Consider the following 214036-nt stretch of genomic DNA (forward strand, 5'->3'; position numbering starts at 1 on the left):
AGTCCCAATCCAGTTCACAGCAGAGTGAAAGTTTTGCAGGAAAGTATTAAATATTTATCAATAAATTATTAAAAACGATTCAATCAGTTTTGAAAATTAGTTTAATCGTAAAGTAAAATACTGTTCATTTTTAGTTCTCCAAACTTTAATGACACTATAAAGTGAATGTGAAAGGTTGAAACCATTCAATGAAAAAAAAATTATATATTATAAACAGTATGAGAAATAAATCATAAATTTGTGACCACTTTCTTTTTTTTTTGTCATGTATTGATTTATGGACAATATTAATGTAATGTTGACCTGCAGACTAGGCAGTCCACAAATTCACAGAGTTATGGGATCAAAAGCCAAAACCTTTGGCACAGATATTTAACTGATGATTCCCTAACCCCCCTAGTGCCAGGAAATGTTTTTAATCCCATAGGCTGTGGGTTTTCCAAAAAGCCTGTAAGCAAATCTATTCGCTGGTTTGTTAGTTGGTTTGTTTTGCTCACAGACCTACTTCCTTACTCAAATGAGAGCTGCAGCTTTCTAAATAAACTTCATGTTGCATCATGTAAGACTTGAAACTAACTCCTGAGACCTAAAAAGACATTGTTAAGGTATTTACTAAGGATATGGACAACGGAAATGAAAGGCTGTTTTATCTGTAAAAATTACTTTTATACAACCAGACTTCTTTTTGTAACCAGAGTTGCCCCCTGCTGGCCATTTGAGGAACTCACTTGGCTACACCTTTCACACCTGAAACCTATATCTAGCTTATAAATTGGAATATTTGTGTGTTTTATATTTATCTTGAATGTAAAAACACTGACATCATTATTATGGGTTTATGATAATTAGAAAAGAGCCATTTCTGTTACGATGACCATGGTACCATTGTCACTGTCACCATCTCAGCATGCTAACATTAGCGCTCCTTTTACAAAGCACATTTTAAAAGGGATGGCTGGTATGGCTGTTTCTTTATTAAATTACATTTGTGCAACTGCATGACAGATACATTCAACAGTGGAAAAATTACCAGAGGATAAAGTTGTTTTTGTTCCTGCTTTCTCCTGTTGGATGACCTGCGTTAGCGTGTTCTGAGCACCTGAAAAACAGATGATCAGCCTTTATATCAGTTATAGAAAGAGCCAATTAGTGACAAGAGCACCAAGAAAACACCAAAACCTTAGGCTGTTGGTGTATGCACTGCATTTGTTCAGTGGATAAATATGTGATAAAAGCTTTTCCTCCTGGAAGGAAATTTGGGTTTCAACAGGCTCCAATGTGAAGCAGAGGGACTCTTTCCATCTTATGCAGCAGCATATTTACAGGTTAAAGGTGCAAACAAATGCCTGCTGTTTTGTTGACACTTTACCCAAAGATCTCAGATTTGATGTCGGCAGGCTCAGGGTTTTTTTCCCCCCTCCTCTACATACTACTTGTGAGGTACCGCTCTGATCACCATGGGGACAAACCCTTTCATGATGCTGTTGCCATAGAACCTATTGAGATGCTGCGTCTATGCACTCTTTTCATTTTCGCTCTTTGATATGAAACACACACCAAAGCAGACAGAATTCTTTGGTTTACGTCAAAACTCAGATTAATCACCTCTCTGACGCTTGTTTCCTTTCTTTCTTTTTCTAACATGTTGTTTTTTAGTTGTTTTTCATTTAGAGTATCTAAATCTTTGGAGTCCAATCTGATTTTCCTGATACCTCCAAGCATCAAAAGCCTTCAAATCTAGCAGAGTGAGTCCAGAATGAACTGGTTGGGCAGGTGGGGAGGAGGAGTGCTGGTGTGCCCCATTATGTTGTGGATTACCCCCTCCTCCCTACAGCAACTGTGTAACTGTTATCCCCCCTTTTGTGGGGATAAGCCCAAATTTGTGGAGCAGGACGGGCGGAGGGCGCACTGGAACCCGCTGGCGTGGGGAGTTTTCAACCCCCCGCCCATACTGCTGACACTGACACAATTTCACATACACACCCACATATACACGCTCATACAAAGTGCAAGCTAAGGGATTTGGGAGTGAGGGGTAATGGGTAGAGATGCTCTAAGAGACATGATATACACATTTTTACATTTTAACTTTACTACACACTTATTTTTTGTCTTTAGATGCTTCCCAGATGAAAGTGTAGAATATCAATCTTTGCAAGCAAGTGTTCACTGAACTCGGATCTTTTCTATTGCAGAGCAGCTGGGCCTGATGGCAGGATGTTTTCAACAGCATGTGCTTCAGACAGGACTCTCCAGGGAGCTGCACAGTCCTGCAAGAAAACACTTCGCCACACTTCGGCGGTTTCAAGCCCTTCTTCACTCTTATACTGCATGTGCTCCTTGTATGTACACACAAAAGAGAGCAGGCTTTACGCTTCTTTTTTTCCCTGTTTGTTTGGCTAATCCCCAATATTTAAGTAATCCTGATATGGGCAAGCCTTTCAGCACACTCTCAAAGAAATTAGAAACACTGGTGTCAAAGTTACAGTTAAAGTAACTAAAGTGGTGATACAGAAATGTTTTGATTCCACCAAAAACATACCACATATTTCAAATATGAAACCTTCAACTGTGTGCTGGTGTGCGGTTCACCGTGTGTGGTATCAGGAAATCTACAAGGAAATAAATCCATCCAGCGTTTATATTATCTGCTTAGCTTTCTGTGAATGGTTGAGTCAGAGGGGAAGCAGTTGTTTGGCATTAAAGGCTATTTATATGCATTCAGGAGTGTAGAGATGGTCAAGATGACCTACTGAAGTTCAAAATGAGCATTGAATTTGGAAGATGCGCAATTTAAGTGATCTTATGGTTTTTAGTACAAGATGATCCGAGTACGTCTGAGATTTACAGAGAATTGTCTAAAACGGAGAGAATATCCAGCGAGCGGCAGTTCTCCGGGTGAAAATGTCTTGGTGATGTCAGTGGAGAATGCCAGACTGCTTGCTTTAAAGTTTAACGAAAAATGTTTTTTGGTCGGATGAGTCTCAATTTTCGCTGCAACATTCGGATGGTATCATCATGTCAGCATGGAGCAAAATCTCTTTCGTTCTGAAGTCAAAGCGGGTACAACCCAAAAGCAGCGCTTTCCCCAAGTATTACAGCAAAGATATTCAGCAATGGTTTGAAAAATATGAAGATTACAATTTAAAAATGTATTTTCAATCGAACATTAGCAGGATTTACTAGAACTAACCCAAACCAGCAACCCACGTTTGAAACCACAGGTCATCCCTGAAGGATCGTTGTCCACAGAGATGTTTTGTCAGGATGAGAGTTTACAAGATGGATGGTTTTAAGATTGGAGCGGTATACCCAACTGCTCGAGTAGAACATATAATAGTCTTTCTATTGAACTTTGCAAGCAGAACCTTTAAAACTTTCAGTTAAATAGCCAGTTACTAGGTAGTTTTTCCAGATTAGGATAAAACTGAAGCACCTGAAGGAAATCGAACAACTGCGGAGTGGGAGACGGACAGAGAAGAGACGCAAGCATCCAGATATAAAGCTCCGTGGAGAAAGGGCAAAACAGAAATAAGTACTTTCTACTAGATGTGGTTCTTTATTCAACTCACAGTACATTCTACAGATGCACACGTGTTACATCACCTTAATACAACAGAGTCTTGTAATACCTCCTCTTAAAAATGATGAATTGGTCCTAAAAATATAAAGGAACAAATTTAAAGTCACCAAAACTGTACATTATTAAAAAGTCACTTAACACCACATTTGGTTTTTGTCCTTTTTTTTTGTTGTTTTTTGAAAAAAACAAAACAAAAAAAACCCACTGTCCCTTTAAGTGTAATAGGGAACATCCACGTTTATTTCCTATCAGCGGTGTTGAGTTCAGTGTAAGAAACAAGTTTAAATAAAACCCAGACTGTGGAGTCATCCTGTCGCCTTCATAGCACACCAACCATGCCGTGCAACATTGTACATTGGCCCGTGTACAGCACAAAAAATATGTATCAATAAAAGGAATGTAAGGTTGAAACCCAGGCAGCACTGTGCCCAGCACTTCATCGTCAGCTCCTTTGCAATTCTAGTCTTTAAAAAGAGAGGATTTTAGCCTACTGTAGCCTTTCAGAGGTGTTCGTGTGGTCAGACGAGCTACAGAAAAACGTGTGTGTGTGAGAGAACTGCAGGTCTGAAGCTTTAATACACTCCTGTCAATCTTGATTACAGTGTAAAAGCAAACTTTCATTGCGTGTTCTCGCAAACGGACTATTTAATAAGTGCTTAAAATTACAGTGCCATCCTTTTGGTTGCACACAGTCAGAGACACAGATCAGGTGTAGCTAGCTGAATATTTACTCTTATCGGACAGGAAAGTGAAATAAATAGTCTACGACTGACCGACCAACACTAAAAATCCTCCAGTTCCGGAAACCAGTGTCTTTCACACAGCAGCAGGAGTTGGGTGTGTGTCTGTGTGTTTGTGTGGGACTGTGTGCATGTTTGTGTGTGGTGGTGGAAAAGTGTTTCACGTGTGCGTGCAAGACTTTAAGTGAAGGTTATACAACGTCTACTCATGACAGTCCAGAAACAGATTCCTTTTAGTTTAACTGGCCTTTTCATAAATCATCTAGACATCTCTATAAGGTAATCTGTACACATTCACTACAAGCTATTGCTATTAAATAATCCCAGCTATTGTAATCTTTATATATATTTATATATAGAATATATAATAAAAATATATTGAGCAAAAAAATTACTTCTAGGCATAAGACCACGTTACATTACATTTCCAATGAACAGGTAAGAAATGGCCCAAGCTCTGAAGAGTTTCGATACGTTTAGTCATTGAGTGGTGGCTAAGCAGGTCCAGTATCCAGCATGATGGCTGCAATAGTGTGATCGGTCCCTGACCTTCAGGGTGAGTCTGAGGGCCAAAATACTCAGGGCCTGAGACCGCGTCATCAACCCACAGTGGGGCTTGACCAAAGGCCTTGCTACGACATGGGGCTAACGTGAAAGGACATGACAGGAGAACGCTAACAAAAATGAGGTGCTGAGGTGAAGATGCGGAGACACGGAACAATGGAAGGTGAACAGAGACTCGTTCTCGCTATCTGCGATGGGGAATGGGTACAAGTTCAACCCAGTTCAGCTTTGGGCCCTTAGAAAAAGGTTAGGCCAGTAGAGGAAACAATAACAGACAAATAGCCAAAATCTATACATATATACCTTTACAGAGAATACACATAGCTGGAAGAAACTCCAGACAGTCTTAGCAGTAATGGAGAGTGTGCGACTGGGACGGTGAAAGCACCAACAGTCTACAGCCCCACCATCAGCGGGGATCGTCGTAGGCTCCTATTTCTCCTTATTTGAGTAGAACTCCGCCCAGCGGCTCTCAAAGAAACGCCTCATCGAATGTCCTGCCATTCCCACCTCTGACGTGTCTTCATTGAAGAGCTCACAGTTGTTGAAGACCAACTGAGCATCTGCTGCAAATTCCTCGCAGCTGAGGTACCTGAGATGAGGATAAACAGGCAGAGAAGCTTAGAACAAGGGACAAATGATTGGCAGGGATTAAAAATGTCTGAAAAATCCAAATCATTGAACTGTATTAAGTAAGAGCAGTTGATCTAACATCATTGTGATCTAAAGACTCTTGTGCTTTTCCATTCAGTTCTCATATAAGAGAGCAAGAGAGAGAGAGAGAGAAAGACTACCCCCCCCACTGCAATGCAGTGAACCCTACGCTTCTTTGCATTAATGAGATGTGCAGCATAATCAGCACTTACCCTCCTTGTAACAGTCTTTCTCTCATGGTGAGGAAGTCCATGGGGTTCTTGATGATTCGGCGGTAACCTGGCACCAGTCGGGGATTGACAGGTTCAAGGAATGGCCATGCGTCTGCATGAGCCTCCATCTCCATTAGAATGATCCTGGCAGAAATTTTTTTTAAGAGTATTAACACGAATCCCCCGCAATGTAGCTGTCAAAACATCTCAGAAGACTTTAAAATCATATCATGTAGAGCTGGTGCACTCATGGCAGGTGGGACTCACTCGCAGAAGGTGAGGTCGGGTTGGTTGCGGGTTGTCATGCGGCGCCGTTTAGCGCTGCTTCCTTCTCCGGAGTGACGAGAAGATGAGGGAGGTGTCGCCACGTCTTTGTGCCGTGTCATCATTCCGCCACTGCGTCGTGTTGTCACCTCGTCCTCGGAGCTGTCGTCTTCGTAACGTCTCTTCTTCACCCTGGTGCGCTTTTTGGACAAGTGCAGTGAATCGTCTTCATCCTACAAAAAAGGAGAATATTTCTTAAAACGAAGCAATTTCAGGGATACGATCTTAAGATTGAAAAACGGCTCAAAGTGTTATGACGTCAAGAGTGACAAGAGGAGTTCTCACCTTAGCGACACAAGTGGGACAAAACCAGTCTCCCTCTGGAATCTGGGTGATTTTAGGCCGCAAGCAGTACATGTGGCAGCCACGATCGCAGCCGTCGCACAGCAGCAGGCACTCATCATTGTCTCCCTTCTTGCAAACTTGGCAGGTCTTAAAAAAAAAAAAAAAGAAAGAAAGAGAAGAGAGAAGCATTTATCCCATAAAGGTTAGAAACCTTAGGAGTTTGAGAAGAATTTAGTGAAATTAAGTCCAACCAGGCATTTCTAAGATTTCTTACCACTTTAGTCACAGATCTCTCCCAAGCAATGGCCTTTTCCAACTGAAGTAAACACAGACACAGCTGGGGAGCACTACGGCAGCGGTCTAAAGCCTGACGCCATGTCCGCAGTCGAGACGTGATTTCACTTTCCAGACTGGAACAGAAGAAAATTAGTTAACCCCAAAAAAAGAAAGAAAAAAAAAAGTGTACCATATGAAATGTAGGATTCATTTATCCCATTTAGTCCAGGTTGTTTTTCTCACCTGATGACATCCATGGGATGCTCCTCTCCAGGTGTGGGGGTGAGAGGAGCGAGGCGCATCACTTCTGCGGGGTTCCAGAGCGGCTCCTTCAGGTAGCGTCTCTCGATGTTTCGCTCGAGGTTGGCTAGCCGCAGCACGCCCAGGTCTAGCGGGTGCGTGGCGATTCGCGGCAAGCCAGACCACTCCTTCTTGGTTCGCACGATCCAGTCGTCACGTGGGTCAGCGTCATGTTCGTAGTATTGGAGGTCATCGCGTGTGGAGTCTGGATCTGGGATTGTGTAGGGCTTAAAGGAGACAGAGATACGAGGAATTTAAGTATCAGTGACTGACTTTAACACACATCGGGTTTCAACAGAGGAAATGTGTTATCAGTGTTTTAAGGTTTACCTGAAATTCGGCCATTGGTGCGTCTGTGGTTGTTTCAGCATCGGTCATAGCGCTCTGAGGAAGTGCCTTGAAAAAACAAAATAAAATAAGTTTTACTACAAAAAATAAAAAATCTACATGCACATTTGTTGTAACTTAGATACTTTTCTTGTTGCCATTTAAAGTTTACGCATATTCAAACCTAAAGCTGCATCCTGGAGCATTGTATGAATTCTTTGACAGCAGAGACTCACACAAAGCAGGGATATCGAGGTCTGCAGAGGATATGAACTTCTTGTGCAAACATTTCCTGCTTTTATTTTCTTTAAATCACATTAATTCACTCCTGTTAAAGCTTTAAGAATACAGAGTGGTTCTGTTTTATTGTGTGGTTTTAGTTGTGATTTTCTACCTTCAAATGGAGGTCAGCAGCAATAACCCGCTGTTCCAGGTCCTCCACCCACTGTAGTGCGCTGATGTCTGTCTCCACTGTTTTCTCCTGCACTTGCCAGGGCTGCTGCAGAGCCTCTAGCAGAGCATCCTTCTCTTCTACCTTCAACTCAAATATTGGGTCTAATTGGATGAGAAAATCTTAATGAGAACAAATATGGCACAATTATGGGAAAGCTCATAATGATCCAGTTAACAACATTCACCGTTAATCGGTTTGGTGCATATCTCGGCCAAGCTCTCCATGTGTTTGGCTAAATGCTTATGGAGCACCTTCTCCCTGATGCCTCTTGGATGGAGGGACTGCAAGGTGATAAACAGTTCCTCTGGGGTCTTAATCCACCACCAGCCACGCACCATTGCTGGAGGGGGGAAAGAAAAAGAAGCAAAATTAAACACATTAAACAAGTGAAAAAAGAAACCACAAACACAGGAAGAGTATGTCACCCCAGAAAACAGTGAAGGCCACAGAAATCTTCATGCATATTTATGGAATTCAAATAATTTCTGAGGTAAAACTGATACATTTCAGTACTTACATGCTGGGATAGGCTTGACCACTAGCTGTGTGAAGTACTGCTGTTCAAGCTCCTGGAAAACTGAGTTTGGTGGGCGGCCGCGGCGTTTTGCTGCAGCTCCACGGGGCCCTCTGCGGGCAGGACTGCTGCCTCTGCTGCCTCTCCTTCGCCTGCGAGCTGGTCTGGCAGGTGTGGCAGGAGTGGATGGAGCTGGAGGATTGGGAGTTGGAAGGAGCTGAGGGTTTGTTGGTGGAGAACTGGCTGGGACAGCACAACCAGGGCCTGTAGGTGGAATGTCCTGTAGTGCTGGTGGTGCTGGAACCACAGGGTCAGCAGGAGGTAGGCAAGGCAAAAGTGGGTCCGGCTAAGAAGGAAGAGATTATTGATTTTTACATTATACAGACTGTGCATTGTTGTAATATTTACTATCATCATTCTGGTGGCTAACCTGCACGAGTGGAGCAGTAAGTGCAGACAGAGCACTCGGGATCTGCGGGAGAAGTTTGGGGGGTGAGCTGGGTGAAGTGGGCGTCTGGAGCTCAGTCAGAGAGTTATCATCACACGGTTGTTTGGGGAGCAGGTTGAACCACTGTCCTTGCTTCTCTGCCATCTCTTTAATACTCTCCTCCGGTCGATTACCCTCTGGAGCTTCCCCTGCTGATGAGCATGTGCCATTCATCACTGCTTCCTGTGATTGGCTGAGCCAGCTCTGGAAAGCCGCTTGTGTGAGGTCTTGTGTCCCGCTATTTGGTGATCCTGGCCCTTCCTCACTCCGGGACCTGACGCTACTTCTACGCCGGCGGCGGATTTTTGCTGTGCGGAGGTGAAGCTCGACTTCAGGTTTGATTTTCCGGGGACGTCCGCGTCCTCTCGGCCTGCTCATGAGGGATGCAGTGCCCGGGAGGGGATCCTCCTCCTCCGCAGAGAAGGTCTGGGCCTGGCCTGGGGTCGCAGAAGTCGGAGAGGAAGGCAGAGTAGGAGGAGGAGTGGTTGGCAAGGGAGCTTCCTCAACTTTGGGCTCCTTTTTGGGCTCTTTTTTAAGGAAGGTGACAGGCACCTCCGCTATAAGGACTTCTCCAGAAGCTACAAGATAGAACAGTAAGGAAATGCTGAAGTGACGACAGACAAGTCAAGGGTTTATAAAGCATAAATATTCGAGTTTAGACTCAGACTTACTCAGCAGCTCTTCAGGGCCCTCGACGAGAACTCCTCCAAGGTGAGGTAGGGCCAAATATCTGCGCCGGTAACGGTCCTGCCCCAGCAGTATGGCCCGCATGGAATGAGATGACTGTAGCAGCTTTTTACGGAAAAACGCTTGGCGCTGTGGAGGATTAAGAGCAAAGGAATATTTAATATTAAGCAACAAACATGTATACAGCACTGTGCCTGTGTCATATCAGCTTTACCTTAGTTAGCTTATCTATCTGCCTTTCAAGCTCTGGAATGCTAGCATTGGTAGGGCTCTCGCTCTGCAGCAAAGAAGGAGTTCAATTAGTCTCAAGTGCATGCATGATCGTGCTGTAGTTAAAACAGTAGAGCTGAAACATACATCACTGAGTTTGGGTTCTTCTTTGCGTGCACGGCGGTTCCCTCTCTCAAGGATTACACCACTCTCCTCCAGGCTGAGGTTCTCCTCCTCAGCTACTCTTGCACTACGCCTCCTCTCCTCAAAACACAGCTCTTCCTCTGAGCGTCCTGTACGACGTGATAGCGCCGCCTTCAGCCTGGCAGGAGGAAAACAAGTCCAACATTTAATACTGCTTGGATAAGTAGCAGAACTGAAAATAAGCGTTTAAAAACATTGATCTTACTTTCGGAGTTTCCCCTCAATGATCCACTTGTTCTTCCTGTAGGTTGTCATATTCTCCACTGTGTTGTCAATATCACTGAAATTTAAAACAAACACTGATCTTACTGTTTCTTGAGTAAACTCTCCCTTTAAGCAGTCTTAGAACAAGTAATCATCTTGAACATACTTGATCACAGTGTTACTGCTGTTAAGCTCTTCCACAAGGAAACCCAGGATGGCTGCCTTGGTGTCAGGAGGCAGGGCGTGAAATGGTTTGGTTCTCAGGGTGTTGCACACTTCTGTCTCATAGCCATGAGCTTCCAAAAAAATGCGAAGTACTTCTGAAACGGTGCTGCGGGTCAGCTCCAACTCAACCAGCTTTTCCCCAAGGATCTTTACCGACTGGAGATTAAAGAAAAACTCAGACTAACGGGTTTCCGCCACATACCAAATGGGGTTACATTAATAAGCAGAATGCTTGAAGTGTATCACACACACCTGATAATACGATGGTAGGCCTGGATCATGTAGTGCAGCCTCCACCAGCTTTATCAGTAGATCCTGCAGCTCTCCTTGGCTGTCACCCAGGCCCAGGAGGCCTTCCTGCAGGGTAGCAAGGCTGGGGATGTCCTTGGGTATGTTGAGACCGATCACCTTTCCATACCCGTGTAAGAACTCTACCACAGCCAGACAGTGTGCAAAAGCTGTTCCAGAAAGCACCACACCAGGAATACGGGACAGCTCCGGGAGGGGCTATTGGAAACAAAGTTCAAAGGTCACAAAACATCAGTTTTTACATCAAAATTAAAAAAAAAAACAAACATTTTTTAAAAAAAAGGGGTTAAATTAAAACTCACTTTGTGATCAGTGAGACACATATCCTCTGTGGGCTTCTTCAGCTCTTCGGCTATCAACTGCTGCCTCTTCCGCTCCTCCATCCGTCGCTGGGCCTGTGCTCTCCGCTCTGCTGCCCTCTTAGCAGCCAGAACAGCCTGAGCTGCAGCCTCTGCCTCCGCCTGAGCTTTAGCCAGGGCCTTGGCTTTACTCCGAGCCCCCAGCACCCTCTTACCCTGGGCCACCCTTTCCGTGTCAGTCTGCTGAACCGGTGGGGTGGGCTCAACCTTAATTGACCTCCTCCGGCCGAGATTCTTAGGCTCTGCAGCAGACTCTGATGCCGGCTGTGAAGCCTGTGGCGCTGATGGGTCAGTTGGTTCAGCCTTTGCCTCTAGGTGCTGGGCCTCTTGCTCGAGCTAAAACAAAAATGAATAAAATAAAATAAAATAAGAAATAAACACAAAATGATGAAGAGGTGGAGGTGATAAAGATGTGCGTCTGAGGACACGAGTGTTAAGTATTTTTCTTTACCTTTGCTCTCTTTTTTTCATCTCTCATTTTCTTAATCTTTGCATCCTCCCTTCTCTTCATTCTTGCCTAAAAAAAAAAAAAAAACAATAAATAAACGGCACCAACAAAATCAGGATGATAAATGAATAGTGTAACAGATCAGGATTACAATAAACTTGATCTACATACCTTTCTTTTCATTTTCTTTTTGATTTTTGCCATTTTCTCCTTTTCCTCCTCTGTGAGAGCTTCTATTTTTAAACACAGGGAATTAAAAATTATTTAGTCGCAGTAGAAAGAATGAGTTTATATAATGAACAAAGACATTACGCACAACTTCTTTACTCACCCTTGGCTTCAAGTCGTTTAAGCAGCTTGGCATCAACCTTGCTAAGGAAATCAATCATCTTCGGTTTAGGAGGTCTACCGGGGCGACGGACCTGTCCTCCCTTTACCCCACGAACCCTGCGAGGTTTTTCTTTATCAGGATTTGGAGGTCGACCACGACGACCAGTGATAGCCATGATCATAGAGGGAACTTCCTCATTAGCCAGAAGGACCCACTTCACACCCTATAAAACACAGAGAAAACAGACTTTCAAAAACAATTTTCCTATATATTTTTTAAGCATTTTTAATACCTAAAGTTTAACTGTTGAGTATTTGAATACTTTATAGTTCTAATGTAAAAATATACAGACCTCGGGAGTTTCTCTCTCTTCGTAGAAGTCTCCAACAGGCATGCGTGGACTGAAGCTGAAGTGTTCTCGCGTGACCACACTGTCTGTGTGTTTCTTCAAGTACTGTGTCATTAAGTAATAAAGACACAGCCGGAGAAGCATGAGACAAAAATCCGAGTTTTAACATAATATAAAACCATAAATGAGAAGACCATGATTTTAAGAGTTTCAAATAACTTTTTAAGAATAATTTAAAAATTCTGGGAAATTCACCTTGATAATTTCTGGAAACTGTTTCATCCTCCTTCCACAAGGAGTATAGTACCAAGTTTCGCCCTTCATCCGGTTCTCCATTTTCTTCACACGAATCTCTCTCTTCCAACTACAATTAAAACAGCGTTGATCATTACAGTCTTGTCATACCTTTTTCCAACTAATTTAAGGATATTTTTGTAAACAACAAATATGAATTTATCATCCTTCCAGATATACGTCTGGTTTAGTTTGTTTACATCTAGGTTTCCATGGTATCACATTTGGCTAGCAAGGACAAAACCTCACTAAAAAATTGACAGTGTTAATGAAGACGTTTTTATAATAATTTAACTTGACATCAGTTATTAAAGCTTCAGCAAAGATAAATGTGCTCACCAAATCCAAATAGCGCTTCTGTCATGTGAATATTTGACTGTGTTGACTTAGAATTTTTTTTATATGACGAGTTCTGACTGAATTTGTGTCATGTAAAAGCTCAAACAGTAAAAGGAAACTTTACCCGTGCAGCAGAGGGAACTGGACCTGCTCCTCTGTTGCCACTCTTCGTCTGCCAGATTCACCTGTTCCAACAAACCAAAGGTTTACCATCAAACTCTTAAACAGTGACATCTTCTTTCAACAAAATGGCCTTTTCATTACCTGCAGTGGAGCTGTCGTCGTTTTCATCAGCATCATCAGCAGCTGTTTCTGCATCTTGTTTCTTCACCCTTTTCATCTTCTTGGCTTTCTCGACTGTTGCGCTGATAGATGAAGCGTTGGCCAAAACAGCGTCAATCGTGGCTGTTATTGGATCAACCTCTTCTATGGAAGGCCCAGCCTCCCCAGATGTTTCGTGCGCATCAACCTTTAGAGACTTCTTTCGCTTTCTGCCCTTAGCTGGCTCCACATTAGTCCCTTCCTGTTCGTTAGACTTCATTTTCTCCACCTTTGGGGTTCGACCCCGAGGCTTCGGCTGGACCTCCTCTGGAGCTGAACATAAAAGAGAAAAAAAATATTGTAAAGTAAAATCTATTACTATTAGAATAGCACTCTGTTGGAAGTCAGACTGTTAAATACCTGCAGGTTTAATCCATATTGCCTTAGTAGTTCGAGGTTTGCGTGGTTTCCCTGGGGTTTTCAGATTTCCTCCGGCAGCTGGCAAAGTCTGATCAGTAACTTGTTGGAGTGGGTGTACAGCAGGGCTCTGTGCTGGGGTACTGAAGGCGATGAAGTTCTCATCTCTCATCTTGAAACTTGGTGGTGTCATTGTGTCATCGGCAGCGATTTTAGTATTAATGCCTCCAGATGAGTCTGGTGTATCATGTCCTCTGGGATCCCAGCCTGCTTCAGGTCCTGAGAATGAACAGAGCTCAAGACTAAGTAAGTGATGTTAGGCGTACAGTTCCAACAGAGAAAAGAATATTCTGATAAAGAATAATACTCTATTATTTAAACTGACAACTTCTTCCTGTCAAATGATGCCATACTAGTTTTAATGATCAGAAAAGAAATAACTGTACCTTGCTGAGATGACACAAAAGAGTGTGTGTTGGACACATCACTCAAATCAACAGGAGGCTCTTCAGTCTGAGAGGTGTTGTCTAGAGAAGACTCCATCACTGATTCTCCTGTAATTTCGCAGCTGTTCCTGGTTTCTTCTGCTTCTGAGGTCTCTCCTTCCCTGGTGGAGTCTAATGTGTTGTCTCTGGAGTCTTCCACAGAAAAGCTGCTATCTACAGAGTTGTCAAATATACTAGATGGCTCCTCTTCTGCGCAGGAAGTGTTGTCAAACTGAGAATTGCCCTTTCTCACGTGAAAGCTGTTGTCAAAGTGAGTAGAGTCCTCTATCCATGAGCTATCACCGCCTAAAAGAGAGGTCTTTTCTAAAGTAGAGTCGACACTGATTCCAGAGGGGGTGTTGCAGGTTGAATTGCCGTCATACTGAGAGGTCGGATGCGAAGAGTTTGCAAAGCTTGTCCTGCTAAGGTATGGAGACTTTCTGAGAGGAGCTTGGTCTATCATGCAGTCCTCTGCTGCCCAGACATCACTTGGCATGTGGTGATTTTCAGAATCTGTTTGCCCATTCTTGGGCTTTTGATCAGGAGCGAGTGTGGTTTGTAAAGTTTTCCCAGGAAGCTCAGAGAGGGATTTGGGTGGCTGACTTTCAGATTTATGACTCTCAGGTGCTTCCAGCTGTGGCATCCTTACCAGGCCTGAATCAAGCAAAGGGAGGTGTTCCTCTGCGTTTTCATTTCTTTTATCAGCTAGTGCTTTCCTGTCCTCACAATGGCCATGGTGCTCAGACTTGGAAGGTGACTGCTTTAGCACACGAGGAGGAGCGGTGTTAGGAGGATGTCGCTCAAGGTCAGAACTTTGGACCACTCCAGAAGATGTACCCGTTACAGGAGGCAGAGACACCAAGGCAGGAGGGCTGGGCAGGGGTGCAGTCCTGGAGGCTTGAGTGGTTAGAAGAGGTAGGGTAGACAGAGGTCTCACTGTAGGACTTACATGGTCAGTGATCGAGGGCAAATTCATGCCCCCTGGTGGTGATGAAGCAATGGAAAGACCCGAATCAACAGCTTGAGGAGTGTATTTCTGACCCTGCAGTGTGAATGCTGGTTCACTGCCAACTAGAGGAGTTTTTTCCACTGAAGAGGGTGATGCAGATGGCAATGAGCAAGGGCCAGGTGGTGTTAAGGTTGAAGGTCCCGATAAAGACATCTGAGATTGAGCTAAACCGCCAGATGAGGAATTTGCAGCCACAGAGTCAGAAATCAGTTTTGGGGGTCCAGGCTTTTCATGCTGACCTCCAGATGCATCAGAGAAACGTGGTGGCATCGAAGGTGGCTTAGATTCTTGAACCATTTTCCTCTCAACCAACAAGCTGGGTGCAGAGTAAGTAGATGCAGACACTATGGAAGGAGGCGACTGTTGTACAGGAAGTCCAGAAACAGTTGCAGGCTTTTGATGAAATGCAGACTCCAATGATGAAGAGACTGAAGAAACTGCTGCAGGTCTAGACAAACTATCAGTCGAAGCAAGAGGTGTAGACAGCTTTGAAGGTGATACAGGAAGCGATGAGGTGGATGAAGACCCCACTAACAGATGCTTGAATCCTGCAGGTGATATATCACTCATGCCAGAAGGGGGAGGCCTGAGGCCTTGAACCATCAGGGGAGGAGAAGAGAGCCTGGGAGCAGCTGTTGGAGATGGGGCAAAGGATACACTGGGAGGTGTTGATATTTGTGGTGAAGTAGATTCTACATCAGGAGACGAAATTATAGTGGGTCCAGCCTCAGATGTAGGAGATCCAGAGAAAGCAGGAGCTGCAGACACCTGAGGTGGTGTTGAGGACTTGGTTAAAGAAACAGATGTATTTGCTGTAGCCACAGAGAGCTGCGACTGAGGAGGTGGGTTAACAGCTGGATCTCTGACTGGGGAAGACATTTCTGGGCGCTGAGCTGCTGGCTGTTCCGAAAGCTGACGATAATCACTCGGAGGACCCACATGAGCAGCAGGAGGTTTGGATTGGTGACTATCGGTCTTGGGTAGCCTCTGGGCAACAGGTGACCTATCACTGCCGTTGTAGCTTGTGTCTACCTCCCTGACAGTTTCCCTCGTATGCCCTAAAATAAGGAGGGAAAAAAAACATAGCAAAACTGTTAATATAATGCGAGATTGTTGTACACTGAAACACATGGTTTTTATTCTCATACTAAACATAGATAGTGAAAATAAAAAAAATAATAATAATTTCGACTGATCAGACATTAAACATAGTCAAACATTGGCACCTGCTGGTTAAATAATGGCACTGTCCCCAATAATAAATAATGTCAACGAGTGACGTAATACTGAACACTGTATTAACTAAGACTGGAAATATTTTCTGTTTTATTATGAATTAAACACTTGATGATTTATTTATCCTTTTCCAGGAATTAAAAGGTGACTCATTAAATTGCAATATTTTGTCTAAATACATTTGGCTTTCTGATTACCAGGACAAAACATCAGCTGTTTCTGTTGGTCAAGTAATCAATTCACATTTAACAACTAACACAGTCTATCACAGTTATTTGTATCACTCAAAAGCTGGCATTAAAATGAGGAAATAGACTATACACAGATTGATTAAATTGATTAAATGAGGAAATCAAAGTACTACAGGTCCCAAAAATTTAGAACTAAGTCCAGACAAAAAAGGTAATATTTAATCTTTGCTGAAACTGCAAAAAACAAAAATATATTTAAGGGTCACCTTGCATTGGAGAGGACATCCCCACATTGCTAGAGTGGGGGCTCCGTTCCCTGCTGTGGCCCTTTGGAGATCCACTATCCTGCACAGCTGATGGTGACATCATTTGTGCCGAGGACATCCCCACGGGCAGAGGGCTGCCAGTGCTCCCTCTGCCTAAGCTGTGGTGCTGAGGGCTGCCACGTGGAGGAGTGAAATTCTGAGAAGCTGGAGGCATCATCTGAGCCTGGGCTTGTGGCTGAGTTTGCTGTTGTGGTGGCGGCTGCTGCTGCTGCTGCTGCTGCTGCTGCTGCTGGGGTGATGACAGGGACGGGTGCTGGGGCTGATGCTGGTAATACGGCATCCCATTCGGCATCATGCCGTAATGCTGTGGTTGCTGGTGCTGCTGGTGGCGGTGGTGTGGGAGAGGCTGGGAGGAATGGAAGTGTTGTTGTGATGCCTGATGAGGGGTTGCCTGTAAGGACTGCTGCTGGTGATGCTGTGGTGGTGTAATCCCAGGATGTGCTTGACTCTGGTAGGTCCCATACATGCCATGGGAATTATAACTCATCTGCTGGGTGCCAGGGTTACTCCTGTTCCAGTACTGGTTCCCCGTGAGAGGCATGTTCGCTGGGCCTGCCACAGGGGCCTGATGGGAGCTTTCTATCCCCCCATTCAGCTGGTACTGTCCATGACCCTGGAACTGGTGCTGTGACTGAGGCTGAACCATCCCAGGTGTAGACTGCTTCTGATGCATCCCATGCGCGGGAGAGTTGCTCACAGCTGGGCCATACTGAGGGTGCCCTCCCCACAAGTAGTCATAGCCCACGCTGCTCTGGTGGTGGTTGCTCAAGTGTGGATAAGGGGCCGATGGTGGGTGGGAACCAGGGACACTGGATCCGAGTACAGTAGTGACGCCATTCACATTCATTTCGCCATTCATATCTGTTAGTAAGAAATACAAGTTGAAAAAAAGCTATAATGATAAAAATCTGTCTCTGAGTCACTGAGATCTGGGGCCTGTACTGCAAAGCAATTTCAACATACCCAAGACATCATTCCCTTATCTGGTTTCACACTTTGTCAATCAGGCTAAGTGGTCACAGTGGTCAATATGGTTACCAACTCCATAAATCAAGCCAGGGTTTCCCAATCTAGCTATGACCATGTGCACATTAAAAGGGTGACAATGGCAGCATTTGACCAATCATCCACAAATCTACTGAAGGTAGAGTACTGATGTTACAAAGGAATAAAATTAAAATATTAAAAAAAACTATAAGGAGTTTTAACACATAATACAGACTGAAAGCAGTGTGTGGGCATGTGAGAGAGGAAAAGGATAGTATTACAATTGTTGTATGAACGTGTGCAGACTTTAAGTGATATAGTCAGTAAGACTGGAAAAGGCCCAGTATGCCAAAAACATCTGGCCTAACTGAAGCAAGAAAGAAAAGCTGGAAAAAATGCTGCGTAAGTTACCAGGCGTTTCAGTATTACAGTTCATTCAATGTCAAGATGTGCTTAAGACACTTCTAGCTTTCTCTTTCAACTGCAGCCCAAGTGATGTCAAGTGTTTTGAGAAGAAGGAAACAGCAAACACACAAAAAAGAATTCAAACCGGTCAGGGTACTTTTTCCTACTTGTAGTTTGTGGAAATGTCATCAGTTTCATGGCTTAGGTGAGCACCGCATAACTATATTAAGGATAATATAACAATAAATATCATTGCAGGAAACAAAACAAAAAAAAACATCAGGAATAATAAAGTCTCACCTGAAGAAAAGGGAAATCTGAGTTTCCTAATTGATGTTCAGCAAATAAAAGCAAAAATTTCAGTTTCTAAAACCTGTAGGTCTTTTCTCCAAAGAAATGCTCTAGTGATGAATTCATATACCTGATGTTGTCTTATCTTGAACATAAACCGCTCTAGCAGGTGAGTTTTGCACTATAAGTTACCAAGGTGATATATTCCAAGTTGAACAACAATCCTACCATTGAAAACCCAGGGTTTTAACCCTGTAGTTCTCAGTAAGAACTCAGTAAGCCCCCTAATCCCACTTTATGGTAAAGGCCACAAATTTTTTTATATAAACAGTAAGGTTCATTTTATTCTAAGGTGCAGAAATACTCACTCTTCCCCTGCTGAGGAAAACTCATGGAGGACCCGTTAGTATAAAGAGAATCCCCTGAGGAGAGTTTCAGTCCTGAGTTTGCTGAAGAGTGAGTGCCATAGTTGAAATGATTATTTGAATCCATCTGAAAAACATCAAAAATAAATAAATAGTTAATTTATTAAATGTATTCATTCAGTCTGCTACCTAATGTTAATCTACAGTATGACGTATGGAAGCGGTGCAGGTACTGAGCACGGGTTAAATGTGTGAGAATCTGCATGACCAAATGGCTCTCAAACATATTATTTAATTCATTTTCGCTTCTTTTCGTGCACTTTTGAAGGCAGTCGACGCTACGTAATGCGTGCTATTTCTTCCACGAAATGTCTTTCCTCGGTGATTCTGGCAGCTGCGGCTTGTGACAGGCAGCACCATTTCGCTCCAACAACAACCGTCAAAATGTCGCAGCCAGCAACAGCAGATGCCAGGCCCTAGCGAGTGTAATGGACAAACGGGATATTACGATAGAAGCTCATCATTACCGCTGATGAGGCACTGCTGCTGCTAACACGAGCTCAGGCTCTTCAGGTCTACGGTGATAAATGTACGGCCCAGACACAAACAGTCTGAAGACCCGGCGGCCTCAGCTCAATAACAATGGGAGTGATAATATTTCACACCGTGAGGCCTGGATAATTGTTTTCTACGCCACTCTCCGTTTAAAGGCTGTCTGCAATGCATAAATAGCCTTCAGGACACTTGATTTCCTATTTCAGTAAGGCCGTTGCAATAGCAGGCGTTAGCTTGTCGCGCTAGCTGCGCTCTCAAACGAACAAACCCCCATTTCTACCACTTGCGAGTCAACTGAGCTAACCATTGATAACGTTGGATACAAGTTCAACTCTTCAAAAAGCCATTCAGACAGTTTATTTTAACGTGAAATTCCGTGCGAAAACCCACCCCGCTCCAGTTCCAAGGTTATTTAGCTAAATCATCACAAAAGAGCCTAGCTAACATACGCTAGCCACGTAGCTAACTTAATAGCATCCTTTACGTTTATCCAGAGTAAGCGCTGCGATGTTAGCTCATAGCCGGGTAGCAGGTACCATAACCACGCTACGTTGGATCCTTGATGCCCATCAGTGATAGAGAGTTCCGCGAACGAAATAAATATCCACCGGTCTGCCGGTAATGACCAACATCAACCCCCTCATCAGGCTCGCTAGTTAACAGATGGAGGCGTGCTCCCCTTTTGTTCACGGGCTAACGTTAGCTAGCAGCCAGATGAAGTTACATTGTTTACGCTGCGAGCACAGACAATTTTCACAGAGCATCACGATCCTCCCACACTTCCACCGTCCAAAGTTTCCCCGATATTTCTCTAAAAGCGTGTCCGACCTTTCAGTCCTCGGGTCCCGAAGGCGCAGGTGTCTTTAAACGTTCTTCTTAACGGATGTGCGGGTGAAGATGGCAAGGCGATAAATAATAAACAACTATTCCCCTAACCTTTGGGTTTTAAATTAGCAAACATGGCTGGTGTGGTCCGGTGCAGCCATGATCACAGAACAGAGCGAACAGGAGCAAATGTCCCAACAATAACTACGTATGCATCCGGTTACATTTGTTCACTAAATTTCACCCAAAAAAAAAGTAAATAAATAAAACTAAACAAATAAAAAATAAACAAGGACATTAAACTATAAATACAAATAGATAAAAGCTCAAACTTAGCAATAATAATAATAATAACTATTATTATTGATAATTATAATAATATAGGAATTATTATTATTATTAATCAATACTAACAATAGTATCTGCTATTACAAGTAAAAGAATTACAACCAAATGCACGTAAAACATGAAAAATAGTTCCTTTTTATTATGAAGAATTATAATAATTTTATTGCATTATTATTACAGATGTCTAGAATTGAAGCAGCATTAAAGAGACAAAGTTAAAATAATTTACTACATAATTGCTATGGTTAATTGACATATATTTTAAGTTAATTTTGTTATGTTATTGTCTTTTTATATATTATTATCATTTGATGATATTTTTTGTTTTTGCAATTCATATTATCTCTATATTGTTCAGATTTAATAATATTAATATATTCCTCTTTTTTACTTGTGTGTGTTGAATAGCAAGGCTTCTGACATATAATCCTTCCACTATGTAAAGGCATCTTTATGATTACTTTAAATGCTTCTAATTCTGATACTTATTGCTTCAATAGTATGATCGCAATTAGTATGTGCTTGTGATATTTATCATGTCTGAAACGTGTTGGAGGAAAATAAAAGTCAATCAAGCAATAGCTTCATTTAGAGAAGCATAATTGTTATCATTACATCATCATGGTAAATATTATTATTACAATATTATTAACCTTGAGCCTTCCAGTCTTCTTGAGTGGAAGGTTTCACCAGTCATCGTGAAACACTTTCATACATATTTGGCCAGTTATCTTTTAGCTTTATCTCAATCTTTATCTTAATTGACATTCACTTGAAAAACAAAAAAGATTCAAAGATTATTAACTTTCAGTAAAGTAAGTTTTTAGAAGCTTTTTTCCTCTCTTGACGTCGTACTTGTACCACAGTTTTTGTTATTGCAGAACTCTTTAGTGGGTTTTAATTCACTCATATGGCTGCCATGTCTCTCTTTGTCTCTCATAAACTTTCTGTATATGAGAGCCACGCTTTTATTTTAATGCGCTTCAGGGTGAAAACAGGAAACTCATGTTGCTTATTACCGTCACCTTCTGCTGAATGACAATCAGTGAGAAATTCAGGCCCGAAGAGGAAGTATGCTAATATTCTGGGCCGAGGAGCCTGAAGGCTTCAGGGTCATAGCGCCGAAATACACAGGGGTAAAAGTTACAGTTACCCCAAATCCTACTCAAGTACAAATACTCCAGTACAAGGTAAATGAAGTGTGGGCGTTTTGTATGTTAAAATGATGTAATTATGCGTATCCCATGCCGGCTGATCCCAATGCAATTCACTGATGCCCCCTAAAGGTCTTTTATAATATTTCTCTAGTTTAGGAAGCTTCACTGCCATCCACCTCCTTTTCTTTGCAGTAAATTATTTAGTGCATCATACACCCAGCAATCATTTTATAGTTGAGCTTAAAATACACACTCACTAACTCCTTTGTTAGATATGTATAGCATCTCATTTTGGCTTCAGAACTGCTTTAATTGCAAAGATTCAGAAAGATGCTGGAAACATTTCTCTGGATTTTGCTCCATATTGACATGATAGGATCACACAGTTACTGGAGATTTATTAGCTGCAAATGATGTGTGTCTCCCGTTTTATCACACCCCCAAAGTTCTCTACTGGACTGAGATCTGATGACTGTGTCATGTTCAAGAAACCAGTTTGAGATGATCTGAGCTTTGTGATATGACATGACAGTTAGTACAAAGGAGCCCAAAGTGTGCTATGAAAATGTCACCCACACCATTACACCACCGGTAGCGACCTGAGCTACTGACATAAGGCAGGATGCATCCATGCTTTCATGATGTTTATGCCAAATTCTGACTGTCCCATCTGAATGTCATAGCAGGAATCAAGACTCATCAGACCAGGTAATGTTTTCCAGTCTTCTATTGTTCCGTTTTGATGAGCCCGTGGGGATTTTAGCCTCAGTTTCCTGTTCTTAACTAACAGGAGTGGCAACCGTTGTGGTCTTCTGCTGCTACAGTCCATCTGTTTCTAACAGATGTGTTGTTTGTTCAAAGATGCTGTTCTACATTCCTTGGTTGTAACAAGTTGTTATTTGAGTAACTGTTGCGTTCCCATCAGCTCAAAGCAGACTAGCCATTCTCCTCTGACCTCTGGCATCAACAAAGCCATTTCACCCAGACAACTGCCACTGACTGGATATTTTCTTTTTGCCTGACCATCACCTAAGATGGTCTGGTGTAAGTTTGTTATAGCTAAAACAAAACAAAAAAACAAAACTAGATGTGAAAAAACCTCCAAACATTTTAGATAGCTAAAATTAAATAAGAAAGAAATCTAACTGAAATTATTTTGTGAAGTTGGAAAATTAACTAGTTTCAGTCTTTGTCAATTTGGTAAAACTTTGTTGTCACTTCTTGCCTGATGAGTCTTTGATGGAGGTGTTTGGTTTGCTGGATGTCTACAGGACTATTACAGTTAACTGTGTTCAAAAGAAGTTCTACATTTTTATTGCAGTATCTTAACAGATTTTCCCAAATCTTGCCTCTCGTATATGTTCTCCATATAGTAATATCAAAAAAGAGATTAACTAATAAAAACTAAAGTAAAAGGAAAAATTTTCCTTTTACAAATGACAAAACCCAACCTTGAAACTAACACTCAACTAAAAGGAGAAAAAAAAAAGAAAAGAAAAAGAGTCAAAACAAACTAAAATACAAATTGGAAAATGCAAAACTACAACTGGTCTGGTTTGATGGTAAGATGGTTATGCAGAAGAATCCCTCGGACCAGCCTTTCTGACACTTAAATCCTCTCATTGTGAAGCTCAGTCTGGACTTCAGCAGGCCATCCTGAGCATATCTACATTCCTGAATGCACTTAATTCCTGCCATGTGATTAGCTTATTGGACATTTGCATTAAAAAGCAGTTAAACAGGTGTACCTAATAAAGTGGCAAGCGGATCAGCGAGACTGTCATAATTTATTTTCCCCGATGCATTTTCTTTTTGAAAAAATCTGATGCATTTATGAAATTTACCTCCTCTCCCAGTGGTCCCCCAAAATTAAACTCAGTCTACTATAGTTGGGCAAAAAACATTCACATTATAAACTTGACAGAGAATAATTACATCATCCCTGCTGTATTCATTTGCATCCGATTCAAATAAGAGCCCAAATTTGCACAGCCTGAACTTCCAATGATTAGAAGTCGTCCCAAAACTCCGGTGATATTGGCAGGCTAACTCATTAACCCTGACACCTCATATCTAAGAAAACAAAAAGCATTTAAAAATGATTCTTCAACAGTTTATTAGAAAGATGTAGACAATAAAAAAAAGAAAAAAGAATCCCCACTCTAATTCAACATTACTGGTCTCCCTTTACAGTTTATTGACAGTGCAAGTATAATTTGGTCATTACATGTCGCCGTATCGTTCAATCACGCTGCGTTTTTCAAGCCTCTTTACCAGCTGCAAAATATGTCAGCTCACTTGTGCAGTCTGACACGAGTGTGCATGTTAGGTGGTATAAAGACATAGTCCATATGTTGAATTCATTCAGATTAACAAAGTACAGTAGGTGATCACTAGGAAGATGCAAATATGCCTGGAATGAGTTCAGAAAATTCCAATTTTCTTTCTTTTCTTTTTTTTTAAACGAGCATTAAACAAGAAGTAAAGGGAAACATGTAAGTTGGAAGGTTAAGCTACTGAAACAGTCTTCTTGGATCTCTAATTCACCGCACATGAGAGATGCTTGAAGAAGAACCCAATTGGTAAATTTGCCTAATTATTTTCTTAGAAAAAAAACAAACAAAAAAAAACAAATCATGAGAAACTACACTGGTCGACTACCTTAAAAACCACAACATTAGGAATGGTTGTGCCTAATCAGCTTTGAACCAATTCATTTGAAGTCAGACTGTCAAACTCTTTAACACACATTGCTCAGTTGAGGACAACTATACAGTTTTTTTCCTCCAACAAATAAGGTGTGCTTAGTTGTAATATTTAACAGTAAAACAAGATATCCAAAAGGTGCAGTACAGCAAATGGAAGTGGAGATAGCTGCTCTGTACAATACCATGCATATCAACCTTCAGTGAACTGATTGGTCAAAGGTTTGGAGCTGAGGCTATGGATTTAAATATGGCTACTGACTCATTATGTACAGTTGTTTGTCACTGCCTTCAGTTTCAAGATATACATTTGTTAATAGTCTTCTCTGTTCTGTTCTTCTGTTTTCTCTCCAGAGTTTTATGGTCTTCTACTCCAAATCTGGCATTTCTGAAAGCAAAGTGAAAAGGAGACATTAAAAGTTGATTGAAAATAAATAAATAAATAAATAAATAAATACATACAGCTATAAGTGTAGATGCTACAGAAGCTCAAACACTTACTCTCATCGTCACTATCTGCAGATTCATCCTGAAAGAAAAAAAATAAAAGACCTGTGAAATCGATCTTAGGTTACGTCCACAACCTCTAGTGTCACCAATTAAAATCTCCCTTATCTATAAATATAAGATCAATCAAAGAGATGACTGAAGAGGAGATCTTACATCATCTGCACCGTCTAGATCAGGTAGGTCATCCTCTCCTCCCATGTTGTTCATCATCTGCAATATAAGATTAGCAATTAAAGCCACATCATTTAAATGCCAACGAGTCGAAGACAGATTGATTTTTTTCCCCTTCTTCCTCATGAGATTAGATTTGAGGCATGCATTAGTCAGTCAAAACAGTTTTGTTTTTTTAAAAGCAGATCCATTACACTTATTCCAGCCCTTTATATGAAAATATACATGGTTCTATATTGTCTTGGACTCTACCAGAGTACTATTGCACAATTTATATTCAAAATGATCATTCATATTAAAAAACACAACAACAACAACAACAACAACAACGGGAAGTGGGTGAGTCCAGAGTTACTTTTCCCAACTTCTAGGTGAGCGACTGAAGCGAGTACCAATGAGAGCTGAGGATACTGCTGATTAATGTATGACAGGTTTGTAAATACTTTACAGGGTTACCTAGGCAACTGGAGCCTGGAATGTCCACAAGCAACCAACAGTGACAGACTGATACATGATGAGCAAATCGCTTCCTGGGTGGACACCCTATATTTATTTAGACTTAACCTCTCAGTGAATTCATCAAGATTCAAGACTAGTTAAAAACAACTAAAACTGAGTATTTAGAGCAGTTTGAAGCTTTGATGTTTAACAAACAGGAGCAACCTGAAAATCTGCTGACCTCATTATTTGAAACTTTGTTTAATATGACCATTTACCAGCATCCACCATTGTAACAGTACATATGGCCGAACATAAGCACAATGGTTCCACTTTAACGATGGCAATAGCAGAGCAGAAACAACTTGTGTAGTTTATCATTTACAGACACGGGTAGTCAACAGATTTGTTGTTATTAGACACACTAGTAATAAAATAACCTTTCAACCAATTGCACATAGGTGTCACGTTTTTAGATTCAGAAAAATGTGCAGATGATGGGAGACTTCAACCTATGCAGATCTGATAAGTAGTATAAAGTAGGGCTGTGCGATATGGCCAAAATCTCATATCCCGATATAAGACATCTATCGTCCGATAACGATATAAGTCACAAAAATGTAACATTTTCTGTAAATTCTGTGAATCTCGGGCAGCTCGACATGCGTGAAGTGTTTCCAGCTGGGCGTCGTGTACTTGGAGTCGAGTGTTTTAACCGATGCATGAAACGATACATTTTTAGACATAAGTTGTAACGGCCGCCGTTTTCTTTGTATTTATTACACAGCGTGCTGCGGAGAAAAAGCCTGTTCTAACGTTTGAGTCTAAGGTTTATTTTTTAGCACCTGACGGCTCGTTTTTGCTTCTCATCCGTAAATACTCTGCATCTTTCACGTAATTCGGTTTATTTTGAAAAGTCTCAACAGGATCTTGAGCTTTATTGTGAAAGGTTTATGTGGAAAATAAACAAGTGGTCACACAATGGTTTTACTGTCATTGTTGCTAACGACAACGCATAAAAACAGGCACTTGTCTGTCCATAGTGTGGTTATATTAAAAATAAGAGAAAGAACTGTAAGAAATTAATATAGCCACTACAGTGACCATCAAAACGGTGAAAGAAATATTGCCGTAACACGAAACAAACGATAGCGTGAAATGAAACGACAGACGTTTTTATATCGTCATCCGATAGATATCGTTATATCGAACAGCCCTAGTATAAAGTATGTTGAAGAAGGTCATGTGGGGAAGTAGGTTAAAGTACAGGAATTTTCACCTGGAAGAGTCGAGACTAGAGTCTGCAAGAAGTCGGCCTAAACGTACTGTTTTTAGGAGGATGACATATGACTGGAAGAGAAAAGAGAGGGCTACTTTCTATGTCTCTGGCATTTGTTGGCTTTAGCTGAGTTTATTTAGACTAAAAAATAAAAAAATAAAAAGCAGGGGAAAAAAAGTATTTTTACAGTCAGGTACCCTATATCTGCCTTCAAAGTTGTTTCTTTTGCTGGTTAAATTTGAAACTGTCTGTATTAAAGCTTTGTATTAGCCTCACTACGTGAAAAGTGTTTTTTAATTAAGTATTTTTCAAATATGAAAGTATGATTTTATCAAAGTGCTTACATCTGAGAATTGATCGAAGTTGCCCATCTCCTCATCTGAGTCGTCCTCCCAGTCTTTCCAATTGTTAAAGTCGACACTGAGCCAACTCAGCTGTGGAAACAAAGTCAACATTTTTTTTTTTTTAAATTGCTGTCGTTGCTTAAATCTGAATATTTTTCAGATGTCCTCACGTGTGGCAGACCTTCGCCTTCTCTTTCGTTAGCCTCGGCCACGCCTTCCCTGGCTGCGCTTTTCGTAGATAGCACAACACTGAGCGGTCTGTGCGTTTGTGTTTGGATTCCTGGGTCGAGGTTTAAACAGAGCACAGAAACAAATGCGGTCACTCCTGCGTTGTGTGCAGTGAATAAATGTTTTATAGCATTTTTGAAAGCGATCAGTACAACTTACATTTTCATCAATGGCATCGAAAAGGTTTATTTCATTCTCGTGCTTCACATTGTCAGTTCCTCCAAGACAGCTGCAGGGAACAAAGACACATACTCACTATAAATATACCATATAAGAAACGGTCCAACAAGAAATGCACAGATAAATGTAGCCAGAATTAGGAAAACTCACCTGAAACCACACTTTGTTTTATCAAAATTGACCTTAACATCTTTGCTGTCTGCTACACAGAACTCTATAAAAACAGAGTCCCTCCTGTCGTACCACTTGGCAGTCGCTGGATGCCTTTAAGAAAATGAAGGACATGAGAAAAGAAGAAGCATGCAACTCACTTTTATCCTTTAAAAGTTCGGCTTTTCAAGCCTTCAAAAACAACTTCAATGAAAAAAACCAATAAATAATCCGAGTGCTGGTGAAGAGACAAGACAGCCTGTTATCAAACCTCCTTTGTGTGAGGTTGCTGTACAGAGCATCGAGTTACACACACTGCTCCAGTATCAAGAGTGAAACATCTGTGGATACTAAACTGTGACAAGTCACATTTACAAGCTGTTGTGGATGGAGGGGCCCCCTTCTCAAATTTTCTTTTTAACTTTTAAGTCTTTAGGGTATAATGTGAGCCAGTGTTGCTAATTTTACTTAATGTGATCTAGTAGCATGACAAGTTCTGAAAAGCTCATCTCTAACTTTGAACATGAGGGATGAACAGAAAAGCCATGTGCTTTTTTTTTTTTTTTAAAAAAACACCAATGGATACAAATTAAATGATGGGTATATTTGGCTTCATTACCACACACTTCCACCTCAAGTAATTTTACAGAACACATGCATGAGCCTGACTGACCTGCATCCATTAATTAAATGGTCTTTGCATGGAAGCTACAGGTATGTTTACTGCTCTCTTAGCATTGTGGTGACTGTCTCATTAGATAAATCCTCTTACAAATCCTCAATGCAGTGTGGGGTAGCTAGCTTTAAACATCGTTACAGCCCAAACAAAACCACTGATGGAGTCTGATTTTCTTTACAAATCTGAAATCTTGCCGCAGATCCGATGCTAATCTGATCTTAGCCTTCCAGAAGTCTTAATGAAGCCTCCTGTAGCCAAGCTAACAGCGGTGCCGCTACGCTAGTCGTGCCATGCGGTACACCTGACCCATGCTACAGCTAAAAGAAACCGACTCTTTCGCCAATGAAGGATAAAGCGGTCTGCTATATTAGCCTTGCCGATACACTGTGAGGTTTTACCCGGTTTGTAAGGCAGCGAGTCACGCTGAGTCCCTACTTCATTGAGGCCATGCCACCCTCCCGCCTTTCCAACAGCATGTTTCAAGCTGCTAAAGCTAGCTAATCATTCAGCCTGTACTATCGTACTTTTCCTCCACTGCGCCTTTACGTAAGCTCCCCACAACTTACATGTCTTGGTGTGAAGTGAATTTCTTTATCACAGATAAAACAGCCTCGTGAAAAAGATCGGTGGCGTCTGTAAAACAAGAAGGAATGCCGCCCAACACACGGCCAAAGCAAACGCCTCTAGCCCCTGGACTCTACTCCGGATCTTATTGCGTATCCCAGGAACGGAATAGCAGTGCTGACGCACTCCGAGCGCACTAGACGTTTCTAGAGCTTTCAGCCACAGCTGCGAGTGATATGAGAGAGGGCGACTACTATGGCAAGTCACTACAACCTGACTGCGGTCCAAACACCTCAAACGGTTTACCCAGGCTTATGAAGCTGCAGGATCCTTGTAGTATGTAACTGCAACTAGCAACTCAAATGCATGCAAAAATATAAATACAGATAGATCCATAAGTATTTTACTCTGACGGTTTTTTTGCTTTGTTTTTAATGATTTATTTTTATTTTGCCACCACAGTTTTTAAATCAAGCAAGATGTAGCTCACTTTCAGGTTTAATTTAAGTGGTTTAAATGAATAAATATTTAAAAAGAAAAACTGTCTAAACACCTACGGACCTAATATCCCGACAATTTTACTTATAATATAAAACACTTGAGCACATATAATCTGTATTAATATGTGCTCAAGTGAAAATAAAACAGACAGAAAATAAATACAATATAAAATATAGAATTAAAACATGTAAAAGGACATGCATAGTTTTAGTATGAAGTTTTCTTTCTTTTTTTTGTCTTTTTTTTACCAACCCGGTGGCAGTGTCAAACCCACAACCAGTTCTAAGTATTTCCACAAAAAAGCCCCCAAAACTGCAAAAGAACAGCAACACACAATTTTGTTAAGAAGTTTTTATTATTTTACTTAAAAAAGACTAAAAGATAAATACATAATGAGTTTTTGTTTTTTTTTTAAACAGTGAACACCGAGTACGGCAGTCAAACGAGTAAAGCAGGGTTTGAAGCCATCGACCTTTTCAAAGAATGATCAGAAGTTGATAACACAGTCTAGAAAACTGGATACTGGTTGCAACATTATATCAAATACATTACATTCCAACATTCTGTTTATAAAGTCTTGCATATAAATCACAGCTGGGAAAAGAAAGCAGGTAAAATAAACGTGTTTTATTGAAAAAGTGGAACCATTGACGTCACCGATCATGGGAAGGGCTACCACAAGAAATTCACCAATGATTGGCTACTCACGAATTCTCCGGTTTCTGCTCATAATACCCTGTAATAATCGGTTCTCAAATATGTCCAAATGCGTTCTACTTCACATGTAGAAATTGTTCAACAGTAGCACAAGCACTGGGACTGTGCTGCTGGAAAAGCAGTTAAGTCTGTAGTTATCCTGTGAGGTACAAATAGTTTAAGTAATGGGAAAAAACCAAGCACCATGGAGCACCATTAACTCAAAAGGTGTTTTGATGATGGCCGTGAAAAGCTAACACCTCACTCTGAAATCTCCCATAGGTGCTCAGCTGGGTGGAAATCTGGACGTGGCTGTGTGGCTGAAAGCATAGCCTCCCTGGAGTCACATCCACCTTTTGCCCATCGCCAGCATGACCTTGGCTCCACAGTTGGTAATTAACAGTGCCAGGATGGTACAGTACCATTGTGGGATTTGTTTAGAATTTTTGTATAAGCCATATATATGAGAGCAATCACAGTGTCTTACTCAGTCTTTGTGCAAAGCTGTATCAAGATTGGCCTACTCATCTAGGGGAAGATAGGGAACATGCAAACATGTGCTATGATCATGAATGGGATGTTTTCAACTTGCTTTTCAAACATGCACTTTCCTCTCAAATCATGCTCTCAGTTAAAAAAGCCTTTGGAACTTTATCAGGTTATAATTTCTGTATTTAACCTTGTATGGGATTAATCTTTCAAACCTAGTTTACTTTCATTACATACCCTAAATGTAGGTTTGTTTCTAACAAACTATAATAAAAACATATTTAGTGTTTAAGAAAGCTTGATTTTAAAAATAATACAATATTAGAATTGTCTTTGATTTTTTATTACATATCTTTTTACGTTGATGTAACTTATACATGGCTCCTAGAACTAATGATTTTGTGTATTTTAATTTTAGTCTTTAAATAGTTAAAAATGTTGTCAGTGCAAGATCACCAGTTAGGTAACTTGATATGAATCTCTTGTTCCACCACATCCCTGAGGTGCTGTACTGGGTTGTTATCTGGTGATTGTGGAGGCCATTAGTGTGGTGAATGTACTGTTATGTTAAAAAAAAAAAAAAAAAAAAAAAAACAGTTTAAGAAATGGCCTGTTATCCTGCTGAAAGCTATCATCGGAAGATGGGTTCACTGTGGTCATAAAGAGATAGGCGCAGTCAGCAACGATAGGTAGGCTGTGGTGTTTAAACAATGCTTAACTGGACCCAGAGTGTACCAAGATAATATGCTCACACCATCACAACACCCCTGCAAACCAGAACTGAGGCAGGCCTAGCATCTGAATGTTGCATGTTGAGTTTTAACTGAAATGCTACATTCAAAGTCACTTAATTCACCTTTCTATACCTATCTGATGCCCAGTTAAAATGTCATGGGCTCACTGACGACATCGACATAACTAAATACACTGATATTATACTTAGCCTGATAGGGTGAAGGACACTGTCTCAGCTGAACTATGGACACGGACACACATACACTGATAAGCACTCACACATCCCCCCTCCCCTTCCAATGCTTGTTGCCTCCTGGGAACACGAGGCGGGTCTGGGCCCGCGCTGGAGAGTCGGCGCAGTGGCAGGATGGCTGCTGTGTTGCCTGGGATTACTCCTTATCCCCTATCCAACCCTGTTGCTGGTCACATGCTCTATAATGTTGTACTGTGGACATTTATGCACTTTCTGTGCAGAGTTTTTTTTTTTTTGTTTCCTGTCTCATGCTGTCCTCCTGTAGCCCAGCATGAGTCGAGGTCTCTTTTTTTCCCTCTTGTACTTTTCCCCATTGTAGTGTACATTTCAGTGGTTTTTCTGTAATGCAACCGTTCTCTACTTGTATCCCCATGTGATGTCTGTGTTGTGTGTGTGTGTAAGGTCGGGGGGCGGGTTCATTCCACTGCAGGGCAACTTGCCACTGCATGTGGCGAATAAAATTTGAACTGAAACTGAACTGAGCTGCCATGCACTTGGCGTGATGAAATAGTGTTGAACAGGTGTACCTAACATAGTCACTGGTGAATGTATACCAACCATATTAATCACTGCTCAGTCTGCCAGTGACTTAGTCATTTGCAAGCTAATTCAGCTATGCTTTAAGTATAATTTTGCAGTATTTTTTCTGCAATCACCAACTACTTTTAACTGTACTGAATTTTCTTCTGCTTTTCCAGGGTCGGGTTGCGGGGGCATCAGCCTAAACAGAGAAACGCAGAGCTCCGTCTGTCCAGCCAGCTCCTCTGGGTTATCAAGGGGAACATTGGGGTGTTCACAGGGCAGCCAAGAGATAAGATAAAAAAAAAAAAAAAAAAAAAAAACCGTCCACCGTGTCCTGGTCTACCCATTGGTCTCCCAGCAGGACACACCCAGGAGGCGCCCAACATATTGGTACTCTACTATATTAGCTTAACAGTTCTACCTTATAAATGTCACATTAAAACACTATACACAAAGTAAAAATATAAGCAGATACAAATTTGATTATAGTTGTCTCAAATGAAGCTGTCAGCAGTTCCTGAAAAAAAAAAATATATATATATAAATCCTTAAATCCTTTAAGGTCTGACAAAAGTACTCACTGTCATTTTGTGCAATTTCCTAAACAAATGAGAAGTTATGCATCAAGTCATTTCAGATTTATTAGTTTTATTTTTTCCTAGAACAATGTGATACCTTCAATCTTACACAAAGTCCACAAAACATGGAGAGATCTACAGTTTTCTTAGAGCTGGAATCCACATCCCCCACTAAATAAAACACCAACATTCTTCTACAGTCAAGTTTTCAGATTTTTACTGCAAAACAAAATGGAAAAAAATAAAACTAGTGTCTCTATTATACCTCTGTGCTGTTAGCACTGTAACAGCTTCAAACCTAACCTGCAAGCCTTAGTAAGAAGATAGGAGTGGAAAAAAATAAAAATCTGTGAATGAACCCACACTACATATATACATTTCCCAGATTAGGACTGTGACTTAACCAGACTAATAATTACACTTGCTCATACAGCAGAGCTCCATTTTCCCCACTAAAGAACCACAAACGAAACAAAATTTAATTTCATCAAGCCACAACTTTATTTCCATCTTGGGTATAAATTGTATAAATGAGTTTGGATTAAATCAGCAACCTTTCGTCAACTCTTCGTCGACAGGGTCCCCATTACATTGTCAACTCCTGCAAAGCAGCAAAAGCAAAAGTCAGTGGATGTGTAAATATTAGCTGATATAATTTTAAAGCTTTGCTCTCTTCTCAGGACAGAAATATTGGCTTCATATGACTCAGAAGAACGAAAGTCACTGTGTTAAATCATCACTTAAGAGCGCTGGAGAGTAAAGTGTTTAAATTGTTTTGATAGATAGTTAAAATCTCACCATGATGGCATTGACGATGTCGTTGTTGTTATTTTTCAGGGCGCGTACAGCCTTCGCCCTCGACACGTTGGCTTGTGACATGACGAGTTCGATGTCCTTGACCTCAACTCCGGTCTCATCAACCTATGAAAATAATCAATGCAAACATTAATCATCTCTCCAACACAAAGCCATGCCCATCTTCATTTGACTAAACTGCATCTCACCTCTTCTTCTTCGCTTTCCTCCTGTACTGTTGGCGTCTGTGTGTTTTCCTGGACGTTTGATACAGTTTCTCCCGGTACCTTGAATTTTTCTGCAGCGGCCAGTTGGGCTTGCTGGGAAAGATCTTCAATCTGAGGAAAGCAGTGAGGAAGTTAAGAGGTCAGCACATCATTTAGCAAAAATATTTAGCTTATGAATGCGGTGATGAAATCCATTTGCCTGCATTACACAAAGCTAAGACTACACACACTCAGCAGCTCTACTGACAAACCCCGACAACTGGTATTGTTGTTGGGCGCGTTACCTTAGCTTCCCCGAAGACGATGTATGTATCTGATGCAGGGCTCTTGTAGACATCTGGTTTGGTGATGACGAACAAGATGTTCTTTGACTTGCGAATGGTGACCCTAGTGACTCCTGTTACCTGCCTGAGACCAAGCTTTGACATTGCCTGAAAGAAATGGAAGTAAATTTACCAAATCTAATCTTTAGACGTACAGAATGTTTATAGAGCACTGAGTGAACTGGGACTGTTACCTTTCGTGCCTTCTTTTCACTGCGGCTCTGTTTGGCTTTGCTGACAGGTTCCTCATCTATTTCGGCAGCTGCTGCAAGCTAAAGTAGAATTTACATTAAGTGTTTTACGCCAACGAGTAATGCAGAATCAGCGATTAGATACGTTTTATATTCATCTCTTCTCAGGACAGAAAAGGCTGGCTTCAGTAGGCTCAGAAGAACGAAAGTCACTGTGCAAATCATCAGTGAAGAGTCAATGACGGACATCTATACCAGTGAACACAATAAACCAGACTCAAGTCTCACCTGAGCTTGCTGTGTCTGTGTCTGTGCAGAGTCCTGTTCCTCCAGCTCAGGGACTGAGTCGTCGCTGTCCGACTCAGTGCCGGATCCTGTAGAGACCAACAGAGAAACTGTCACAATGTGCCACTTAGGTTACATGTGTACACCTGAAAGTTAATCTGAAGGTAAGCTGCACCAATATTGTGGAACAAAGTACTTCGATTCAAAACAGCACATTTTCTGTCATCTTATTACCATTATAGTAATTTTCTTCAGGACTTTGTTGAGAACATAATCTCTTTCCAGCCAAAAAAGCCATTTCCAAAACTTGATTAGACAACACATGATAATACCAGCATTGACCTGCACTACATTTTAAACAAACAGTAACCAGTAGAACTAATGCATTCCAAAACCAGTAGCACACTTGCCAAAATCTAATAGCATCTTATATTTTAGCATCTATAGGAGATATAATATTTATTTCGCAAGCTAACCTTTGTAAGAGAAAGGCATATTTAAGCATCTGAACATCAGAACACTAACAGGTGGGGGAAAAAAAACAAAACAAAACCCCCCCCCCAAAAACAAACAGACGGCACAAGAGGAGAGAAAGGAGGAAATACCATTGTTGTTCTTGTCGTTCACAGGCTCCATCTTGGCTGGGGTTTTAGCAGGTGTGGGGGCAGGTTTAGGTGGCGAGACGGTTGAGGAGGAGTTGAAGTAATTAACTCAACCTCAGGTTTAACAGGGGCAGGTTTTGCAACTGCCTCAGCAAACGTGCGTTTACGGGAGCTGGGTTAGGAACAGCAAGGCTCAACTGGAGTGGGCTTTAAGGGAGCAGGTGAAGGGTCTGCAACTGGTTTTACAGGTTTAGCAACCTCAGCTGATGCTGCACTAACATCCACCACTTTGGCTGGCTTGACATCTTCAGCTGGCTTAGGTGCTGCAGCTATCATGTTAACATCAGCAGGGGCAGACATGACCTCTGCGTTTGGCTTTGCAGCCTTAGGAGCTGCAGTTTTAATCTCTTCAGCTTGTTTAGGAACCTTGTCGGGGCCAGATTTGGCCTCAGCCACTGGCTTAGGTGTCTTCTTGGAGGCACATTTGGCTGCCTTAGTGGCCTCAGTGGTTGTAGAGTTGGCCTCGGCCGCTGCCTTCGCAGTCTCTGAGGGAGCCGGTTTGGCCTCGGCCGCTGCCTTCGCAGTCTCTGAGGGAGCCGGTTTGGCCTCGGCCGCTGCCTTCGCAGTCTCTGAGGGAGCCGGTTTGGCCTCGGCCGCTGCCTTCGCAGTCTCTGAGGGAGCCGGTTTGGCCTCGGCCGCTGCCTTCGCAGTCTCTGAGGGAGCCGGTTTGGCCTCGGCCGCTGCCTTCGCAGTCTCTGAGGGATACTGCCTTGCAGTCTCTGCAGTGGTTGTAGAGTTGGCCTCGGCCGCTGGCTTCGCAGTCTCTGAGGGAGCCGGTTTGGCCTCGGCCGCTGCCTTCGCAGTCTCTGAGGAGCCGGTTTGGCCTCGGCCGCTGCCTTAATTCATCAAGCCAACTTTATTTCCATCTGGGTATAAATTGTATAAATGAGTTTGGATTAAATCAGCAACCTTTCGTCAACTCTTCGTCGACAGGGTCCCCATTACATTGTCAACTCCTGCAAAGCAGCAAAAGCAAAAAGTCAGTGGATGTGTAAATATTAGCTGATATAATTTTTAAAGCTTTGCTCTCTTCTCAGGACAGAAATATTGGCTTCATATGACTCAGAAGAACGAAAGTCACTGTGTTAAATCATCACTTAAGAGCGCTGGAGAGTAAAGTGTTTAAATTGTTTTGATAGATAGTTAAAATCTCACCATGATGGCATTGACGATGTCGTTGTTGTTATTTTTCAGGGCGCGTACAGCCTTCGCCCTCGACACGTTGGCTTGTGACATGACGAGTTCGATGTCCTTGACCTCAACTCCGGTCTCATCAACCTATGAAAATAATCAATGCAAACATTAATCATCTCTCCAACACAAAGCCATGCCCATCTTCATTTGACTAAACTGCATCTCACCTCTTCTTCTTCGCTTTCCTCCTGTACTGTTGGCGTCTGTGTGTTTTCCTGGACGTTTGATACAGTTTCTCCCGGTACCTTGAATTTTTCTGCAGCGGCCAGTTGGGCTTGCTGGGAAAGATCTTCAATCTGAGGAAAGCAGTGAGGAAGTTAAGAGGTCAGCACATCATTTAGCAAAAATATTTAGCTTATGAATGCGGTGATGAAATCCATTTGCCTGCATTACACAAAGCTAAGACTACACACACTCAGCAGCTCTACTGACAAACCCCGACAACTGGTATTGTTGTTGGCGCGTTACCTTAGCTTCCCCGAAGACGATGTATGTATCTGATGCAGGGCTCTTGTAGACATCTGGTTTGGTGATGACGAACAAGATGTTCTTTGACTTGCGAATGGTGACCCTAGTGACTCCTGTTACCTGCCTGAGACCAAGCTTTGACATTGCCTGAAAGAAATGGAAGTAAATTTACCAAATCTAATCTTTAGACGTACAGAATGTTTATAGAGCACTGAGTGAACTGGGACTGTTACCTTTCGTGCCTTCTTTTCACTGCGGCTCTGTTTGGCTTTGCTGACAGGTTCCTCATCTATTTCGGCAGCTGCTGCAAGCTAAAGTAGAATTTACATTAAGTGTTTTACGCCAACGAGTAAATGCAGAATCAGCGATTAGATACGTTTTATATTCATCTCTTCTCAGGACAGAAAGGCTGGCTTCAGTAGGCTCAGAAGAACGAAAGTCACTGTGCAAATCATCAGTGAAGAGTCAATGACGGACATCTATACCAGTGAACACAATAAACCAGACTCAAGTCTCACCTGAGCTTGCTGTGTCTGTGTCTGTGCAGAGTCCTGTTCCTCCAGCTCAGGGACTGAGTCGTCGCTGTCCGACTCAGTGCCGGATCCTGTAGAGACCAACAGAGAAACTGTCACAATGTGCCACTTAGGTTACATGTGTACACCTGAAAGTTAATCTGAAGGTAAGCTGCACCAATATTGTGGAACAAAGTACTTCGATTCAAAACAGCACATTTTCTGTCATCTTATTACCATTATAGTAATTTTCTTCAGGACTTTGTTGAGAACATAATCTCTTTCCAGCCAAAAAAGCCATTTCCAAAACTTGATTAGACAACACATGATAATACCAGCATTGACCTGCACTACATTTTAAACAAACAATAACCAGTAGAACTAATGCATTCCAAAACCAGTAGCACACTTGCCAAAATCTAATAGCATCTTATATTTTAGCATCTATAGGAGATATAATATTTATTTCGCAAGCTAACCTTTGTAAGAGAAAGGCATATTTAAGCATCTGAACATCAGAACACTAACAGGTGGGGGAAAAAAAACAAAACAAAACCCCCCCCCCAAAAACAAACAGACGGCACAAGAGGAGAGAAAGGAGGAAATACCATTGTTGTTCTTGTCGTTCACAGGCTCCATCTTGGCTGGGGTTTTAGCAGGTGTGGGGGCAGGTTTAGGTGGCGAGACAGGTTGAGGAGGAGTTGAAGTAATTAACTCAACCTCAGGTTTAACAGGGGCAGGTTTTGCAACTGCCTCAGCAAACGTGAGTTTACGGGGAGCTGGGTTAGGAACAGCAGGCTCAACTGGAGTGGGCTTTAAGGGAGCAGGTGAAGGGTCTGCAACTGGTTTTACAGGTTTAGCAACCTCAGCTGATGCTGCACTAACATCCACCACTTTGGCTGGCTTGACATCTTCAGCTGGCTTAGGTGCTGCAGCTATCATGTTAACATCAGCAGGGGCAGACATGACCTCTGCGTTTGGCTTTGCAGCCTTAGGAGCTGCAGTTTTAATCTCTTCAGCTTGTTTAGGAACCTTGTCGGGGCCAGATTTGGCTGCCTTAGTGGCCTCAGTGGTTGTAGAGTTGGCCTCGGCCGCTGGCTTCGCAGTCTCTGAGGGAGCCGGTTTGGCCTCGGCCGCTGCCTTCGCAGTCTCTGAGGGAGCCGGTTTGGCCTCGGCCGCTGCCTTCGCAGTCTCTGAGGGAGCCGGTTTGGCCTCGGCCGCTGCCTTCGCAGTCTCTGAGGGAGCCGGTTTGGCCTCGGCCGCTGCCTTCGCAGTCTCTGAGGGAGCCGGTTTGGCCTCGGCCGCTGCCTTCGCAGTCTCTGAGGGAGCCGGTTTGGCCTCGGCCGCTGCCTTCGCAGTCTCTGAGGGAGCCGGTTTGGCCTCGGCCGCTGCCTTCGCAGTCTCTGAGGGAGCCGGTTTGGCCTCGGCCGCTGCCTTCGCAGTCTCTGAGGGAGCCGGTTTGGCCTCGGCCGCTGCCTTCGCAGTCTCTGAGGGAGCCGGTTTGGCCTCGGCCGCTGCCTTCGCAGTCTCTGAGGGAGCCGGTTTGGCCTTCGCAGGTGGTTTAGCTACATTTGGGGCTTTGTCGACAGTTGCTGGCTTACTGGCCTCTATGGGAGCAGGTTTGGCCTCAGCTGTCTGCTTAGCAGTCTCAGTAGGCACAAGTTTGGCCTCAGCTACTGGCTTAGTTTCTGCAGGAGCAGGTTTTTCCTTGGCAGGTGGTTTGGTTCTATTAGAAGCTTTGTCAGCAGCCTCAGCAGAAGCAGTTTTGGCCCCAGGAGCTGGCTTAGCAGCCTGGGTAGGAGCAGGCTTGCTTGGGGTTTCCACCACAACCTCCTCAACTTTGCCAGGGTTTGCTGGTTTAGTCTTGGAACCAGCTTTAGGAGCTTTGGCAGGAGCTGGTTTAGCAACATCATCAGCTACAGCTGATATTTCAGAAGACACCTTAGCAACTTCAGTGGGAGCTGATTTTACTGGGGCTGCTTCAGCAACCTTAACAGGCTTTGGCTTGTCTGCCTTTGGTTTAACTGGTGTCTTTGTAGCCTCTACAGGAGCAGAACTGAAGCTCTCAGCATTAGGCTTAGGAGATGTAGCAGGCTTTGTACCTTGTTTCTCAACAGGAGATGCACAAGCTGGCATTTTAACTGGTTTCTCAGGTGGGATAAGGGGAGGGAGCTCATCGTCAACAGATGCAATAAGTGGAGCATTTTTCAATGAGGTTGCTTTAACATCAGCTGACTTAGGAGGACTAGAGGCAATAGTATCTGAAAATGATACTGGTGCTGCAACAGCAGGCTTTGAGGTAACTTTAAAAGCAGGTGGCACTGCACCAGCCTTTGTCGCACCTGGTGATGGGGTTTTTGTCTCACTCAGGGCAGGTTTAGCATCATCAGCTACATTATGATTGAGGCTAGGCTCTGTTGGCTTTTCATCAACTCCTGTGGCCTTGCACTCGGGGACAGGAGCAGGCACAAATGCCTCTCCCTTTTTAGCCTTACCCTGTTTGCCAGCCTTGACAACTTTTGGGCCCGAACGGTTACCCTGATTAGCAGAGGAGCTGCCAGGTGAGGCAGCAAGGGGAGATTGCAAAGGTGACAATGGAGTAGAGGAGGGAGTTGATTTTGGCGAGGTAGGAGAGGACGAAGAGACAGACATAGAGGAACGCTTTCTTCTGCCAGGGACAGCCTTTGGGGCAGAGGCACCCTGTGCACTCTTGGCATTTTTGCCTTTGGGCTTAGCAGGGCCTGAAGCTGCCTCAGGTTGCTTGGAGGAAGCTGGGGCAGGAGGTGTAGCTGAACAAAAAAAGATTCAAGTTTTTCTTTTGTTTTGATATTGGAGGTCTTTCTCATGCGGGTTAAATGGTCAAATCAAGACCCAATCTTCTGGCTTAGGGTTAGGAAAAAGCATACCTCCCTTGAGTTGGATGCAAACAGCCACTCAATGTACAAGACACTTTAACTTCCACACTGAAAAACTATTTAGTGTAGACGCACATTTTACGAAATCACGCAACACAAACACAGCACCAATGAACTGGTACATCCAGTAAAAGCAAACACCAGGCAAAACAAACTAACCCAATTCAATTAAATCCAAGTTTTTATTGAAATGGGTCATAATTATGCATTAGATTTACCATAATTTTTAAAAAAAACTACACTTTAGGCAAACAAATGTGTAAAACGTCATGTAAGGATGGTAAAAAAGGACAGTACACTGCATCAAAACAAGTCAAAGAATAACTACACTTTATGTCAATTATGATATACTTCCAGAAAATTTAAACTCTCCCTTACAAAAAGCCAGCAGCCTCAAGCAACTTGGCACCTTAGTGTTAAATGTCATCATGACCACATGCTGAATAGAAACAAGCCAACAAGATTTATTGAAACAAGATGTATTGGAAAGGTGGGGACCAAATAAATCATAAATAAGAGGCTGTTTAATGTGATTCTGGTTTCACAGAACATAAACCAACCTGAAAGGTGGCGGGTGGAAACAGGTTGGGCTTCAGATTTAGCGGCATCCATTGACTGAATGACCTCAGACAGAAGTATTACAGGCTCCGTCTTGTCAACGTTTTCATTTTGAGTACCCATGGTGACGTTCACGTCATCAGCATCTACTCCATCTTGAGCTGCATCCAAGCACATATTCTTTAAACCTTCTACCACAGTCTCCGCGTCATCGCTGGCCTTCCCATCTTCAGAAGTACAAAGCTTTGGATCAGCTGAGGTTTTTCCTCCAGGTACTCCTGACTGTTCTTCAGAAGTCAGCATAACCTCTTGGGTGGTCAATTCTTCGGCTGAAATGAAGAACTGATTTTCCTCTCCAGCAGTAACTGCTCCTTCACAAATATGCAGCTCTGAAGAAACACTCACAGCCTCAGCAGATTGCAAAGACTCATTGAGAGGTGCCAAACCAGCTGAAGCTCCTGCTACTTCAGCAGGTATTGGGTTCAACCCACTTGCTTCCATTTCCCTGGTCACTTCTTGGTTTGCAGCTACACCATTTGCTTGGTCACAGGTAGCCTGACTGCGAGCTTCTTCTGCAGAAGCGCTCTCTTTAGCTTGAGCAGAGGTTTCTGGGGGGTTCTCCAGTGGGATTGCCTTGCTCGCAGTGGAAACAGCTATCACAGGAGGAAATTCATTCAATACTAAGAACATTGTGACGGGGTGTAGGGCATTCACCGTGATGACTTGAGGACCAAGACTACGAGCTTCAACACGACAAGGAAAAGAAGAAAAAAAAAAAAAAAAAAAAAAAAAAGTGCTCCACACATGAAGAAGAATTTGTGTATGTGAGAAAGTTGCAGCAATGCAGGAATCAGCCCAGTTTTTTGTTGTTAAATATGCTCCCAAAACCCCCCCAAAACAAAACTGTGCTCAAGTCCTAAAATACATGCAGTGTCCAAATGTGACAGGAAACAGCAGCATGTCAATTCAAAGTGTAAGACTCAATATACAGGACTGCACTTAGAAACCGCTGAACGAGATCACTTCACTGCTTCAGTAGCATTTCTTGACTAATTCAAAAGTACTCTTATACCAAGAGGAGATCAGTACAGGCAGCATTAGCAGATCTACAGGCAACATTACTATGAAATGTGTCTCTGTTAATTACCTCACAGCTTTTATCTTGAACAATATCCAGAACTCACCCAGTCTAAAGCTTCAGCCACTACACCTTTCCAGTCAAAGGTTAATTTGTGTTCCTATGAACGTCACATTGCTCCCTCTAGTCCAAACTGATCATGGGAGTACAATAAGACTGCAGTGCAGCATCTGCCATCACTCTGTTGTTGTCTTAAATCTGCATGTTCAAAGTTCAAATAAATGCACAAAGCTACCTTTGCTACTCTTAGTCCTTCACCAATATCCAATTACATGGATAAAGAGAGTAAACAACAAATACAACCACTATGAAAATTACAATTCTGTATTTTACATAGTGTCCAACAAAAGTTACCAGCAGGCTTAAAGTTAAAAATAAAGTAGTATTCATTTGAATTTGTCACAATGAGATGGCTTTATTTTTAAATGTATAACTTTGGAACATATTTCAGATCAATATATTTTAAGCTTTGAGCACTATCAACATATGTTGAGTCATTTCATGTCATCTGACTAAATGCTTTCAGTAAAACCAAGTCTGATTTCCCTATAAAAACAAAATCCCCCCCCCCCCCCCCAAAAAAATAGGGTAATGATGCACTTCTTGTATCATTTAACTGTACACACACACACACACACACACACAAAATGAGCTCTCAATCCAACTGTAGTATATGAATAAAGTTGTCTATAGATGCATTAATCACAATTTTAATACTCAATGTTGTGGCATACAATTGAACTGTATTAAAATGACACTGCAGTACATTTTTTTTTAAAAAAAAGAAAAAGTGAAGCTCCAGAATTTTTAAGATACAAATGGAGAAAGAATTGTGATGTAGTCTAAACAGTTTTCATTGCTTTTACAGCAAATCCATCAACAACCTCTGACTTACAACAACACCAGATAACTATAATTGCCTTTCCTCCCTTTTCTGGTGAAAATGGCTTCGTGCAGGGGTGTCCGGCTCCAGTCCTCGAGAGCTACTGTCCTGCAGCTTTTAGATGCATCCTTGTTCCAACACACCTGAAGCAAATGAATGGCTTGCTACCGGGTCTTTTCCAAACATGATGGCATGCTCAAGAGGTAATCGAACCATGTGATTCAGCAGTGTTGGAGTAGGGATGCATCTAAAAGCTGCAGGACAGTAGCTCTTGAGGACTGGAGTTGGACATCCCTGGCTTGGTGTAATGCATACAGACTAACTTTCAAAATTATTTTAGTGTAATTTGTAGTAGTGCACTGAATCCCCTCTGTAGTGAGTGACTGCACAACATTGCATGGCCATCACGAATTAAACCGGTCTGTTCATGGTAGACTACAGTTTCAGTCCTTTTGTCCTACTAAGTTTTTATGTTTTATAATACCACCAAACAGACTTATTGCCATCATTAAGGTCTGTGCTGTACTGTCAGGGTTTTTCAGACTTTAAAACTGGCCTTTTTAAGTCCAAGTCTAATTTCTGAGCCTTTTTCTTCAATTTAATGCATGAGGCACATTCTTTAGTCAGAGGCCAAGCTCTGTTTGATATGTGGCAAAAACTCTGCAGGAAAAGCTTACATTTTTTTCCCCCACCAAAAATACTCTGTCTTCCACAATAAAACCACTGGGACAGATAAAAACATTTTCCAAGTGGGGCTTAATTTACTCAAGCATATAATGCACTGTTGTTTATCAAATTGCTGCAAACAACAGGAAATTGCATAGACTTTTGTTAAGGTGACAGACTCATTCGTTTAAACTGCAGATTAAACAACGTACTATTGCTGCAGACAACCTGCCCTAAACAAGTATAACATGTGCTTAAAAGCACAGTTCTCTTCAACAAAAATAGATTGTTTATAAAGTGCTGCTAAAGCAAAATTGTAATGTCACATGAAAATAATTACACAACACACAATGCCACTACTTTGTCACACCTAGTTGGTTTTCAAGGCATTCATCATGCACATGGAAAACCACACTTAACACCATGCATTGTGTCCCAAATCCAGCTATCAGTGCAAGCCACCACACGCATTTGTGAGCCTGTGTTTAAATGAAAGAAAGGGGTCCTGGATTAGCGTTTACTGCCGCAAATCCCCTCAGTGTGGGCATACATTCTGCTCCAAACACACGTATTAACTGTGTTTTAGGGCCGGACGTCCCCAACACACAGCTGGTGAGTCACCTGTTACGTCAAGTCAGGGTCCTGCCAGCCGAGTTAACTCCCTAAACCCTGAGCCTCTCATCCAGAACCCCACTCTCTAATATGCAGCACTGCATGCAGGTTGTGAAAAAGCCAAAAATATACGAACCAGTCTCGACTTGAGGCTGCTGCATCTCCTGTTCGGTGACTGGGACCGTTTCTGTGGCTTCACCAGGCATAGTTGCTGCGGAGAAAAAATAAGGATTAGATATTTAGTTAGTTACATAGGTCGGGACATATGAGCTCCCCAACATAAGTGACGGTTAATACACCGACTTGAAGTTGTCATAACTAGCTGAACACGCCATAATGAACCCATGCTTTAGCCCGCAGGCTCAGTGTTAGCTCAAGTTAGCCTCAGCATGGGGAAGCTCGCTGCTAATAACCCAGTCTACCGCATTTTTCTCCAAATTCATCTTCTTTAAAGTGACCTACTTGTTGTCACTCAAATATCTCCCTCATCTCAGGCCACCTAACTCACTGCGGCCCTGACAAGGTGTGAGCGGACTGCAAGACATCATGCTCCCCCATTTTGAGCCGGTAATAAGCGGCACAACGACACATTTATCACCGAGTAGAGAGCCCACACAACGGTAATAGTTGTACGGATATAACGGCCCTACATTCAATAAACACACCAACCCTTTGATTCAGGTGGGAATGAGTAAAAAACAGCTGGATGATGTTGGATTATCAGCGGAGACACTCACCGACTCAGGACGTTATATCCAAGATGGCTGTGAGAGAGAACTTCTGACCTCCGCCTCACGATAATATCCGCTTCAGCCACAATTTCTACTTCCGGGTTATTTAAAGGCACAGGCCTCGTTTGTTTAGCTTTATCCTACCGCGAAACACAGTATGGAGTGCCAGGACTGCCATAATGCATTAATTAAATACACCATTAAATAATTAATTAAATGTGGCAATAATTAATTAAAATTGGAATTAATTAATTAAATAAATAGTTATGACACATGTAATTAATTCATTATTGACACATTTAATTAATTATTTATGTATTTCACATTTTAATTAATTATTGACACATTTAATTAATTAATTATTGACACATTTAATTAATTATTTATGTATTTCACATTTTAATTAATTATTGACACATTTAATTAATTATTTAATGGTGTATTTAATTAATGCATTATGGCAGTCCTGGCACTCCATAAACAGGAATACAAACAAAACTCAAAGCTTAATGTAATGAAATTTCCAATAGTACTATAGTGAAAGAGGAAAGAATTATATTCTCCGAAATGAAATCAATAAATTTAAGTCACAAATACCCAAATATTCTCTCAGATTGTCAGGTCTCAAAAAATGAAAAATAAAAGAAGAAAAAATGCTTTGGGCTTATACAGTTTTATAACAGTAAAAATGTTTGGGTCTTCATTTATTTATTTATTGTCCCCCATGGGACAAAGAGTATCCCTTTATGGCATATTGGTGCAGCTGAAGGCAAAAAAAAAAAAAAAAAAAAAAATAGAAGGGCTGTGTTTAGGTGCTGGAACAATTAAAAACTTTTGAGATTAAAGTAATAGATTTTTGAAGAAAAAAAACTTGGTTAGAAACAAAATGGCCAACACCTGCCAAAACTGAAGGCAAAGATATATTTGAAAATATGCATATTTTGAAAAAACATAACATGTCAAAACAGAGAAGTGTGCCCAGTGGAGAGAGTGGACAGCTTCAAATACCTCGGAGTTCACATCACGCAGGACCTGTCATGGTCCTGTCACATCAACACCGTGGTGAAAAAGGCCCGTCAGCGTCTCTACCACCTCAGACGCTTGAGAGACTTCCAACTGCCCTCCAAGGTGCTCAGGAACTTTTACTCCTGCACCATAGAGAGCATCCTGACGGGAAACATCTTAACCTGGTTCGGGAACAGCACCATGCAGGACAGACGAGCTCTACAGAGGGTTGTGCGGTCAGCTGAGCGCACCATCCGCTCCGAGCTCCCTGACCTGCACTCAATCTACAGCAGGCGGTGCTGGACCAAGGCCAGGAAGATCGTGAAGGACCTCAGCCATCCCAACAACGGACTGTTCTCTCTGCTGAGGTCAGGAAAGCGATTCCGCTCCCTGAAGACCAACACAGAGAGACTGAGGAGGAGCTTCTTCCCGCAGGCGATACGGTCTCTCAATCACACCACCACACAGTACTGACCCACACATACAGTTCTTACACACACTGGACATTCTGGACATTGTTTTCACTTCATTACTTAAATCACGCTGCTGTTATTGTGTATATGCTGCTGTTATTGTGTATATATTTATTTATATTTCTTCATACATTCTTATATAGTTCTATATTGTGTATTTTGTTGTACAGTTATTTTATTTTCAACTTTAATTTATATATTTTATCTTATTCTCCCAGTTAAATTTACCCTTCATTCTAATTTGTGTTGTACAGTTATTTCATTTTTAACCTTAATTTATATTTTATTCCTTCCTAGTTAAATTTACCCTTTTTAATTTTTCATATTTATTTCCTATCTTATTCATAGCCTTTTCCTTTTTTGTTTTCTTTAGGTCACGAGCAGTTGTCCAAGCATTTCACTACATATCGTACTGTGTATGACTGTGTACGTGACAAATAAAATTTGAATTTGATTTGAAAAACCTGGAAAATCATATTTTCCATGGAGTTTCAGTTCTTGAAGGATGAAAATTAATTTGAAAAGAAATGTGTTGTAGTAAAATAATGTTAGAACATGAAACAGAAATCATAGCATACCTAAATCTCGCATTGCAGTATAATTCATGCATGTAACTCGCTAGGAAGGAACAGTAAATATTCAGATTGAATGGACTCACAGGAACTGCTGAAACTCTCATTACATGGACTGGATAGTTACAGATGTTATCATTAAAGCCTATAACCTGAATATTACAGATTTGAGGCAGAGTCCCTGCTTACACATCAACGGGACTCCTCATCTTTAAGCTTCAATGGATTAAGTGAATCATGTGAAACCCTTTAAAAAAAAAAAAAATTAAATAAAGGAAGACAAAGTGTTTGCAAGAGTAGAAATACTGAATTTATTCATCACAAATACAGCCAACAATTAGACAAATAAAACTTTACTGTGAAATTTTATGGTAAAAAAATCAGGGATTTATTAAATGTTTTATCAGCGAGTCTTTTATTACAAAGCATAATAAAACAGATTCTGGCGAAATTAATGTGTAGTAGAAAAATGGCACCAAAAACACCACAAAGCATAACTAGCAACATTAGCCAACAGGACGTTGTTCTGAGGTGTCACCTTCTGATGATCCAGTTCAGAATTCTTTCTGAAGATCTGAAGGAGAAAAAAAGGAAGAAAAGCAAAATGATTAAAAGTTGCTGTAAATTTTCTGTTTAATCTATTAAAAAAGAAAAGAAGAAAAAGAAAGAAACCTACCACTGTTTCTGAGACGCTCTCCTTTCCATGAACGAGCCATTCCATCCAGAAACTGGTCAAAGTATTTTATGTACTTCGCCAGGCTGGTTCTTTTGTAATCTGAGACGAAAAGTAGTAAAAGTAGCATTAGCTGAAACACTCAGGATAAATCAAAGATATGTTTAAATATTTACACTATATGAATATAGTAACAATAAAGTTACTATATAAAGTTCCAATTTTGGGGGGGAACTTTATACTCCAATGCACCAGTCATTCATTCAGGTGTACATAGATTTTGAAAAGTTGTGACTGAATGCAGTTTCTAGTGAAATTAGTCACAAGTTTGCTTTTTAATTGCTTTGGTTGCTAGAAGATTATGCAGTCATGTATAGTTAACATGGGAGACACTGACTTGTCTGCACTTACACTCAACAACTATTTGCAGTGAAATTGTGAAAAATGCGATGTAAATCAGACATGGAGAATGATCACCTTCAGAGTAAAAGTTCCACCATTTGAGATATGTTGTGTTACAGCAGTTAGGCACAACTTTTAATTTAAAAGCAACATGTACATAAATAGTATTAACTTTGCTACCCAAAATGTACATTTTTATCCAGATGACAACATTTCATATGCCACTAGCTCTTCCCTTGATCTGGTCCTTCAACATCTTTTGGCTGTTTTTGATGCATTTCATAATTCTGCAACAGCAAGCAATTATGCAAACAATAGGTGATCTTGTAGCAACCACAACAATCATAAGATTTTGGATGAAGCACGCCCTTTGCAAACAATCTCGCCTAGCAACAGCCAGCAACCTTCAGCAACCATGTGCCACTTTGCAGGGGAATTGAAAGTTTTTGGATCGCTCACTAGTGACTAGGCCTGTACGTCTTAGCCAATTATGTGTAACGAGCATTTTTTAGAGTGCCGATAATTATTTTACATCACATGATCTTTACACTCAGAAAAAACCATCATGCCATTAAGAAGACCCTAGCCCCCAAAACACTTTATGTCAGCCCATTTAAAGGCCTGAAGATTTCAGTTTTATGTGCTGTCCAGGTGTATTTTAGGTAAAAGTTTCAGGTAGATCTTTGCATTTTTCTTTCCCCCAGCACCTCTGCTCTTGCGCTTCTCTATTGCATCTTTCTCGTCTGCCTTCTCCTTCGCATCCTCCAATTTCTCTTTCTCTTCGCCTGGCCTGGGCCGATCCAACTCCTCACAGATCATACTACAACAACATAAAACAAAATGTTACAACATCAGTCTTCACGAGGATCACTCACATGCTGCAGACAACAGAGCACCAAACATTAAATTGTTACCTGATCGTGGGCACAGAAAAGGGATCAAATTTGTCTAATTCACTGACATTTATGGGAACAGAAATGCGGCCTGGACAGAGAGAGAGAGAGAGAGAGAGAGAGGATGCAGTTTTATACACTCATACTTAAGTCAGATTAAATCAACCTGGTGACAAAGAAAAAAGATCCAAGGTCCTCTGAGTTTTGAGGTATATCAATAAAAAGCCTTTAATATTACACAGCTGACATTTCAGGAATATAAACCTTGATATGAATGACAGAATGTCATTTAACAGAATGAAGAAGCCAATATTTTATATCCATCCAGTGTAAGCTTTTATTATTTATGTTATTATTTTCATTCATTTAAAAACAGAATTTTATATTTACTTGGGTTATCTTTGTCTAATATCAAAATGTATCTGATTATCTGAAACATTTAAGTCTGACAAATATGCAAAAATACAGGAAACAAGCAAGTAACTGTGTATTTTTGTCTTCTTGTTTACAATCATGTACATGTACAGTATGACTCTTGACTCCAAGGAGCACCTTTGCCCAAAAAGTGTGATACAATATTACTAGCATGTACTCTTAGCAAAGGCCCAGACATTTCCAGTACAAGCCTCTTCAAAGTATGCTCACCTGTTTTGGGGTGTACACTGAAAGGACTCTTCAGCAGATGGTTCACACCTTTGCTGACGTTGGCGTCGAGCCGTGGGTAACAATACTGCAGCATGATTTCGTTTTCAAAGTACTGGCCCTTCTTTGCAGTGCTCTTCAGGGAGACAGATTGTAAGACCATAAGCCCTTCTGTTCTAATGTGTAAAACAATGTAAAAACTGTGAGCGAAGTTACCAACCTGTTTCCTTAAAGCCTCTGCCTCAATCAGTTTCCAACGTTTCTCAGGCTTCTTCTCCTTTTCGAACTCCTGCTGTAGGTAGCTTCTGGCATGTAATATATAAAGTCAAGTCACTTTCAACAAGATCTTTGAAGTCTTTGCCAACAAATGTCTATAGGTCCAATCAATTACTTTATGCGGCAAATATGCGGTAAACTAAGAAAAGGATATCCTCAGGAACGAGTGCCAGCACTTTTTCTACAGACTCCTTGCTTCCCATCAGGTCCTGGTCATGTAGTGCATATCGGCTAAAGTATTCCTTTACCACTCCCAGAGACTTGCTGTGAAAAAGAATCACAATTTTAAAAAGCACAGAGTGCACTGTACCCAAGTGTGTGTAACCAGTGATCCCTGTATGCAGGCATGGTGATCACTGTGATCCCTGTATGCAGGCATGGTGATCACTGTGATCCCTGTATGCAGGCATGGTGATCACTGTGCTCACAACTGCACCCAAGCACAGAAATCCAGGACAGCTGTCTCAGTGAAAGTAATTAGCAAATTCACAAGGCAAACAAGAACACAGTGTGTCACTGCTTACAAAAATGGTCCTAATTAAAAATGATGCCCACAGATTGTGTTGATGAAAGAGAGACAAAGCAAGAGAAATACTGAAAAATAAATGGGTACAATCTTGCTGGAACACAGACACAGACTATAATAGACAAACACCAAAATGTATCAAACAGTTACCTGATAAAAGGGTGAATTGGTTCAGTCAGCACTACTTTCTTTATGGTTTCATCACCACCCTACAAAACATCACATTTTTAAAATCAAACATTGCAGGCCATTTGAGGAAGATACATTTCACTAATATGCTGCTCATGAAACAAGACAAGACAACAGTCTGATTAATAATCAAATCAGAGTCTTAAGACTGTGCAGATGTAAGGAAAACAGTCACATCTTTTAACTCAATAAGTACCATATTACAGAGTTCATCCACATTTCTCAGGGTCAAAATTCAAGCACTTTTTAAGCACTTTCAAGGTCCACTTTCAAGCTTTTCCAGCACATTACCCATAAAAAGAATGCATGTTTCACTTAGCATTTAGGGTACAAACTCAAAAAACGCATTTCTCTTAAAAATTTAAGATTTACAAATGTGAACAAATCAACTTGTTAGAGATATTCTCCACTTGAAAAGAAAAAAACATCAATCCCATAAAACAAGAAAACTGCGCCAAACACCACAATAATACACAGCAAGGCCAAATTAATAAGTCTTCTCATCAGATATTGACTCTTCTTTCCTATGTGGCACAAAAAAATAGGAGACAGATGTTTGTTTGTTTTTAACTAGTTAATCACCCACGCCCCCAAAAATGGGGGCAAAAGGAAAATTACCTTTAATCTGTTATAACACGAGGTCAGAAATATAAGTGCCGACAAGAGTAGTGTCCACAGAAACCTCTGAATCTCAACTAAAATCTCATATAAACCATTTCTACAAACACCAAACAAAGCAAAGACACCAAACATTTTAGAGCAGTTACATCACCATGAATCTGGACAGGTAATATCCATATTTTGATTTATGATTTTCTAGAGTTAAATGTGAACCAAAGCATATTTTCAAAGCTGTTACATGCTATAAAATACTTTTAAAAATTAGGCGAGGGATATAAAAAAATCTAATTTTTCTATGTTTGAGTCACAGCGACGTTGACATAGTAACATCTGCAGTAATATTTACACGTCTGATGACATCTCACAAGTGTTACCTTTATTTTTGATACCAAGACTATTTACACAGACTCCGTAACAGCAGAGAAATACTCCATTTATTTTGGTCATTTCATTTTCGAGCAGAAAGCTCAGAAAACCCCTGAGGGCCTAACAGGTTAAAGTTAATTCCCAATAAAACCAACTTTAAGTTGTTTAACTACATTGTCCGTATTACTGTAAAAGTCATAAATGATCACCTTTAAAGTGTTTGTGCTAATAACACCATTTACAATAAGACAGGCATGGAGCACTGACTGGGAGAGGCTTTGAACAGATGACATAGTTCGATTCAACATATAAGACTTTAAGAATGCACAAGCATCTACCTAAAATCTATTTATTTAGTCTATCATCTGTGATATTATTAGGTACAATTATAATGAGCCCCACTGAGCTTGAAGCCATTTATAATTTATAAAAATAATCAGATTTTGAATGAAAGCGAGGGAACTTGGGTAGCACAAAAAAGAGGCTATTCTTTGTGCCCATGTAGATCAGTCCCTCTTATTACCATTATTTCTTTAAGCCTTAAGTTGGCTAGTTAAGTATCGGACTAATGTTTAAAGCTTTTACTTGAGTGAAGTAACTTACATTACTGCTACTGCTAAGTAATGTTAGCCAAATTCACAGCATATTCTATAAATCACCATGTCATAACTAACTGCTATAATAGCGCTGCCGTACTAGCACGATCTGATATCGTCGTGTTAGTGTTGTTCCCAGATCATCATACTAAATGTTGTTCCAGGATCAACATTGGAAGTGACCAATCAGAATGTTGTGACGTCATACTTTTGCGACTTCGGGAAAAACCGCCGTAAAACAAAAAACTGTACTTAAGCTGCGAGAAACCGCCTCTGTCCGCCGATCAACGGACCCTGACCCTAACCCTTTAATAAACGGTAAGCAGAACTGATATTGTCCTTGCAACATTGGAATTTCATAAATACACGAATGGCTTGGCGCGCAAAAGAATAACGTCACAACAATGTGATCGGTCACTTGCAATGTTGAACCTGGAACAACATTTTCATGATGATCTGGGAACAACACCAACACGACAATATCAGATCATCCGCCGTGCACCCATCACATTCAGTGCATTTCAATCATTTCTCCAGCAAGTTTGATAGCTAGCAAAATAATAATAGTTTTAAAAATTTGCACGTGTTACGTACACATTCTCAAAAATTATTTACTAGCACTCACCTATCATGTGACTCGAGAGCGCAAAGTCTACCATTGTCATTTCCATCAAACACTCATTAAAACGGCAATCTCCAGGCATGTTAGCGCACGCACCCTGAGGGGCGGGTCACACATTGAAACAGACTGACATGCAGAGGTGCTACGCAGCCCAGTCGGAGAAATTTTGCTTTTAGACTTTGCGACTCATTTTCTTTCTCTATCTGATAAGAAAACTATTCAGTCAGATAGTTATTTGTGGTGAATGAAATACAGTTTCAAGCACTTTTAAGCACCACATCTGAAATTCAAGCACTTTTCAAACCTTGAAAAGACAATATTAAAATTCAAGCATTTTCGAGGATTTCAAGTACCCGTACGAACCCTGGTATTAGTCTGTTTTATCTTTTTTAATTTTTAATAAATGCTCTTTTTATTTTGTTTTAAGAGTCTTAATATTTGTACTTCATGTCTGTCTATCACATGCTGTTCTAGCTGTTGTGTGGTCTGTTCTATGAATCCACATGAAGCACATGGTAATGTAGGTGCGACACTTTGTTTAATTATAATAATCATAGTTCACCATCTTATTATAGTAGTCTTATTTGGTCTGGCAGGACAAGTAGCTTTTAGTGGTTTATGTGTAATGCATCACTTGACTGACTTTTCTCTAACTGCGTTACATTCAAATTATGTTTTAGCAATCCCAACCTGTCAACTGTGGTTATATCCAATAACATCTGTTAATTACAGTTTATAAAAAAAAGAAACAAAAAACTTGAATTGATTAGGTTTGGAAGTAGAAAGTACTTACAAAGGATTTCTATTAAAAGTTGAAGTACTCGTACCTTGACCAGGCTGAGGTATTCTGTCACAGCAGAGCGTGCTGCTACAGACAGTTTCCGGGCAGCTTCATCACACACCCAACAATGTACTCCTCTTCTGCCAGAATAAACCCACAGACGGTGCTGGAAACCAAAGTCATCTGGAAGTAACACAAAAACCAGCACATGCTTGATGAGAATTTCAACAAAAATCCACACAAGCTGTCACCTGGCACTGAATCTGTGATGACCAAACCTTGAAGAGCTCTATCCAGGATACGGATGGCGATGGTCATTAAGGTCCAGCACTTGGAGCAGATGTCAGCAGCACTAAAATGACAGTTTTAAAGTGTTATGTGGGCGATGAAACGGTCAGGATATTCTGCGACAGGAAATAAATACATAATTCACCTACCTGCAGCAGCTTCGGACGTCATCATAATCTGTCATATCGATATCAAACACAAGCTCCTTCTCCAGAGCCTGGAAGGTCCCCGACTTCACAGTGTTGTGTTGACTTGGCTGTGGGCAACAAAGGGAGACAAACATACTCCATACATATGTCTGCTGTGATGCACAAACTCTGTAAGGTGTGGAAAATTACCCTGTGGCTGTACACTGCTCCCACGTCGATCTTGTAGGGGTTCATCTTCTGCATTTCTTTCTCCAGCTCATTCTGCGTGCTGAACGACTGGTAGCGTACATAGATGTCATCTTTCAGGGTAAACGAGAACTCGCGATTTTGAAAGTAGTTTTTCTGCACTGAGATTGTACAAGAAAAACAAAAACAAATAACACAACAAGACACACACACATTAGTCCTGTATTTGGGCATTTTTAACTCTCTGTCTAACTCTTAATAGTTTTACATGTCAGCATCACAGAGCAGTGGATCCTGGCTTTATTGTGAACTGCACTTTTACGGTTTCATTTATAAGCAAATGTTACAGAATCAGAATCAGAATACTTTATTAATCCCGAAGGAAATTAGGGTACAGTACTGCATCCATCCAAGTCAGTAGATGTAATACAAAATAAATGTCTGTGAATGAGAGGGAGACAGGTGTAACAGTGAAGCTGCAAGGAGGAGCGGTAGTAAAGGTGGATATATTTATACATCTGCAGTTACAATAATGGCTAGTGCACAACAGAGGTCAAGAAGAGAGTGCCGGCATGGAAGTGACAGAAAGATAGCAGTAAGAGTGAAAGGGAAGGTCTGCTAAATGGTAGTGAGATCTGTTGTATGAATTGGAGACAGGGGCACTGTCAAAAAGTAAGGAGGTTGATCCAGAGGTGGCAGAGATGAAGATTCTCAGGTTTTTATTGAGTGTGACCAGGAGACAAAGAGAGCCGAGATGGACGTATGCACAGAAGGGACAGTGAATGTACTGGGAAAAGGATTTTGAATATGGAGGTGACAAGCAGGAGGAAAAGAGGAAGACCACTGTGCAGCTTCGTGGATGTACTGAAGGAGGACATGCAGAGGGCTGGTGTGACAGAGGAGGATGTCAGGGACAGGGTATTATGGAGGAAGAGGATCCACTCTGGTGTTAAATGGCATAAAAATCAATACAAGTGATGAATGCTCACATTTTTCTGCAGATCAGCCGTGTGTCTAATGCAATGTTTATGCTGGATAAATGATAACTTGCTGAATACGTAAATTATTTTAAAACACTTCAAACAAAACAAACATTTGTTTCATAACTGGCTAGAGGCTTATTTTAAACACGAGTATCTGACCAGAATTTCAGCATCCCTGTTAAATAACAGCATTACTATAGATTCATAGGGACACATAAATACAAAATCATTTTACTTTTTACTGATGAATGTAGAGGCGTTAATATCAAGCTAGAATGGTTGAATAGGATGACTTACTTAAGTTGGAAGAAAGTCAAATCCAGAATAATTCTACCATTTTAGTGCCTAACAAAACACGTAACTTCCTACATAACACAACACAGATCAACATCCACAGTTATTTAGCCGCATTTATGCTAGGTTTCCATGCCTGTGTACTCACCACCTCCGTAGCTCAGCCAGCGGTAATACTGGGAGAATGGGAAAAGCCGCCGGTAGTACAGCGGTAAAAGGTCCGGCAGAGAAGCCGGATCATAGTCTGATGATGGCATAATATGATAGCAAAATTAGCTTTGGATGTAAAGATACGGTAAAATATTGTCAAGACGCTAGCTACACTGTGACAGCTCACTGTGTTGTTTTACACCGAGGGTAGCGCGGGAAAACTCTCAAGCAACGGACAAAACCAATGACACAAGGTTGGGACAGTGACATCACCACAACCCGGAAGTTGCAAGGCAAAAAATATATTTTCCGTCACCCTGTTTCCCTTTTAGGCCATAAAAAAATCAACGTGGACAAAATCATCCAGGGTAATCAGAATTTTTTTAAACTATTGCTGCATCGAAACGTTACTATAACACTGACAATGGCTTTCCTTCTTTCTTATGGTTTTACTTAACCTTGTAATATTAGTCCTAGAAGCTTAAAAAAGGCGGACGTGACGCCAATGAAGAGAGGCTCATGGGACATGTAGTCGTTTGGCAGCAATAACTATAAAATACAATATGACAAAATAAAAAAAGCTGTGGTAAACATTATAAATTAATTATTTAAAAAATGAAGTAGCTCAATGAGTAAACATGAAAACAAAAAACAAAGAGCACAGAATATAATACAATAAAGTGGTTTTTGGTAAAGTTGCTCCAGAAATTACTATATTATTGTAAATCCATCCAACCATTGCTCTCACTTCATCCCTCCTCCAGTTTTGCTTTTTGCTTTCGTCCTTGATACTACCAGTAGCATGAGATGGTACCTGCAGCCCATTCAAGTCACACATGTGACACGCTCTTCCAGGTTAGAACATGCAGACACGCTGCAAGGTTTGCTGTGTGGCATAGCATCAGGCCCTTACATCCTTCAGTGGATGTTGGGAGACCCAGCATTGATAAAAATGTCCCTTTCATTTGCACCAACACAGCTGAAATGGTTTCATGATGGTTTATGCTTATGGGCCTGGGGGCCTGAGCAAAGGAAACAAAAAGACTGGAGTCTGAGATGCGACATGATGGGGGATAGGACAAAACAAACAACTAATTAGAAACTGAAAGCAAACAAACGAAAATGGGGGAGGGGGGGATTGAATTGATTTAATACTATCAATTCAATTTTTCCTAAGCTGCACTTTGTGCTGTACATCCCTAGAGGGCAGTACAGTCTCATGACAATAATTTGAACTTTCCCACATTAATCCACATTTCAGGAAATTTGTTTTCTTTTAGTAGTTTTCATCATCCTGGCAGATCAGTTGTACTAAAACACTCAGTTATTCTGTTTCTTGCATCTTTAGTATGAGCAGTAAACACTCAGGAAAGAACAGAGGACACTTCCACAGTTTTCAGTGAAGCATGGACAAAATGGTGCCAAATACGGGATCCAAATGAGCTAAACAAGGACAAACAGCAGCTTAATTCAGCTCTTTTTCGGGTTAATTGATTGATTCATGCCATTTTTACTCTTCAGTCAAATCCACCCTTTGCTTGACATTTGAAAAGGCCACATGCGCTTTCAAGACAAAAAGTGTCAGGCATGGAGCCTCTTTCTGTCCTGCCCATCAGTCTGGCTTGCTGCACTATTAGTGTTTCAGCTTTCACTGTGGTGCATCAAACACCTCCTGACTGAAGTGGTGCTGCTCACAGTGAAGGTTGAGAGGTGTGCAGCCACAAGAGCCCTTGTCAGCTGTTGTACTTCTAATGTGAAACAACACTCTCTATTTGCAGTGTTGTACTTTAAATATGTCTGGCTCTGTAATATTGTTCATTCCATCTCATCCCCAGACTTGAATCTCTGTACATCTGACACTCTGTTTTTATTTCAGACCAAACAACAAACCTTCAAAATCATCCTTCCCCACTGAAGACATAACAGTAACTTGTAACTTCTAATATACAGGAAATATTTCAAGGGAAAACATCTTCATATGCACTACATTTAATCTCCCTCTCCACTTTCACACACACATGTAAATGCTGAGCGAGCCAACTACAGAAACGTGTAATACCTACACTCTAGATTGATAGTAATGAACCAGCTTCAGTGAAATGTGCCACACCCAAGAGCAACTGATAGACAAGTAATGCCAATACATTTCCTTTTATGACTGCACTTTATGCTAATATACCACTCATACCCTGATTTGCATAATGCAAGAGCTCTCAACCTCATCTTACTTGAATTATGCAAATTTTTTTTCACTGCAAGGCTTATTGGATGCGATGCATTTCCCCCCCTTTTGAATCAATTTCTAGAAATCATTTGAATCAGATTTGGGATTAATGCCTTCTGTTGCTTTTATCCACAATTCTACCGTATATTAGAGTAGCAAATTAATGCACATTTACATTCAGGAGTTTGCAATATCGAGCATTTCTGTGAGTTGTTCTATTTAAGCTCTCCAGTGGCTCATCATGCACGAAGACACATGCTGTAACACATAGCAACCAGACACAATGCTAAATGTCAGTGGGGCAAGTTAGATAAGGCAAAACACGGAGTGAAGATACAACTTTCAGCTGTTGAATGTAGGTCAGACTGCTGTCAGGTGTCCACGGAGCCCACTGGCCAGCACCAAAGGTCATTGTGTTTGCTGTACATGAGGAGTTGTAGTTTTGTGATGATTTAAAAGTCACTGTGTCTTTAGATGGCCAAAGTGTGCCACTGTCACCTTTCATCAGGAAAACCTGGTGAAAGAGGCTAGTAGAAACCCTAAAACCAGTCTGCAGTGACACAAAAATGCATGTCCAAAGACACAGTAACCTTACCACAGGAGGTATGAGAGCTAATTGTTTTCATTTTTGGATTCCACTGCTTGCTTGTCTTGATTTTAATCCTGGTCTATTTGTGTCTGCATACATATGTTTACGTATGTTTACATATACCGTGTGTTAATATGAGAATGGCTTCTACCGACTCGATTAAGGCAGGAGGCTTGAGACAGACTAAAATGACTGGTAACAGGTGAAACCTGATGCCTTTTATAGACTGCTAAGCCAAACGTGATTTGATGATTTTATCATAAAAAGTCAAGACATATTGGAATGGTCATTGATCAATGGTCATGACAACTGGCAAATTAATTACCACGAAACTGACCTCATGGCCCATTGCCAGTCAGTGGTGCTAGTGTCAGTCATTATGCAAATGTACTATTTATAAAGACAGAAGAAGTCACTTGGATGAGTGACGAAACATTTCTCCCACTGAAAAGACTTCATCCAAAATCTTTTTTGGGGGGGGATTTCCTTACCTGGATGATTGGACATAGACTCATATTGGAAATGTAATAATTTATTAATTTAGCAAACAGAGGACTCAGTAGGATGGGAAAGAACCATTCACACCTACAATAGCCTGGCGCATCTCCTTCCACATGCTGGTCAACAGCTTGGCTACACACTGCTGTGGGATGGCACCTCATTCTTCAACCAGCATTTGTTGCAAGTCAGCCAATGTGATTGTGTTGGTCAGAGAATAAGATGCTGGCCTCTGTTTGTTAAATGAATCAATCAATGAATCAATTGTTAAATTGCCAATGTCCTGTTTCTTCAGACATTAATCAACTAATCCAATAAATGACACCAAAATTCAATTCAATTCAATTCAATTCAATTCAAGTCAATACATCTAGTGTTAAACCCCAAAGGCAGTTACCTCAAGCCGCTTTTTATTGTAAGGTAAAGACCCTAATAATACAGAGAAACTCCAACAATCAGACGTCTCCCTGTGAGCAAGCACTTGGTGACAATGAGAAGGAAAAACCTTTGGCAGAACCAGGCTAAGTGAGTTAAAGCAAAATAAGATGTCTTGCAATGACAGAGAAGATTTGGCAAGTTTTTCATGGGCACAACCCACATGCTCAACTCAAGATTGTTACAACAAAGAAACAATCACCCCAAAACAAGTTTAAAATGAAAGTTAAGTTTATTTTTACTACATGGGTTTATATTCGATGTACAAAATCTTGGATACCAATTTTTCTTTATAAACTTAATGTAGGCGAACAGTGTGTAGTAATACATTTATTCTTTAGGTAATAGATGGTTGTAAATACAATTTGCTGTACATAAACATACACTTGGTTCTATCTTTATCTTCTGTTTATGTACATAAACAGCAAGTACCACCCCTATTTTGCTACTCTTTAATGAGGTTTTACTTGAGTCTAAATAAAATGATGTAATTCTGGAGAGAATAGTAGTATAGAAACAACATAGTCATAAAATGTTGAGTTTCACAGAAACTTCAAACAGTCACTGTTGGCTTTTCACAGATTTCACAAATGGGGAAATGTTAATCTGAGGAGGCTGACCTCGCGATTGAGTCATTCAAAAATTCCTGCAAACTTGTTTAAAACAACCAGTCCACCACAGTGTTTGTAGTATGCAGGGTGTTTCACACTAAGATACAGGGAGAAATAGAGCTTGAGGAAGTGAGGTAACAGAGTGTATAAACAGAAGCAAGACAATAGGAGACATTTACGTGGTTTCTCTGTCAGGTTGCAGCTTCTGGTCCATTCAAAGTTTCTCACATTACATTATTCTCGTAAAAAGCCCTCTGCATTTATGTTGTGCACACCGCACCATGCTCCATTTCCTCTCTGCCACACAGCTGACACTCTTGAATTATCTGTTTTTGTCCAGACTGATGAAACCAACTGTCATTTGTTTGATTTAGCAGGCAGCACTTTGCCCTGTATGCTGCACACTGTATGTTACACAAACACGTGCACACATGCAGTCACTCATATGTTTTGTGTGAAAATAACTGCATCCTTACATGACTGTGACACATGAATTCAATTAACAGAGTCTTTCAGGCTACGTATACATCACCAGATTCAGAGTAGCTTTATTTGTATGTGATCCTACACTTTGAACCATTTCAGTTGAACCTTTTCATGACAAAATGACCTTTGACCTTAGGTATGGCAAGGTTTAAGGGGGAGAATAAAACTTGTGTATGTGTATGGGTATGCTTTATTTTCTCTGGTCTTTTCTTGCGCTCATTGCTGACTTTGTTGTTACACTGCACACAAAACCATCACTGACACCACTCGTATAACAGATGAGGTGCTTTTGATGACTCCTGGATGCACCTACAAAAACCGCCTGACAGAAGAGGAATTTGCACAGCAGTTGATTTACATGAATCACATTTTCCAGCAAAGTTGGCAAATATTTCCCTACGAGTATCTGTTTTTATTAGCTGTGAACAAAATTAGAGTCATAGCCAGAGATGCATGAAGTTTTCCAGGAAGAAAACAAAAGACAATGAAAATCCCCTTAAACTTGTGGATTTACTGTCACTGGAAGAGTTTTGTGTTTACTTAAAGAGATACCGTAATTTAGCACTGCTGACGCTTATTTGCCCTGTTAATTTGGGAATTTGGTGACCAAATAGATACCACTCTCATTTCTGTCTGTTAACCATGAGTCACGGAGCTGTTTACTTTTGACAATAACCAGGAAAAGGGGGAAATAGCTTGCCTGGGTTTGCCCAAAGGTAATAAAAATCTGCTTAGCAGAGCTCACCGTATAATACTGTCTTTAATCTGTTTATTTCTAGAAATACTGGATTGGCTGGGCACAAAAACATCTGGATTAACTGCTGGATGCCCCTATAACCTAAATTCACCTGCGTGCCCAGAAGTAACTTTGCACATAAACCTGCTTTAAAATAGAAATTTTTACTCTTTGTTTTAACAGGTTAAATAAATAATATCTGAAATAATTAGTGAACTTTAGAGGTCATTTGGCCACAGAGGGGCTTTTTGTTTCTTTCTGCTCCCATCAGACTGAAATTAATGTCCTTCTTTAACATTTTATAATACTTCTGTGAAAAGTCTCCAACAACCTTTAACAAGAAACAGTAGAAAATTTAGAACTCCAATGCAAATATTTTCAATTCTGAGGTTTAACTGCATGTCATGAGTTATACACTGTATTTGTTATCCTGACTTAAAGTTCCAAAATCCACTGTTGGATTCTTGATATTGACTTCAAGAGGCATGAAAATGACTAAAACACAGTTTGGAGTATTTTGAGGCTTTAGAAAACATTTTTAAAATATTTTTTTTAAAAAAAGCCATGAGCACATAAGCTTGATAAGTATCATTGAATCTAAAGAGGCAGTTGGGAAAGCCATCAATGTTTCAGAATCAAACAGGCAAACGGAGCTGTGAATAAGCTTTTTGGGGTGGCTGTAGCTCAGGTGGTCTGTTCCAGTGTGCATGCTAAATAAACCCAAGTTGCTCTCCGATGCATCTATTGACATATGAATGTGTGTGAATGTTAGATAGAAAGAGCATGGAAAAAAGTGCTAGTGTTAATGGGTGAATGAGGCAAGCTGTGATAGGTGCGTTGAGTGCACAGTTAGAGTAGAAAAGAACTATATATATATTTACCAAGAATCTGATGATATTTATAAGTGTGACCAGGTGTCCCACTTGGAATGAAACACTACTTTTTATTCTTTTTCACCCCTTAATATATATATTTAACGGTTTTGCTTTTTAAAATGCATTTTATTTAATCTTTAATCTTTGCGCCATTTTAAAAAAAAAATGTTTTGGCTGCTCTAACGCCTGCTTTTGGGATATATAAAGTAAACCTTATCTTACAAAATGTGTCCCACATTTTGAGAGTCTGACAAGAAAAAACTGTGACTGTACTGTGACATTATTTATGCTCATCGTAGATACTTTTACACGAATTACACATATATATTTGCCCATGAAATTATTTATGTCAATCCTGTTTACTGCATGGTTTGTTAATTTTCAAGTTCTGCTTATCTATTATTATTTTTATTTTTTTGGTCTAGCCAGGCAGGGCAGCATTTCACACTTTTTTGTATGTATTTTTTTTTAACACAAAACTAAAAAAAAACTAAAAGAAAAATTATGCTCTCCTTTTTTATAATTTTCACATTTTCCAAGCCATCCAGTGGTTTGGATCAGACCCTGATTGGTTGGTGGCCCATTCTGGCTCTCCGGACTTATGTTTAACATCCCTGGTCTACTGTGTCCTCTGTTGTCCCACATAAACAGTAAACAAAGTGTCCAAAATAAAAGCAGAAGAACATTCGTTTGTACTATTAAATAAAAGGATACTCGTGGTGAACAAGCTGCTCCTCCAACCCTATTAGAAGATGAGCTCTCGTGCACGGCCCTCCTCCTGCGGCTCGCGCACTGCGCAGCGCTCATTGGTTGGCGCGACAATATAAAGTTCCGCAGTGACTCCTTCACTGACTGCTGCTCAGCCTCACTCACTCACTGCAGGAGGACAGCGTGTACGGTGCCCGGCGTCCGAGAGGATTTACCAAACTTTCCCGCATTTGCACTCGGGCTTCCTTTGAAGGTCTCCCTGTTTTATTCCAACATGAAGGAGCGAAGACTCACACAGCCGTTTGTAGGGAGGTGTAAGCTGGTGCTGGTTGGGGACGTCCAATGCGGTAAAACAGCGATGTTACAAGTCTTGGTGAAGGACTGCTATCCAGAGGTATGAGATTTCTGCACACGTCTCATGTGTCTGCAGTCGTTTTAGGATCAATACTGAGGAAAAATCCCTAAAAAATGTCTCATTATCATTCATTTATACGATGTTGTAGATTCTGTTCTGCATATTTTTTGGGGGGTATAATTGGTATAATTATAAATAGTGTGTAAGCTATAATAATGAGATTTTTTTTTAGCTCACACACACATATACATATATATAATGCTGCTTACATTTAAGCATCAAGTCATGAACTGATGTGTTGATTTTGTTTAAATGTAAAAAAAGAAGAAGCAGAATTTAATCTAGAATAATATGTGAGAATATGTTGTAATTTCTTTTCTTACTGACTGATTAATTAAATCTACTTGTTTCTGTGTGTGTTTGTCTTTTTTAAATCTCTTTCTTTAATTGTTTCCAGACTTATGTCCCTACTGTGTTTGAGAACTACACAGCCTGTCTGGAGCTTGAAGACCAGCGTGTGGAGCTCAGCCTTTGGGACACATCAGGTGAGCTCCTCTTCTGTCTACCTTCAATTCAGTGTTATTTTAACTTTTGCGGCTTAGGTTGGGCAGTAAAGTAAGGTAATTTGGTTCACTGCTGGGATAAAGGGTCATTATTGGGAAACTCAGCCAGCCTGGAGTTGGTGAATCGAACCACGTCCCGTGTATTGTTTGGCTTACAGTTTTGTTGCTGTTTACTCAGTCTTCACATTCTGTCAATCCTGTTTTGATGCAGTTAAGCAGCTTTTCAGTGGTGTGAGATCTGCTGAGAGATCAGTGATCGGCAGGTCTGAGCCACAAGCTTTCCTGGATTACTTTAAGAACATCTGGATCCAAACATCCAGTTTTGAATCTGAAATCCTAATGAGCCAAATCTAGATTAAAAAGAGACCCCAGTTTGAAAAACTATGAAACTGTTATTACGAATAAATAATCCTGATGGCTGGTAGACACGTAAAATAAATCTGCTGGTTGTTGCTTTTTGATCCTTACATCCTTTTTTTGTGATTTCAACATTAAATCACTTATTATCTGTCATAAAAACTGAGAACAATACCAGCAAGCCTGGTGTGTTTCAATACCAGACCAAAACCTTCATATATGCAGTTTACAAAGATATTAGACTAATAAAAAATGTGGTGTTTACCATTTGTGTTCGAAAACGGCCTTAAGTAAATAATCAATTTAGCAGCTGATTCAATTCCAGCACACTCAGCTGATCAATCAAGCCTGAATTTGCTGGCCTCTGGCCTCAACGTGGACAAAGTCAAGCTATCAATGTCACAAAAGAGTAAAGCAAAAGTAGATTGGATTATTTAGGTCTTAAATATAAAGCACACACCAGAATTTGCTGCTTCTAGTTTTTTTAATGTGATTTTTTTTTTTTTTTTAGTTAAGATTTCTGGGCTTGTAGGTTGAACAAATCAAGGTCTTAGCAGATGTCGCCATAACCTCTGTGAAAAGTAAAGAAATCAGCAGATAACGTATCATGAAAACAATCGGTTGTTTCTTCTTTTGTTTTTTGTTTTTTAGTTCCAAATGTTTCGTGTGCTTTGTGCCTCTGGGTTAATGTGCTAACTTCAGCTGACCTTTGAATGTACATAGAAATTATGTAAATAGGATCAATAAGCAAAGCCATCCGGTGCACTACAGATTTATTTCATAACAGCACTGGCTGAGGTTTTGTGTTCAGAGGAAGTTGAGCGGTGCCAGTTGGCCTTCAGTGGGGTTGTTTAACAGGGGGGCGAGGGGGATGCCTCGTCCACGCAGGGGGTGGAAGTCCACACGAGTGTGGATGAGCGCGTGTTTGTGCGCGCCCCATCTTTACTATGCGTGTAACCGTGTGTGTGCGGTGTACAGTCGCTGTGAACAGAAGGCACCAGTGAGGGATACTGAGAGTAAAGAGAAGCATGACCTCCTCACTGCCTTATGGTGTGTGCTGCTTTGAAAAAAGAGGTCTTATGTAACTGAAAGCAGCACTGAACTAATGTAGGTTTGTGTGTTTGTCTCCCACGAAGTGAAAACTTTCTGGACAGTCACCCTTTCCAGAGGAAACGTTGCATAAGACCGATTTACATTTAGAGCACAAACATAAACACGAGCTTCCCATCTCTCTTTGTTTTGCTTATTAATTCCGCTTTCCTGTTGTCTTTATTCAAACATGTAGAAGACGATTTCTGATAATGGATTTCAATATTTTCACATTTAACCAAGCTAACTGTTCGGTAGAGAAATGAAGAGTGAGTGTTATAACTTCCTGAAGCACAAATTGGTTCCTCGAGATGTCTTAAGGTATTCGGTGTCCACAGGATTTGATATGTCTTATAAACTAATTATTATCATTTCAGATTTACTGACACTGCCTAAGGAGAAAAAAATTTTTTTTTTTTTTACCCTATTTCTATGTGCATCTTAAGTTTCTTTGCATATGAAAGGCTGTTTTTTTTCTGATTTATATTAAGGCAGTCTTATAGTCCTCTTTGTGTACAAAGATGAGTGCAGCTCCCACCATTTGCTTTTTTGTGTGAGAGTAGAGCGGACAGTTGCAACAGCTCCTGTTTGCTCAGCTAAAAGGGTTTTGTGTGTGTGTGTGTGTGTGTGTGTGTGTGTGTTTGGCTTGTCTTGTTTGTGTGTCCAGGCAGGGGGCTGCTAACGTGTGGGAGGTGGTAGGTGCTAGAAGTTGTGTCCTCTTTAGATATGTCTGCCTCCTCTTTCTCAAGCCTTACATCACCCTGGATAGTTATGTGACGGCCGCTTTGATTCCCTCTGAAAGATAGAGATTGTGTAAGTTGACTTACTTTGCAGCTTTAAGTCCAAAAATTTAGACGGGCTGAACCAACCAAGAGTTAGTTTGAACAGGGTTGCTTCGTGGCAGTAATATTGTTGTAAAACGTTTAGTTAATGACTGTAAAGCTCATCAAGATAACATGATTGTTTGTTTGTCCAGCTGGGGGACTAATAGAAAAATCTATCTTTGCTATAATTATGACCTCTTATATCAGCACAGAAGGCTTGAAGTTAACCTCGGAGGACAGGAGAAGGAAATTACATTTTAGTGTTAGTGTGTGCGGAGTGATTAGGTAGCAGAGGGAAGACAATAGAAAGCGGACGTCCTGTCAGTCTGTTTTTAGCACTTCCTGAGAATGATATAAAAAAAGTTGCTTTTTTTGGAATTGTAAGCTAAATATGCTTCCTTAATGTCATAATTCACTGGGACAAACAAGGTGTTATACTTGTGTAACAATGCTCAGGAGAAGGTTTTTATATGTTAGGGCTTTAAGTTTGATAGAGGAAAAAGCCTTCATATACATTTAAAAAATGTGCAATGATGTCAAGGTATCTGCAAGGGCTAAGAAATCAGAAGATCAACCTTTAATACTAAAGGTATTAAAGGTACTACTCTACTTTAAGTGAGATTTAAGTGGACAACACAGCCTCTCAGTACAGTGATTGCTCCACAAAAGACTATAGTGAAGCAAATAATCATAATTAAATTGTGGGTACTATACAGCAGTGCTATAAAAGTTGATGTTATTTTGCAGCAGGTGTATGTAAATTCGTATTGTTTTTGCTGGTTTCCATCGAGCTGAGTATTTGAAACTGTGGATCGTGAAATACAGCGTAAAGTTTTGGAGTAATTGTTTAAAAATTTAAAAGAAGCATTTGGACAACTAAAAGTGTTACGTTAAGATGGATAACAGTTCCTTATGTAGCAGGTTGAATATAAAGCTTCAGCTAGCAGTAGTTTAGGTTGGGTTAGCAAAAACACTAGATGTAGCTGGGAGGCAGTTAGCTAAAAAAAACACAGCAACAATCCACCTAAAAGCATAACATAAATCTGTATATTATATCTTATTTGTCTATACAAATACCACTGTGTGAGAGTTGTTATGGTCTGTAGTCTGTGGACTCTGTGTTTATGCTTAAGTTTATTAATATTCTGTGGTTTTGTTTATTTTGGGTTGTTTGTGATTATCTCTAGTGTTTTGTGTCCTCTGTGCTCTCCTTTTCCACGTTTCAAGTTTCTATGTTCTGTCACCCCAATCTGTGTTAAGTTTGCGTGTTTAGAGTGTTGTCGGTGTGTTTCCTGTTTTATTTTGAAGGTCAGTTTCTCTTGTCAGTGTTTCAAGTTTCGCTTCCCCTTGTCGTGTTATGTCCAATTAATCCCAGCCGTGTCTCCCTCCTGTCTCACGGTCCCTGATTGCCCTGTGTGTATTTAAGCCCTGTGTTTTCTTGGGTGCGTTGCTGGTTCGTCTGTGTTCTTTTTCTGCTTCATTCTGTTATTTCCGCGTTTCATGGCGGCGTTTTGTTAGTTTCTCCCAGTATAGGTTCCTTAGGCTACGTCCACACGTACCCGGGTATTTTTGAAAACGCAGATTTTTCTATACGTTTGCACCTTTCGTCCACACGTAAACGGCGTTTTTGGTCACTGAAAACAGAGATTTTTAAAAACTCCGGCCAGGGTGGATATTTTTGAAAACTCCGTTTTTGCATTTACGTGTGGACAAGAAAAACGGAGAAAACGCAGCGTCAAAGGTGTGCGCCTTTTTTGACGTCACACTGTGCGCCATGTTATTGTTTCGGTGAAATGAATTTCTACAATACTGTTACTGTTAATTGTACTCTCTGCAGTGTTTAAATGCTTACATATACACACACAGTTACTGTCCCTCCACACATACGACTAGGTTCTGCTTCTATGCCCCATCTTTGTTTACTATTTCCCACCGAGGCTTCTAGACTTCTGATTGGCCAACATTTCTACACGGTTAGGAATCTAGCGCCACCTGTTGCTTTGGCATGTTCCTAGCAGCGTTTTCCTTCATTTCTGCGTTTACGTGTGGACGGGATTATTTTTTAAAACGAAAACGGAAAATCTCCATTTTCAAAAATACCCGTGTACGTGTGGACGTAGCCTTAGCTTCTGTTTCTCTCCTGCTGCGTTTTTGTTTGTTTCACTTACCGGTTTAATAAAGTTCACCTGCATCTGACGCTGCCTGCATCTTGGGTCCTACTTTCAACCGTGACAAGAGTAATGTGTTTGATGCTGTTGAATAATGTTTTGAACAACAAACATTGCAGAAAAATGAAGAAGAAGCATATACATTTTTGCAGCTTTGATTATCAGTTGCAGTTCAGTGAGTGGCGATAACAACAGTTACTGTGCTTGACTGAAAAGCAGTCTGACAGAAGAGCCCACTGACATTGTAGATTGTTGAACCACGCTAGCTGCTTTCATCTCTTTTCATCCAGAATGGAGATTATTTGAATTCTTCACTACAAAGATAAAGAAAAGTGTTTTCCAAAAATGTTACATACCTTCCAACCACAACCTTCCAACTCTTGCACGAGAATTTATGTTTAGAATTAGAATTTAAAATTAGAATTGATGTTTTTTTTTCATTAGGGAATAATAAAGTATTCTGGTTCTGATTTTGATATAGAGATATACTAATTTTACTAACAGGCCATTATTTTAGGTACACATGTTCAGCTGCTTGTTGCAAATATCTAATCAGCCAATCACACGACAGCAAGACGTCAAGATGGTCAAGACAAACTGCTGAAGTTCAAACTTAGCATCTGCTGCAGCTCACAGATGGCAGGGTCATAATTTGGCGTCATGAAAGCATGGATTCATCCTGCCTATCATCAGCTGTTTAGTGTTTGTTGTGACGGTTTAGTGGATAATATTTTTCTTTGCATACTTTGGGGTCATTAGTACCAAGTGAGCATTATTTAAAAGCCACAGCTTACCCAAGTATTATTGCTGACCATGTCCATCCCTTTATGACCACAGTGCACTCATGTCACAAAGCTTAGATCATCTCAAACTGCTTTCTTGAACATAAGAGTGACTTTACTGTACTCAAATGAGCTCCACAGCCACCAGTGTGTATCTCTTTATTAGAGAACAAATATGTAAAGAGTCTACCTGAACATTTAACCAGGGTTTCTATTTTATCATTCAAAACTCTGGTATGAAAAGTTTTCTATTGAATCATTGAAAGATAGTTGCACTGTCTGACTCACTGAGTTAGTGGACTTTTCTGGAAAATTTCCCATCAGTGGGAAGGCTCCAGGCTTTGTGAAACTCTCATGAGCTTGGCAGGGGTGTATGTGTCTGTTTGTGTTTGTACTGTGTTAATGTGAGTAGGATGACTGTGATGGAACATTATAATACTGTCAGCTGGCACACCGTAGAAAGAGCAGTCATATTTTTGTTTTTGCTGGCTAACAAAATTGAAAAAAAGCTTTGTTTTCAAAGATGTTGTTTCGTGCCGAGTGGCCGACTGTGGAGGGTTGAGTTCTTAGGACCGAAGAGCACGACACAAGAAGCAGGTTATAGAAATAAAAAAGTAAAAGCTTTACTTACAAAAATAGGTTCAAGGATGGAAAATCCAGGCAGGCAGACAAAGCACACAGTCCAGGCAGTGATAAAGTCAAAGTACAGGCAAATTTAACCCCGTAACGACTAATGTGTCATATTTGCTACATGAGATTTTGTGTGTTTTTGAGACTTTTACATCATCATCAAAAAAAAAAACTTAAGTAAATTCAACAATAAATAAAAATTGTGAGATGTAGCAAATATGATACAAATTAAAACTCATGTGCTCAAATTAATATTTAATTAATCTAAAATATTGTCAGAAGGTTCAATAAACACTCATTTTTTTAAATTGCATTTTCTTGCCATTATTTCGTGGTTCAGGCTTTGAATGACTAAAAAGAAATCAGAATCAGAACCACAATGTTGCATAGATGTGACATAAACTGCCAGTCTGACATATAACTAGCAGAGGAATGGGGGTATACACTGTGTGGTAAATTAGTAAAGGTGAGCAAAGCCCCTAAAACAAGCAAAACATTTATGAAAAATGAAAACTGTGGTGTATTAGAACACCATCTTATGCATGCTACCCATTCTTTGCACCTGTGGCAGCTGATCCATTGTGTGCGATGCCTTTTTAAGACAGTGGGGTGCACACATTTGTCAGAGTGAACATGCCCCAGGTGATGCAGCAGGCAGGAAAAGCAGTGCAGGCGGGAGTGACTGGTCTAAAGAGACAGCAGAATGGATCACAAGACGCAAAAACCAAACTAAATGAAAGGAGAAGCTTGGAATCCTAAATCTCTAGCGTCCTAAATTGCATATTTAGAAAATTAAGGTCTCATTTGGTCAATTCTCTGTCTCGTTAGGTTCTCCGTACTACGACAATGTCAGGCCTCTCTGCTACAGCGACTCAGATGCAGTCCTCTTATGCTTTGACATCAGCCGACCGGACACAGTAGACGGTGCACTCAAGAAGGTATGTATCCCTGCAGTTTGCCCTCATTGATCAGTTGTCTGCCATCCCTCATGTCTATTCTTGCCCAGTTAAACCTGTTTCCTTTCTTTGCAGTGGAAAGCAGAAATCCAGGACTTCTGCCCCAGCACTCGGATCCTACTAGTAGGCTGCAAGACGGACCTGCGCACAGACGTGTGCACCCGCATGGAGCTGTCCAATCAGAAACAGGCTCCAATCTCCCACGAACAGGTTTGTTCCTCATCAACTTTTTGCTCCTTAGTATCTGCTTAAGCTTCTGTCTCCATCCTGTCTACAAGCCCCTCCTTTGTCTTTGATTTCCTCCGACCCAGACTCATCTCTTCCTTCAATTTTATAGGGTTCATCATTAGCCAAGCAGCTTGGAGCCGAGGCTTACTTGGAGTGCTCAGCTTTCACATCAGAGAAGAGCATCCACAGTGTTTTCCGTACCGCGGCTCTGGCCTGCATGAACAAACTCCAACCCACCAATAAGCCCAGCCCAGTCCGGCGCCTCTCCAAGAGACTCCTACACCTGCCCAGCAAGACGGAACTCCTCTCCTCCACCTTCAGCAAGGACAAGTCCAAGAGCTGCTCCATCATGTGAATACTACTGAGATAAATGTGGCAAAAGGACAAACGAACGAGACTGTTGCTGGCTCAGCGGGGGTGCCTGGTGTGCAAGGGAAAGAGAGCAATTATGTGGATTTTTACAAAGCCTCTCTCTCTCTCCTTTGCAGCTTCCTCCTGCAAACTGCTGTCAACCGCTTCCAGAAAGATCACTTTCTATATTCAACTCCAGTGCTGAAGTTTTGATCATGACTTGCCACCAGCATAACAATATCTGCAGAGAGAGAGAATTATGTTTGATGTTCAATTAAACCATGTGCTAGCAGAGCATAACAGGCGCTTTAAGGTGCTGTGAACCGTCTTGAATAAGGTCACTACTGCCTCTTTACCAAAGGAAGGGTTTGTAACTATTACATCTGACTGCATTTAAAATTCTGAAGGCAGTGCCCTTTCCCATCCATCTTTGTTTGAATGTCTGTCTGAGGTCACCGTATGGGCTGAGTGACGAGATTAAATGTAAAATCTGACATCTGACAGGAATTGGTATCAACAGAAATACGGTGCGGGGGATTGAAAATGGCAGGCCTTGGAGAAATTCCTCTCCCAGCTGACCCCTCTCGGTATATCAGTTGGAAATTAAAGCTGACAGTGGAGAAAAGGTGGAGAGAGAGGAGGGGTTTGGCGAGCAGAGCGCTCATTTGCAAAGGCAGCGGGAGGACAAACCGAGAGCTCGTCTGAAGGAGCACAATGTGACTCAGCACTCACATGATCTGCAAAACAGTCACGGGTTGGACGTGCTGTGCTTAAAAACAAATAAACAAACACGTGCATGTCTTTGTGGATTCTCTGCCATTACCCATCATCACCCACCACGGCAGTCTTTTGTTCAGTGTTACTAACCACAGGCCTTTATTATGGCACTGATGAATCATCTTACCCTGCTTAATGGATATCGGTTTTTATACATGTTCCAGCATAAAAATGAAGTTGTTCTTGCTGGGCCTTCATCGATTACACAAAGATGTCCTTTTACACAACACAAACTCGATAGATGTATTTTAGTGTACCAAAAGAAATCTTTCTTTTCAAATCCCTCTCCTGCTAGACGTTTAATGACAAGTAGTCCTGGGAGGCTTAGGAGCCATAAACGTGCTTATCAGGGTTCATGAACTCCAGGGGCTGATTTTAAGGGGTATGAAACTGATTAGCAATTTTACCAACAGAAAATTGCCTGATGGACAATGGACTGTTAAAAAAGGAAGACCAAAATTGGGTCATACTTTTCTCCTTCTTTTCAAAAATCTTGACACAGGCCTACAATTTCAATAATGAAACCTCCATTATAATTTCTAAGCTGGAAAGGTGGCTAATGTTCATTCTCAATGGGCCCAAAATTGTATAAGTGTGTGGAACATTAGGATAACTCCCAAAAGAAGAAGCCTAGACCTTTTCCTTTTCTTATGAGAGCAAATGAGTCTTCTCTTTTTTTACATCCATGCTAGTGGTAGCTAATCAAGCCTTGCAAGGCTTGATTAGCTACCAATCTTCAAGTATTAAGAAACACTTGAAGATTGCTTGTCTGGTGCTTCAACCATAAAACATTTTCCAGCTTCATGAACTTTCTGGCACAGTATCCGCTCTTTAACTCTTTAAATCTGCCTGCTTATAGAATAAAATGACCGGGTGTGCATCAGAAGTTAGTGAGGGTGATCTCTGCCTATGCAGCTATGCTTGGAAGAACCCAGAAACTGCTCTAAAGGTTGTCAAACCCTGGCTTTATTGATATATACTGAGGTGCTAAAAGTCATCATTAAGGGACAAGGGAGGTTGTCAAATGCCATTTTGATGGGGAAGTTAAGCAGTAGTTTGTCCCAAAAGCTGTTAACAGACTGATTTGTAATATGGAGATGTTTCTCTTAAAGCTCAATTCTTAACTAAGTTTCCTTGAGAGAGGAACAGGCTGCTCCTGACTTTTTTCTTCCTCATTTCTTTTTTTATGCGTTAGATATATTTGGATATATATATATATATATATATATATATATATATATATATATATATATATATTTTCATCCTAATCCGGCCTTTTTTGCTTCTACTTTGTTGTGGCTGTCACGGGTGTTTTTGTAGCTGATGATGTTGTTCTTGTATTCACCGGAGTCTTCTGGCATTAGCTGCTGTTGACAGCTCGGCTAATGGAGGACTTGATGATTTGTAGGTCTGCGCCGAGAAGCCCGGCAATGCGCGGATCACTGGAATTTAAAGTGTTGCCTAGCAACAGTGTGAGCAGGGGCAGTTCCTGTTTCTCGGAGAGGAGGAGGGAGGGATCTCTCAGAGAAGGCGCCTGACCTTTTTATTTGTAGCATTTAGACAGAAGGAACAGCAAAGGTGATGGCTGCACATATCGGAGCAGCGGACTGTTGGGGATGTCCCGAGCCGTCACGTGTTGTCTAAAACTTGTCTTTGTAACACTACTGCAGTCATTTTTTTCACTCCTCAGTCCTGCCTGGAACATCATGTCACCCTTAAGTTGCATTTGTCTAATGTACAGCCATTATTTAAGTCTCTCTCTCTGTTTTTTTTTTTTTTTTTTTGTATATATCCTTTTAGAAATTCCCCAAAGAATATCAGTGAAGCAAAACTAAATGTTCATGTGAAGTTGCCAATTATTGCTTAAATTATTGACTTGAGTTCTGTACTTGTTAATGCCATACACTAACTTCTAAGTCTTTTACTTAATAAATATGTCTGAAGTTTATTTTAAGTCTGTGTTTCTGTGTTAAGCTTATTAAAGGTGAAACTTTGTTGGATGTATTAAGTCAGTTTTCTTTATGCAACCTGATATCACAAATCTGTTGGTGCACTCTGACCTTGGACATTTCATCTCATTTAAATGAAAACTTCACAAAAGCTCTTTAACAGGAGCAAGAGCAGCTGAAGAGCTGAAGGATCCCTCTTGGACAGCCATATGTGCTGACCAGTGATTATAAAGAAATCCACACCCACCCTGACTGACTCCCCACTATATCTCTCTACTTTGGTCAAAGTACATCACACTGCACTTTTCAAGGTTTTGTTTAGCAGGAGCAAATGACTATTTGGGTACACTAATCAAATTCCAAGACTGATAGCTTGGCAGCACATTGTCTATTTTGTCTTAAAGATAACCTTTAATATCACTCACTCTTACTTTCTTGATCGAGGACACAATGGCCTACTTCACAGTCATCACAAAGAAATGCGGCATTACAAATAACACTGTATGCTTGAATGAAAAGCCTTACAAATAGTACCAATGGCAAGGCTGCATTTAAAAGGATTTGTGGACAAAAATGATCAAGTCAAAACAAGGCTCTGGACGTACTAATGAAACATGTGCACACGCTTAAAAACACACATGTCCAGTGCTGCAAGTACCACAATCGTGATAAAGAAAGGTGATTTAAGTGACAAGTATGTATGCAGAAAAGCATCTCTGATCGCACAACACACAAAAACCTTGCAGAAGACCACACCATGTGTTGATCCTCTCAGCCAAAAATAGGAAACTGAGGACGCAATTGCCGTCTTGTTCACCAAACCAACACAACAGAAGACTGGAAAAATGTTGCCCACTCTATGGCAACATTCAGATCAGTCAGAATTTAAAATAAACAACATGGAAACGGGGAGGGTGGTTAATCTTTTTTTTTATATACCTGAAATGTACCCGATTTTAAGATCACTCCTAGGTGCACAGGTAACCATGTTAGCAAGTCTGTAGCACTTAATGCGAACCTAAAAAACAACTCTATATGCACTGATGACACTGGCTGTTGTAGAAAGCCACTAGAGGTCTTCTGTTCCCCAGCACAGGCCATGAATAATAAGCCTGAACACAGAGAACCACTCCTTGAGGTCAACTGGGTGGTGTGGAGGTTTTGTGATTATAGATTATATGTTTTCAAGCCTTAAAACAACAACAACAACAACTTGATAACACATGCAGTGTTTAAACCTAAAACAGCTCTTTACCTTCAGCACAACAGGAGTTTTAATGCGTTAACTGCATATTGAACTGGGGGATAGTGGGGAACTGGAAACACAGATAGGCTGCTGTTTGAATCGTAAATAAACGACTGTCACATTTTGTTTTGACCACAGTCTGTATTAACAAGCTAGCAAGAGAACATCTATTCAGTTAGCTGAAAAATCTTAAGCTTTGCCACTTTTTATTTAGTAATGAGTAAATGCTCTCTTAGGAAGCAAATAACCAGGATAAGCTTGAACCTATTTGCTAGCATGATGCTGTGGTGTTTCTGCTATAAGGTTAAACTTTTTTAAATGGAGTCATTTCTTAAATAAATTAGCCTCCTGCTATTTCAGTGGTTTCGATTTCTTTTGCCTTTCCTTGTTTACACAAACCATCTTCCGTGACCTCCACCTCTAAATTTGCTTTGTCTTTCGCCCGGCTGATATTGGCCCTTATCAGAATCTCCTTGGCTGCGTCCTGCTCTCCCACTGATGATAGGACATGGATGAAAGGTCTGAATGTTTGCAATGCCTGAGCTATCACACACAGGATACAGCATTAACTTATCCAGTACAGTCAAGGCAATTGTGGGAATATTCTCTGCACCGGCAGCTTCAGATAAATTTCATCTCTTGGCTCCTCCAACATTGATTTTCTACAACAAGAAATGGAATAGCGGTCTGATCATCTTTTGGATAAACAGGGCTGCCAGCCAGCCCGTCTCCCTACGATACTCCCTTCTCTTATCTTTTCCTACAGTTTCTGTCTCTCTGTTTTTCTTCAGTACATTTATCAAAAAATTTGCCCATGTACATTACATGTCTCCGCAAATCAGATAACGGTCTGACAAAAGCGTACTGAGCCTGTCATCCATAGCAGGTTGCTCGAAGGCATGATTATTCTTTACGATCACAGTCACGGCAGGCATGTGGTCTTTTGACAAATACTGCACCTTTGTGGATTGCGAAATGTAACTCCTGAGCTGGTTATACTGCAGACTGCCATTAAAATGATAATTGAACATGTATGTGAATAGACCTACAGGGAATCTTGTGTATAACTTTGATCATACTTTCATGTCTGACTGAAATATGAAGCTAGACTAGAAATAAAGCCATATAAAAGCTATATAGTAACAGATATAAAGCATTTGTTGTAAACACATAAAAAGGACTTATAGTTGATTATCTGTTGAGTCGTGCTCAGTTGACACATAAAATATGAACGTTGTAGCTTGTATATTAATGTAAAAATTTTAGATATAATGGCGTAAATAATGTGAAATAACCCATGTGAGCAAAAACTTTACCATGAAGACATGTGGTGCAGCTGTACCTTAGTAGGCTTCCAGAAGGTGACCAATCAGAGAGAAATAAGCTTTTATAGAACGGGATTTCAAGGGAAAGGATCACAGATTCTGTAGACTCTCAACAAAAGGCGACATAGTTTCCATAAACTGCAGTACATCTAATGGCCACTTGAAACTGGCTCCAAGCTCGCTATAGCCTTATCTTACAATTTTGTGTTCAACGCTCTGCAAATGATAACTTTTGGCTCCAAAAAACCCCAAAAATGATAGAAATCTAAATACTAAAACTGAAACTTTAAAATCCGATGACGAAGGTATGGTGGTTGTGTCCATCATTAATATAATACAGTCTACGCTTTAGATAAAAGATGAACTGAGAAGTTGTTTGAAGTAGAAAAACAAATATTTTCGGTAGGGATCATGCAAAGCTACTCTAGTCCCAGGATATTGAAGTTTTAATTTCTTTTTACTTGGCAGTGGATAAAAGCAAAAAAAAAAAAAAAGCTGATTTATTGATCAAATTAACTCCATCTTCTATGCCAGCTTCTGAAAAACAATCCCTGCTTGGAAAACAGATTTGTGCAGCCCAGAAGAGGCACATGTGGCACTGACATATTTGATGTAAACTAATGAACAGGTCAGCAGCAAGTGATCTGTGCAGTCTAGACATTTGTCCCTTCCTCTCATGATGGATAGGAGCCTGCAGCACAGACGGTGAGACTGCCTAGGACCGGGATCGGGATCCAGAGGGAGGATGACTGAGGGAAGAGCGCTGCCATCTGAAACCCTCTTGAGGAGCTGGAGAAAATGGTCGCTTGTGCAGAGCGTCTCATTACTACACAAGCACATCATCTATCAGACATGGCAGTGCAGACCCACACGAAACACACACGTGTTGCAGGTTCACACACACACACACACACACAATCAAACTATTGCATACATCTTGCACAGCAGCAGCAGAAAAGGAAGCTGAGGAGAGAATATGGGTTGGCAAAGCTATGCTGTCTGATTGCTGATGAGCTATCTGCACACTGACATGTAGGTTACGTTCTCTCTGTGCAGTGAGCTTTGCCACAGCTGCTCTGACAGTCTCGTAATTCCTGTCTCAGGATGGAAAATGGGGTTGCAGTCGAAGGCTCAGCTGGATGAGGAGCAGAGGAACGACTGTCCTACATGAGCGACCCTCTGTTTCAAACTAGCACACTGCTATATCTGCATAATCCATGAACTGTAAGCAATAGTTTGATACTTGGAAAGATGAAAACCACTTGCAGCAAAAGTTAACAAATCAACAGATCATAGGGATAAATAAGTCTTTGCCTACCACCTGGGTCTAGACACATATATTTGCCAGAACAGAAATGAACTTAAAACAAGTACTTAGTATCTTGGTTATCCTTTGTCAACCACAGTTTGTGAGCCTTCCAAATTCCCATCACATATATGTTTATATCTGTCATCTCTTCTCTGAATAAAAGAACAAACTAGCAGTCCTGGCACAGCTACAAACATGAGAAAAATCAGAGCGTATTTTTTTCTGATTGTGCAGGACTTCGTAATGCTTCATGCAATCAGTCCATCTCTGTGTGTCTGATTTTTGAGTCCAGAGCTGCTCTGATGTGATGGCTTCACGCAGCTCTCGGCCTGTTTGTCAGTGAGCTTCTGGCTATTTAATGAGGCATACAAACATCACTAGACAGCACGCAGCACAACCTCTGTAGCCTTAAACCCTGAGGATTCATTCTTTTTAATATTAACCACATTACGCTGTTTTAGCATTTACATGCAGTGCACAACAAGCTGAAAATCAAATACAGCGCTCGATAAATATGGGATAGATGTCATTGGGGCACTATCAATTATACCCATACGGGGCAATTTTAAGTTAGTATGTGTATCTGTGGGCAAATTATCTGCAGCTTCGGGCAGCCATGCGTAATCATGCACATGTGAACTGGTGTATGGATGTGTGTCAGGGTGTGCTGTGTATACTAAGCAGTTTAGCGTGTCTGCTCTGCTTCCCAAGAGCAGAAAGGTGAGCGAGGTTCACACTGACAGCACTCAACTCATCTGCTGGAATGATAAGACTTATTGTGTCCCTGCTTGGGGTAAATAACCTCCCTGCTATGTCCTTTGCACTCCCCCTTTATATAACCCTTTCACTGATGCTGCTCACCTTCACCAGTTCTATCCCTCTTCCTGCATACATGCCCCGTTTGGCACACCCTTAGGGCATGTCATGAGTGAATGCTCTTCTAGCACTTTAATTAGACAACTGCGTCTGGCATTGGGGAATATGGGGGGAAGGGAGCTGAGGCTGGGGCACATGAGGTGCCTGGGATGGGGGTTGACTTTAGTTAGGAGTTGGGAGAAATATATGAGATGATGTTTCGTCCAATCATGTGACAGAAGCCTGTTTCCAGGGCTTCAAAAGTGATAATAATCACTGATCGGCAGAGCTATTTCCATGTCAGATCGTAAAACAATGGCCTGAACAGTGTCACTACTCTGGTATTGATTCCTTTCTCAATCAAAGCCTAACTTTAACCATTATCAATCATCAGCTGCTTGTGATTAGTAACAGTCAACGTTACACAATGCTGGTCGAAAGCAATTCACCTTCCTCACTTAAAGAATGATTAAGTGGTTGTAAAACACACATTTTTTAAAGACTTTTGGTCATAGAAATATCCAAAAAGCGTAATTGTTTTCCAGTTACTGTAATTCTTCACATTCTCATCGTCTCTGCCCTTCATCTGTTTCTTGTGCAGGCATTTATTCATCTCATGTCACGTCTCTTCATCTCTTCATCTTCCCACCTCTTGTCACTGCTCGTCTCCTCTGCCTCTTTACAGCAGAAGCGTCAAAAACAAAACTGCTGCTCGTTAGGAAAATAATAGTGAGTGGATTTCTTTTTTTAGGTTCATCTGTTGTGCTGAATCTTTACTCTGTGCAGCGCTCAGTGGGGCTGTTGTACAGAAGTCAAACTCCTGATGGCAAACATGGTGTAGTCAAGATGAAGAAAACCAGTGTGCATTTGTATATGCGTAACAGTGATGTGTACTCATGTTAAAAAGAAAGTACTCCGTCTGTCACTTCTAAGCTTTTACATATTGGAGAATAATAAAAAAAAATCTGGCAGCAGGTTTTAAAAGCGTGTAAACACAAAATCAGGTGAACTACAAACCTTCACATATTGCATTGTGTTACTGTTTATTAAAAAAAAACTGAAGGCAAATGCAGAAGCAGTGTGCAAAAAACTAAGGACCCCCCTCACTGCTTCTACTGAAATTAGGAGGGTAAGAAGCAGCCAGGTGCTGCTAATCAAATACACTTGATTAACTGATTATTAGCCAGTGTGAGCGTCTCCATAAAACCAGTTTGTTTTGGCAGTTTGCTGATCTGGAGCTTTCTGGTGTGTATTAACACAGCGCCAAGGAGGAAAGATATAATCAGTGATCTCAGAGAAGCAACTGTTACCGCCCATCAATCTTGGAAGCGATATATAAGGCCATTTCCAAACAATTTGAACTCCATCATTCTACAGTGAGAACAATTATTCACCGGTGGACATTCAAGACAGTTGCCAAACATCCTGTCAGGCCAAACAAAGTTTAGAGAAACTGCAAAGAAAAACCCAAGAGCTGTCAAATTTTAAAGGCCTATATGTTATAAAAAGACTGAATAAGTATAGTTTGTTTGGAAGGGTCACCAAGAGAAAGCCCCTTATCCCTAAAAAGAACATGTCAACACAGCACAACAGCACAAATGTTTGCAAAGTGGAATCTGAACAAACTACAAGACTTCTGGAACAATGTTCTTTGGATAGATGAGATCAAAGTGGCCATAAAGCCATGTAAAACCAAACCCACCTGTTTTTTTTTTCAATCACTGAATCGATCATGAATTCCTCTGTGTACCAAAATATTCTAAAGTTAAATGTGAGGCCATCTGTCTGATGGCTAAAGCTTATCACAAACTGGCTGGTGCAAGAGGACAATGCACTACGCTCAGCAGCAAATCTACATCAGAAAGGCTGTCAAAAGAAAAGCATCAAGGAGCGGAATGGTTCAGAACTGAACCTGACTGAGATGTTGGCCTTTGAAGAGCTCTGTATAAATAAATGCCAACAAACCTCGATGAACTGAAGCAACGCTGTAAAGATGAGCAGGCGGATATTCATCCACAATGATGTGACAGACCGATAAAATCAAACAAAAAATAATAATTTTACTGCTAACAGTAATTTTACATGCTACTTAATAACACACTGCTTCTGCATTTTGGCTCAGTTTTTGCCGAGTAAAGAAAGACACGGCATCATATGTGTGTGTGTTTCTTCTCAGGTTCTATTTGAATTATTTTAAAACCCAAAAAGGACAGGATGATTTTTAATTATGTCCTAAAGTGTGACACGTTAGAAATGAAAGGCTGCATGTCAGCGCTTACAAATGCCAAAATTGATTTGTGCAGTTTTATGACTCATTATTTTATTGAGATTGTTAATATAAATATTTGATTGTGAATCCATAAAAACACATACACTTATAAACCCATGTTCAGAACCTAATATTATATAAGATTAATGCAAATTCTGCTATATTCTGATAATTTTACATCTAAAAACTTATAAACTGTTGTCATTCCTGAATATCACAGGAGAATTTTTTTTTTTTTGTAAAGAAAGTACAAATTTCATGACCACCAGCATCACAATCAGATGTCTTTCTTGGACACAGTGCATACTTGGTGTTGGGCCTGTTTTCAGCTTTAGAAGATAATTTTTCATGTGTGTTGGAGCTCTTGCTGTTGCTACTATATGCATGTAATAAATGGGCACTGTTTTGCGTTTTTCCATGTTTATTTTATTTATTTGCTTATTGATTTTTTTCAGTACCTCAGGCTGCCCTTGCTTTATGCAGTTCTTTTTTCACCTTAATGGAACAAAAAGGTCTTCTTGATTTGTTTGCTTAGCCTGACTGTCTTTATGTTACCTACATGGCTATCAAACAAGACAAGACTGCTTTACCCCATCTGTTTTGTGAGATACATCAGCTTACCTGTGTGCTGACGTAGACTCTGGGTTCAGAGGCTCTAAACCATAAAATATACATTATGTTAGTCTTTAATGCAACAGGAAAAGGAAGTGAAAAGATTAGCAGAGATTTTAAAAATTGGACCTAATCCTCAGCAGGCATTTTTGTCATAGCTGAAAGAGTCAAGCTGGAATTAACAACATTAACCCTTGTTTTTTATGTTCAGGGGTTTCAGGCCATTGTACTCTTAATGGATGGACTTACGTGCAACTTACATCCTCAGACACTGATACAAGTTGTTGTTACAGCTCAGTTTAGACTCGTCGAAAAAAAGCAAACCAGCAAGAAGCACAAACTGTTCTAAACGAATAGAAGGTCAGTGAATAAAACCTGTTACTGTCTTACCAGTCTATTGTTTTCTTTTCTCCTCCTGTAGTGTGTGTGTGTGTGTCTGTGTGTGTGTGTGTGTGTGTGTGTGTGTGTGTGTGTGTGTGTGTGTGTGTGTGTGTGTGTGTGTGTGTGTGTGTGTGTGTGTTTTCTTTCTTATTTTTAAACCATCATCTTTGATCTGTTCCTACTGAAACTGTTCACCTTCAGAAGGGCTCCATAAATCTCTTTTGATCTCGTCTTGGAAGAAAATCCACGTCCAGAATATGAATCAGCATCCAGCCAATCCAGACTGTAGTCAAGCAAAGCACCATCTAAAATGTCTTTCATCATAAGACACATGCATACACACACAAAGAAAGAATGGCTATGATTACAGGGAAGAACATATTCTAGCTCTGACACTAACAGAACAGCACTTCTTGAATTTTAATCTGCTGCAAAGGATAGCCGCTCTAAGTACTGCTCAGCAGACAACATTGTTTCATCATATCAGCAGGTCTGCATAGCATTTAGGGTTTTATCAGGCAATAACAGGCCAAGAAGACATCCCACAGAATTGAAAATATCTTTCAGTACTGTGTGAAATAGCTTAGATAGATAGATTCCAAAGGTCTGCAACCAAAATAGGATATATTGACTGGTTCTTATAGATTTTTACTCACTGAAACTAGGAAAATATTCCATCTCGTCAGATTTTCTTGCAAAACTTGTGTTTTTAGTTTAATTAAATGCACAATTTCCAATTTTAAACTGAAATCTGGTATCCTATACTTGTGTCAAAAAAAAAAAAACACCTCCCAAAAAAGCATGTCCCAACAGCTTTGTTTTGTTCATAGCGAAATTATCTCAGAAATCTCAGAAAAATTATGCATAGTTAATTGCAAAAAAAATATTGATTTTTAAAAAAATGTAAACTCCACATGTTTTGCAAAAAAAGTACGTGATCAGAATCAGAATCAGAAAGGGTTTTATTGCCAAATGTTGAGCAGGTTTACAACATTAGGAAATTGCTGCGGTACTTAGTGCAAACACATACTGTCAGCAACGCTTAAATAAATATAAAAATTAAAATTAAAAGTGCTAAGTAGATAGATATATACATGAATGCAGGTGGTGATCAGTGCAAAATTGGAATGATGCTGTGAACACAGTGTAAGGTCATGTGTTAGTGGTGCGAACAGTCATATGGTTATTGTTCATGAGTCCAACAGTAGAGGGGAAGAAACCCTTCTTATGGCGAGAGGTTCTGGTACGAATGGACCGGAGCCTCCTGCCTGAGGGGAGCAGGTCAAACAGACTGTGTCCAGGGTGAGAAGGGTCAGCTGATGAATGGAGGGAAATGGAGAACAGTTTTGGATTCAGCACCCTAAAAAACATAAAAATTTACCAAAAATATCCCCTGCAGTTGAAAAAAACATTTTTTTGCAGACCTGTAGTTTCTATCTATCGTGGTAACTCGTAACCCTATCGCCACCTCGTGCCCAAAATGACAAAAATACAACATAATAGAAAAAGTAATTTTGTTCAGGCATTTAGGCGTCTGTATGCTAAACATTGAGGGCCCTGGCGTAAACTTACTTTTTTGGGAGGGAAATGTAGTTTCAAACGTTGCCTTTTAGCCGCTAGTTTCCACTGTTTCGTAACAGCCAGTACTACAGCCCCCACAATTCCTGGCGTGCTCCAGTTCGCGTTGCGGGCGACATGGCGTCTTCTTGAAGCGTAGATAAATCGTAACTGTTTTGTTGACAAGTGATTGAGGTAAGCGCTAAATATTTGTAAGTATCATAGACTCTGACTGCGCTGTCCTACCTGCGATTAGCTGATTTTAATTTGGTTTAACCGGAGCTCTTTTGAGCAGCTTTCCTGGAGATAGTTAGCCTTTTTGCTAGCTAACGTAAGAGGCTAGCTAGCTTGCTGCATTTATTTTGCAGAGGATAGGAAGGTAATTCAGTTTCTCTTCTCGTTTAACAAGTTAGTCATTTTCGTTATTGGTTTGTAATTTCTGTCCGCACAAAAAATGTGTCGTTATTTGTTGCTCTAAGAGTTTAATCGCGTTTTCTATCGGAGAGTGTTGAGGAATAACGGCTATCTTCACTTTTTGGGGCACATCCTGATACCCGTTTTTAGGGCATAAGAAACTTATGCATCCACAAAACATATGTTATTTCTGTATTGCTATTGTTTTTCATGTGCTTTCTCTTTTCGTATTTCACAATTTGATTGAGTTCAAAATTGTCAGCCATTAAAAAATGATCAAAATTACAGACAGAAAAATTAGACCAAAGGATTAAGCTAAATATACAAACGGACAAAGGTTGCAACACCCTTCCTTGCATGATCAGAAACAAAACAAAACATCATCACTCTGATCATCAGGCTACCCTTTTTACTTCTTCTTTTGCTATTGATAAGATATATGGCATGAATAATGTAAATATGTTTCACAATTTCAATATTGTCTGAACCAGAGACTCTCACTTTCTTCAAGTAATAGAAACAGATATTTGGCCTAAAATATTGAAATGACATTGCTTAAGTAGTTGTCCAGATAAAGCCATTTGAAAATGACTCCACCGAAAACTCTAAATAGGCTCGAAAATATCCCTAGCTGTATCACAAAAATAGTCTTATGAGCAAACTAACACTAGAAAGCTTTAATTTGACAGCTTGTCTCTTAAGAAGTGCATCATCACCCTGAAATATTTCTTCAGGGAAATCAAGGTTGGCCAGGCATTTTTCTCAAATTTAGTCAACTGAACTCGAGCGTAATTCAATTAGAGGTGAAAAGAAAAACTGGATTTGGAGATGCGTACACAGCAATATATAAACAGTAACAGCTGTCAAACGCATGATCTGTACTCATTGTACATAAAGCATATATAATGTAATATTAATATTAATATATGTCCTGCCACTGTGGTGTGATAACAGTTTTCACTTTTGTAAATGCAGTGAAAGCAGAGTTTAATGTCTGGTCTTTGTGCAGATGGCAGCTGACTCCACAGACAAGAAAGATGCAGACTCTTCGGGGACCAAAGACCGAGAGAGGAAACGCAGCCGTTCGCGAGACAGAGATCGTAAAGTCTCACCTTCCCGCAAGCGCCATCGTTCCCGTGAACGAAACCGCTCTAAATCTCCCGAAAGGTAACCGCTGCACAAAAAGAACCCATCAGGAACACCAGACTGACTTCTAGCTATTAATCTTACTGCGTACTTGTGTTATCTTTCCCTTAAGCTTTTTTGTGTCTGTGTGATTTTGTGTCATTACGATAGAGATCGACGCATGAAAGACAAGGACAGAGACAAGGACCGAGATAGAGATAGAGATAAGGACAGAGACAGGAGCCGTAAGGACAGAGACAGCCATCGGCGCGATAAAGATCGCAGCAGGAGATCCAGGTATGTGACACTGATTAAGCTTCTTCGGTCAAAGCTGGCAAAGGAGATTTTTAGTCATAATTATTTCATAATCAGTGTTTGCCTGAATAACACGCCAATATTTTTCACATTAACAAAAATTTGATATTCAAAGGAATTAAACCCAATTTAAGTGAAAATATTTTCAGTGCACAGTATTTTTGGCACTGACATGACTGTTGCCTCATATTAGAAAATGCCAATAAGGCCAACTGTTAGCAGTGAGGGGTTTTTTTCTCATAAATAAGCCTCGATCCAAATAAAAAGGTCTTTTATCAAACCACCTGAAGTTCATCCTATGTCTGAAAGAAGCAGTTTTGCCTCCTCTCCCTTTAAGTCACCTTTCTTCTCATAAGTCAGTTCTCAGCTGCACTTTCTCACTTGTTAACTAAACTCTTACCAAACATCCAGACGTTTGGATTTTGCTACAGTTAGCACTTCAGCTAAATTTCTGTTTTGCCGTATTTACATTTTTGTCATCTATAGAAGCGCTTCTCCAAGATCAAAGGATGCCAAGATAAAGAAAGAGAAGGATATAAAAGGAGAAGATGACGAGGATGAAAAAAAGAAAAAGGAAAAGGTAAAAATCTGGTTTAGTGTTTGTGTAAATTTGAACTGCCACTTCGGTTATTATTTTGGGTGTTTGACATGTGCTGTTGTTCAGGTCCAGCCGCTGTCTTTGGAGGAGCTTCTGGCCAAGAAGAAGGCAGAGGAGGAAGCTGAAGCAAAGGTGAGAACATCCATCCGTCTGTCAGTTTGTCCATTTTCTAAAGCTTTTCTGGGGCCAGGGCACATGGGCAGAAGTCTTAAGCAAAGATGGCCAGATCTCCCTATTCCCACCCACCTCCTTCCAGCTCATCCATGGGAACACCAAGATGGTTCCCAGGCTAAGCGTCCAGCACACCACACAGTGACTCCTGTAAGGCTGGATACTCTGAACTGTTGTAAGCCTAAATAGCAGTCAGAACCAGTTTCCCAACCCAAAGATGTTGGGAAGCAACACCTGTGTCCACCATGAATAACCCTAACATTATACCCATGCCTGCCCACCTCCTGTCACTGAAGGCGACTCCAGATTGTAGCACAGTCAAGTCCTCTTTAGGAAACTGGTTCCACTTAAATCCAGGCCAACACATATTGCATCCGACCCCTACGGCACTGCAGGTGTTGGCATGCCAATGTCTCCTCTTCATGCTGTGCCCGACTGAGTCCTGTGGGCTAAGGGCCAGCTACCAAGCACTCTCGCTTGAGCTCCTTCCGGACTCCAGAGTGGGGAACCAAAAACTATGCCCTGCACGGGGCGAACTAGTCCTGAACTAGTTTTTTTTTTTTTTTTTTTTTTTTTTCCTGCATTTATGTTTTGTGAATTGCTCTTCATCTGGGAGATTAACTTTTCAATTTAAGATTATAGTTTCTCTAAATTAATATTATTTCTTTTGCTTTGTGTTTTTCAGCCCAAGTTCCTGTCAAAAGCAGAGCGAGAAGCCGAAGCTTTGAAGCGCAGAGAGCAAGAGACTGAAGAGAGAAGGAGGATGATTGAAGAGGAGAGAAAGAAGAGAAGGACGTTTCAGGACATAGGGAGAAAAATGCTGGGTGTGTTTCAGCCTCTAACCTGAAACAGTTTGCGTTTAATTACAGGATATTAACGTGTCGATAACCACCGTGATTCTTTGTTACAGAGGACCCTCAGGAAAGGGAGAGACGGGAGCGTAGGGAGCGAATGGAACGAGAGAACAACGGCAATGAAGATGATGATGAGCGACAGAAGCTCAGAGAGGAGAAAGATAAAGGCAAAGAACTCCAGGCTATCAAGGTTAGTTGCATGAGAAAGAGTTAAAATTACAGTTGTGTACAGATTGGGCTGACAGAAACTGTATTGTGTGCAGACTTACAAACAAAACTTCCACTCATTATTTTGAGGGGCTTGAAAATTCCTAGGGGAAACTGGAAAAGCAGAATTTAAACCGATGTCCACAAATTATTCACAGGAGCGTTATCTTGGTGGGATCAAAAAACGGCGACGGACTCGCCACCTGAACGACAGGAAATTTGTGTTTGAATGGGATGCTTCTGAAGACACTTCGGTCGACTACAACCCGATGTGAGTGGATCGTGAGCACAAAATATATCCACAGATTAGGTCTTTGCGTTCCCTCGCTAAACTCTCGTGATCGGTCTTTGCAGTTACAAAGAGAAGCATCAGGTGCAGCTGTACGGACGAGGCTTCATCGCTGGCATCGACTTAAAGCAGCAGAAAAGGGAGCAGTCGCGTTTCTATGGTGACCTGATGGAGAAAAGGCGCACGCTGGAAGAGAAGGAGCAGGAAGAGTGAGTACAGTGGAGTATCTATAATGGAAAATGATCCTGTATCCATAGTTTCACCTTCAGCTTCCGCCCACCCCCCCCATCTAATCTTTGTTTTACCTCGCTTCAGGACAAGACTGAAGAAGATGCGTAAGAAGGAGGCCAAGCAGCGCTGGGATGACAGACACTGGTCTCAAAAGAAGCTGGACGAGATGACAGACAGAGACTGGCGAATCTTCAGAGAGGATTATAGCATCACCACCAAGGGAGGAAAAATCCCAAATCCCATCAGGAACTGGAAGGAGTACCCGCTGCCTGCACACATTCTGGAGGTCATCGACAAATGCGGCTATAAGGTCAGCTAGGGTTCAACTTATCTGGTTCTGTGTTTTGTAACTTTTATTTTTTAAATTATTTTGTAGCTGTTCACTGTTTTTCACTGTGTTCAATTCAGTCTCCACTAAGGAATTTTTTATTAATTTTTTTCTCTCCAGGATCCGACGCCAATTCAGAGGCAGGCCATTCCCATTGGTTTACAGAACCGTGACATTATTGGTGTGGCTGAGACCGGTAGCGGTAAAACTGCTGCTTTCTTGATTCCACTGCTGGTCTGGATCACCACCCTGCCTAAAATCGACAGGTAACGTGTCTAAGATCCAATAATCTTCAGCAATTTCAGAAATAATAACTCTGCATTTGGACTGTCTTACTGTGCCTCTACTATCTCTTATGATCCTTTGCTCTCTGTATGACTGGATGCAGGATTGAAGACTCAGACCAGGGTCCTTATGCTGTGATCTTAGCTCCGACTCGTGAGTTGGCGCAGCAGATCGAGGAAGAAACCATAAAGTTTGGTAAACCGCTCGGCATCCGAACTGTGGCTGTGATCGGAGGAATCTCCAGAGAGGACCAAGGCTTCCGACTCAGGATGGGTTGTGAGGTAAAACGGAGAGGGCTAAATTTAGAAAAAAAAAAAGTGTTTCTGCCTGTGAAGCAAACTGAAGCCTCACTAACAAGTAGTTTTTAGTAGTTTTTGTTTGCTGTCAGTATTTTTACATCAAAAGAAGCCCATGAGGCTACTGAAATAAACTCAGCAGAAAGGCGAAGATGGTGCAGGACTACTGTTGCATTTGCAGAGCAGTAACAATCTCATCACAGGTGTAGTTTATGGAGGAGCTGTAGGCTCTAGTCTCTGACACACACACACACACACACACACACACACACACACACACACACACACACACACACACACACACACACAGGTGATATTTCAACCAGGAAATTGAAGTCCAGGTGAAGTGAGAGACGTTTCTTCAGCAACACTCACTGTAACCTTAACCAGAACCTTCAGAGGTAAACCCCCCCCCCCCCCAGAAAAACAAAAAAGGTCTTTTATCAAACCACCTGAACAACAAGCTTAAAAGAGAATGAAAGCTCCAATCCACTGCTTGTGTTAAACAGAAGCAGCGTTACCGAATAAAGAATCCAAACTGCTTGTCTTGTTTGCCACTAGCTCTTAAATTTGGCAGCTTTCTTGCAGACTTGGCTGCTGTCAGCCTGCAGCCAAGTTTATTTAATGTGTGTGGATGCTTACACTCCTGATTCACTCTGTTTATAGTAGAATGTTTCCAATCTTTATTTACAGTCTCCCACATTAAGAGCTTAATGGGAGAACACAGATATAATACACACATGCTTCTTGATAATTTTGTGCACATTCAAAACATGGACTGAAAGATGCTGCTGAACAAATTGAGCAGGATGTAAATTGTGCACATTTGCCAAATTGTAAATAAATTAAAAAGCGCAGAGAGTTGTGGGCTAACTCACCGAGCCATGAATATCTGTGATAAATTTGATGAAGGCATAAAGAATTGTGCTTTCATGATTGGGCTCCATATTGGCAATTTTTTTTTTCTTGCTCTTATAATTTCCAGGCTTCAAAGTTTATTTCATACTTTGTTTCTATAACTAATTTTGAGCATCAGTATCATGGGATTTGTCATTGTTTTAATGGTAAAACTGCATCAGTTTCATGTCTATGGCATAGAGCATCTATTGATGTCTTTTCTGAAAACCGTCTGTATGTTTTGTGTGTGTTTGTGATGTGTAGTGCTTCTGTCAGTGTGTATATTATGTGAGTAAAGAAAGAGGGAAGCGGTACAGATGGTGGTACAAACAGTCCACATGGCTCATTCTCAGACGCTGGTAGCTTAGCAGCTTAAATACACACAGACTTTACACTGTGTTATTTGGCAGGAAGTCCATCCTGGCTTTTTATCCATAAGGTGAGGATTCTACTTGAAAATCATCTGTTCACCGGCGTCATATTTGTTTACATCGTCTAACAGATTGTTATTGCCACACCCGGCCGTCTGATTGACGTGTTGGAGAACCGCTACCTGGTACTGAGCCGCTGCACCTACGTGGTCCTCGATGAGGCCGATCGTATGATTGACATGGGCTTCGAGCCCGACGTCCAAAAGATTCTGGAGTACATCCCGGTGACCAATCAGAAGCCAGACACTGAAGAGGCGGAGGACCCTGAGAAAATGACGATGAACTTTGAATCCGGGAAACATAAATACAGACAAGTAGGTCTTTCTTTAGCAGTTGGAATCTTCTGAAGGTACCACATGATTATCTGTTGAATGTTTTCACTGACTGTGTGTCTGATTGCACCGTACAGACGGTCATGTTCACAGCTACCATGCCTCCCGCTGTGGAGAGACTGGCCAGGAGCTACCTGAGACGTCCTGCTGTGGTGTACATCGGGTCTGCTGGAAAGCCTCACGAGAGAGTCGAACAGAAGGTCCTGCTTATGTCAGAGGGAGAGAAGAGGTGAGACGGATGCAAGCATTAATCTTAAACACCAAAAATTTCACTTGCATCAAGATTCTAAATGTTTTGTATAATGTGCCCTTTGCAGGAAGAAGCTGCTGGAGGTTTTGTCGCACGGCTTCGAGCCTCCGATTATCATCTTTGTCAACCAGAAGAAGGGTTGCGACGTGCTGGCCAAGTCACTGGAGAAGATGGGGGTAAGTCACTGTAACCTGAACCACAATGGATCTCAATTTGGGGTCGAGATTTGGTAGAAGCTTCATGCTTTGGAGTAAAAAAAGTAACAATCATGTCAGGGGTGTCAAATATAAGGCCCGGGGACCAGAATAGGCCCGAGAAAGACTCCAGTCCAGCTCACTGGATGATTTTGGAAATATGTGAAAGACAGCATTTTGGATTTTAAATATTTTCCTACAGATAAAGACCTGAAGCATTGCCACTCATAATACACCAAATCAGTTAATGAATAAACAGATAAATGACATTTGATGTTTGTGCCAGCCTGTAGAAATTTCTGGGGACATTTTCTATAAAATATCAACAAATATTTGATTGATTGCCTTAAAATTATGCTCAGATACGTTTAAGGTCATAAGAGAAATATTCCTAGAAGTTTTTGTTTTCCTACTAGCAGATCAAATTGTCTTGTTGCACTAAAATTATATCAATCACTCAAAAAACCCACAGTTTTAGTATAAAGAAGAAGTTATGAAAATTTGGAAAGTCAGATACATTAAAAGGCAACAACAGCTTTTTAATGCACAGTATTAGCCTCAGCTGTACTTAGGGTTCAGTGCTAGTGTTGCATCCTGACATAATGCTTAGTTTCGCCGTTTGTTGTCAGAAGTTTTATCCAAAATACAAAAGAAAGCCAATAAATCTCAGATGGAGGTTTAATTTTAATTCACTTTGGTTTCTGATTTCCTAAAATACTAAATATTTTGAGCAAAGATTAACCTCCACTGTTCCTCCTTCTCTTCTTCTTTGTAGTACAATGCTTGCACGCTGCACGGTGGCAAAGGCCAGGAGCAGAGAGAGTTTGCGCTTTCCAATCTCAAGGCGGGAGCCAAAGATATCCTGGTGGCCACAGACGTTGCTGGGCGAGGTATCGATATCCAGGACGTCTCCATGGTCATTAACTACGACATGGCAAAGAACATCGAAGGTAAGAGGCCTCATCTGGTGTGCAGTGTTTGTTTATTAACTGAAATTTAATTTTTGCCATAGGAATCACTGAATGATTCACTGAATCATTGTTGCACTTTCTCCTCTTGCAGACTACATCCATCGTATCGGTCGTACGGGTCGTGCTGGTAAGAGTGGTGTAGCCATGACTTTCCTCACTAAAGAGGACTCGGCGGTGTTTTACGACCTGAAGCAGGCCATCCTCGAGAGTCCCGTCTCCACCTGCCCTCCAGAGCTGGCTAACCATCCAGATGCTCAGCATAAACCTGGAACCATCCTGACCAAGAAGAGACGCGAGGAGACCATTTTTGCCTAAAATGACCTTTATCAACTGAAGGGGGAGGGGAAAACCCCACCAACTGTTTATTTTTCTCCCTCTCAGGATCTGCTCTCTAGGTTACTCTCACACATTTTGTTGTTCTTTCCCACCTTGTCTTTGTGTTTTGGTCCCATCTGTGCGTGCAGAAACACAGTAACTGGTGCCGAAGTCGTCAGCACACTGGTTCTCATCAGTGTGGGTGGATTTTAAGATAACTTTGTTTTGCGTCTGTAAGCCAGAACCAGGAGCAGTATGCAGGACCCCTATCTGATCTGATCTGTACTGTATAAATACCCAATGCACCAAATTACAGGCAGGATGTGAGTGTAGATGAGCAGTAAGTGCTGTGTTTTTAGTCATAATTTGAGTTTTCTATGTAAGAAACCTTTACCAGAAGTGACACCAGTTTTCTTTGCTTCAGATACATCATTTGATTAAAATGGAAACAGCTGTTTTAAATGTATGATGTGAATACAGCAACTGTCATACTGAGTTTTTTTCTTTTTGCATTAAATTACACGTGAAATGTGGAGTTTTCACAAGTAGAAGAGCAGTGTTTCCTTTCAACATGCCAATTATAGAGCTCTTCATATCTCCTTTAGTTTTCCTCTTGGCATTTCCCACCAATATTCTTTAACCTTTTTATTCCTTTATTTAACCAGAAAAACTCTTTGACCCCAATATCTTTTATATAGGAAAACTCTTTAAAGCTCTTTATGTGTTTATCATATCTGTACTGTTTCCTTTATCTATGCCATGTGGCTCACCACCTTCAAGAGGCACCATAGGGGTCGGGTGCAGTGTGTGTTGGGCGGAGGCCCTAGCAGTCCAATCACCAGCTGTTGAGGCAGGCTTTTTGGACATTGCAGTAATAATGATAGAGTAATGCAAAACTCCCTATTTCTTCAAAATTTACATTTGAAAATGAAGGAATATCGAACTATTACCTGGCAATTACGTGGTAGTTAAGTGGGACGTCATAATAACGCCATAATACTGAAGTTCAATCATTTCTGCTAATACAAAGAGAGGCAGAAAGTTCTGTTTTTGAAACTATGAATAACTATAACTTTATCAATACGGAAAGTTTTAAATCTAATCTTAAAAGTAGAGAGGGTGTCCAAACTGGGACTTGTTCTACAGAAGAGGGGCCTGGAAGCTGAAGGCTCTGCCTCCCATTCTTCTTTTAAATATCCTTGGAACCACAAGTAAGCCAGCAGTCTGAGAGTGTGGTGCTCTATTGGGGGCACTATGAGGTGTTTAAGATAAATACCTCATAGATTATTCAAGATCTTGTATTTGAGGGCAAAGACTTTAAATTAAAAAATGACTCCAAGATTCCTCACAGTGTTACCAGAAGCCAGGAAATGCCACCCAGGGTAAGTACCTGGTTACACACCATGTTTCTAAGATTTTTTTAGGCCAGTATAATAACTTAACTTAGAGGTCATCCACATCTTCATCTTTAAGACATTCCTGATGTCTGGTAGGTTTCATCTGAGACTTTATGGATAGATAAAGCTGGGTATCATCTGAATAGCAATGAAAATGTAAGGTTTTCCTTCTAATAATACTGTCTAAGGAAGCATGTATAATGCATATAGAATTGGTCCCAGCACAGAACCTTGTGGAACTCCATAATGTACTGTGTGAAAAGGACACTATTTACATGAACGAACTGGAATCTATTCTGTATGCTTCAAACCACTCCAGCACAGTACCTTTAATACATATTGCATGCTCATGCAAACCAATGTATGTCATTGGTATCAGATGCTCATAGATGAGTCCACTGTCAGCAGCCATAAGAAAATCATTCATAACCTTCACAGTATTTTTGTACAGTGATGAATTTTGAATCCTGACTGAAACTCTGTTAATCCAGTTGGAGATCCACTTAATTCTTATGGCAGACAGTCCTTTCCTGCTACACACAAATGCTGATAGGTATTGGTCAGTAAATGACAATGAAAGACAAATGAGTTACACCATTAAAAGTACATAAAATGTCATGTTTATTTAGTTTAATTCATATTTTACTTAACATTGTAAATCTATTTTCAAATAGAAAGCATTCTATACAGCATCAGGCAGGAAATGTCTCACTTTTTCATTTGCTGTCTCTTTTGATAAATAGAGGGAAGAGGCGTGTCAGGTCACGCTAGCACGCTGTGGTAGTCTGGTGGATATATGGTTATATTTAGTGCAGTTATTGCATTACAAAGCAACCATCCCAAAAAAAAGTAGTGCAATTTTTTTTTTCTCTACTCACACAAAAGAGGAAGTCCAGATGGTCTAAGGCGTTTAAAAGTTTTTCAATGTTAGGCTTTGTATTGCATACAGAATAAGACAGAGGAAACTGAAGTATAACTCTTGTAAAAATTGTGCTTCATAAATCGAAAAACCTTCAACTGTTTTATCAGTTGCTAAATTGGTCCGCGTTGAAAAACATACTCTGCCAAAATATAACGAAAGGAGCTAATTGTTGAACTAAGACATGCAGGGCTTGGATAATCCACTCATTAGATCACAAATTAACAAAATCAAAGGCCTGATCGGGGACGAGTTTTTTTCTTTGTTTTGTTTTTTCCCCCCAGTGAGTGACTTTATTGTGGAAGAATGTCCTCAGCGTTAAAGGTGTGTGAAGAAATAAACAGATCTTTTTAGTAATCGTGTTGTTGGTGGTGCGAGGAGTGAGTAGCCCCAAAGACAAGACTATCACTACAAGACGACGAGGAGAGTCAGAATCGATGCATTACTAAAATACTTCAAAAGAAACAATCAGATTTCATGCAACACTTGCATAGATTTTTTTCTTAATTTTTTTTTCAATCATGCTGATTTTTTTTCTCTTTAAAATATACAGAACACTAGATAGAGATACCTGTGACACATGGAAGCAGTAAACCAGGGTTTCCTATCAGCCGGCCGTGACAACAATCCACCCTGTGTAAGGAACAGAGTTGGGCCGCCGCTTATCAGCATCGCGTCCACCTCGTCGTCGGCTCACGGACTAGAAATGGCGCAGGAACAGAATGACGTGTCACGAGTGCTACAAGTCCTCGGGGAGCACGACACGGTCGTTACATGGAGCTGAGCGCGATGAGTGTTGTAGGACATACACCTGAGGATCCGCCTTTGTAAAAACCAGCTGTAAAACTGCAGTACGCAAACAATGTTCGACACAAAAAATATCCGAGGAGAGTGAGGTGGATGTAAGGGGAGTGAGATCAGTCTAGAAACTGGATGCTACAATCAATAACGTGCTACAATCGAATTTACGGGGCGATAGGTTGTGCGACCAAGTGGTGCTGGAGGTGCAAAAGGCATGCAAGCTTACATTCTCTGAAGCCTGGATTTGAAGAGGAGCTGCAGCTGTGCAGCATGTGCTTGAAATATGTGTATGAGTGGATGTAAACAAACGTGTGTTTTTTTTGTTTTTGTTTGTTTTTTTTGGCAAGGAATTCATCCTTTAAAAGATTTAAAACATTCCCTTTCATGGTTGTGTTTACATTCTCTGTGCCCATTCAAAGATTTTTTTTTCTTAAGAGAGTGATTGTGCAACAGCAAAGACGAGCGATGCCCAGAACGTACTGCACTGTAGGTGACGCTGACGCTGTACTGCAGCTTCATATCGATGACGTTTTAACTGTTTAGAGACTGTACAATGTCTCTCCAAAAATCTCCGTTCACCGAACACATGGATGGCAACAAACAAGTCCATATAAACAAAATCAAACAAATAAAGTAGCAGTGCCCATTCAGTATATACATTGGAATCAAATGCATTACTATTTCCCATAACTGATTCAGCGGTAGACATTCCTACGTTAGTTTATCCATAAAGGTCATTCACTTCCTGTTCTGACGTTAATGTGCAAATAGTCTTAAAATTATACATGCAATAGTAAAGATCGTTAAAAGTCTTAGGAATTTTAAGGCCAGTATATGAGACATCCTACAATAGAGAAACCTTAGGCAAAGCAGCTAAAGTTTGAGTTTGCGTACAGCTGGTAGCCTGAAACTTTTCCCTTTCAGAGGTGAGTAGGCCCCCTGGAAAATTGTGATTGGTCGATAAACTGGGCATCTGTTTGTGTTTGTTTCCAATTGGCACTAAAGTTTGGCGAATCTGGGAACAAATTTCATCTCTAAGTTGCTAGTTTGGGCCTGTGCGGTGGGTGGAGGGCTTGGGGGGGGGGAGCTGGAGGCTGGGAGGGGCCCCTTGTCTCAGTAGGTGTCTCGGGGCCAGGGGCGGCTGCGCTGGCGGTTCCGCTGGTTGTGACCTTGCTGAGCTTCGCGCTGGAGCAGCCTGTCTTGTGACTCGTGCCCGTTGGCGCTGTGGGCACCGCCTGTATGGCCGCGGTGAGAGGGGTACATGTCCCTATATGTGCGAGCGTGGCAGGGAGAGGCGTATTCATCCTCCTCATCTTCCTCCTCCTCTTCTTCCTCTTCCTCCTCTTCATCCTCCTCGCCCCCCCTGTGACAGGGGCTCCCCCTCCGGCCACGAGAAAGCGAGTCGCTGGCTTCGTCAGATGGCATAAGACTGTCCTGCTCCAGGGGGGAGTGGGCCTCCTCGCCGGCCTCCTCTTCCTCATCACCCTCCAAGCCTGCTGTCTCACAAGGCTGCGGCTGGTTCTTGTTCTGGATGATTCAAGTGGTCATGCAGGAAAAAAATACAAATAAAGGCAGAGTCACATCAAAGCTTGGACTCAGGATATCATCTCGAAGGAAAAACACAAAATAAGGCAAACACTACATCAATAAGGACTTTGAAGGAATTGTGGGAGTCTGTCTGAAAGGAAAATTCTGGTTTCTTTCCCATTATTTCCCACTGAAGTAACTATTTTGAGCCTACAGAAGACATTGAGCTCTCCAAGTCTCTGATCACAGTGTGATCAGATCAATGCCCAACCGTCGTTCTAAGTGGTCAGTTTTTATGTTTATTTTTAGTAGATTTAAATTAAGACTTTAAAATGATTCATACAAAATTGTTTCTTTTCTTTTCCATGAACAGCATAAAGTTAGCATTACCCTCAGAGACCAATAGAATATGGCAGACTCAAATCATTCCTCACATACCCACGTGTGCCTTTAAAAAAGCTTCTTACTGAACACAAAGTGACACCTACTGTAGGAGTTTAGGTACAGTTTAGACCACAGTCTTTGTTCTGTTTAAACAGGTGTCGAGTATTAAACGAGTATAAAGGGCAAAGGTGTCACTTTTATTTTTGCTGAAGAGCCGTGCCCAGTTTTACTTGATCTTGGTTAGTAAAACTACTGAATAATGACCAATGAAACAATGTATCATCTTTGTATCTTTGTGTTAGTGTTTGAAAAGGTTCAATCTTCACTAACAATCCCTTACAATCAGATAGGAAAAAGCCTCAGCTGTCTTAAGAAAAAGAAGTGCAATTTCATCACATTCAGATGGTCATTGCAAAAAAAACCCAACAAAAACAAAACAAAAGAACTTAAGTGAAATATATATGTGATATCTTTGTCAGTAAAACTGCTGCAAAACTGATGACGATTCAAACCTCTTGCTCACATAAAAAGTTATAATGCGATCACTCTTAACACCGCAATACTTCCTGATACAAAATACAGAGAAAAGTCACAAAAATAATGCCGTGCATGTCTGCAGTTTTTACAATTTGAAAAGCTACCTAGTAGGCCACATTGGACCATTTGGCGGGCCACTTACAATTCCTTGTACATATCTTGGACACTCCTGCAATTCAATGCTACTTTTATGATTCTTTATACGGCCTGAGGACTGTGGGCTCTGTAATCTCTCTTCTACATCGGAATTGCATTAACAGTAAGTAAGAGTAAGACAACAACACAAACTATTGATATCGATTGATAAAAGATGTAAGTACGTCCTCTACTGCTTGTGGTGCTATATTTTCTTATGTAACTCCAGCCCCACACCACCCTGAATTGGATAAATGGTAAAGAAAATGGATGAATGGATGGATATTCCAATGTAAAGTAAGCTACCGTAACCCAAAAGCTTAATTCCGTGACACAGAGCTGCAGAACTACAGTTGTGGTCAGAAGTTTGCATTGCACTTATAATCGACATGAATGTCATGGTAATATAGGGCTTTGATTTCTGCTAATGCTAATGATTTCTTTGAACTGTTATTTTTCCACAGTGGAATAATTGTACAGCATACATCTTTAATGAAAAAAATGAATGGGTGCACAAATTTTAATTTATCCAGTTTTTTCTGTAATCCACACAGGCTCAAATATATACATATTACACATATTTGGTTAAATGTTCCTTAGCAAGATTCACCTCGACCTCATGCTTTTGATTGTCATCAACAACCTTCTGCCATAATTCTTCCCTGGACATTTGACCACTCTTCCTGGCAGAATTGGAAGAGTTCATAAATTTTTTTGGTTTTCTGGCACAGACCCGACTTTTAAACATATTCCACAAGGTTTCAAAATGTATTCCAGACGCTTAATGTTAGCTTTATCCAGTCCAAAACCATTTTTGATGTGTGTTTGTGATCGTTGTCCTGTTTGATCACCCAATTATCTTCATGTTTCAACTGTCCAGCTGTGTGTTGATCTGAGGTAAAGGTGAAGAATTTGCATGTAGTCTTCTTCTTCATTTTTCCATCCACTTTGTGTAATGCACCAGTACCGCTGACAGGAAAACAGCCCCAGAACATGATGCTGCCAGTGTATGTATATGTTTGAGCCTGTATATATACACTTCTGTCCCTGTGTGAATTAGAGAAAATTCAAAATAAATTCAAACTTGTGCACCTACTTGGCACTGCTCGAATTATTAAAATGTTTGCTGTGCAACGATTCCACCCTGGAGAAAGAAGCCAAAATGACCATGACATTCATGCTCATGATGAGTGTAAGTAAACCTCTGACCACAACTGTAGGTAACATTAAAAAAAGCCTATATAATGACCAAAAAACTCCTATTTTTACTAAAATTGCAAGAAATAGCAAATGTGATGTATAACCTCAGAGATATTGTGGCATTTTCTAAAATATCAAGGTATAGAAAACTGGGATTACTTGTTCTTTAATCAACCTGCAGTCAGTGTCATAAACCGCAGGTAAGTAAACTGCAGAAATAACACAGAGCTGAGCAACATAAAAGGGTGATAGTGTTCATAAGTGGCATGCAGAAGTGCAGCAGTGTTGTTATCTTCAAAGTCCTTTGTTTTGTCGGTGTGTGTATAGATTAATACAACAGACACTGAACAAAAAAATGCATGTGAAACGGCTGAATGGATGTTCAGGAAGTTCCTCTTGGAGGTAAAAAGTTATTTTGCCGATGCTGTGGACTCATCTTTTGTGTGTAAATTTGCATTTAGTTCAGGTGAAAGCATCGTTTAAGCACCCATCACTCGCTTTAATTAGCATCATTCAGGTAGCTTCATGTGCCACAGTGAGCGGGGACAGCATTCACAAAGCATGCTTGGAAACTGAACACAATAGGGAAAGTTAGATTTAACAAAACCAATATATTTCAATTGTAGTATTAAAATGGAGACAGAGCTTAGCTGCTTTGTGAATAAAGCTTGTGGAGCAGTGATTCACCTGAAACCATCCAAGTAAAGGAAAAGAGGCAGGATGCAGTAAATTAAAGACAAACAACAGCAGAAAAACAAAAACACACCAGGTCTAATCTTTTCTGAGAGTTGAATGAATAAAATGCTTTTCATTCACTGTCTCAGCCGCAGGGTCGTGTTCGGGTGTCGGAGGTGCGCAAGAGGGGTGCAAATATATATACATATTATATAAACCCTACTACTCACCCCAGTTTGTACGCGATCATTCAATTAATTCCTGTGTTTCAGAAAACTGCAAAGATGTTAAGCATGGATGAGTGAGAGGACAGACAAGACAACTGGAGACAATTAAACAAAACACAGGAGTGAAGCCTGAGATGGGAAGAGCTGGCAAAGACAGTGACAACATACAATGTGTTCAAAAAACAAGGCTCGTTGTCAAAAGTCTTGCATTATTTTAAAAGCGTATTTTTACGCTCTCCTGATTTATGTACACACTCAGAGACAAACTTACCTGTAGGCTAGAGATGGCAGAAGGCGGGGTCATGAGGCTCTGCTCCAATAGTGGATTAAGAGGGGTGTTTCCTGGGAGGTGAGTGGCACGCCAGTAAACCTCCAAGTATTCAGACAAATGCTCACAAGCATCTTCCAACTGGTTCTCATCCAAAATGACATCAAACATATCCTACGAATGTACAACATGAAAAATTAGACTGTAACTCAGTGGCATTCTGTTAGGACAAGCAGTGCTTGCATTATTAAATCTAGAAATAAAGTAAAATACATTGAAACATACCAAACTATAGCGATCTCTCTCCTTTCATCTCAGACAGTGCTGTCATAAAGCACCTTGCCTGTCAATTAATGCGCACCCAGTCTGTACATTACTGCCATCTTGTGTTAGGTAGTTGGCTATTGTCGCTGAAAGCTGTGCTTATTTCATGACATAGCAAAGTGTAGTCGTCTCCTTCTCTGAGGGGGTGTCTGTTTCCTGCTAACAATAACTGCTGCTAGGCAAGCTGAGAGGCCAGCAGTTTTTTTTCTGGTGGTTTGCGCATGGGCACTGCGGATAAACCTCTGGTCTTTGATGGTAAACTAAGGGGAGAGCAAGCTGCCGTTGGTCTGCTTTCACTGCTTCAAGATCAGTCATGACCTGCGCTTTGTGTGGAAACACAGCTAGCATTAGCAAATGAACGGGCTTCAGTGATAGCATTATAGCTTCAGAGGAGTTTTCTCTTGCTAATCACCTTGGCCAACTTCTGAGATGTAGAGGAGATGGCACGTGAAAACATTTTTAATAACTTCAATACATTAGAAAGGAAAGCAATGACAAGGCAGCTCTGACCATGCCTGGTCTAATAAAACAGGCAAGTTGAACAGGCGCAAGCTCAGGAGCACTTTTAGATTAGCGTCTATGAGAATGTCTGAGTGCAATAAGCTTAACCAGCTGTTTTGCTAAAACTCCACCTTTATTTTTCATTCGTATTTTAATCCCCCTCTAGATACTAACAGTTAACCATGCCACACACTGCTCAAGCCTTTAATTCAGATGATTTTTTTGATATTAAATATTTGAATATACTTTTTGAAAAATCAAAAAAATCATTTTACATGATCATGTAAAATGTCCAAACTGCATGGACTTATTACAAACTGTAGCACTCACAGGGGGGCACTGAGAGAGTTTGTCTGCAGCCATCATCTGCACATTCAGGTGCTTGCTCTGAGACTTCCCCCTGGATTTGATCAGCCTCTGGAGCACCTGAGAAAAAGAAACAGATGGTGTAAGAAACCAAGAAAGATAAGACTGCCTTAATCTAATGTTCATGAGCAAGGTGTACCTTTGGTGAGGAAACTTTAACATAGACAATGATGGGTGCAAGGGAGGTTTTGGCGAGCTGTGCGGGATGGTTGATGGTGTCTGCGTCCAGAACAACCAGTTGCAGGGTTTTGGCGAGTTCAAATATCCTTTCAATCTCACTCTGAACCTCAGCTGTACAGACAAGAAACATTAGATTATCAAAGTTGATTCCCTTCCCTAAATGTAAAATAGAGGTGGCCAACCTCAAAATACAACAATTTTGGTTTGTCATAAAGTGTGAACTGGATAAGATCTTCACCACTGACTCTGAATGCACTCCATTGTGCATGCTACTTGGAGTAGCAAACGTCAAAATCAAGGGGAAGTTTGGAAAGCAGCTCTATGCACTGTTAACATTCTGTGCAAGGAAATGTGTACTTTTGAACTGGATCACAGACACGGCCCCATCTAAGACTCAATGGCACCGGATGATACTGGAATATGTGTCACTGTGGATTCTCTATTTATTTATTTGTATTCTTGAGCCGGGTTGTTTGTTTTGTCTGTTTTGTTTTATTCTGTTCTGTTGGTTTTGTTTTGTTTAATGATGGTCTCAGTGTAAAGTTTAAAACTCAATAAATACATGGAAGAAAAAAAAAGTTGCTTCCCTTCAAAAAAAGAAAGAAAAAAGAAACTTGTGGAACTTTCATACTGGCATCAGCATAGCTTACCTAAGCTCGAGCGAGTGTTGGATCTCTCCATTATGGGTCTTTTGTTAAGGACAGATCTCTTGGCTAAGGACAGGTCGGCAGTTACACGGGTGATTGAAATTCTGTGGACAAGTTGCAAAATGCAGGTAAATATACACTGAAACTCTTTCACTGAAATAAAGGCCTGATTTTCACCAACTACTTGATTTATTATATAATCTCCCCATTTTACTGACCTTCCCTCAAATCTGTGTTTCAGGAAGTCAAAGAGAGCTTTCTGCATCATATCTGTCACCTTTGGGAACATAAGAAAAACAATTAATTACAAACACATTATAATTAAAAGGCTAAGACATCCTGCTTCCTCTTATTGTTTTTCAAATGTATGCTGCTAGAGTTGTTCATGTTAGTACTAAACATGGTCAAATCAAATAAACCAAAATGTTATGCTTCAGACTGCTCTTAACACTTGACTCTGGACATTTTTTTCTATTCTTGGCTTGGTACGATATCAGTGAAAGTGGATTCACCCCTCCACCTGCTAATCAGCCAATCAGAAGAATGCTATTTTGAAGGGAGGATGGCAGGAGGTAAAACAGCTTCTTTCAGGGAGTGGATAAAATGTACTTAGCACCAAGGCCCAGTTTAACATAAATAAAGATTATTTTAAGATTTGAATCCTGCAAAGTGGTTTTAGTGAAGTCAAAGATTTATAAGTAACTAAAAAGTAAAATTCTGAAAATTACCAAAACAGTTCAAATAAATAAACAAAACATAAAATGTTTTGGGTTACTACAGTAAAGCGTACTAGGTACACTTGTTAGACTGTTCGCTAAATGTCTAATTAGCCAATCACATGGCAGAAACCCAAAAAGTCCACTTGAGTCAAAGTACAGTTACTTCATAAAAGACAAAAGCTTGAGTACAGGAGTCATGAAAACAATTACTTATGCAAAAGGATGAAACTGTCTACTGAAAAATAACTTATGAGTAAAAAAGAGACATAAACATGCAACTGTATCAATAGTCCAGCTTTGATGAAATTCTTGATCCTAATTTCCTAAAAGTAGTAAGTAGTGTTAATTACAGACTGCATAATCGTCCAAATTTCCAAAAACTGTAATGGCTGTCAAATGGCCCTTAACAAAGTATAAATTCAGGGTCTGAGGACTTTCATAAATGCAAAATCATAGTGTCATTTTCTCATTATGAGTGTAGACTAAATAGCAAAAAAGTCATCATTTAATATTTGAATATTTTCCAATAACTTTCAAAGGACAAATTCACACGAGCTAATAACGAATGCAGCAGTGCAAATAGTGCAGAGGAAAGCAGTCGTTCTGCCGGCTGGAGGTGAAATGGAGAGAAGCTGACCTCATAGCCCTTCAGCGATGGTCCCACGAGAACCACCGGCCTCATAGAGGGCACCACATCATAGGGAGGGACATGTTCCTACCAGAAATAGAGGAGGACAGGAAAGGGGATAAAGAACAGCGAAAACAGGGGTGAGAAATGATGGGAGTTGGGTTTGGTTGTTGTTTTTTACCCTCATATTCAATCAAACAATGACCGAAAAACCAATATTAAGACCTGAAGTTATTTAAATGCATTTTGGTTTTATAACATTACATAACAATAATTACTGGTATTAGTTAATCAACTAACCTGACAATGAGACAGGTGACAGAAAAGGGATTGGTTAGTTGTAAAATATTTAAAGGTTTTGTTAAAATTACCCATTTTAAGATCAGGTGCTTCCAGTGTACTACTGCAGTGATTATTTTAATATTAACTCCATAAAAAAACAATTAAGCAACCTCCTATACTCACAATCTGTTACACCAAGCCTGCTTGTAGTTTCTAATTGTATAACCTATTTTTGCTTATTTTCCATGGCCTCTCTTACTTTAGGGAATTCAGTATTATCTTCTACAAACTCTGTGTTGTTTAGAGTGAAAAAAAAAAAAAAAAAAAAAAAGCATGAATTATAAGCAAATTCTACATCATCATAAAGTACCAGAACCTACCTGTTTTTGCTTCTGTTTAGCTTGTGAAAACAAGAAAATAGCAATCAGTGACAGAAACTGATAAAAGACAGCAGAAGCTGCTTTTTGTTTCAGGACCAGAAGAAGTTTTGCTGCACTTACATTCACCTGCAGATGGCGGCGTCGTCCTCCAGCTCCCTGTCACCATGTCTCCTAAACTTGAGGAGTTACCTCCTGTTTTCCTGCAGAAGCAGCAGCAAAGACACATTGAATTACCAAAGCTGTTTTGTGGAAATAGATCACCTGAGATGAAATGAAATAGCTGACCTCTGTTTCTGCTCCTGTTTCAGTCGCATTGCCTCCAATCGTAGAGGGCTGGGGATGAAGGCGATGTCTGCTCCTTCTTTTACTAGCCGGCCGATCCACCAGTCATTATTGTACTTCTGTTAAATTCAGTTCAAAAGTAGCACTGGTTTACATACAGCATGTGTCTTTTTTTAATATAATGAAAGGGCATATTATTATCATTATTATTATTAGTAGTAGTACTAGTATTATTCAAAACAGATAATCTCACTTCTTTGATGTGCAGGAAGTCTTTGGCATCGAAGTTGACTGCAGCTCCTTGGACTGGACAGTCCTCATCCAGAGCTCCACAGTAACTCACATTCGTCTTTACTGCAAACGCTACAGGTTTGGACTGTGGTGTCAACAAATAAGAACATGAAGAAGACTTGTGAGTGATGCAAATGCTCTGCAAACATGTGAGACTCAAGGACAAGAACAGAGTGCAATAGATCAACTCCTTGTTACTTGAAAACAGACTTCCTTTGATTGAATCAGCAACCAATCACATAGCACAAAAGATGGTGACCAGACTAGCAGATTATCAAAGGATGTGACCGGGTGGTAATATGCCAAATATCTGGCTCAAATAGGAACGCACCAATACAACATTTACATTGGATAATGGTCAGATCCTTACTCAGAAATCAGTGACAGTGATTGTGCACATGATGTCACATGATGTCACCTTTCATATTGTTCTGTTTACTTCACCGCACAACAGCAGCAGCTAGCAGAAGCACTAACAGCAAAGTGTTAGCAGTTTAGATGCCTCCTTTACCAACAACCCGTCTTTCTAATAACAATTTTTTTAACCCTTGTGTTGTCCTCGGGATTCCCATATACTTGTTTGCCATTCACCTAGGGGTCATTTTTGACCTGAGGACAACACAAGGGTATTAAAGTTACGTCAACACCCTGCTTGTTTGCTCACTTATTATATTCAGTCAGAAAAGTATCAGGTAGAAGCTGGTGCAAAAACTTGTTGGAAAGCTTTTAATATGGTTACAGTAGCATAATGTGTCATAGTCAACTCAAATAATATTATTTTGCTCCAACTGTCCTCTGAAAAGTAAACTAGCACAACTGTAAAAGACAAAGGTACTTAGACTAGTGCAAATACATTTGACAAATCCATTAGTTATCTTGGGCCTGTTGTTGCTTATTTTTTTTACCAATTAATATCAACTCATTAAAAATATACTCTTGGTTACAGAGTTAGGAAAGATATGTTTAAAATTAATAGTGATGCTTCCATAGACATAACAAATGACTTCCTGCCTCTTTCTCATAGTGATGAACAAAGTTTGATAATTTAACGGTAATTTAGCAGTATCAAACAGCACAAACGATGAAAAATGATTAGATTTTCAGATTTCTTTGTAAAAGCACCGACATTAACATCTCCTTTGCTGACTTTTACCTACAACCTAGACTCTTCTACTTCAAAATTCAACTGGAGAGATAGAGCCAAATGTTTCTTAGATATTTTCGTTCATAAACAGTCTAAACACAGCAATGTGTAGCTACGATAATGACTGTATGGTGTACCTTAGCTCTGTCGAGCTGCTGTTGTGCCTGGCGCTCGGCTTCACGCCGATACGCCTCGCGGTCCTCCTCTGCTGACAGGTCTGAATCAGATGGTCTACTGGTGTACGAATCAGCTGACCCCTGTCGGGAAAGAGTGACATGATATTAGTGGCACAGTGTTTAATAACTCAGTGAGTCACATGAAGATCATCCAGTCATGTTAACATTACTTAGGCTGTATTACTGTTTGTTTTTTCTTTCATCTGCTTCTCCCTTTTAGCGTTTGTTTGAGTGCAGGTGTGCATGCAAATATGTGCCTGTACTCATGAACACATTCATGTGTGTGCATCTACAAAACAATGCGTTGCTCTCCCACACCAGCCATCTTCTGAGAGGCCAAATATAGCACAAAGGAGGCAAGAGCTTCCTCTTCTCTCCTGCTTGGCCCCAATCCAGTCCATCATCCCCCACAGTGCAGCATATATACATCATTTATTCCCCTGTTTATTCTCCAAGGACATCTCCTCATTAGCAAAATATATGCTGGTTATCATTTTTCATTGTAGGACACATACCAAGGATGGCTAGCATGTCATGCTGAGGGCGAGGGATAAAGCAAACAAAGAGCTATTTTACACAATAAGTAAAATAGTGAAAATAGCTTCATAGGTCCTTCTTTTATTCACAAAAAACTCTCATTTTCTTAAAATAGCTGCAACCATTAGTCAATTAATCAATTAGTCAATCAACTAAAAATGAACAGCGAAATATTTAGGTAAACATTTTAATCAGATTCCAGTACCTCAAGTGTGACGTTTTCCGGTTTTTCTTGATCTCATGTGAGAGTAAAGTTAATATTATGGTTCTGAACTGTTAATGGAAAAAAAGGCTTTTCAAAATAGCCCCACAGATTCAATCAATAGTAATAATAACAATTGCAGTTTGTATACAATGTACAAATGGACTTCCACAGTAATAGTTTGGTTACTGCGTGTCCCTGTGAGCGTGTGATTTCTCCTATATTTGGCTTCTCTTAAGGAACTCAGTCCTGAATCTGTCAGCAAAAAGAAAACCAAGTCAGAGGAGACAAAATACAAAGGGGGTTGTGGCAGGAGAGAAAGAAAAATCTGTGGTGGTGGTCATGAAAACGCTCAGGTAAACCTCTCTAAATGACATGATCAGCCATATTGTTGTAAATAAAACAAAATGTTGAGAAACTAAAAAACAGCAGAAATACAGTTCACTTTGGTTTTCCTCTCCTCCAGAGTGCAGCGATTCAGTCCCGATCATCCATCTTACCCACATATACAAACAGATCCTCTGGAGGACCAATTAGCAACAGCAAAACAAAAAGAAGTACAGGCACATAATATAGACACACACACATACACAAAGTGTCCAGACATACCCCCCCCCCCCTCCACAAAACAAAACAAAACAAACAAACAAACAAAAAAAGAACCAGCCAGCACCTTTGCTTTCTCTGCACTTCAAAACGCATGCATGCAATCCAAAATAAATCATCATCTACAGTACCACTGCAAGCGAACACCTCTCCTCGTTTCTTTTTTTGGTGTGGTGGTGTCTGTTAGATAACTAGATCTGATTTCTAGCACTCAGAAGCTCTGCAAGGCAACACTGCACCAGTGCCAGAGAGCAGCACCGTCAGAAAAAAGGAGGGTGAGAAAGAACGGGTAGAAACAGACAGCGAGAGAGAGGGGGGGGAGAAGAGAGAGAAGGGGGGGGGTGAATACTGTTGACAAGACATACTGAAAAGAGGATGTTTACGAGTGAGTGATGGAGATGCGAGAGGTTTTATGCAACGATAAAGACAGGCTATCTAACGGGAAAGATGAGATTAGGACAGAATAAAATGCTGTGAAGGACTGGAATGAGACCTACATATCTTTCCTTACTGCAGATACACGAAAAGATGGGAAACAGAGGGAGGTGGAGGTGGTGGTGGTGGAGGGAGGGACCGTGACCACATGAGACAGACGCACACAGATACCGGAGAGAATTGCATACCTGGCTGATTAGCAGGACGGCGCTAGAGTCTGATAAAGACATGAATGTGAATTTTCTCACTCTAACAACGATCCCTGTCTTCACTGGGAATGCTCACAAACACACACAGACATAAAAGCGGAATAAATATGGTGGTGGGCGCAGAGGAAAGGTGTTATGTCAGAGTGCCTTTTAATGATGTTAGAACACAGAGAGCTTTTCGTTAATAACGTTTAGACAGGGGAGCATGCACCTGTGCTGCACACTCACTAACTTACCGACTGTTAAATTCTCCAAAGAGCAGCTTTACCACCAACGTCTTTTAGGTGAAGCTTGGCTGCATTGCAGAGTGTAACAATATAAGAACATCCTTATTGTGTTTTCTAAGGATGTCTTGTTTTTTGTTTCTGTTTTTTTGCTGCTAATGTCCCTGTCTGCAGACTAAATTTAACTCTGTTCCTTCCTACTCTGCTTCTGTGATTATTCTTCACACACTGCAACACTGATGGCCCCAACTCCACAGGGAGGGGCCAACAGGGAAGTGTGTCATCTAACTAGTCGAGTCCTCAGAGGGCCAAGTCATCCTACAGGCTAGGGACCGAACAACAGAGGATTTCCACACTAATTTGATTAGGCGGATTTCACTGATACTGTTCTGTTCTTTTCCCCCCCTCCTTCTGATAAGACATGTAGAGATGTCTTTACTACTGGCTCAAGACTAATGAATTTCTTAGCCATGGTAGAGTAACTTTACAGAAGCACAACCCCATTAACAACAAGGAACAACTGATTATTGATTTATGATGTTGATAAATCTTATTAGAAGAAAAATGTGGCTTTTGAGCTGCTAAATACGAGAAAGTGGCATAAACTCAGTTAATCTGATATTAGACATCATGTGTACATGTGTTGTGGTAACAAAGCAGCAGCTTTCTTTGGATTAAATTACATGTGGGTTCGTCCCTATGATGTGCGTCTTTAATATTATGTGTAGTAATTTGAGCTGCCATTAATACAAACATTGGGTGTATATTTTACGCAAGTACCTCCAAAAATCAGATGTAAAGTTATTGACTGTATTAACCCTATTAAAATTTTATATTTTACCCTTTTTCACCTTCATTGACATAATTTATCACTTGTTTACTTGTTCTCCCAAATTTGATTTCAATGTGAAAATCCAGTCGCTACATGAAGTTTAAGGTTTACAGGCAGCAAAACCTTGGGAAACTCACATGACCTTACCATTGAAAACAACGGCCAGTAAACACAAGCTCCAGCTGAGACTGATGTGAAGGTCTTTAGTTTTGAAGTGACTCTGTAATTAGTATTGGACAAACTGAAAGTTTGATCTCATTAAATGTATAATAGTGTCTCGTCATCCTCTTAAAGTCTGGGAAAAATCCATCCAATAGCTGTTGAGTAAATCCTGGCAATCAGCAGGCTGGCATCCATCCCTGCTGCCATGTGGCTAACACAGCAAAAAACAATGGATACCTGCCCTCTGTTTTGCTGACAATAGTATTTCACAGTATGCCATAGTGGTATTATTACTGCACAAGTGGGCTTTTACACGTTGGCTCATACTTCTGTCAGGAGTGTATACAATACTTAAAAAATTTAATTCCATTATTATTTAAAAAATTAAGCAAAAATAAAGCGAAACCACACAAAAAATTTACAATTATCTCATTTTGCCTCTGTTAACAATAATGACATTTGTGCCTGTTATGTTTTAAAAAAGAATCTGTTGGCCTTGACTAACACGATATCTTTGCCTCACCTGAAAAACTACAAAAAGCAGACACAACCTCTATCTTGATCACAACTCATTTTGAAGCTTCTCTGGTCTCTTTTCTTTATCCTCCATCTGTCCTTCCTGTTCTTGAATATAGTGACAGCTGTTAACAGACTGTTGTGCTACTGTGTAAACTGCTGTTCTTCAGTGTTCATATCATGCATAAAATGATGCCCTGCACATATTTACAGTGATGTTAAGTGAACAGAATTTGTTAATCAATACTTTAGATATTCTCTAAACATCTCATGTGATGGCAGTTGGTCCTGAAAGCTGTCATGCACGCACATACATAACTTTCCTCCTTAAAAAGAAACTGTGCAATTTAAGAATGTCTGTGTGTTTTCGCGTTTTTTGCAAGGCCACTATTAAACATAAAATCTCAAGTGAGCCCGAGGACCGGGGCTAATGCAAACCGAAGAAGCTGCTAAATAATCAAATTGAAACTTTATTTCAATGTCAAGATCAAGTCGTACATGGTGACAAACATGTTTTTTAGAACTGTGTCACATTGTAACTCCAGTGTTTTCCCCAGGCTGAGATTTACAGTTTAACAGTTCTCCCTAAACGCCTCACTTGTTAACTCTGACATCATTAGCCATTTCAGGGCTCCAAATGCTCCTTCTGTTCCCAAAAGCAAACAAACACTGAGGCACCAATGAGGCTTAAGAATGGTCCAAATTCTTTCAGCTCTAATAAAATGATGAGTGTAGCTCTTTCAGGTGTTACTGTAAAGTTTAACTTGACAAAAACAGGACGTATGAGTTTAATCTAGCTAGCTGGAATCTAAAGATGATACACCGTGTTCTGACTGAAGGACTGGGCAATAAAGTGATAAAGATAGTTAATGCGAAATAGGTTTTCCGTGATATGAGACACAATTAAAGTCTATAGAACGTCTATGTTTTGAATTACAACACAAAAGGCCAATGACAATGAGAATAGTACTGTGCCAAATCAATCAGGTGGCTGGAACAGAGTTGGAGCCACATCAGGTTAGACTGAGGAGTCTAGGAGGCGTGGGCTACCACAGCTGTATACACCAGCACAACAACAGAAAATCAAGCAGTGCCATCCCTGCACAGCTGACAATTTACCTGCACAATGCAAGACTTTACAAGACTCTTTCTCCCGTAACATGCCTTATGACAAAAACGAAGAGACACAGATGTATCACAAATGCAAGCGCCTGTGTTATGGTAACACCTGATGTCAGTAAGTACAGTCAAAAACACAGAACTTTAGCAGCTGATTAATGTAACTGACCCTTCTTACTAACTCCCTGGCCATAAACACACTGAGTGTAGAGAGTGTCACACTTCTCTACCGCATCAGATTTCATCCGATCCGTGTATGAATCTCGCTGCCCACCTCACTGCGACTGTACTGCACTCCCTGGGCTGTAATTTTTTTTCCATTTATTTTTTGCTTTGGAGCATAAGCCAACCACAGTCGAGTGAATATGAGTTTTTTAAATGTTCTCCTTTGTTTACATTTGAGCGTTTCTTACATTTATACTAAGGATATTTAAACAGAATGCTTTGTTTGTTTTTTGTCTTATTTATGTTTTTGTTTCCCAACAATTTAAACCAGTTTGAATCTATACAAATTAAGAGGTTTTATTTAATAGTTTTAGCAGATTTAGATTTCATTTTGAATGAATCTCTATGTATTTATTTGGAATTGACAAATAAAATGTAGTTTTTCATTTTGATTTTATTTTTAAGTAACACTTTAAGCTTTTAACTCGTCAGATTAAAGATTTTAGTTTACTGTACAAACCTAAAGACATATAATATTCTACAGCAGTGGCCCCCATGGACCGGTTTATGTCTGACAAAATTTTCATGGACCAGCCTTTAAGGTGTTGCGGATAAATACAACAAAATAAAAACCAGTACTGGTACCCCCCAAAAAAGAAGATTTATTCATAACACACGGGAAAAGACCCATGGAAACCATGTTAAAGATAAAAACGAAAAATAACGGTAAAAACCGATAAAAACCCTGAAAACCATAAATTTCACACCCAAACCTCAACTCTCGCATCCTGGCACCAAGCGACTCCGGTCCGTGGCGTGGGGGTTGGGGACTGCTCTTCTACAGTATATATAGCATGTTTAACTTATACCAGAAAATAGATATTATTTTAAATCAAAAGTAACCTTGTATTGTCACTGATTTGATTTATATAACTAACTAACTACATAAATGTAGATAAATGTCAATATTGACTTGTATGAAAAAAATATTGTGATCGAGATTTTTTTTGGCATATTAAGAAAGTAAAAAATGTATCACACTGCTTTAGACGTAAACAAAAACCTTAAACTAAACACCAGTCACATTTAGAGGGTAATTTTGGTTGGACTCTTTGTATAATGATATCCTACTTCGTCGCTAGCTACAGAGCTATGGCTAGGCCAATATAAACACATTAGCAAAGGAAGCTGTGGGATGACGGTTAAATGCTCTCAACAGAAGTACATATTGAGGGTCTTGAATTGAAAGAGAAAAATACCATCATATGGCAGGTAGAGCAGGGCGATATGACCAAAAATATTTATCACGATATACATTTGAAAATCTGCGATAACGATATAACTGACGATATAATTGACACTAGACAAAATACTTTACAACTCCTTAATTCATTAGTGCAAAAAAAAACCATCAATGTATTTTCACTTAAACAAGCAGCTTTTTTTAAGTGCATTAAAATTATATAGCTTAGCAAAGTCGTAATGAAACATTTGACAGATTTTCGAGCGACCGTCTACCACATAAAATCGTTTCGAGGTCAGTAAACACAACCAGAATTCATACATAAGGCATGCGGGATTATAAGGGGCTCTGTCGATTTTCAGAAAAATCAAAGGATTGATTTTAAGTGTGCCGTATTTTCCAAAAAACACGGTAATAACGACGGCCCGCTAGCATGCGCTACCAAAAATAGTGCTTTGTTGTGTATCTGACGGATGAAAGCTAAACCAGTTCCACACCACTGAAGTTGCAGCATTTTTACAAACCAATTCTGGTTCATCCGTTTCATTTAACGATCCGCTTTCGCTCTTCTCATTCTGCGTCGCTGCCATGTGCGTATGTAAACAAAGGCACTGCGCATGCGCGTTTTACCCATATTCTATCGCGATATTTCATTTTCCTATCGTTGCCCAACATTACACCGGTATTACCGTGAACGGTATGATATAGCCCAGCCCTAATGGCAGGTATAAGACACAGAAAACAGACAAAACTTTAACCAAGACGATGCCTAAAATGAGCCTTCTGAGGCTAGTCGTTAATATCTGTTGTACGGCCCGGAGTACTTTCTATGAAAAGGTCATGATTCTAAGTTTCGTGTCTACATTGAGTTTAACAGAAAATCCAAAAATCCAAATGATTTTCAAAGTGTATAGATCAAATACATACAGAGACTCCTTCTTTTATGAGAGAAATAAAATGCAGGGACAGCATGCTAATGCAAATTTCTATGGTTTTATTAAACCATAGGTAGCAGATTATCCAGAGCAGCAGCAAAATACATTATTCAGCATGCTGAAAACCCTTTCCCTCTTTGCAAATATTCTGAGCAAAAACTCCAGCAATCAGGATATCCAGCAACCAAATATCTAATTTCAAAAAGTGTTCGATTAGCTGTGCGGTCGTAATTCAACGTCAGCGAGTTCCACGAGCTACAGAGCTCTCTGAAACACACTGCAATAAATCAGTCTGTGGTTACATCAATATGGAAGGCAAGATCAGGCATACTGCATGTCAAACTGCAAAACTCAGAAGAGGTGTGAAGAGCAGCTGAGGCAATCATAAAGTCAAACAGGTGAACGAATGAGCGAAACAACGAGCATGAAAGAGGAAGACAAAGCAAAAGAGAGACAGGTGAAGCGGCTACAACATGATCCTTTAGAGATGTTAGGAAATCAATAGAAGAAGAAGAATCTAACTGTATTATAAGTCTTTGTACTTACTCAGTTGATGTGGTGATGGTGATGCTGCCAGTCCCTCCCTCTCTATAAACTACATGCTGCGTGCAGACAGACCGCACTATGTCCCATCACCTTACCTCACTACAACCTGCACTGGAGCAGACACCGGCAACACCTTCTTTTTCTATTCTTACCTCATCACATCACAACACAACAACGAGTGCAGCTTTTGCGTCACCTGATCAAACCGCCTCTTTAAATTTACATCACATTCTTACTCATTTCCATTACAGTCCAATTCATCGGAGGAGAAACTGAAGAAACTGCTGTTATTATCATGCACTCCCTGAAGATTTCTCCTCCGGTCTCAAAGCCTCGCGTCCTACATATAACACATACATCCATACTGCTTATTGTATCCTGCTGCAGAAATGAGTCATACTCCACTGCTCCTACATAGACACCCCACCCCTATCACAGACAAGAAACTATCTGCTCTGTTTGTGAATTTTACTCCTTCTGCATAAAACACTTTGTCATATCAGCAATGGGAGCAGGAGGAGGCGGGGTGCCTGTTGTGCGTGCAGGGAGAAGGTAATGATTGAAAAGAAACCAAAAAGGTGCTCGTGTGAACACTGAACCCACACATCACATCGCCCGAGGCCTTCAAAATGAGAGTCATGAATATTTTAAACCGTGCAATATTCTCTGGAAATCTGGAGATTGTCATTAAGCCTCGCGATCTGGATAACTAATGTCCCCTTCTGAAGAAGATGTCTGCTCAGCCCTTTTGCCCCCCCTTCTTCTTCTTCTTTTTCTCACGCCTCTCAGTTACACTGTTCCTCATTCCTGTTCTGTAAATGAAATCGAGGTATTTTATTTATTTATTTTACAGACCCTTATGCTTGCAGATTATTCACACCTATAAGAAAGGAACATGATGCCTTTACCCCTTAAAACCCTCTAAGTAAATGTAATGTGGAGATTAATGAAGAAGTGGATAATGAACTGCTTCAACTACTTTACCAAATTTTTGCTGCTTCTAGTCTCTCAAATTAAGAAGATGCTGCTTATTTGTATCATAAAAGATAGTAAACGAGCTGTGGGTGAAGGCGAAGCTGTCGATTCACTGGTAACAAAAGTTTGTACAGTCATCTACATCTGTGGGCTGTGGGTAGTGACCAAAAGAACAAGACTGTGGATATAAGGGTGTCTGGTGTCATCTGGTCTATAAAACACTCACAAAACAGTGCAGAAAACCCTAAAGTGATGGAAGTTGCTATAACGTAATACAACACAAAGGGTTTAGAACGCTAAAATTTGGCACCTTTGATTAAAACTAACTCAATCGGTTAAGGATACTACTGCTTATTATTAGTGTAACAGCTTCAGCTTTACTTTGAGAGATTATCTGACCAACTGACTTTTCAAGGTTATTTTTGTTAAATGTTTTCTCAAAGTGCAAGGAGTCAGAGTAAAAATTGATCAGCCAGGAATCAGAATCGTCTGATTTTCAATGTTCTGAGTCTCACATATGACACAAACATTTTTGTCTATGCACAGTGGTGTGAGCAAATAATCGCTTGCACACTCACAGTCACAGTAAACTGTGGAGGAACCGCCACAAAAACATTTCTACACTGAAATCACCTTCACCCAGCCGAGCATGGACATTTAAAGAAGCTAACAAAGGGGAAAGTAGCTGAAGCTTAAGCTACCCAGAGCTCAGATCCAGGCGCAAAAACAAACAAACAACAACAAAAATGCAGCAACTGTGTGAAAATGTAACACAATGTGTGAAAATGTTTTTAATACATCTGTTCTAAAAGTGCAGCAGCCTCGGTATGAGCAGTCACAGGATCAAAGCAGTAATGAGGAAAATTATGGAGACAAGCAAAATGATGTCATGAAAACAATGTAAGCGCCTGACAATTGCTTTGTTAAAGAAATATGTTGCACCTTCTTTTGTTTGGTAAAGTAAAATATGTCAGATAAAGGTGAATGTATATCGTCTTATCTTCAGTTAATTATTTATGCCTCTTTCCAAGAAGCAAAGGTCTTTATTTTCAATTAGTTAACTTAGTGTACTGGGGGTAGGCGGAGATTTGTAAAGTTTAATAATATATTTTGTTATTAAAATTACATTTTGAACTGATTTTTTTTTTGTAAAGGCTGTCAATTATAGTTTTCAAAAGAAAATTGTAATTGACAAAATCATAAAGAGACAAGTAACTTTAATCTTCATCAGGACAGAAAAACCTAAAGTATAAAGTTGCCATTCAAATCTAATAAAATAAACTGTTAAAAACTTAATAAACAGTAATGTTTAAAAAGCCTTTTTATCTATTTGTTTAATTTACCTCAGTTTACCTGACTTTTTCCAGGCCTGCTATGTTTCCCTTTTAAAGGTCCCTTGTAGGTGGAGTTAATCAGTGTAAGTGGGAGCACCTGGCTGGTCTCCCTGAAACATTTACAACATTTGCTTCTTATTTGGTCTGCTTTAGCCCTGTTAGCTCGGAGTTTATACTAAACAACACCTTCCACTCATCATTCAAACACTCATCCCACTGCTGACACACTGATAATACTGACTAACACACCTCATATTGCCAAGTATGGTGCCGGTCTGTTTTAATTAATACAGTTGTGCACTTTTGAAACTGTCCTCCTATTTGTCACAACTTACGAGTTGGACCACGACAATGGATGCGGTAAGCTGGCAAAATAAGTACACTTTCTTACATCTTTACTAACAAGTTTTAGATAAGCCGCAACACTAGTGAAGCTGCTGTGTACCTCTATCTCTGCTGCATGAGTGCAAAGGCATGGCTGGCTCATACGTTTCCTGTTTTAGCTGCTGTTTGGCTCTATTGAGACCATCTTTCAAAATTCACACTCAAATTTTTATTCAGGATTTTTTCTGTCTTTGCAATATTTCTGATAAGGGTGCGTTGGTTGTTGGTTGTGATGGTTTATTTTTATTCTTTAGGGAGGGGATGTCAGGAATGGCAGTTAAATTGAAATATAATCTGCAAATAACCATCACTGATAATAAATATATCTATGGGTGTATTAAGCAAAGTGCACTAAGGTGAATTATTGTGAAGCGCAAGAAGTTGCCTTTGGTATTTTAAGTGTGCTGCTACTGATATATTTATGTTCACAGTAAATAAGATTATGAGCACATGGCTTTTACTGTTAACAGTATTTCTATTTCTCCTAAAATAATAACTCAGAATACTAAGCTCCACTCCTGTCCCAGATAAGGAAAGTTGGGAGAAGTAGCAGATGATAAACTGTAAATCCTCGTATTTCAAAAATGGGAAGTGCTTACTTAAAGTCCCAATAAAGCCCCAATTCCAAGAATGGCGGAATGCCATGTAAATGTCTACAAAAACAGAATTACAATGATTTGCAACTCTCATAAATCCTTATTCACGATTGAAGATGGAAAACGGAAATATTTTAAGAAAAATTATTAGCTCCTTTTGAATTTAATTGCAGCAACATGTCTTAAAAACATTGGGGTGGAGGCAGCAAAATGTTACAAAAGTAAATGGTACTAAAAGAAATGGCTGGAGAAACATTTTGCAACTAATCAGGTTTAACCACAAATACATCAGTAATATGACTGGGTATAAAAAGTATGTTAGAGAGGCAGAGTTTCACCAATATGCAAAAAAAAAAAAAGTGAAACATGTTCTTCAATGTAAAATTTCCAAGACTTTGAGTATATCATCATCTATAATATCAAAAGTAACAGATTTTTGGAGAAATCTCTGTGTGCAAGGGACATGGCTGAAAATCAATACTGAGACCCTGTGATATTCAGTCCTGAACACTTCCAGAAATCGCTGTTTGAACACAGTTCTCTATACTATCCACAAATACAAGTTAAAGTGTGATTATACAGAGATGCAAAACTGGCTTAAAAAGGACTGAAACACAGTGGAAAACTGTTTGGCTGTAATAAATCAAAATTTGAATTTAATTTATTATTTGTTTTTGCTTTTTGTTTTTTTTTTTGTTTTTTAAATCATATGCTATCATCCAGAATTTTTTTTTTCTTTTTTTTTTTTTTTTTTTTAAAAGACTCAGCAAGACGATGCTTAAAGCATTTAGCACATCATGAACCAAAGAATACAATAAAGATAAACCAGTATGGTTGAGCAGCTAGGATCCTCTATCAGACAAAAATGGGTCAACACTTCCCTCCCAAAGGTCCAACAACTGGACTTCTCCGTTCCAAGATCTTTACAGACAGTTTACCCTACTTGCCTACTGGTGTTGGCCAGAGGGGCCGATGGCGCGATATGGCAGCCTCGCTTCTGTCAGTCTGCCCCAGGGCAGCTGTGGCTACAACTGTAGCTGCCTCCACCAGTGTGTGAATGTGAGAGTGAATGAATAGTGGTATTGTAAAGCGCTTTGGGTGCCTTGAAAAGCGCTATATAAATCCAATCCATTATTATTATTATTATTATTAAAAGAAGAGGGGATGCTGTGGTAAACATGGCCCTGTCCCAGCTTTGACAGGTCTCGCTGTCGCCAATTTCAAAGTGAGCTAGTGTTTTTTTTTCTCAAAATGCTACATTTTCTCAGTTTTACACATTTGATTTGTTTCGTTACACTTCGTTTATTGTAAATAAATGTGGGTTTTATGAGTTTTGCAAATGATTGCATTCTGTGTCATTTACATTGCAGATAGCATCCCAACATTTCTGGAATTGGGTTTTTTGTTTCTGTTAATGCAGCTTAAATCCAAATTCCGAAATGGCACATGACAACTGACTTGAAAATACATGGGAAGAGCCGACACATGGTCCATGTGATTCCAACCCTCAATGTTCCACAAAACCGAACAACAGAGCACCTTAACGATATTCAACTTTACTGTAAGAAGCTTTTTAATTTGATTTCAAAAGAGGGTGCTCCACTTTTTTTTTTTTTTTTTTTGGCAAAAACACTTTTCCATGATTAACTCCAGCACATTGCAGATACAAGCTAAACATCTGGTTTTCTCATATCTGCCAAATTTGATAGTTTTGCTGAGTGGCAGTGATCTATTAGGCTAAATAACCCAATACATTACAATGATATTTAAGACTATTTGTTCACAAACTGTAACAAGTTTATTTTTCTAAAGTAAAAATATTAACATTTAATTAAAGTAGTAAGTAAAAAAAAAAAAAAAATTTCATGTCATCAGTATACATATATATTCATGTCAGTACATCGTATTGACACACAAAGACACTTTTTTTTTTAAATTTTTTTTTTTTTAACTAATTTCTCGGTTTCTGAAACACCATCTATCAGATTAACACCTTTTAAAATAATTTATGTTCCAGTTCAGCTGTTCAATATATGGCCTTTCACTTAAAGTCAATATGATCATCTGAGAAAATCTTTCCCACCCCTTGCCCATTTCTACAATCCATTCAAAATAGCTATGCAGCAACATCACATGAAGAATCTTTTTGTTTCCAATTACAGATACCTTTTTTCTTAAATAACACTAAAACTCCGTCTGAGTCTTCCACAATTGTCTGACCTGAAAACATTAATTAAAAAAATACTGTGCTGTGTTGGGATTTTGGTTGAACTTTTTTCTTTTTTCTTTTTTTGTCAAGCACTTTGCTACCCTCTACTGGGCAAAGCAACCTCTGCAACTGAGGAAAAAGCGCTGTGGATGAAGATGCAGAGCAGAAACTGTCACACTGATATGAACAAAATAAGTAGAGAATCATGCAGGTATTTTAACACCCCCATCCCCACCTCCACCAACAGCAACGGCAGCCTATACCTAAAACAAAATATGCAAGAGTTGCATTACTGCCAGCCAGACACTTCAGAGACATTGGCTCTGATGACAAATTTCAAGCACCTTATAGCTTTATTCCAACATTTAGAGCACACCATGACCTATATTTTCCACAGAACCTACACATTTTTCCACTCACTAACAATCAGTGTGCAATAATGGGCCTGCAGTGAGACAATCCAGGCACAAAAGGAGCTTTTACCTGTCGTTTGATGAAGCTGGACGTAGTGTCGGAGGATGTGCTGCCATCTGAGCGTTTGAAGCGGCTCTTGCGCTTAGGCAACTTCCTGGGCAGCTGTGAGGAAGAAAGAGATGCACACAGGTGAAGAGATAAAAAGGGGAATGGGTAGATGGATGGCGATAGATAACGGGATGCAACAACTCTCTAGCAGTAATACTGGCAGCAAGGCTGACTATAATTATTTCAGTGCTTTAGTTACTAATTATTTTGCAGATTTGTATTATTCATACAAAAAATAAATCTACTGCTGGCTTTTAAGGACTGCAAAAGACAAAATGTATGGTGATTAAGTGCAAAATAGCTGCTTTGCACCAAAGCAAGCAGTAACTCTGCCAGAATCACACATATTTCAGGGCTGCCTTTATTCGGCTTCACATAGTGGTTTGATTAATGCAGAGAGCCCCATCAAACTGAGGAGAAAGCCTTTCAGATTCAGGCTACAGGTGAGTCCAGAGTCACGGCCTGCACATTTGCACCAATATCCTGCATGAAAGTCCCATAATGTTACTGGTGTGTGCTGGTTTCCCTGCACTGGAGTGGATGAAGCGTAGCACGGAGGGTAAAAATGCACTGAAATAAATAATAAAGCATCAATGCAAAGGCCTGATCTGCGAGTTGAGATCAAAACAGCAAATGCATCGACACCCAAGGAGGTGTTAAACTGTGTATCTGTGTTTAATAGCCATAATATGAGGATACATGACCGTTCACCGGCTCAAGCATCAATCTGCAGTTTCAGAAAAGGCGGAGGTGAAAAAAAGGGAAAACGGAAAAAAGTAGCTCGCTGCCAAAACGCGACGCCTCAGCTTGAACAACAAGTAGCATCTGACACACTAATTAACCATTTTCCTCTTTTCTCGGTGAAGATAGAGTTAGATGCGAGAGAAATGGGAGTAAAGTGAGCGGATTTACCTGGAAATAGTGCGACTGGGAGCCGGTTTCCACGGCAGACAGAGGGTCTACGGGCGATTTGGACATTTTGACTTGCACCATATATTGAGAGCGCAGGGAGGCGGGATGCACATAGACATGGGTTACTGGAGGAAACAAGAGGCATCAGATACAGTGAAGAGAGCGAAGAAGCGGCAAGCGGGAGGGGGGGAAACGGACACTAATATCCAAACTCAGCTGACGGGAAGGCTAGCTCATACTCCCGAATAAAAACAAAAAAGTCTGTGGCGGAGAAACGTAAAGGGAGTGGGGGAAAATACAGAAGCTAAAATAAACCGTTAACGCTGAAGCATCAGCGCACGAGCGAACCGTACAGGCCCGTACTAAGTGTGAGACTCTGCCGGGGGTGTCGGCGTTGATTAAAATGACACAAAAATCAATTCAGACCTGCTTACAGGCAACATTTGGCTTCTTTCTTTTTTAAGAAGTGCCTGGCTTCAAACAAACGCCGTGTTCCTTCTCGTCTGTGCATAATATTTGCTTGTCAAAGAAGGATTCAAATAGTTGAAACCGCAGTCAAATAAATGTGGAACCTTCAAAGAGGGCAGCTTTGAAGTCATATTTTAGAGGAGAGGTGGATTTTAGTTGAACGGGTTTGTTTTTCTTTGATCACCTTTGCCTCAGTAAAAGTGGTACTTTCTCACGAGGCATCATTTATAGTGCTTTATTGGTGATTGATAATAATTTATAAATACATTATAGGTCATTTAGGAGCTATTAATCACAGATACCCAGCAGTCTAATAGATTACGTAGTGTGAACTTGGATTATATGAAACCTAGTTAAGCTCGTTTCAAAATTAATCCATCTGAAATCAGTAGGTTTAGATTAATGCAGGCGTGCAAGCCAGGACTGGCCTGCTAAATGTTCCAGTATGATCGACTAAGATAAGATAAGATAACCCCTTATTGTCATTGCACAGTCATACCTAGTAGGTACAATAGTACAACGAAATTGGAAACTGTCCCACGTCGACACTAGGCACAACTAAACACAACAAAACACAACACAACACACCTTTGCAACGTGTAAAAACCGAGGCTAGACTTTGCATTGCAATTTGCACCAGGAAGCGCTGTGGTGCAAGTAATGTCTAGTAATGAGAGTTTTATCATAAATTTAGGTCACTTTTACAGCTTTCTTCTTTTAAAACCTTCTATACCACACTCAAGATTGACGCTGATGTGTGTCTTTAGGTTAGATAGTTAAGATAATAGTATCTCTTTGTTATGACAGTAAAAGACATATTGGTGAAATTGCACATGATCGGTTTGATTTATTAAGGTTACAAATCCTGTCAAATTATCTGTAGTACAAAGAGTAGGCCTGTCTGTGTGCAACAATACAGTGCACATTACTAATGCTGAGATGTGTTCAGTGTGAGATTTCTAACTGACCAAAAAAAAAAAAAACCCCCTGAGGGTTACTTTTGTCTGTTGATCAGACAAAAGACCTGGGCTGTAGTTTCAGTAGGTCAGGCAGGTCTTGGCAGTACCTCAAGACCTCAATATGAAAAAGGGGAAGGGAAGCAGCCAGTTGGGCAAGTAAGAGATCAGAGCAGGGGTTGTGGAAACCTGCTCCAGCAGTATGGTTAGTGTGCAACGGCAAGGTCTGTGTACACGATGCATACCAAAAGTGCTCTATTGCTTTTGTCAATGCTAGAGAGAAGTCACGACAGCACATGGACCCAGCAGTGGGTCTTCTTGCAGCAACCTGGGACTGGCAGAAAGTTTACCTGGGGAGACATCATAACCTTGACAAACCTCAGACCTGATATGGTGCTAATATCAGACTCACTGAGGCAGTTGGTGGTCCTGCTAGAATTGACCATCCCTGAGAAGACCAGATGGAAGAGGCTTCTTGCCAAGTAGAAGAAGCTTACAGGTGAAGCAAGGCATGGAAGACCCATTGTACCTCACTGTACTAGCCCATGAAATTGCTCAGGATCAAGGGACTGAACATCATTAATGCACCCGAGAAGACATCAAGATGGCAGTGGACCAAAAGGGGAGATCTGCAGATGACTTAAGCCACCTAGACACAAGCTGGAGACGGATCACCCGTGGCTAGGTTGCCTGGGTACTGGTGTCTGATGTTGAAAGACCTGAAACACCTGATGACGCTGGGTTTGGTTGCACTGTGGGTTGTGTGTTAAAACAAGCACTCTCATCACTACCTTTTGTCCCCAAAATAATTAAAACTGTTATTTACTGTTATTTGTTATTAATGTTGCTGTTTTGTCGAGCAGTCTTTAGGGTTTCCATGCAGAAGTGCTTTTTGAGCTGCACATTTCTCGTTCAACTCAAATAATTGAGAAACATGTATATAAGAGAATTTAGTAATTTGAGAATCACTTTCCACCACTTTCATATTCTACAAAAATCTGCACAACTTTTTTTTTTTTCTTGGTAGTGATTTGCAGTTTTCCATTTTTGACATTCTTCTTTCTTTCGCCCTTTACCCCCAGTACAGGCCATGAACAAGACACCTCCAGAGTTTTCCCTCTGGGGAGAAAACACTCTGCCTAAAGCTAACACTACACATAAACTACACATTTCCTATCAACCATAATAAGAAATAAAAGTGAAAATATAAAATTGAAAGGATAAGTGAGAAATTAAGTGCTATGATATCCCAGGATAATCAATATTTTATGGTATCTTAGATGGGAAAGGGTGGAACATAAAATTGAAAGTTGAAATAACAAATTGATTTCCCTTGGACTGAGTGTCAAAGTATGATTTTTGCCATTACACCTTTTAATCTTTAGTGTAAAATTACTTCCAATGCATTCGTAGATAAAGTGTAAAAAGAAACTGCAGCAGTGAGACCTTTCAACAGCAAACTGCAGCAGCAACAATTTCATAACCAATGAAAACAAACTGAAATTTTACCCTTACAAGGACATGTATATTCTGAAAACTGAACCACAGTAGATGATGAATAGCCTGACCTGTCTTAAGAAAAAAAAAAAGTTTAGTTTTAACAAAATGTGTCAGTTTTTCCACATTTGGTCAGTCTGCTGTCATTACAAAAACAAAACAAACGTTTCTACAGTAACTACAAGTCACTCCTTATTTTAACCACCTTACTTTGGTGTGGTATAGCAGGAAATGGGAAATGAATTTGTCAGTAAGAAAGTGATGTAAGTGATTGTGATTCAAATCTCCGGCTTGGATAAACAACCACTTTCATAACACGACACCATTCTTCATGACTTCCTTTCCATTCTCCACCAAGCTCCCTAGAGTAAATACAGTGAAAACTACAGAAACCATGCACACCCGCCTTGTCTGCATTACAAAGTCATCCTGTTTGGCTGGATTGGGCTTTTTTTTTTAGTCGGTTTTCGGGTCTGTGGGCAATATGTTTGATACCCCTGGGTTAAATCTTTTATTTCTCAATAGTTAAAAGTGTGCAAATATAAAGTGATCAGATGGCCAGCAACTGAATTATGTGTGTTGATTGTAAGTTATGCTTCCAATAGTTTGCCTGCTTTTAAGACCACAGTATGTCAAGAGTTGGTCTGCTTTGCTGTTATCATTTCACATTGAGGATGTTAAAAGACAAGGACTATAAGCTGTAAAAAGCCCATTATAGCTCTATAGCTAGTTGAGTTACAGGCAATTTTTAACCTTTTTGTAAATTCAGTAAAGTCATAAATACCCAAACAGTGACACATCCATGGTGTTTTCATTTGTGATATAGTCAAATTTTATTCAAATTAGTTACCTTTCTGTAGCTGTTTTGTCTGCCTGATGGCTTTTTTAAGATGCATGCAGATCCAGTTTCTCTTCCTGTTGTTAAATGTGGACCTAAATATGAACAAGACCTTTCTTATTCCAAAAAATACCCAGTAAAAGTAATAGAGGTGATCCATTTAGCAAAACCTACAGAAATCATCCTGTAGAAGGTAAGATGTTTAGTTAGCCACACTTAGCAACAATCAGCTGTTTGTGTATCTTGTGACACCAACCCCCCCCCCCCCCCCCCCACACACACACACACTCACACTATATTTGCTTCAGTTTTCACCCAAAGCCTGTCCTACAAAGATTCCAGTTGCCCCTTTCCCATCAATATGGTTCTGGTGCAGAGATGGTGCCCATGGTACAGGGCTCCATCAGTAATTCCAGATTCCACATTCAAAATAATTTCATTAATTATTTATTATATTTATCTTAGTTTTCCCGAACAGCAGTCCTTTTTAACTCGGACAGCTGGCAGTTTGCTATTCAAACTCAGAAAACCAAAGATCCTAAAGCTAAATCTAAATAATAACAAAGCTTTAACAACACCAAGCTTTGACTTGAATTATTTAAGCACTTTAAAAACTACAGGCGAACTTTGAATGGCGTTTATTGACCAGATTGAGCTATAAGAGGCCAGGATTGCAGCTTTCTTTATGCTGACATAACAATTCAGTGTGTCAATATGTTTATGCTAATTTGGTTAAAATGACAGGAATATGTTCCATGCAATAAAAATTTTAAGTGCAATATTAAACATAATAAATTCTGACATGGACACAAGTTGTACCACCAAGTCTCTGATGATTTTATAACTAATCAATTTTACCACAAAAAACCCCCAACTAACATGTAGTGGTCTTTTAAAAATTTGGAGTGCATTTATTTTTGTTATCTAGCATTCGTTTCATGTGTTGTCTCTTTAGGACAGTAACGTATTAGATTATGTCTATTATATCGCAGTTACTGGCATAACTTTAAAAGATGGTTGTGGGACGTGGCGTGAAGTGCATCTGTGTTCTGGGCACTCAAGTTCAAGTTTACAGCTTAAATACCAGTGTTAATTTAAGCTTGTCCACTGTAACCTGCTAATTTCTGTTTGTTTAAGGCTCAGTTTTATGAGTTGTCAGCCTTTGTAAACACCACTGTAGTGTCCTGTCTGATTTAGTTTAGGCACTGACGATAAATCAGGAGGCACTGCTTAGAAACCAAACCCTGTTCATCTCCAAGAAATGACTGTGATTACAGAGTTTACAGGAGCTGTTGGATTTTACTGTAAACTTATATTATTTTGGTTGTTTTTAATTAAATCAGAAGCAAGTGGAAACTATATACAGAACAAACATTGTTTAAAAGCTGATTCCATTTGATTTTCACAGAGAAAGCTGTGAGAGAACTAACTATATTGTTTTGAATGTATCTATGTACTGCAGGTTGTATTCTTCCAAAGAAGGCATCAACCCTCTGAGGTCCACATGTAAGTCGGAATAGGTGACAATCCTAACCTTAACTTTAACTCTAAACCTAATCCAAATATATAACTCTTTATATAACTTTTTTTTATTTTGTATAAATTATTCATTAAAGTACAATTGGGGGGGGGGAAAAGAGAAAATAATCAATATAACTGCCCCACATCAAGAACTACTACTCTGTTTAATTTCTAAAAACAAGAAACTAAGAAGAAGAAATATATGTTACAAGAACAAAATATTTTAACTAAGAGAGTATTAAATATATATAGAAAAAATTGTAGTATTAGAAAAATGTTTGCGTGATTTTTTTTTTTTTTTTTTTTTTTTTTTTTAAAGAAAAAAAGGTCAAGGCATCATACATACATGCATCATATATACCCAATTAGGGTACATCAATATAATAAATATTAATTAGCACAACAAATGTAAGCAAGAGTAAATAATTCAGTATTAATCAAAATACACTAGAGAAATAAATGTTCAATTTTAAAATAAGAATAAGTTATTCAAAAAAAGTTTAACTCCTTCGTCTTTGTTGTGGATTACAAAGACGAAGAAGAAAATATCTCTTCCTCACAATCTTTCAGATCTTTACATATCAAGCATAAATGAGGCTTGTGTGTAGTAATAATAAAGTAAGTAATAATAAATTGAGCTTGCCATACAATTATAATGTGAATAGAGCTGCTACAGGTCTTATAGCTTAATTACATAAAGAAATAAGCTATTTACCATGTATAAAATCATGAAATAACATACTGTTAAGATTTTTGTTTTGTTTTAATCAGCTAAGAGCCTCTTATTTTTTTTTATTTTTTTTTATTTTTTTGGGGGGGGGTCCCCCATTCTGAAACCAAACCTAAAGCATTGGATTTGACTCATTACACAAAAAATCTGTGGATGTCTCTGACCTGACCCTCTCACATTTAGCTGTATTTGTTTGGTACTTTTAGAACTTTGCCATATTTAATGAAGCTATGCAAATCTGTAAGGGGTCTTTTTTACTAGCTATACATATTTTAGAGTAACAGGCCCTGGGGTACATGGAGCGTCTACATTTTGTTCTTTTTTTAACTTTAACATTTTTCCAGCACGTTTGAGCTCTTATAACTTTGTAACGCAGGTGATAGGCATGTTACATTTTTACAGCTGAAAAATACATTTAAGCTCTGTTAAAAGCTGGAACTAGTCCGACTTTTCAATGTAAAGCCACTGGTCTAACAAAGAGTAAAAGAAACAAACATTGGCACCCAGGATGTTTGATCTGTTTTCTCATATTTCACTTGAAAAAAATACCTCAATAAATACATTTTGGGTAAACTTTAAAGGTTGTCATGTTGTGTAGGTCTTATAGCTTATGGCTCTGAAACAGAAGAACAATCACATTTTCTATATAAAGATTTAGACAGTTAAGTCCTGAAGAGATGTTTCGAAATCCTTGCAATGTGAGCACACAGAAGGGATTGCAGAGATCAAATTAACATAATACTGCTTTTCGCTGTATGTCTGTCTCCATAAATTAAAAGATAATAAATACAATTACTACACTGGTTAATTCTTTACTCTCTCACAGATCACAGCAGGTGTTTGACCTGCCCGGCTTGCTGCAGACTTCACCTCTAGAGGGCGTGCCGATTGAAAGCGGGAATGAGAGTGGTGTGAGCAGCAGCGGCGCGCCTCGGCGGAGCGGAGCTGCGCCAAGCAGCCAAAGTTAGACAGCATTACGCCGGAAATTAGAGGATTTTCATGTCAAAATAAAAGCCGAAAACGCCACAATTGGAACGTGCGAGGACCACAAGAAGTGAATAAGCTGATGCAATAGTTGAGATTTAATGGAATAAAACAAGATAGGCGTGAAGAACAAACCTTCATACTCATTTTAGTCAATTTTCTTTTAGCTGCTGTCAAGGTCCTTTTTTTTTTTTCTTTTCTTTTCTTTTTTTATTACTGGGTCACTAGATTAAATGAACACCCAGATAAGAAGCTATGCATTAAATATTTATATAAATGAATGTAGTTCTTTTAGTTATTCATCAACTTGAAAACTGGGTGTTGCAAAAATATTGTTTAACTTGCTGCTAAAACTTGTTTTAGTTTGTAAAAGAAGGCCTGTTGTTCTCATCCACAGAAATCCTTACATGCATACTATATGTAACACTGTGAGGTAAACTGTGCTTCAAAGCTATTGCTTATTTTTTTTACAAACACAGACCTTCATGTTTGTCTAGAGTCCCTTATGTTTTTATTTGCAATATATAGTTTTGATTAAAAAACCCATCATGGGTCTTTGAACTTTACTGCACAGAAGAAGTTTAATACTAAAAGAATGGATTCCGATTCTGCTTCTGAAACTGGGCTAAAACCTGCAAAGAATCACATTAGTCCTGTATTTTAATTAGGGGTCAAATTGTTTAACAGCTGGCTTGCATCAATGCGATAATATAACTCAAACAGAATTCATTATGAATGCTTTTTTTCTAGTATGCAGGTGAAATCTTATTATATCATGTGATCAGAGTTTGTAAATTTAAGATATTTGGATGGTTTAACTATATTTAAAAAAAAAACGACACACCAATAATGTTAAAAGTTTTCTATCAGAATCAGAAAGCTTTAATAATCCCTAAGGAAATTATGTGGTTACAGTTGCTCCAAGACAGTAACAGTAACAGACTGAACAAAATGAAATAATACTGTATATTACAAAGTATAAGAAATAGCTGTAATTATAATGATTTAACTTGGCAAGAGTCACATACATTATGTTCACCAAATATAACAGTGGTTCTAAAACATTTTCTATGATGTCACCCTATAGAAACCAAAAACATTCAGGGCCTACAGGGGTGCAAGTGAATTTACAGGTAAATAAAGCATCAGCAAAATGCTGCTTGTTTCTCACCCTTAAAGATAATTTTCAATCAGTTTGGTTTCACTTCGTACTTTTCCACTGATCATCTGAGCCTCTAACACTTCGATAACTACTGAATGTGTGTTTATCAGAAGCATGCACAGTGTGAGTATGAGTGACAGCACTGGCTGATTTCCAATCCTCTGCTAGGATTTCAACTTCATACTTTTACTTACATTCTAGGGGTTTTTTATATTAATGCTAAATACAAAATAAAACAGTCATTAAGAGTTTAAAAACAATTATAATCACAGAAAATATCCATGGGAAAATAAAACAACAATAATTTACATACATTTTATAACTATATTTTGCAAAAAAAAGAGCAAAGAAAATAATAAAGGTTCTAAACAGTCTTTCTCGTGCAGCCCCACAAGTTTGCGCCCTTTTTGACAGACGTAAACATTGGTCCTGACTGACCTCTGCCTCTTTAAACATCAGCCTAGGAACGCAGTTTGCCAGCAGATCGTTTTGTGCTTCGTACATAACCCGTGCTGTGTTAAGATCAGCTAAATCTCTGAATTGTAAGATGTGTAGTTTTTATGTTCCTTCTGTCAAATACGTTTAGGATTCTTCTGCAGCGGCAGCAGCATTTGAGTTTGAAAACCGTATACGGAAGTGTGATGTTTGTACTCCCCCTGTCTTGACAGTGGTGCTGGGAGCCGAGAGGGTCAGGGGGAGGAGAGGCAAGGGAGTGGAGCGAGAAGACGACAGGAGGAGATCCACCACAGGGTGACCAATTTAACCGGACCATCCTTGGACCGCTAGGCTACAAATGGTCCTCCACCCTGGGCGCCACCACCGACAACCACCGCGCCGAATCGGATCGTGTGCTGCGCTCCTGTCGGCGGATAGAAAAAGATGATCTCGGTGAGTCCGTCCTTTTTTTTAAAAAAAACTGCTGCTGCTGCTGCACACCGCAGGCCGACATATATAAAATATGTTCTCCTGTCACACAAACGTCTCGGGCGCTGTTGCGCTGCGCCGCAGACGCCCGTGCCACCTCACTGTCAGTACTCCATTTGTGCTGAAGTGAATGACATGGCTGGCGACAGTTGCTGCGAGGCCTCTGCTTCACATCGGCGGCGGTGTGGCGGCGGTGGTGGCAGAGGATACGCGGCCAGTACATGTTTTCCACTGGCGGCCAAAAACAACATATCTGTGTAGCAGTGGGGAAAGGATGAGCCGCATCACCCGTGCGCCTGTGTTTCCGAGCACAGCTGACAGCGCTGACGGGTGTTTACAAGGCTGGCTTGCATCTCGCATGAGGCGCTCATAATGATTCGGATCTTTTTAATGACATAACTTTAAACTCAAACACCTCTCTTTATGCGCTAATTGCGTTTCGAATGCGGTGGATTTCTTTCTTTTCTTTTCTTTCTTTTGTAGGCGATCGCTCGCTTTCCTTGCACTGACTGATGCTGAGGAATGTGCAGCAGCAATAATATAAATATAATGCTAATCTGTTTATTTATCCAAGACTCGTGTTTGTCAGTGCACTAATCCTGTGAGCTATTGCTTTGCTGCAGACTGAAGGACAGAGGAGGAGAAGGAGGAGGGGGGACGACAAAAAGAGAATAAATCGCTGACAGAGGCGTGTTGTGTCCTAAGTTGAGATACGGGACGCGGCGGAATGGTTTTATGGTCCCCGCTATGGTTGTCACACAGGCCGTGGTGTTATGTAACAAGAAGCCTACGCTGTTTGAATGCGGGCCCTCACACACGGCCTGTCTGTGCATGGCATTTAGGCACAGGATCGCAGGCACATCATCCGCACATGAGCTAAACAGGGCCGCAGAATATGCGTAAATTGCCCTTTCAAAATCCACAGCGTACCTTTGGTCCCCCCACCCACTACCAACTGCCTGATCCTATTTTATTTCCTGCATTTTTATCCTCTGGATGAGAAGTGCACCACAGGGAGAAAGAGACGCGTGCATGCGCGCCCTCGGACATGTCTACTGCCCCGTAATGAGTGACTTGAATGCTCGCTGTTTGTGGCCAGTTGTCCGGTTTAAAATGCCCCTTAGGAATCGGTCGGTCACCCCCCTTCTCACCCCCCTCCCCGCCTGTCCTAGAGCCAGCGGGGAGGGATTGGGGGGCGGAGAGTGCAGCCAGGCACCATGCAAACACAAGCGGCTGGCAGCTCCGCGACGTTTGCAAATGGGCATGAGCTGGTCGACCTTGTGCAGGGGAGCGAGGGACGCAGCCGGGGAGGTGGAGGTGGGAGGAGAGGGTAGGGAAATGTGTGTGTGTGTGTGTGTGTGTGTGTGTGTGTGTGTGAGAGAGAGAGAGAGAGAGAGAGAGAGAGAGAGAGAGAGAGAAAGAGAGAGAGAGAGAGAGAGAGAGAGAAGGGTGGTGAGGTGGTGTTGGTGGTTCTCCTTGAATGTTGTCGATACGCTGCCAGGGAGGAGGGATAGGCTACAGCTCGGACAGATACGTGCCAGAGAAGGCGCATGCAGGCAGCAGGATATAGCGAGGAAAATCTATTTTTGCTTCAACAACACATCGTGCCTCTCTCCGGTGAAAATACCGGCCGAGGAGGAGGAGGAGGAGGCGGCGGCGGGTGCAGCAGCAGCAGAAGCGGCTGTGCGTTTCCTGCGTTATGCGTTCGACTCTGCACTACGGAGCTGAGGGTATCTGGCAGACAGACGTTTTATAACTCAATAAGGGACTTTAACAGTGCTTACAGTGAATGATTACAACGCCAAACTGTTATTGTGTGTATTTTCCATGACATGAGAGCTCTAATAGTGATATCACAACAGGTAGAAACACAATAAATTTGAACAGGTCAGCACAAATTCCCAATTTAATTCCACAGACATGCCCATTTTAACAGACACAGTTCTGCACGTCCTAATCCATATTCTTATTCTTGGACTCAGCTAGAGTGGCTCTGGATTCAAAGTTATCCTTTATGTATCATTGCTGAAGTTCAACCACTGTCTGTAAAAACTGGCCACCCTCTGTTTAAACCAACCATCCTATAATTAATTAAAGCCAGCATGAGTTATTAAACAAGACATTATCTTATACACAGTATAGCAAAATGCAGTAGTGAGTAGTGAAATTAATGATTTTGCTACTTTAGGCATTTGCGATCGAAACAAGCAAACAAAAATAGCAGACAAAAGTGAACTTTTATTAACAGTAATTTGAAAGGGAAGTTGCTGGGCCCATTTCAAGCTTCACAATATTAAACTTGAACTCTGCTAGAGTAGCTTTGCATAATTCAAAGCAGTTTGAAAATAATCCTTGTCTATCTCCTTGGCCTTTGTGCAGTCCCTCAGTTCATTCTCTGTCTGAGACAAGTTGTTATAGCTCATTTCTTCAGTTGGAACATCTGTGTGCCTGACATCACCACAATACAAATGTCTGCTTTTGTTGACATCATACAGAGCCAGAGTAGAAAAAAAATGAAACATTACTCTGAAGTTCAAGCTTTTGCCTGTCAGGGGTTGGTTCATAGAATTGCTGACCTCATTATTTGAAACTTGCTTTGTCAGGTCATTGTTAGGCCATCTGGGGCTAAGGTTAGGGTTAAGTTTTGGTTAACGACCAGCCTTTTTTATGGATTATTTGATCATTTGAAACACCCAAAAGAAAAAGCTTTAAAATGTAACATTTTCTAGTTTGTGAAAATGTAAGTATTTAGCAGGTGGTCACAACAAAACCCAATCCTAACAGGTTGCAGATTACCTGGTACATGTTAAGAGGTTATCATGTTATATTACAGTATACGTATATATAGTACCAATCAAAAGTTTGGTCATAGTCATAGTATTTCTTTATGATGGAAACAAAAAACATTTCAGCTGTCAGTCACCGACAGCAACTCGAGCTTTCTTCACCGAACTGAACCAGGAAATTGTGCCTTTAGCCAAATATGTGTACCTTGGTTCAAGCTTACTTTGCTGCCAAATTATTGTTCTGGATAAATCATTAACAGCCCAATGAGAGGAAAGCAAAACCCCAAATACACCTTAAACACTTTCACTGCCAGAGGATTGTTTTGAACTTACCAAGGACTCAGGAGAAAGTTAGTTTTTTAATACCATCGCATGATGTAAGTCGCCGGCGCAGATAGTGTGAAAGACAGCAAAAGAATCATCAATTTGAAGATTCCACTTCCAACCATCACTCATGTTTTGTTATGACTTTTAATTGTTCAGAATTTTCTAAAACACTTAAAACACAAATTTTCTTTTTGTGTGTGATGCATGGATACGATTTTCTTTCTTCTGTGGAGCTCACGGGGGTCATTCTCTTGTAAGGTAACATAAAGGCAGGCATTAGAGTGCCATATGCTATGTTTTCTTTTGGTTACCAAATATAACTGATAATAAAAATATGATTATGATTATCAAATTAAATTAGAAGACAAAAAAAAGTTTCTCCTAAACTTCATGGCATTAAGAGAGATGTAATATTCGAGATCATAAACCACATAAAGTAAACATACATAGAAGTCTTTAAAGGTTAATAAAACAGAGTGTGCTCTGAGTGTTGTCCTGTTAGATGGAGAGAAGCAATTTTCAGGAAAAGCACAACTCCAAAAGTTTAATTTCATTTATTCTGGAGTTCACAAAAAATCCCTACTTTTAAATTTTATCCAACCAGACGACAAATTACATGTAAGAAAATGTATGTATGAAATGCTGTGTGTGTTATGTACAACTAAAGGGAAAATATAGGTGAACAACTTGTGATTTAATCCTGCCGTGCCCCAGATCCTGTCATGTTGTATATGCTGCTCCTGTCTTGACAGTGTCCTGTTGTCCGGCTGCATTTATCTCCATTTTTCACTCGTCTGTTTATTGTTGATTGTGATTATCAGCAGAGCTTGAAGGAACCTTTCTGCATCTTCAAGCCCACCTGCCTTCAAATTTCTGTGTTTATATCAGAGGATGTTTTGTTTTTTTGGTCTTTTTGTGTGTGTGTGTGTGGGGGGGGGGTGTCAAACGGAGCAGGTTCTGGTTCACCTTAAAAAACCCACACCTACATGCTATTTTGGGCCCCCTCCCCCAACTCTGAATCCATTTTCAGACTATATCAAGTGTGTCTGGTTTTCCAGGAAATTAGATTTATGTGCATTTTGCTCTCAGTATGATGCATTTTATTTCCTGTCAATTTGCGCATGGAGAAGCTTTTTTTTCCCCCTCTAACGAGCTATTAAAAGAGCTAAACGTGTGTCAGAAGAGTTTATTAGTATGACTACTAGCATCAGTGACAGGCTGCTTGTGTGTTTCACCTGATTACTTAAAAATGTTTTTTTTCTTTTGCTTCACCTTTTCCTGTTTGTCACCGTACAATCTTCTGTGTGTGTTTGTTTTTTTCCCTTTAGACCCAGCAGGAGCTGTGGAGATAGGCCTGGCAGCAGAGACTGGTCATCTTATTAATCTTGGTCTCTGATCACTGGCTCTGGCACAAACATCTGGAGCTTTGTGCGCCATTTAACCCCCATCCAGTCACTCCCACCCTGCGGCCCTGCAGCGTGGCTCCTAAAAACACCTCCTTGCGTCTTCAGAATTTTGTCCACGGGGATAAATGAGTGAACCGGCTGCAGGGGAAAGGGCTGGGACATGTACCAGAACCCCAACAGGTAAACGAACAACTCCTCTACTCCAGGCGAGGCGAGGAGTAAAACGGTGTTTTGGTCCTCCACTTTGGTATCAGTGCTGTGGCTGTTATCTGAACTGTTCTTGTACTGAATGTTTTTCCTCTCTGCTCACACAGAATGTCCTGGTTCAGTGGTTTCCTAGTTGCCAGAGTGGACGACCGCAAGACTGCGTGGGGGGAGCGCAATGGCAAGAAGTCCAAACGGAAGGGAGGCTCATCTCTCTGCAACCCACGTTACATGAGCTGTCTGCGGGACCCCGATGCTATGGAGCCCCCTTCCGGAGCCCCCCTCCATCAGCACCACCGCGGAGGGGGGGCAGGGGCCATGGGAGGTGGGGGAAACTTCGGCGTCCGTTGCGGATGGCAGGAGGACCACTATGGCAAAAGGGGAGGGGCTCCGAGCGAAGGTGTGGGGCTGAAATCGGTTGACCTGGGCTTTGAGGATGGGGAGTTAAAAGGGAGGAAAGGGGGATGTAATGGAGGAAGCAGCGACATGGGCGACGAAGGTCCCAACGGCGCAGCGGGGGTAGTGACGGCTGCGGACTGCTGGCTCAGGGTGGTACGAGTATTCCAGTCGAAAAAATTCCAGTCCCGCAAACTGGAGCGTCTATACCAGCGTTACTTCTTTAGGCTGAACCAGAGCTCCTTGACCATGCTCATGGGGGTACTTGTGATCGTGTGCGGCATCATGCTGACCTTCCACTGTGTCCACGCCGCCCCTCACGTGGCCTATTCGTCAGCCCTTTCAGTGGCGATGGCACTCTTTATGGCTCTAATGGTAGTGTGCAACCGCAATGGCTTCCACCAGGACTACATGTGGATGGTCAGTTACCTGGTGATCGGAGTCTTAGTGTCCGTCCAGGTTTTTGGGGTGCTCATGGTGGCACCCAGGAGTGCTTCGGAAGGCATTTGGTGGTCCGTGTTCTTCATCTACATCATCTACACTCTGCTGCCTGTGAGGATGAGGGCGGCGGTACTAAGTGGAGCAGTGCTGTCCATCATACACGTGGTCACCACCTGGCAGATCAACCAGGAAGACAAGTTCCTTTGGAAACAGGTAAAAAGCCTGATGTCTGAATGTTCTGTGGTGTCTTTGCTTTTCATGTGAAGCGACACAGATGGCCAACAGTAGTTGCTTTTTTTTTTCGTTCTGTGGTTTTGTCTCCATACATATTTGCTTGGCAAGTGAAAGATCGCTGGTTCATTTCCAGCCCACAGATACAGATCTCCTTTGGGGTTGTGGCGGGAAGGGAATCCGGTATAAAACTGCCAAATGAAACATGCAGAGCTAACTGCTGTGGTGACCCCTGTGACAAGGGAACAGCTCCTTCTTCTCTTCCCATTCTGTGGTTATTGATTTGTTGTCCTGCTGTTTTTTAGAAGTTCATGATCAAGTTCATACTCTCATATCCTCTTAAAACACACAGGCTCTTGGGTGAGTCACTCATTATAAACGACTTAGAGTGTAGCTAAGCATCGGTTGAATCAATATGCTGAGGTCTCCAGCAAAGTTTTTAACCCCCAACCTGGATAATAAAAAAAGAATGCCATTTTCCCACATTTAAATAGTATTCGAATGACCAGATCCGTTTGAAGAAGAGCGCCACCACAAACAGGAACCCAAATGGTTTCCCCTCTGTTAATGGCCAGTATTGGCCTCTTACAGATGTATTGGTAGTCGTGAGATTAAAGCTGTTTTACAGAAAAAAAGGCGCTTGGATTCATTTAGTAATGATAACAAAGCAGCTGCGGCTCAGCAGACGGTGGTGCAAAAACAGGCGGCCTTTTCACATTTAGGTTTTACACATACTGCTGTTAAGGTAGCTAACAATAACATAATAATTCCGTTTAATGCTCCTAAAACCACAAACATGGTTGAGAGGTCCAACTGAAGTCTGTGACTTGCTGGCAATAGCAGCCTATTTTACCACATCTGCCAGTGGCCACACCCCTAACTCCATGAGGAGGAAACCAACTATAGAGGCTAAAGGGCATTGTAGTTTTGATGCTTTTAAGCGGAGCATTTAACAAGGGAGTGTGAGGGTTTACTCAGCTTTGGAGCCAGAGCCTCAAGTGACACAAAGAGGAACTGCAGTTTTTGGGACTTACAGTAATTGTTGGCTTTATTTCTACAACCCTGAAAGTTGCTGCTTTATATAGCCAAGCCATATTGACTGATATATTATCATTTTTTTTACTCTCTAAAAAAACCCTCAGGTTTTAAGATACCATAGCAATAACAGCAGGAATGGCAGTTAGTTCCTTACTTTGTAATAAAACTGCATAACAGCAGAATAGTACCTTCTTACTTTTGTTCTTTTGACATGTCAGAGAAACACAATGTTAAGCCAAGCTTTTATCCCCATGTTTATTCTTCTTGGGCGTTATGCAAGAGAAGCATAAGAGCACTCAGATTGATTTAGGAGGTATCTATATTAAAACTGCATTCTGGTAGAACATCTGTAAATGCTTTGAAGGCTGTAACATCCTAATAGTGATCTCTCAAATGTCACCTTTGCAAAACAATCTGTATTTACACGTCCAGGAGACAACAAGCTAAGTTAGATTCATTGGGAGTGGCCTTCCTGATGATTTGATGATCCAGTTTTTGTTCAAATATACTTGGTGCCTTTCTGTGTAGCGTTTGCATGTTCACCCCGGGCCTCTGGGTATTTCTGCTGGGTATTTCCAAAGACATGCATGTTTGGTTCATTGGTGGTAAACTGAACTGGCTATAGGTGTGAACGTGAGTATGAATGGTAATCTGTATTTCTGTGTTCTATGTTAGAGTTTACGGTGTACTTTGGGTTTCTCATAGCATTTTTTTTATGGAATAAGCTGGCTGTAAGGGCTGAAAACAGAGTATATAAGAGCCAGGAAACAGAACAGAAACAGTTTCTTGTTGCAAAACCAAAGTATGGAGCTGAAAGTTGTTAAGTTAGGTGATGGTACACTGATATGAGTAAGGTTTCTTTTCTGGACTTAATTAAAATCAGTAAAATAAAACACACTCAAATTTCTGACAAGCACAACCAAACCAAACCAATGAGAAAATCAATTAACAGAAAATATGAACACAAATGGTATCCTTGGTGTAAATATTCTACATGATCCATCCAGTTTCCTCCGCTTATTCAATTCAGGGTCACTGGGGGGCTGGAGCCTTTCCCAGCTGTTGTTGGGAGAGAGGCAAAGTACACCCTGGACAGGTTTCCAGTCTCTCTCAGGCTAACACATAGAGGCAGACAACCACTAATGCACACGTTCACATCTACATCCCATTAACCCAACCCCATGTTAGGTTGTTTTTGGCCTCTGGGAAGAAGCCAGAATACTCAGAGAGGCCCCAGTGGCCCTAGACTGGATTCAAACCGAGGACGTTTTTGCTATGATGTGACAATGCAGATTTTTAATGAATTTCTGTTGCAATGTGATTTTAAAAAAGCAGAAATAATTAGTCATTTTCAAAAACTTCTATTGAAAATCAGCTAATTTCAATAAAACACATTGCCGAAACTGGTCAGTTTAGTTATGAGTTTGTTGCTTTGTTAGGCAAAAGTAAAACTGAGCCTTACTACAGTGTGATAGGAATTTTATGTACCTACCCGACACTCTATAGATAAAATATTTATTCACAACAACAGCAACTACGTTCAGGTTCCAACAGTTTTGGGTTAATTAAAAAAGGGGAAACAATGAGGTTTTGAATATGCAAGCAAAACGAAACGTTGGATGTATAGTGATAAACTTCTCTGTAGATTGACTGAACTTGACTCTCAGTCATATCCCTGACTGCATATAAAACACTGACATCATGCTGTTGATGGGGCGGCTAGCATGTGAACTGTAAACGGCTCTGCTGGGTTTTGTCACCACGTTGTATGTGCGTATTTACATGTACTTTGGGGCTTATGGGTCTCGCTGTACAGTGTGTTGTTTGTGCGTCATGCCAAGGACCTAGGGGCTCACTGAAGGTCAGTGGGCTGAATGAACCGCCCCAGCTGGACGGCTGTAAGTGTGTGCGCGTATGTGTGCTGTTGTGTGACAGTGGGAGAATACCATGATATAAAGCAGTATCACTCAGGTCTCTGTGCTCTCACACAAGGGACACTTTGTACTTTTCTCTCAGGGTGGGGGTGACGGGGGTGAGGCCGAAAGAGGGGGGGCAATATGGTGGATGTTTGGCCTCTGTAGTGCCTTAGCTGTTTTACAGCTGTCTTCTCCTCTGGGAAAAGTTATGCAAAACAAAATACGAAGGCCATTACTAAGAAACAATAAGGGGGATATTAGGCTTAATCTTAACTAATTGTCACTGTAATGCATTTACCGACTCCTGTGTTATAATATTGTGATTGTTTATTATAAATTAATTACTGTAGCACAGGAGTAGATTAGGGATTCGTGGGAACTCAGTAATTACAGCGTGCTCTGTCACATCAGGCACGATATATCATAGTGTAATCCATCACATGTTACATTGTTTGCTATCGTTACGTGAATGAAAGTCATGAGATCGCTGCAGCTCAGCTATGCTGTTAATTCCTAAGGTCGCTTGTGTACTGTGTGACCAGCTAATTCAGTGTCATCAATCACTGCTTCACGCTTGCCTGCAGCTATTTCCTCTTTCTCCCATAACTCATTAACCGGCTTTCTCTTTGGATGGATGAGTACAGGTGATTGGTGCAGGCGATTCGAAAACTGGGCATGACGAATGATGTAAATGCAGATAGTGTTTTTGTTTTGTTTTTTTAGGGTGGAGAGTTTGTTAGACTCTAGGTGTTATTTCACTTCCCTTATTTTCTGTCAGAGTGAAGCTGATTAATCTGCATCACTTAAATTGGGTTGGTTAGCATAGTTGATATGCTAAGCTAAAAAATGAAGAAAATTCTGTTTGTAATTCAGTGGATTTCTTTGAACTTTACCTGAAAACCTACAGAAATAAATCACTGGCTGAGGTTATCGTAGCTCAGTCTTATAGCTAAATTTGGACATGTATGAAGAGGCAAAAATAAAGGAAAATGGTTTGATTAAAGGCAGAATTAAAGAAATATTAACAACTAAAGCAGTGCAGTACTCAATCTTTCTCACTTGCCATGCTTTAAATATCAATGGATGCCAAAATTATCATTGAAATTGAAACAATTAGATTAATTGAGCAGCTCCGCATCAAACCCTAGTTTCATTTGCTTCTTGCAGAAATCATTTAAAGCCATAATCAAGTCAAAGAGAAACGATGAACTGAAACCACAGAGAACGTTGTTAATGAATAAAAAGTAATAAAGTTTGGGGAAATTGTTGCTGTTATTATTCCTGCATAGATTAGTATTTATAGAAAGCAGATATTATACTGCATACTCAGGTAGAATTAAATCTTGGGGAGAGACGGGATACACCCTGGAAAGTTGAGACTGCTGGAACCACTGATGACCCTGTTGTATGCCTGATTTAGACTAGATTTAGAAATCTACATCATAACTTCCGACATAACCAGAAACCTCTTTTAAACCTGCAATGTAACCTTCCTGCAACTACCTGCAACTCGGAAGGTTACAGCAAAGAGTTAAAAGGGGTTTCTGGTTACGTTGTAAGGTACGACTTAGATCAGTCTAAATCAGGCATAAGTCAGAAAAACTGTGTTTTAGTCTGGACGGGTTAAAACTGAGACTCTTAGTAAAAGATGGTGTTTGGTTCCTGGTTAGGTCTTACATTTTCAAATCGGCAGTGAATGGCTTATTTTTATTGCTCTGCTTTCCTTGAGTGAAAGTAAAATTGGCTGCTCGCTTATTTTGCAAGGGGTCACAATGGCACATCCATCTCGGATGGCCTTTCTGACCCTACCCAGGGTTGGAACCAATGTTCCCTCTAAGCTGCGCACAAGCGCAATTGCGCACTGCTGGCACGGTCTCTGCGCACAGAAAATCTGTGATGTGCACAAAAAATCTGTGTTGCGCACAAAAAAATCTAACGAATTGAATTGAAATACGTTGAACAGCCTGTTTGCAAAAATAATATAATGGTTGGTTTATAGTGCTTTCAGCACCCAAGCGCTTACAAAATTCATTCACTCGCATTCACACACGTGAGAGCTACGGTTGTAGCCAACGCTGCCCTGGGCCTGACAGAAGCGAGCGCCAAAACAAATCGCCCTCTGGCCAACACCATAGGAGTGGGTAATGTTTGCCCAAGACACAACGCCAGACGGAGCCCGGGGATCGAACCGCGACCTTCCGGTGAAGATATGCTCCCACCCCCTGAGCCACGTCGTTGATCAGTGACTGGCTGCTCCAGTTTGGGATTAGAATGATGCCACCTTGTCCCATAGTGCAGCTAATGATGTGATTCACATTCGTATACACGCAGCTAATCAACGTTGTTGACAGGCTATGACAGCGTCCTTAGCTAGCAAAGCAGCGTGGCTGATGTGGAGTGAAGCCACGTTAATGACAACCTGTACAACCATTGGAGATGTGAGCAGGACAGACGGAACAATTGACGGAAAAAGTGTGGACTTTATACCAGTTTTTAAATTGTGACGATAGGCCACGTAAAACCAGAGTTATGATAAAAATATATACAATGTTTGTCTGTTTTTCCCCTGGATACTAACGTTGTTTTTAATTACTGCGGGAAGAAACGGTAAAAACGGCGTTTTATAAGGAAAACGCTCGAAAGCACTCTCTGCGTGTGAGCAAAAACATAACCAAAAAACCCCACCCTTTCCTATTGTTGGGAAATTTACCATGTGGACCAATCAAAAAAATGATATGGCAACATGGCATTTAGTTGTTTAGGAAGGGAGGAAATTTTAGGAGTGACGGCGGTGTTTGAGATGTGAGAGATTTGCGACGTTTAGCGTGTTTGGAGTCTAAAGTTAGTGTGTTGTCTTGTGTAGTTAGTGTGTAGTGTAGTCAATAATTTTGTTGTGTGTGTCAGAACAATGAGGCGACTGCTGAATGTTACAGGTGTTACAGGAGTGATACATCTCCTGTTGTCAGGCCTGCAGGTATCAGGCTGTTGTTCTCCTTTATCTCATAGTGGACAGAAATTATTTTTTGGAGTGGCACAAATAATTTGTGTGGCATCAGATTTGATGCAGAACAGCTGATTGTTCTGTAAATAGTTTGAAATGTTTATTTAAAAAAACGCCTTGGATGCATTTTTAGGTAAACAGCTGCAAAAAACTTTGTTGTTTGCAAAACTCAGTTACTTTTTTGAAGAAGTAACTATATAATTAATTGCCCAACATTGGTCATTATTTACTGTATTTTGCAGACCGAGAGTTACAGGACTCGCTCCAAGACCACAGACTCATACTCATAATACAAGTCAGAGCTTTATTAAAAAAACAGAAAGTTGTGTTTTCAAAATTGGAGTTCAAGTTATTTTTACTTCCAATAGTGTTAACATGCTACACAGGTCATGAACAACATTTTTTACATTTTCATTGTAAGTGGCCTAAAGCAGTTAATTAAAAGTAGTCTAACATAAATGTAAATGCTGTAATTTGATTATTTTAATAAACCATGTGACTTGGATGGATTCGATGCTGGCGTGACCACAGTGCACACGTCTGCTGTTGCTCACAGTGGTCGCTCAGGGAGTTTGTGTGTTCGCTCAGACACATGAAAAATTAGAGGGAACATTGGTTGGAACCAACACTGAGAGTACACTAGCTTGTGATCCACTGAGGCTGGGTTTGTGTCATGAATGGTCAGTGTGTTAACCACCGAAGTAAATGGGTTTTTTTCACAGTCTACTTATCTTGGAAGATTTGTTCTGTGGGAAATAAGAGTTTATGACACCTTTTGTTCAGCAGGATAATCTTTAAAAATTAACAAGACCTTTGAAGTATAAATGCAATAAATGGACTTTAGTGTCACTATGAGTCTCATAGTCACCAAATCCCGTGTGGGATGTGATGAACGTCTCCAACGTCATCTTCAAACTCTTTTAGCTGCTCGTTGGCTTTGAAATTCACAAGTGGCATATTTAGTACAGATTCTGTGTTGTAAAACAAAATGAAAGCGTTTCAAGCTTTTGTGAAGTCTTATTGTCCATATTGGATGTGATATAACCACCGGATGCTCAGGAAAAATGTGTACTTCCCAGCTGGTTGTTTCCTGGAGGTTGCTGGATTTTGCTGCATGAAATCAGATGCAAAGAAAGTGCTGCACATGAAACCTAATGATTGGTGTGGTTAACAACAGATTGCCTGTAGTTTTTCAAGGGTTGCTAAGGATTGGACATGGAGAAGGTCACCTTTTACTTTTCCCTCATGACTGGTGGTCGTCAGATGATCATGGACCAGTCTCCTGGCCTGGGGGCGTTGTTCACTTGAACCATGATTGTCCAAAATTATGGACAAGCCACTGAAAAAAAAACCTTCATGAGGATTCAACAGGAAGTGCAAAAATACAAAATAATTTGTGGGTTTGAAGACAAATTTCTGCAACACTCTACTCAAAGACTGAGTCCTATTGCATGAAAAACAAAGGCACAAAAAGATTCATGGTTTTGCTGTGGTTATTTTTGTAAACTGACATTTTGACTGGCAAACTGAACAGTTTAAGGTGAAAAGCTAAATTAACTTGTCTGTCTCTATAGCATATATGCATTTATAACTCAGTGGATGATGATTAAAAAAGACAGACCTTTACTGCTTTAAACATTGTATTACTGTGATTTGTTAAGTAGGATATATCACCACCAGAAGAAGAAGAAGAAGAAGCTGCTTTTGGCTCATAAGGGGTCGCCATAGCGGGTAGCTCCACCCTGGACGCCCTTGATCTGTGTCTCCTCTCCGAAGCAAACTGTATATCACTGCACTATGGAGCAACTTTAATATGCCATCGTCAAAATAAAAGAACCTTTAATGAAGTTACAGCAAATTTCTGCATGAATGTGAGTGTTAGGATGTGTGTTCTGCTCAGGGTTGCTTTTTTTGTAACATTTCTCAGACATGTTCAGACCAGCTAAGACTCTTGGAGACATCTCATAAGTGTGTAATCGCTGTATGGGGGGTACTTCTTGTACAACCCATGAAATTTCTGGTCCTCAAACCTTTCAAAACACACGAAGACCTTGTGGTTGTTCCCTATTGCTCTTGGATTTGGTTTGGTAGGTGTGTTTTTACAGCTGTAGAATCGAGGATCATCTCTTTCCGCACAGCCTCGCACTGTAAACCACAAAATGTGGCGGTTTGATCGACCTTGTTGTATAAGGCTTACGAAACAAACACTAACAGTTTAAACATGGTTCGTGTTCGCCCTGTTACGTGAGTTGCGTGAGCTTCACTCTGCTGTTTTTGTGTCACGATGTCTGTGCTCCTCAAACTTCCTCAGCTGAAATCAATTAGCTGTAACTGTACAGTACGTACACATGTCCCCTGTCAACTCATACACATACGCACACACACACCCGCACACACACGCTTTGTTATGGTTTACGCCTTCCCTTCTCCCCTCTATTGAATGTTGTCAGAATTTCTGCTCTTTGTTTTTCTTTGGGAAATAACATCACAAAACAATGGTCCTGCTCGCCTGCTCGCCTGTGTGTGGGTGTCCGTTTCTGCGTCCATACTGACATGTGCTTGTCTACCTCCGTGCTCGGCATTAAATTAGAAACATGCAGCACGCACGCTTGAATCTGCACACTTTGTTTTTGCACCCTCGATCTTCTTTTTGTCGCACAATCTTCTCACGCTCGCACCTTTCGCACAGCAGAGTTGTTTGCTTTACGGCCACTAACAATGGCCAACATTGTCGTGGAGATGTTGTTGACACAAGTGCCGTGAGAGGTCAAAGACTGGTTCCTAAAAATACCTGGCCTTTGGCGTTTCTGCTAACTGTTGCGTCACATGGAACAGTCTTATCAGAGCCTGCGTCAGAGCAACGGGCAGGTCACTCTATCCCCCTTTTCTGTGGATACACATGGGCCTGCTCTTTCACATGCCCTGAAACACACTAGCCTCACTAGGGTAGAAGCTTCTAATGCTGTATAGTCACAGATAGCCCAACTATTCCTTTATCTTTTAAAGTTGTGTGTAGATGAATGGGTATTTGAGTTTTGGCCACAGACGAGATGGCGGGTTAAGAAAGAGCACAGAGGGCAAATCAGGCCTCCTTGTAGACTACGAGGACCCTGAGTCAATTTGTTACGCTGGCTTCCTTGTCTAGCTCTTATTTAATAAGTATTTTGTATTTGTTAGATAAGATTAGAGTATGCAAACCCCCTGGGGTTTCACGTCAAACTTTCCAAAAGGCTGTTTACTCAATTTTCAAATTTCCATGAGGTTTCACAGAGAATAGATGCATTTCCATCAGAGGAAACCTCACACAGACCATATCAGCTGTTTACAGTTTCAGCATCTCCCGGTGCTGGAGTAACCCTGTGTGTGCATCATGCATCAGGATGAGGGGCGGGGGGCGCTTGGATCTCAGTGGGAGAAGCGTCAGCCTGCGATGGCCACCTGTGCAAAGCCGCAGCTATAGAATAAGGGAAAGAGGAACGGAGCAGAATCTGATATTCTCCGCACGTAATCCTTCCACAGCCTCCTTGATAAATAATTTGTGTGTTTAACTCGGCAGCAGCATTTTAACGAGGCTACCTGTCACATGTACGCTAGGCTCACAACCAGGATGGGACACGCACAGAAAACACACAGTGAAGAGAATTTGGAGGGAAATTTATTTTTGACTTTGGAAAATGATCAAATACAGTTATTTAGTGCTTATTATGGCACAGTTCCACAGGTCCATTTTTTGTTGGACAAAGAGTTTTTGTAGTTTTGCTACTGTAGACCAAATCAAATAATCGATATGTGACAGAAATGCAGACGTTCACCTTTAATTTCAGGGGTTTTGTGAACATTTTACATGAATTGTTTAGGAATTACAACCATGTTTTATACACAGTCACCAATTTTCAGTGGCTCAAAAGTAGCTGGACATTTGGTTGATTTGGAGTGTTGAATTTGCATTTTATAGCTTTTCACTGTCATTTAAAATATGATGCCTAAAGAGATTGCCAGTGCAAGTCAGGATAGCTATTATTAGGCTTATATAGCAAAACAAACTGATAAGGGAGATAGGAATTTCAGGAGTGGCCAAATCAACAATCATTCCTAAAAAGAGGAAACACACTGGTACAGCCATATAGTAGCTCGTCTTGTTATGTTGGTACTGAAGGCAATTGCAGGGCCTGGGTTTGAGTGTTCCTTTCACCATTTCCTGCACGTCATTCCCCACACTTTTACCCTGCTTCACCATCACTCGTTTCACCATCCTGTTCCTATAATAAAAGCTTGATCCCCCCCCCCCCCCCCAAAAAAAAAAGTTCCAAAAGACCTAACAAGATGACAGAATTCTTTCCTTGGTTAAGAAAAGTAGCTTCACAACATCTAACCAAGTCAAAAACACTCTCAGAGAGGTAAGCTTGTCATTGTCAAGGTCTACACTCAAGAGACAAGAAGGACTTACAAGAAGGTGCAAACCACTGGATACACCCAAGAATATGAAGGCCAGAGTAGGCTTTACCAGAAAACAAAAGAGCGTGCACAGTTTTGGACAGGCGAAAGTAAGGTTAACTTGTTAACTTAGAAGAGAAACAGGTCATAACCCAAAACATACCTCATTACCCATCAAACATGGTAGAAGCAGTTATATAGCATGGACCACTGATAGAAGTAGCAGGATAAATTGTGAAGTGTCCAGGGCTATTCTTTCCGCTCCGATTGAGACAAGTGAGCTTCTCCTCACAATGGAAATAGATAATGATTCAAAATATACTGCAAGAGCAATCGAAGAGTTTCTCAAGGCAAAGAAATGGGATATTCTTCAATGACCAAGTCAGCACCTGAGCTCAACCCAATAAAGCACGCTTTTCAGTTATCGAATACAAAACTGAATGCAGCGAAACCTGCAAACATGCAGAAACTGAAGACAGCTGCAAAAAAGGTATAGCAGAACACTCAATGGATACGTTATTTGATAGTATCCTTGGATTCTAGGCTTCAGGCAGTCATTGACTACAGAGGATTTTCATCCAGTAATTAAAAACAATCCTCATATTTGAAATTATGCTAGACTGCCCAGTTAATTCTGACGCTCTGAAAATGATAGCCTGTGTATAAAAATGCAAAAATGTTGGAATTAAAGCTAAAAGTCTGCCGTTAAATCATTTAAAAATGCTCTCTTGTGCTGGACAGACACAAAGATTGTGTGTTCAGACCTAACTGTACCTAGTAGTAAATTGTGTTTCGGCACGTCATTATAAAATTCTAGTTGTTGTTTTTTCTCTTTGGTATGTCTGTGGGGGTAACATTTAAACAATAATTTAAGAATAATTTACCAGTACTCCACGCTACTAATCCAGTAAAAATGATTGCATTTTTAAGATAAAGCCACTGTGGTCAAAACTCAAAAGATGTTAGCACATTTCATAGCTGCCTGCATTAACTTAACTACGCACATACACACGTGCACATACATGCTCACACATGTAACACCACCAACACCACCCAGTATGCCAATCTGTGGACCAGTAAGAGTGCAGGGGAAGGAGTTAGCATCACTTCTGAGACTGATGGGGAATAAACAGCATCGCTAAGTGTCTCCCTCAGTGCTCGTGTTGAGTTGGTCCAGTGTTGCCATGGAAACAACTACGACTCAAGCAGCCAAGACCCAGTTTGGTAACCGTTGCCTCAAGTGAAGATGGGAGAAAAAAAACCATTTCAGAAATCAGGTCAAAATTGATTTCTGCCATTTACCTCTCCTTCTGAGAACCACAAAGCTCGGGGTCGGGGGGGGGGGCAGCCATTGGAGGGGGGTCTGTGCTTTCTAGACACGATGCTGTTTGGCTGCTTGGATAGATTTGTGCTTTGTTTTCCTCCCCCCTGCTGTCGAATTGAGACAGTCCGTAATTAAACATGGCGATGACAGGGAAGAGGTCATATGAGCGGAGGTGGTGGGGAGTCGAGAGGAGGGATACACAGGATGTTGTTTGCCAGTTGTCTGGTTCAGAGAAGCTTATCTCTGGTCAGCTATGACTGTGCATCTTTGTAACCCCAACTGCTGTGGAAACAGCGAGTGTGTTTTAGGCCTTAAAGACAAACAGCTTTTAAAGAAAGTTCGCTTGCTTGAATCGTCGGCCTTGTACGGTTCTGTTATTTATACAGATTTCTTTTCTGGGTGCCGATAATTGGCTTTATTGCTAATTGCATCTCATTTACGTTCCTCTAATACAGATGTAACTCCTCTATGAGGCTTCTTGTTTTATCACAGCAGTTATTCCTCAGTCTGCCGGGCCGTGCATCGTTGCGGGGGGTCCCACGTATTCCAGACAACTTGATGATCGTGTGAAACGGGTCTTGATTTTCTTCTTATGCAGATTTTGTTGCCATTAAAATAAATTAAAAAGGATTTTGCAGCTCTAGTGCCAGAACCCTCTTCTTTTTTTGTTTTTTTCTTTCTTTTTTTTTTTAAAAGTCGCACTCTCTCCACAGAAGTCACACCCGCCTGGTTGCCAAAGGAAATGTGTGTGTTGCATAGTTTTTCAGTGTTAGGACCCCCAGCTTGTCTCTGTCCCTGCTTACGAAAACTGATGGGTAAGGAGTTCTAAAATGCTCAGTAAGAATAAGTTGCTTCATATTAAATTCACGTGAGTATTTGCGTTGAGTGTTCCTTCTTCAGTCATCTTTCTCACTCACTATGTGTTAATAGACCTCTCTGCATTGAATCATACCTGTTATTAATCCCTGGCTCTCCCACATTATGCCTTTTGTCTTGTCTTCCTTCTCTCACCCCAACCAGTCGCGGCAGATGGCCCCGCCCCTCCCTGAGCCTGGTTCTGCCGGAGGTTTCTTCCTGTTAAAAGGGAGTTTTTCCTTCCGACTGTCACCAAAGTGCTTGCACATATGGGGTCATATGATTGTTGGGTTTTTCTCTGTATGTATTATTGTAGGGTCTAACTTACAATATTAAGCACCTTGAGGCGACTGTTGTTGTGATTTGGCATTAATGCATTAAAACCAACAGGCAGATTTATTAATAGACATCTGAGTGAGTGAAAGAGTTGGTCTGGCAGTGCAGTCAAGCTTCAAAACAATATTTGTTACAAGTAAACATATTGTTGCTGGCTTTGCAAATAAGTTACACTTTTGAGAGCAGGAACAGTTGCGTAAAAGTATTCAGATATAACATGAGCCATCAGTTTTCCTTTTTTTTCCATTTATAACTCTAAAACTAAGAAAACGTAGTACTTCCTTTTTGCTTCCATGGGAATTAAGTGGGTAAATAGCAGCCAGGTGCTGCTAATCTGTTGCACTTTATTAATTAATCATCAGCAAGTGTGAGCACCTATATAAAAGCTGTTTTATTGGTCTGGAGCATTCAGGTGTGTGTTATCACAATGTTGCTCAGCTTTGAACCCACTAGATTTCTATAGAATTGTCCTTTGGACAGACAAGCCCAAGGTGGAGATCTTTGACCAGAATAATAACACCGTAAATAATAATGCAAGGCAAAAATACAAAATACAGCGTGTCAGCACAAACACCTCACACAGCTAGCTGTCAGTCAGAGGGGAAGAGGTGATGATGTGGACTTGTTTTTCAGGCCACAGGACCTGGGCACCTTGCAGTCGTTGAGTCAACCATGAAATCCTCTGTGTGCCAAAGTTATGCATGAATGAATGCCCGCAAACCTCAGTGAACTGAAGCTGTATTGTAAAGTAGTATAGTGTAAAATGCAGGAAAACAAAATTCCTCCACAACAAGAGAGACTGATGAAGCCATATAGACGACAATTATATGAAGTTACTGGTGCTAAAGGTGGTTCTACAAGCTATGAAGTCGTGAGATGTGGTGCCGTTTTTCATAGGACCGCAGCAAGTCCTTCCTTTGACTGTAAATATACTAAAAACCCACTTCATCCAGTAACTAATGCAAGCTGCAAGTAATAAATACTGAATAAATGTTTTATTCTTGCCTGGTGGAAAGGTATCTGCATAAATAGAATAGAATAGAATAGAATTCAACTTTATTGTCATTGCACATGCACAGGTACAGGGCAACGAAATGCAGTTTGCATCCATCCAGAACTGCTTTAGTGATATAGATATATTACAATATATATTAGCAATAATATAGATATGTGAGTATATTACAGAAATGGGTCTATTATGGTATGTTATAATGTACACGGTATGAAGTATGTTGTGAATATTCTATAACTATAGGTATGTACAGGCTGTAGTGAGTACAAGCTATGTACAGGCTATGAACAGGATATAAAACTATACAGAATATGAAATAAATAACTTTACAGAAATCTGAGATATACAGTTATACAGAAATGGGAACTGTGCAAGTTGTAAACAGTTGTAGGGATTAAAAATTATCGTATGTACAGAATGATTATTACAGAGCTATACAGTAGTGCAGTTAAGATAAGTGAGATATGTGGATAATTCTACAGAGGCTATATAAAGTGCTGGTGGTTGTGAGTGGTGGTTCAGTCCATGTTATTATTGTGTGTTTGAGGGTACAGTTGTCCATTGTGTGTGTGTGTATGTCCAGTCCATGAGTTAACGTGGGTCAGATGTCAGGAGGCAGAGTTCAGGAGTCTGACAGCTGTGGGGAAGAAGCTGTTCCGGTACCTGGTGGTCTTAGTCTGGAGGCTCCTGTGGCGCCTCCCAGAGGGCAGGAGGGTGAAGAGTCCATGTGATGGGTGACTGGGGTCTTTGATGATTTTCCCAGCCCTTTTCAGACACCGCTTCCTGTAGATGTCTTTCATGGCAGGAAGTGGTGCTCCGGCGATGCGCTGGGCAGTTTTCACGACCCTCTGCAACGCCTTCCGGTCCGAGGCAGAGCAGTTCCCGTACCAGACTGTTATACAGTTGGTCAGGATGCTCTCGATGGTGCAACGATAGAAGTTCACCAGGATGTCTGAGGACAGGTGGTTCTTCCTCAGAGTCCTCAAGAATAAGAGGCGCTGGTGAGCCTTCTTGACCAGCTTGGAGCAGTTGGTCGTCCAGAATGATTTCTGAGTAAACGTGGCACTATGATCCTAGACTGTGTTTGGTCTGAAGCACCGTTTCTTTGAGTCATACTTAAATTTCCACTCATGGAAGGACATTGTTTTATGCAATCCCACAAAGCGACTTACTATATTAAAAAAATTAATCAGATCTGTTTTTGTTTCTTGGATAGAAACAGAGAGTGGATGACTTTTTGAAAATCTTTTGTAGCTGGTAAATGTTTTGTTGACGAGTATGCAAAGTGCTCACATTGTACTTTTATTATCAGCAAACTGAACCGTATTTGCATGAGAAAGTGCTATTTCTGTTTAAATGACGCTGATTCTTGTCAGTTTTAGACAGACAGGATGACAGAATTTGGAAACTGTGTTTTAAACAGTTTGATTAAAGGTGTCGTGGAAAAAAGGATTTCCTGGGAAACTCTGCTCTGCTGTTCATCACAACTTTACTGCTTCTGACAAGTTACAGGCACGACAGGACTGCACAGGTGACCACTCTCCAAACTGTTTAAAAAGATTTTAAATGTGTCTCAGCGGCTGACGCTCCGCTCGTAGACCACCCGGCCGAGCCAGGGAGCAGAATGAGCAGGCGGGGCTTGAATATTTATCTGTTGATGTGTTTCTGGTCATTTCAGATAAGGGCAGTGTGAGCTGCGTGTAGACATGAGGCTCAGGCTGAGTACACAAACCCAGCAGCTGCCTGGCACCAAACACACACAGACTCTTTCACAAAGGCTGAAAGTGACAGCGAACGCGAGTCAGAGCAGGCGGGGAAAAAAAATAAATAAATGAAATGAAAGAATATGGAAATAAATAACCTGCCCACTCGAGGAAAGATAAGAGTCAACCTACAGGAGAGACTCTTAGGTTTTGTGGGGACTGAAACGCTGTCATTGTGTTTGAGGTGCGAGAGTGTGGTTTGCAGAGCCTGATCTAACACAGATGTTCTAAGGACTTCCAGATGCTTCTCAAAGGCTGATAGCCTATGACTTGCACTCTTGCTGGGATCGTTTCCACAATAATATCCCATCGTTCACCACTCCCTCTGGGAGAAAGTCTTAATAAATAAATTCAGAATCTTGTTTGTCGCGCAGTTTTCGCTCTGGGTAAATAATTTTTTTTCCTTGTCTCCTTGAAATGCTCTCAGTGTATTTAGGGACAACACCAAGCTCTTTGAGGTGAAGTGAAGTCGAGAGAGTTCGTCGATTAATTGACATTTTGCGAAGCCACTCTCACGGACAGATGCTTGGGCTTAATGATTTCTGTACATGTTGGAAAAGCTTAAGCTGTGTGTTTGTTCACTTGAATGTCTGATTACAAGCTAGCTAAGTGATCCAGTTTTATTTCCACAATTAAGAGTTAGCAGACCATTAGATACTTAAATGAATTGCTTATTATTTCGTTTTAGTTTATTGATTTAGTCAATAATGATAATCTACTGTGAAAAAACAGGAACTTTTTTTAATGTAATGGTGTCAGTTAATGCTTCATCTGTTACTTTGGTGTAGTGTGGCAGGCCGTGGGTGATGTCTGTCAGTAAGAAGGTTAAAATGCAAACTTTTGGCTTAGACTAAATAAACAGTTAACACTATGTATGTATATGTTCCACTCTCAATTAGAAAATACAGGGTATCAACGGTTAATGCTATTGGAGGTGATGATGTAATGCTGTGGGGAAAATTTTCTCGGCACAACTAAGTGACTGCTGAGCACATAACACAACGGAGATGAAATGAATAGCAATGAAGTGCTAAAATAAAAAATTATGACGGTTTATAAACCAAATGCAAAAGATGATTCCGATAGAGAGGAACGGTGTCCCATTTATTTCATTTTGCATTAAGACTCTTACTTTAATACAAGCTTGTTAATGCATAACCTAAGAAACAAAAAATCTGAAAGGTGCGTCGATCGAATGTATCCATCTTGAACATTTTTAATCTCTAAGTGAACTTTTAGCGGCTTCTCAATGACTTGGTGAGTTAAAAAGTATATAAATATATATATATTGATGAAGAGTTGCTCATAGGAGGGAAATCAGGGCCAGAGCATCCTGAAAATGCAATATGTTCCTCTGACTTTGGTATGTTGACAAAGACACCAGCCAAGCCTCGCACACATTACCTCCCCCTCCTCGCTGGTCCCCCACTCTGCACCCTCCCTGAATCTTGGGGGGGGGGGGGGACTGCAGGTCTTTGGAGTGAGGCTGAGGAATGTGGGTGATAGTTGCTAAGTGAAGGCTCCGTTGCCATCTCTGATAATTCACAGCCTCCGTGGGTGTAAGTTTCGGGCCAGCACTAAGCAGAACCTTTCACAAGACTGAGAGAGAAGCTCACGCTGAGGAAGAGCGAGAGAGGGAAGGAGAGGATGCCTGAACAACATCGAGATATATGCAAAAATCATCAGGTCTCTGTCTTCCACGTAGAACAAGACCAACAATGAGCTCTTTTTACCTGAACGTTAAGTCACGAGACCGAACATAATACCTGTATGGACGTCACAGCAAAGCTTGTTTCCAATCTGACCATCTCGATTAAAAAGATGAAACACGTCATATTTTCTTGCTTACAGCCAGTCTAAAGGGATTTAAGGTGTAATTTTCACATCCTGAGAGGGAGAGCGAGAGAGCCTTTGGTGCTCGGTTTCATTTCACTGCCTTTTGTCAACTGACTTGTCACTTAAAGAGGTCTGGATAAATAAAGTGGTGTAGTAGTAATATCGTGTGTCAGTGGGAAATTTAGTTAAGGTCATCCGTGATCTGATAGTTTTGTACACTCATGCACACAAACGCCTTGTTGTGCACCGGGTTGGGTGTGGGCTGAGTATTGTTAAGAAGGATGGGGAGCAGGATGGGGGATTAAAGGAGGGGGTGGCAGGTCACCTACTGCTGCGCCATGTGAACATACCGAGAAGAAAAGAAAGAGACGCTTGGACTTTGCACTGTAACCTTAGTTGCTTTGAGGCGGGGGTGTGGTTTGCAATGAAACTGGCTTGTGAGTGCCAGATATCAGCCTCACTGAACTGTCTGTGCGGGAGTGAAGTGTTAAGTAATTTAATTCCTTTATCTGCGCAGCACTTTTTCTTTGTTCTTGGCCTTTAAATTTGCACTACAAATACTGGATTTTTCTGAATTTCTGCCAAACCTGTTATCACCCTCATCTTTTCTTATACGTCTTATATTTCCATTATTAAAAAATCAAAGTCCACCCTGTTTGAAGGCAGGTGCATGTTAAGACGGTGGGAATGGCGTGGAACTGCTCTCTCCCCCCTCAAAATCTCATAGCCCAATCAACTTTTTGGGGTTCTTTTTTGTCAGTTTTAAAAAACAAATTCTACTAATAAATGCTTTATTATTATGGATAAAGCTCCCTAGCTTTGTAATTCAGTTAATTTCCATTCAGTTTTATTAATATAGTGCTGATTTATAACAGAAGTTACCTCAAAGTGCTTTCTTGTTCTCGAAATTAAATGAACCCCTATGGTAGCACTTGGTAACAGTGGGAAGGAAGAACACCCTTTTTACAGGAAGGGGGAGGGGAGTGTAGATAGACAAGGACAAAAAACAAACTATGGGAGAGGGAATACAAAACTTCATGCACGGAAATGCATAAAAGATGGAAGTGGAAAAGAAATTTTAAGTGTCCGAGCCAAAAGCAGCATAAGTAAGGAATAATTCATGTTCCCCTGATCCAGCTTTATCAAAAAGGAAAGATTTGAGGTCTGTTTTAAAACTAAGCAGGGTGTCTGTCCTCTGAATCCAAACTGGGAACTGGTTCCACTGGAGAGGAGCCTGATAGCTGAAGGCTCTGCCTCCTGTTCTGCTTTTGTAAGCTAGGAACCAGAAGTGACCCCGCAATCTCTGAGAGTGACTGAGAGTGAAGTGCTCTGTAGGGATAATATGTCCCAGTGGAGTATCCCTCCCCCCTCGCCTTGTTCTGTGTCCCCTGTGTCACCCCATAAAAAAAAAAATAAAAAAAATCCTGGAATCTCCTGGTAACATTTTAAGGGGCCCTTGAATGACAAGGAGGGAAGGCTCTGCTGCACATTTCATTCATCCACAGTTCATTTCACTTTTCTAAATATTTTTTAATCAGACAAAAACTTCTTAACACAGACGAATGAATTGTTGAATTGTTACAGTCGCCTCGGCAAAGGTTAAAATACTATAAACCAGCATAAAAATGACACAAACCACCATCGTTTAACCGACACATAACAAACACTCACTAAATGTGTTTGACTTGTGCGTCTTTCCTGTGTGGTTCCTTTTTATTTGGCATCGAAAGTTCAAGGACCCTTGCTCTGTTTTCTTTTTCTGTTCTTCGCCGCCTCTTGAGGAATTTTATCAGGCTTTTAAAGGGTAAATACTCCCCCATACTCATGAGCTATTCTTTAACTTTCTAATTTGTGGATTTAAAGTGTTTTTCATTAATAACAGCTTCCTGCTACAGTGAAGTAAACCAAAGTTGAAGCTAAAAAAAACATTTAAATCCCTCGTAGAGATGTGTGTGCAGCTGAGCAGCTACAAGAGATCCCTTTCCCTGGATTTGAAACCGTGTGATCAATTGCTAATGTAAAAATATTTCTGTTTTAAATAATGCCGTTCTGATGCACTAAATTTGTTTTAGTCTCATTGGACACTTTCAAACATGTCATTTGTCCATATTGTCACGCATTTCTCTCTCCTCTTTAAAGAACACTCTTTGTCAGTCTGAAAAGGGGCCCGATGGCCTTAAAAGTCAATGTTTATAGGCTCGCTGTCAGGACCGCAGACTTCCTGTTAAAGTAAATGGCCACCGTGCTGAACCCATCATAAAAGGATGAGAGAAATTATAAATACATTTTCTGGATATTCCATTAGCCCCCCCCCCCCCCTTATTCTCGCTTGCTCGCCTGGCAGCTTCGGAGCTTCGCTTTGATTGGAGGAGAAGAAAAGGTGTAGCGTTGCTGTTGTGACAAATGCTTACACATACAGCACAAGTGAAGACACAAATGTAGCACTTCATTTGTTTAGTGTGTGTGTTTAATTTTAGCCTTGCTGGCTGCGTGGCTCTGGGGACGGAAATGCGAGCAGCTTTTCAATGGATTTCCATGACATTTTGTACAAACATTCGTGATCCCCAGAGGACGACTCCTACTGACTTTAATCCCTTGCTGAGAGGCTGCAGTTGAAATGCTTAGTGCAACTAATTTTAATCATAATTATGAGCCATCATCTTAGCAGAGACAGCAATTCTTACTTTTCTTTAGTAATTAATGAGGTTTGTAACCATATTCACTTTTACTTTTTCTCTTTCTTTTTTCAATATAAGTGAATTTTTCTTTCTTTATCAGCTATAGGTCCAACTCTTAGCTGAAGCCATTTGATGTTTACATGAGAGAATTTTTCAAACTTAAGAGCATTAGTTTTTACAGAAGTTCTGACATCAGTAGATCTTTAATATTGTTGTTCTTTAATATTGCACTGTTTTCTGCATTTTTCCAAAATTTTATAGCCATATTTGATATTTATTTAATTAAGCACTCCTCTATCATAGCAAAAAATTTACTTTTATAATCAATAAATATAAACTTAATATATAATAATAATTATTATTATTAATAATAATAATAATTTAAAAAAAATTTAAATGTAAATTTCTCAGCTCATGATGACAAAGTTCAGCAGTTTTAGATTATTACTGATAAATAATTACGCAGTCTTTTTTTTATTTACATATTAACTCTGGCGGTTAATATGAGAGCAACACCCTGCTTGTTTTGTACTAAGGTTGTTATTGATTCAGCAATGCATCCATACAGTCATGCTGATCATTTATTGATTATACCCTCGTGTTCTTTGTAAGCTGATGGGGGCTTTCTGTGACTAAGTGCATTTTAATCTATGCTGCAGACTAGTCAGTGTTACTGCTGTTTTGGCTTTCCTCTGTAGATCTGAGCAGCTCTTACATAATGCCATTTTGATATCCAGGGATTAGGCTGAGGTCCTCTCCACAGACTGGCCGGCTGCTTCCATCATGTCACCCACGGGAAAATGACAACTGCTTTTATGGCAAAAACAAAACTATATGACGTTCCAGTGACGCGATACATTTTGGTCTTCGCAAACTGAATATAACGTTTATAGTGGGCTGTAAGCCGAGCTGGTAATTCAGTCCAGTCGTGAATCTCACCTGCTGATGCGTAGTGGCGAGATTATAATGGCGCCGGATTAAACTGGGAAAAGTGACGCCCTTAGATAAATGAGGGTGTTGTTGAACTTAGAGGACACGAGCAGGTGTGGTGGCCTTTTACAGGTAGCAGGTAAACGCTGCCAAGCAGAGCTGCTAAAGAGGTGGAGTGCTGTTGCGTAAACACAGGACTTTACTGTGTACTCTGTAAACCCACTAGCCTGTGCCCTCTTGAGAAAAGCAAGCAATTAGTTTGAAGGCTGCACGCTCAGACGCTTGGAGTGCGATGCGGACGTTAAATGGATCTCAACAGATAAATACTGCAGCTCATTAAATATTGGAAAGAAGACCCTGCTCGCATGTAGAGAAGTCTCAGCTGCACCCACGTTCAGACCGACGGGCCGCTCTCACCTGCAGACATGCATCGTGCTGCAGGTTTCACTTTTGTCTCATGCCTGTTTTTGCTTGAACAGTGAGAGTAATGTAAACAGAGCTGAGCGCTCTGAGCCATCTGCCTAATGTCACTGTGGCCCATATCTGTCCTCTCCCTCCCTCCCTCTCTTACTGGGACGCTTCTTATTCCTGTCATCCACACATTGTCTTTTTCCTTCCTCATGCCGCTTCTGTTTTTACCACTAATTTCCTTCCTCCCCTCAACATCTGTCATTCTTCAGTTTTATCTGCGTTATCCATTATGTGCTTTCTTTCTTTCTCTTTTTTTGTTTGTTTTGTTTTGCCCTGCCCCGTGTTTACTTTCTTTTTAAACTCCTGTCCCCATTACCCATCTGCTTCTATTCTCATGTCTGTGATGCTCTGTAAACTATGTCACCTTGGCTTACCTTAATCCTCTGCTGCTATTCTTAGAATTACTTTCCAGCTGCAATATATATATATATATATATATATTTAATCATGCAAACTCTCTACTTAAGCATGATTCTTTTGATCAGTGTTGGGACAGTAGAAAGGCTGTTCTGTTTTTTAGCAAGTACTCTCAATTTGTGCACTTAAATAAAAAATAAATTTAAAAAAAATAAGAAATCAAATTGTAAACAAATCATAAAGCCGCAATAAAAGAAATGCACAAACACATAACGTGCATAATGTTTAAAGAAGTCAGTGACGCTTCAGAAATTAGGATAGAAATTAAAACCACTCATGAGGAGGAATAGTCGATCCTGTCTGAGGATGGGATTAAAAAATGTATTATAATTTTGGAAAACGAGATTGAAGATTCCCAGCATTAACTTTAAAGTACCGTTTCCACATGTGAGCGACCCTAGTCTATTATGCTGCAAAGGTTGAGCTATCTGGCTGTACCTTTAAAGGTTCTAATTTTTGGGGGGGCTTTTAGACGTTATTGTGTTAGGACAGTGGAGAGGAGACAGAACAGGGAAGGCACAGAGTAAATGGCCTCGGGGCAGATTTAAACCCAAGCCTTACGTCATATGGGTCACCTGCTCAACTCAGTGAGCTAAACGGACACCCTAAAGGCACTACTTAACATTAAAGGATAACAAGTTCTTGCAGAAATGTGTTTTCAGACTCTTTTAACCTTTACTTAACCAGCAAGTGAAAGTCTTGAGATCAAGAATCTCTTTTGGGTTACCGAGTCCGGTAACCAAACAAATTCTAAATCACGTCGTGCTGTGAAGCAGCATTTCCAAAACCGAGCCACGTGTTATGACAGGCCTAAGGTGCTCGTTGTACAGCATTAACCTAGTCTTAGCCTTGTTGTAAGTCAGGTAATGTAAAATCTCTCTATTTACTTTCAATAATATGTGCTCACTGATGAATACAGACTTTCAAAGAATTGGGAAACAATCCACTGAGACATGCATGCCAAACCTGACTATAAAGTAAAATGCACACAGTTAATACCATTATCTAGTCTAGTGATCTTTGATTTCAGCACATTTTGGTTGTTTCAGTACTTGCATGGCTTATTCTATGTAACATAAAATCACATAAAATCCAAAGTCTGGCTCTTATTTTGCTCACCATAATATAATTAATTGTTTTAGTCCATCACGGGGTTTGGAAAAAATAGGTTTTAAACCAAATCTTGTTATGTTTTTTCCAGTTTTTGCAGGGCCTGTCTTGTTTTTAGATACGTGGAGGCTGTAACAATCTATTAGCGACAGCTTTACCACTGTCCAGAAACCTGTTTTCTGTATGTCACTAACAGAAAATCATTTCCTGATGGTCTTGCAGCATATAAAATATTTTAGCTGACTGTACTGATGTCAGTATCAACAACTATACTGAGCACAATAGTATTTATGAATTTTAGTCTAAGAGAGCATGGTGGTAGGTCTCTGGATCCCCAAGTCAGCGTTCCAAACCTCAGTAATGGCTGCTTCTGGCTTCTAACCCTTATCTTAACTTTATAACACTAAATGTCTTGTTGTGGTTTTACAGTTTCCATCATTTACAAAAATATCCATCCATCCATCCATCCATCCATCTATCTTCTGCTTATCAAATTGAGGGCTCTGTTCAGGGTGAATCCCGAACAGGTCGCCAGCCTCTCGCAGGGAAAATGACTAACACCGAGACTTGAAACACTCAAGTCAATGACAGAGGGGTAGCAACACAAAAGGCAGGAGTAAATAAAAACACAAAGAAACAACAAAACCAACAATTAAAACAGAGACCATGACAACACGGGACTCAGGAGCGCCTAAATTCTTGAACTGTTTTCCAAAAATACCTAACAGTGCACAAAGGTTTGCTGACTTCTATTATGTTTTGTTTTTAAACAAGCTTTTAATAAGGAATCTTTTATGTGTTTGCATAGATAAAATAAAGAACAGGGTCAAAGTAAGTGTAAAATAACTATTACGTAGTTGAAGAAAAGTTCTGTCTTTGCTCTTTCATGGTCTTGTTTTGTCTGTTTTTTTGTTTCTAAGGTATGTTTAAAGCATTACCTAAAGCACAAAGTATCTCTGTGTATTTCCATTTCCACCCAGAAGATGTCAGTGTGTGATACACTTGGTGACAGAAAGACACTATGCAGAAGGACTGGAAAGCAGATTTCCGTGTTAAAAACCGCTGGGTAACACAGACAAAATATTTTGGATTGAAGTTTCCACTTTACAGGCCTGAAATCTGTTTCTTTGCTCCTGTTGATATTTGATGCAGGATGTATCATCTCTGGGTTTCCTTCTGGTGCACAGACAACCTTTGTTACTGTCTAAGTGTATCCTCTACCGTGAGAGGCGTCACGTTTAAGTTGTAAACAAGAGCACATCTCTGAAGGAAGTGGCCTTATGTGGGGTCAGCAGCAATCCCCATGATGCGTTTGGGCACATTTGTATTATTATTTTTTGGATACTGGGGGTTATCCCATGGCAGCAGCGCTTTAAACCACAAACACTTCAAAATAAGATAGCAGCACACAGCCAAGCTGCAAATATTAATAAGTGGTCAGTGGGCTGTGAGGGGTAGAGGGGACAACAGATCCCACAATCAGGACCATTTCCTGTCAGGAAGTGTGTGTGTGTGTGTGTGTGTGTAATCCTGTCTAGCTATCTTGTGAGGACGCACTCACCGGTCCTCACAAGTTTGAAGGCCTTTTAGAGGCTCAAAATGTGGTTTTAGTGTCAGGGTTACAATTAGGTTATGGTTAGGTATAGGGTAAGGGTTAGGGTTAGGCATTCATTTTTAATGGTTAGGGTAAGGGGCTAAGGAAACCATTATGTCAATGAAGGTCCTCACTAAGATAGCTGAACGGGGTTGTGTGTGTGTGTGTTACTAGTTTTGGAGAAATTATTTAAAAATAAATATATATGAAATGAATATAAATATTCAGAAGAAGCAGTCTTCTAATCTGTTTAAGTCCTAGTTCATATTCGGTCTGAATTTGCACCATGTAACGTTTATTCTGTTTATTAATAAATGTTACATGGTGGCAGACGATGACTTTTCCAGGCATCTGTACAGAGATTGGATTTTGACTGTCCAAAGGCTTATACAAATAGTCTGATCACGATTATGAGAAACATCATTTAAATGTGGACATACAGGAACAGCATAATGATTCCTTTATTCCAGTAATACTAGTCTGTTTACCTGCAGAGTGGTTGCTGTGTAGCAGTTTGATCGCAATCATTTCGCAACCAAATAAACTGTCGATCAAATGTTATGTTAAAAAAACAGACGTGTGCTTCCATTGGCCAGGTTGAAGAGTACCACTTAGATTTCATTTAGACCTCTAATCAGCAGGCATTTGCTCAGAGCATTTATGTTACAGATTACAGATTTTATGGACTATATTCCATCTGTGATCTGCGCTATGAGCATTTGTGATCTATTTATGCTACAGTCGCACTAATGAAAACGGTGCTTGGAGACCACAACACAACCAAAATTATTTCAACCATTAATATGTGACCCTGTCACCTTTAAAGAGTCTTTAAAGAGCACGTCTACAACAACTTGCAGTCAGCTGCTGTCTTCAGAGGGACTTTGATGTGTCAAGACTAAGATACGATGGAGTCAATCTGCTATTATTTTGTGATTGAACGAGGTTCAGTTGGTAGTTACATGCAATCTGTTTGTGATAATATTGCAAATAACTGACAGATTGGTGAAAATAGCAAATCGGTTAACGTCTACATACACAGAAATTCGATTTAAGTACTTACGTTCAGAGTCGAATCAGAACCTTAAACATCTGAAACAGAAGTTCTGAACTTCCTCCACAAACAGCGATGTAGTTGCTGCAGACTGACGATTCAACTGCAAAATGACATGCTCTGAAACCTCGTTCTCACATAGGACCAGAATACACCAGCTATGAGGCGCAGAGACGGACTCCTATTGTTTTTGTGTGATCGTGTAAGCAATCTATTGTCATCAACTAAACACTGATTATTTCAACCCTTAGCCAATCTTGTTATTTTTGTTATATTCATATGTTGGGAATAAAAAAAGTCAACCAGTCTGTCTAAAATTAGTGCAGGCAAACCAAGGGGTCAACAAAGGGGACAGGTTGTGTCCCACCAGGAAACCTGTGTAATTGATTTGAGCTAAAAAGTGGTCGCCCAGAGGCAACCGGTTTATTGTTACTTGCAAAAAACATTGAGGGTTTTACCATCCATCACAAGAAGGTTGGTGTTTTTACTGAGGCTTTAGGGGCACAAGAACTTCTAAGAATCTTAGAACAATAGCTGTACAGGTGTGTAGCCCTGACAGTCAATCACATGCAGATCACATGCCACACCGCAGCAGATTAAAAACAACCACCATCCACTAAAAAGAAGTAAGATCTCTGTATTGCAGTAGCTCAATACTAAGAAAGTATAATTGTGTTTTAAGACAAGTTTTAGGTCATGGTTGGTCACCGTCTAACTGCAAAAAGGCAATTTATTCCATAACCTCGGGGCAGCAATTGACTGCTCTGTCCCCCCTGAGCTTCTGCTTAGGTCACATGACCCGAGAGTTCGGACAGGAGTGTAGGGGTGAAGTAAAGTAAAGTCAGAGATGACTCTAAAAAGCACAGGTAGCTAGTGAAGCGAAGCCAGAATGAAACATGATGCTCTGGCTTCGTTTGATTTTTAACTATGTGATTTTTAACTATGTGTTAATGTTTTTGTTCAGGTCCTGTGGTTGCACTTGGCCTGCTGTTTTTATCTGTCCTGCAGCAAACATGAGAAAAGTACACAACATGCTTTTTTTGTTTGAATTATTTGCCTCTATAGTACTTTAATTTGTTGTTTTACTGTTTATTTCAGACTCCATAGCTGACAGAAAACAGCCAGCATTTTATTAAATCAGCATTGGCTCTAACAGGATGTGAGTGTTTCTGTTACTTCCTGAAGCCTGCTGGAAACCATCTGTCTTGACTCGATTTTGGTCGGCAAAGCTTCAAACCGGCCGTCTGTGATTTAGGACTTTTATTTTTGGACTGATGATGGAATATTTTACCAAGTTTCTCTCACACACGGCCCACAGTGTAAAGGCGCCTTAATGCACAAACAGTCTTGAGTCTCTTGAGACAAACAGAGAACTGAAATGTCAGAATGACAAAAAAGGTAAACAGCAGAATGAAACTCACACCGCTTGTGTCGTAGTTTCACCCTTACAATGAGTGTAACACAAACCCTGCCATCAGTTATCGTTTTGTGTCCTTTTATGGAAGGAAGTGAAGTTGAACACCTGTATCTCTGAGTCTGTTTGCATCACTGCCGCTACTGTTACAAAGATTAAAGTACCTAATACAGACCGTTTTCTAGCAGTAAAAGCTGCGTTGCTAGTGCATGTTTGATTATTCCTCTTCCTTCTTCTTTTCTAATGCTTTATAATCTCTTTCCCCCCCATTCACTCTCTCCAGGTGAGTGCTAATGTCCTGATCTTCCTGTGCACCAACATCATTGGCATCTGTACCCACTATCCTGCCGAGGTTTCCCAGAGACAAGCCTTCCAGGAGACCAGAGGATACATTCAGGCCCGGCTTCATCTGCAGAGGGAGAATCAACAACAGGTAAACCTGCACACACAATTCTATCTCCCAGCACTTATTTGCAACAGAACACAAAGAGTCTCTCTGCAGTGTCAGTGTTTAATGACTAGAAATGAACATAAATGTTCTATCTTTTTGATCTTGATGTTGCAACATTTAGCGAGACTCCTAATTCATGGTGGTTGCTTTCTCCAAGACGCTGGAAACACCTTTCACTCGTTTTTATTGTCAGGAGTTTATCTACATTCTATATAACACCCTCATTTTACTTGGAACAGTATCACTTACACAAGCACGTCCTCCAAGAAAAAGAACATCAGATGTACACGAGTACATTTATGAGTACATATACCTGCATGTGAACCTTTGCTGATTCCTGGTTTGGCTGTTGATGAGCTCTTTTGGTGTGGAGGAGGGCTCGTCACCAACACCACCATACTCAAACAGTTTCATCATTGAAAGCAGTGATGTTTTGACTCTTTCTGAAAGCGTACAGCCTGCACAGTCCATTTATTTCTTCTTTTTGTAAAGATGTATGTCAGTTAAAGTGAACTATATGTGGTTCAGTATGAAGCAGCAACAAAAACTAGAGATTGACACAAAAGTTGTTTGAAACAGTTGTTATGTTTAAATAAATAAATGGCTTTAAATTCACTCATAGCATGAATAACATTTGAGCGAAGAGTATGATGAGATGTAGCAGGAAGTTGAGGCCCTCTTAAGCCAGCCAAGGCTTTATCAACAATGGAGGAGGGCTGAAGAGAGGCATAACAAGCAATAGACTATAAAGGCATGACAGCGGTACATTCTAGTGGCTGTTTTATTCTAAACCCAAGAATTAGCACCATCTCACAGCACAGTGTCCATAAAATGAAGCAACAGGCATATGAGATCAGCATCAATAGACCAACCCAGAAAACAGGGTATCAATAAATACACGCTCAGTGCTGACATCCATTTCCTGTGTGGTGCTCCGACAGAATCCTGGGTCCTACAAAAGACATCTTTATATAAAACTATATAAAGAAATTTATGTATATCTGTCTAAGGCTAATCAAATGATTCACTTCTAACTTGGGAAAAATTTCACTAGCAAAACTCAATGCAAATCTGTCCATTAATCTTTGTGTTCTCCTGCCAACAGACAAACTGAATTAATGAAATAAGTAACTTCCTCAAACAAATGTAGTTTTTAGCTCATGCTACTGAATCCAGAGGACTAAAAAGCATATTTTTGTCTCTCAAATGGATAGGATAAGTATTTTCAGCTGCTGACAGGATGTTCCTCCGTGAACGATGGAAAGAAAAATGCCGACATGTTCATGATAATGAAAGGAAAGGGCACCCTTTTATTTTTGATAGTTTAAGGATAACATCTGGGGCGCAGAAAAGTGCAGCATATCAGGCTCTGGATGCACTGACAACACTTGTTAGACAAATCAGAAAAAACACGTCCTGTCTGCCTAAATCTGGACTTCTACCACAGCACAAACACACAGAGCTACTCACTCTAAGATATGAGTTCTAAATGTCTCTGTAAATAATGGGATAATAAGAACACAGGCACAAACACATATATAGAAATGTAACCACAAAATTGTGACTGACAAGATCTGCATTTCCTTGTTTATTTTTTGCGATTTCCAGGAACGTCTGTTGCTTTCAGTGTTGCCGAGGCATGTTGCCATGGAGATGAAGGCTGACATCAATGCCAAGAAGGAAGACATGATGTTTCATAAGATCTATATCCAGAAACACGACAATGTCAGGTCAGCCGGGCGTGTGGCCTCAACGCCTAACGTAACATTTAACCCATGAATTCAGATTTTAGCTACTAAATCGTCTTTCTTTTCTATAATTGTTGTAAGAGAGGTCATATCATGATACACTGAAAAACATGTGACATTGTAAAGCATTAAAAAGCCTGTTAGGATTTTGTTAATCCCATAAAATGAAGAGAAAATAAACAAAATCATACCATAAATTCATCCTAAGAATGGCTAACTCACATTGGTGCACACATAAACACAAAAACACACACATGTTTGAGCGCGCTCACAGAGTCAGAAGACGGTAGAGTGGTTTGGCAGAGTGGAGGCTAATTAACACTAGTGAGGGAATACTTAATCACCAGCAGCCAAGATAAGATAATCCCCAAAGATGGAAAGCTTCAGCACACATTCAATTACAGCACTGAGCAAACACGGTGCACTCGGTCCCTCACACACACACGCACACACGCACACACACATGCTTTAAGGTCAAACACCCTTCCTCTCTCAAGGTCATCTGCCCTGATAGTAACATAATGCGATAGTATATCGCTGAGGTGTAGCTAAATCAAACTGAATCAGCTTCGTAGGTTTTTATCTCTCATGATCGAGGATTAACTGTGTTTTGTTTTTGCTCCTCTTCATCTCGTCCTCAGTATTCTGTTTGCAGACATCGAGGGTTTCACCAGCCTGGCATCTCAGTGCACGGCTCAGGAGCTGGTCATGACACTAAACGAGCTCTTTGCCCGTTTTGACAAACTGGCGTCGGTAAGCAGTCTTCCATTACTTGTGTCTGTTTCTAAAAGGGATAGTTTGGCAGTTTAAGGGGTTGTTTTAGAGTGTTGATAGTGGATTTTTTTTTTTTATCCTTTGCTGTTTCTTGTGTTTCTTTGTTTTAAGTTTAAAAGCAGGTGAGAAGTATGAAGTGCTTCCTGTATGGATGTGTGTTTTTATTTATATTTTTATCTTGTCCTGTTGTCTTTTCTTCCTCAGGAGAATCATTGTCTCCGTATTAAAATTCTGGGTGATTGTTACTACTGCGTGTCCGGGCTGCCTGAACCCCGGGCTGACCACGCCCACTGCTGCGTGGAGATGGGTGTTGACATGATAGAGGCCATCTCGTGAGTAAAAACGGTGTATACATGCACCTGTATGTGGTGTTTGTTTCTGCGTTGTTTACAGTGTTTTGCATATTCCTCCCACTGCTGATGAGACACTCGTGTGTGTCTGTGTGTGTGTGTTTCTGTTTTCCAGGCTGGTGCGTGAGGTGACAGGGGTCAACGTTAACATGCGCGTCGGCATTCACAGTGGCCGTGTGCACTGCGGCGTGCTGGGACTCAGGAAGTGGCAGTTTGATGTGTGGTCCAATGATGTCACGCTGGCCAATCACATGGAGGCGGGAGGCAAAGCAGGGTGAGAGCGAGAGAAGCGTTTACAGTTTGTAAAAACTATCACAGTGTTTTAAGAACTCCAAATGCACGGCCACTTACTGCGATCATTTTTTTGCCCTTTGTTTTGATGTTTTTAAATTGCTACTGCTTCAAAAATAATTTGTTGCTGTCTGGAATTCATATTTTTCCGTGGTGGTACAGTTCGTACTGATGTCGGAGGTTGTTAAAAGCTCTCCTGTTATGAAAATATCATATTTGAACTTCAAGAAGTACAAGTGATAAGGCCATTTTGAGACTTGACTTGAAAAGCTTTCTGCGCTCTTGAACGTTGTTTTGCAACAAATTAAAAGAAATTGTTTCATTCATTTCTAACATGTTCCTGACTTATGTTCAGCAGCAGTTCTGGAGCTATTAATATATGCCTGCTGTCCCCCTGTGTATGCCTTTAATGTGAAAAACAAAAAAAAAATAAACACCCCACATAAAGCCACTTCCTGGTCTTTTCGTCCCTGCCAGGCGGATCCACATCACAAAGGCCACGTTGCAGTATCTGAATGGGGACTATGAGGTGGAGCCAGGTTTTGGAGGTGAGAGGAATGCGTATCTGAAGGAGAACAGCATTGAGACATTCCTGGTCCTTGGCTGCAGCCAAAAACGGGTCAGTACACAAACATACACACAAATATAAGAGGTGTAGGCGGGGAAATCTTCACAAATTGAGACATTGGTCAGAGTTTTCTAGCCGAACCTGAAAAAAAAAACCCCACCAGAAAGGGACCAACAAAAAGGTCGCCACACACTAAAAATATGCATAGAGATCAGATGACTGCCATGACAGTATTGCCATTAAGAAAACAGAATCAAGAACATAAATAAAATAAATAAACAAAATTCAACATCCTATTGGTTTGAGGAAAATTTGGAGGTCACTGCTTGTGACAGTTCATTTGGTATGGCTGAAGACAAGGCCCCCATCTCCTGTTAGATCTACCCTGAATATCTGTTTTATACTTATGCATTTCTTCCATCTGTATAACAAATAACACCACCTTAATTTAATATGCAAAGGTATATGGAGATTTAGACTTAAAGGTTTCTATGGAGCATCAAAAAATCACCAAGCTATGGTCCAGTCCATCTGGAGAACATGCCAGTCGCGTACGGCCAAAAAATAAATACTAAAAGAAGAGTCGTACTGTATATGTTCAAGGTTCAAGGTTCTTTATTTGTTTATTTATGTGTCAACATGACAGGGATTTCACAGAGTAACAAGAAAGTAAAGTAACGAGTAAGAAAATGAGAAAAATGAGAAAAAAAGTAATGAGTAATGTGTAATAAATGCTCATTTGGAAGACCGTATTTGGTACAAAGGAAATGATGCTCGTCCGTAACACATCTGCCAGAGTCACAGTCTGCATCTACCTGCATCTAACACCTCATCCAGCTGAGCAGGCATAAAAGAATGGTTATGCCATAGTGGGACATGTAAGGAGACACTAGGAGCCTGTCTGTGATTGCAGCGCTGGAGAATAACAGAGTAAGAGGATGCATTTTTAACAACTGAGGTCTCAAGGAGTACCCACAGGGGGATATCTTCATTGCTTGCATCACTGGATTGGTCTATGCACTTCCAATAAACAAAGGCTCCTAAATTGGCTGCCCAGTAGTAGAGTCTCAGGAAGAAGAAGCCCAAGGCCTCCCACCCTAGTGGACTTGTGTAGACTTTCAGTGTGACTTGTAGCCACAAGTAGGTAAAGTAGTAAAGTCAGTAAACTCACCATTTTAATAGGGTTCACCCTGACAGTCATAGTTAAAGGCAGCACTCTCCAACGTTCGATATTGGCTCTGAGTTTGTTAACTAATTCCATGAAAATAACTTCAAGAGTAAAAAAATCATCTGCTTGTCTAAATGGCAAGGTTTTCAGAAAGTCTGATGAAAGTTATGAATGTTAAGGGGATAATTTGACCAGATAGATTTAATAGATACAGTGTGAATACCATTCCACTGACAAACTGGGAGTTTTGTTGCTTTAGCAGGCGATCAGTCCAAAGAAAACAGGCCTGTCTTCTAAAGCCAAAAGAAGGGTTGGTGGGAGTGTGTTGCTTCAGGTGTTGCTGAAATATGAAATATAATCCAGGAAATACAGCAGCTGGAAAAACAGCAACCTCTTTGGAAAAAAAAAAAAGGAAAATCCTCCCGCTAATCCAAGAGGAACATGTAAGATGACAGGATAAAATATAGTGGGGAATTCTGGCTAAAACATTACATAACCTGTAAAACAGCTCAAATTGAGCAAAATACAATAAGAAAGGACAAAATAGCTTGATAAGATGAAACATTATACAAAAAAAGAACACAATTAAATATGACCACAGTTTGGATTTCCCCTGATATCTATAGTCTCAAAATCAAAAGGCGCAAACAAACACGTCCCTTCACCAAACGCCTACTTTCAGCTTCTCCTCTTTCCACATTGTATTCATGAGCACAGGAATACATCCGTCCACTTTCTTCCATTTATCCAACCTAAGATCATGGTGGACTGGAGGCTGTGCCAGCGGTCTTATGGCAAGAGGCAGGATACACCCACCAGTCTGTCGCAGGGCGAAAACAGAGACAGTCTACCAGTTACGCTTGCATTCACACCTACAATCAATTTAGATTTGCCAGTGAAGCTAACCTGCATCTCTGTAAATCCTATTTTGAACATGAATATTCACTTTTGCTTAAAACAATGAAGTCTTGCCAATTTAAAAAGTATTAACATATTACATTGGAAACAATGAATATGAAATAAACACAATTCCATTAATTATAAAAATGCATTTAGGCTCCTATGGTGTCCTCAGACCGTGAGAGGAAGACAGAGTACCAGGGGAGAGAACATGCAAACGATGGTTTGAAACCCAGAACCTTCTCGCTGTGAGGCGACACGGCTAATCACCGAGTCATCATACCTGTTATAAAGCATTTATTATTATAACATAAATCATCAGATAAGAGTTTTGTGTAAGAGCAGGTTACTTATCTTAACAGTAGAATGTTAATTATTTTTCCCAGTTGTGCTGGCAAAATAAAAAATGAAGTGCTTAATAAAATGATTCATTTCAAATGATTTTATATTTCTGAACTACTTTAAAGTACAAAGGTATTGAAGCACATTGGCGATATAACAGATAGTGAAGATGTAATAGTTATTGAAGGAAACAGAGCTGAAAAAGCATAATTTGTGAATGAAGTCCTCTTGAAGATCCCGAGCTGCCTCGTGGGAAAATTGAAAGCCAGAATTTAAACAAACCCTCAGTCACACGTTTTGTCGTTCTCCATGTTGTGTTGCACGAGAACAGTTGGTCAAGCCTTTGTGTTGTTCTCTCCGAGCAGAAGGAGGAGAAGGCGATGATGGCGAAGATGCAGCGGACAAGAGCCAACTCTAATGAGGGGCTGATGCCACGCTGGGTTCCCGACAGAACCTTCACCAGGACCAAAGACTCCAAAGTCTTCAGACAAATGGTGAGACTCGACATCGACGCGCTGCTTCACAGCGACAGAGCGGCGCTGCAGCTTTTCTGCCAGAACCATAATTTTGTCTGCTCTCTTTCTTCTCCAGGGGATTGATGAAACCTCCAGTAAAGACAAGTAAGCACGGACTCTGACGCACCGCTTTGCCTGATTGGGTTACCCCTGTTATCGCCTGCTCAGTCTGTGCCTCTTCTTTTTGCAGCCGTGGCGTTCAGGAAGCCATGAACCCAGAGGACGAGGTGGATGAGTTTCTGGGACGGGCCATTGACGCTCGCAGCATCGACCAGCTAAGAAAAGACCACGTTAAGAAGTTTCTACTCACCTTCCAGACTTCCAGTCTGGAGAAAAAGGTTAAAACTGTGATGCCTCATTATTGCTAAAGCTCTTTATCTTAAATATCAACCATGTGTGGAAAAGTCTACTCCTATTATTTCTGATTTCTTCTTTTTTTTGTGCAGTATTCCAAGAAGGTGGACGATCGTTTTGGAGGCTATGTTGCCTGTACTCTGCTGGTATTCTGCTTCATATCCTTCATACAGATTGTTATTTTTCCACAGTGAGTATTTTACCCATTCCCATAATGCTCTACTGCGAATGCTTATGTGTATAACCCCATCAAGGGGACCCGTTAGGCTAATTTGTAGCTATTCTTGGTTTCTGTGAGAGTACCTTTGCATGAGTCACAGCTGAAATGATTTATCTGTCCTTTTACAGATAAGATTGATTAAAAGAAAAAAAATCTCACAATCCCAATGATGTAAAACATTTTAAGTTATTAACAAAAAACAAAAACAAACATGCTGATGTTATTTATGAGATCTGATCTCGTTCGTATTTTGACTTTAACCTCCTAGGACCTGGCGTCCACATATGTGGACGTCACATTTTGGGTTGCCTAGACCAAAATACAAAATTTTGCTCTACAAGGGCCTGATATTCATGTACAAGCACATGATATTGCCACTGCTCGATCAAAAATGAAAACGAATGTCCTCATTTATGGATCTCATTTTTCTCAGAAACAAAAATCTTGTAAAAAAACTATTTGTTTTTACATTCATGAGGTCCCAATCAGCCCAAATATCAAAGAGAAATTAAATGCCATGGTTAAAGATGGCGAAATGTTGTCGGTTTCAGCATAAAGACCAAACTGTTGCAGCTAATGTAGAAATTCTAAGGCTTCATTATGAAAAAGTTTTCATAATTTCATCTTTATTTCTGAAATATCTAGCTTTTTCTCATGCCAAAGTGTTTAAGCTCTAGGGGTGCAACGATACACAAAATTCACGGTTCGGTTCGGTTCGATACTTTGGTGCCACGGTTCGATATTTTTTCGATACAAAAAAAATGTTCATGCCTTTTTAATTTGTCATTTATTAAAATTATAAATATATATTTTAACTCAAAAGTACAGTTTTTAAATTTAATGTTGCTGAAACAAAAGTAATTAAAAAAATAAATATATCTGATTGAGGAATCACTCATCTTTGAAAAAGATAGTTTATTACAGAGAAATGGCTCTTTCCAAAATAAAAGCTATACTATACCCTTCTTCTGGGCTATATTCTCAGCAGCATATTGTACCGGGTCAGGGCTGTTCGGGGTTCTGTTTGTAGTTATGTTTTGTTTATGTTGCCATAGTGACGGGTGACGCCCTCTCGCTGCGACGGTGTGTCCTTCCGGGGTCAGAGGGCGCCCTGTGTGTTGTTGTTGTTGTTGCTGTGCGGTTGCCGCGCTGAGCAGTTAGCTAGCGGCAGTGTTCTTCTGCAGATGTCAATAAACGGCTGTGCTCCCTGGCTAGCTCACGGGAAGCAAGACTAAACGACACCTCCGTCTCCTCCTCGTCTGAGCTCGCCACATTGGTGTCAGAAGTGGGATGATGGTGGCACCCCATGTTCTGACCCGAGTGACTTTTCCCCCGCCGGTCGTGACCGGCCGGTGCGCCAAAAGAAGGCACCTGGACATTTGCAGGACTTTGTGTGGGGTAATGGGATCGTCGGGGACGACTGACCCCTTAGGTGGGGACTATGTAGCGGGTCAGGGCTGTTCGGGGTTCTGTTTGTACAGTTATGTTTTGTTTATGTTGCCATAGTGACGGGTGACGCCTTCTCGCTGCGACGGTGTGTCTTTCCGGGGTCAGAGGGCGCTCTGTGTGTTGTTGTTGCTGTGCGGTTGCCACGCTGAGCAGTTAGCTAGCGGCAGTGTTCTTCTGCAGATGTCAATAAACGGCTGTGCTCCCTGGCTAGCTCACGGGAAGCAAGACCAAACGATACCTCCGTCTCCTCCTTGTCTGAGCTCGCCACAATATTAAACATATCAGGTCCCCATAAGGAGAATCATGTGCTAACGGCTGTCTAAATGACTCGGGTAAAGTTTGTAGCATGCATGCTTGTTGTTTTTGTCTGCTTCCACTTGTCTTTGCACTAGGATGATGTCGGCATAAATGTGCAGTCATATTCGTTGTGTTCCCACTAGTGCTCTCAGCGTTAATCTCGTTGAAATGACCTTAACGCCACAACACGGCAAATCTCCGTTAACGAGCTACCCCTGATCGCCCGTGTGTGGGGCTAGACGGCCAACACGTTAACGAGCTAACTGCGCTAACACACTAGTTCCCACCCATGTAATTGAGCATTGCGTGGCACATCCAACATACTGTTTTACTTTAGTCCATGACCAAAATAATTCCAAACGCCAGATCTGAATGAGGGTGGGGGAGGTTCAATTTGCCATGTTGCAAGGAGAGCTTAACTTCTGTCTCGCTAGCTTGCCCTGCGGTCTTCCTTCTGACGATGCTGTCTGTGTTGAACGCTCAGTGGATCTGCGCTCGACAGTGCAGCCTAGGCGGAGTAGTCGAACGCAGATTCACTGAGCGCTCAACACAGACAGCATCGTCAGAAGGAAAGTTGATAAAATAAATTACAAATTTTGTATTGTTCGATACATATGCGTACCGAACCGAAAGCACTGTATCGAACGGTTCAATATCGATACGAATATCGTTGCACCCCTATTAAGCTCCCAATGTGTTTTGACAATATAAACCTTCACAGTGCAACAACGTTTCCTCCTGAAATCCACTTTTATGTCCAAGTTGTGTCACCTTTGAGCCCCCTGTTGTCAGCTGATTGAGTGCAGTTTATTATACACATCACTCCTGATGTGTAACTGACTGCTGGTCTGACCTTTCCCCACTGATGCACACCGTTCCAGTAAAACGTGATTGAACGACATGTTGCACATGTTGGTGAACTGAACCTGCCCGAGGGTTGCTCCGCCCACTTTAGTGACTAATAAGAACTGATGAGGAACTCACTGGTTGTACACTTTCAGTTATCCTACCTCCTTAGAGTTACAGGCTGTCATGCTGCTGGGCTTTTCCAGATGTTCACAAATATGGATTAAAGCCCCCACGCTCATTTTAGACCAGCGGTCCCCAACCTTTTTTGCGCCATGGACCGATTTATGTCCGACAATATTTTCACGGACCGGCCTTTAAGGTGCCGCGCATAAATACAACAAAATAAAACCAGTGCCGATAGCCCCAAAAAAGAAGATTTATTCATAACACACAGGAAAACTCCCGGGGAAACAGCGTTAACGATAAAAACATTTAAAAAATAACACTAAAAACCAATAAAAACCCCGAAAACCATAAATTTCACACCCAAGCCTCAACTCTTGCGGCCCTGTACCAAGCGATTCACGGACTGGTACCGGTCTGTGGCCCAGTGGTTAGGGACCGCTGTTTTAGACCATGATTTTTTGGTATAAATATATTTAGATTGATTGGTTTTTTTAAAAAAAAACTGTTTTAAAAAATGTTGATATTGTGAAAAACCTTAAGGGTCTTTCAAGGTTCTTCCTTGAAAATGAAATGCCAAAAATAAACTGGGTAATTTTCTGAAATTTAACTGATTTAGATAATAATAATGATGATTGTAAAACAAAATCCTAAATGTCCTTTTATAATCTGTGTTCTCTATTCTTTCCCGCAGCACCCCAGTCATGCTGGGAATCTACATCAGTATCTTCATCATACTCGCCAACATCCTCTTCATCTGTGCCATATACTCTTGCATCAAGGTAGAGCAGGTCACCTGGACTCCATACCAAATGTTGCGCTCATTTTCTTTTTCTTGCCTTCACCGTGTATTTAACATGTTCATCATTTCCGCTCGCAGATTTTTCCAGCTGCGATGCAGACTGTCTCGAAGAAGATTGTCCAGTCTCGCACCAACAGCACGCTGGTCGGAGTATTCTCCATTATCCTCGTCTTTATCTCTGCCTTCGTTAATATGGTGAGATCAAAGTTATCGCTAAACAAATTAAGCGCATCTGCTAACTTTGTGCGACATTGTTTGAAGTCGTGCTGCTTCACTTTCATGCAGTTTGCCTGCGACACCACGGGTTTGGCTGAATGCGTCGCTGAGAAGCTGAACACCTCTGCGGTGACTCCCTGTCTGATCCGCAGCTTGAATGTGTCCGTCGAGGGGGGTCTAGAGATCTGCCCCAGCCGAGGCCCCTCCTGCCCCTTTCCTGAGGTGAGCAAACGGTCCACACGCTTTAAAAGGAGAGTCTCAGATTTGCGTTTGTGTTTTCCTGACACCTATCGTCGATGATGCGTGCTTGTGACGCCGCTGCCTCCTGTTTGTGTCAGTATTTCAGCTACAGCGTGCTGCTGACGCTGCTGGCCTGCTCCGTGTTCCTGCAGATCAGCAGCATAGGGAAGCTGGCCCTCATGCTGCTCATCCAGCTCACCTTCCTGCTGCTGGTGGAGTGGCCACAAGTAGCACTGTTTGACAATGCAGACCTCTTTGTCACCTCCAATGCCATGTAAGTGAAACAAGTGTGAAATTACAAGTCACCGAGAGGGTTTACTCCATTTGTACTGATAATTTAAGGGATGAAAGGGAATGGAAGATTTTTATTTTCAGTAATTTAAGGATAAATCAAAATACTTAAAATACCCTTATTTGCTCTTTCATAGATTTTGCTTCTGTTTACTCATGAATTTGAGCATGTGCAACAGTAAAATCAAGTTTGTGCATTTTATTAATATATTTGAATCTTTCTGTCTGTTTTTAGTGATTTAAATGAAACTCAGTGGTAAGTTTTTTTTTTATTATTATTGATGTTTTTGCATTTAAACCTTTGTCATTGAAATTTTTGGTCAGAACACAAACAAAAAAGTACGGTTTGTGGATTTAGCTTTTAATTCCTTCACTTCACTTCTATACATACATATTCCATTAGATTGAAATCCACAGTTTAAAACATGTTTCATTGTCTCTTTCTAAAAATCTACTTTCATTTATACCTTAGCTGCAAATATGTAGCATGAAATAAATTGATATCAAAATCAAATCCTTAGACTGCTGATGTAAATATCTCTTGCATCATCATTTTAAATGATTTATTACTACTGACTAAAAGTTGTTTTTTTTTTTTAATTTAAGGCCCAGTTTCAATGAAACTACAAACCAGTGGTAAGCCTACATTCAATGTTACTTTTAATTTTTGCATCTTGTTCAGTTACTATAATGTATTTTGCCCAATTTTAAACATCACCTTTCTTTAAATGTTATTTTCTTGTCGATCTTTTGCTTGTTTCCTTCTCTGTTTAATGTTTTTTTGTAGTCTTTCTTTAATCTCACTGCTTGTCATTCTCTCCGCAGCTCGTTTGTTGTGACCAAAGTGTCCCTGAGGGTCATGACTCCAGTGATCCTCACAGTTTTTGTCCTGGCACTGTACCTGCACGCCCAACAGGTTGAATCTACTGCACGCCTCGACTTCCTGTGGAAATTACAGGTATGGACATCAGGGTCCGCTAGAGGGCGCCACCTGACAATGTTAACCTAAAAGATCTTCCATTAATACCTCAAACATGTCCATGAGTAAAAAGTTGATAGAGCTGTTGTATGGTTAATTGAAATTAATTATTATATTATTATATCACTGTGTCTATAAGAGCTGATTTAGTTAATAAATAACCTCTATTTCCAGGCCACAGAGGAGAAGGAGGAGATGGAGGAGCTGCAAGCCTACAATCGTCGCCTCCTCCATAATATCCTACCGAAGGACGTAGCTGCTCACTTCCTGGCACGTGAGCGGCGTAACGACGAGCTGTATTACCAGTCCTGTGAGTGTGTAGCCGTCATGTTCGCCTCCATCAGCAACTTCTCCGAGTTCTACGTGGAGCTGGAGGCCAATAATGAGGGAGTAGAATGCCTCCGGCTGCTTAACGAGATCATCGCAGACTTTGACGAGGTAAACTCAGCCTGTCTCGGAAGGCCGCGTGTGATCGTCATTTGTTTCTCAGGTGCAGTCACCATCTGTGATCTCCTTACTTCTCAGATCATCAGTGAGGAGAAGTACAGGCAGCTAGAGAAGATCAAGACCATCGGTTCCACCTACATGGCAGCGTCAGGTCTGAACGACTCCACCTATGACAAAGAAGGCCGTTCCCATATTACTGCACTAGCTGACTATGCCATGAGACTGAGAGAGCAGATGAAATATATCAACGAGCATTCCTTCAACAACTTCCAGATGAAGATAGGTAAGAGGAAGTTAGAGGAGGAAACACGGTGGTTATACATTGCTGGTTTTGTTGGTGCAGTTTAACTTTTTTTTGGTTTTTGTCTTGAATTGACAGGTCTGAACATTGGGCCGGTGGTTGCGGGGGTTATTGGAGCACGGAAACCTCAATATGATATCTGGGGAAACACAGTCAATGTGGCCAGTCGTATGGATAGCACAGGTGTACCTGACTGCATACAGGTAGGTTTCTTGTAACTAATAAAATCAGCCCGGATAGGTAATTAGGGAGCAATCGAATATCACTGGGTGGATTTGATGGTAATATTTTATATCTGCACATTTATAGATTGCTGTAGAAATGTGAAATAAAAACACTTTAGAGATAAGATGTCCAGGTGTGCTTTAATACTGAAATGAAATAATATAGAAACAAAGATGAAAACAGAACAAAAACAAAAATTTAAAGCAATAAAAAACGCAGGACTGCACATAAGTAACAAATACAGGACACATGCAGGACTATTTATACACAGAGGACAAACAGGAAGTAAAAGAAACCAAAACTTCAAAGTAAAATAAGAAATAACCAAAGAAGACCAATAGAGATATGAATACAAGCACTTAGCAGAATGTAAGAGACCTACATGAACACAAAGGGAACAAAGCGTAAACGCAGAAATGAGACTGAGGGAGGCACAACGCAGGGAACAAGACTACTATGCAAACAATAGACAATAGACGAGGCTCAAACAAGAACACAAGATCACAGAACTGAAAGAGTAAAGTAACAGCAAGAGACTCGATATCATGATATTAAAGATCACAGTATACTAGAAGAATAAAGAAGTAAAAACTCACAAAACTAACATTAGTCAAATAAAAATTGGAACTCAAAGCAGCTTACTATTTGCATTTTTTTCTGAGAGAAATTTATTGAGCAGATATTGAGCTTTTTAGTTGCTGAGTGCTTCTCTAAACTCCGCAGCCTTTTGCTTACTGTGTCTCTCTTCAGTTTAGTGCTGAAGTGTTTGTGGACAGTGGATTTCCCCCCCTAAAAACTGGCAAAAGCTACTGCTAGCATTGTAAAGTTGTAAACAGTGAGATAAAATTTGTTTTAAAACTTTTATCTATTAGCGGAAGCTGAGACACTGTCTTAAATGTGAAAAACAAAACAAAACCAGAATATAATTTAAAAAAAAACCCCAAAAAACCAACAAAGCAGGCCTCAAATATCTCAGTTTCAACATTTCACGTATGATTTTTTTTTTTTTAAATATTTTTGGTAAGATTTAGTGATATGAGTGTTATTATTTACATTTTAACCAGCATCAATACGATTTAAATTAAGTTGCTTAATTCAGTTTTAAATGTAAAGATTTCTTGACTTCATTTTGTCAGCTTCATAATAAAAGTTTATCAGTGCAAAAACAAACGAAGAGTTTGAAGTGACTGCTTTTAAAATATTGCGCTCTTTTGTAAATCGTTGTGTACATCTTTTCACAGGTGACCACAGACCTCTACCAGGTGCTTGTAAGCAAAGGCTACGTGCTTGAGTGTCGTGGGGTCGTAAAGGTAAAAGGTAAAGGCGAAATGACAACCTACTTCCTGAATGATGGACCGCCCAACAGTTAGCAGCCAAGACAGCGGCAGCAGCAGCAGATGCTGGGATGACCCCCCCACTGCAAGGACACGGCACCACTGAGCGAGGACTCGCGGTGTGAGCGAGCGGCTAAGAACTAGAGACGCCACCACTTGAATCCCGAGCAAAGAGGGGAAAAAAAAGAGAAACTTTGAAGACTTCAAACAGAAAGTGTTCTAGATGAGAGGAAAATGTTCTCGTTTGACGGCCGTTTTGGATCCCGTACATGTCGAAGGACACGTGTTTTTCTCATGTCTAGCCTCTCTCTCAGGCTTCTTGAAAGATGCAAAGTCTGTTTATTTAAAACGCCTTTTAGCCTGTGTCAAAAGAAGATTAACGCTGTACATACGGCTACTTTTTTATTTTACTTTGGGTCTTTTTGTTCGTTTGTTTTCTTATTCTGTATTTTTTTTTTTTTTAATTTCACATGAATTACAAACAGGTACTCGTGTTTTATTTCTGCATTAATTATTTATTTCGATCTCGATGTTTTGTGCAAAAAGGGTCCTTTATGAAAAAGTGTGGAAACATACGGGCACAAATATCCAGTTTATTACACGTTTTTTAAGTGTGTATGTACATGCATATTTGTGTGTGTATGAATATATGTATAAACTGAGGAGGAATATATTGACCAAAGACTAAAGTATTTACTAAAAGCAAGGCAAGACGTGTGGATATGTTCTTGCTAGAGTTAGCAATGATCTCCGCCTCTGTTATTTAAGCAGAGGGCCTGAACCCTCCGTCTTTCTGCCCAAATGCTGGCCACAAAGTCTGCTCCCTCCCTTTTTTAGACTATGTACAAAACATTTATTTCGTCTGTCATTCAGGCAGCAAAGAGCATATCACGAACCCTAAATTCAAACGCTGACCTCGATTGTTAAATTAGGTTAACTTAAAACTGACTAAAGACGACTAAGGATGTTATCAGAAGGTTATACCTGAGCAGTAAAAGTAGAGCCAGCCAGGATTTGGCCCCTCTTCATCCTCACTTCATGTCCGATTGGTTCCTTAGAGCTTGAGCCGGTTTTTCGGCCGTGACAGTACACCGCCATCGACTGCTCCTTCCCTTTCAGAGAGGTATTGTTTTGGTACAGATGGAAATGAAGGAACTTAGATCCGAGACCCGTTCCAGAGCCTTCGGGGGGGAGGGGGAGAAACTTTGGATTTCAATGCATCGGTATCGCACAGCCTGATTCTTCTATGAAGAAGAAATAGATGAAGGAAATTAATATATATTGATTTTAACTGAATACTGTGCTTTGTAATCCTGAAGGGGCATAACTATTTTCACTGTGAGGTTTTTATGATACAATGAAACTGCTTTCTTGCCAAACATAACTGCTTTGAAGCATGTCTGATTGTGGTATCTGGTTTTCATTTTTGTTCGTTTTCAGCGTAGGGTATTTTGTATCACTTCTGTATCCATCATTTGTATATTCTTAATGTTGTTATTATTATGATGATTCTGATTAATTATTATGCTTAATATGATGACTCCATTCCGATGAAGAGGATCAAAGACCAGCACGCTTTCTTGTAAAATGCCAGTCGTAAAGCTCCAGCTCACTGGTACCAACTGATCAACTGCAGCCAATGAGTTCTGCTGTTCAGTCCTGATGTACAGTACAGTATTTTTAAGCTGACGATAGGTGTGATCATGTATAGTAAGTAATAACCATTAGCTGCCTTTGCAGCAGAGCCCAAGTGGTGTATGCTCACATAAGCATAGCAGTAAACACACACACATTTACAAATGAATCACTGTGCTTTTTTTGTTTTTTGCTCTTTTTTTTTTTTTGTTTGTTTTTTTAAATTCATGCCACTACTGCAGTATTGTAAATCTCAGCCAGGCTTTTCGGTGACTTCCACACACGTTAAAGTTCTCAGTGGTAACAAACAGCATCCCTCGTGTTACGCTGTTTAAAGAGGACAAGGTCGAGTTGGTAGGCCTACACATATTTTCTCTCCTATTACACCCGCCTCAGCGGAAAATGAAAGCACTGATTGCTGAGTCTGATTGCCTTAAGTTGACATAAAACAAATCACAGATTAACACTAAATGGGAAGTGTGCTTGCTTTCCCTGCCTGGACCGCTAATGTTTGGGCAGAGAGAGAGAAAGAGGGACAAGGGCTTGTCGACATTATTATTATTATTTTTTACGTTAACTTTCTCATCGTTGTAAAGGTCTTGGTTCCCCCGGGCGCAGCTTTCTGTTAATTTGTAGGATCAGCCCTGACTCAGCTCTTCCCTCACACTTAGCAGTGGCAACCAACAGTTGATCACGTTTGTACCAAAGCCAGCTCACGCAGCCTTGTGCTTTTGGTCCCTCCTGTGCAATGATACTCGGGCTCGCGTCTAGAGGACAGTAATGCAACGGAGATCACCAACTATCACATGAACTGTGACCAATGAAGAGTGATTCGTATAAAGCAAAGAGTTTATAAAATGCACTTGAGTTTATTATAAAGATGTTCATTGTATGTATTCTATTTCTATTGGCTGTCCATAGACTTGTGTTGATTGTTAACTCTTGGGATGCTTTTGGGAGGGGAGGGGAAGAGGAGAGGGAAGGAAGGTTTGTCCCCATACTACTGAAACAGTGTTTTTGCTCAGGCCTGATGAATCCTTCCGTATTTGTTTTTGTTTTATTTGTATTTTTCCCTGAGTTGGAAGAGTTGAAAAGGGGATTTTTTTTTTTTGTTGTTTTGTTTTTTGCAAAGTTTTGAAGGACGAGAAGAGTTGAGGACTATGACAAAGAGAAAAATAACATTTCCCCTTGAAGAAAAAAATAAAAAAAAAATCAATGGCTGTTTTGTGTGACTGTATTTTTGCTCCTGATGCTGAATGTGACTCAGTCATTATCTTTGCTTTATAGAAACCTCCAGTAGTCTTAGCTTCCCTAAACCTTATTCTGTCAGAGGTTTTTTCCTGTTAAAAAGGAGTTATTCCTTCCCACTGTCACCAAGTGCTTGCTCATAGGGTGCTGTCTAATTATTGGGTTTTTTTTCTCTATTATTGTAGGGTCTTTACAATATAAAGCACCTTAAGGTGACTGTTGTGATATATAATTAAAACTAAATTGACCTGAGTTCCTTTTTTGTAAGAAAAAAGGGTTTTAGATCACATTTTTTATGTAGGGAGACCTTAAATCCATCATTTTTATGTGTAGGAAACAAGCCTTCAAACCAAGGTATTCTCAAAGGTAAAGGGCAACAGCAGCAGGAAACATGAGAAAAGACTCCTGATGATCAGTGCACCAACATTATCGGCATATATAAGCTGCTGAGGGCAGCACAGTGGCGTAACGGTTAGTGCTTTTACCTCCCAGCAAGTATTTCCTGTGTTTAAATCCACCATCTGTTCAGGGCCTTACTGTGTGGTGTTTACATGTATTTCAACTTCCTCCTACAGTCTGAAGACATGCAGTTAGTGGGGTTAATTGGTTCACGTAGATTGACCATAGGTATGAATGTGAATGGTTGTCTGTCTCACTGTGTTAGCCCTTTGAGAGACTGGCCAAGGTGTACCCTGCCACTTACCCTATGAGAGCCGGGATAAGCTCCAGCCCCTCTGACCTTTGAGGGTCAGATTCATTGACCTCAAATTGGATAAGGGGAAATAACTGGGTGGATATTACCGATTTCTAACTGTTGGTATCTGTTATGGCCACAGGCTTTTGTGCAAGGTTTGCCGTGTGTGTGTGTGTGTGTGTGTGTGTGTGTGTGTGTGTGTGTGTGTGTGTGTGTTGCAGGAGTTTCCTGGAAAACCTGGCCCTCCACACCCGGCCAGGGACATTTGAACCCCACCTTTTGAGACCTCGCCCTGTCTTCACTCCGACTACTCCTTTGCTAACAGTGTTTGCACCGCCTCCATGCAATGGCAACCCTGTTTGTTTTGTTTTGTTTTATTTGACCTATTATCTTAATTCAGTTTCTAAACATACAACTGCCATCCATTCATGGCTTTGCACCACTGATACAGCCTTACATGAACCATGATTATTACTAAGTTTAATAAACCTTTGGTAATCCCTAATCAGTGGGTGTTGTGACTCCATTCTTTGTTGTGGCCTTTGAGGCAGTCATAATAGCACCAGCATGTATAACAGCCAACAAATGAGCATGAAGAGACAGGAGAAACCATTCACAGCACAAACACAGAAACTAGCTGACCTGAGTATAAACGGGAAGGGAAATCTTTTTATGTTTTGTGTTTCTCAAAGACGTAAATTGTGACACGATTAGATTTCAGGGAACAAACCGTTATCATTCTGCTGAAGGATCCCAGTGTCAGCCCATACTGTACTGATTTCACTGCTTCAGCACTGGAGGAGGTAAATATATTTCAGACAAATAAGAAATAGGAAGCCTCAGTCATCACATACTAGTTGGTAGTTTTGATTTCCAGTGCCAGTCTTGTAAAGTTCCATATTTGAGCGCACAAAAAAGAAATTAACAATGCAAAAAATGACTAGTGGCAATCTGTAAATTGTATATAGTTGTATTTCACAATAATGCAAACTAAAACATGCAAAACATTTTCTAAAAATGATTTTTTTTAGTGATAAAAATTATGGAAATGCTCTTTTCATTCAACTTTCGTGCTGGATTTAGCAAATATGACACAAGTTATACCACAGAAACAACAATATCAGCAGATCTGAACAGAAAAAATATCCAAATAGTTTCCAAACTGTAATCAAATTAAAACTGAGACAATAACTTAAAATATATGTGTACTTTTTTCATTTTTCACACCCACTTTATATGCATGCACATTGGCCTGGAAGGGTCAGATAAGTCATACTGAGTTTTAAAAATCAAAGGAGGCATTAAAATTCAACAAGTAAAAATAAACACAGAAAAAAATATTAAATGTATTGAAAAAAACTAGTAACTCATCTGAAATGACTAGTCTTCAAGGAAAAGTTGCTGTGTCCAGATGATTTAAACACAAAATTATGACAGAAATCAGAGATAGTTGCCCAGAAAATGTTCTAAAAATTCAATGATCTGAGATGTAAGGACCCTTATTGTTAGTGATGCATCAATGGCCCTGTACCTTACTATGGAGTAAAGCAAATCCTGTTTTTCCTTGCTTTAACAACTTTAAGACTGAATACCCTTTTGTTTTTCTCCAATGAGCAACCCTCCAACATTTTTACACCTCCAAAAACTGGCTGAGCAGTAACTTTCTACAAAGGCTTAATACTGTACATGTCATTCAAAGAATTACTTAAATGTAAAAAAAGAGAGCACACTCATTACAAAAATAGGCTTAACACTATTGCATGAGGCAAAAAAAAAACAACCTCTAAAAGTGTGCATGTTGTCAGTTTAATTTCACGTTTTCACATCATGTTTGTTGCTGTTTTTATGTGTGAGGTAATTTGTGTTACTGCAAAAGTTTTCATAACAGGCTGAAGTTCGGGTCCGTCTTTAACATTTCTTTAACAAACCTATGAAAGTAATAAAAACAAGTTCACTCACATGTTATAAAAAATAAAACAAAAAAATTGTTTGATTTGAAAATGTTACATACTTGGTCATTTCGCTGTTCTTTCGAGGAAACCGTCTGACTAGCATCCATGGCTCGGGGTTCTTGGACACCATCCAGCCATACCTCTGGCTCTCTGTCAGAGGCACCATGTAGAGCTGGTTTGGAGCTGGAGAACAGAGGAAACCAAGGCTCTCATTGTTTGATGCAGCTGTTTACTCATCAACATTCACATCTGTTATATTTACTCACATCTAGGTGTTTGAAGCCGCTTGATCATCGCTTCGCATCTCTCATGGCTCCCATTGTGTATGTCAGTGCTGTGGGGAAGAGGCTGGTCGGAAAGTTGGCAGTCCTCTACACATCTGAGGTGTCTCGGTTGTTCTTGAAGAGAAGGTGGCATCCCGGCTTTGATGTTGCTGTTGCCATCTGTAATGAGATATGTTACCACTGCTGTTACAACTAAATATGGTCTAATAAAGCTTGTCAATGGCCCTAAAGGACAATATTAAGTTGCCTGCTGCTACAATCAATCTAATAGAGCAAATTTGGGGATTTGACGGATACACATCAGGGATGTGCAGCAACTGTGTGATGGCATCATGTCAATATGGACCAAAATCTCTGAGGAATATTTCCAGCGCCTTGTTGGATCGATGCCACAAAGAATAAAGGCAGTTCTGAAGGCAAAGGGGAGAAGCAATTACTGAGTGTGATTTAATTCTATTTTACTGACCAAATAAAAAGTAAAAAGATTGTGAAAATAAATTAGGTATTAATAAATTAAAATCAAAGTTCATGGTGTAGACATAAATCAAATGTCTACACCATGAACTCCAAATACAGACTGCTATCTTTTATTCTTTTTGAAGAGTTTTGAAATTATGAGCCAATTTTCCACGTAGCTAAACCTTTAGGTAACTCTAGGCCAAAAGACAACCGAGCCCCGCTTTCAGACCTATTGTTCACATAAGCGAAAGCAAAGCTCTCCTTACCGTTAGGATTAGACGGTCCCCGGGGATTCAGTATCATTCTATCTCCTATCGGGTTCTGATAACCCAGGTATGTCAAACCAAAAAAGGTCATAACGTTGCACAGTTTGTCTGCCCGAACCTGCCGTAGAGACACACCAGAGACAAAACCCCCTGTAAATAAACCAGAACTTTCCGTTTACACATAACCATGGCAACAAGCCCCGCCTACCCGGAACCAACTTAATGATAAATAACTTGCTAGATTTCAAAGATGTCTGGTGCGAGTTAGGGCTGTTGGATTCACATCATTACAAAGAAAAAATCTGTAATCATATTGGCATAAAAAAGGTTCAGTTAGAAAAGGCAAAACAGATAGTGATTATAAAATTGTGTTTCGCTAACGTTATGAAGAATTTCTTTTTACTACTGATACTGATATATCTCAAAAACAGTAAATTTAATTTCTAAGGGTTTCTAAGGGTTCAAAATTCACTGTTCTACAATTTTCAAATAACTCTATAACTAAAATCTGTGTGGGCTGTCACACATTTAACATTTCACACAAATAATTTAAACCGCCTGGCATACAAAACAATGTCAGGAAGTCAGAAGTATAGTGATCTGTAAATATTTGGTCCAGATCACCTGAAGGCATTTAAGCACAGCCAGTTCCCAGATGAAATAAAACTAAAAATACGAGGTGTTTTGCTGTATATATCAACAAAATTTTAAAAGCCATTGATTAATGGGTAAAACCCTATGTAGAAAAAGTAACAATTTATAACTCAATGTCTTTATAACTCACTTTTAGACTAACAACTTCACCTATGATATCGTAAAGGTTAGAAATGCTTATTTCTAATAATGCATTGTTATACACTGCATACATGTTATACAAAAATAGAATATTTGCTGTATAATGTTATTTAAACTGTGTTTGTGATCTAATTTTATATACAATATTAAAAATAACTCTTGCAGTAAAAGATAAAAAGGATACAAGAAAAGTGTGAAAACAGTAAAAGTCCAAGTTAAAAGAATAGAAAATTAAAGACAATTAACAAGCTAAGACAAGAGACAGCGAAGAAAACATGTAAAAGCTGTGGAATAATTAAAACATCTCTTCCAAACGATAAACCGGTTTGAGCAGTTGTTGTTCTTTTTGATTGATTAAATTGTTTCCTACTACCAGCCAAATTACACATTCAAAAAACAATAATGGATGGGTTCAACACTTAGACCCATATAGGGATATGGGTAATGTGTAAGTGCTGATTAGAATTTACAATATAAACATTGTGTTAACTGCAGTAATTGTTCTGTAGATCATTATTTTCACATATATTTATTTTATATTATTTGTAAACACTTCTTACTCAATCATAGATGAAAATAAATATCATATGAAATCTGGTACATGGAAATTGAGTTTAATAATATACTTACTATAACAAAAAAAAAAAGCATGCTGGTGGGTTTTATTTAAAGACCATTCAGCACATTTGCCAGCAATAAATGCTTTTCTTTATGACTTAGTAAGTAAGTAAAACTTTATATAATTGCTTTCTTAAAGATTTTTACTGTTTTCTCTCATTTTTTTTCTGCTCTGTTTTATGTCAGCACTACCTTGTGCTCATCATGTGCTTCTTCAGCCATCAATTCACCCGATCAGTAAAGTTAGCGATCACCTGCTTTTTGAGTTTGCTGTTCATTTCATACTACATCATTTACAAAGCCCCTCCACAACCACCACACCTCCCTTTGGTAGTGTGGGGAGACTCAGGGGACTCATCCTTGAGCATAATAGCGTGTTCCCAGATTCTTCAGGTCTCAGCTGTTCTCCTAGACTTTACCTTAAAGAGGAGCTCAAGCCTCAACTTCAGAGGCCTCTCCAAGATTCCAGGGCACCGGGCGCAAATGGTAAAGACCATAACGGGAAAGTAAAATGGACTAAGAAAAACCAGTTTAACCAGTTTGCCGGTGATTGTATCTCCCTCCACTGTGATCTGGGCAAAGACACACGAGCTCTAAAGTGAATAACCATACTGGTTACTTTTTTCATGACTGCAGACACACACTCACACAACAGTGAGTGTCTGCAGTCATGAACATTACAAAACATGGTTTAGTCTCTGTAATAGTTTGGGGTCCACTCACGCTAGTGGTGTTGGGGATCTTGTCAAAATTGATGGAATTATGAACACAGAAATGCGCCGTCAGATTTTGATCCACCATGTAATACCACATTAAAGCATCTGATTGGAAATTGCTTCATTTTTCAGCATGACAACGATCCCATACACATTATCAGTACAGTAGAGGTATACCTGGATAGAAAAACAGAGTGGAATCCTATCAGTGGTCTCTGGGTCATGACTGCTTCAATATTATTCAATATTAGTGAAGCAGTCATCTGTTATCTTGATAGAAAATGGAACAAAAGGCAACCAACATTTAAAGAAGAGCTTTGAACGTCCTTTAAGAAGCCCAGAGAACTATTTCTAAAGACTACTTAAAGAAATGAGAAGAAAGCTTGCCTAAGTGAGTTCAGGCTGTGTTGAAGAATAAAGGTGGTCATACCAAATATTGGCTTTCAAGTTAGAATTATACAAACTCTCTTTTTCCCTTACATACTGTATTTCTATGTGTGTGACTCGAGATTTTGCACAGTACTGTACCCCTTGTTAAAAATCTAGTACGGGTTAACTTTCAGTTTGGCTCTGACAGCTGTTTGAAACGGATGTTTTGGCGTTGTCCTGGCCTCCCGACCACCAGTGTGATCATAGTGTTTCATAATGAGGCCTGGTCCGCTCTCCTCAGGACGGTCCACAGTGTCTTACACACAGCTCCTGCTGCCCTGCTCACAGAGATCTTACTGGAGGATGATGCCAGCACAGATGGTGAGTGCATTCACAGTACTGCATGATGAAGCTGTTGTAATTCTATTCACACTGCACATCAGTGGTTCTTCAAACCTTATTTTACTGTCATTGCTTGCATTTAAAACACACACTTTACCTACGGTATGAAGAAAGTACTTAGAAGATTATTAGGACCTACGACAACTGAGGAAGTTCAGGGTCTCTCCAAAGATCCTCAGGATTTTCTATACAGGCGCTGTGGAGAGCATCCTCACACAGAACATGACATCGTGGTTTGGGAACAGCTGTGTGAAGGACCAAAAAGCTCTCCAGAGAGTGATCCGTACAGCAGAACGCTGCTGCAGGATTGCTCTCCCCCCGCTTCAGGACACCTACACCAGGAGATGCCGGACTAGAGCAGCGCAGATACTGAAGGACCCGTCCCATCCTGGCAACAAACTGTTCCAACTTCTGCATTCTGGTAGAAGGTTCCGCATCTTCCGGGCAAGGACAGAGAGACTCAAGAGGAGCTTCTATCCCCAAGCCATCCGTGCCCTAAACACACACACCCGCCCGCTCACATCATCTCACATCATCTATAATTGACTGAGACAGGACTCTCTTCCAGACACTAAACCAAGGAACAATGTACATTTCAAATTCCTTTAATTTTAAATATGTTTATATTGTCTATCCTGTAAAATAGTCAGATGTCTATTCATATTAATGTACAGAATTCACCTGCTTGCTGCTACTACTGCACATTCACCCAATGTATATACTATATATATATATATATATATATATATATATATATATATATATATATATATATATATATATATATGTATAATGTTCTTCCTCTACAGGCCCCCCCACCCCCCACCCCCCCATTTTTGCACATGTCGAGGAGCGTGTCAGGCTACATTTCACTGTGTGTTATACTTGTATAACTATGCATGTGACAAATAAAGAACCTTGAACCTTGAACCTTGAACCTAGGAATATTAGCAGTAAAGTGTGTTTGCTGGACATGTATATTGGCAGGTATATTGCTTCTGAGAGGACAAAAAGACTGTGACATTAATTGATCTTTTCCATATGCAACCATTTTCTAAAGCACATATCCAATTCCCAGGTGCCATCAGATCCATTATTCAGAAAGAGAGATGCTACACTTGGGCTGGGTTACCAGGTCATCACAGAGAAACAAGCAATAATTCAGATCTCCGGCCAATTTAGAATAACAAGTTAAACTAAGATGCATCTCTTTGGTGGAAGTCAAGATAGAGTCAACCCTTGGAAAGAAAAGCGTTTGGGCTTCTTTAAGTTGCTTGAAGACGTTTCACCTCTCATCCAAGAAGCTTCTTCACTTCTGAGGTCAAATGGTGAAGAGTCCCAGAATATAAGCCCCATGGGAGTGTCGACCCAAGAAGGACAAATGATCCTAATCATTTACCTTTACAATACCTAATCACATGAGCGAAGGTGTGAAAACGGGTGTAGGTCACAATCAGCAATCACAATAAGGTTTCGGGTGAACTCATTGTGAGACCTTGCCCCCCCTATTAGGTGATTTCCTGAGGTCAAAAGGCCCAGGATGTTAGTGGGGGTTAAGGCGTCTTTGAAGGGATCTCAAAACTGGATTATAGATGGCAGACAGTTTGTGTCAGACCCAGCCACAAAAAACTAGTTCATCCCAAAGACAAAACTCCTTGTCTTCAAGCAACTTAAGGAAGTCCAGACGCTTTTCTTTCCAAGCTCCTTAGACTACGATGACTTGACCTGGATGACTGAGAACCTTTACAGACATTATTCAACCCATGAACAGAGAGGCCGCAGCCAGCTTGAACCCACACCCGTTTGCTGCAAGTACCAACCACCGTACCACTCTCTGCACCACAAATCTCTGCTCCGAAAATGTAATACTGCTATCTACTGACACACTAAAGTAACTATTTTGCCACAGTCTAGATTTATACCTGCCTGTACACACACACACACACACACACACACACACACACACACACACACACACACACACACACACACACACACACACACATATATATAAAATATTGGGACTAATGATGAGCAGATGGAGTTCTGAGGAGGTGAGAATTTGGAAATATCCTTAAAGGTAAGAGACAGACTACAGACCTGTCCACCTGCCCTGCTTTTTGTTGTGTTTTTGTAAGAGCATGCAATACAGCTATTTTTGAGTTTTACCTCATCTTCTGAGTCCTGCACTTTGGGCTTATTCTGCCACACAGTAACTCTTTACATTTCCATGTTTTCTCAAACTGAGCCCGTAGTTGGAACAGGAAGTAGCAAATTTATGTTTCCTCATTCTTATCACTTTGTATCTAAATAATGCATTGTTCTTATTTCCAGAACTTGAAGAACCCCTCATCAGGCAAGTGTTTGACAGTATCTGCAGGAACTCTGATATTAACTTTGTGCAAATCAGCCCAAGCCAGTCAAAGCTGGATCTTCATCAGGGACTTGTCATGGATTTATGTGTGTGGACTCTTCTTTGAGGATGTGTATCAGCTGTGGTGTGATCCGTGTTTAAGTGTTGGTGTCCTACTACAGTAACTCAAATTTTTTTCTTACCACAAAGAAGGATTTTTGTCACTGTTTGGTAAATGCCCTCTTGGCTTAATTATTTGTACTGCTGAGCCTCATGTTAGTTCCACCTAAACTTTGAAAAGACTTTTAGTATAATGCAAGTGTTGTGCACTTCTTCAAAACAGTTACACAATGTTACACAAGTCTATAAGGCCGGAATGAAAAAGGGGAATCATTATAGTTGCTCTTTCTTTCACTAGTTATGTATGTGCATGTGACTGCTGAAATAAAGGTCTGTGAATATTCTGTATTTTGATTATATTGTAAGTCCCCTCCAACCAAAGACTTAACAGTTGGCTCTCTTGCACCAGCCCCCTACTCTCATTAAAAATCATAATGTCGATCACCACTGCAAAAAAGAAGGGTCTCAAAGCAGATTCCTGATATATTCCCACCCCACCTTAAACTCATCTGTCAGTCCTACCACACACCTCGCAACTGTTTTGCTTTCCCCATACATGTCTTGCACCACCTTTAAATACTTCTCTTCCACTCCTGACTTCCTCATGCACTATCACAGTTCCCCTCTTGGCACCCTATCATATGCTTTTTCTATATCAACAAAGACACTGTGCAGCTCTTTTTATACTTCTTCATCAACACTCTCAAAGAAAACATTGCATTGTTGGTGCTGTTTCTTGGCATGAAGCCATATTGCTGCTCACTGACCATCACCTCTGTCCTTATAGCTTCAACAGCTCTTTCCTATCTGTTCATGGTATGACTCATCAACTTTATCCTTCATAGTTACTATAGCTTCACACATCACCCTTGTTCTTGAAAATCAATACCGGTACATCATCATCTCATTCTCCAGGTTAAATACTCTGCTTAAGAAGTCCATTGCTCTCTACCTCCAGTGTCTACACAGTCTCTAGAATGTCTTCTGGTACAGACCGCCTTTCCACTCTCCCTTTTTGCATTTCCTGATTCACTAACTTTCCTCCATTTGTCCTCTTCTCACTCTCATCTTCTTTCATGAACTTTGTTTGAGAAAAAAAAAAGATTTATATAACCATATAATTCCAGTATTTATAAATACAATTATTGTCCCGATGGGCTCTTAGTATTGCGCAGTCATTAATATTTATATAAAGGTTTCATTCAGATTGGGATGGGGGTGCAGGGGAGGGGCGATTAAACACGCCCACTTATGGGCGTGGCGTCACCAGAGTCGACAATGATGGGATCTCGAGCGAGCGCTGGTGAGTTTCTTCCAACCCAATAAAATCTCTCAATTCTGCTTTGTCACCTCAACCGGGAAGTAGGCAGGACAGAGAAATAAGCACCACCGAGCAGGGCTGCCGTCGCTGTGAGGTTGCATAAAGGCTGTGGCGTCTTGTCTTGGGTTCACAGGTTTTAACTGCCAGGTTATCATCTCCTTAACGGACCTGTTTGTAAGTAGCATTACAGTCGCATTAGCTTAGCTTGTAGTAGCTTTGCCGCTTTTTAAACGCACATTGTGTTAGCTACGCGAAAGCTAGGTGCTCTTTTTTTTTGCTAGCTGGGGTTGGTTCTGTCAATTCGTGTTGTTATAAGAGGATGATAATGTTGAAGCTTTTGTCTCAGGCGAGGAAAACGCTTTGTATCTCCGTTTAATAAAAGTGTCATCAGAGCTCTTCCATACTGCCTACCAGTGCTGCTAACCGCACATTGAATAAAACGCTGGTTGAGCAATAAATTGTCTGCTGGGGTGTCATCCTGAGATGTTCGCCATCCAGCTTTATCATGGTGTTGTGCATTAAGGTTCAGCAGTCTAAACACGGGATTTGGTGGAGGATTTGACTAATGTCATTAGAGTATGTTGCTGTGTGTGAGACTATTTCTGGGAGTAGTAGCTTCCATCTGACAGGCACACACGTGCACTATTGTTTTTGTGTTTGTCAGTACGTCAATGGTAATGCAGCTTGCAGAAAGTGAAGAAGTCTGTGATAAAATTACTGGACCAACTTGTACTTCCTGATTGGCTAAGCCTATACCTTTTCCGTTGTTTTTCAACGTTAAGTAATATTCGAGGAAGTAAACGCCTAGTGCCAGGGGTTTTGCCTCATTTAGCTCGTTTTATAAGTCAGATGCCCTCTCATGACTGGTAACAACTATAGGGCGAAATCTATTCATTTGGATTCCCTTTTAATAGAGTCCAAAATGTCTTGCTTTGTCACAATCCCAATAGGATTCACTTTTCAGTCATTACAGTTTATTCAGAAACTAGAATCAGATATTTATATTTTTTTTTTTTTTTTGTTGTTGTTACGAATTTAAAAAAATACGCATATTAGCTGTGTGAACTAACTCTTCTGGCCTTTATTATATTTAAAAATGCCTGAAGGAGTGAAAAACACCAGTACTAAAGGTGCCATCAAAATCAAAGGTTTTATTGTTAGTAAAATAATCATTAAAAATAATATTTGCTCTTTTGAGTGTTTTGAAGAGAAGGACGAACACAAGGGGCGAAGGTTAGGCGAATGACATTTATTAAATGGTCTAGCCGACCATCAAATTGGATACTCACTGAGGTAGGTTGATGTATAGATGGATAGCTGCTGTGGTCTAGTAAGTAATTCGTATTATACAGAAATGAACTGGTGGCTGTAGGAGAATGATGCTAAAACAGTACAGCATGTAAGCATTAATGAAAATGTTAAGTTTTACATTTCTGCGCCAGTGTAAACTTGAGGTTTTAAAATCTTAAGCATCACGCATTAAGTGAGCCATCTGACTAGACCTAAATTCATTCTGCAGAGCGACCGCAACTGACCAGGAGTGAAAGAGAGGTGTCCTCAGCCACAAGAACAAGGAACCCTGCAACAGATGGTAAAGCCCCCAAAGAGCCCAAACCTCAAGATCACCAAGTTGGTCTGAGATTGCAATATGAGAAAGAAGTAGATGTTCGTAAAGATATTGGGAACAAATTATCTTAGAAAAGTTTGCTCTTTTAACGACTTGTGCAGTTTGCGTGAAGTTAAAGAAAACCAAATAAACAAATTAACATTATTTGTGGTATTTATTTGTAAAGGCTGAAAGTTTTGCACATGTGTGATCTTTAAGAAACTGTTCATTGCATTGTTTTTCTTTACATTATTTCTTTGAAGGAGAGATTGACGATTTTGAGTATCTTAGATACTTGTTATGTAGCTTTGGAGGGTGCGTGGAAAAATTCCTGACACTTTTTCCTGTCAGCTTGAGGCAACTTTGGCTGTGATTGGTGCTATAGAAATGAAATAGAATTGAAATTTGCTCTTTTTCTTGGTTTAACAGGTAAAATGACTTTTTAACCTTTTGTATGTCTGCTTTTTAGAGAAAATGAGCATCCCTCTCTCTCGCTCTGAGGTGTTTGGGGAGCTGAGGAAGGAGCTCTATGATGATGAAGAGTTTCATCAGTCCGATGTTCATGTCTTCATCATCATGGGCGCATCGGTAAGAGTTCAATCACTCCCAGAATAAAACCTAAAAAGGGTACTAATAAGCAGATTTGTGAAATCAAATGAAGAGGTGAATTGTCTAGAGGAATCGCACTCAAAATTAAAAACAATGACCCTTCTATTATCAGGAGTATATAACTAATCTCTTTGTCCCTTTTTATTTTGGCACATTTAGACTGCAGGGCACTTAGCCAAGAGTGTTTGGCAATATTTTCAAAGAAAGTGTGTTGAAATCCTAAAAAAAAACTTGCAATAATTGCACCCACTGTGATTGGGTAAATGTTGAAACTGATTTCAAAAAGCTTCTGCAAACAAGCACAACTGGGACAGTGTTCAAAACTGAGACAGTGAATCAGGCAAGGTTCCTCTTTGTTGTCATTTGAGGAGAGGTTATAAATGGAACATTTTAATTGATTGGCAGTAATTTTCTGTCTATATAAAGTAATAATTGCACCAGTGTTGTTTTTATTTTACTTGTACTTGTACTTATTTTATTTTAAGATCTGTGAACAGTTCACTTGCATAGAATTAATTGGTAAAATGAGCATTGCCTATATTTTTCAATATCTGCAAAATCTAAATGAACATTTTTATTTATTTTTTGTTACTCTCGGTTACTCTGAGGTTAAAAGGTGAAATGAAATCCATCCAGACAAGTGAATGAAATATGACTCTATTCATGGTATAACGTTTCCTTATACTGCTCAGGTGCTGTGTTCAGGAAATGAAACCATTTCCAGCATTGAAAAACATTTTATTCCCCTTCTTTCCTTGTTGCACAATATTCTGATTTATCATCATTCTGTGCTTTTATCTACGGGTCCTTCAGTCTTAACTTATCATTAAAAACAAAACAGCACTTGTCCTTAAAATTGCAAAGTCATGCTTTTTATAGAATAAATCTCTTTTTATTGTCATCTTCAAAGACACTGTTTCAGTTATGATGTCACTGTTATGAAATGTAAAACAAAAATAGCTGCATTTGCTTTATATATGAACATCTAACTGGCTGTGGCATCTATCTGCTGCACTGTGGCTCTTTGTAGGAGCGAGCAGCGCTGTGGCTGTTTTTTGCAGAGTCACAGACAGTCAGCGTTTTCCTTTCACTGTGCTCTGTAGGATCAAGAGCAGGCCAGGGCTAGGCTGTGATTAGCCTCACTCTGGTTGTGCTCGTTTTATGTTTGTGTTTCACTATACCGCTTTAAGAGGTGTAACTGCTTTTTCCCTTCAAACAAGGATCATGCCACATATTTAAACATTTATTTACCAAAAACAATTGCCTAGCTTTTGTAGTTTAAGTAGATAATATCTTTATCAGGTTAAACTCTGATTAATAAATGTAAAGAGGGTTGCTGTCATTTTAAATAAATATTATGGATTCAACTTTGTACAAAGTGGCAGGATTACAAGTCAAGGAACTCCCATGTGAGTGTTTTAAATGAGGTGTGTCAAACATAGAATAGTACTTTAATGCCGTTGTACATGTACAACGAAATTATGGGTGCTCCATGCCAACTGTGCAGGAATAAAATATAAATGGTAAGATGGCAGGAATAAATGGCATACAGGAGAAATGTATAATCAAGGAGAATGTATACAAAACAAGAGACATGTACACATTTGAGAACCAAGTTCTTGGAAGTAGTGCAAAGGACTTGGTTTAAGTATCGAGTCCATGTGTGAGTGGCCTGAGTGATGAGGGTTACTCAGGTCATCAGGTGCCTCAGATTGGTGAGGTGGGTGGGCAGAGTTGGGGTGTAGAGGGATGGTGTTTGTTAACAGTAACTGAATGGGGTGGCTGTAGCTCAGGTGGCAGAGCAGGTCAGCCACTAATCAGAAGGTCGGTGGTTCGATCCCAGGCTGCCTCCTGGCTGCATGCCAAATATCCTTGGGCCAGATACTAACCCCATGTTTGCCTACTGGTGGTGGTCAGAGGGCCCGGTGGCGCCAGTGTCCGGCAGCCTCGCCTCTGTCAGTGCGCCCCAGGGCAGCTGTGGCTACAATGTAGCTTGCCATCGCCAGTGTGTGAATGTGTGTGTGAATGGGTGAATGACTGAATGTAGTGTGAAGCGCTTTGGGGTCCTTAGGGACTAGAAAAGCGCTATACAAATGCAGGCCATTTACCATTTACCAATGGCCCAGGGAAAGAAGCTGTTTGTGAGACTGGAGGTGTGGGACCTGATTGACCTGAGGACACTAGGTAAAATAGGTGGCCCAGTGTCCACAATTGTCCCAGTGAAGAGTCCCATCCAGCCCACTGAGAGTTTCAGTGAAATCAATAAATTCTGGAGTTTTTCCACTCTCAGTGATGCCAGCGTTACTACACAGGAACCAAAATCTCAGTTAAAGATAGAAAAGTACTTCTTTTGTCACAGTTTTATGCCTTTCTGCTTGCTGTACTTTGTAAACTTTAATGTACACGTAATGGGCAGGAAAGCAGACATTGTTGAAATGTGTTTTTATTCCGATTGCTCACAGAATAAGAATAATAATTTAACAAGAAGTACTGTTTTAATATCTGGCACACTTTTAAGAAGCAAAGTTTCAGTTTTTAAGAAATCTACACTTTACACTTTTCTGTGGCGCTTTTACTGGTCCAACCCATTTGAGATCAATTTATGTCCCCCTAAACTAAAATGAGTTTGACACCAGCATTGGCAATTACATTTCTAATTAAGTTGGCTTCTAATGTTCTGCTATGACCGTTTGGTTACGCTGAGGTTAAAAGGCAATAAAAGTTGTACTTTTTTATTTGGGTTATAACTGATTTCAGAGCATCTATTGCGTTTTATAGTGATTACAAGGCATTAGCCTTTATCTAGCAGACAGGTTGGACCACTATGTTTAAGCCACTAAAGCAGCAGGTTATTCAGTAAGATTTCCATAAGCAGCAGGGCAGTGTTGTCTCCTGGTGGTTGGCATTTGTTTCCACTGGGATTACTGAGGTTGTGCAATTCTTAAATAAGCCAAAGCCGCCTACTTACCTGTAGCAGCACAGTGTAACCGGTTTGCACTGCAGCATCTTTAGACCTTTGTGTGCTTGGAAAATGACTAATGCTCGCTGAGATTACTAGCCTAAATAAACAGTACACTGACTTGCATGTGACTGTGCTTGTAGCCTGTATTTTGAAGGTGAGATGATATAAGATAACTGTTTATTGCCATTGCAAAGTCATACTTAGTACAATAGTACAACGCAATTGGGACACTAAACACAACAAAACACAACGCCGTAAACTTTAAAGTGGATCATATTTGTGTGTGTTTGCTCCAATAGGGGGATCTGGCTAAGAAAAAAATCTACCCAACCTTATGGTGAGTATAGGCTCATTAAAGATACTACTTTAATCTGGATTGTAGCCTCAGAGGTGGGTTATAGTGAACCATGTGTTCCTCTGTTCTCTCCCAGGTGGTTGTTCAGAGATGGCCTACTACCTGAGCAGACGTACTTCGTGGGCTTTGCTCGCTCTGCCCTGACAGTTGATGCCATCCGGACTGCTTGCATGCCATACCTGAAGGTAAACATGGACACTTGAGATGTAGTGCTCAAACAGATTATTCATTTATTTAATGGAAGAAAGAAGGTCAGATCAGATTGTTATAATGAAATCATATCCACAAAACGAAGATGAGTATTAGAAAAATGCAAATAAATTGAAAACACCATCTTAGTTTGTTGGCTTTTTTCTGTTCTAAATTAAAACTATTTGATAGCAATGTGAGTTATAGCAGCATCACACAAAATAATAGTGATTCAAAGTGTGTAGGAGGGTCTTGAGTTAAATCTCATTTAACTTTGCTAGATCTCAGAACACGGTGCATTTTTTGTGAAAGATGTTATCAACAATGTGTGTTGTCCATACATCAGTAAAGGTTTTTCCTCTCTGGCACAGGTGGCAGACACAGAAGTAGACCGGTTGTCGGCCTTCTTCGGCAGGAACACGTACGTCAGTGGGAAATACGTAGATGGGGATTCTTTCTCCAAACTCAACACACACATCGAGTCTCTTCCAGGAGGCCCTGGGGCTAACAGGCTCTTCTACTTGGCCCTGCCACCCACCGTCTACCACGATGTTACCAAGAACATTAAGCACCACTGCATGAGCACAAAGTCAGTACACATTCCTGTCTCTGATGTCGATGTGCCACACAGCTTGTTTAATTTTTTTTTTTTTTTTTTTTTTTTCTTGTGCTACCTGCTGTATCTGACTGTAAATCCATTTCATGTAAGTGGAGAGTTTGATGCAGTGGATTCTTTGCATTCATCTGATATGAGTGGAATGTCACCTAAAAGTCTGAGGTGTTTATCTGTGGTGTAGGAATTTGTAAATTAACTCCAGAATCTCACACTGAGAAATGAAGTGCGAGACATCATGGCAAACCTCCATTGCAATTTTGGAGTAGTAGTAGCTTCAATAATACTGTAATAAAATTTCCATTACCTGTTCTGCTAGCAACAGTTTTGTGGTTCAGTAAACTCAAAACATTTAGACTTTGAATTATCTGTAACTAGTATGTACATTTGTAAAGAAATACTGGTGAAAATGTACTACTTGCAGTTGGGATTTACTTGTTCTGTCATAATATTTAAAAATTTTCTGTATGGACTATTTTAAAAAAAAAAAAAAAAAAAAAAAAAGGGACATTTGACGATATCATCCGGGACTCTGAAGTTATTTCACAATATTTTTATAGACGTTTTAAATGGTCACTTGATTATTTTCTTTCATTGTCTGCATATCAGTCATGAATGAAATGATTAGTTGCAGCTGTAGTTCATATTTGTCTATTTTGGCAACTATTCATTTAAAATTGTGTTGGATAGGTGGGACTATCAGATGCATTTTATGCCCCCTTAACTCTCAAACACACTGTAAATCTGATCATTTAATATATTGTTAAAGGTTTAAACTATTTGTTTGTGCCCCCCCTCCCCACTCTGTTATTTAGGGGCTGGAACAGGGTGATTGTGGAGAAGCCATTTGGTCATGACCTTCAGAGCTCTGAGGAGCTGTCCACTCACCTCTCGTCCCTCTTCACTGAAGACCAGATCTATCGTATAGATCACTATCTGGGCAAAGAAATGGTGCAGAACCTCATGGTGCTCAGGTAGGAAACCCGAAATATAGTAGCGTTTTTTTTTTTTTTTTTTTTTTTTTTTTTTGTTTGTTTTTTTAATTTTTTTTAAATATGTGACACTTTTGATTGTTGCAAATGTGAAAGCAAGTGGCTTTATTACAGTTTACAGCAAGTGTAGCAGAACAGAGCCTCATGGAGAAATCAAATGTCTGGGGCTTCATCAAAAAACATTTCTTTTTAGCATCGTTATTCAAGTATGAAGAAGAAGACTTTTTTTTCTTTTTTTTTTTTTAATTTAAATTTTCATCGTAAAAATAATGTGCTCTTGATTGTAAGTTAATTATGCAACACTTCATTTTCAGCTGGCCTGTGGTTTAAAAGAGCCACTATGAAAATCTTGCACCATGAATAGAAAGTGGGGGCTAATCAAGAACAAAACCAAAGATAAATGTTTATGCATGTTGTCATGAACAGCTGTGCTGTTGCTCTGTGTGTGCTGCTGAGCTGAGGACGAATGCACTGTGTTCGCTACAGGTTTGGAAACAGAATCTTTGGGCCGATCTGGAACAGGGACAGCGTGGCCTGTGTCGTCCTCACCTTTAAAGAACCCTTTGGCACCCAAGGTCGAGGAGGCTACTTTGATGATTTTGGCATCATCCGGTGAGGAGAAAAATACTTCAATCATAAAGTTAATGCTTTTTAAAGTACTGTGAATAAGCAGAATTATGAGGGCTGCTTTAAGGCAAATGTTACACTTATTTTAGAAAATAAGTGATCACAATTATTTAACAAGGTTACCCACAGTCTTTGGGTTTATTTAGCTGATTTTTTTTATTTTTTTTTATTTTTTAATTCTACGCAGATTACCTTGAATGTTAACAATAATTCAGTTGTGGGGGGGCACCCAAAAGAAATATACGTTGAACTAAATCTAAAACAAAGATTCAATGCGCCTATCTCTAATGATGAATATAAAAACAAGCGGAGTACCAGAGAGTAAATATGTGTAAGAATACTTCCTAATATTTATATTGGGGCAAGACAAACATGTCTTTGGCTATGAGCTATCATCGGTGTAAAGAAAATATAATTCATTGGCAAGCTATATACCATTTATATTTATTAGATATTCAAGTTTTGCTAATGTTACCACACTAGTGAGTTAAAGTGCAGTTGTGTTTTTTTTTTTTTTTTTTTTTTTTTTTTTTTTTTTTTTTTTTTCATTTGTACATTAAGAGCTCACTGCAGGGAGAATGTTAATAGATTTAACCGGTTTTACGAGCACATCAAAACCAACACATGATCGGTTATAATTTGAATTCATTTTGTAACAGTTTTCTGCGTCTTTAATGTGACCACCTGTTCTTTCATTCATAATCAGAGATGTCATGCAGAACCATTTGCTCCAGATGCTCTCCCTAGTTGCCATGGAGAAACCAGCTTCCACCAGCTCTGACGATGTCAGGGATGAAAAGGTACAAAGTCGCCTGGCAGAAACCAAATACTTGTGTTCTGTGTATTAAATGAGGTGTGTCTGGTCTTATACCTTTGTTAGGTGAAGGTGCTGAAGTGTATTGCTCCACCAACCATGTCGGATGTTGTGCTGGGTCAGTACGTGGGGGATCCAGAGGGTGAAGGAGATGCCAAACTGGGTTATCTGGATGATCCCACAGTACCTAAAGGATCAACTCAAGCCACATTTGCCACCACTGTGCTCTACGTACACAATGAACGCTGGGACGGTAAAGGCGCTTATTGTTAAGAAAAAAAAAAAAAAAGGCGTTTTTAAACATTCTCCTGTGATCATGAAAATGTTTCTCCTCAGGCGTTCCTTTCATCCTTCGCTGTGGCAAAGCACTGAATGAGAGAAAGGCCGAGGTGCGGCTGCAGTTCACCGACGTCCCCGGAGACATTTTTGGAAGTCAGTGTCGCAGGAATGAGCTTGTGGTACGCGTGCAGCCCAACGAGGCTGTGTATGCCAAGATGATGAGCAAGAAACCTGGCGTGTACTTCAGCCCGGAAGAAACGGAGCTGGATCTCACCTACAAGAGCAGATATAAGGCAGGCTCAAGTTTTATTTATTTAATTGCCACACACACTCTGAGATCAACTTTGAGTAGGGCTGGGCCATATCATACCGTTCGCGGTAATACCGGTATAATGTTGGGCAACGATAAGAAAATGAAATATTGCGATAGAATATGGGTAAAACGCGCATGCGCAGTGCCTTTGTTTTCATACGCACATGGCGGAAAAAGCATGGCGGTGACGGAGAATGAGAAGGGCGAAAGCGGATCGTTGAATGAAACGGATGAACCAGAATTGATTTGTAAAAATGCTGCAACTTCAGTGGTGTGGAACTGGTTTAGCTTTCGTCCATCAGATACAAAACACTATTTTTGGTAGAGCATGCTAGCGGGCCGTCGTTATTACAGGTGTTTTTTTTTTTTTTTTTTTTTTGGAAAATACGGCACACTTAAAATCAATCCTTTGATTTTTCTGAAAATCGACAGTGCCCCTTATAATCCCGTGTGCCTTATGTATGAATTCTGGTTGTGTTTACTGACCTCGAAACAATTTTATGTGGAACACGGCGCTCGAAAATCTGTCAAATGTCATAGGCAGGAGCCTCGCGGAGTGATACGTACTGTGCTTCAACATAGTATTACCGTGTGTGTGTAATCTCTTTAAATTTTGTGGATATTATACATGGTTATGCTGAGGATATGTCGGCCAATTTCCACTGGCAATGCCTTTTGGTTAAATTGTCAGCAAGGAATTTGCATTTGCACTGTTAATTTTTTATATAACTTTAATGCACATAAAAAACAGCTGCTTGTTTAAGTGAAAATACGATTGTTTTGTTGTTGTATTGTATTTTGGGGTGTTACAAGGTAATATAAAGAAGAATCTAGCACATATATTTAACACTGACTTCAAAGACTGATTAAGAGTTTCACCCCGTTTTAGAGCTTCAGAGGTAGTTGTACAAAAAAAATCCCCCAAAAAAAACAGGTCTCTAACAAAGCTGTTAATATGGTATTTTTCTTTTAGGACGTGAAGCTTCCCGATGCTTATGAGCGTCTCATCCTGGATGTCTTCTGCGGGAGCCAAATGCACTTTGTACGCAGGTCTGTACTTTTCCTTCTCCACTCTTCTCTTAAGTCACTGCTTGTAATCTAAAATCTCCATCACTAGATGGAGCCAGAGGGGCCTCTTTTTGCTATCAGGTGCTGAGTAGTGAAAACCTTGCACCTCTGTTTGACCTACTTCTGCATGTTGAATTGTTGTCTGCAGTGATGAACTGAGGGAAGCATGGAGGATCTTCACTCCTCTCCTTCATCAAATAGAGAAAGAGAAGCCGAAGCCAATTCCTTACAAATATGGAAGGTAGGAAAGGTTTTACTCAGCTCTCACTTGGAAGAGGAAAATCATACCACATTCAAAAAAAGATTCTTTAGCCTCAGCAAACATGAAGAAATAATTGTGTGTAAAATGCAGCTGAAATAGATGAAATCAAAGTATTAAAATAGTAAATCATTAAGGAAACCATGTTTGATATTTAATATGAAGAGATTCCGTTAAGTGTAAGCTTTTACATTGTACTTGCATAATAAAATTACAGAAAGTTTACATGTCAGCAGGTTTTTAAAAAAAAAAATAAAAAAAAAAATTTGTTTTTAATGTAATTGCTTAATTTTTTATTTTTCCCCCTCCTTCTTTTTAGCCGTGGCCCTCAAGAAGCAGATGACCTCGTGCAGAAAGTTGGATTTCGTTACGAAGGCACTTACAAATGGGTGAACCCTCACAGACTTTGAATTGCGATGATATGAGGGATGAGTAGAGGTAGGATGGTAGGAGGGGTGCAGTAGGGTGAGTGGTTAGATATTTTCCAGTACAGGATCATCTTTGAGAAACAAGGCTTTTCCACGATGTGGATCCATCATGCCGCAAAGACAGAAAATCTCAGGTATTGCAGTTATTCCATAAGGCCTGGTCAAACTTTCACCAGACATTTGTGAGTTGATTATGTTTTCATGGGCTTGTACCACAGTTACGGTGGTAGTTTTCATACATTCACAGCAGTTTTCAGCTTTAATTAGAGATGGGATCAAGTCTGTGAAAAAACAGAACGATCAAGGATTTTTGGGAACAAATTATTCTGCTAAGTGGAACTCCTTATTCCTGTCTTCAGTGATTAGATCAGATATCCAAACCACAAGAACAAAACGCTGCAAGCTAAGTGTTGTCCACATAGTGTCAACCAACGGACACAGAAAATGAAGAATAGGAACAAATGTCCGCTAGCTGTCGCTCTTAAATCACCACGATTTTAATGCCATTCTGCTTTTGATTGCATTGTTTGCATTTCTACTTTTGCTGCTGTTTTTCGCCTCCTCTGTGTGGGACCAAGGACATCATGGTGGTTTTAAAAATAAACAGATTAGTTTCGAGGCGTTCAAAGCGTTTATACTGAGAGTCTTAACTGTCTTCACGGACGAGCAAAGCAGGCTCCTTTTTAGTTTCTGCACTTTGAGCTTCATTCCCTTTTTGTTTACATTTTCCAGATTTATTTAAGTTGCTGACATTGATTCCATATTTCAAAATCCAGACGACAGTGGTGTGTACCACAGGTCAGCAGTGAATGTCTGTTTTGATGCATTGTATACCGCACACTCATGTAAAGCTAGCTACATTTCCACAAGTTGTAATAAACTAGTTTTGCTTGTTATCGTGTTGTGTTTTACCTTCTCGTCTAACCGGCCATCCTGCCTTTGACACAGAAATCAGAATTTCTAAAATGCACGTGGAGAGGGGGCTTGCTGGAAGAGCTATAACATATCATACTGACATTGCTTTAAACCAGGGGTGTCAAAGTCAAATACACAGTGGGCCAAAATTCAAAACTGGAACAAAGTCGCGGGCTAACGTTAATATTTATTGGAAAAAAAAAAAAAAAAAAAATCTTCCTCCAGATATAAGAATGAATCTTTTCTTATGGACTCAAACAAGTTTTGCTGAAAAACTGAATATGGAACAAGCAAAGCTTAATACTAAAATATATATATGTGTGTGTGTGTGTGTGTGTGTGTATATATATGCTGTATAATACCAGTAGGCCAGCTCTAATAGTAATTTGGTATGGCTTCGCGGGCCAAATGTAATTAGGCTGCGGGCCAAGTTTGGCCCGCGGGCCAGAGTTTGACACCTATGCTTTAAACTGAGGCTCTGACGGAAGGCGTCCTCATTTTGTGAAATGTCTGTTGCCTTAAGACTCCTCATGTGTTTTCCTTGTACCCTATGCTTGTATTTCTGACGGAAGAGTCTAAGGTGTCAGAGAAATCAAGGATCTATATAAACTGAGAAGAAACCAATGGCGTAACGGGGGAGGGACAGCTCCATGGAGCAACTACAGGTTTAAACCTGTAAGTGGGGAAAAATAATCAACCCTTTTATTGAATAACAACAAATGCTGTAATTTCTACTGCGATTTCAAATTTCATTGTTTCCTTTCTAATGAAAATGAAAAAAATTAGTCCAGCCATGATTTGATACTAGAATTAATTTATTCACAGACAAATGTTGATGATTTCAAATGTATTAGTAACTGAGTGAAAACTGGGTCAGGCAGGATCACAGCTACAAATGACGTAGCGGACGGATGTTTAAAGACTTAATTCAGATTCATTTCAGCCTGGCATGTTTCCTCATTGATGTGGCCATTGTGGTAACCCCATGTAGCTACAGCACTGGATTTTATATGTATTCAGCTAATAATATAAATTAATTTATGCTTGGTCCTTATTGACATTGTTGGAAGTCCAGCTATATATCTAAATACTATCTAAATACAAAAATTGATCATACTTTGCAATTATCACACGTTAATTCCACGTCTGATGATTTACAGGATGGTGTTAAACCTTGACACGCTTCACTAAATGGCATTTTTCTTAACCCCTTCTCCTCATTGGAGTGGGGCTGGAGCCCGTCCCAGCTCCCATAGTGCAGAGGAAACACATTTAAATGCATGAAGTTCACAATTAAGCACTCTTTAAGTGCTTTCTGCCAGCACTTCTTTCACACCTTTTTGCAGCGTGTATTATTATTATTATTTTTTTGTTTTAATTTTTAAACAATGATCTCAATGATCTGTTCTTCTTGGCTTAAGTAGGCAGTACTCCGTTGCTCCATTTTTATGTGGAGAAGAGTGAGCTGACATGTTAAATTCCCAATTTTTATGGGGGCATACACGCAGCGCCTGATGAAAAACGTCTGATTATAAAAGCAGATTATGCCTGATGTGAGGTCCATTATCTTTGATGGAGGATTTTAGGATTTGTTGAGACAGCTAAGGCGAAGACAGGCTAGTTATGTCCAACACCTGCTTACTAACTGCAGTAGAGATCTGCAGCTTCATGCAATAATACATCTTCAAGGAGCCATCTTGTTAGCACGACCCATACAGACATAATGAAATTTAAGCCAAGCGGAAATAAACCGTAATTATCCTTTGACTTTTTCTGGTCAGACCACAAACAAAAGCTAAAGACTTGAACCATGCATTTTAAGGCACATTAGCTTTTTCCATTTAAAAACAGTTTTTGTGCGATTGACAGTATTTTTCACTTACAGTACAAGGCAGCAGATGTCAATGAATGATGTAAGACACTTAAAGCATACAGAGACGTGACGAGATGAGGTAATACATCTATTATTAAATAACTTGTGGCGATGGAAAGGTGTTTACTGGATGGAAACATTAAAGATTAATCCCACTCCAGAAGGCAGGCAATGGCCCTGCATTTTCTGAAGTCGTGAATGTTAATTTCTGTATTAGTGTTGTGATTTAAAAACTGACAGATTTAATTAGTTTTAAAACATAAAAAGCATGCATCTTAAGCAAAAAGTAGTGGACAATTACATGAATTGGTTATCCTTCAAGTTTCAGTACACGTCAGGAAATAAAAGTACTTTTAACATGTTGGAAATTCAGTGTTCTGGTTTCAGAATTTGCTGAATTGGAGTTGAAGAGCCACACTTTGCTGGCACCATTTCCTTGCACGACAGCTGTGGTGTGTCCGGTGCAGCCTACTCCATCGATTTCTGAACGGCTGCGAAAGGGGTCGTGTTCTCCGTTAAGAAGGCACCTTTAGTTTTGTTTGTTTTGGGGTTTTTTCGTTCTCTTTACATGTGTTCTGGGTGGTTCTGCAGACAGCTTATGAACTCTGTGACTGGGTGGCTCTCGAAGCAGATCTGATAGACTGCGTTGAACAGAGGAAACCTAAAGGAAGGAGGAGGCATAGTTGAGTGCTGGAGTGAAACAAACTGATTTCATTTCAAAGCAAATGGAACCTGTGAGTCTGTCTTACTTGTCGACCATGTTTTTGTGCTTGAGGATGAGATAGACCTCAGCTGCTGTCGCTGGTCCCTGCAGCTTCTGGCCATTCAGCATCTCTTTCTCCAGTTCCTCGATGGACTGAATGAGATAAGAACCAAGACATGCTGAATATTCTTGAGTTTAAAATGAGAGAAGGTGTACACGTCCGATGCTCAGATTGGCGAAAGCTCGGAAATAATTATAGTTTAATTATAAACGCAGGGACACTTCCAACATGATGCAATCAATGGAGTCTGTTGCCATTAATGAAGAGCAGAACTTGTCTGCGATGCGTCTCTTTAAAATAAGGGATTTGACTCAACTGGTTGTTCTCTGGTTTCAAAGCACCTTTGTCATTTTTCAGCTAACTTGTTGTTGTGCAGCAGCTACGTCAGTGGCTCTGTGTTAATGTCATTTTATTAATGGTTCAATACACCAGTGCCACTTTGTAGATGATGTCGCTGACCTGGTCCCCATCTTCAAAGAAGCCATTTCAAAGGCAATGACATTGCAAGTTCATTGCACCCATTTACAATAATCCTCTGACCACTTTCTGACTCTGTTGTCTTTGGCATGACTGTAGAATTCAGGCAGAGTTTGCTGGTGTTTTTTAAAACCAGTTTCTGAATCTTTAGTGAGTATTAGTAGACAATATATAGTGCACACAAAGTATCTCTCAATACATTATGAGAAGTACAGCTGATGGTCACTACACTGCATCAGAGACCAGATTTGTGGGAAGAAAGAGTCAGGGCATCACAACAGCACTAACACAAAATCACATTTGTATTTATTATTTGAGAAAATGTGCTCATTCTAATTGTGTCATGGTGTTGATGTAATTAATATTGGAGAGAAAATGACCAGAATGTTTTTTTTTTTTTTTTTAATTTTGCAGATGAACTCGCTCACAGTTCTAAAAAAGAAAACTATGTATGTGTCAACCTCTACAGTCTTTGTAACCACAGCTGCTGCCCTCTGCTGGTCATTAGAAATAATGCAGTTTTATACTCCTTGCACAGGAGCATCAGACCAAGAGGTGAGATCCATCTTTAGTGCAGTCAGCATTAGGTGCAACATAATTACGTTTTAATATACTATACATACAAGTTCTCTTGTATTAATAACTTCACTATGTCAAGTAAAAACATTAAAAGGCATGAACTCATCAGTGTGCCCAAGTTTTGACATTTCCAGGAACTACCACAATAATAATCACCAATAAACCTTCAGGAAAACTTCACATTATATTAAATGATTTAATTTATTATTTAACATTTTAATTCTGAGTCAAATTTGATACTTGAGATGTTTTTGTTATTAGACCAATCCTTGGACCACGTCACCACAACTCAACTCAATCCAGAATCAGCTGCCAAAACTGTCACAGTTTGGCACAAACTACCTCAGATCCCTACACTTTCCTCTCTCCCCTCACTGCCTCTTGTATTCCTGCCTTTAATGAGAAGAATATATGCCAGGAATATATACGCATTGCTTCTGCCTGAGCCTATGACATATATACAGTAATTGAACATATATATATAAAATATCTTTAAAATTTGTACCTTCCCCGTTCTCACAAAAGCTTCAGCAACTTTGCGGTTACGTCCACCGTAGCAGGTTGTGATGAGGTCGGCCACGCCGCAGCTTTCAAGGAAGGTTGCTGAGGACACGGGCCCTTCTTTGCAGAAAATACGGGCGAAGGCAATCATCTCCATCAGGCCCAGCCTGATCACTGCCGCCTTCGTGTTGTCCCCAAAGCCCAGACCGTCACAGAAACCAGCTCCGACCGCAACAATGTTCTGTAGGACACACACAAAAATAATCGGATATATTATAATGACTTTTTTTTTTTTATTTGACTCTATACAAAACAGACTAGAAAAAGGCTCCAAAGCCTCATATCTGAGAAGTTGCAATGAGAGAATGCTTGGGCATTATCCTCTCCTATGATATTTTTATTTATTCTTTAATTAAAGGAAAATTAAGCAGAGAAAAAGAACACAACCACCAACAAACTAATTCTCTAAAAACATGGGAATCCACATCCTACAATAACGTGTGTAAAATTTCTTCGAAAACAAAATATTTGAGTTCACATTAAGAAAAAAATCCTTCCAGACTTTTCAACAACCATTCAGATTAATGTCTCGTTAGAGCCAACCCTTTCACAAAGCTCACAATGGGTCCTTAGACATTTTGTTTGGGCAGCTTTACTTGAAGTGTTTAAAGTCTCACTGCGTACGTCTACAGAGATCTCTGATCCTCACTGCCTAATTAACAGAGTGACTAGATCCCAGCACACTAAATGTGGGGCAAACAGCATGTTTGTGTGTGGCAGTGTGGTAAATGTTAATAATGCTGAGAGAGAGAGTCTGCAATGGTGACACATCCAAACACACAAACTCTGCAGGAAGAGAACACTATTCTTTGGTTTCAACAAAAATAAATGTTGATGTTTAATTTTTAACCTAAATCTTCTGAATCTGTTGTTAACTGTTCTGTGGGGTCATCAGCTTTCAGTTTCAGTACTGATGTGCCCATCGATCAGCATGTCTTTATGAGGCACGTGCTTCTTATGTGACTCACAAGTACTGTGTCACTTCACTTTATAATCTCACGCATGTGAAACAGGAACTCTGTGGGGGGAAAAAAAACTGGGACAAGGGATAAAATGCCTCTACTCTGTTTTGTGTGACTTTTGCTGAGAGTGCAAAAATAGTCATTGGTTCTTGATACCATAAATAAACCTGTGTTGAAATCAAGATGACTGTCCATGTTTTGTAATCGTGTTGCAAGCAGACAAATTCTGCACTGAGAGCTCACCTTCAGGGCTCCGCAGATTTCCACCACATCGTATTCCTCCACTACAGTAACTCGAAAGTTGCTGGTCTGCATGAGCTCCTTCAGGAGAGCACCGTGATTTTTATTCTTACAGCCTGTAAACCAGAAGAAATATATATGCTGACTGTAAACCCTGTAAAAAGAACATGATGGAAGCACGCGTTGAACCAAAGAACTAACGCTGAGGTCGCACAAAGCTTTAACCGAAACAAATGTGCTTCCCGTTTTGAGGCTAAAAGCTGCTTATCTGGATCTTTAATTCTTAATTAAAGTGCAAAAATAATTCAACAACAATGGGCCCATTTGAGCGCAACAAAGGGACAAAACTAACCAATGGTTGTCTCACAAAACTTCTCATCAGCAACTTCATTGGCGATGTTTGCACCCATCAGCACGCTCATGGTGATACCGAGCTTCTCCTGGATCACGTCAGAGATGAGTTTGAGTCCATCTGGACCCTCGTCTACGCCCTGAGGGAACAAAAGCACAACATGCTGGTGTCTGGATCAAACACCACTGAATAAACTTGGCAATATTTTGGAGATAAAAGGTGTAAAATCCATGTCTAGTAATAAAAAAAAAAACCTTGATGAGTGATATTCCCAGTGCATCGTTCTTTATCTTCCCTTTTATGGTGTCACATACTTTCCCCACAAACTGGTGCGGGATCACAAACACCAAAATGTCTGCATCGCTGGACGCCTCCACCAAGTCCGGCACTGCCAGCTGAGAAGGGATGATGACATGTCTTTAAAGCCTGAGGCAACTTACTGTAGAGTAGGAACCTGCTGCATTCAAAAAACTCACTCACTCTTACAGCTGTTAAACTTATTATAAAACTAACAGCTGCAAAGCATCTATTCAAGGACCTTATTTACATATATGAGACAACAGGCACTAAAATGTTTTTTAAAAAATACATTTTTCTTACCACATTTGCTGGCAGCTTGTGTCCAGGAAGGTACTTGACGTTTTCGTGCTCGGAGTTGATTATTTCAGTGAGTTTGCGCCCATTCACAGTCTCCTCAAACACCCACATTTTTACAGTATTGTCGAACTTTGCATTTTTACCAGCATTGGCACCCACGATCTTGGCAATGGCTGAGCCCCTGCGTGGTTAACAGTTACAAGTCAGTGTTCATTTTACGGGAAAAATCCATATTCTCACTCAGTCACACTGTGATCTAATGGGGTGATCATTAAAGGTAATGATTCCTATTTGATCATTAACTAATATTTCAGGGCAAGACGGCAAAGCTGTACGCAGAGATAAGCTGATAACGGTATGCTGCAATCACCAATCCTCCATACTGTTTCCACGGGTGTACACCGAACTCCATTGAGAATTCTTGCAATTTTATTTTAGCATAAGCAGCAGCAAAATTATTATGGCTTTATAACCAGTTTATGGAATGATTTTAATTATTTGGGGGGGTAATCATGAATTCGGAAATAAAAAGAAATAGACATATATTTAATTTCTTTCCAAAATAAGAGCTACAACTACAAAAACCACAGTGTGTGTATAAGAAGAATGTAAAAATTTAATATTTTTTATTCGGCTCATAAACTGAACCCACACACCGAATTTACAGGATGATTTAAAAATCTATTTTTCGTGTCAAATCATCTTTTATCTCTTTGGGGAGGTAACGTTAATTTATTAGACCGGTAAACGGAGCAGAGACATCAGCTACTGATGTCTCTGCTACCGCTAATAAGAGCGAGCTAACAGGCGGCAGACACGTTAAAGCTAACGACAAAAATCCCAGTAATGTTGCCAGACTTGTGGCCAGTTTTCTGCGATTATAAGCCGGCTTGTCAGCATGTGACTCCACGCGGAGATAAACCCAACTGTCGCCTCCGCTAACGAAGCCTATCTGGTAGTTACAGGTACAGCAGGTCAAACTTCCCGCACGTTACTGTGCACCGTGTCCAGCGGATAACCGCACATATGAGACAACCGGGCACGGTTCAAAACATCAACACTTCGACTTGCCAGTTTCCAGAGCCCACGATGCAGACTTTCTTCGGAGCTGCCATTGTGAAGAGGTAAACCGCTGAGTGTGTGGAGTGAACCCGTACTGACTGCAGTCCAGTTATGCAACACACACACACAGTGCCTCCCTGGTTTTATTGGTCTGCCCGAGGGGAGACACCGGCCCGCCCATTAAAGCAAGGCCAAGGCCATCAGAGCAGAGGCTAGCATGCTAGACTGGGGCCAAAGTCTCCATGTCAGCCTTTATGGTTTCACATCATCTGCATGTGCAAGTGACTTTTCACCCAGAGGCGGCCAAGCTGTCGGATTTTATTTAATTTAAAACCTGAACTATGGTTGTTTGAATTATATAGATGATCAATGCTGATCAATGCTGACATACTAACACACAATCTAAACCATTATCTTGTCTGTATATGTGTAATATATACTCACCAGACGTAGATTTAGATTAATGACATATCTTACAATTGTAATTGACAAAACGAGATGGTTAATTATCGAATAATTACCAACTTAGCAACAATTACTAAATGATTACAACTAAATCAAATCTTGTAATGACATATGATAACATATGGGGGCTTTGCCAATTCCTGTAAAACAAACAAACAAAAGTGTTGGGAGTTGTAGTTTAAATAAATTACTGGATTAATGATACAAAACATTTGTTTAAACAGGACATAAAATTGTAATGTCAAGGTGATTATTTAACAGTTATATTCACACAGATAAAACATTTCCATATAAAAGATTTTTTATTTTGACTACATAAAACAGTTGCTTAAAAACATTGAAGTAAATATTAAAGTTTTCATTCCTTGAGCTCCTTGTTATTAACAATCAAAGCAAGGCAATCAGTGGATTATCTTGATAATCTAACTTGATACTAAGATACCTGAAATTTTGACTGAGGGGAAAAACAAAACAAAAAATATGAAACAGGATTAATGTTCAGGTTAGTATCTTCAAACTTTAACTGAAAATGTTCTTAGAAACTAAAAAGTTTAAGTTATACTTAGAAAAGTGCTTGAAATTTTCAGATACGCAACTCCAAATTTTGTGATAAGTTGAGATTTCAACTTTTATTTATTTATTTTTCAGTGGCAGAAACAATATTACATCGAAATATTACCTATATTTATATTTTCTCATGGGTGCTAGTGACTGCATACTCATACATCACTACTTCCAAAATGAGTCCTTTATTCTCCATTCTGGTGCTTTAAAGTATTTTTACTTACCTGTATTACTACTTCATTAAATGCTTGAATTTAGGAATGTTAATTTTATTTGATTGTTTTTACTTAGAGTGTGTTTCAAAGGCAAAAACAAAAGAAGTACTTAATCCTGTGAGACCCAGCCCATCAAAAGATAGCCAGAGAATTCTGATTTTTTTGGAACTGAGATGTTTATTAACCCTTATAACAAAATCCATATTTTTTGCTATATGATATTGTGTATGATACATTTTTATTATATATTTATTACATATTTTTTGTATCATATTTCATACATTGGGCGTTTTTGGCAACTTTTTGTTAACAACAATAATGTTAATTTTACACAAAAAAGAGTTTTGTCCATAACATTTTGAAATTACGGCAAGTATTGATCATGTTGATGAGATAGAGGTCTCAGAAACTCGTGTATCAAATATAATACAAAGGGCATTATAGGTCTTTTTCCAGTCTTTTAATTTAGGGTAATATGTTAACACTTTAAACGTGCATTCTTTTTTAATGATCAGCAGGGGGCGACTCCTCTGGAGGAAAAAAAAAGTCAGATTGTATAGAATTTAGAGGGATAGCGATCATTTGGCTCCCTTGATGTATAACCTCAGTAAACATTTTCCTGATGACTTTATGGTGTCGGTCTATTTTGCAAAATCTCATTGAAGACAGCATGATGGTGTAAGTTATGGATCCCAGTGATTAGAAAAGTAAATAGGTTCAACAGTAAAGGCAGCCTAAGTTTTTGGGTAGGCTTATTTAATGATTTAAAAGTCTCAAAAGATGGTTGGTGGTCGATTCCTGGCTTCCCCTATCTGCATGCCAAATATCCTTGGGCAAGATACTAACCCCAAATTGCTCTCTGATGCATCCGATGTGTGTGAATGCTACATAGAAAGCACCTAGAAAAATGTGCTTGTGTGAATGGGTGTGAATGGGTGAATGCACAAGTTGTGTAAAGCGCTTTGAGTGCTCAGAAGAGTAGAAAAGCGCTATACAAGAACCAGTCCATTTACCATTTAACAATGAGACTAGTATCTCTTATGTACAGTGTAACCACATTGTATTGTTAATGCAGCAGCAAATAATCTGAAGATCATCCAGTATAATTTTTGTTGAAGATAAAAAAGAAGTAGTAGTCCGTGAAATATTTAAAACTTTTCCATGGAATCCATTATGGCAGTCGTATTTAATATTAGTCTCTGGTTGTAGCGCTAGCTTGTGGTTAAACCATTTTTTTTTTCACCAGTTAAAATAAAACAAAACTTTTTTATTAGCAGTGTTTATGAGTTTACTGTCCACTTCAATGGCTGAAAAAACTGTCAGAACATTAAAGGCAGGCCAATTTTAACAGTTTAATGCATCAGCACCAATAGCACAATGTTTGATAAACATTAGACAGGTAGGAACTTCTAAGTGAATTTATAATGGTGTATTTTTTTTTCTTTACCACTTTACTGCTCTTTCTGAACTTCTATCTCTTTAAAATATAAGCAGGACATTAAAAGTCACTGGAGCAAACCACAAAAAGCTCACTGTGGCAAAAATTATTTGGTCCAAAGGGCTCAAACAAAGGACCGCCTTGTTACGCAAGTGTTGATCAGTGGGTGAAGAGGCAACACGGGAAGGAAGTGCTCTCAGCAGTCTGGTTTAGCAAATTTAAAACAAACTGACAAAATCCAGCTTACTCTGCAGAAAATAGTTCAAAAAGAAAGAGTTGACTGGTCTGATATGTCAAGTTGTGTTGCTGCAGGGTTATTAGAGTCTAGGAGATATTTACTGTAGTTCATTTATAAGTGAAAATGTAAACGTTATAGTGAATTTAAGCCAATATGCTTGTTCTTAAGCCAGTGGTCCATCCATCAATCCCTTTTCCACACTTATTCAGCTCAACTCCGAGGGGCAGCACTGAAAGCACAGATGCCCAGACCTCCTGCTTCATAGCCACCTCCAACTCACACAGAAGAGTCCCCAAACTAGTCCAAAGACATAATCTCTCCCAGTCAGACATTCACATTCTTCCCTCACTTACAGGCAAGATCCCAAGATACTTGGAATTCCTCCACATAAGTCAGCAAGCCCTCCCCAACCCAGAGTGTGTGCACTATATTTTACAGCTGTTATACATGTCATCCCAGCCCACTCCACACCCAGCTGCAAACTGCCCCAGTGCAAGCTGGGAGTCAGTTGAAGCCAACAAGAACAAATCATCATCATCATCATCATCATCATCATTATCAGGATCACATTGACGATACTGAAGATAATGAAGATGTCATCCTGCCCTCGTAGCATGCAGCGAGAGACTGCTGTAAAAACAACAGAAGCTGCACCGAAACACAGGATTCAACAGTGAGGTCATGGTGCTAACAAAAGCACGAGTATAAAAGGAATTGGGGGAGCGGACCAAACCACTTCGAGACATATGAGGGGGGGAGTCCATTTAAAAAAAAGAAAGTGTTGTTTTGCAGC

At 40.2% G+C, this 214036-nt stretch overlaps 12 protein-coding genes, 1 long non-coding RNA gene and 4 other non-coding genes across 27 annotated transcripts; 5 read left to right on the plus strand and 12 right to left on the minus strand.

The window, feature by feature from the left end:
* Positions 1 to 3536: 3536 nt before the first annotated feature.
* baz2a (bromodomain adjacent to zinc finger domain, 2A) lies at positions 3537 to 20219 on the minus strand. The gene is made up of 30 exons (XM_040007900.1): positions 20036 to 20219; positions 18656 to 18779; positions 16545 to 17465; positions 13804 to 15909; positions 13361 to 13636; positions 12944 to 13273; positions 12804 to 12864; positions 12302 to 12410; positions 12050 to 12151; positions 11698 to 11920; positions 11538 to 11599; positions 11370 to 11435; positions 10862 to 11254; positions 10503 to 10757; positions 10192 to 10406; positions 10027 to 10101; positions 9765 to 9939; positions 9622 to 9684; positions 9392 to 9536; positions 8664 to 9298; positions 8237 to 8579; positions 7904 to 8059; positions 7660 to 7820; positions 7269 to 7334; positions 6882 to 7165; positions 6637 to 6772; positions 6363 to 6509; positions 6021 to 6250; positions 5754 to 5897; positions 3537 to 5479 (listed from the first exon to the last, which is right to left on the minus strand). Exons 2-30 carry the CDS (start codon positions 18777 to 18779, stop codon positions 5320 to 5322), a joined length of 8163 nt encoding a protein of 2720 aa, XP_039863834.1. The 5' UTR covers positions 20036 to 20219; the 3' UTR covers positions 3537 to 5319.
* Positions 20220 to 23636: 3417 nt separating this feature from the next.
* Positions 23637 to 29045, minus strand: ptges3b (prostaglandin E synthase 3b (cytosolic)). The gene is made up of 8 exons (XM_040008208.1): positions 28788 to 29045; positions 27543 to 27656; positions 27372 to 27441; positions 27166 to 27264; positions 26985 to 27074; positions 24906 to 24962; positions 24744 to 24771; positions 23637 to 24630 (listed from the first exon to the last, which is right to left on the minus strand). Coding segments are annotated over exons 1-8 (480 nt in total). The 5' UTR covers positions 28790 to 29045; the 3' UTR covers positions 23637 to 24610.
* A 3991-nt stretch (positions 29046 to 33036) lies between these two features.
* On the minus strand, positions 33037 to 35016 carry LOC120718879 (nascent polypeptide-associated complex subunit alpha-like). Its single transcript, XM_040007606.1, has 7 exons — positions 34957 to 35016; positions 34384 to 34506; positions 34099 to 34176; positions 33866 to 34012; positions 33564 to 33692; positions 33358 to 33480; positions 33037 to 33160 (listed from the first exon to the last, which is right to left on the minus strand). The coding sequence occupies exons 1-7, from the start codon at positions 35014 to 35016 to the stop codon at positions 33146 to 33148; spliced, it is 675 nt and encodes a 224-aa protein (XP_039863540.1). The 3' UTR covers positions 33037 to 33145.
* Positions 33231 to 33305, minus strand: LOC120719305. The gene has a single exon (XR_005692649.1). It is a non-coding gene; the product is annotated as a small nucleolar RNA SNORD59 (small nucleolar RNA).
* LOC120719304 lies at positions 34255 to 34329 on the minus strand. Its single transcript, XR_005692648.1, has one exon. It is a non-coding gene; the product is annotated as a small nucleolar RNA SNORD59 (small nucleolar RNA).
* LOC120719104 (nascent polypeptide-associated complex subunit alpha) lies at positions 34398 to 44860 on the minus strand. 6 transcript variants are annotated; one of them, XM_040008022.1, is made up of 9 exons: positions 44726 to 44845; positions 44125 to 44199; positions 40692 to 41342; positions 37223 to 37308; positions 36938 to 37015; positions 36705 to 36851; positions 36404 to 36532; positions 36198 to 36320; positions 35888 to 35998 (listed from the first exon to the last, which is right to left on the minus strand). In XM_040008022.1, the coding sequence occupies exons 2-9, from the start codon at positions 44192 to 44194 to the stop codon at positions 35984 to 35986; spliced, it is 1299 nt and encodes a 432-aa protein (XP_039863956.1). In that variant the 5' UTR covers positions 44195 to 44199; positions 44726 to 44845; the 3' UTR covers positions 35888 to 35983. The 6 variants fall into 6 exon arrangements, with proteins under 6 accessions (XP_039863953.1, XP_039863954.1, XP_039863955.1 ...); XM_040008023.1 differs by lacking the exon at positions 44726 to 44845 and adding an exon at positions 44658 to 44679; XM_040008024.1 differs by lacking the exon at positions 40692 to 41342 and having other exon boundaries at positions 44726 to 44826.
* Positions 36071 to 36145, minus strand: LOC120719306. Its single transcript, XR_005692650.1, has one exon. It is a non-coding gene; the product is annotated as a small nucleolar RNA SNORD59 (small nucleolar RNA).
* Positions 37095 to 37168, minus strand: LOC120719303. Its single transcript, XR_005692647.1, has one exon. It is a non-coding gene; the product is annotated as a small nucleolar RNA SNORD59 (small nucleolar RNA).
* A 2196-nt stretch (positions 44861 to 47056) lies between the features above and the next one.
* Positions 47057 to 55654, minus strand: prim1 (DNA primase subunit 1). Its single transcript, XM_040008275.1, has 13 exons — positions 55405 to 55654; positions 53983 to 54140; positions 53794 to 53900; positions 53635 to 53708; positions 53403 to 53539; positions 50332 to 50390; positions 49810 to 49919; positions 49600 to 49691; positions 49383 to 49515; positions 48759 to 48828; positions 48552 to 48664; positions 47446 to 47544; positions 47057 to 47343 (listed from the first exon to the last, which is right to left on the minus strand). Exons 1-13 carry the CDS (start codon positions 55511 to 55513, stop codon positions 47324 to 47326), a joined length of 1281 nt encoding a protein of 426 aa, XP_039864209.1. The 5' UTR covers positions 55514 to 55654; the 3' UTR covers positions 47057 to 47323.
* A 6973-nt stretch (positions 55655 to 62627) lies between these two features.
* LOC120719179 (rho-related GTP-binding protein Rho6-like) lies at positions 62628 to 73596 on the plus strand. The gene is made up of 5 exons (XM_040008201.1): positions 62628 to 62962; positions 63381 to 63468; positions 70165 to 70274; positions 70368 to 70502; positions 70630 to 73596. Exons 1-5 carry the CDS (start codon positions 62843 to 62845, stop codon positions 70873 to 70875), a joined length of 699 nt encoding a protein of 232 aa, XP_039864135.1. The 5' UTR covers positions 62628 to 62842; the 3' UTR covers positions 70876 to 73596.
* Positions 73597 to 83213: 9617 nt separating this feature from the next.
* Positions 83214 to 92205, plus strand: ddx23 (DEAD (Asp-Glu-Ala-Asp) box polypeptide 23). 2 transcript variants are annotated; one of them, XM_040008090.1, is made up of 17 exons: positions 83214 to 83346; positions 84575 to 84732; positions 84862 to 84987; positions 85492 to 85585; positions 85670 to 85735; positions 86460 to 86598; positions 86685 to 86818; positions 86994 to 87106; positions 87190 to 87333; positions 87440 to 87665; positions 87804 to 87949; positions 88072 to 88249; positions 89664 to 89906; positions 90002 to 90153; positions 90242 to 90350; positions 91144 to 91318; positions 91431 to 92205. In XM_040008090.1, the coding sequence occupies exons 2-17, from the start codon at positions 84575 to 84577 to the stop codon at positions 91652 to 91654; spliced, it is 2427 nt and encodes an 808-aa protein (XP_039864024.1). In that variant the 5' UTR covers positions 83214 to 83346; the 3' UTR covers positions 91655 to 92205. The 2 variants fall into 2 exon arrangements, with proteins under 2 accessions (XP_039864024.1, XP_039864025.1); XM_040008091.1 differs by lacking the exon at positions 83214 to 83346 and adding an exon at positions 83511 to 83530.
* Positions 92206 to 93648: 1443 nt separating this feature from the next.
* LOC120719134 (voltage-dependent L-type calcium channel subunit beta-4-like) lies at positions 93649 to 120594 on the minus strand. Of its 4 annotated transcripts, none has more exons than XM_040008094.1 (15): positions 120308 to 120594; positions 119357 to 119449; positions 105606 to 105725; positions 104287 to 104409; positions 104037 to 104152; positions 103872 to 103951; positions 103752 to 103771; positions 103099 to 103176; positions 101961 to 102019; positions 101746 to 101846; positions 101055 to 101206; positions 100880 to 100975; positions 99728 to 99898; positions 99460 to 99505; positions 96185 to 96298 (listed from the first exon to the last, which is right to left on the minus strand). In XM_040008094.1, the coding sequence occupies exons 1-14, from the start codon at positions 120386 to 120388 to the stop codon at positions 99476 to 99478; spliced, it is 1320 nt and encodes a 439-aa protein (XP_039864028.1). In that variant the 5' UTR covers positions 120389 to 120594; the 3' UTR covers positions 96185 to 96298; positions 99460 to 99475. The 4 variants fall into 4 exon arrangements, 3 of the variants coding, with proteins under 3 accessions (XP_039864026.1, XP_039864027.1, XP_039864028.1); XR_005692624.1 differs by having other exon boundaries at positions 96221 to 96298; positions 99460 to 99600; XM_040008092.1 differs by lacking the exon at positions 99460 to 99505 and having other exon boundaries at positions 93649 to 96298.
* On the plus strand, positions 115787 to 122562 carry LOC120719135. The gene is made up of 3 exons (XR_005692625.1): positions 115787 to 116044; positions 118964 to 119084; positions 122009 to 122562. It is a non-coding gene; the product is annotated as an uncharacterized LOC120719135 (long non-coding RNA).
* A 6564-nt stretch (positions 122563 to 129126) lies between these two features.
* On the plus strand, positions 129127 to 180432 carry LOC120719039 (adenylate cyclase type 6-like). Its single transcript, XM_040007892.1, has 24 exons — positions 129127 to 129351; positions 133829 to 134086; positions 134221 to 135160; positions 162645 to 162794; positions 164421 to 164542; positions 165202 to 165313; positions 165539 to 165666; positions 165800 to 165958; positions 166453 to 166594; positions 169319 to 169447; positions 169545 to 169573; positions 169659 to 169806; positions 169915 to 170012; positions 173455 to 173542; positions 173641 to 173757; positions 173848 to 174000; positions 174117 to 174292; positions 174545 to 174565; positions 174916 to 174945; positions 175135 to 175267; positions 175463 to 175726; positions 175814 to 176018; positions 176115 to 176239; positions 177503 to 180432. The coding sequence occupies exons 2-24, from the start codon at positions 134067 to 134069 to the stop codon at positions 177629 to 177631; spliced, it is 3618 nt and encodes a 1205-aa protein (XP_039863826.1). The 5' UTR covers positions 129127 to 129351; positions 133829 to 134066; the 3' UTR covers positions 177632 to 180432.
* A 2586-nt stretch (positions 180433 to 183018) lies between these two features.
* LOC120718906 (testis-expressed protein 49-like) lies at positions 183019 to 184308 on the minus strand. Its single transcript, XM_040007636.1, has 4 exons — positions 184134 to 184308; positions 183391 to 183567; positions 183184 to 183307; positions 183019 to 183100 (listed from the first exon to the last, which is right to left on the minus strand). Exons 1-4 carry the CDS (start codon positions 184222 to 184224, stop codon positions 183052 to 183054), a joined length of 441 nt encoding a protein of 146 aa, XP_039863570.1. The 5' UTR covers positions 184225 to 184308; the 3' UTR covers positions 183019 to 183051.
* A 6535-nt stretch (positions 184309 to 190843) lies between these two features.
* Positions 190844 to 202837, plus strand: LOC120719169 (glucose-6-phosphate 1-dehydrogenase). Of its 2 annotated transcripts, XM_040008176.1 has the most exons (14): positions 190845 to 191001; positions 192347 to 192418; positions 192903 to 193021; positions 196304 to 196341; positions 196436 to 196544; positions 196920 to 197137; positions 197977 to 198135; positions 198640 to 198765; positions 199487 to 199580; positions 199661 to 199847; positions 199931 to 200166; positions 201160 to 201236; positions 201403 to 201495; positions 201833 to 202837. In XM_040008176.1, the coding sequence occupies exons 3-14, from the start codon at positions 192908 to 192910 to the stop codon at positions 201921 to 201923; spliced, it is 1542 nt and encodes a 513-aa protein (XP_039864110.1). In that variant the 5' UTR covers positions 190845 to 191001; positions 192347 to 192418; positions 192903 to 192907; the 3' UTR covers positions 201924 to 202837. The 2 variants fall into 2 exon arrangements, with proteins under 2 accessions (XP_039864111.1, XP_039864110.1); XM_040008177.1 differs by lacking the exon at positions 192347 to 192418 and having other exon boundaries at positions 190844 to 191001; positions 201833 to 201923.
* An 816-nt stretch (positions 202838 to 203653) lies between these two features.
* LOC120719184 (glycerol-3-phosphate dehydrogenase [NAD(+)], cytoplasmic) lies at positions 203654 to 210458 on the minus strand. Its single transcript, XM_040008207.1, has 8 exons — positions 210333 to 210458; positions 209265 to 209442; positions 208919 to 209059; positions 208665 to 208803; positions 208316 to 208428; positions 207055 to 207291; positions 205479 to 205585; positions 203654 to 205390 (listed from the first exon to the last, which is right to left on the minus strand). The coding sequence occupies exons 1-8, from the start codon at positions 210374 to 210376 to the stop codon at positions 205294 to 205296; spliced, it is 1056 nt and encodes a 351-aa protein (XP_039864141.1). The 5' UTR covers positions 210377 to 210458; the 3' UTR covers positions 203654 to 205293.
* Between the last annotated feature and the right edge of the window lie 3578 nt (positions 210459 to 214036).

The sequence above is a fragment of the Simochromis diagramma genome, unplaced genomic scaffold, assembly GCF_900408965.1.
Source record: "Simochromis diagramma unplaced genomic scaffold, fSimDia1.1 OVJJ01000545.1, whole genome shotgun sequence".
Lineage (NCBI taxonomy): Eukaryota > Metazoa > Chordata > Actinopteri > Cichliformes > Cichlidae > Simochromis > Simochromis diagramma.

Excerpts from the sequence above, each read along its gene's own strand:
- LOC120719039 (XM_040007892.1), top strand. The coding sequence starts at position 134,067 with ATGTACCAGAACCCCAACAG. Across the intron at positions 165,314-165,538 it reads GTTTTGACAAACTGGCGTCG|GAGAATCATTGTCTCCGTAT; the intron begins GTAAGCAGTCTT and ends TTTCTTCCTCAG. Across the intron at positions 175,268-175,462 it reads ACTTCCTGTGGAAATTACAG|GCCACAGAGGAGAAGGAGGA; the intron begins GTATGGACATCA and ends CTCTATTTCCAG.
- LOC120719179 (XM_040008201.1), top strand. The coding sequence starts at position 62,843 with ATGAAGGAGCGAAGACTCACACAGCCGTTTGTAGGGAGGTGTAAGCTG. Across the intron at positions 70,275-70,367 it reads TAGACGGTGCACTCAAGAAG|TGGAAAGCAGAAATCCAGGA; the intron begins GTATGTATCCCT and ends CTTTCTTTGCAG. Across the intron at positions 70,503-70,629 it reads CTCCAATCTCCCACGAACAG|GGTTCATCATTAGCCAAGCA; the intron begins GTTTGTTCCTCA and ends TCAATTTTATAG.
- LOC120719169 (XM_040008177.1), top strand. The coding sequence starts at position 192,908 with ATGAGCATCCCTCTCTCTCGCTCTGAGGTGTTTGGGGAGCTGAGGAAG. Across the intron at positions 198,136-198,639 it reads CAGAACCTCATGGTGCTCAG|GTTTGGAAACAGAATCTTTG; the intron begins GTAGGAAACCCG and ends TGTTCGCTACAG. Across the intron at positions 200,167-201,159 it reads CCTACAAGAGCAGATATAAG|GACGTGAAGCTTCCCGATGC; the intron begins GCAGGCTCAAGT and ends TTTTTCTTTTAG.
- baz2a (XM_040007900.1), bottom strand. The coding sequence starts at position 18,779 with ATGGATTCAAATAATCATTTCAACTATGGCACTCACTCTTCAGCAAAC. Across the intron at positions 11,255-11,369 it reads ATGAAAAAAAGAGAGCAAAG|CTCGAGCAAGAGGCCCAGCA; the intron begins GTAAAGAAAAAT and ends TTTTTGTTTTAG. Across the intron at positions 5,480-5,753 it reads GAAAGACTGTTACAAGGAGG|GTACCTCAGCTGCGAGGAAT; the intron begins GTAAGTGCTGAT and ends TCCTCATCTCAG.
- ddx23 (XM_040008090.1), top strand. The coding sequence starts at position 84,575 with ATGGCAGCTGACTCCACAGACAAGAAAGATGCAGACTCTTCGGGGACC. Across the intron at positions 87,334-87,439 it reads GAAGAGAAGGAGCAGGAAGA|GACAAGACTGAAGAAGATGC; the intron begins GTGAGTACAGTG and ends ACCTCGCTTCAG. Across the intron at positions 90,154-90,241 it reads ATGTCAGAGGGAGAGAAGAG|GAAGAAGCTGCTGGAGGTTT; the intron begins GTGAGACGGATG and ends TGCCCTTTGCAG.
- LOC120719104 (XM_040008019.1), bottom strand. The coding sequence starts at position 44,194 with ATGCCTGGTGAAGCCACAGAAACGGTCCCAGTCACCGAACAGGAGATG. Across the intron at positions 40,006-44,124 it reads GCAGCCTCAAGTCGAGACTG|CTACACCTCCTGCCCCAGCT; the intron begins GTTCGTATATTT and ends TTTTTTGTTCAG. Across the intron at positions 35,484-38,281 it reads CCAACTCTACAACCACTGAG|GCCACTAAGGCAGCCAAATG; the intron begins GCCACTAAGGCA and ends ACAACCACTGAG.
- LOC120718906 (XM_040007636.1), bottom strand. The coding sequence starts at position 184,224 with ATGACCTTTTTTGGTTTGACATACCTGGGTTATCAGAACCCGATAGGA. Across the intron at positions 183,308-183,390 it reads GCGGCTTCAAACACCTAGAT|CTCCAAACCAGCTCTACATG; the intron begins GTGAGTAAATAT and ends TCTGTTCTCCAG. Across the intron at positions 183,101-183,183 it reads AAGAACAGCGAAATGACCAA|GTTTGTTAAAGAAATGTTAA; the intron begins GTATGTAACATT and ends TTACTTTCATAG.
- ptges3b (XM_040008208.1), bottom strand. Across the intron at positions 27,075-27,165 it reads TAACGAAAGAGAAGGCGAAG|CTGAGTTGGCTCAGTGTCGA; the intron begins GTCTGCCACACG and ends TTGTTTCCACAG. Across the intron at positions 24,963-26,984 it reads ACTTCGATCAATTCTCAGAT|ATGATGAACAACATGGGAGG; the intron begins GTAAGCACTTTG and ends CTTATATTGCAG.
- prim1 (XM_040008275.1), bottom strand. The coding sequence starts at position 55,513 with ATGCCATCATCAGACTATGATCCGGCTTCTCTGCCGGACCTTTTACCG. Across the intron at positions 54,141-55,404 it reads CTGGCTGAGCTACGGAGGTG|TGCAGAAAAACTACTTTCAA; the intron begins GTGAGTACACAG and ends GTACAATCTCAG. Across the intron at positions 48,665-48,758 it reads TTTTCTGTGCCCACGATCAG|TATGATCTGTGAGGAGTTGG; the intron begins GTAACAATTTAA and ends ATGTTGTTGTAG.
- LOC120719134 (XM_040008092.1), bottom strand. The coding sequence starts at position 120,388 with ATGGTGCAAGTCAAAATGTCCAAATCGCCCGTAGACCCTCTGTCTGCC. Across the intron at positions 119,450-120,307 it reads CCCAGTCGCACTATTTCCAG|CTGCCCAGGAAGTTGCCTAA; the intron begins GTAAATCCGCTC and ends TCTTCCTCACAG. Across the intron at positions 102,020-103,098 it reads CATCGCTGAAGGGCTATGAG|GTGACAGATATGATGCAGAA; the intron begins GTCAGCTTCTCT and ends ATGTTCCCAAAG.
- LOC120718879 (XM_040007606.1), bottom strand. The coding sequence starts at position 35,016 with ATGGAGCCTGTGAACGACAAGAACAACAATGGTATTTCCTCCTTTCTC. Across the intron at positions 34,013-34,098 it reads GTGAAAAGAAGGCACGAAAG|GCAATGTCAAAGCTTGGTCT; the intron begins GTAACAGTCCCA and ends CATTTCTTTCAG. Across the intron at positions 33,481-33,563 it reads AGGAAAGCGAAGAAGAAGAG|GTTGATGAGACCGGAGTTGA; the intron begins GTGAGATGCAGT and ends TTATTTTCATAG.
- LOC120719184 (XM_040008207.1), bottom strand. The coding sequence starts at position 210,376 with ATGGCAGCTCCGAAGAAAGTCTGCATCGTGGGCTCTGGAAACTG. Across the intron at positions 209,060-209,264 it reads ACAAGCTGCCAGCAAATGTG|CTGGCAGTGCCGGACTTGGT; the intron begins GTAAGAAAAATG and ends ATCCCTTCTCAG. Across the intron at positions 207,292-208,315 it reads AAATCTGCGGAGCCCTGAAG|AACATTGTTGCGGTCGGAGC; the intron begins GTGAGCTCTCAG and ends TGTGTCCTACAG.